This window comes from Schistocerca cancellata, chromosome 2, assembly GCF_023864275.1.
Source record: "Schistocerca cancellata isolate TAMUIC-IGC-003103 chromosome 2, iqSchCanc2.1, whole genome shotgun sequence".
NCBI lineage: Eukaryota > Metazoa > Arthropoda > Insecta > Orthoptera > Acrididae > Schistocerca > Schistocerca cancellata.
The window spans coordinates 768,622,977-768,911,334 of NC_064627.1; the positions used below are offsets into that span (position 1 = coordinate 768,622,977).

The window sequence follows — 288,358 nt, forward strand, 5'->3', positions numbered from 1 at the left end:
GGACGCACTCATGTTGTGTAATTTCTCCATCAATCTGAAAGAAATGGCTCAACATATTTTTTTTTCTTCAGAATTTAGATTCTCGCTTTTTCTTCAATGAGAGTTTCGAAATAAAAAGGATATCTGCGGTGATCGGTAGTTCCCCGCATCCAGAAAGTGGGAGTTTATTTTTTTCCCAATTTTACGCAGGGTGGACATGTATAGGTGGTCTATAGCTCGACGTCTGCAGTCTTGTCATCTGTAATCGGCAGCGGTGGTGTAGTTATTTTCACTTCATTAGATGTCGCAAAATAATGAGATGCAAATTATATCCTGCAGTCAAATGTAAAAACTATACTAATTTTGACCGTAAAACTAAAGAAAAATGAATTGCATCTATTTTCATGGAAAGAGGACATTTATTATCGTCGCGATTGCGTTTTCCTTTTTTTAATAGATGCTTGTAGCAGGTTCGTTGACATTGAGTACAACTCTTACAGTGAAGTGTTTTCCCCTCAGAATGGCATGCCTGTGGGGGCGGAGCTGCTAGAGGTGTGGAGGGCGTATTCCATTTGTCGGCATCGATAGCACTGGCCACCCAGCCACGTGCTTATCAGGGAAGCATCGCAATGAAGACTCCACCATCATATTGGCGGGAGGCTGCTCCGAGGGCTGCGGTCGGCACAGTTGGTGAGCTGCCTGTTTTCCAAGCAGCGGATGTTTGAAAAAGCGATTTGCAGTGTTCTCGAAAATTTCGTTGTTATTCCAGAGGGTCGAATCTTTCTGAGAAATAAGTTTAACAGTTCGCATGAAACGCCCTCTTCTTGTTTTGTATGCCAGGAGGGGGTCCAGTCTGTGACTGATTTCCACAGACTGGAGACAGTATATCAATGCCAACCGAAGGATCTCTTTGTGAACCATGAGCGACAAGACAGAACAGGCCGTGGACCATCAGCGACAAGACAGAACAGGCCCCTATCTCTACCTACAGTGAGAAACCGACCCCCGACCCCAGAAGATTTGAGAGGGGTGTCAGTTTCAGCTGTGACTTCATCAATGGGCGGTCACGGAATAACCAACTTGGAGACAGTGTTGGGTAACACTGTCTCCAAGTTGGTTATTCCGTGACCGCCTATTGACGAGGACACAGCTGAAACTGACACCCCTCTCCAATCTTCTGGGGTCGGTTTTTGCCGTAGTTGTGTTATTACGTAAAGATTTTTTCCCAATCCCCAGTACATGTGTTGCATCGATAATGAGTCCTGTTTTGTTTACAACAATTTAGATGTGTAATTAGAATAGTGAGTTTTCCATCAGTTATGGTAGTGTGTATTGGCCACAATTACCTGGGTTGCAGGGTGATTGTCGAGCAGGAATTTGTAGCAAATTCTGATGTCAAACAGTGACAGACACAGTCCTCAGCTGTATGCTAACAGGTTCCTTCCCGCTTATGCTGATGCATTAGCTCCATACTTAACAATCATAGACAACCGTTCGCTCGACGAAAGATCCGTACCCAAAGACTGGAAAGTTGCACAGGTCACACCAATATTCAAGAAAGGTAGTAGGAGTAATCCACTAAATAACCGGCCCATATTGTTAACGTCGACATGCAGCAGGATTTTAGAACATATATTGTGTTCGAACATTATGAATTTCCTCGAAGGAAACGGTCTATTGACACACAGTCAACATGCGTGTAGAAAACATCGATCCTGTGAAACACAACTAGCTCTTTATTCACATGAAGTGCTGAGGGCTACTGCAAGGGATTTCAGATCGATTCCGTGATCCTGGATTTCCGGAAGGCTTTTGACACTGTACCACACAAGCGGCTCGTAGTGAAATTGCGTGCTTATGGAATATCGTCGTCAGTTATGTGACTGGATTTGCGATTTCCTGTCAGAGAGGTCACAGTTTGTAGCAATTGACGGAAAGTCATCGAGTAAAACAGAAGCGATTTCAGGTGTTCCCCAAGGTAGTGTTATAGGCCCTTTGCTGTTCCTTATCTATATAAACGATTTGTAAGACAATCTGAGCAGCCGTCTTCGGTTGTTTGCAGATGACGCTGTCGTTTATCGACTAATAAAGTCATCAGAAGATCAAAACAAACTTCAAAACGATTTAGGAAAGATATCTGAAAGGTGCGAAAAGTGACAGTTGACCCTAAATAACGAAAAGTGTGAGGTCATCCACATGAGTGCTAAAAGGAACTCATTAAACTTCGGTTACACGACAAATCAGTCTAATCTAAAAGCCGTAAATTCAACTAAATGCCTAGGTATTACAGTTATGAACAACTTAAATTGGAAGAAACACACAGAAAATGTTGTGGGGAAGACTAACCAAAGACTGCGTTTTATTGGCAGGACATATAGGAAACGTATCAGATCTGCTAAGGAGACTGCCTACACTACGCTTGTCTGTCCTCTTGTAGAATACTGCTGCGCGTTGTGGGATCCTTACCACGTAGGACTGACGGAGTACATCGAAAAAGTTCAAAGACAGGCAGCACGTTTTGTATTATATGGGAGAGAGTGTCACAGAAATGATACAGGATTTGGGATGGAGATCATTTAAAGAAAGGCAGAAACTTCTCACAAAATTCAAATCACCAACTTTCTCCTCCGAATGCTAAAATATTTTGTTGACACCGACCTACATAGGGAGGAACCATCACCACGATAAAATAAGGGAAATCAGAGCTCGTATGGAAAGATATAGGTGTTCATTCTTTCCGCGCGCTATACGAGATTGGAACAATAGAGAATTGTGAAGGTGGTTCGATGAACCCTCTCCCAGGCACTTAAATGCGATTTGCAGAGTATCCATGTAGATGTAGATGTATTAAACTCCTTTGTGTCCAACACCAGCATCTTGTCAGTCGAACATATTTCCCACCAACAAATAAAGGTAAGACCTATCACTCCATTCTTTTTTCTGCCAGCATGTAGGTGAAGAGTAGAGTTTGAATACATCTGCCACGCCGGCCGGAGTGGCCGTGCTGTTCTAGGCGCCACAGTCTGGAACCGCATGACCGCTACGGTCGCAGGTTCGAATCTTGCCTCGGGTATGGATGTGTGTGATGTCCTTAGTTTAGTTAGGTTTAAGTAGTTCTAAGTTCTAGGGGACTGATGACCTCAGAAGTTAAGTCCCATAGTACTCAGAGCCATTTGAACCATTTTTGAACATCTGCCACTAGTTTGGTGTGGTACTGTGAAAGTTTTCCCCAGCACGATAACACCAGTTGCATCATCAATTTTTGAGCTGTATTGCGATTTTAGGCACTCCTTGTGTAGCGCTATACCTAAAGTTGTGTAATTAGGACTGATCTTTGTCATTAATTACTTATTAGAACCGATCTTTACTTCAGTTTCCCAATAAATAAAGTGCGCTAACTTAACCTACCTCTCCTGCATCTGGAGAGTTTGCGTGTGTTGCGGGTTGCACTTGAGCTTTCTGGCCAGAAGGATCAGGGTTCGAGTCCCAGGAAGGGCACTTCCATTTTAATTTTCCTCCTGATCCAAATTGGGGGGATGGGGTGTGTGGAGTGGGACGTCAGCGCAGCTCTGAGACAAAGAAAGTACCGCCAAAATTCGAGATTTCCGCCACTAGTGTAGGTGGGGGAGAAGGAGAGAAGGATAGGGAGGGGGTGGGGGGCAGGTACCCACATGCCAGCTGAGGAAAATGTATGACATCATCCGTGGGGGGTAATTAATTGATCAATTTAATTAATTTAATGTGAATTTTATGTCAAAATTGCTTCAGCATCCCCATCTCCCTACTAATAGCAGTTATTAAGTTCTCACACTCTCTCACACTCGGCATCTCCAAAACATGCAGATCTGATAAAATATACAAGAACACTTCCAGTGTCACATTCAATCAGGTTATGTTCTTCATAACTTCATTCATGGAATTTAAAGTAAGATGGACTGTTCGCATTTCCGTCGAAGACGCACTACGCCACTTTCAGTCGGTATATAATTTCATTTTCATGGAAAATATGTGTCATTACAGACCACATTACATACCATAAGTTTAGCGTGTGCATTTGGTGGTTTGGTGTAGTGGTTAAGGCGATCAGTTTCAAATCTGCAGGTATAGGGTTAGAATCCTTTCCCGTCCATGAATTTCAATTGGTGGTAAGACTTATTACTTCAGGACGACAGCGAGAAATATTTAGTACCATAACTATTATGACTACACCGTCGGTCCTGCCCCACTTTTTTTCTTTATGCACTGACGGGAAGAAAACCGCAACACCAAAAAATAATTAATGTTAAGTTATGAAATTTGGGAAATACATTTGTCTGTGTAAATTATTTCAGTGATTAACTTTTCAAGATCACAGGTTAATGTAAGTGCGAGATAAGACATTGCAAATGTGAAATGCTGTTACATTAATAACCAGTATAACCGCCAGAATGTTGAATGTAAGTATGCAAATGTGCATGCATTGTGTTGTACAGGTACCAAATGGCAGTTTATGGGATGAAAACCAGATTTTCATCCTCATAGTGACGCTACTAGCGCCATTCTTATGCAAGTGGCGCGAAATTTGTACAAACACTATCTTTCAGATGTAGAAACGCAACTACCAACTTTCGTTAATGTCGTACAACTCCTTCGTGGTGTTGCTATTTTTTCCGTCTGTGTAGTTAACATTTCACTATTTAACAAGTTAATGTAGTCATGTTTCGTATAGGTTGATAAATGATATGTTTGGTGCATCTAGCAGTCTGAAGATGGTCGATTCTATCACCAAAACCGGTAGCAAATAAATAAAAACAAATGCATACAGCTAAAAGTATTACATTATTGCACATAAAAAGTAAAAGTTGCTGCCTCCGAATCCTTCAGAAGATATACAGTATGTACAGAAATTCTCCATTCTTGTCCTTTCTCACTTAAATCATATCCTCTAATCAGTGGCGTAGCTACCACAGAGCTAGGCAGGGCAGTGCCCCGTGGCCCCCAAGCTCAAGGGGCTCCTCGGCCTCCATGAACGACGTTCAAAAAAGTTGTATAATGTCTTAGTTCAATCAAGACCTTTCGACTCTTAACGTTTTGGACGCTGACCAACAAACCTCGAATGGCAGTATTTAAAATCACAAACATTTCTCTCACCTCCAGAACATGTAGATAACAGGATCTATTGCTTGTCCGCTAAGATGTGGACCCTGCTGCCATTTGGGTGTTGTCGGTTGAAGTCGGAGTTGCAATGGCCAGTGGCGGCTCGTGAGTATACATTCTGTGTGTTCACAAATTTTTAGATTCAGATAAATTTGAGAGTGTGAAATTAATATCATCATCTGTATAACATTTATACTTATCAACAAGTTTATACAAGTATAGACACTGCCAATAATAATAACAACAGTAATAATAAAAATAAGATAAATAACGTATGTGACAAAAGAAAGAATTATTTTTGTGGCATTTTACTGTTTTATACATAATTTAGTACAGTTTAGGGCAATAACGAAATAATCTGTAAGTTTTCACAACTCTCCATTCCGCATTTTTGTGTAAATGGGAGTTTTGGTGCTTTTCCATTTTTTCGGACAAATGTACACGATACCTAACAGATGTATTATTTCGACGAATATACTTCGGAAAATCAGATATTCTTACACTGCACCCACATAACAACTTGTGCTAACTGTACACTTCCTTGTTAAATGTTCGCTTGTAGTCACGCTTATTTGATTTTGTCACTCTCTCAATCAAAAAATCTGTTCTCAGAGGCCCTAGTTCCTTTGCGGCTAACTTTTCCTATTAGTTACTTTTCTGTTGGCAGAATGACATTTTCCCTCTGTGTGTTCTGCTATGAAACTTCCTGGCAGATTAAAGCTGTGTGGGGACTGTGCCTGAACTCGGGACCTTTGCCTTTCCCGGGCAAGTGTTCTACCGACCCAAGCATGACTCATGACCCATCCTCACAGCTTTACTTCTCTGTTAGCATTTTAAATATATTCAATATAGTTTGTGTTTAGACTGCACACGAAAGCCGATTCCTGCACAGTAAACAACCAAATAAAAACACAAGGTGCCATTTGTGGAAATGATTAAACCTAGGTAGTAAGTCAATCAACGTGGTCACGTGACTAGAATAAAAATCAGATGCTAATGTCCATAACGAAATAAAGCATAGCGTCGTCCATCCAACATTTAAAGTGAATATCAGAGAAACCCGTGATAACAGCTTTTCGTGAATTTTCATGTATACAATCTGGGCCTACAGCACAAATAAACCTGCCTTACCGTAAGATCAACAGATTTCAAAAGGTTCAAACGGCTTTGAGCAATACAGGACATAACAGCTGAGGTCATGAGTCCCCTAGAACTTAGAACTACTTATACTAACAAACGTAAGGACATCATACACATCCATGCCCGAGGCAGGATTCCAACCTGCGACCGTAGCGGTCGCGCGGTTCCAGACTGAAGCTCCTAGAACTGCTCGGCCACATCGGCCGGCTCAACAGATTTCAGATACATGGATACATACTACAATCTCACAATGGACAGTGATGTGCTTTAGGCTCTTATGATTCTCGGCACCTCATATATTTTACTATACTGTAAAATTCGTAACTTAATTCTATAGAAACCCATAAAATAGGCTTACTGTCAGTACAACTTTAACATATACTTACGTCCGATCTAAGTTTACTACTGTATATAGTGAGTGAATTAGCATATCAGAGGAGTGCGGCATCGTCTAGCAAGATTTATGCCGAGAGAATGGGGATGAAAGTCTGCTGCACTGTGCTACCACCTGGTGGCACTGACATAAACTTCTAGTTGAGCGGCAGGGGCCATCCACGTTCTTTATCAAATCCGCATGTATTTCGCCGGGAGGGAAATACGTCACACGAGTTGCATCTGCCCAAAAGCTCCTTAAAACGTGCACTACTGAAGCTGTGCTCGCAAGCCTGATACTAAGTTTCACGGAGTCTAGAGGAGCAGTAGCGCTGTAGATTTAAGTGCCCTATTTTTCAGAGTGCAACATCTATGTTACGTTTAACGGCATTCAAAGAAAAATAACCAATAAATCCGCGAGGTGTCGAAAGTTAGGCTGTTCGCGTGCTTTTGTGCTCTTAAACAGCAGCCACCACTGGCGATTGCTTTAGATCTTTAAGAACAGTCAGTTAGTGGGGCTGAACTCCTACTAGCAGTGTGATGAATAGACCGCGGATTTTAGGTAACAACCTACTTTGTTCCTGAGTTCCTATTTGCATAAAAATTTGTACTTTTGCGTTTCATGACTATTTACACTTAATAGCGTTAATTCAATAGGACCTAAGAAAGCCTATTTCGACGTTAGTGCCTATATTTGCCTATTTTGGCTTTAATATCCTAAAAAGTGCCTATTTCATCATATAAGACAGTGGCTCCAAGTTTTTCCACGCTGTACGGCAGATGGAAAAAAATATTTTCTGCCCAGCGTACAGCAAGGTGGCTAGTTGATATGCGCTCATGCTTCGTATTTGCCTAACACTTCGGTCTTTTTTTATTTTTTTTATATCGCTATCCCTGTTAATACCAAATACTTTTTATATGTGTTTTATTATTCATATGTAAAAAAACGGATCTTTAGGTTAAAACCTATTTTTTTCCTAAGCTCCAATTTGCATATAAGTTGGTACTTATGCATTTCATGACTAACTAAACTGAATACCGTTAGTCCTATAAGACCTAAAATTGCGTATTTCGACGTTGAAGCCTAATTTTGCCTATTTAGGCATCAAAATCCTAAAAAGTACTATTTCGTTGATCTGACATAGAGTTCTTGTGTTTTCAAAGATTACAAAAAGGTAAACTTAGGGCTTTACGTCTCGTCGAAGGCGAAGGTCGTTAGAGACTGTTTACAATTCCTTTGCTTGCCTTACTACCAACAGCACTCGGCACGGTTGAATGGTCATCCGTTCAAGTATGGGCCGAGCGCGACAGTGCTTAACTTCGGTGAGCGAATGGGAACCGGTCAAAGATTTGAGTTACACATTAGAATCGAACGTGGGAGTACTAAATATTATATTTGAAAATATTTCGTTCGTAGGATTCTGGCCAGCTGTGTATTTTCGCAAAGAAACAGTATCATAGACCTTCAGCTGAGCACGGATTAAAAAATTCACAATGTCAATCATAGACGCCCTCTATAGCTAAATTACTGCCCTTCGCGCATTTTCTCGCCGCTGTCTACAGGCTGTCCTATCAGACTACTCTGTTTCGCGAAAGGTATTATACGTGAATTTTCCGGTTCGAAAAATAGTTTGCCAGTAGTGAGATGTTTTCATCTGAAGCACCGGTAGATTCTATTCGCTTGTTCAGAAGGGGCGGCCATCTGTCAGGTGCCATATGTCCTGCAATGAGTACGGTACTTCCCCTACCGCTCCCATGCACCGCAGTAAAAGGAAAAAAAAAAACAGGTCATCGTTCACTATTTCCCAGCGAAAACAAATCAGTACATTGTGTAGCGACCGACGCGTTAAGTGTTACTGACGTTCTAAGTGCAAAATAAATTCTAGTTTCTGTGTGAGAATACTACGCCATGCTGAAAACAGCTAGCTCAAAGTCTACTCATGTAAGGCAGTGACTGCAAGATTTTCCGCATTATACAACAGATGGGAAAATTATTTTCTGCCAAGCATGCAACAAGGAGGTTAGACTTCTTATTTTCCTGTCACTTAAGATTCTTTTTTATTGCTATCCTTTAGTAATACGAAATACTCTTTATATGCGATTCTAAACTTCATTTCTGTTTTCTCTCGTATTAGGTTTCGAGTGTTAAGAAACCTCACTTAACTCAGCATGCAGATGGAATCGCACATAAAGCTAACGTTGAACGAAAGTCAAAATTGAAGCAAACTCTTTTAACCAATAAATCTGGTGAGTCCTCCGAAAAAAAAAACAAGTTCTGCAGTGATTTGTGTCATAAACTTGTGGCAGCAAACATCCCCTTTCGGAAACTAGAAAACCCTATTTTCAGAGGTTGTCTTGAGAAGTACTGCCATCAGTCTATTCCTACACAGTCAACTTTACGTAAGAATTATGTGGATTCAGCTTACAATGCTGCATTGCACAGAATCCGAGAATATGTTGGAGAATCTTGAATATGGATTTCTATAAATGAAACTACTGACAGTCTTGGCCGTTACATTGCAAACCTGATTATTGGCGAGCTAGATCCAGATGCTCCATCCAGGGCTCATTTGATTTACTCAAAACAGCTTGCAAAAACTAACCAACAAACAATAGCACAGTTTGTGAACAAGGTGCTTCTGGCCGTCACTGATGCTGCTGCATATATGATAGCAAAGTTTCAACTATTAAAAGTATTCCACCCATTGATGCTGCACGTAACTTGTGTAGTGCATGAGATCAATCGCATAGCAGAGCAAGTAAGGCTACAATTTCCTAAAGTAAATAAAGTAATATCTATGACGAAGAAAATTTTTGTTAAGGCACCATCAAGAATACAGGCATTCAAAGAACAGCTTCCAGATGTCCCATTGCCGCCAGAGCCTGTTGTCACCCGTTGGGGCACGTGGCTGATAGCAGCAGAATACTATAGTACGCATCTCTCATCTGTCCAGAAGGTGGTTGAAAATATACCGGAGGATGTTGCATCCGTAACTGCAGCAATGGAGTTACTCAAAGATTCTTCTTTAAAACGGGACTTAGTACATTAGGGCCCACTACACATTCATGGCAAGAATAAATTCACAATTAGAAGGATCAGGGAGACCTATCTACGACAATATTTCATTGCTTGAAGGAGTCAAAATGAAAATTAATGAAGCGCCAGTTGAAGTAGGGGAAAAAGTACGGGCAAAAATGCAAACGGTTTTGCAGAAGAACACTGGCCTGAAGGAGTTGTGTGCAGCTGCCGACATACTTAGTGGAATATCCAGCACTCTTGACTGCAGCATTCCTGTCCAACATGTGCCGAAAAAGAAATACGCCCTTGTCACATCTGTTGATGCAGAACGTTCTTTTTCACCTATAAATTGATTCTGACTGAAAAGCGCCACAGTTTTTCACTAGAAAACCTAGAAAAGATTTTGGTTAATTATTGTGAAGCCAACTATGGTCAGAATATGTGAAACTACGAATGCATTAATTAAACAATTGCCACATCTTTTTCACGGAGATCTTTATCTTGCAGGAACTCAAAAATATTTGGAGTTATGTTCAACATTAATGTTGTAGATCGCTGTGCTCTGTAACTGTGTAAATATTCATTCTCCTTGTTTTAATGACTAAAAAGATGTTCATACTGTCAACACTGTGTATTTTAATGTATTTTTATTTTCTCTGCATCATTTTTATTAGAGCCTATTTTAGGTTTTATATAGCCTAAATGAACTATTGAAGGAGCCTACTTTAGGTGCCTAAAACACACTTTTTTACGACCTAAAAATCCGTGGTCTAGTGATGAACAATACAGTGCGCGACCACATTTGAATATGAAGTCTCCCTAATGTATTATTATTGAACATTTTAGCTGCTGCACCTCATTTCTGACATCGAAAACGATTCGCATTGCATGCGAAGTTGCAGGCCCTGCAAAACATTTCTCCTTGTGTCTGCAAAGGCCTTGATCCGCACGGTCCAAGAATTCTCCGCAGCAGCGAGAGGCCACGTCGTAGAGGACATGCGATAATACGGCAGTAAGCATGGTAACTCAACTGTTTGAATACGAAATTCCCCTAAGCGAATGATCCCTTAATCGTAGATCCCGATAAAGTGTTGTAACCAACTGCGCTCTGAATTTCGCAAGAGAAGAAAAGAAAATATGGATCTAGGTCTTGGATGGTTTTGTGGATTGTGTTAGTGCTCGGCTCGTCATCAATGTAGCAAATAACAGCTCCACTGTTGACCTGTATGGCTGTATCCATTGGATTCAGATATCGAGGGAGTTAAAAGATTACCGGATGAGTTAATGATGGCAATTACAGCTTTCAGTTGCTTCACTTTCTTAGCCTGCTCTTTTTCTGAACTGGCACGTGCTTTCCATCTGGCTGTTAAAGTAAATACTTCCGAAGGTTTGCCGTATTTTTTATTAATTGTCTTAAAATCAATTAGCATTTGCTGTTTTCTTGTTTCTCTGTCGGTCGTCGTTTCTACAAATTATCAAATTATCTGCAGATATTCACATAACTATGAGTTAGCTGGCACCGCTGGCCAATCAGCGCAAATGTGTCCGGTAATATTCGGCGACATTACAGCACAGCTTGTCTTATTATCATTTTAGTGTATTCAAGAGGGAATGCTTTAAGTTCCACGTAAACAACAGGCCACTGAGGTAACAGCACAGCGGAAGTATACATAGTGCAATGTTTACATCACGTATATTCTTAACTAAGTATGAAGTCAGTACAGTGCTACGAGTAATCGACTCGAGCACTGGAACACCGAAAATGCAGAAAAAAATACCTACACCACCATCTAAAATGTTTCGCCATTTAATATCCATTGATAGCTTGTACTGTACTCCTAATTATGAATCTGTAAGCTTTATTACAGGAGCTATATTTAATATGTAATCGGTGTAATAGTGTATTTATTTGTGAATGTATATAACTGATTGTAATTACAATGTAAGTTTTGTAAATTGTTGGATAATAGCCAAGGGCACTTTATTTAAATGCATCGATAGCAACGATGAAATGGCAGTAGCTGTGCCGTTGTTTATCTTTGCGTACGGAGAGTCTGTCGAGCTGCGGGCAGAAAAGAGGCAGAGCACCTTGAGTCATGAAAGAGTGCAAACGTGTTCATTGGGCGCTGCCGCAGATGCGTATGCAGCTATGATCGCGACAGTTCAGGCACACCTATTTGATTAACCTGCGAGTATTGAGAGCATGGTCGGAGCGGACAGGCGGAGGAAAAAGCAGTTTTAACTATTGCCTGTTCCATAATTATCCGTGGCTGTGGGAATGACTTCTGGTTCGCAAACAGCAGCAGCAGTTCAGCAATGTCATCGGCTACAATCTCTATCGTCCGCACAACTACAACATCGTAACACTGGTAACTGACAGGGCAATACTAATACTGTACAAACATTACCCATTGGCATTTCTTTCACAGAGTTTAATAATTATCTTGAATATTAACCTGTAATAGTGAAAACTTTCCACGCAGCCACAGAGTGTCGTAAAAAAATGAAAATTGATTTACTGCCTGTTTTGTTTGTTTGCTAATGACTAATTTGCCTAAATTTTGCTGCCTCAATAACTGTTCATTCTTGTACTGCATAACAAAAGCTTAACGAATTTGAAATTTTGAGTATTAACTTCAGTCACTTAAAGGAACGTAAAATTTCACTGGCAAAACTAATAGCTAAAGACACAGCACAAATTAAGGGTACGCAATTTCATTTATTTTATGTTTAGGTTAGCGATTCTGCTGGCTCATATCTTAAAACTAAGTTTAGTTGTTCATTTGCTTAAAGTAAATTCAATTCAATCTTTCAATGACTAAAAATTACGCTGAGTTTTTAAAAGTCATATTTTTATGTAACAGAGTTTCAGTTACAGGCAGTCATCTATTTAACCAGTACTTTCATTTAACTTTGCTTTTAGAATTTAGTATTTCAGATTAAGTAACTGCAAACTCAGTGCTTTCTGATTCATTTATTTTCTCGTGAATTATTGTGTTTTGGGAAAGAGTGACAACCTTCTCTAGTCTTCAATTATCCCGTTTTTGCTAATCTGTACTTTTGGGTTAAAAATATTACATGGTATACTTTTCCCCCTGTGTGGTTCGTGAGCGACTGCACTATAGTCCACCTATTTCAAAATTATTATCAGTATTTAGATTAGGTTTGGAATAGATTATTCCTTCAGAATGGTCTGTTGTACACTTTCCTCCTACTATCCGGTACTATTTTCCTTTGGTGACGACAGTAAAAAAGGCAACATGATGAACATAAATGAAATGATAATTTTATTGTACTTAACGGAGAACAATCGGTAGAGCAAAGGGAAACGCTGGTAATGCAACCCACGTTTGAGGAACCAGTGACTAGCATCAAAGACGCTACCGCTGAAACAAAGGAACTAACTAAAATGGAATTCCTGGCATTTGCAGATGCTATAGAATTCGGAATAAAAACCAAAACCTAATCCATTGACAGTGGACACGAGGAAGCCATTAAGAAAGAACCAGAGCTAGAGTCAAAACCAGTAATATCTAGAAATACATACGATTTGTTGAGCATGTTGATCAGTTCAATTAATGCTCAGTCCAAATCAATAATGCTAAAAGTAATGCTCAGTTCAAATCAACTAACAATAAAACTGATGCACAGTCAAGTAAAAGGGATGATTAGGACAAAACAGTCAAGATGTTAACAATAAAATCGGAGTTGTCAACACGAAAGTAGATGAAATCAAGAAAGAATACCGAAATCGTTAATTTTAAGCAGGACATGTCGGAGGTACAGTCTAAAATAGGCAAGCGTAAATTGTCGTTTTGAGACAGTAGTAGAGAGGATCGAACAGAAACTGGAACACACTGTTGATCCCATTATTGAAAATAAGGTAATTGAAAGGGTAGAATTGGTGCGAAAAGACTATAGGGAAAAGTTAACGAATTTTCAATCTTTAGTATTAGACGTAGATACTAGAGTGAAGGAACAGTTGATTACGTGTGGTGAGAAATAGAGGGAAATTCGAAATTTGAGGTAAGTTCCTATGGAACCAAACTGCTGAGGTCATCGGTCCCATAGGCTTACACACTACTTAATCTAACTGAAACTAACTTACGCTAAGGACAACACACACACTCATACCCGAGGGAGGACTTGAACCTCCGACGGGGGAGACAGCGCGAACCTTGGCAGGCGCCCTACACCAAGCGTAAAAAAAAAAAAAATAATAAATAAATAAATAAATAAAATAAAAAAAAGAAGAGGGAAATGGAAACATTAGCGACTAGCACTTGCCAAGTAGCTACAAAAGAAGAAAAGTTAGAAAGGAGATTAGACGTAAAGCTGCACTGTGTGTCATGCCACGCACATATTACTGAAATCTTAGCGAAGAAGGAGCGTTTCGATCCCCCCAAAAGCAGGATGGAAGGCCCGCTACCGACTTAATTAAAAATTGCGAAAGGGTATTGCCTGAATCGTCGATGGATAAGAGAAAAATTAAAGCTGTAATCGAGGTGTTAGTTGGCGAGGCTAAGCGATGTTGTGAACTCGAACTTTTAAGAATGCGTTCTTGAAATAAATTGGTCAGAGCAGAAGCAGCAGCGTGTATGGCGCGATTTCGTAGTGTCAGAATCCTAAGACGCAAACTCGCGCGGCTCGATGAAAGAATTCTGCGAAAATTTGATCCGCAAATTAGAATATTTGTGTGATCGACGGACTGAATCGGAGAGTGACTGGGAGTTGTGGAAGAAGCTTCCAGATGATTCCAAGAGTACATAGGTAGTAGTTACAGAACAAGTACTGCATTCTTGGAAAAGGTCGAAGATAAAGACAAGTGGCAGAGTAACCGCGAGTGGTAATAGCAACAATTACCACAAAAGCAACAACCATAATACCACTAACCATGTCAATAATGGTAACCACCACCATGGTAGCAATGACTCACACCACTATAACAATAAGTCATAGTGGGAACAATAATAGTGGAAATGACAGAGGCCAGTATCAAATGAATGTGTTAAGTGATTTTCAGCACAATGATAGTAGGCAGAAGCAAAAGCAGCTATTGGGACATCCAGATAGAAACAGGCCTATAGTACTTAATCTGAGAAACCAATAGCCGCTCCGGTTTGGTCTCCGGTGTGGGAAGACCTCAGCGGCCCAGAAGAAAGGCTAGGCAACGTCGCTATGACAGATCCGATGGATAAATCGGCGAGATGAGAATGTGCAAGAAGACAGAGCGAGTAACGCACTATCGGTAACAACAGCCCCACTTGAAACGGCAGTCGACAAAGCGATCACTGACAGTAATAACGACGAGAATAGAGTACCGGTCATTAAGGAAGAGGCGGCCGCCGTTAAAGCAGCAACAGTTCCTCAGGCTCCAGTACAGAGCGATTCGCCCGCGGACTAAACAAGCCAATATCGGATAAAACTTCCGTCATCGCGCAGGGCAACACGGAACGCGAGGAGGTGTTGATAGGTCAGTTCGGTCGGATATAAGACAAACTAAAGAATTACAGAGGATTGTATGGGTGGTGTGCTAATGGGAAGAGCGGACACTATTTTACGCTTCTCACCCCGCATGAAATTAGTGTTTACGAAGAAACGGAAAGCTGTGTACCAAAGCGGCAGGATTTTCCAAACGCTGGAGTAATTGAAGTAGCCAACCCCAACGACGCTGGTCCTAAAGAAAACCGAGACGAAATTCCTGAAGAGGGCCTAGATGAGTTTGCCAATGATGACCAGGTACGACTAATTGAAAGTCACATAGATTATAACTTATATGAGGTTAAGGCTGACGTCATACAGGCAGACGGAGTGGTATCGGTTGCGTGAGCTTGGGAGACGATTTAGAAGTAGAAAAGAGCACATTTCTCCAAGTAATTTGTAAGATGTTAGCCATTTACCTGACTTGACAATCAGCGAATTGATGGTAATAAAAGGTTCGTTAATCGAAGAAACTGATAAAAAGGTTACAGTGTTTGGATCAAAACGGCGTCAACAACCGCAGAAAAGGCAGATAAAAATTATGAATGTCCAAAACAGAAAATTAGAAAACCACCAGACAAACTGCTTTTGGTGTCAGCGCCAGACGGATTTTTCTGGAATGACCTTGATGTGGATGAGGAGTTGTTATGGGAAAACCACGAAATAGACACAAATAAGTGTAGACAAATAATAGTGCCCGTCTATATGAACGGCCTACAACTGTACGTTTAAATAGATACCAGGGCAGAGCTAAGTGCTATGTCCGGAAACATTTTCGATTTGTTAAAAGGAAGACCAGGCGTAGTAGTAATGCCCGTAATGGGAATTAAAACAATCGGTGCTACTGGAAAGAGTAGCAAACCTATATCCCATCAAGTATTTATCTATTTCGAAATTCAAGGGGAACAATTTGATCATGAATTTATCGTCGTGCCAGGTTTGAGCACCGAGATAATAATACGCTTAGATTGGTTATAGAAATACCACGCAGTAACTGACTGCAACAATAAAACAATAATGTGCATTTCAAAAGATATAACCGAAATTAGTGTGAGTTCTAACGAAACAGATGATGATGTAAGTAGTCAAACTAGCCTATTCATTGTTACTTGCATCGTGAGGTCGGTTTACGGAGAGGACCACACAGCGAGGTCATCGGTCCCAATGTATTAGCGAAGGAAGCCGGCCGTGCCCTTTCAAAGGAACAATCCCGGCATTTACCTGAAACGATTTAGAGAAATGACGGAGAACTTAAATCAGGGTGGCCGGACGCGGGTGTGAACCGTCCTCCCGATTGCCAGTCCTTGTGCTAACCACTACGCCTACTCGCTCGGTCTGAGAGAACTTTCAGCGTATCTCTTCATTCCTTAGTACTTCCGCATCTCGCTTCTTTTAGCACTGATTTTACCTGACTAAACTTCAGCCTACTCACCATCATTACTAATTTGTGTTCTGGGTCTATATTTGCTCCTGGGTACAGAGCGAGGTAGTTTACCGAGAGGGAATTGCCTGCACTTACAGCAGCCCGTCTCCCCACAACTCTGCCACCGTGGGCGCACTAGCCAAGACTTGACTGTTTTCAGCGTGCTTCGCGACAAGGGGCCATGTTTTCGTGGCTGAGTAATATATCTTCATTGTTTATCTTTTATTAGCTTTTGCCCAAGACGTCATTCTCCTAGTATGGACTAACATTGAAAATTATACCACAGGATCCTTTTGTCGATATGAAGGTATTCTACATCCTACCCAGGTCGAACTCTATCCCTGTGAAAAATTTCATCCAAATCCAGCCAGTTGTTTTTGTGTGAAAGCGTAACCAACAAACGGAATTTCACATTTATAACATTATTAGAAAGTATGATTAAATATTATATGTTGCGTTACACACAGGTAATAATTTAGTTAGTAGTAAGTAGGTTTGCCACGCAGTGGGCGGTAAGGAGCTGATGATGAAGTAGTTTTGCATCTGTGAAGTATTTATTTTAGGTTAAACAGGGCCCCAGATTCATTTTTGCGCTAGGGACCTTGGTTACATAGCTACTACGCCACTGCCTCTAATGACGTATTCGTCGACGGGACATTAGTCCTAAATCATAAGCTTTATTCTTTCCTTAGAAGTTCTTATTTCGATCTTGTGTTATCGACACGTGGAGGAAAGAGAGAGAGAGAGAGAGAGAGAGAGAGAGAGAGAAACAAAACATACACACAGTGTGTCATTGATTTGCACCAAACAAAATTCTCCAGTCTAGGGCTACCTTTACCACAACGCTATCACGTAAATTCAAGCTTCCGCTTCCTAATAAATCGACATTTTGTATGATGTGCATGTCACGAGAGGTATGACGAAAACAGTATATTCCTGGAAAATGTCGGTGTTCAGTTAAGTTTATTACACGAAGTGGTAGACGGATGTGAAGCAAAAAATACCATTACCATACATATAAAGCAGTAGTCCAGCAGCTCATCTCGTTTAGGCAGCTTAATAACTTCTGTGTTGTATCATAACATCGGAATTCGACGCCTGTTTACGACCCTATGAGGTCACCTGCAATCATGAACGCGTTTAATTTGTCACGATCTCATACCACAAGCCGTATCTGCGATGTTCGCGACAAGGATCTGATGTAAAGATTGCTGCGAAATTTGCTTGAAAATTTGTAATTCATAAGTGTATTATGAAAAAATTTTCGGAACATGATTCCACGTATGTACATGACGTCATGTAACATCGTCGAGGTCAATGCGCTTCCGTAAGCATTTCGTTGAACTTGTAAAGGCATGTTTTACGTTCGGAATATCATCCCTCGAGCCCCAGAAATGAGGCCTAAATTAGATACCATTTAGATTCTGAGTCTGAACGTTTCTAACTATCGTTTCAAATTGTCATTAAATTTTCATTTTATTGTGTCGTTCTGACGTGGAATGTCGATAGAGTTGTTAATTCCACGTCCTATCTGTAACCAGGATTTTCTTAGTTTTACTATGAAATGATGCAGAAATTTTCTTCTAGCTGAAGACTGTACAGTCAAACTCATGAACTTTTAACTAAATGACAACATTCGATATAAACAACGATCTTATTTTTCTTTCACATTCGATCTTCCTGTCAAGACCTGTCTTCATATTCCTGAAATGTATATTGAGCAAGGTGGCGCAGAAGATACACGTTTGGGCATTCAGGTTTAGGTCTTCCGTGCTCTTCATGAGAAACCGTAGGCGAAAGACTGTATGGTATCTTAACCGAAGCCACAGTCTACACTACCCTCCCCATACTAGTATGTAAACTGTCTCATGCCGCCGGCCGGAGTGGCCGAGCGGTTCTAGGCGCTACAGTCTGGAACCGCGCGACCGCTACGGTCGCAGGTTCGAATCCTGCCTCGGGCACGGATGTGTGTGATGACCTTACGTTAGTTAGGTTTAAGTAGTTCTAAGTTCTAGGGGACTGATGACCTAAGAAGTTAAGTCCCATAGTGCTCAGAGCCATTTGAACCATTCTTTTTTTTAGTCTCATGCCTTCCACGTTGACTTGACGCTCTTGCCTTCTGAAACTCCAATAATAGCACTTTTTTTCATGATATTTGTAGGTAAACAAAGTAAGAGGCCAAAGACAAAGATGAAACTATCGTTCTCAAAATTTGTGTGTGCCCTTCACCGCATCCAATTTAAATTCCCAAATTTTTCCGTACACTTTTCATCTTACTTTGCAGTAACGCCTTCGCTTTCTATACATATAAGGCGCCACTGTAATAAGTAACTTTAAATGATTGGATTTTGTTTAACTCTTATTCCAATTCTACAAACTTACGGTTGCGATTTGCGTCAACTGAGACTGAGCTATTCTCTGGTCTTCTCTGAATGTTATTTCTTTGAAACTTGTATACAGTCATGTCCAAGATGTATTTTTAATGCTGTTTTTCTGTAAACAACTCCAAATTCTATTCACTTACGCTATACTGCTGCGTATCGTTGATATTTTGAAAACTACACTCCTGGAAATTGAAATAAGAACACCGTGAATTCATTGTCCCAGGAAGAGGAAACTTTATTGACACATTCCTGGGGTCAGATACATCACATGATCACACTGACAGAACCGCAGGCACATAGACACAGGCAACAGAGCATGCACAATGTCGGCACTAGTACAGTGTATATCCACCTTTCGCAGCAATGCAGGCTGCTATTCTCCCATGGAGACGATCGTAGAGATGCTGGATGTAGTCCTGTGGAACGGCTTGCCATGCCATTTCCACCTGGCGCCTCAGTTGGACCAGCGTTCGTGCTGGACGTGCATACCGCGTGAGACGACGCTTCATCCAGTCCCAAACATGCTCAATGGGGGACAGATCCGGAGATCTTGCTGGCCAGGGTAATTGACTTACACCTTCTAGAGCACGTTGGGTGGCACGGGATACATGCGGACGTGCATTGTCCTGTTGGAACAGCAAGTTCCCTTGCCGGTCTAGGAATGGTAGAACGATGGGTTCGATGACGGTTTGGATGTACCGTGCACTATTCAGTGTCCCCTCGACGATCACCAGTGGTGTACGGCCAGTGTAGGAGATCGCTCCCCACACCATGATGCCGGGTGTTGGCCCTGTGTGCCTCGGTCGTATGCAGTCCTGATTGTGGCGCTCACCTGCACGGCGCCAAACACGCATACGACCATCATTGGCACCAAGGCAGAAGCGACTCTCATCGCTGAAGACGACACGTCTCCATTCGTCCCTCCATTCACGCCTGTCGCGACACCACTGGAGGCGGGCTGCACGATGTTGGGGCGTGAGCGGAAGACGGCCTAACGGTGTGCGGGACCGTAGCCCAGCTTCATGGAGACGGTTGCGAATGGTCCTCGCCGATACCCCAGGAGCAACAGTGTCCCTAATTTGCTGGGAAGTGGCGGTGCGGTCCGCTACGGCACTGCGTAGGATCCTACGGTCTTGGCGTGCATCCGTGCGTCGCTGCGGTCCGGTCCCAGGTCGACGGGCACGTGCACCTTCCGCCGACCACTGGCGACAACATCGATGTACTGTGGAGACCTCACGCCCCACGTATTGAGCAATTCGGCGGTACGTCCACCCGGCCTCCCGCATGCCCACTATACGCCCTCGCTCAAAGTCCGTCAACTGCACATACGGTTCACGTCCACGCTGTCGCGGCATGCTACCAGTATTAAAGACTGCGATGGAGCTCCGTATGCCACGGCAAACTGGCTGACACTGACGGCGGCGGTGCACAAATGCTGCGCAGCTAGCGCCATTCGACGGCCAACACCGCGGTTCCTGGTGTGTCCGCTGTGCCGTGCGTGTGATCATTGCTTGTACAGCCCTCTCGCAGTGTCCGGAGCAAGTATGGTGAGTCTGACACACCGGTGTCAATGTGTTCTTTTTTCCATTTCCAGGAGTGTATATGCATAATTTTTTTTATATATCGGGACTCTTAACAATAGTGATTGCATACACCGCGACAGTCACTTTTGATATATTGAGTTTTTGGTTCAGTGATACTGATTGTCCTGTTTACGATATCAGTGACTTTGGCAGCCATTAAATCTGACCCTGCCGGCCGGAGTGGCCGAGCGGTTAAAGGCGCTACAGTCTGGAACCGCACGACCGCTACGGTCGCAGGTTCGAATCCTGCCTCGGGCATGGATGTGTGTGATGTCCTTAGGTTAGTTAGGTTTAAATAGTTCTAAGTTCTAGGGGACTTATGACCACAGCAGTTGAGTTCCATAGTGCTCAGAGCCATTTTTGAAATCTGACCCAGCTGACAAATTAAAATGTTTTGCCCGAGCGAGACTCGAACTCGCATATTTAAGTTTCTCGTGCATGTCTGTAACAACTTTGGAATTTGGGCACACTTGACGACCCACTACTCAGTTTCAGTCTGCAGAGTGCGAAAGCCACAAACACTCTGGCTCCAAAAGGGAACATTGGAGAATAACATCCCGTCTATGTTACTACTGCAGACGGAGCAGCGTCTTCCTATTCGCCTAAAGTAATTTAAGGATGCAAAGAAAATCCTAATTCTGGAAGGACAGACAGAGTTTGGAGCCCCATTCCTCCCAAGTGCGAACACTGGTACGAGTAACTGTTCAGGACTTGGGCGTGCTGTGTGCAAGCACTATACTTGCATTTACTTACGTGCAATACTACGTGTGAAAACTGTGACACGCTTACTGGTGGTTGGGTGCTATAATGTACTATACAGAAAAAATTATTTTTGATGTAATGGACACTTCGTTAAATAGGAATATTACAAATGACTGAAGCTCTTTCACCAATGTATCGTAGCGACTTTTTGTGGCAAAATATTTCGAAGATTTTCAATAATACAGAGATACTCAAGATGTGCTAGATAGAAGTGCTCAATTTAAGCCTTTTTGGAGACTCAGTTAATGTCAAGCCTCTAATCAAGATCATCTCACGCTCGACGTAACGTGTTCATCGTTCCAAAGTATTCGTCGTTATCATTATTGGCTGTTAAGTCCTCTGCTCCAGTGAAAGGAAGCGGAAACTGTCGTGTCAGTCACACTTCAAAATGATCTGGTTAATCGCTTTCATATATTGAGGCTGCTTTCGTAATCTAGTGTTACGAAAATACGGAATCTTTGCGACAAGGCACGATACCATTCCAGAAGGGCACTTCTGCCTTTCCACCTAAACTTGAAAAGTTAAGTGGTTGCTGCCCCGGACCGTTGTTAGCAGTAAGACTGTCAGTCTAATTGTCACCTCAAGAAGTTCATCAGTATCTACCGTGTACATTTCTCATTCAATTCTTGCTGACTTAAAGTGGGACAAATTTCATCCAACATCAAATGTCGCTGTACTATTGCCCGTAATTGTTGCGCAACAGAATACCTGTTCGCAATCAGTACGCCTAGCCAACATCGTCCTAATTAATTCGCGCAAGCTTTATTTATTGTCAACTGCTGTTGTCCACGGAGATTAATATTAGAGCCAGTGCAGGGTGCTCAGGATGGTTGATAATTGTGCCTGTTCAGTATGCTGTTCTTCGCGTTATCTAGAAAAACTGAAAGATGATGGCAACATGAACTGCTGGAGATAGTCTAGGATTTGATCTCTTAAAATAAACTTGAAATCAATAGTATTTCATTCGACGATAACGTATTAAAAGGAAGAATTTTACAGTTTAACATTCAGTCAACGTCAATGTCATTAGAGACGAAACACTTACTGTTGTGGACAGGAGTGGTGAAGAAAAGCGTCCAAGGCCTTATTGTCTCTTTACTCTACTAAAATGACTTAAGGATAGCCAGGAAAGCTTAAAGCTGAGAAACAGCTTCCAAAGGAGACCGTCAATGAATGCTTGTTTTCAGAGCTCCACTTCATGACCAAATGACTTGTACAGACTTCATGACCAAATTCCGAAGATCTGTGCACCTAGAACGGGACTTAGGATGGAAGGTAGCTACGCGAGACAAAGCTAACATTTTGCTATTTTACAGTGGACGATGTCTTCAAGACTCTAGTTCCAGAAGATTAAACCGAGAGGAACTCAAATCGTGTTCATAATTCGAACGGGAGTGCAAGACATGGCTTCTTCACATGTGTAGTTAGGGAAGCTGAAACCTAAACAAAAGTTTCATTCCTGACTGAATTACCTGTATAATTTTGTCACGCAGTAAGCAAAACCAAGCAACTACGGGGGTGGGCAAAATATGGAAACACCACAAACACAACGCATTACCATGCCTAATACGGCGTAAGAAACCGTTTGCATTGAAAACAGTTTCCTGTCGTCTCGGAATGGATAAATACGGGTCCTGTATGGTTTTCAAAGGAATCTTACACCATTATACCTGCGAAATAGTGGTAAGTTCAGGTAACGATGGACTGCGGCCACGCACCCTTCTCTCCAAAGTATACCACAAAGACTCAATAATACTGAGACATTGTGACTGTGGTGACCAGGGCAGATGCGACAATTCATCCTTTTGCTTACAAATCTAGTCCTGCATGTTGCGAGCTGAATGAATTGAGGCTTTTTCGTCTTGGAAAACAGCATCACCATTGAGGAACAATCACTGCACCATATCATGGACCTGATCACTCAAAATGTTCACATAATAATTGGCGGCAATGCGACCTTGCAGAGTAGCCACGAGGCACATAGAATGCCACGGTATGGCTGCCCATATCATCAACGAAACCCCGCCCTATTTCATTCTTGGGACGTTACTCGGTTAGAAGCTGAAAACTGCGTGAAACATGAACCTCCCGACCAAATGGCATTCTCTCCTTTCTCCACAGTCCAGGTTTTAGGACTTCGGCATCATCTTTACCTGTTACAGGTATTTGCCTCATAGATGAATGGATTTGAAATTCCAGTTTCAATTTGCAGCTTATGGAGCACCCTTCATGTAGTTTTGGCGTGACAGACTTTCGCGAGGGCGACATTCAGTTATGCTGTGATTTTTGCAGCTGTCGTACCATTATTTTTCGTCACAATCCTGTCAAAGAGCGTTTGTCACGATCAGTCAACACACACTCCCGTCCGCACCGTTGCTTGGCGGATGACGTTTCTTTTATTTCGTCTTTATGCGGTATAGATCTTCAATAGGGGGCCTGTTGAAACACTGCCGGCCGTGGTGGCCGAGCGGTTCCAGGCGCTTCAGTCCGGAGCCGCGCGACTGCTACGGTCGCAGGTTCGAATCCTGCCTCGGGCATGGATGTGTGTGATGTCCTTAGGTTAGTTAGGTTTAAGTAGTTCTAAGTTCTACGGGACTGATGACCTCAGATATTAAGTCCTATAGTGCTCAGAACCATTTGTTGAAACACTATACACTTCGGCTACCTCGGTTACAGAACCATCCGCCATACAAGATCTAACAAATTACTCACGTTAGATTTCACTTAGCTTCGACATGATATACTCACAACTACACAGAACTCTGTTCTGACTACAACTGACACTTGCAACTTATTGAGGGCGTTGTACACATGCCGTACGCGATCAGATCAACAGTGCAACCTGAATGCTTGGCTAGCATCCGCATTTATGTTCAAGCTTGCATTTCTTTCGTCATTTCCATATTTTGTCCATCCCTGTTCCTTACTATACGTATAAGACGCTGATCTTACTGTAACGGTTTCTCACGGCATGCGTCAACTTACTTCTCTTCAATTTTCGAGTGCAAAAATATCGTACAGTGCCAGATTTTTGTAAATAAACAGTTTATCTATCTCAGTTCACGAAGACTTATACTAAGTGAAGTGGGTGTGATGTTACACGCGATCTAGATGGAAATCAAATAGTACAAAAGCTTGTGAACCCATGTCCTTTGCAACGAGAGCTGCTTATTTCTTTTTCACCCTTGGAATATGACAAATCCAGGATAGCTTTCCATAGCATTCGTTTCAGTGGGCGTACATTGTTAGCAAAATAACAATGTGCTGAACACGTCTATTAGTACCCTAGGCGTACTACCCAGTAAAGACGTTAACGTAAACGTCGGCTCTCTTCAAACAGTTTTATTTTTGTAACATTTGCCCTTTCGCTCTTACTTAACAACGTCCTAGGCTTATTTTATATTAATACCGCTTAAAAGCTTCTATTTAGGTTGTATTCCATAATAAGCTGCAGCGGTTGTACGCTAAGGAAGCACTAAGGGTCAAACAAAATAGGGAAATCTTGCTTAAAGTAACCGTTTCCAAGGGAAGTCGTGGCGCTGAGTATGAAAGAATAACGATTGTCAAGAAAAATGGCGAGGGAGAACGGAGTGCATAGTATCGACGATCCTTCAGTTTCTGAATTAATTCTTCTGACATTCGGATGACTTTGTAAGTACACTCCTGGAAATGGAAAAAAGAACACATTGACACCGGTGTGTCAGACCCACCATACTTGCTCCGGACACTGCGAGAGGGCTGTACAAGCAATGATCACACGCACGGCACAGCGGACTCACCAGGAACCGCGGTGTTTGCCGTCGAATGGCGCTAGCTGCGCAGCATTTGTGCACCGCCGCCGTCAGTGTCAGCCAGTTTGCCGTGGCATACGGAGCTCCATCGCAGTCTTTAACACTGGTAGCATGCCGCGACAGCGTGGACGTGAACCGTATGTGCAGTTGACGGACTTTGAGCGAAGGCGTATAATGGGCATGCGGGAGGCCGGGTGGACGTACAGCCGAATTGCTCAACACGTGGGGCGTGAGGTCTCCACAGTACATCGATGTTGCCGCCAGTGGTCGGCGGAAGGTTCACGTGCCCGTCGACCTGGGACCGGACCGCAGCGACGCACGGATGCATGCCATGACCGTAGGATCCTACGCAGTGCTGTAGGGGACCGCACCGCCACTTCCCAGCAAATTAGGGACACTGTTGCTCCTGGGGTATCGGCGAGGACCATTCGCAACCGTCTCCATGAAGCTGGGCTACGGTCCCGCACACCGTTAGGCCGTCTTCCGCTCACGCCCCAACATCGTGCAGCCCGCCTCCAGTGGTGTCGCGACAGGCGTGAATGGAGGGACGAATGGAGACGTGTCGTCTTCAGCGATGAGAGTCGTTTCTGCCTTGGTGCCAATGATGGTCGTATGCGTGTTTGGCGCCGTGCAGGTGAGCGCCACAATCGGGACTGCATACGACCGAGGCAAACAGGACCAACACCCGGCATCATGGTGTGGGGAGCGATCTCCTACACTGGCCGTACACCACTGGTGATCGTCGAGGAGACACTGAATTGTGCACGGTACATCCAAACCGTCATCGAACCCATCGTTCTACCATTCCTAGACCGGCAAGGGAACTTGTTGTTCCAACAGGACAATGCACGTCCGCATGTATCCCGTGCCACCCAACGTGCTCTAGAAGGTGTAAGTCAACTACCCTGGCCAGCAAGATCTCCGGATCTGTCCCCCATTGAGCATGTTTGGGACTGGATGAAGCGTCGTCTCACACGGTCTGCACGTCCAGCACGAACGCTGGTCCAACTGAGGCGCCAGGTGGAAATGGCATGGCAGGCCGTTCCACAGGACTACATCCAGCATCTCTACGATCGTCTCCATTGGAGAATAGCAGCCTGCATTGCTGCGAAAGGTGGATATACACTGTACTAGTGCCGACATTGTGCATGCTCTGTTGCCTGTGTCTATGTGCCTGTGGTTCTGTCAGTGTGATCATGTGATGTATCTGACCCCAGGAATGTGTCAATAAAATTTCCCCTTCCTGGGACAATGAATTCACGGTGTTCTTATTTCAATTTCCAGGAGTGTATTTATATAGAATTATCGCTCGAATTTGGAAGAACAATAATTCAAATAACGGTTTGGCTATCCTGGTTTGGATTTAACCTGACAAAACATTATTCTGCCGACGATTCAGAAATCTTTTTTAGGAAAAATCGGGAACATCTAGGGCGTTAGTTCAGGGAAGAAGGCTGGTTCTGAATTCTCGAAACTTAGGTGTAGTATATGCTCAACTGAGAATTCCAGTATAGTATGTGCTTGTAGGCACAGCTTTGTGGGAAAGCCTCTGAAGTTTAAATTTTGGAACAAGTTGAGACTTTGAGAGCGTGCTCTGGTCGCGCAATTGGGAGCGCTCTGCCCGTGAAACGCACGGATCGGAATCGAATCGTGGTCGGTACACAGGTGTGACTTATCACATAAAATCAAAGTACAACTTAATCAACTGTGTTGACTCTGGGCTGGAATGGACGTTCCACGGTTGTGCAACTGTCCGGCGATGATTAGACGTCTTATGCCGCGAGCGCTACAGGTAAAAAGCCATTGAACTGACTTCCGAAATCCGGAAAATACAGCTGCCTCACAGTCCAATGGGAACAGTAATGCTGTGGCTGAGTGCCATGTGAGTAAACTGGTTTAATGATTCCGCTTCATCCTGTCCTATACTTAAAGCTATATACCTGTTAGACGCTACTGTAGTAGCTGCAGTGTGACACCTGGCAGTGTTGAGGGCATATCTGACAACACCATATTTTCGGAACCAGGTCATACAAATGTGATTTCGGTTTCTGAATATGAAAGCTGTAACCGCGCCACCAGAAAGATTTTAGGTGTGAGGTGCTGCTAAAACTCTTCGGAAGCAAATTCGCAGCTGGAGCGAAGAATGTGGAAGCCATCTTCGAAGAGTTAGCCAGTCCCACACGAGCGGATTTTAGCTTTAGGCCACGGACATTTTCGGGGGATTCTTGAAGACCTGCAGTCCCCTGTCTGTACGTTAGTGGAAGCACAAACTTGAGACGGTTATCCAGTTCTGGGAAATGTCGATCCGGCCCCTCAGCAGGTACACACACGGGCGAATTTCTGCGAAGAGCCTTGTTAAGGCAAGCCTACGACTTTTCGGCGGGCCTATGGCCGACGAGTTACTCCGGCAGAACGGCGCGTTACGTCGGGTATCCAGCAACCTTTCTCGTGCGGTTTTAAAGAAACTATTCGGTTTTACGTCAGTTATAGCTTTATATGTCAGCTTCATGATGAAGAGCCTATCATTTCGCTAATAGTCATAGTTATTGTGATATTTCACATATAAGTAACATATTGCCTGAAATTTTCAGTGGAAAATAGGGATCACTATAAATTCGGCTTTGGTGCATATTAGATCATATACTATTGCATATGAAATTTTGTTAAGATATTGAATTTTTCTTTAGACGTGGCAGGAAGCCTCAGTCACCAATCTCGAGAAAACTGATGTTACGTAGTCCTCTCATTTGCGATCGCGCCAACGACAAGGCTGCAATGAAACAATATATATCACAAACTGTATGAGGTATCGAAATGAGATTTAGGAAAATGATAGCACGGAAAGAGGACAGTATTTTGCCGTATGGTAAAGAAGCGGCACTTTCGTACCTATGGCGGTATACGAGTAACTGCAGACTTTAGCAGTGGATTGAACCAATTTTTTAAGTCATCCATATCTGGTGAATAGACTGATGCAATTTTTTAAGAGTCATCCATAGCTGGTGAAATGTGAATTTGTGTGGCTTTGCAACAAGATAAGCGAAGAAATTACACTTTTACATTTATATCAAGATGCTTTTTCATAAGCCCTCGACCTGGTTCATCCTCAGTTCCTCGTTTAACAAACCGCTGTTTGGGTGCAGTATTCTGTCGCAGTTGCAACTGCATTAGGATGTTAGCGAGGTGCCATTGTGTGAACTCCGCACCGTTTTGCCAAAAGAAGCAAATTTTACTATTGCAACAAGAGAAATGTAGGTGATACTCGAAATTCGGCACTGATGACTGAGTGGTTCTCATGTTGCTGCAAGTTTTAGTTGCTACAAATACACTGAACAGCCAGAACATTATGACCACAAACCAAATGACCTATATTTTATAAATGCGTGGTGTCTGTTCCTTCGAGAGAACAGACACCACGCGGTTTCCGAAGCTGTGAAACACTGAATGTAAGTGGAAGGGATATGACTGCTATCAGCCACAGCGGGACGTTAAGCAGAATCAGCGGCCACTAGCGAAAATGTGCGCAGGACCGGGGTTCGAACCCGAGATCTCCCACTTACTAAACAGGTGCGGTAACCACTGCGCCATCCGGGACTCAGCATTATCGCAACTGCACGGACTATCTCGGTACGCTTCACGGCTGATGCACACTCCCGCCGAGCGCCACCTATCTGCAGTCCCTGTCCATTACACTCCCGTTCGATACTCAGAGACTCCCACAGGAGGTCCGAAGTCTCTCGTGCATTCGCCCTGAAGAAAGTGGATCTATTTCCCACCCAGGCTTATCAATTTTATGAGTGCATGTTGTCTGTTTCTTCGAACGAACAGACACCACGCAGATCCCATAGCTGTGAAACACTGAATGTAAATAGAATGGGGATCACTACTACCAGCTACAGGGGACAATACCGATCCCCCTTCCATTTAGATATAGTGCCTGGGTGGGCAATGGATCTACTTTTTTCAGCGCGAATGCACGAAAGACGTCAGACCTTCTGTGGGAATCTCTGAGTATCGAACGGGAGTGTAATGGACAGCGACTACGTGTATAGGTGGCGCTTGGTGGGAGTGTGGATCGGCCGTGACATGTACCGAGATAGTGTGTGCAGTTGCGATAACGCTGTGTCTCGGATGGCGCATTGGTTACCACACCTGTCTAGTAAGCAGGAGATCCCGGTTCGATACACGTTTTCACTGGGCGCCGCTGATTCCGCTTAATGTCCCGCTTCAGCTGACAGAAGTGATCGCCCATTTACATATAATAGCCGATATGTCCACCTCTGACACGCATGACAGCGGCGACACGTCGTAGCATGGAAGCAATGAGGCCTTGGTAGGTCGCTGGAGGGATTTGGCACATCATCTGCACACACAGGTCACCTAATTCCGTAAATTCCGGGAAGGAGGGCGATGAGCTCTGACGCCACGTTCAATCGCATCGCAAATGTGTTCGATCGGGCTCCGATCTGACGAGTTATGGGGCAGCACATCAACTGCAATTCGCCTCTGTTTTCCTCGAACCACTCCATCACGCTCCTGACCTTGTAACATGGAGCATTATCTTGCTGAAAAATGCCACTGGCATTGGGTAACATGATCCTCATTAAGGGGTGTACGTGGTCTGCAACCGGTGTATGACACTCCTTGGCCCTCATGTCATGGTGCCTTGCACGAACTCCACTGGACCCGTGGATGCCTACATGAATGTCCCCAAGAGCATGATGATGGAGCTGCCCGTAGCTTGTGTTCATCCCGCAGGACAAGTGTCAATGTGCTGTTCCGCTGGATGACGACTGATTCGCGTCCTCCCATCGACATGACGAAGAAGGTCTCGCCCTGCCGATGGTCACATTCCCTTTTCACTGTTAGTTGCCAATGTCGTTGTGTTAACAATGGCACATGCATGGGTAGTCGGCTGCATGGGGCCGTTGTTATGAGCGTTCGTAAACTGTCTGTTTAGAAGCACTTGTATTATGCCCAGCATTAAGGTCTGACGTTAGTTCTGCCACAGTTCGCCCCCTGTCCTGTTTTACCAGTCTGCCCAGCCTACGACGTCCGACACCTGCAATGAGGGGTGGCCGCAAACTCCACGACGTCTGGTCGTGGTTTTACCTTGGTTTCGCCACGTGTTGAAGACACTCACCATAGCACTCCTCGAACATACGACAAGTCGCGCAGTTTCTGAAATGCTCGTGCCGAGTCTCCGGGCCATCACAATCTGTGTCAAACTCAGACAGATCGCGTACCTTCCTCATTCTACACACGGACAGCATGCGCACTGATACTACGTGCACCGTGCGTGTGTCTGACTGGCAATCATTCATCGCCAGGTGACGTTGCTATCGGTTGGACGGATTTATATCGATAGCACGTCGGTCGGCAGTCATAATGTTCTGGCTTATCAGTGTATAGTAAAGGGGCTGGACCAATGATCACATCAAAAAACTTATGCTCCTGTACAGTGAAATACCATGTCTATGAAAATTGACACATGAACATTACATAAATAAGAACGTAAAAATAAGAGGTCGTACAAACAGATGGCTGAAACGTTTCTAGACAGTATTCTAACTGTGGACGAAAGTGTTGTAAAAACTAATCACTGTGCCAAACAAGGGAATACCTCATAAATATGCAAGTAAGCAGCATTTCCTAAATGATTCAAATGGCTCTGAGCACTATGGGACTCAACTTCTGAGGTCATTAGTCCCCTAGAACTTAGGACTAGTTAAACCTAACTAACCTGAGGACATCACACACATCCATGCCCGAGGCAGGATTCGAACCTGCGACCGTAACGGTCTCGCGGTTCCAGACTGCAGCGCCTAGAACCGCACGGCCACTTCGCCCGGCAGCATTTCCTAATGCTAGCGAAAATCGGATATAATACATCGTAAGTAACATCAACATATTTTGCAACGAATGGTTTTTACATTCAGGGAGCAAGTGAAATTGTAAATATATTTCATTACAGACTATTGGTGATGCTTTATTTTAATAAAACGAAACGCATTTGATGGCAAAAATACGCAAATTGTTGTAGTTGGAAAGACGGATTTAAAAGAATTTCAATAATTTTAGAAGGAATCTCAGAAACGTGTAGGTCACTTGAAAGAAGCGTAAAAGGGGGGAGTATGCTATGCAGTACAGAGTCCACAGTAAATAATGAAAAACCGCCGAGTTACCACCACACGCGAACTGACCCAGCCTGCAGGCTTATCGGAGAGCTAGACCCGACGGGCGGGGACTACACATTAGTGGAAAACGGCAGCCCTCAAGAGAGCGGCGGGCTCGATCCCTCAGACATACCCGTGGAAGTGGCTCGTGGCTCTGGCCCGTGGCGGAAATCCGCTCGTGTGTGGTCAGCTAATGCTTCCATGGCCCGCTAGTACGCTTGAAAAGTCTACTGTCTAAAATTTCTGGGACGCTGTTGGTCAACGACTTGTTCAACAGCTGCTGATGACTTGCCGACTTGCATACATTCCACGTGAAGTGATCTATTCCAGTAACGTATCCACGCTCATTTTGAGTCCATGTCACAATGGTTGTGTTTGCAGAAAGTGGAAACTGCATGCTAACTGAATTGTCAGAGACACAGATTATGTACAGTTTCGTAGTCCTTAGCATTTGTGTATTGTCATGTAATTAGTCTCTGATATAAAGTTCATTTCACTCACCTAGTTCGTTGTTGATCTTACTGTTCCCTCAAACGTTAGCATTTTCAATAAATTTTCGAAGAGGTAACTGTATGCAAACAGTACAGAATACACATGGGCCTTGAAATTTATATGTATCAGTTCAGGAAGTGGCAACGAAAGTAATGGAAAAAAACCTTCCATAATATGGCGCTCTGTGTTCTTTGCTCTCTGGAAGCAACTGGCTGCCAGTGATAGTACCTTCCATACGAAATCACGCATTGTCATTCTGGTTTCGTTGTAACATCATAGTTAGTGACGCTCGTATTATGCTTGATGGGAAGACAACATACCACGTTCATCATCTCCTTAAAGTTGATGTCTTCTTCGGTGTAATTCATCCTTCAATATAACATGGTCTTACATCTTAAACAAAGAAATTACAAATTGAAGCTCTCCTGTGAGGAAATAGATATTTAATGCGCATAATTGATTTTAGGATAAAATGAAGAAGGAAAAAGAAGTAAAAATAATAAGAACAAATGTACATCACTATGTGTACAAAGAAATAATGAGGTAATTAAACAAAAAAATGGTTCAAATAGCTCTGAGCACTATGGGACTTAACTTCTGAGGTCATCAGTCCCCTAGAACTTAGAACTACTTGAACCTAACTAACCTAAGGACATCACACACATCCATGCCCGAGGCAGGATTCGAATCTGCGACCGTAGCGGTAGCGCTGTTCCAGACTGTAGCGCCTAGAACCGCTCGGCCACTCCGGCCGGTGGTAATTAAACAATTTCCTCCGATTCTATAAAAGGTGATAGTACACTGTCTGTTGTCAGAATTAACTTTTCGGTTTCATATGATCCAAGTCGACAAACAAACTATACGACATCAGCGCTGTATTACATAAAATGAGTATTTGCAGAGCGAGGCCGGTAACAGCCTACATATACATATATCTGTACAAATTACTGTAAGACTGCAACTGTACAGGGTGCTCTGAAACTCCGTTACAAACTTCTAGGACTTTTAGAGGGGAGTGAGTACGTAATGCGGGGGCTATTCGGAAAGTACGTTCCGATCGGTAACGAAATGGAAATTTCTTTGAGATTCTGTCGAAGTTTTGCATATATGTGTTGGGTAGTGTCTCTAGAACGCCCGTCGGTCGCGTCACGTCGCCGTTTTCAGTTCTGAATACACGTAAAGATGCCTAGAAAATAGCGTCTCCCGCCCAGAACGAGTGCCTGGTGAGAAAGTTAGCCTGAAGCTATGCAGCGTTTCCTTCTTGAAGACAATTCTCAGCCGAATACTGCAGGGGCAATGATGATGCTCATGCAACGTTTTCGATGGGAAGTGTTTAATCACCCACAATAATTGGCTCCCTCTGAGTTTCATTTCGCCTCACATGAACCGCTGGCTGTGAAGAGCACATTTTGGCACATACAACAAGCTGTAGACCAGCGTAGAGGTATGGCGGAAAGGACTCATTGCTGCCTTTCTATGACGAGGTTACTGGAAAGTTGGTACAACTCTACGATAAACGTCTAAGTCGGAGCGGCGAATATGTAGATAAGTAGCTGGATGTTGTACCTAGCTGTTGCAAATACAACATTTTTGGTTTTCACTGTGGTTTCCACTTCGCGGCCGGTCGGAACTTACTTTCCAAATACTCCTTGTATTCTGAATAGGAACCCATGTCCGGAAACGTGCCGGAGAGGTGCAACACGTCCACGTCTACTGAGGGAAAGGGAAGAGTCTCAGAAATGCTTGTCCTCGTACGCAATAGGGTAGGCAGGATGACGTGTACTGTCAGACGGTCACCTGATTCGCTTGACGACTGCCTTGCTACGAGACTCCTGTAGAGACAGCGGAAGATTTGCTGTCACGAGTTCTGGTCGCTGCACTACAAATTGAAGAGACACTATATGGGATGTAGAGCGCGTGCCAAAACATGCTTCGTAGGTACGTTGTTTGTACCAACGTTGGTGGTCGCCACATCGAGCCGCTGTTGTAATGCAAAATGGTTCAAATGGCTCTGAGCACTATGCGACTTAACTTCTGAGGTCATCAGTCGCCTAGAACTTAGAACTAATTAAAGCTAAGGACATCACACACATCCATGCCCGAGGCAGGATTCGAACCTGCGACCATAGCGGTCACTCGGTTCCAGACTGTAGCGCCTAGAAACGCACGGCCACTCCGGCCGGCTGTTGTAATGCATCTGTATTGTTCTGAACGTACAGTGTGCTGGGTTCCATTTTGTTTTGGAATAATGTAAACATGTAGTATTTAAATGTTAATACTAACAAATGTGCTTAAGTGATAAATGGACGTTTCGTTCTATTTCCTTTCGAAGTGTTACCTAATAATTGTACTGCTTCATGACTGATTCAACTTCTCAAGCGTAAGTGGATGAATTGAAATCTGGACTGAAACAATCGTAGAGTGGAAACGGTACGTTCCCGGACATGGGCTCTATTCAAAATACAGGGTGTCCCAAAAAGAATGACCCAATTTAAAATAGTATTATTTATTAGGTTGGTTCAAATGGCTCTGAGCACTATGGGACTCAACTTCTGAGGTCATCAGTCCCCTAGAACTTAGAACTACTTAAACCTAACTAACCTAGGGACATCACACACATCCATGCCCGAGGCAGGATTCGAACCTGCGACCGTAGCTTATTTATTAGGAAGAAGGGCTTAACACCAACAAATTGCGTACTAAATTACTCAGAAAAGACAAGTTTATAAACATCCATCACAAATGTTCAATATATCCTCCATAGGCTGCACGGATGACATCTTGCTGATAGCTGTATTCATCCCAAACTGAGCGTAAGGTGTCTTCTGTCACTGAAGCTACAGCAGCTGATATTCTGGTTTTTAGTTCATCAATGTCACGAGGTAAGGGAGGAACGTAAACACATTGTTTAACATGGCCCCACAGGAAGAAATCACATGGGGTTAAGTCAGGGGACCTAGGAGACCTTCTGCTGCGCGGACGCCGTATTGCGCTAGACTGGCTGCACGCTCCACGTCAGTGCTCATAACGACATGTAGTGTATTTTTTCTGAAACACTAGACCATGCCGATTACATCTAGCGCTGTTTCAGTTACCTAGTGATATTTGTCTCAATATTATTACATGTTAAAATCGGGCCATTCATTTTGGGACACCCTGTATTAAGTACGCACTCCCCTCTAGAAGTCAAGAAGTTTGAACGGGAATTACCGAGCGCCCTTTGTAAGGCTTCGCCAGATTCCACTCACAGATAGAATAAGGTACAAAGGGACTGTAGGAGACTGATAGATTCCTGTCTGAAACCGGTTCCTGGAAATTTTATGGGTAGATTTCCGGGAACATCTCAAAACAACTTGGGTAATATGCTACCGTTTAATGGCGAAATTAACTTGCAAACTTAATAATAAAATCCGTCTACTCTCTTATTAATAGTGAATTTACTTCGTCACTCTACATCTCGGAGCACAGTTTCTTCCTCAGGGCTTCATACGTTATGTAAGGACCTTCATTACGACATCACGCGTCAGAGAAGCCAATCTGTGGGAACTGTAGTGCGTACTTAGTTGCAGTTTGCGAAGTTGTAGTGAATGCAGAATTACAGAAGCATATATGCCGATTTTCGTTACAAATTACATTATATCTCAGAATTTTTTCGATTTCTGTTGTATATTTCATCATAACTAACTACCACACATTGTTTGCGGTGTTTCCTGAAAATATACAGTTTTCAAAGATGATACTTCAAGTTTCAAACAACATCGTAAAATGCATGGATACTTCAACAGTACAAAGACAATAAATAACTTGCGTGTTACACAACGCAACTCAATCTTAAATATATTTTGCCGAAAATTGAGGATGTCCTTTTACTCTCGCGAATGGTTAAAATTGAACATGGAACATTAGTATTACAGGTTACAAACACAAATGAGTTACTTGACAATCATTTGGCTTTTACACAGAAATAAATACTCGTATATTGCGCAGGCACGCAATATGCATAAATGTTCATTTTATACACGACGCAATAACCGTTTATCATCACAACAAGCTAAGTGGCTTGGTGGCTGAGTGGCATACTGCGGGGCTACCGATCCTTACGTCCCGAGTTCGCTTCCCAGTTTGAAGAAGATTTTTTATCTCCCAATTATCACTTCTTTCATACCTGGTAACGCTTGTTAATGTGAGAAATACTCAGTTGTACTGTGGTGCGGAGCCCACATTAATCTTTAGTGGCCCCTGTAACTAACTGGGTAAATCAGTTCAAGGGTCAGAGGAATCCTCGCCGAGCTCATAGTTCCAAATACAGATCCATTTTATGTCCAAAAGAGCTAGAAATCCTATGGAACCTCGCCATGGCAATACGTCATAGGGAAGAAGCAAAAGGACAATATGGACTACATGGTGAATCTGTCAGAAGAACACAAGAAGGCAAAGCAGCGCAAAAAAGACCACATCTTCCGCATCTTCTTTCAAATATCCCAGCAGCCCACTTTCAGCGACATCATCCCCGACTTACAATCAACATTGCTCCCTTAGCTCATTTCCTCTCTATAATATCTAGAAGGAAAATAATATAGTCAAGAAATATAAGAGTGTATTTCTTTCGCTTAATCATGTACTATTTATTACCTTTGTTTTAGTTTGCGTGTGCTAAATTTCTCCGCGGGAAGTATTAGCCGCAAGGGTGGTGCAAAAATGTTGTCGAGCGTATGTTGTTATGGATACATTGCTGAGACATGTAGTGTTCCTGTGATTGACCTAGATGTTTTGTGCAGATTTCCAACAGTAGAGTCCCTGAAGCTAATTTCTGACAAAATAAAGACATACTCTTTTGGTCGTACTAAACCTAAGTCCGCCATAAAAAATATTATTCATACCTTTAAAAGAAAGAAGGAAGGAAGATTAGAGCTTACCGTCCTGTCGACGGCTCAGTCACTGGAGACGAACCACAAGCTCGGATTACGAAAGTACGGGGAAGAAATAGGCCGTTCCCTTTTTAAAATAACCATCCCGGAATTTGCTTGAAGCGATTCAGGGAAATCACGGGAAACTTAAATCTGGATGGCCGGACGCAGATATGAACAGTCGTCCTCCCGAATGCGAACCTCTTTGAAAGGGTAAACTCCCTTGTGTGGTGAGCTGTGGATAGTGGAGAACTGGTACCAGGCTGTCATATGACCCTCCAGAGCTTACGTAAGTCATGGCAGTGAATTGACGCGTAAATGCCAGTAGTAGTATAGAATCAAAGAGTACGTTTTCATCTTAGGTTTAGTTAGGCACAAGTACGCGCGACTTGTACAGTATATGCGTCTGTAAGACATGTTTCGCGACTTGGCTGAGCGCACTACTTTCCAGTCATATATGTATGATCGTGCTTTTACATCTGATTTTGAGTTCGGTGGTGCAGAGCTGTTCGTAATTCGCGGCGGCTTCCCAGGATGATGTGGAAGACTTTACATTTTTATGTGATGGTGCGCTTGCCCTTTTGGATGAAGAAAGGAAAGTAAAGGCGCAGGACTGGTAAAAACTAACAACTGAAAATAACTAGGAAAACAAGACGCACCCAGAACAGTACAACTTCCACTAACTACATCAACACACGCCCACAACACCACAAAGTGCAATGAATGCAACAACGGACTCCAGAGAACACTCAGTATCAGATATTTCCAAATAAACATGGCGTCACGGTGCCACAAAAGACTGTACTACACATGCATGACTTCTCGAGTACATTGTGAAAAAGCTATATACTACATTATATGCGACTTACATATGCGGTAGGATCCGCATGGACATTAGGTGAAAAAAAAAATGGTTCAAATGGCTCTGAGCACTATGGAACTTAACATCTGAGGTCATCAGTCCCCTAGAACTTAGAACTACTTAAACCTAACTAACCCAAGGACATCACACACATCCATGCCAGGGGCAGGATTTGAACCTGCGACAGCCTAGAACTGCTCGTCCACACCGGCCGGCCCATTAGGTGAACTTTTGTATGAAACGATGTATCGCGAGTCTTCAGACTGACGTGATGCTAATACAAATTGCGATACATGTATCCCACTATAAACGTATCTTAGATGGACAGACGTGGAGACGTAGCAGAAGGGCAGAAAGGAGGCATCGTGGTTGGAGGTGCCCATGGCTACATCGCATATGAAACTGCCTGATTTGTTAGTGTATCAACGCAGACAACCTACAAGGACGTGTTCATCGCTCGCAGCCATGTAACACGGTGTAAGTAAAGTTATTTCATAAAAATTCTAACTGGTAGGGACCGGAGACGTGTGTCACATCTATGTGATAACTAATCATTTCAAATCCGACAAGAATTACTGTTTTCAGGAATTGCAAGTCCATCTAATGCAGCTTCCAAAAAACATTGCGAAACGAACAGCAATCAATGGGAATTTGGAGTCGGGTGTCTCGCAAAAGTCCATTGCTCAGTTGTGGCACACAAAACAACACGTCTTCAATCGGCTAGAAACAGAAACCGGACAGTAACTGACGTGTAGTGTGGTCTGACGAATAGCTGTTTTATCTCTTTTCAAACGATGCAAGGCGTCGAGTTCAGCGCGGGACGTTTAATCCGTAATATGTGGAGGGGTTAATTAAGACTGGATGCGGTTGTTTGACGTTTTGAGGGTGTTTTCCGTACCATGACTTGGGCCCACTCGTTCAAGTTACCGTGAACATGAATATGTTTATATTAATATTCTTGGTGACCAAATCTCTTTTCTTCTACATCTTCATAATGACTATTTTGCGGCCCTTCCGTCTTCAAAGTGACAACAGCCGTGTTCACAGGACTCTTAATATATTCCTGGTCTGACTAGGCTTGTACTCCATCCTCTGGAGTTTTGCTGTGCGGTGTGGGATCCGCATTAGATAGGGCTGAAGGAGGACATCGAGGAAGTTCAAAGAAAGGTAGCTGGTTCTGTATTATCGCGAAACGAGGGAGAGAGTGCCACTGATATGATACACGAATTGGGGCAGCAGTCATTAAAACAAAAACGTTTTTCTCTCCGTCAGGACCTTCTCGTGAAATTCCAATCACCAACTTTCTTCACCGAGTGTGAAAATATTTTGATGACGCCCACTTACATTAGGAGAAATGATCACCATAATGCAATAAGAGAAATCAGAGCTCGCACGGATAGATTTAAGTGTTCATTCTTCCCACGCCCTCTTCGACGGTGAAACGGTACAGAAATAGTTTAAAGAAGGTTCGATGGACCCTCTGCCAGGCACTTAATGGTGAACTACGCATTTATCATGAGATGTAGATGTAGAGAGATGTAGAACTGGCCCGCTAAATCACCCGATGTTAACTGCATTGAAAATATTTGGAACTGTTTAGAACAGCGTAGCAATGAACATCGCCGCACTTCGGTAATTGTACGTGACCCGATCATTAATGAGTGGCTTCAGCTGGATTGGCGTACCTGAAGAAACTCGTCGACTCTCTTCCTCTCCGAACAGAGTCAACGATCAAGGCTAGAAGCGGTGATGCATGGTATTAGCACCGTGTCTCGTGGAGGTGATTTAATTTTTTTGTCCTGCGAGCTTATGCAAGTGATCTTCGAAGCAGAGGATAGGCATGTCCTATAAAGTGGATATCGAGATACTGACTGGCGTTACACGTTTAAGTACAGTAACAGCACAGCGTGAAACAAGTAGCCGGCCGGAGTGGTCGAGCGGTTCTAGGCGCTACAGTCTGGAACCGCGCAACAGCTACGGTCGCAGGTTCGAATCCTGCCTCGGGCATGGATGTGTGTGATGTCCTTAGGTTCGTTAGGTTTAAGTAGTTATAAGTTCTAGGGGACTCATGACCTCAGCAGTGAAGTCCCATAGTGCTCAGGACCATTTGAACCATTTTTGTGGAACAAGTTAAATGACACGATTTAGGGGTTGTTACTGTTTAGTAACGCCGCTGACTTTTGAGTGAGCCGGCTGCTGGCGCCGCGCAAAGCGCTGCGCGTGCGGCGGCAACACCAGAGCGGCGGTCTTCGCGACTGAGTCAGCCGTAACGCGCTTCCGCGAAGCCGCTGCCGACTCGCTCCTGAATACGAGCCACGCTGCGAGCTACCGTGCGAGTGACGCATTACCCGGCATGACTCAAGTAGCACCGCGGTTGCTGCTTACGATAACCGCTGCCAGATTACTCCCATTGTCGGCGAGTACGTCATGGTCATCTCTCTTGGCACATGGAGACTCTACTTTTTACGTTACAAAACGAGTACACATAGTGATCAGTTCCATCTCCAGAACGATACGATTAACGCCTTTCACAGAGAAAATAAATATAGCCTTTGTAGATATTCACCTCGTTTTACAAATACCACGTTCAAGGTGATTACCACTTACCCACCCTCATAGCCGTGAGTGTTAAAGCTCTGCTTCCGGGATGGGCAGATGCGCCGGCCCCCGATGGAATCCGCCCGGTGGATTAACGACATTCTAGGCGCTCAGTCAGGAATCGCGCGACTGCTACGGTCGCAGGTTCGAATCCTGCCTCGGGCATCGATGTGTGTGATGTCCTTAGGTTAGTTAGGTTTAAGCAGTTCTAAGTTCTAGGGGACTGATGACCACAACTGTTAAGTCCCATAGTGCTCAGAGCCATTTTTTGATTAACGACAACTGTCTGTGTGTCAGTCTGCATGTAGTTTTTAGACGGTTTCCCACATCCGACTACGTGAATAACGGAGTTGTACCCAAGTCCCGCCTCAGTTCGACGATTCGCACACATTCACAGAAACCGCCGGTGATGATGATGATTAGTGTTTTAGGGCGCACAACAGCGTAAACCGCCGGGATACAGACATTTCGGCCGGGGTGCTACAGTCTGGAACCGCGCGACCGCTACGGTCGCAGGTTCGAATCCTGCCTCGGGCATGGATGTGTGTGATGTCCTTAGGTTAGTTAGGTTTAAGTAGTTCTAAGTTCTACGGGACTCATGACCTTAGAAGTTAAGTCCCATAGTGCTCAGAGCCATTTGAACCATTTTAGAAGACATTCCTTTACTTGAGGCGACATGAAAACAGACATTCCTTCCCTTGAGGCGACAGGTAGGGCATCCGGCCAAACCTTGGACTAACCATGGTAATCCTGACCAGATGCGGCACAAAGGTACAACAGAAAGAAGAACATGTTATCACTTGATACGAGTGTCTACATTACGCGGTTCTGATTTCTCAGGTTTTTCTACATACGCGGTTCTGTGATTTCTCAGGTTTTTCCAGCATTCAGTCGACTTGTTGATTCCATTTTTCTGCCCGAACACTGTTGTCATCTTCAGGTGCAATGAGCAGCAGTGTCATAATGCGTAACTGGTGCCTGGTATGCAACCAAAATGGTTGGAGTTTAGCACTGAGTATATTAACGCAGTTCGCAGAACCTGAAATAGAACTGCGGTCTGTCGTCGACATACCGTGCAGAAAAATGGGATCAACGGCGCGGCCAAACATCAGCAAGTACACCGCCAGTTGTCCGGAAAACCGTTGTAGGATCGGGCTATCAGACGCAAGCGTACAGGAATGAATGTGAGGACAAGTAAAACGAACGCAGTGTCAAGGCGCAGGGTGACTAACGTCAGGAATATTTACTTATCTATTATCTTACGGAAAAATGTTGAGTGCATAACTGAAAATCGATAATGGAAGCAAAATTACGTATAAAACAAGCTTATTCAAAATCTTTTTTGATTTAAGGCACTTGCAAGGTAAACTAATTATTCGACACAAATGTTGTCGTAATACCGAGCAATCAGTCTCAATACGGTCGTAATACCGAGCAATCAGTCTCAATACGAAGTTTTTATAAGCTCGATATCAAACAAAATGCGAGATAGTGTGAGTCATGTGGTAGCTGGCCAATGGCGCAGGAGAGCGCTCCGTCTCTGGGAAGGCTGACCTCGACATGTTACCGCCGCGACGTGTCATCTGGTACTGGCGGCAAGGGGCACTGCCCCTGAAGGCCTGTCCCGACACGCTACGTCTGGAACGGACGAGACAGAAGGCGATCGCGACCGACTGCAGTCCAGAGAAAAGAAAAAGAAAACCTGACCCAGACGTGTCGTTACATTGCGCAATGAGAAGGCCTACGGGCGTTCGTACGGGACCCGTTCGCCTCGAGCGATTGGCTGCGAAGTTCGAATTCGATGGACAGGTTGCGGGGCAGGTTGCGGCGGGGCGGGGGCCTGCCGGCCTGCGGTCGCTTCTTGCGGCACGTGTGTCTGCGCTGCCTCCGAGTCTATGGCAAATGAATGGTTTGGGAAGGTGCGCGCGTGCCTGCGCGGGGCGGGGCGCGCGCGGCGCGGCGCGGCGCGGGCCGCGGTGGTGGGGCGCCACCTGCCACGCACTCGTCACTTGTATTGGCTGGGCCACTTCCTTCGTTTTTTTCTGCTATCGATGTCGCGCCAGCATAAAACAGTAGAGCAATAGCAAGGCTCGGTAATGATCTACTGTGCTTACAGCATGCGCTGGCTACAGGCGGCGATCAGCGTCCTCGCAGGTAAGGCGGCGCTGGGCGACGGCGGCTCCCTGCGCAGTGTTCTATTTGTGCTTCAGTGCGAATGCTTCGACGGTTTGTTAGGATAAGAGAAGCTCGAGACGTGTGTCCGATTCTTGCAGCTTTCTGTATGTACGATTACATGTACAGTTAGAGAAGCGATAATTGTGTCAATGGGGTTGGTTTCACGTCGTTAATACCGCTAACAGAAAGGGGACCAAATATTGATTCTGCGTCTACCACCAAAAATGATTTACTGCAACTGACATCTGTAATCATATAAACTTTAAGCTACCACATAAAAGTGCCCCAAGTCGGCTTTATTCGTGCATTGGAGCAGGCGCTAGAATGTATATAAAAAAAGACAACACTTTAAAAACATCTCGCTGACGCTGGTACAACAGTTTACAGTATTTTCTTGAAACTGTTCTTCGTTGTTGCTTGGACAAACTATTCTGAGCCACGGACGCCAAGGGTGAAAAGATCTTTCTCGCCACAAAAAAATATAATAGGACTTCTAGCCATGCCGTATTGCATCTTTGAACAGCGGAACTGAAAATCGTTTAGAACATTGTTTTGTAAATACTTTTGAAACCTGGTCTTATGACAAGTCGCGAATATTCTGAAAATTCGGATATGTGAATCAGTGTTGTGTTCTAAGTCAACCAGTGCAACGACGTTCCTTAATTGCTAATATGTTTAAACAGTTACTTTAGAAAACAGCCGTTCGAAACATTTACATATTCACAGCTTTAGTTTTCCTTTATTTGTGATCTGTAATCAATGCTCCTTCGCCAAACGAACTCGTTCTCGTTCATATAGTAAAAAATCAATAGTATCATTCAAAGTTCTAAATCTACAAACAGAATCATGTGTTAACCAAAGTTAATTATTTTTCATAATAATTCACCCCTTTGCGATGAGCCTGATTCAGGGGCTTGCTTTCCTGGTGAATTCGTGGTTTTAGTTTAACAATGATATAATTAGAAAAGATTCTTTTTGTTGTGTATCCAACATTAGAGCTCAGATCGTAAACATATAGAAACAGGACAGTTTCAGACATCCTCGGCTAGGGTCGTCATGTACACCTATTCCGAAACATTATTTACCAACGCCGAAAAGGCTACATTTTTCTGTGAAAACAGACTAGGTCATTGCTGTGAAGCAGTGATATACAGTACTGACGTTCCACCTACATTAATGAGATCCGGACGCTTTACCCATAATGTTCCCTCAGTAACTGGTACAGAATACAAATCTGTTCTTCCAGTTGAATATGAAAAAGACAATGAAAATGTCCTACTTCTCGCCATATACATTTTTATGCATTTTGCGTTACTACCTGTAGGTTTAGTGCCAATTGTCAAAAACACTTTGGTATGTGGTACTGATCCAGTTGAAAACTGAGTTCCTTACGACGTGCTCAAAGTGATGGCGCAGAACTGGCTAAGAATCTGGACTCACGTTCTGGAGAGCCGAGCTTCAGCCTCTATTCGGCCACCCTGGTATAGGCCATCCATGGTTTCTCTGAGGTAATTATCAGGGTAATTCCACTGAAAGAAACACGGCTGATTTGCATCCCAGTCTGAGCTTCTCCAACGGCTCCGCTGTGACGCTACGCTAAGCTCTAATCTTCCTTTCTGACGACGCCACATGAGAGTGGAATAACACTGTACGGAAGAGGCTTTCATTGAAGCTAGAAGGACAATAGCAGAACGAATAGCTCTCAGACTTGTAATATACGTATCGCAGAAGAAATTACTCCGAAGCAGTTTGTGAGTGTCCATGTGCAACCTTGCTTCTGAAGGTAGCCACCATTTCCGTCAAGGCATATATGTTACTTTCATTTAACTTTTGCTTTGGTGACTTCAGTTATGTGTAATTTGGATATAAATAGTCAGGCTTAAAAAAACAAATTTTAAATTCAGTTATGTCTTTGACTAACTTTCTTTCCATTGTAATCTAAGACGCTGTAACGTAAACGTGTCATATTTCAGAGTACAGATTCTTTGGAATTTTCTCAGAGATTATGCTACTTGAGAATTCAACAATACTTTTGGCTGATGCTCATTCTCTATTCCTAGCTCAAGGGGGCTGTGTAATTAGCGGTTGTCCAGCAACATGTTGCAGAACGTAGAACAAGTAAATTAGGCCTATGTTCTAAATACAGACCCGAAAGAAAACTTATAAGTGATCAATGTATTTCGTTACACAAATCTGGGAATGAAACGATGTTACATTCTCCTCTAGATGAACAGTATTCGCCTATATGAACAGTTGCACTGGACGTAAATTACTATACCATTTTTTAATGCGTTTCGATGCGCTACGCGGGCGTGGAAACTGCTTTGTTTTACAATAATATCTCTCTGCCCGAGATACTTTTTGAAATAGCTTTCATTGTGGTATTCTATTTCTGATGAAAATGAGTAGCATCCATTCCATCGTTGCTGGGATGCAATTAGTGAAATGTATACATAGATTTTCATTGGCGGCTTTCTGTAATATCAGCGAAACCTGTGGAATCTACTTACCTATCCGTTCAATATTTTTTTTTTATTGTCGAATTTCTCTAAACAGCATGTCACGCTCATCTTTCTAAACTTTATATTTTGGATTTCCACTTTGCTAGAACCACATATTCCAAAGAGAAAGACAAACAGCCATCGGATTTATGTGTGAGGATGAAACTAATGTGAAGCACATAGCTTCTTTTCGATACTGACTGCTTCGTAACAGGCCAACAATATAGATCCGAGAAAGGGATTGGTTCTTGTCTTTCAGATGAGACCGTTGATTGATTGGCAGTACGATAGTGAAACTACGCGAACGGAGTTGAGACAGTTGGACTTAGCCTTTACAGTCATATCACAGGACCATTTAGTATGTTCCTGCTTTCTATGGCACAGTGAGAATTATATTTGAAAACTACAATTCTACAATTTTTTTTCTTTTTTATGGTTAACCTTGTGAAAGATATCATCTCAGGGATGCTCTGTAAATTTTAAATACATCATCGGGCTTTTTACGTAAGATAGCTAGACACAATTTAAATATGATACTCTTACATATTTAGCGGTATGAGTGGGTCACAAATCTATAGAAAGCGCGGACAACAGAGGTGCTCACTAGGCTAATCGAAAAGCGTATTAAAACTGTTTTTCTTTTAATTTAATTTTATGATGACTTGCTATATATACCACCCAGACATTAGTAACACTTCTTTTGACTATACCAAATTAATTTTAGTTCATACAGAACGCTTAATAGCTAATAATTGTATGAATAGGCTAGAAACTTTCAAACAATTCAATATTTCTTAGTAAGTGATAGACTATTATGATACGAGGGTAGTGCGAAATAGATGTTTCAATTCGCTTAGTCTCTTGCACCAAGTGACTTGCTGATCACAATAACACTCATACGAAAAGAATGTGTGATTTGTATCTGAGTTGAGTCGCACGAATACGATCGGGAGTCTCCAAAAGATGTTCTGTGGTTCTGTGGAGGGGATGGAAAAAATTTCCGCGTAAGAAATTCACTTAGAACTCAAGTCAGATATCGCTTGCGGGATGGGAGGGGGGAGAGCGCTAGAAGATTGCACAGTTTACCTCTTTCCCATCATATTTCTTCCCATTCTGCTTTCAATGCATTATATGGCTTCGCTTTAAGCTCAAAGACGTGGTCGAATGCATTGAAATCGGGGTAAATGTGCACTGTGCGCTGCGTCCTTTTCGACGAGGCCAATGTAGCCCTTTTGCTCCAGGCCTTGATATGACTGGACCCAGAGAAAGTTCAACGAAGTTGCATACTGCTTATGTTCGATTTATTGCGATGTTATCCTCTTTTCAAATGTGCGCAGTAGATCCTTATCACACAACTACAGTTTTTTCACAAAAATTGAAATTGCCACTTACAGCTTCTCCAATGTCTTAAGTACGAGGAAGATAGCATTCAAATACTTTATTCTCTATTCCTGCAAGATGATCGATAATGGAAAGTGTTCTGTAAAGAATGCACGTCTCATGTCCTAAAAACTAATAATAAATTCTACAATTACGCCATTGCTTTATCTGCCCATCCAAACATGCATCAATTATTGGACGGTAAATCCTCGTCCTCTCGGCTGTTAGTGAATGCTTGCAAAACTGGAGCTTTTCCTTTAAGTAGGTCCCCAATTGTCCTCTAGAGTCTGGGGTCAAAGTTTCAACCTTTCAACCTTTGGCACCACTTGATCCAGAGCCTTCCGTGAGTCAGTCCGGCACGCACACGTTTCAGTTACGAAGGCCGATACTGCTTGTGATGTAAGTTAATTTATCCGATAGGCGCATACGACCGCAGTCTAAAATCGCTATTTTAATCAGTGCAAACCTTTTCTTTTAAGCTTGTTGTTCTCTTTCCAAAATATACTACAGACTTGACATATAAGTACAGCTTTGTGTAGTCCAAAGAAAGACATAGAAGGCTACGTAAAACCGATGTACATACATGGTGTTTTATCCTTTAAATGGCCTGCTCTTCAAATGACTGATTAGTTAGTATGACTAAGTTCTGATTGTGTGAGATTTCTAATGTAGTGTAAACTATGCAGAGTTTTCATCTATCGAAGTCGTGTTACATTTTTAAGGTCTGCTGAAACTCATTGTTTCTCCATTAATATGTTTAAAATTCTTCCATTCGGTACAATGTATCACTATAGAGTGAGTGGTTATCCCTGGAAACGTTATTTTTGTTCATTTTCTGTGTGACTCATGTTGTTCTTCGACGTATCATGTTGTCACCTATTTTCTCTTCCCTAACATGCTCTCTGCTCTCAACGGGCAGTACACTTGTATTCGGGAAGCGCACGCTCTGATGAAGTCTTTTCTCCAAATCTCTTGCACAAAATGCCAGGTTGGTCCTCTAACAAGGTCATGATCTATTTCATTCCCCAGTACTGTCCTGCACGTCACTGCTCTGTCTCAAATGACCTCTATGTCGAAGGGAAGTTAATCTCTAAACTTACTCCGTTCCTTACGAATGGACAGTTGAAGTAACTACTGTAATTATTGTAATTATATAACAATTATAAGTTCAGAAAACTCATATAGAGGTATGTGGTAAATCAACCACTACTTATCAAGGGAATTAAGCAACGTATATACAACGAAAGAAAAAAGCCGACATGTAGGTCGACTTGCACGTAATTAATGTGTTCCGAAAGTACAAGTCACCTCTCACACAAAGGCTCGTTACGGTATAAGTAAGTGTAGCATTTGATCTCTGCCGCCCAATGTATTACCTGACTGCTGCGACCAGCCAGCAGTTCACAGCGTGGAAGTCGCCCCGCGTACGCTGTAACCGGAGGGTGTGTTCTCTCATCGACAGCCAGTCAATGGACTTTCACGGTGACCTGCAGTGTTCATTCATACGGCAATGTCTGGCAACAGTGAAAGCGGGCCGCCCCAGTAACAGTGATCCGGCCTTCACTCGTATAAGTGCGCCGTCGGCTGTAACAGTGTTTCACGAGGAGGAGTCTGCACCTGATTGACCCTTCGGGTAGTTGGAGTCTGTCGGGACACTGAGCAGGTGTTTATTGCTACTGTTGTAACATGTGGATAGTTAACAGACATAATTTGGGCAAGTGGTAGAAAATCTTTTTTTAAAAAAAGTGGTGCCCGTTGTCTGGTGTATTTTCTCTTACACGCGTTCCGATTTGCCATCTATAGAAGATAGAGTGAGAAAAGTTAGAGAGAGCTGGGTTTCAGTATGACGATATTGCAATGCCTGTGTCCGTAAGAAGTACAATGCAATATTCCTTCGGATATAGTCCGCCGCTCGTGGTCTCGCGGTAGCGTTCTCGCTTCCCGAGCACGGGGTCCCGGGTTCGATTCCCGGCGGGGTCAGGGATTTTCACCTGCCTCGAGATGACTGGGTGTTTGTGTTGTCCTCATCATTTCATCATCATCCAGGAAAGTGGCGAAATTGGACTGAGCAAAAGATTGGGTAATTGTACGGGCGCTGATAACCACGCAGTTGAGCGCCCCACAAACCAAACATCATCATCATCATCATCCTTCGAATATACATGCATTGCATCGTACTTCTTACAATGACAGGCACTGCAATGTAATATTTATCCGACAACAGAAGGTTAACGACTTGCGATTAAAATGTCTCCTCTGTTCTGGAATTACAGTAAGTGTACGAGTGCAGGTTAGTGACACATGGACGAAGACATATGGAAGTTTGGGTCTGGCCGTGAAGCGTACGCAAATAGCCGAAATTGTTAAGGCGACTGCCCGCGGCAAGCGGCAAATTAGGCTTCGAGTCCCGGTTCAGCACAAATTTTCAATGCCATCATTCCATTTACGTTTGGAGGTTGCCCGTATCTGCAACTGCAAATACATTTCCTGCATTCGATATTGTCTACTGTTTATCGTGATACAGGTTGTTACAAATATACTTTTACAAACTTTTGAAGCAGGTTCCTTATACAAAAACAAGAAAAAAGTTCATATAAACATATTTAAAAATTCCTTCGTTTTCGAGTTATTAATGCAAGTTGATGTTCAACAGCTCTCCAAGTACAACTCAACAACTTCACTTATCTATGCATCCGTTTGGATCATTGTACCCTAGAAGATGTTGGGTTGCCAGGGAAGCTTGTACACATTCGTCATTCGTCTGTCTTCAAAGTGTCCTTTGTGGCTCAAATCACACATCCATGGCCGAGGCAGGATTCGAACCTGTGACCGTAGCAGCAGCGCGGTTCCGGACTGAAGCGCCTAGAACCGCTCGGTCACAACGACCGGCCTGTCCTTTGTGCACGTGTACTACAGGTAGTGAGTTAATTGGAAGTGGTCCGTCTAAACATGGCAGGATATTCATTTCGTGAACACGCAGACATGATTTCCACGTACGCCCGCGCGAATGGTAATGGACACGCGGACACTCGGCTGTATCAGAAGGCGTTTTAAGACCGTCGACAGCCGAGTCATCCAACCCTAGGTGCTGTGTATTGCCGGCATTGCCAGGACAGGATCCGTAGCACTGCAGACTATTGATCGCGGAAGAACACGTGTTGGTCGTACACCTGACCAGCAAGAGCACATTCAAAGAAGAGCCAGGCATCACTACAAGGCGAGTGGCCCTAGCATGTGGTCCATCTCCAAGTTCAGCATGGATGATACTGCACGAGCAATTCATGTATCCGTATCATCTTCAATGCGTACAGGGCCTTACACTTGCTACCCATCCACCGATGGTTTGTTGCCAAACTGCCAATCCGTTGTTTGTTACTTAAGTTTTGCTTACAGCAGAGGTTACGTTTGGAAGAGGCAGAAGAACAAATTTTCACAATGAGCACATACGGACCGATCGTAATCCTCATGCTACAGTATAGATTAGTCATCATCATCAGTTTAAGATTAATGTGTTGGCTGGAATTTTGCGTTACAGTCTCCCAGTTCGTCTTACAGGCGCTGTGCTTCCAACAACCTTCCAACACATACTTTAACGTGTGCCTCTGCAAGCAAAAATAAATATGTAGTTTATACATGATGGAGATCCAGTGCATTTTAGTCTCAGTGTTAGAGTTGCACTAGCTGTGTCTACCATGACACGTTGATAGGTAGAGGACTACGAGTTCCATGGCTTGAACATTCCATCAATCTCAGTCCTTTGGAGTATTATCTCTGGTGTATGCAGCAGACCACTCGGATACAGAAACTCTTCATCGACGTGTCATGGAAGCCTGTGAAAGCGTTGAAGCTGTCAGGGACTATTGAAAAGGGTGCGACCGTCCGTGATTCGATGAGTACATGCGTGTTTAGGAGCAAGAGAAGCGAATTTAGAGAATTTATTAAAATAAAATATGTTTATACGAACGTTTTTCTTGTTTTGGTGTAAAGAAACTGACCCTAAAGTTTGTAAAAGTACTTTATAAAGTCCCCGTATATCTATAGATCAAGGAATGATTTATCACTCATTGGTTTTTGATACGAAAACTGATTCATGAAAGTCCAGGAACAGCCAAGAAACAGCAAAGGTGAAATTCAGGAGTGTCTGTTTGAGAAGTAGTAATGAAGGCAGAACACACATTATCCTGCAGGGACGTGTGAGATTGAAGAAGAAACTATGGTTTTGCCACTGCTCCTGTGGGCTAGTGCATTCCCTTCGGCGAGTCCGTGCCCTCAATAATTTATTAGCCCGTTTCACGGCCCAAAATACACTCCTGGAAATGGAAAAAAGAACACATTGACACCGGTGTGTCAGACCCACCATACTTGCTCCGGACACTGCGAGAGGGCTGTACAAGCAATGATCACACGCACGGCACAGCGGACACACCAGGAACCGCGGTGTTGGCCGTCGAATGGCGCTAGCTGCGCAGCATTTGTGCACCGCCGCCGTCAGTGTCAGCCAGTTTGCCGTGGCATACGGAGCTCCATCGCAGTCTTTAACACTGGTAGCATGCCGCGACAGCGTGGACGTGAACCGTATGTGCAGTTGACGGACTTTGAGCGAGGGCGTATAGTGGGCATGCGGGAGGCCGGGTGGACGTACCGCCGAATTGCTCAACACGTGGGGCGTGAGGTCTCCACAGTACATCGATGTTGTCGCCAGTGGTCGGCGGAAGGTGCACGTGCCCGTCGACCTGGGACCGGACCGCAGCGACGCACGGATGCACGCCAAGACCGTAGGATCCTACGCAGTGCCGTAGGGGACCGCACCGCCACTTCCCAGCAAATTAGGGACACTGTTGCTCCTGGGGTATCGGCGAGGACCATTCGCAACCGTCTCCATGAAGCTGGGCTACGGTCCCGCACACCGTTAGGCCGTCTTCCGCTCACGCCCCAACATCGTGCAGCCCGCCTCCAGTGGTGTCGCGACAGGCGTGAATGGAGGGACGAATGGAGACGTGTCGTCTTCAGCGATGAGAGTCGCTTCTGCCTTGGTGCCAATGATGGTCGTATGCGTGTTTGGCGCCGTGCAGGTGAGCGCCACAATCAGGACTGCATACGACTGAGGCACACAGGGCCAACACCCGGCATCATGGTGTGGGGAGCGATCTCCTACACTGGCCGTACACCACTGGTGATCGTCGAGGGGACACTGAATAGTGCACGGTACATCCAAACCGTCATCGAACCCATCGTTCTACCATTCCTAGACCGGCAAGGGAACTTGCTGTTCCAACAGGACAATGCACGTCCGCATGTATCCAGTGCCACCCAACGTGCTCTAGAAGGTGCAAGTCAACTACCCTGGCCAGCAAGATCTCCGGATCTGTCCCCCATTGAGCATGTTTGGGACTGGATGAAGCGTCGTCTCACGCGGTCTGCACGTCCAGCACGAACGCTGGTCCAACTGAGGCGCCAGGTAGAAATGGCATGGCAAGCCGTTCCACAGGACTACATCCAGCATCTCTACGATCGTCTCCATGGGAGAATAGCAGCCTGCATTGCTGCGAAAGGTGGATATACACTGTACTAGTGCCGACATTGTGCATGCTCTGTTGCCTGTGTCTATGTGCCTGTGGTTCTGTCAGTGTGATCATGTGATGTATCTGACCCCAGGAATGTGTCAATAAAGTTTCCCCTTCCTGGGACAATGAATTCACGGTGTTCTTATTTCAATTTCCAGGAGTGTATATAGGAGGACGCGTATGACACTTCACAGAACAAGCCATCTGAGGAAGTCGAAAGTATCGAATAACAATCAAAAGGTGTTTGTCTATCGCTCACAAATTCGATCTACGCTTACCTGGAGTCAATGACAATCCGGTTTCATACTAGAAACATATAAATGAAGAAAATTCGTCAAACCTCATACATATGCAGTCATCTGAATGGTAGGATGAAATGTAAAACACCTCTACTTAGAAGCGAATGAAATTGTGTATCAAATAAATACGGACCACCTGAAAAAAACCGTCGCCTTACATCTTATTAGTTTCGGACAACAACACTCCGATAGTAAGAAAGTTCCAGACGAGTAAGTGCTATGTGTTAACACTGTTTGCAACTGAATACACAGCGCCAATAACTCAGATTACTTTAACAGTAACATGTGAGCATGCCAGAAGCCTGCAAAGTTGGTAACAAATAGACACAATCGAAATCCATCACTGTAAATGTCATAGTGATCCACTTACATTGGGTCATTATGCTTCAGTGATACTGAGAAACAGTTGAAGTCGCCTAAAGGAAACTTAGCGCCAGGGCCAGATAGAGTTTATGTCAGATTCCATACAAAATTTGCACCTGACATAGACACTCTTTTAACTACAGTACACTGTGAGTCCCCGAACAAAAAATTGTGCCTAATAGTAGGAAGACGACACAGATCAAACTTGTCTGTAAGAACGGTAGGAAAGGCGATCCCCAACTACATACCAGTATCTTTGACATTCATCTGTTGTATAATCTTATAGCATAATTATTCTGAGCTTAAACTTAATGGGGTAGTACGGGCCTAATGACTTCTTCCACGCCAACCAACTTGGAATAGGAAAACATCGGTCGTGGGAAACGCAACTCGCGCTTTTCTCACATTACAACTTGATCTCCGAGGATAAAAGACTGTCTGTACATGTGGTATTTATTGACTTCCGAAAATCATCTGATTGTCAAACCAACGCTTATTAATGAAAGAACGATCATAAAGGGGTATCAAACGAAATTTGTGACTGGAGTGAGTGTACCTTGCTCAGCAGGACACAGCGTCCTAGACAGCACGTTGCACCCTCCATACTAAGGGATCCTCAGTCCAGTCACAAATTTTGCTTAATACCTCATACGATAGTACTTTCGATAATGAGCGTACTTGTGGTACTGAGTCAAACACTTTTACGAATGCCAAGAAATACTTCATCTACCTGATTGCCTTGATCCATGGCTTTCAAGACGTCATGTGAGAAAAATGCGAGTTATGTTTCGCATGACTAATGTTTTCGGAATCCATGGTGGTTGTCATGGAGGAAGTCATTCTGTTCGAGATACCACATTACATTTGAGCTCAGGATATGTTCTAAGATTCTACAACAAATGGATGTCAAGTGTATGGGACGGCATTTCTATGAATCGCTTCTGCTATCCTCTTCAGAAATGTGAAATTACGCACTTCATAAAAATGAAAATATGTAATGTCTCATGCGTACAAAATCATTAAATCACAATTTGAATCATTCGACGCTTATATACATGCGGGTGTAGCAATTTGCATAGATATGAAGTGAAATGACCACATGGTTCAGTCATGGGCAGAACAGGTGGCACACTTCAGTTCATTAGTATGACACGAGGAAATTTCAATAACCAACAAAGATGATTGCGTACGAACAATCGGGCGTAGAATATTGGTTAAGGGGCTGGGGGTCGTACCAAATTAGCTTCACGGGGGGAGATTGAACGCATACAAAGAAGGACAGCACGCATGGTCTCATGTCTGTTTGACCCATGGGGGAGGGTCACAGAGAGTCAGAAAAAAATTTCACTGGCAAACGTGTGAGGGCAGACGACAAACATTCCGCGAAAACCTACTTACGATGCCTCAAGAACCACCTTCAAGTGAGGTATATAGGAATAAACTGTAACACCTATGTATCGCTGCACTAGGGACCGCGAAAAACTGATTGTAGCGTACACAGAGAATGAGTTAAACTATTCATACATGCTAAAATCGGAAGTACTCTTCCACGCACTTCATAGTGGTCTGAAGACAACAGATGTAAATGTAGACGTGATTTGCAGTACGAAAATACGTGCAGCCTTGTACCAAAATAAACGCTTTACTGCTATGCTATTGTTGTGGAGTTCCATCCGGCCTTAAATGTGAGTATGAGAATAGACATTTAAAGCTGTGCTTCTTATTTCTCCTCCTAGCCCTTGTACTGCAAATGATCTACTCTTATTACTCCCGAGTACATCGAGGCTACAATGAGCTCGCCTGTCACAAAGTCAGCATAAGTTTCGCTTAGCGTTCAGCATTGTCAGGCTATATGGTCAGAGCCAGCTGTTATATAAAATTAGGACGAAAACGTTCTTTTCCTACTAGTTTTCTCTGTACCGGCTGCTGTTCTTACCTACTCTTAAGCACTTCTGCCCACCATTCTAGGGATCATTATCTTACACCAGTTGATCAAAAACGAGCTCCTCGCCAGGCTATAAGGACCAAGAGATGTCTAGCGGCGACCGTTTCATCCTCTGCTTTGCGGCGTCGTGGGGATGCGGTGTGGAGGCCTTGTGGCCAGGCCGTGGAGCCGCAACTAGTCGGCCAAATAGCTCCTCAACTGACAACACGAGGCTGAGTGCACCCAGTACCAACCAGTACCGTATCCAAGGAAAAACCCTTGGCAGTACCGGAAATCAAAACCCGAATCCTCTGTATGGCAATCATCTACGCTGAGCGCTCAGCTACGGAGGCGGACTACTTCTGTTTACAGCATGTTCAAACCTAAGTTTGATTTTCAGAAATAAAGTCTGTCGTTAGAAATAGCATTAGGTTGCTGACATCGACTTGTGCAAAGTTTAGATAACAGCCGCTGCAGCCTGGAAAAGAAATTCTGCTTCAGTTTTCAGAGTGTCACGCATCTGTAAAATGCCGCAGATTTTTCGTGAACTACGCAATCAACCTACCTTCGAAAGTGGAAATATAATATATACAGTACATAATACTAATGCGCGGTCCGGTTAATAAATAGAGCTAGGAAAACAATTAATTAATTGGAAATGTTATCTCATTTGAGAAAGGCGGAGGAAAGAACAGGTCGAGAAGTCATCGTCCGCCTAAAGTGATTCAGGAAAACCAACGGAACGTGAGTGAGGGTGACCAGAGGACGGTTGCAATACCACTCTTCCCGAATGCGAATCTATTGACTTAGTCACTACTCCACTTCACTTAGTAATTTTTGAGAGGCGATATAGAGTAGATGAGTTGGGAAGATATCAGTTTGCTAGTGGGTGACGAGCATACGGAAACAAGTTTTAGATAAATCAAAGCAAGAATTAATCTGTAGTTTCAAATGCGAGTGTACACTGAGGAGCCAAGATATTATGACGACCTGGTTAATAGATTGTTTGTCCATCTTCGCAACGAAATACACCAGTGATTCTGTGTATCAATGATCCGAAAGTTAGTCGGTAGATTTGTGCAGGTATGTGGCATTAGACGTCTACGCACAGGTCATGTAATTCGCGTAAATAACGGGCCGCTGATTTGCGTATGCGGTGATGGTTCCAACAGCGAGCCAGATGGGTATCCATAGGCTTTACATTAGGCGAATTTGGTCATCCAGAAATAAACGTGAATTTGCTATAATGCCCCTCAAACGACTGTAGCATGGTTCTGGCTCCGAGACACAGACAATTATACTGCTGTAAGTTGACACCACCGTGGGGGAAGACATCAAGCTTGAAGTGATGCAGTTGGTTCGCAGCTGTCCGCGTGTCTTCGATTACAACTACAGATTCCATGCAAGCCCAGCAGAATGTTTCACTTAGCACAACAGCACAACACTGTTCCCACCAGCCCCTGCGCCCGTGGCCCGCTCCAAGTTTCGAGTCCCCTTTCATCTCGATGACGGCGTTTGTGGAGACGACCGTCGACCTTGTGCGGCAAAAATGTGTTTCACTCGAAGAGCCGACACGTTTCCACTGATTGATGGCCGAATCCCAAGGGGCCTGTGCCCGCTGCAATCATAACTGACGATATCGTTGGGTCAACATTTGAACACATAGGGTTGGTCTGCTGCGGAGCTCCATGTTCAACAATGTACAATGAACGGTGTGCTCCGAAACACTAGTGCGTGCACCAACATTGTACTCTTTCGGCAGAGATGCCACAAATCACCTTCTATCCTACTTTACGGATCAGACAATCCTCCGAAACCCGTGTTCGGTGAAGTGTCCTGTACGTCCTACCATCTAGCGTCTAGTGGTAGTTTCACTGTCCTACTCTTTTCGTAGATGCTCACGGCAGTAGCACGTGAACTTTCGACCGACTGTGCCGATTTCGAGATACTCGTTCACAGGCCATGCTTAATAACAATTTCCGCTTTGTCAAAGTCGTTTATCTCAACGGATTTCCCCATTTGCAGCCCATATCTTCTAAAGTGATCCCCCGACCGTGTCTGCACCGTTTACATACTTTTGTTACCGCGTCACGTGCCCACGATGCCACCAGGTGGCATCCAACGTGGTGGGCAGTGCTCATTACATTTTGGCTTATCAGTGTATGCCTCATTTACTTTGGTACAGAAACAAGGATGAATGTATGAATAAAGCTTAAAAGTAAATCTATATATCTGCAGAGGAAACTGTTGAAAGGCATCTGCGAGAAACGTTCAAGAAATTTTAATCGCAAGAAAGACACATATTGTTCCTCCTGAATGGAGAAACGTATTCAGAATGTATCAGAAGGAAACTTTAAATAATTTGTTCTACACAGACAGAGCTTTCTTACACAATGGAAGGCCTCTGTAACGTCGATGACGATCTATTTGCATAATTTCTATTTAGTAAACTGGAGAACAAACCTAATATATCGTAACGTGATATAAGGTGTTTGTTACGTTACCGACAGGAGAGAAACATACATATGCAGTGCTGCCGAAAAACTTCGTATAAAGTTGAATATTTATGCTCTGCTGAACAGGTTGCTAAGGTAACTATTCACATTACTGTTCGGAGGTGATTTATTGATGCTCTTCGGGCTCTGACCATCGTGAGAAATATCTAGCACGGAAGGATGAAAAGTCATAACCACAAATGTAACTAACAATACATCAATTAAAGCGAATTTTACAAACTGTGTTACATAAAGTACAGAAGTAGACGTACTAAAAACAAGAACAAAATCTACATGAAGAATATGGAGTCATGTGTATCACCTTTCAAAGTGGGAACTTAACTGATAAAGTTATTATTGATAAAGTTGATATTGAGAGTGGTATTGATGTTCAGTCCCAATGGGGCACTGTTAAGTGGGGCGTTCCCCAAGGGTCGGTGCTGGGGCCACTGCTGTTTCTTATTTATGTAAATGATATGCCTTCTAGTATTACAGATGATTCAAAAATATTTCTGTTTGCTGATGACACCAGCTTGGTAGTGAAGGATCTTGTATGTAATATTGAAACAGTATCAAATAATGTAGTTCATGAAATAAGTTCGTGGCTTGTGGAAAATAATTTGATGCTAAATCACAGTAAGACTCAGTTTTTACAGTTTCTAACTCACAATTAAACAAGAACCGATATTTTGATCAGACAGAATGGGCATATTATAAGCGATACGGAACAGTTCAAGTTCTTAGGCGTTCGGATAGATAGTAAGCTGTTGTGGAAAGCCCATGTCCAGGATCTTGTTGAGAAACTAAATGTTGCATTATTTACCATTAGAACAGTATCTGAAATAAGTGACAGTTCAACACAAAAAATAGTCTACTTCGCATATTTTCATACGCTTATGTCGTATGGTATTATTTTTTGGGGTAATTCTTCTGATTCAAAAAGGGTATTTTTGGCTCAAAAACGGGCTGTTCGAGCTATATGTGGTGTAAGTTCGAGAACCTCTTGTCAACCCCTATTCAATAGTCTGGGAATTCTGACATTACCCTCACAGTATATATTTTCTTTAATGTCGTTTGTTGTTAGCAATATTAGCCTATTCCCAAGAGTTAGCAGCTTTCACTCAGTTAATACTAGGCAGAAATCAAATCTGCATGTGGAATGCACTTCCTTGACTCTTGTGCAGAGAACTCAAAAATCTTAGCAGTAGCCCAAACTCTTTTAAGTCTAAACTGAAGAGTTTCCTCATGGCTCACTCCTTCTACTCTGTCGAGGAGCTCCTGGAAGAGCTAAAAAATTAAGCAAATTCCAGTGTTACATTGTTGATTTTCTTTATTTAAACTTACGACTTGTCACCTGAATATGTTTTTTATATTTCATTTTATCTGTTTCTACTATCGTGTTGTAGTTTCATGTATTGACTCGTTCCATGACCATGGAGACTTCTCCTTAATTTGGTCCCACGGAACAATAAATAAATAAAAGTTACAACCTCAAAGTACGGGCTTCCCGCGTCTGTTCACATTTTCTTAAAACGCAAAGAGGCCGAATCTTGCAAGAAAGGGAAAACTAGTTTTATATCGTCAATTCATAAAAACTAAATCGGGTATTTGCATTATCTATCTTACGTGTATTGTCCGACGAGGAGTGATGTCATGGTTGAGGCAACCCAGTTAGTTTACATCCATATTACTGTACATTCTATTACACAGTAAGACATCTATAAATAGGTATTTAATTTGAGAAAATCTTAATGTTCCAAGATACACCAGTGAATGCGATGTTGTTGATTAGTCCGTAATCGTTTCTCTCTACCTTAGCATACCGAACGAGGTGGCGCAGTGGCTAGCACACTGGACTCGCATTCGGGAGGATGACGGTTCAAACCCGCGTCCGTCCATCTTGATTTAGGTTTTCCGTGATTTCTCTAAATCGCTTCAGGCAAATGCCGGGATGGTTCCTTTGAAAGGGCACGGCCGATTCCATCCTTTCCTAATCCGAGCTTGTGCTTCGTGTCTGATGAACTTGTTGTCGATGAGACCTTAAACACTAGTTTCCTCCTCTTCCTCCTATACCACAATTCCATAATGTGTCGCTTCTCATGTCTATAACGGTACAAAGAGCCGTCATTAATTAGACTCAGCAATATCTTGGACGACTTTCTGATAGCCTACCATGAGGTCACTGTCATCAGTTCACATAATGCTGGTGAGAATCACTCATATTTACCTCCAACATAGAATGAAAATATCTAACTAAGGCGTAACAGACATTTTTAGCTCTAGGAGGTGACACATTTCATGCAAACGGCATCATTATTCATTGTCAACTTACTTAAATGGAAAAATAATAAAAAACTCCTGAATTTTCGACACACTTAGAATGCCGCAAATTTATGATCCACCTTTATAAAAACTATTAATGAAAACATGGTGTCCACTGAACTGGTGACAGTAAAATTGATGAGAATTTGCCAGAACCTTGGGGTTTGACACTGCAGCCTCTCACCGATGTGGTTGTCTCGGTATTCCCAAGACTGCAGTCCCTACCCTGGAAATACCATTCGTAGTTAAATCTGGCTTAACCTCTGATGAAGGGTCGTTGCATATACCAAAATGCTTGTGATTTGTGTAAGATGCATTCTGCATGATTCCATGCTACATTGCTTGTGTTTTACGTTATTTTAACGAGGTATAGGGAACTATGTCATGATTCGTGTACAATGGTTGGAAAAGCCGATAGAAAACCATAATTTTATATGGGAGGTAGATCAACGGTTTCTTGTTCACACCAAACGATCAATCCATTTCGACTACTCTCCTTATACAGGAAAATAATGTCAGAGAATGTTCGAACACTGGATTCACGTCCTAAAGTCAAAGTAAAAAGAGATCTCAGAACGCCGAACCAAAATTTATTTTTGTCAAGATACAACAATAAAATTATAATTTCTCCTCTTGGCTGTCGTTACTGCTGGCTTCATATGCACTATCATCGCGTGTAGCGTGCTTTCATATCTTATTTCATTTATACTGATAGTTATACAATTTTAAACATGGCAGTGAGACAGCAACCGCATAAGAATACGATATGTACGAGTATAATACAACCAACCAATTGCAAAAAGATTTTACTTTAACATGGTATCGACACCAAGTACGGGTGTCTTCATCAGAAAAACCAAACAATTAATGAAGTAGCAGATGAAGGGATTTAAGAATGAAATGTTCTCGTCATATTTATTGGATTTTCTAATGAAGGCACTCACAGTCTGTGCCGAAATCAGGTTAAAGAGAAAATCTTGTTGCAGTTGGTTGGCTGTATTATACATATCATATACTGAGAATATTGGTTAATGTATTGCTGCTAATTATGTCTCTTTTGATTTAACTCACAATGTGCAGTTAAGTACAAATTCGGGTTCGTTTTTACGCGATATCGTCAGTGTCCTACGCTAGATACATTAAGCTCGTAATCGAAAATTCTATACTGATCTTTAATTTAAATCTTCCTATATTCCTCTGATCACAGGTATGATACAAAAAGAAAGCCATTCATTCTGTGAATCTTCAGACGAAATTTTGACGTCGTGTGAAAACGAGTCACAATCCATTCATTTAACTTTTTTAAAGGAATCTTGATGTTCTGTATGAATGAAATTTTTTAGTTCTCCTCGAATGTTATCGCGTTGTAAGTTTCATAAGACAAGATGAGGCACAACATGGGAATCCACTAAATGATTTACATGGCAGGGGATTGAAACTGGCACACCTCTTACGAAGTACTTTGAAGTGCGCGCTCAATATTGAAATCGGATGTCCCTTCCCTTACTGTCGTGTGTTAATGAAAATTTTCTGTTTTCTCTTTTCCGACTGTTTCACTTACCGTTAAGTAAGGTATCGGTATTTTGCTATCTGACTCCCTTTGATCAAAAGTTGCTATCTCTCTTCATTAACAAAACTATACTTCGGAGTTAACAAAAGTCATTACAGCGTCAGGGTGTGAGCATTCGGCGGTTCTGTTGCGCTCTAGAATAGTTAAGGTCGCTTATGGATCTTAGAAAGACTGCATACTCAAGTTTGACTGCAAATACGTCTACAATAAAAATCCAAGAGACAAAGTGACACGGCAGCCATTTTTCACGTTTAGAGTAGACCACGCAACTAATTTGGAAAATAAAAAATCTTGTACCTGCAATAAACGATCAGCTGTTATATTGTGACTAGATATTAGGTCCACGCTTGATTAAACGTGTCAACTGGATACTATGAGAGGGAGGGTGCCAATAAACATGCGCTGTAGATACCTCAGGTCTTAACCCATAGGATATTTGCTCCTTTATCCAGAAACCATCTCTGCTGCATGTAGAAGCTCAACAGGGAAAGAAATTCCCATAAAAATTGTTTCGTGGCATTGAGACACTGTTGTATTTTCTACATGACGAAACTTTGGTGATGTGCTTTAAAGTTTATGTATTCAGACATCGATTCTTTGTTCTAGGAGGATCACAGTGACAATGTGTAAGAAATATTGTCCAGCAATCATTCCAAAAGATCCCACACGACCATATAAACCATAGTACTGAAACGGTAAAAACAGCAATTTCATGTTGTTTCCTTTCTGATAGCTCTTGATTGTCTCTACTTATTAACAAGAAAAGAGTATTTATGTTGGTGACATGGATGTCCGCAGAAATTTTACCAAGAGGGAGGAAAATTCTGCAATTGACATTTGTTATGGTAATTATTCAGTGAGTATGGAAACGTGTCTCCAGGAACTGAATTTGATAAGAGTTACACAAAATTTTTGCACATCAGACGACTGATAATCTCCAGTTAGTATTCTAAGATATATCGAAACGGCAAGCAAATTCAACTGCATTCGCAAAGGGCAACGTTTTATGTTATCAATATGGATATAGGCGCAACTCTTTTGATTCAATGATCAAAACTTCCATCTTCATTATGACTAAATCCGGCATATCCAAAGAGCTATGAAATATAGCGAGAAAATATGTACAAAAATTATTTATAGCTCCATAATGTGGTAAGAAACGAAAATTAAAATCTGAAATAGAAGAAAATGAGAACGACTGAGAAAACCGTGTTGAATATCAACAAAAGTAGCCAACATTAACACTCCTCGGAGTAACTGGTTGTAAACTATGAAAAAAGGAGTATTAGATATGATAACACGTCCGATCACATTAATATACTTATCTCATCAGTTTTACGCTTTCTGTTGTTTAATAATGAGCAGCATAATTAAAAATGAACAAAATGTGTCAAAAACCTACTTTTTTTTTTTTTGTTTGGTGACGCAAAGTGTAGCCTAGAGCCTGTAACAGAGTAGATGAACGTGATAAATCTTTCAAACCCACACTCAAACTGGCTAGTAGAATCGACTTTTAATAGCCTAGGAATGAACCAAGTCACCTTCGTCTCTTCAGGTTGTCGCACAATCGTGCACTCAGACCAAGTGGACAGCAGAATTCGTAGCTCTATGACTGCAAGCGGTGATGTGTTACACTCCGTAGAGTTGAGAAAGTTCCAGTTCCTAGACATGACATTTTGCCTACCTTGAAATTTTATATTTTCTTTCCCTCGACTATCGCATAAAATGGGATATCTCTTTCGACTGAAGCATTTGGACTCATACATTACAGACGACTGTGTTCCTCAAAGTCTACTGCAATCGCTCTGACGTTTAAAACTGAATGCAACTTTTGCAAGATATCACGGGTCTTCTTTGTCCTCAGACGAACAGTAAATTACTATTGAGATTCCGTTATGTTACAAGAGGAGGGGCGATCTTGAAGAAGCAGAGAACAGATGATGGGTACGTGAATACTGCTGTCATGTTTATGTCGTGCTAGGAATCCGCATGTGAGAATGGTGGTCCGGTCCCTTCCTGCTCCTCAGCAAGCGCTGTACGAGGAAGGGACAAAAAGAAAAAAAAAATGTAGCACATTACTTCAGGAATGTTCTATAAAGGTTCGTATCCATCTTGACTGCAAAATAGCGCTGGAAATATCACCGTGCAGAGGAATAAGTGTGATATCTCCTGAACAGCGTGAAAACCAAAAAATTCGCAAGACAGGTAGTCACTGCTAAGTCACACTACATCCCGCCGCGCCAGGCAGTGTTACTCTGCAGTTTAGTAACGTCAAAGGCGATCGTTGGTAGAAATTCGAGGTAACTCCGTAATGAACAAATAGTCGCATCCAGATTCCAGGAGGGGAGAGTGCTGCTTCTTGCCCCGCCTTGTGGACGCCTATGGTTTGTAATTAAGCACGCGGCGAGTTTAGCCGAGCTAGAATGCATCGCCAGAAATCGGAATGTGGGGCAGATCTAAACTTAGACTGTGCCATGTGCCAACCCTACAATGTGTGGAATTTAGCACTTCGTTAACACACAACTAAGTGAACCCCACAAACATCTTACAATGAACGGAGACACAAGTAACAACGGCAAATTAACGATAAAGGAAACACAATGTCTGATAACAAAGACGATAGTAAATACCGAAGTGTTAACAGTACGCCAAGAGTGATGCTCAGTTTCTTTACATGCTACACGAAATTTAATACTAACGGATAAACTGGAGGAGACAAAATGCAAGAGCACTGTTCGGCGAGCATTCTGCAGCGTAAAATATCACTGTTCTGAAAGTAAAGGCAAGAACAACGAAGTCATAGATACAAAATAATTGTAGAGTACCTGAATGCTATAAAACATCGGCTTATTGAACAGCGTCCAACTATTCATATATTTATTTTGAAAAATGTCCTTGATTCGTAGTACGATTTTATAAATTAGAATAATTTCTCACTGCTCTTTTCTGAAAGCAAAATTCGAATCACATCTCTCTCTACTTTGGCACAAACATCTGTGACTCATTTCACGGAGTTTGGCATATCATGGAACAAGCATGCTGCCGGCCGTTGTGGCCTAGCGGTTCTAGGCGCTTCAGTCTGGAACCGCGCGACCGCTACGGTCGCAGGTTGGAATCCTGCCTCGGGCATGGATGTGTGTGCTGTCCTTAAGTTAGTTAGGTTAAAGTAGTTCTAGGTTTTAGAGGACTGATGACCAAAGAAGTTAACTCCCATAGTGCTCAGAGCCATTTGAACAAGCATGCTCTTAGAATATTGCATCATTGAATATTGCATTATTTGTCTTGATCGCAAGAAAACAATAATCCTGATAACCAAAATTGGTTCAAATGGCTCTGAGCACTATGGGACTTAACTTCTGAGGTCATCAGTCCCCTAGAACTCAGAACTATTTAAACCTAACTAACCTAAAGACATCACACACATCCACGCCCGAGACAGGATTCAAACCTGCGACCGTAGCGGTTGCGCGGTTCTAGACTGAAGCGCCTAGAACCGTTCGGCAACTGTGGCCGGCTCCTGATAACCGTTTTCAGCTGGCAACAGTCACCTTCAGACCACAAAAAGAAAACACAGGCAAATTAATTTGAAATAAAAGAAACAGGAAGACGAAAGAAAACGTACGTATATAATCCTTATAGCTGCAGCAGAAAGCGGCGGACAATATACACAGTAGTCTACACAGCAGTCAAATGACAGGCAGCTTTGTACTTCGCTAACGACACATAACTAGGGTATCCTTATAGCTACACCAGAAAGCGGCGGACAATATACACAGGCAGTGTACACGGCAGTCAAAATGACAGGCAGCTTTGTACTTCGCTAACGACACATGACACATAACCTGGGTAGTATCGGCCCGTATAGGTAATTTTTCTTTCCTCTCTCTCTGTGTCTGCATTATTCCAAATTATAACAGTATGTGATTAAGTTAATTTGTGTTTTATTTCTTTTTGAGTGGTACGAAAGTAGTTGGTGCGAACTGAACTGGGCACCAGAATTATTGCTGTTTTCGCGATGAACATTAATAAAAAAATTATTTGTGGTTTAAATGGTTCAAATGGCTCTGAGCACTATGGGACTTAACTTCTGAGGTCATCAGTCCCCTAAAACCTGGAACTACTTTAACCTAACTAACCTAAGGACAGCACACACATCCATGCCCGAGGCAGGATTCCAACCTGCGACCGTAGCGGTCGCGCGGTTCCAGACTGAAGCGCCTAGAACCGATCGGCCACAATGGCCGGCACCGAACGCATTTCTGGTGACTGTAAATCCACCTCAAAATTAAGAGTACGTAATGTGCGGCAATCTTGTATTCTCCTGCGTTTGCACATTCTATTGCAAGGGCAACCTACTGTTCCCTTGCACTTACATAATCTGTTGGGTTGTTATTCTTATCATTCAGCATCTGCGCAACGTTTTGAATCCAGAGGGTACTATTGATACGCATGGCGAATGGACATTGGACCTTACCCATCAGCTCTTGTGTGCATTAACGCCTTCAGGAAGAAAAACTTGCTTACTCTCGTTCGATGTTACGTTTGTATTTTCCTGATTTACTACTCAACCACGTTATTATTGGAGTTGGGTGTTATTGGAAACAAGCGGAGACGTTACAGTCAACAAGTGTAGAGATGGCTATAGGAAACTAATCGCACTCTCAATGCTTTCAGGTGAATTGCGCATATACTGCCAACCCAGATCACCAGCTGACTCACGATAAGCGAACGTAAACTCACTCCCAGGTGCGATAATATCGTGGTAGACTAATAGATCTATGTAATTCTCGTTACACGACACTGCAGAATTTATTGTTGTTCTGTGTGAATACAACTAACTTGTGATACAGTTGCAGAAGTTCAGTACTCTTCCTGGTATAAAAATACAAATACTTACGTATCATAGTGGATTTCCAGAATCAATTTTCACTCTACAAGAGGGAGTGGGCTGATCTGAATCTTCCTGGCATTTAAAACTGTGTGCGGGACCGGGACTCGAGCATAGGATCCTTGCCTGCACATGAAACTATGATTTCATACGTAACTCACTTTCCGAAAATTCATAAAATATCATTTTAACGATTATTAAATTGTCCTGTTGGTGACTGGGTGCTTATTTCACTTACTTTATCAAAATGAGTAAGTAGGTCGGATTGTGGGAAGAAGGGAAAAATCGTCTTCGTTTTCTTCAAAGGAATCATCCTGGCATTTACACTGAGCGATGTATGAAATAAAGGAAAATGTAAATCTGGATGAACCTGCGCGGGTTTGAACCCCGGTCATCCCGAATGCGAATCCAATGTCCCACCACCATAGCGTGCCCCGAACGATATATTTTCGTATAGTCCCTATGTTCCCTGCGCTATGAGAGCTTCTGATTTCATCTTATGTATTTTCGGTAAACAAAGGTTAATCATTCCACGAGGTGAGGATGAATACTGTCAGCGAGTGTTACAAACAAATGACTTTTTCCGCTTTAGGTGCCCGCTTCTTACGAGTGCGCCTGATATCTTCCAACGGTTGTTCTTACCAGGTGATGATGTCTCCTACTGAAATGTTTTTTCTTTCCCATTCCCCCCTGATGGGGATGGCGAGCCCAGCTTCGAACAGACTGATAGGTTCATTTAGGCCAAAGTTATGTCCTTCTACTGTGGTGATTATTTATTAAGTATTTGGATTTTATCTCTTTGACTGTACCAGGGAGGAAATTATAAAACCTCCATTCGTCCAAGTTCCGAGGAAAAACCTATCTTAAGAAGACCTCAGTAAGATTTCATGTAAGTTAGATCACTCTTCTTCCTGACTGAGTTCTTTGAGATGTCGTAAAATATGATTTTCTTGTAGATTTGCCTGCATATTATTTTCCTAAGGTAGATTGATTGTAAGGCTTCAGAAGCTTTGTTTGGAGGGTATGGATATTGTGGAAAAATAAGTTTAAATGGGGACCGGTTTAGCATTTCTGTTGTTTTGGTTTCTATTCGCAATCTTGTCAATCCAAAGTTTGCAGTTAATTTAATTTAATTTAATTACATTTAATTAATAAATTTAATTTAATTTAAAGTCCTCTCCTACTGGTGCTTGGATTCAGTCTTTATACTATTCTTAAATCCTATCGGTGCTGAAAATTTTTGCCGTGTGTGCTGAAACTGCTACCCATATCAGCGCTACATATTCTAATATTGATCGTAGGCTCAGATACTCCATGCCATTTTCCTTTTATTAATTTTCATAAACTTAGTGTGTTCCTTGCTTTCATGATTAATTAATTGACTGCTTGCTGTTATGTCATCTTTGCGTCAATAGCGATTCAAGGTATTTAATGGATTTCGTTGGTCTCATTTGTTTTCCTCATAATGTTAATGTAAAATCTTCTGCGTTTTGCGGATCGTAATTCGTCAAATTTCTATGATGATTTCTATTTGGCTTTTCTGAGCATCGGGCATATTTTCCATTTGGCAAGGCACCGTTCAAATACAGTGATATATTGTGGTGCTAATCTATGTAGGATTTAAGTTGCAGATGCATGGCACCAGTAAGCCGTATCATATGCATAAAAGCCTCCACTTGATTGGTGGAGAAATATCTGATGTATATAATGTATAAAGAAAAGGTGATAATTTTGCTCCTTGAGGTTCTCCAGAGACTGGATAAATGGTGTTGATTTGGGGTCATTTATGAATATCGATGTTGGTCTCTTATCAAGTGAACTTGCTATTAGTTTTACCAATTTAATCGGAAAGCTACGTTTTATTAATTTATTAGTAAGTCCCGAGTGCAGGCTAACGTATCGTCAGGCACTGTGCTAACGTAGCCATCTTAGCTGACACTCGTCTAGCTGGAGCATCTATTAAGAATCTGCCCTCGTCGTACGTCGCACTTACCACAGAGCCAGGGACATAATTATGTTCAAAGAATGCTGACTAAGTACTGCGTGAGATGATCGCGATAACAAAAGACCGTCACGATATGTGCTCTTTCAGTAATACCTTTTTTTTTAAATTGTTTCGTTTTAGTATCAACGGCTATTTACTATTGCATACACTCTCAGAACTCACCATTTCTGCATCGGTAAGGACAGAAACTAAACCTACTGGCACTGTACTCTCTGTTCGTCCTCACTCTATACTCGAACCCACCTCTCGCAGCTTAAGTATATTCAGCAGACAGAGGCGATTCCTGCTCCGCATGCTGCCTGCCCACAAAAACAATGCGTGGAACAAGAAAGTCGGTGGCGAAGAATTCGGAGGGGCCCTGGGAGGAGGTCCAAGGCGAGCCGAGCGCACAGCGACGCTGTTGCATCAGCGAAACGCCACGCATGCCAAGGGCGTCCCGCTTTGTCTCAAAAAACCGCTGCGCTCTTTCCTTTCACGAAGACAGCATACCGATCGCTGGTGCTTCACATTTCCTTAGCAAGTTTTGTTTTTTGACAGAAAGGTCACAGGAAAGAGATATAATCATCAGAAACACTGGCGAAGGGTATAAAAACATTTTTCATATTCTTCCAAGAGACAAGACATACAGGGAAGTATGTCTTCGATAGAGTTATCTACAGTCACAACTACTGCGGCAAGATGTACAGATGAACTCGCATTACGGTCGATGTACAGTGATTGATAGAAAGATAGCTACTCAAACTGGTGGCAATAATGTGCGTTTCGTGCAACTGTTACAGCGTCATGATCGGCCTCATCTTAATGCGGCTGTTGGACGCGTGAACATGGGGCTGGAGAGAACGCTGATGGCAGAGTGCATGGGTCACATTTCAGTGGTGCCAGTTGGATCTGTCAGTAGATTGCGTTTCACTAGGCATGACCTCCACCTCAATAGGTATGGGAAGGGGAGACTGGCAAAGCCTATAGGTGACAGTGTAGTGGGTAGTGGTGGGATTACTCATGGAAAAATTCCTGTAGTAGTTGGTGTTAGAACTGCACCTTTTCTAGATTGAAGTCAGCTGATAGGTATACCTGCTTGAAGGAAGTCCCTCTAACTAAGGGCTCACCTTCAGATGACGTCATGTTTCCAAGTAGAGAAGGAATTAGCATATTTCATCAAAATATAAGAGGTATTATAGACAAAGTTAGTGAACTGCTTATAGATGTTGACTCTGAAGTTATTGGTATATCGGAACACCACTTAAATAATTTGGCAATTCAGAGGCTTTCCATTTGAGACTATAGACGTATCACGGCACTGCACTGAACAGATATTTGTTGTTTATAGGTCCCCCAACTCTGACTTCAGAGCATTTCTGCTCAAGCTAGAGAAGGTTCTTGATTCATCTTGTAGGAAGTACCAGAAATTAGTTACATGTGGTGACTTCAATATAAATTTTGTATATGATGATGCAAGAAAAAGGATGTTGGTAGATCTCCTAAATTCACATAATCTGTTGCAGACTGTGCTTTTTCCAACTAGGGTGCAGGGGAACAGTAGCACAGCCATAGACAATATTTTATTCATTCTTCATTATTAGTTTGGCATTCCGTTAGTAAAAGGGTGAATGGCCTTTCAGACCATGATGCACAAATTTCGACAGTAAAAGGCTTTTGTACTCAAACAAATGTCACACGTAAGTACAAACAGTAATAGAGAGTTTTTTAAACCTTGCCAAACAACAAGAGTGGCGGGATGTTTATGGTGCCGATAACATAGATGATAAACATAATGCTTTCCTTAACACATTTCTCGTTCTCTTTGAGAGTTGCTTTCCATTAGAACGTTCTAACAGGGGTACTAGCAGTAATAGGCAGCCAGGGTGACTGAGTAGCGGGATAGGGATATCATGTAGAACAAAGCGGGAATTACATCAAAATGCTAGAAGTAGTCACAATCAAGCTATAGTAGCCCATTACAAACAGTATTGTAAGGTGGTTAAAAATGTTATTAAGAAGCCAAAGAGTATGTGGTATGCAAATAGAATAGCTACTTCACAGGATAAAACTAAAACCGTATGGTCAGTTGTGAAAGAAGTGTCTGGTCAGCAACAAAACGTCGATGATATAAAGTCAGTTCGCAGTAAAAATATTTCTGTTACTGATAAATCAGATATATGTACAATATTTAACAATCATTTTCTGAGCATTTCTGGTGAATTAAACAAAAATTTTGTTTCTACAGGGAATCATATAACTTTCTTGGCAAATGCATTTCCGAGATTGATGTCTGAAATACACATCTGTAATACAGACAAGGGGGGGGGGGGGGTGTTGGGTCAATAATTAAATCATTGAAGACTAAGGACTCTCATGGGTATGATGGAGTGCCTAGCAGAATATTCAAGTACTGTGGTGTACATGTCAGCCCTGTATTTAGTCATATTTGTAATTTTTCCTTTAGGAATGGTCAGTCTCCTGAACGATTGAAGTACTCAGTAGTAAAGCCGCTTTATAAAAAGGAAGAAAGGGATAATGTAGACAATTTCAGACCTATTTCTATGCCATCAGTGTTTAGTGTATGTAAGGATAATTGATCATTTTATATCATACGATTTGCTATCAAATGGACAGTTCGGCTTTAGAAGTCGTTTACCAACTGAAAATGCTATATTATCTTTTCTCTGTGAGGTACTGGATGGGTTAAAGAAAAGGTTTTGAACGCTAGGCATATTTTATGATTTAACTAGGGCATTGGATTGTGTTGATCACAAAATATTGCTCCAGAAGTTGGACTATTACGGAATATAGGGAGTAGCTCACAATTGGTTCACCTCTTACTTTAGCAACAGACAGCAAAAAGTCACCATTCACAATGTTGAGAATGGCTGTGATGTGATGACACTAGTTTGGTAGTAAAGGGTGTTGTGTGTAACATTCGCTCGGTTTCAAATACTGCAGTTCATGACCTAAGTTCACTGTTTGTAGAAAATAAACTATCGCTAAAACACAATAAGACTCAGTTTTTACAGTTTCTAACACACAATACCACAAAAACTGACGTTCTAATTTCACAGAATGGGCATATGATTACTGAAACTGAACAGTTCAAATTTCTAGGTGTTCAGATAGATAGTAAACTGTAGTGGAAAGCCCACGTTCGGGATTTTGTTCAAAGACTTAATGCTGCCATTTTTACTGTTCGAACGGTATCTGAAGTGAGAGATCGTTCGACACGAAAGTTAAAGTACTTTGCTTATTTTCATTGGCTTATGTCGTATGGTATTATATTTTGGGATAACTCTTCCCATTCTAAAAGGATACTTTTGGCTCACGGGCGGTTCGGGCAATAAGTGGTGTAAGTTCACGAACCTCTTGTCGACCCCTGTTCACGAGTCTGGGTATTTTGACATTGGCCTCTCAAACAATAGCCGGCCGGTGTGGCCGTGCGGTTCTAGGCATTTCAGTCTGGAGCCGCGTGACCGCTATGGTCGCAGGTTCGAATCCTGCTTCGGGCATGGATGTGTGTGATGTCCTTAGGTTAGTTAGGTTTAAGTAGTTCTAAGTTCTAGGGGACTTTTGACCACAGATGTTAAGTCCCATAGTGCTCAGAGCCATTTGAACCATTTGTTAACAATATTAGCTTATTCCCAAGAATGGGCAGCTTTCATTCAGTTAATACTCGGCAGGAATGAAACCTGCATTTGGATCGGACTTCCTTAACTCTTGTGCAGAAAGGTGTGCGGCATACTGCTGCATCCATTTTCAATAAGCTACCACTCTAATTCAATAATCTTTGCAGTCATTCACGCTCATCAAATCGAAACTGAAGAGTTTCCTCATGGCTCACTCCTTCTATTCTGTCGAGGACTTCCATGAAAAATTAAGCTGATTCTTGTTGTATTGTTTGCGTTTACTTAATCTTATGGATTGTCTGTTTTCGGGTTCATAAACATTTTACTTTTATCTGCTATTACTTTTATGTTGTATTTTCATGTACTGACACGTTCCACGCCCTTGGAGATTTGCTCCTCAATTTGGTCCTACGGAACTTGACATGTAAATAAAATAAAATAATAGCAACAAAGACGTGCAGAACGACGAATGACTTACAAGAACAATAAAATAAGCGGTATCTATGGAATTCTTCATCTCTCTTTCAACAGTGAAAGTAGTCAATTTAAGATTCTGAGGGAAGATAAAAGTTTAATGTCTTCAATGCCGATAGACGGACAGAGCCTCGGAACGGAGGAGGACTGGGAAGTAATTCGGCTTTATCCATGTCAGAGGAGGTAACTACACCGTCAAAAACTGATCACCGCGACGTGACATCTCGCTGTTAACGTGTCATCATCATCAGTTTTCTGCTATATTAGCACGTCCCCTGCGTTTCTATTACATGTGACCTAATGCTTCAATACATCATCCGTCATCTGCAATCTCTTCCTACTTCGCCTGCTCTTTCCTTCCGCATACTCTTCTAACTGTTTTTATAAGCCCCTCCTTCATTATTAATATACATTCAATCCAGTTTCGTTTCCTTCTTTTTGTTACGCCCAGTAATTGTCTTTGTTCTCCCACTCTTCTCAGTACCTTTTCATTTTCACTCCATCTATCCAATTCATGTTTTCCATCCTCCACCATGTCCACATTTCTAAAGCTTTCAGCCTTATTCTACCCTTCTTTCTCAGTGTCCAAGTTTCAGCGTCATACACGAAGACACTCCATACAAAACATTTTATTGGCCATTTTCCTAAATCTTTGTCCACTTTGCTACAGAAAATTATTCTTTTTTATATAAAATTACCGAATAACACAAAAATAGTCTCAACTCAGCGAGTAGCAGCATCCACAAGTTTCTTGGGGTATGCCATATCCACCTAAACCCATTCATTATTGATTAGCCCAGAAGAGTTAACGAACTGCGCTTTCCCAAACAGTCCCAGACATTTTCTGTGGAATTAAGTTCGCGTGAATTAGCGGGTCAGCTGACGTGCGATAGGGAACCTGAGTTGCTGTAAAACCAGAAACGTAATCGTACAGCCCTGTTAACACAGCTGTTCTAATCTCGGAGGGGCGGGAGTGTCCTCCGAATACTCATGAAGTTTTAGAATAAAAGGCAATACGCGGTAACCGAGAACGTAGCACTAAAGATTCTAGCTCATTCTCAAGGTAACCTGAATGGATGGGCCAAAGTAATGGTACGAGAAACACCCCAAAACATTACAGAACCACCTCCAGTCTTAACTACACGCTCTACACGCTACGAGTTAAACTCGTCATTCTGCCTTTGATACACTCGACGCCTTATATCGATCGAAAAGAGGTACAAACGTAACTCGTCGGACTATACTATAGGCCTGTAGTCAGCTACCGTCCAGTTTCTGTGTTTGGCCGACTGAAAACGTGTAACCATGTGCCTCTGTGAGCATTGGACTTTGCGAGATGTCCGATTCCAAATGTCCACTGCATGCAATTCGCATCGGAGTGTTCGCTCCAAAATTAATTGAGATGGACCAGCATTAACTGCAACAATTCCTACTGGATTTGTCGCTGACAAGTCGTGATACGGTCCCATCCGTTAGGATTCTTTTTTTGTGCTCACTGTTCTCAAAACTTGTTACATGGTTCCTTATAGACACGTTGGCTAGTCCACGTTGATACAACAAATCGCGCAACTTCCTCCACCGTGTAATCATGGGAAAGTTCAAACACGGAACTTCCTTCCTACCGCTCTGCCACGTCTCCATGGCGTACGTCTGATCCGTACAACTGCCATGTTAACTTCACCAGTTGATGGTCATATGACCGCCTGGTACTAAACCTACATTATGCTAACTTCATAAGTTGAGGGTCATATGACCGCCTGGTACTAAATCTACACCATCTACAGCACTCCAAATCAATCATTGTGTTCTTATAAGGAGGTGAAAAATATTTTGTACCGCGAGATTATTTTCGCAGTTACCTTACACCATTTAGGGGATAATTTGGAAAACTTAAATCCTCGTAACTGTACATTCATTTGAAGCCCGTTTCCTCCGAATGCAAGCGCAGTGTGCTCAGCACTGCATCACATGATCCAGGGTGTTACTATTCTCGAAATTCTTCTACTCCTAAAAAGTTTTCGATAGTGTTGAGCCACAGTCACGCAATATTTTTGAAAGAGTAAACGGCCGTTTGTGTATTACTATATTTATCTTCTCTAGTATCTAGATTATGCCATTACCATGTACCTCAAGTACAGTGCTAAAATCTAGCACATGCAAATAGTAAAACACATAGCAAACAATTGAAAATTTTAAAAATATATTAGATGCATACTGAAGTAAAATTACGAGATATTCCCTTACTTCCTAGATCATTAACATGTCATATCTGTTAAGGTAGTCCAAAGCACCTAAACAAGATTAACACAGGTCTTTTAAGGTGCAACTGTAAAAGGATGTAGACTCTGAAAGGCATAGTAAACATAGATGTATCACAGATATAAGTTTATACGTGTTAGGAGTCATCTGACCGCGTGTGGTTATCTTTGGAGGCATCATTCTGAATAATTATCTTTGTATTTATGTGTAACATCAGATACATACGTAGCATGAAGAAACCGAAGGCGGTAAGCAACAGATGAAATAAAGTACAGAAGCAAATGAATTGCAGTTAATGATACAGTAAAATATAATAATATGAATGAAAAATGCTAAGGAGGGGGGCGGGAAAGTGGGGGGTGGAAATGAGGGGAAAAGAAATGCGAGTAGATATTATTTATTATGTGAAGGTCGTATAAGATTAAGAAAAGGAAGAAGGTATAGGGTGTGACTGAAAGGGCAAGAGGTGGTGTAGGTGATTGGAGAGGGAGAGGCGCCTATCCTATAGAGGACAGTTAGTGGAATGGATAAGTAGGAAATCTAGTGTTGGAAGTAGGTACATGTAGGGGGGAAGGGTAGAGGGGGGATGTAGGAGTGGGGTGCTTCGAGGAGAGAAACAGCATAAGAAACATAAATGAATATTTAATTGAGTGTTAAAAAATGGGTAGATCAGAATGATGGGGGGGGGGGGGGGAGAAGATTTGAGATGGGGGGGCGGGGTCAAGAAATAACGACGGTCAGAGCGAATAACAAGGAATTGAAAGCTCAGGCGGGTGCAGGAAGAAACTACAACGGACATTACAATGTACAAGGAATTGAAGAAATGGGGGTAGGGGTTAAGAGAGTAATCCAGTGGATTGGATTATTGTTACACACTGTAGTCATGATGGAAAGGGGGGGGCGATGAGAACTCGTGGAGCGGTTGGAGAACTGGCACACATGCAGAATGAAGTTTAAGAAGACAGACAAATGGGGCAGGTGAAGAAAAAGGAGGGTAGGAAAGGGGGGGGCACAGTGGTGATGGATAGCTGGGGGGGGGGGGGGGGCAACGGTGGGGAAAGTATAACATGGGACTGCAGCCACACTGTAGCATCCAAGTGTGAATGCGAAATAAAATACAAGAATGGGAAAATATATAGCACCCATAATACGCTTACAGGAATTTAATAAAGCGTTATTAATTATATGGCGTGGGGTAATTGCTCCTTAGTAAGTAAACACATCTAAAGAAAATAACTTGGGTTCAGCAAAGCATACTGCATCCATGTGCATGTACGCCATATCTTATTAACAATAGATGCAGATCTAAATACTACAAGGAAGTTTACTTGGAGCAGGGACTTTCCTAGATGTCTAGCAGGTACAATGGACCTTAAGAATTTTCAGTTCCTTACTGTGTGTATTACTATTTGCATGTTCCAGCTTTTAGCATTGTACTTGATAATGGTATAAAAGTCGAAATCTGGGTTGTACAGAACATAAATACAGTAATACACAGTCAAATCGCGGTTACTCTTTCTTCTATTCGTCTTTGAGTAACCCGATAGCCAAAGAAGCCTATACATCTGCAAAAGTGGGAAGAACTGTTAAGGTGCGGGCAAGGATTATGAATTTAATTAAACTTCTTTTGAAAAAACTTAATACCCAAGATCGCATTCATTGCTAGTTATTCCTGATGATCCGTTTTTCAATAAAGCTCTTTCCCTGTTTTATTGTTCAATTTCACCAAAATCTTCTGAGGTTACATGATCAGTCTCCACGTGGATCATGGGAGTCATTAACCGAAATTGCACCTTTCTCTTTCAGGGTCCGCACTCTGCCTACAAACTCTAAATGAGGTCCAACAGTCGGCAAGCTGCTGTTCGCGGAGGCACAAGATGCAGCTCGTTGGAGAAGGTATGTACCCTGGCTTGCTGTCTGAAGCGCCGCCGAGACCGAAGATGAGGTTTCAGGGCACCACAGCTCATGTGAGGTGTTAGCTGGGTTCCTGATGTCACACTGGCACCAAATTTCACCACAATTCTGCCCAAAGCTGTCGTGGACGTTTCGCACGATAGCAAGGCCATTATATCCCCTCTTACTCATATTTCACAACTTCTTTTTACGACTCTGCAATAGACGTCAGAACCGCGACACGCTTACGGGTGGCAGAGAAAAACTTTTCAGACACACCGCCGCTCAGAGGCGACACGAAAAGCCCTCTAGAGATGGCGAAGGGGCGTAAATGAAACCACGCCTTCCTTTTGGACGTTGATTCCCACACATTCCGACAGTTCGCAGTGCGATGAGCAACAGCACTATGTATTTGACAATCTTTGCCACTGTTAACAACCTTAGGTGCGGTTGCCTACCCTCAGGTGCTAGAGCAGTCGCGAGGTACAATTCAGCTGAACGGGTGTCGAAGTCTCTGACAGAAAAATTTTAATGTCCTCAACAAAGGTGGGTGCGTGGCACGGAGGGCGTTGCCGAACTAGCGAGTCTTCGAGGGACATTTTACTGCTTTATTCACGTACTCCTCTGACTAGGAAACAAATCGAACTGAAGTTTGATGACAGATATAGTACATCATTACATGCTGCTTCGGCAGAGTTCATCAACGGTAGTGGCTGGCGAGTGATGCCCTCTTGTCTCTCAGTCACCCCATGACAAGGTGTTTTCATGGCGTGAGAGGCCTACGTATCGTGATATCCAGCGCAACAGTCGAACATCCTCCGTACCGAGGAAGGTCGACATCGAGGAAGGTAGAGACGGCAAAGGCAACATACAGTCTTGCGTATCTTGTTGACAACACCAAGGAGTCCTCGAAGATAGGGCAAAGTCACAGGCCTTAATACGTTATAAATGTAGCATCTGCCGCTACCAGCTATGTTAACTACAGGTAATCGTGTTGTTTACACAATGGCGCCACATACCATCATGCAGCACGCAAAACTGAGACATGTCTGAAGAGACGACGTGGTGCCACTCCTGTGCCGATTGTTAGATGTACAAAGAAGAAATTACCTAACATTATACAACAGCGGCTGCTGGCGAAAGATGTTAGAACTGTTGACTAGTCACGTGTACTGAAACTACGCTCGAAAACCTGTATGCAGTGACTCACGCAAAAGGTGGCAAACGGCCATGCTGGATGCTCCTATCAGATCGCGCAGACCGAGCGAGTAGCGGAAATTCAGTCGACAGGCTACATGACAGTTACAGTAGTCAAACACGAATCTTTGCGCCTCTTGTGAGGTTCAACTAAGAGAGAAATGTTCCTGCATACTCGGCCCTCAGTGTGGATCCAGAGAGCACATGTCCTGAAAACTCGATTACTTTCCATTATTTATGCCACAAAGTGTCATGTCTCATGAGATTCAAGCAAACAAGCAGTAATGGTTACACAACACTACCAGCGAGAAAAGGCTGTGTGTTATTTACCAGTAGGTTAACAAGCTGACTCACTAATGGAGTTTCGGCTTTCTACTCGTAGTGAGCTGTATATGTGCAAGCTATTCTATTTCCAGTAGCATGCAATACACGATGGAGGAATCTTGTCATGTTGAGTGTGATTATTCGAATGATGTGAACAGGAAAGAACTGCATAGATAACATTGTGTGCTTCACTAATCTGATATCATCGATGGCTGATGACGCGAAACTGAGCTTAGATTCCCGGTGACCATCTTAAACTTTTCACTCTGGGAATAGCGCACACGCGGTCTGGTGACACAAACTGACCAAGAAACAGCGAAATTGACGCGTTCTGCTGCAATGACGTCAAATCGAGTGGCTACCAATATGCTGGGAGCCACACGACCTATATTGTTAATTAATAGACTTTTAGTTCATAACGATGGCTAGTAAGAGGAAATAGCAGACGTCAAATTTATGATTTATACTATAGAAAAATATTCAAATAGTAATGTAAACACATTGTTTTCATTCATTTGTGCCTAGAGGATAGGGTACCTAGAAACAAATGATTTATTTTGATCAGTATTTCAGCCTAGTGACTGATTTTACAAACGCATGAAGAGGTGGTACACCAGAGACCACCATAAGCTGTTCCAAAATTTTCTCCAGATTTTGTGGTTGCTAAACATGAGAATTTGTAAATATTTCAACTTTTACATATGTAAGTGTTGCATAGCATACTAGAGCTATCTGCAGTATACTATTAAATCTATACCTACGCAGTTCTGTGACAAGTGAAATTCCATATATTTTTAAAACTGGTTACATAACGCGTGAACTATTAAACCATACTGCGTCGGTCGTACACTAGGCTGCACAGGGGGTCTTTTACCATGGAACATGAGGTATTTACAAATTTATTGAATTTCGTTAATGGGTTAACAATTTTACGTGCTTTGAAAGCGGGAACTTGTGTTAGTTACCAGCAGCTTCAGTTTCAAAGTGTATTTACCTTTTAACAAATTTTTATAGTGTTTGTTCTTAATTTTATTTCACTTACTGATTATTGGTAGTAGAGCAAAATGAAACGGTTGACTAAATACGGTATTGGTCAGCTTTTCTCTATTCAATGCTTTTAAATTTCGATAGAATATTTGCTCCTCGGTACATATAGATTGGAACATTTTCTTGCATTTGGAAAAAACCTTCATTTTCCAGAATAATTTTTGTAATTTTACAAACAGATTGCAGCAAATGAATGTCATTATTTAAAAGTCGAATAAGACACAGAGCTAGAGGTGAAAATCTGAAAACTGCTCCAAGGTACACCACTCTCCCCTACTACTGTCTTTTTATTCACTAAGAATTTACAGATACGATGATCGAAGTAAACGGAAAATAAAACATATGATAATTCGAATGAGGAGTAACACAAAGTTATTCAGTGAAAACAATACAACGTGTTTCTTTCTGAAGATCATTTAAACTGAGATTTTCCCCCCTAAATGGCTCTGAGCACTATCGGACTTAACATCTATGGTCATCAGTCCCCTAGAACTTAGAACTACTTAAACCTAATTAACCTAAGGACAGCACACAACACCCAGTCATCACGAGGCAGAGAAAATCCTCGACCCCGCCGGGAATCGAACCCGGGAACCCGGGCGTGGGAAACGAGAACGCTACCGCACGACCACGAGCTGCGGACATTTTCCCCCCTAAATAAACAGTTTAGTTCATTTTAATTTATAAGTTCAATCAAAGCAGATGTTCCGAGAGTGTCACATTTTGATTAATGTAGTCTACAGTTATCAAGTACAAATTAATTGCCGTGCTTCTGAAGAGTACTACTTACATTAACAGTACGTGATGATTCGGAACACGCCGAGGATCGCGCAACACTTCCTATGGACAGTTTGCTTATTTGTCTTGAGACTCACAACCGAGAATTGGTTGATAGAACACAGTATGTGGTTGTGGCCGTTGCGTTGCAGCACCTGCTGTCAGTTTTTAGTATGATTATCCCGAAGTTTTGAACAGTCGGAAACAATTATTCTGCTGCGTACTGTCCTACCGGGATACTGATCCTAAGCGGATGTTACAAAATGCATGAATGAAGCTAGCACATTATTTTCAAACGATGGCAAAGCAGTTTGATCTGTTTTACTGCAGTTAAAAGTAATGTCATTATTAAAAATACCTTTCAACTTGACACTCTAAGCTATGACAAAAATAATTTTATCAGATTTGCACTCAGGAAAAGTGACACATTTCACAAGAAGGGAGACCCGTGTCTGAAGTTCTGAAATGTTCCTTGTTGGTAATTCAACTATCGCGTTTTCTCGTAAGCTCCTTCATAAATGAGCATGAACTTATTGTTTGCATCGAGAACAAGCAACGCAACTGAGAAATAAAATGTTTGTAGTTGAATAACAGATCACAGGGGAATGAATTTGCACATGTATTTAGAAAATTCCATTTGTGTTCAAGAAGTTTCTTGGACATTATCATCAAATCGTCGGGTAAGGTGGTCTCAAACAGCTGTCCAAACAGTGGCGGCTTGAACGAAGTTTCGTTTTACCGCTAAGAGCTGCTGATAAAATTCCTCTATTTAACAACCAGTTTGGGTCTACGGATCATGAACAGGTTCATGAAAGTCCTTACAACATCGTTCTAGGTGATATAAAATCAATGGCGTCACACAATAAAATCGATAAATTTGTCACTGTTTTCACCTCGTCATAGAAATTAAATCTTCAGTCATAAAATGTGTCAAACAGTTCACTCGTTCATTCTATATTAATAACGCTACGATCGGAGTTTGTAGAATGCCTCGCATCATAGCGTTGTTGCTGATTATTGATAAAACGTGAATGAGTGAACTGTTTGGCACGTTTTATGATATAAATTATATTACTACGTGACAACAGTGACGAATTCATGGATTTTATATCGCTTAGTACGATGTTGTAAATGCTGTTGATGGTCCATGGTCCGAAACTGTTTGTTCCGCAAAGAGATTTTATCAGCAGCTCTTGTTGGCGATAAATAACGACGATCTTCAAATATTTACGAACGGGGGGTACTACCTTCTTAGAACTGGCTGCGTGCTTTGTACAATTTTGCTGAGGTACCTGTATCTTGTTTTAGACCCTTCTGCTTCAGTTTCTGGTTCTTATTCAGATTTTATATCTTAGTTTTCGGATCACACTTTTTGCCATATGTCACGGACTTTTGGAAGCTAATCTGATTCTTATTAGAAATAGGGGAAAGCTTTGGTTTATCCCTGTGGCACCGTCGGCAACGTCATTTGAAGTCTATGTGAAGATTTACTTATATTTCACCTATGAATTATTTGAAAAGTGCAACGCAAATTAATACTGACACCTCAGAGCGACAATCCAAGGAATGGGTTTTATTACACATTCGTTTCTCAGGCAAGCCTCTTTCCATTAGAGCTTTCAATGGGGGATGTAGGAAAACGGCGTAGTGCACATGGGGGGAGGAGAATGAAGAGTGAATTATAGTCCATTAAACAAAAATTTATTAGCTACACATATATTCTGTCTTGACTCAAACTTGGTCCACCAGGACTAATCTTATTAACATAGTTTCTTAAGATGGGTATGGATTTCCCTTCAACATTATTTACGTTTCATATCAGGAAAGGGTCTTTGTCCCTGACAGGAAATGAATACTCTTGACACGGCAATAACCTCTGAACACTGCAACACACAACTCTCCGATGAGGTTGCCAAGATTTGCATACCAACATGCACTATCATTAAAGATGGATCTCAAATCGAACAAGAACCTAAGTCCATCATACTGACTAAAGCTCCAATAATTCCAAGCTATCATTATTTTCGCTGACTTGTGAGTATTCATTCTGGTCGGGAAATTCGGCACACGTAAATTTGGATATATACAACCACGTACCGATTCCAGTCGGAAAGAAGAGCAGTTACTGAATTTTAGGATGATAATTTGATGAATCTAAGAAATAAATATTCACTTCACACGATACCAACGAGCTTTACTTCTCTTGGTTGTTAATTTAAGAAAAAGCGAGAATTACCTACATCGAAAAACGAAATGTTTAACGAATCTGATCTAAACTGGAACTTACACCTAGTGTTCTGCTAAGTGCACGATCCGCTCGCCATGCCAGCATCAAGTACAATGTCCTCTTTAAATCCTCTAGTTTCCCACGTTAGTCGCCATTGTCCGGAGCATCGTTACGAAGTGAACGGTGGCGGACCAACTGCAGAAACTGTCAGCAAGGGCCATGCATTTACCCAATCTGGAGGACGCTAAGTAGAGGCACGACGTCTTTGTTCTGGACTCACTTCAGTTAACCGAAGAAAATTTTTAACAGAGTTCGCTAGCAAATATCCATGACTTTTCGCACTGGCACGCTTTTGCAAGTGCGAACATTACAAAAAAAAAAGAAAAGGGTAGGATGCCTGTTGTCCTCGGGCAAATCGGGACACAAGCAATATTTGAACAAGATTCAACAGAAAGTTCCGAAGACTATACAAAAAGAAGTAAGAATAACTTCCCTGATCACTACTGGTAAACGTGCACATCCAACTACCCGCACATCCACACACTGAAGAGGCTTTTCTTTGAGTGGCTTATAGGAAAAGAGTAAAACAGGTTGCTGATGCGAAAAACAAAAATAAGAATCGATAAAAAATGAGTCCCTACGCAGTCCTCTTCTAGTACAGAAATACAATAACAAAAATAGGAGACCAGTCTGCTAGTCTAATTCAGAGTAGCTACGAATTACAAAGACAAATACATGACAACTGACTGAAAGAGGTCCCTATCATCACACCAATCCTAGAGAGAAAAATTATGCTGGAATAGCTATCACAATACGACAGCAGGAACTAGCATATATTTTTCATTTTTTTATTTATGATGAAATAGTAACGGTGACACAGAGGGCAATTGCAACCCCTGTGTTCATTATAGATTATTTCAAGCACTCATTAGTGGATAAACATGAATTATTTAAACTTTATAGAACAAAATGAATTGATTAATATTTTACATAAATTATACGTAAGTCATTTTCGTTAAAAGGAAAACGGTAGTATACATGATCTGCAAACAGATATCAATATGCAAAAGCAAAACTTTATTAATTTCATAATTACTTGAAACAAAGATTAACAAATTTTACAAAATTTACCTCAGGTTCAACGAACCTCTAATTGCAATAAGTCAATGATTATAGTCAAGAGGCTAGGTAGTAAATGACACGTTAGCGTCTGTGTGTCTATATCTCATTAGCATGTGTCGCAGTAGAAACATATGTAATGGCATGATAAATTGTACTCCATCCTTATTTTTGAATAATACAAGTTTACTAAAACCTCTGGATGCAATTGCCAATGTGGATCACAATACCACAGTGTTAATTGAAAATGCATAGAAACAGCGTCCTCATATGGCTGGTATCGCACAAAACGTAAAACACTTTGATCTACCTGAAGAGCCGGCCGCTGTGACCGAGCGGTTCTAGGCGCTTCAGTCTGGAACCGCGCGACCGCTACGGTCGCAGGTTCGAGTCCTGCCTCGGGCATGGATGTGTGTGATGTCCTTAGATTAGTTAGGTTTAAGTAGTTCTAAGTTCTAGGGGACTGATGACCTCAGATGTTAAGTCCCATAGTGCTCAGAGCCATTTGAACCATTTTTGATCTACCTGAAGATTTTCGTAAGAATACATTTTGCACAATAATGTGAGACACACCGCATTCTTTCACTGTTTTTTATACCATCAAACTGTTCACACGAACATCACATCAATAAACAGAGGGGAGACGATTAAATTTTTATTATAGTTGACATCTCTTCTTACGCCAAAACTGGGATGGCAGTCATTGAAAGAAAGTAAACTCACTGGAGATGTGGCATCCACATAATCTTACTCATCACTCCCATACATAGATAATTAAGAGTTTTTTTTTGTTATTTCCGCTGGATTATCTTCATTACGAAGAAATGTCCTTTGAGATACCACACAAATGATACTCTCTGGAGTATTGTGTTCATGACACCTGCAGTTCAAAGGTTCATGATTTGTCTAGGAGCTGACTGATATCAGTACACAGTCGTTAATCTCACTGATACGTTCTCTTCGTTTTTAATTGAGAAAGTTTCTATCTTTGTTACTGAAGGCGAAAGATATTTAACCAGTGTTCATGAGAAAGCTCATTAGTAATCCTTTCATAACACGTGCACAAATGCATACCACACCAAAGTAAAATATGTCTCCAGTCCATGGTGGGCTTCTCCCAATGACAGCAAATGGGCTTCTTAGATGGTGCTCCCTCACAACAAATCACAGCTTAGAAGTTCCTCAGGTATTGCTTCCACTAAGAGCTTGCACGCGAGCCACAGACAGCGATGGTGGACGGTCGCTCGGCCAGTGTGTGACGCCATGAGCGGGTCTGTTGGGCGGCGCTTATTGTGAAGCGCTCCTGCGGCAACATGAACAGAAAGCTGGCAGTCGCCAAAGCAGCAGGTATCCCCTTGAGCGTCGTCTGCAATGACCACTGAGGGCAGCTGATGGCAGGTAGTGTGAGGACAGTTGACAGCAGGTAATGCTGCCCTCGTGGCGCCAAGAGATTGAAAATGGGCCAGTGGAGAGCCTCCCTTGTCACTAGGTATGAATGGTTGTGTGTTGTTCCACCTGGCTCCGGTAGGCCACGAGAGTCTTAGCTGGCCTAGGTGTTTTTCTCCACTGTAGTGTAAAATTCTTCATAACACACAACAGGTTTCTTAGTCTATATACTAGAGGCACACTCTTATCTTATCCATTTTTCTGCAGTGTAATATACACTGTTATCTTCCTGCTACAAAAAATTACTTTCTTAGACAGACATTTCAGTGATATTCTTAATAACTATTTGTACATGACAAAATATTGATATTTAGGTTGGTGAGCCCCATGTAGGATAAGGAAAGGTTAACAAAATTTATAAAAGCCATCACCATGATGCAACTTGCATTCAGCCCATGTACAAGAATGCAACAACAACAAAACTATGGGAGAATTTTACTATGCCGTTAGGCATGACCGCCGACAGTAGGGGGTCGTTGTTTCCTTATAATTACTCAGTCATGGCATTACCATATATTTCACTCCTGATGCACAAAGTACTATTTGTTCACTGCTAACTACCATACCTTCTTTCGATTATCTGAATGTACAAATAAGTTCATAACTATCCAACACTGTTTGAAACAGGACAAAAAAAACTGGGCTACTCAGTACATACAAAATTACATTCAAATGAAAAACATTATATCCACACCATAAATTTCTTCTTTTCCATTAGTCAATTGTATCTGATACTTTCCCAAAATATGATCTGCGAACCTCACAGGAACTATATACTTGATCATTCATAACATAGAAATGATAATGAAACACGATTTTTATATCTATGTCCATTCTGACGTAACAACATACAAAGCTTTGCCCACAATGGACATCACAAATATTGCTGCAGGCGTTGACACGCCTCACTCATTTGAAATATGCTTTTCCATTAATGTACACTCCGTCTTTTGATCTTGGTAACCTCTCTTATGATCTGGATTGGTTCACATCCTTCAATCTCTCACTACAATTCAGTGCACACAAATCTCTCATCTAACATGTTTAGGGAATCTTCAAATTACATTCTCATTAGTGGTCACTTAATCTAAGCATCTCTGAAAAAGCATGAACACCAGCTACAAGTTTCTAATTGTTCCAGTCCTACAACTTACATCTGCTCTTACAGGCATGCACCTCCACTCTTCTACTCTAGCAGGCAATTACCTCTGCTTCTACAATGGCAGGCACTTACCTCTGTTGCTCAAATATTACAGCTGTTCTATAACAACAGGCGCTTCACACCCGACAATAAAAACTTGCTTTCCAGCCATGACTGATATTTTCATTTCAGGAATCCCTCTCGAGACTTCAAAACTTCCTCTTCACAACTCAATCAGTCTGTCTCACAAAATGAAAAATGTAGAACATCCCACTTTTCACAACATGTATCAGATATCAAGACAACAAATAATCATATCATTTTCTGTTATTTTCTAGGATAAAAAATAGCAACTACTGAACAATAAACAACAGAGATAAAATAATTCAAACTGACTGTAGATGTTTCAGATACCTCAGACAGTTATTCTCCAGACTCTCACACATCAATTGACCCTCAGTAGTTCTTAAGATCGGCCACACAATGTATGGTACAAGATTTTTTCGTGTGAAGCGTCCCTACCTCAGCCACATTTTAGTGGCTAATTCTATGGACCTGAAATCGTCCACTGTATATGTTAAAAATTTTTTCTACATAAGTAATGTGCCTTAACCAAGCTCTTGTTACCTTCTTCCATGTGTATGACACGAAACCCGCCTTTCTGACGGTTTTTATAGCTCTGTGATGCTCACTGTATATGTTCAATTACCAAGCGAATAATTTCGGCTTGCCTAGCTAACTAACTAATTCATTGACCTTATCAGCATCTTACAAGTTTCTTCATTATGCTTACTGCCAGATTTGATGCGGAGTGGTATCAAGATGCATTAATTGTTGCAATCTTGTTTTGTATCCATCTTCGTGATCAGAACTGAGGTCCATTATCTGATGTGACCTTGCACACTTTTCAACTTATCTTAGAAAGCACTCGACAAATATATAAATAACTTATGAGAATGTAGCCAGGAGACATCGTTGACAACCAGTATCCCCACCACACAAAACACACACACACACACAACCCACCCCACTGCCCCCCCCCCGCCCACACACACACACACACACACACACACACACACACACACACACACACACACACACACACACATATATATATATATATATATATATGTGTGTGTGTGTGTGTGTGTGTGTGTGTGTGTGTGTGTGTGTGCGTGCGTGTGGGGGGGGGGGGGCGAGTGGGTTAGGTTGTGTGTGTGTGTGTTTTTTGTGTGGTGGGGATACTGGTTGTCAACGATGTCTCCTGGCTACATTCTCATAAGTTATTTATATATTTGTATTTATATACTAGTGCTCTCACACAATCATAGATGACTGACATCAAAAGTTATCGATAGTGAAAACTAATGATAAATGAATGTGGTAGCATTAACTCCGTTCATCTGTTTTTCTTCAAAGGGACAGAACAAGATTCCATACAGAATTTAAGCAAGAAGCTCCATCTTTATTTGTAAGATTACTTCTAATTTAATTCCAAGTGCTTCCTTTACAACACATTCCCAATAACTGGAAGTGCATGCCAAAATCTCCGTGTTGTTATATTCCATAGGATGCCTGGTGCCAAGATATAGGATGCCTTGTGCCAAGATAATGTTCTGCAATATCGGATTTGCTAAACTGTTGTGTGTGTGTGATGCTTTTGCTCAGTACACTAGTCGTCGACAGTCCTGAGAGTCTGACATATATATGACAGGCCACAACTGCAAGGAATACAGTAGACACCACATTAAACAAACCAAGATCATAACTTACAGGGCCTAATAGGACCCTAGTCTTGGATGGGGTCTAAAATTACTTTTCACATATTTCTGCAAAAAACGACCAATCCTGTCAGAAACACTCCCTGCATACGGTAAAAAGGCCATTAGACTGTGATCCACCTTGGTTTTATCATCATTCACCTGGGGCATGGTTGGTCGACAGCGCAATGCACATCTGTTCTGTCTTTCTCTATAACCATTCTGATGAAAGGTGAGCACAAGATGCGCAAACTCAGCTGACAGACTCTCAAGGTCCAAGATGACGTGGGCATTATGAACCAAGGTATGAAGTACCCATTCATGCTGAGCCAGATGGTGACAAGTATCACTCTGTATATACAAGTCAGTGTGATCAGGCTTCCTATAAAAGCATCTTCCAGGATGCTGTCAGGTTTCTGCCTGACAAACACATCAAGGAAGGAAAGGCAACCAACATATTCCACCTCCATTATGAAACAAATATTCAGGTGGATTGAATTTGGGTGTTCTAAAGAGTCGTTCAAACTGTCACTCTCATGAGGCAAAACAACAAAAGTATTGCCTACACATCTAAAAAAAAGCCATCCATGTTACAGAGCTGCCACTACACGTATAGTATAAACAAATTTACAATAATATGTGACAATGCGCTTCCAATCATAGCTCCCTCTGTGTGTTCATATTAGCTGCTCTTGTAGTTGTCGCCAGCCAGCTCAGCGTTAAAGGATACTTGGTACCTTAGTTCACACGGTCAACGTCATCTTGCATCCTGAGAGTTTGTCAGCTGAGTTAGCCATCTTGAGGTCACCGTTCATCAGAATGGTTATAGTGAAAGACGGATCAGATGTGTATTGCTCTAACGACCAGCCTTGCTCCAGGTGAGTGATGATAGAAAGGCTGTTAGAGTGTGATGCCATATCACATCATCCAGTGGCATCACACTCAAACGGTCTTTTTACCTTATGAAGGGGCCATTTCCTACAGGATGCTCGTATTTTGCGGAAAAATTAAGTAAAAAGAATTTTTAGACCACCATCTAAGACTAGGGTCCTTTTAGGCTCTGTAAAGGATGATCTTGGTTTGTGTAATGTGAGTGTCTACTGTATTCCTTGCAACTGTGGCATATGCCATACGTTGGTTGAATGTAAGGGCTGTACAGGGCCACTGTACTGAGCATAAGAATCACACACACTTAGCAAATCTGCTGTTGGAGTACATTGTCTTGGCACTAGTCATCCTACGGAATAATATGCCAAGCAGATTCTGGCATACACTCTCAGCGATTAGGATAAGGTTGTTAAGGAAGAACTTTAAATTCGGAAGTGGCCTTATAAAGAGAGATGAAGGTTCTTGCTTAAATTTTGCATGGAATCCTGCTTGTTTCCTTGTAAGAAAACAGATGGATATAGTTTCTGCTACCTCACCCTCTGGTAATTAATTTTCGTTATTGATAACTTCTGATGTCGCTCATCTTTGGTTGTGTGATGGTGCTGGTGTCTACTGTGTGTGTGTGTGTGTGCTTTGTGTGTGTTGGTGTGTGTGTGTGTGTGTGTGTGTTCTATCGTTCCAGAGTTTCTCCTCTGAAAACTGATTTTTTAAATTCATTTGCATTGCACTTACTTGCTGCTGTTTTGCCTCAAAATGAGAGGGTGTGCACCTATCTAAATATCAACGGTTGTCAATGATGTCACCCAAGAGCTGTTTTCCTGTAAGTTATTTGAGCACTGTGTACGCCATAAGAAACTCAAGCCTCACACTCTACAAATGCTTTACATACCGCCTTTGCAGTAACTCTGCATAAAGGTCCAAAGGTCAAATACTTCAATATTAATTCCGCTGTCATCAGTATGTGCTAGATACGTAACCTTGTCCTCAGAAGGGGGACAAAAGGGGGCTGAAGAGATCTGTTGCACCAAATTCTCGAAGTCCCACAGGTGTACTAGGAAACTGTGGAAATGGTTCAAATGGCTCTGAGCACTATGGGACTTAACTTCTGAAGTCATCAGTCCCCTAGAACTTAGAACTACTTAAACCTAACTAATCTAAGGACATCACACACATCCATGTCCGAGGCAGGATTCGAACCTGCGACTGTAGCGGTCGCGCGGTTCCAGACTGTAGCGCCTAGAACCGCTCGGCCACCCCGGCCGGCGGGAAGCAGTTGACATCTAGACACCGAGTCTAGGCCAAGAAAGGCACATACTTGTCGTTTTGCCTTTCGTATTCCACACAGTCTGGCGCTACTCCAAATCAGGACAAATTCCTTATGAAGACGACCACTTATCCAACGAAATTAACCTCTGAGCGCCAAAACTCTGATATTGTTAGATTCACTATCACTCCATGATCTCTGAACGCCTGCAGTAGACAGTTTAGAGGTTCGTTATGCTCTCAGCAAACTTTCTCTGCAATCAAGACATTGCCTACATACAACATCACTTTTTTCCTCGGTACTTCTGGAATTACCAAGTACAAAGCCCTAATAAACGCAGCTGATGACACATTCAGCCTGAACGGTAACTTCTTAAAATTCTAACAATGGGCATAAGAGTGGAATGCTTACATTGCTAGCACTCCAGCTGTAGTTCCGCCTGCAAATAACTTGCACCAAAGTCCACTGAGGCGAGTATCTTTACCTCGTGGAAGCGCTGTAGCAGCTCTCCTAGCATTTCAGGATGGCTCATCTCTGGTTCTACAATTGTACTGACTTGTCACGAGTTAAGTATCAAGTGTAGTGACCAATCTTTCTTTGGCACACACAATAGATTTCTGTATGAGTTAGTCACTGTTTCGATCGTTCCCTGTGCATCCACAGTCAATATAAATTCCTCAGTCCTCTCTTTATGTATTAATCGGATGGTATATAGCCACGAAAAGAAATTCAGGTGTTACTCGATCTTGAAATGGTACACAAATTTCTGATGTTATTTAGAGTGTCAGAGAATACATGCTTATGTGACACTAAAATGTTAAGAGGTGGATTACTTGCTTCAATTCATTCTATATGGCCTATTTCATCATTTATCGTACTACTGTTTGCATCCCATATCAGATACTCTGTTCAGTATGCAATAACAAATCACACTGAACAGTCTTTTTCAGAGTGTCTTTTTCCATCCAGTACTAGATACATAGCTTGATCGTGTTACCCTTAACAAATGCTAGACGAACTTCTCGTAAAAATTTATGATCATTTGGTACTGGTTTGGTGAGAGACGAAATTTGCCCACATTGCATGTCACTGGAAAAAAAATCGATGCTAGCCTGACTTTTTGCTTCTACTATATTCCCTGTCAATGCACATCTAACGTCTGTCTTGTGCAATGGTAATTTAGACCACACTTTTTCCTGTAGACAAGTCTCAAAAACACTGTCACCACAGAGATCTGGGTTCCTGTGTCGATGACATAATGTATTTCCTCATTAGCAATCATAATCCTAAGTACTGGGTTTCCAGAAACCTCCACGTCATCTTCTTCTTCAATAGAAATGTCCTTATCTCTTCAAATTTCAAAATAACGGCAGAGGTCCTATTTTGGTATGTACATTGTTCTCTAGTCTATATACTTCCAGTCAATTTGTCAAGTTACTGACTTCGCCACACTTGGGGCACTATTTGGCCGATAAATGGTTTGCACTTCTATGGTTTCTAGTGATGGATCAGAACTCAGCACTCTCATTCCTACCCAAGTCATACTTGCCATTATAGCGATTTCTCAAGGACCAGTGACCTCCGCTATGATTGGTATAGTGTGGCCAGCGTCTTGAGTCTTCCAATTGGTGGCCTGAATGGGGATTATTTCTCGCTTGTTGCACCAGTACTCGTACATCACGATCACAGTCATAATCCGACTCCTGTCAAAAACACTGAAAAGCTCTTACATAATGTTTCTTCCAGTTGTGACGATTTCTTGCCATAGTTTGTGCGAAAGCTTGCTTAGAAATATTCTCACCAACTCCATTACGTCGTATGGTGCTTCAAGGTACTGATTTTCTTTTACAGTTTCGTTAAAGAACAAAACTGAATTTCTGTTTCTTAAATCATTATAAGCCTGTATCACCAACATACTCAGTTGTACCTGGTCCTCAGTGGTTTTGGATCAGAAATTAGAAATGCCCATTTGAACTGCGGGTATATTTTATAATCGTCAATTAGCAATCACTCTCCATGTGACTGCCTCTTCCCTCAAATGTCCACACACGAAATTCATCTTCAATAGTGGAATCCATGACATGTGCAATGCCGCTTCAAATTGAACTATCCATGTACATGGGTGCTGATCATTCGCGGGATCAGGGGAAAGTGTGTATTTTTGGATTGAAACAAAGTGTTGCCTGCTCTTCATCTCTGTCAGTCGTCATCTCAGACCAGCTCAGTTTAGCACACATGAGTGTGTCATGGACTCTACACAATCTTTCACATAATTCCTCTGACTCAATGCATATACATTTGTTTCCTGTGCTAATTCATCATTCATGTCACTACTAATTTTCTTATGGATCGTAAACCGTCGAAGCTCAAATAACGCTTGTCCGTCCCTCAGATTTATTTCGTCCTGACTTTTGCTTGAACCACGATAAAAATTGAATTTAGACACTGCAGCTGATCTTGACTGGCAGGTGCGATCAGAGTCCTAATCACTGCAGTGCGAAAGTTGCTCAACTGTGGTGGCAAGCATCTCTAACCTTTTTGCAACTAATCCTACTTCTTGCCCCACTGTTTTTGTATGTCATTATACCGCAACACTTGTTATACATTGTGTACAATTTCTGTCTTTCCTTTGTTAGTTTTGTCATCACTTCTTGTACTTGCATGCAACCAAATGGTAAAATGTTACTTTGCAGCACTAGTTCCCCTTCCAGAACCATCGCCCAGAAACAACAAAACACACACAATTATAGTACTGTGATATTGGCAAGAGATCTTCGTTCAAAGATGGTAGGATATGGATATTCTCGGGAATGCAATAAGCTCTGAACATGGCAGCACACAACAGCCATAAGAGTCAGAAAAGAATATACTACGGGAGGAGGTTATACAGGATTTGCATGCCACCATGCACTATTATTAGCCTGGATCTCAAGGGAAACAAGAAGCTAAGTCCACTTTGCAGACTAAAATTCTAATAATTCCAATAATTTTCTCTGACTTGTAAGTATTCATTCGGAAAGGTAAATTAAGTTGGATACGATTGTATGTTCCCATTGCGGGTGCACCATAACTTCAAAGTCAGCCCGTCAAAAATCCCTTAAAACTGTTAAAATTCCTAAAATTCGGCACACACAAATTTAGAGCATATGTCAAGGTATTCGTTCCATTCAGCAAGAGAATCAATTATTGATTTTTAGGATGATAATTTTATGCAGAGCAAAAAAAGCGAAGTAGATTTTCACATCACATGATACTAAAGAGCATTAATGCTGCTGGTTGTTAACTTAAGTAAAAACGAGAATTACTCACATCGAAAAGCAACATGGTTTCGATCTTTAATTTCTTTCAGCACTACCGTGAAGAGTAGGAGAAATTTCTGAACAGAATCAGGGCTAAGGACGAGACATGGGTGCTGAACGTAGTAAAGTATGAAACTAAGGAACACTCGGAACAGTGTATGTAGACTCATTCTTGCAATAAGTCCAAAAATGTAATCAGATGCTGTCAAACAGCAAGTGATGGCTCAGTTTTTTGGGATTGCAAAGTAATTTTGACGAAATATTTCATGAGAGCAATACGTAAGAACACTGACGTCACAGGTTTCTTGTGTGACATTTATGAAACTCCGAAGTTCAATCAAAAACAAAATCATTACCGAAGAATTTTTTTCTCCTTCACAACAATGCGTGACCCCATCCTGCGAAAATAATGAAGGAAAAACTCCGTTTGTTCGGATGAGAGATATTTCAAGATTCTCCTTGTAGTCTGGGACTTGGCAAGATGTTACTCTTCTTCAAGATGAATCCCAGACTGGCTACTAAACACTTCACGACCGACGATGAGCTGAAGCTTGCTGTTAACAATTCGCTGAAGCACAAGGCGGAATCATTCTTTGACGAAAGGATACAGAAACTGGAGTTACGGTATGACATGTGTTTGAATTTGCATGGCGACCTTTTGCAGAAGTACTGTCAACAGGTAAGTACAGACTGTATATTTAAAAAATTATTTCCACTGCCTGACAAAAAAAGAAGCTCCCAGAAGAGGAGGGGGAAACGAAATGAAACTTCATGGGTACAGAGGGTTTGTACTATTATTTCACCAATATCAAAATCGAATCGAATTAATAAAGAACTTCTTAGCATCGGCTCACTCGTCAATATGATACTGCACCGCTTTGGCCTGAACGCATGCACAGATTCGGTCGGGAAGGGTGTAGTAAGGCCGTTGTGTCTTCTCCTGGGCAAGCTGGCACACAACTGTTGTTAACTGGTCCTCCATATCCGAATACTGGTACTGGGAAGAAATTTACGTCCGAGCTGGTCCCATAAATGGTTCACTGGAGACAGATATGGGGATCTTTCTGTCCACGGGAGCACCTCACCATCGTGCAGACTGTTCATAGACTCACGTACCATGTGTGGTTGAGCACTGTCCTGTTGGAAAAAGGCGCTAGGACACTGTCGCGTGAGAGGTAACACATTAGAATGCAGGATGTCCGTGACGTACCGTTGTGCCGACAAATTTCCCTCAATTTCTACCAGGTGCGACCTTAAGTCATGCCTGATGGCTCCCCGCACCCTGACGCCAGCACTAACACCGCTGTTTGTCCAAAACATTGGAAGAATGGGACCTCTCCCCACGTCGCCGCCATATTCACCGACGTTGGTCACCCGTGATTCTAGCTGAACACAATGCAATGTCATTCATCAGCAGTCCATGCTTCACTGTCGCAGCACCACTCAAACGCAGCCGTTTGTTTTGCAGTGTTAATGGCTGCCTGCGCATGGGGCAGCATTTCTTTAGGTCGGTTGTTGCTAGTCTCCAATGAATGGTTCTGTATAACACAGAATGTTGCAGGAGATCGATTGCTTGTTCCCGGATGGCAGGAACAGACGTGAAGGAGTTGGGATGTGCTTGGTGCACAATACAGCGATCCTCCCTTCTGGTGGTTAGACATGGTCGACCGGAACCTTGACGACGACTATACTGGCTCTCACGTTCCCATGCAATCCAGCATGGGGCCACGTCCCATCCGAATGCCTACAAATTCGGCTACTGCACGATTCGACCAGCTGGCCAACAATACTCACAACGAGACCCCCTTTCAAATTCCGTCATGGGCTGATAAATGCTGTCTCACATGAGTACGCAGCATTTTCGTGTCCTCCACAATGATCGCACGATATCTTTCGCTGTTCACGTCCCTTGTATACCCCACCAGGCCTGGTAATAACTACAAACACGAATAACACTAATGCTCTTTGGTGGCCGTTCTGTCCCAAAGAGAAGTGCAACTCTAACCATCTCCTTACCCACCTATGGTTTGTACGTGAAAAATGTTACACTGACGTCCGACCATGTCTTCTGGGTGCTTCACTCTTTTGTCAGGAAGTGTCCTTTTTATTTTTATTTCGTAATAGCCAATTGGAGGGCAATTTATGATTAATCCTCGTATAATCAACACATGATAAAGAACTCTGTAAAAATTAACAATGAAGTCACAGTCTATTGTATTTAGAGCAGATGTAGGCGACTGGATGCCGGAAAAGAAATAAACAGTACGGGAGAATTTTGTACCTTGGAACTCTTTTCAGACATTTGCATATGGAAGTTTAACTTCTTTTCTTATTCCATTTGTAAACGATAGCAGTCACTTCTTGTCTGCTGCAGGTTTTTTATGGAATTACAAAAATTACTTTGAAAAAATAAGATTTTTCTAAATGTAATAAAGTATTCTAAGTTGGCCACAAGAAACAAAGCCGGTTAACTGCCTCGTTCTATTGGTCTCTGTCGCTAGGCATGCCCTTGTTGGCTCCCAGAGTCTCCAGGACTTCCTTAACTCCATTCTTCGACCTCCGTTCTGTTCTGACAATGGGTCTCGTTCTAAACATACAATTTTCTGACGCAGGTAAAAAGATGTTTATTAACACCTTGTTCTCTCTATCTTCTTGCTCATGGCCATGTTTCAGCCCCCATGAGTTACACAGTAATTGCCTTGTATATACATGTGGAGTTTTTTCTTCTTGGTAATTTGTCGCTGAGTAGTTTGCCCATTGAAAATAGACACCTCACTGCGGATTTCGTCACATTCATTCTCCCTTCCTCCATGCTGACATTAGTTCTACATATTTGAAGCGCCTATTCTTCTTAACTTCTAACTGCTGTGCCAGTGTTCCCTCCGTTTTCTCTTCACTGTTTCTCGTTACCATCATACGTTCTAAATCTGACAACCGGTCAAGATAATACACGTTTTGTGCCTCCACTATTAGTAATTTAGTTTCTGCTATTAGTTCGTCTTCCTCCTGCGCTATAACAATAGTGATGACGCTTGTTTTAGGGCCTTTCCCATTCCATGTTAAGAACGCTGCGGCTGATGCAGGTTCCTTGGTTCACACCTGTCTCCACTGTAAAGCATGCCTTCAACACTCACTTTACATGTAGTTTTCTCAGTGCACATTCTGTTTAGCCTTATCTGTTTGAAAGGTATCCAACATTCTTCCATTATCTTCAACACGCTTTCTCTGTGGACTCTATCATAGGCTTTCTTGAAACCTTCACATATAAATAGACAGTATACCTTCATATCAGATTCCCACATCTTTTCAGTTACTTGTCTGAGAATCAATATTTGGCACGCCGTTGACATGACTCTGCCTGGTACTCTTCATCGTTTTCCTCCGTATGTGGTAATAGCCTTAGTAAACGTGCAAAAATCTTGTACGCGCTACATAATAATGATATACCCCTGGAATTCTCACGCTCGGTTCTGTTTCCTTTCTTGTATATTGGACATATTACTGCTTGTTGCCATTTCGTGGGCATTTTTCCAGTTTTCCAGTGCTTTTTTACATGCTCCTTCACCTTATTTCAGCAATTCAATTGTAATGATATCGATTCAATTGTTATGATATCGATTCAATTGTTATGACATCTTGGCTTATAACTTCAACCAGTTCCCTCATTTTAGGCTCCTCCACTTGCTATTTACGTTTGCAAATGGAAATTAAAGACGTTGCAGTCTAGAAAATTTTGTCAATGCTGGTTTTAATAGTCTGTTAGATTATTGCTCTATTACACACCGATAATCAGTAAGTGCAATCAAATTAAACAGAAGTATTACCAAAAATCGGTTTGGACGTTATATATTGAAGCTGCTGGAAACAAACACAAATGTCGAATTTCAAGACAGTAAAATTGTTAAAACAGTAAAGAAACCCAGTTCGTTTGCAAATATCAGATGTTCCATGGCAGAAGACCTCCTTCCGTTTAAAGGTACAGGACTCTGTAGGAGCAACGAAATGTGCCTTAACATTCCACGCATTATATAGGTAGTTTCAAAAAGATATAGAAATTTATCCGTCATAATATATTGCAGCTGAAGAATTACCAATATTATATAGCACTTAAATGTGCAGAACTCAAAATATTTACAAATGCTCCCCAAAAAACATCATATCTTACAACATTAAAAATAGTAAAAAACGCTGGAAACTGTTTATGGCGGTCTTTAGTACGCATTCGTTCATGTGATTCTAAAATCGGTCACTAGACCGAGGCACCGACCAGAAAACATGTGTTCCTCGGTACACAGTCCTCAAGGTACAACACTTTCCCCTACAGTAAAAAAACTATCTAGAATGCTTTTGGTAAACACATAGAATTACATAAACAATCATCAAATGTGTGTAGAACGAAAAGTTTTCTATTAGTGAGAGAAAGAGTAAATGAGAAAACCGATCGGAAATGAATGAGTGTTCTACGGGCTAGGAAATGCTGGAAAACAAATACCTGAATCAGAAAATAGGTTGGAGTAGAAGATATAATTACGACTGTTAAGGAATGTTATATCGATGTATTAGTAGCCAAGACCCAAGGAAGATCTTGGTCTCAGAGGTGTGAGACGACGATCTAATGGAAGGTGGGAAGATGACATTAGGAAACGTGCAGGAGCGACAAGGATGTGTATGCCGAAAATCGCAGTGCATGGGAAGTCTGGAAGAAGCCTTCACCTAACAGAAGGTGTCGAATGACTACCCGATGAACAAGTACAGTCAGAAAGAAGGCAATAAATTCCAGATCGACTTACATGGCTTTCCACTATCCCACAACAATTCATTAAATAACTTTCTGTAGTATAGCCCCCTTACCTTGGTATTACAGCAAATCTATCGTCATATGTTGTACTATACAAATACTGTACGCACTGGATGAATCTCTTCTGAGTTCTTTCACTACATCAAGGACATATTTAAACTTGGCAATAATTATCGCGACTCTTAATAAGCGACACTGATAAGTATAGTAAAGAACCAATCACCAAACCCTGTAAAAAAGATGAGTTTCGATGTTTCCATTATGTAAATGTTTGTATAGAGTACTTTCCTTTTCATTACACCCTAGCAGTAAGTATAAAAATTACGATTATCAAGTATTCTGAGAAACATGCGTCTACTTCCACAAACTGCCTGCGAATGATACAGATCCATTGAAACTGCAAGCGACTGTTCCATCGAACGCATGTAGCACGCTCGGAATTACCGACCGTAAATAAAATTCATTTGCTGTTGAACTTAACGAATCCAAATACTCTTTCAGACTGTTAGCTACATTCCGACCAAGAACCGACAGCGACTTTTTGCGAGACGACGTGCTCGTGCCTAAACATCGAAATAGCGCAACAACTGTCATCGATAATGACATTGGTTTTGTTACTAAGTTAAAACAGTTCACTGATTTTTTACAAAGAAATACGATTCATTTCCTCACAGTCGACTATTAAATGCTGCAGTATTAAACTTTTCATATGGAAATATTACGATGACAATAATATTAATGATTATAATAAAACAAAATTAGCGTTAAAGTAACTACAAAACAGATGTAGATTATCTCTATTAAAATAAAAGAACAAATTTACTGTAACGACATCAGGAACTACCTTTCCCATGTACTGTTATCAACTGTAGGCGACAAATGGCTCTGAGCACTATGGGACTTAACATCTGTGGTCATCAGTCCCCTAGAACTTAGAACTACTTAAACCTAACTAACCTAAGGACATCACACACATCCATGCCCGAGGCAGGATTCGAACCTGTGACCGTAGCGATCTCGCGGTTCCAGACTGAAGCGCCTAGAACCGCACGGCCACACAGGCCGGCTGTAGGCGATAACCACTCCACGGAAATAACTCGTTAAATGCATTCCCCGTCATAAACAGTGCATAAGTAGTCAACTGCCGTCATTTCATAGGAACTGTACTTAGGTGTCTGGCAGCTACCGAATATATTCTCCAGCAGATTTTCTCCATTTCTAAGGCATCTGATGTTCCTGAAGCGCTTACTTATTGTAAGGTGTCTGGCAGCTACCGAATATATTCTCCAGCAGATTTTTTCCATTCCGCCGGCCGTTGTGGCCTAGCAGTTCTAGGCGCTACAGACTGGTAACCGCGCGGCCGCTACGGTCGCAGGTTCGAATCCTGCCTCGGGCATGGATGTGTGTGATGTCCTTAGGTTAGTTAGGTTTAAGTAGTTCTAAGTTCTAGGGGACTGATGACCTCAGAAGTTAAGTCCCATAGTGCTCAGAGCCATTTGAACCATTTTTTTTCCATTCCTAAGGCATCTGATGTTCCTGAAGTGCTTACCTATTGTAAATTTGGGCGTACTTCGTACGGAAGCATGTCCTCCCTGGCGCTAGTTTTGATGTTGTAATTAGTATCTATGTTTACGTCATCTCACAACCAGCTCGAGTAATGTAGTAAGTGCTTGCTTTAGTAGCTGCTTCTTCATTTTGTTTTTACTCGCACAACACCCAAGCAATGGGAAACACTGAAATAAAATAAGAAAAACATACATTATGACATACAGAGCTTCACGACCACCTTCCTTGAAATGTTGGGGACCTTGTACTGTCATAATGGCACCCGGCTCATCCGAAACAGTAGACAAAAACTGAAAGGAAATCTGTCGATGTAAAAGACTGCCATCAAATGTACTCGCAGACTGCGATACGGTACCACCACAGCTATACAGTTTACTGAGAACAAATGAAAATTTGTGCCTGACCCGGATTTCCCGCTTTACGCGAGCGGTCGCCTTAACCGCTTTGACTATCCGAGCACGTTCTCCGGACTACCCCAAACTTACATGTCGCAATGTCTACTTCGCTTAGTGCTCGCAGAATTATGTGATTCCCGAACAGTGAGAGACTTATGCTTATCCATTACGGATATTTTAGAACCGTGACTGTATATTAAATGTAAATAAGTTATACACAACTGCAACCAGTTAGACTTATTTAGATTGACCGGCAGGTTGCCTTGGCTTGGGCTGAAATATGTTAGTGCAGTGCCTGTATTCGACAGTGTCTGTAAAGTTCGATGCAATGTTCCTTCGGACATACATGCAGAAATGTCAACATTGCTCTTGCTAGCACATAGACCCGACAGTAAATTAGTGTAAGATAGAGAGTATTCTTATTTGGATACCATCATTGTACAACATCAAGAACGTCTGATGCTGTAGTAAGGGAAGACATCGAAAGAAACAGATGACGAAAAACAATAAGAATAGTTGTAAATTCCGCCCGCACACAATCTACCACTTTCCTATATGTAGAGTTCTTTCTGGAGATATAATGGATGTAAGTCACCTGTGGCTGAACTTGCGTATAGCGGGGATAGAAAGTAGTATGACATATCAACGAAAGGAACACGTGCAGATACAAGGTTATGTCAGAGAGAGGAATGTCTAAGGAATTCTTCTCCTTGCCAGCTAACTGGCACCGTTATACAGCAGTACATATTTTTTACCATTAAAGGTTGTGAATTTGTTTCTAAATAAATCATCTACGACTGCATATGATACTTCGGAAAATGCTCCCTTTTATTCTGACATGTCAGGTGACACAGCTTTTAAAGCAGTGGAGTGATATTTGAAAAAATGACTGGATTTCTACGGATTTCTCAAAATCACCTCCGGAAAATATCTAGATCGGTAAGAAGGTCTATATTCTACATTTGTAAGTAGGCCGACTCCAGTTACCGTTAGATCTACAGGATAATTGCCGACAACTTTTTATTTATTTTCTTTTTCTAAGTATTTTAAAACATCGTAAAACGGTAGCTGGGTGAGATATTGGTAAGGATCTAGATTTTGAAGCGAAATTTGGAAGTGTCGAGATTTTGAAGCAGGAAACACGTGAGTAAAAAGTACACATCGCGTGCAACGTATTATTGCAATGTATTACACAAGTCTCCATATTTACGCTCAATAACAAGAACCGTTTCCTGATAAATATTTAAAAAATGTATAGGTAATAAAACCCTGCTCATATGGTTTCCCACTAGAGTGGAGTAATGTATAACTATATTGCAGTTTGTGGTACAAAGTGCCTAATATTAGCGGAACATCACTGAAACGCTAAGTTTACGAAAGCAAGCTGTGAAAGTAAGCCATTTACTGTAGCTGCTGAAGAACATTCATACTTACAAAACGCATCAGTTTATTGCAATTGGTCACCAATGCGATAATTTGCGTTCCACAAAATTCCAAAGCCCTGAAGCCACATAGCTAGTATGAAGAGCCACACAGGCAAACGTATGAAATAATAATATAAAGATACAAGGCGTCCCAAAAACACCAAAAACTTTAAGAACAAGTTCCTTTTACGGGAATAAGCAAAAAAGGTGTAGTAAACATGGGTCTAAAATGCATACTTTAAGAGCTATGAGCACTTTTTCATCTTCGCTAGTGTGAAATATCTCACCTATTGAAAAAATTCTCGTAGCTCTTAAGATATGCATTTTAGAGCCCATGTTTACTGGAGATTTTTTGTTGTTTTGATCCGTACTATCTCCTTCCAAAATATGAAAAGCAAAGAGCTTTCAGCAGAAAAGGCGTGTTTCATAAAATCGAAGACGAACAAGTGCCTTTATCTCTTAATGTATGCGCTTTAGAGCCCTTGTTTACAAGACGTTTTTCTTGTTTTGGTGTAAGGAACCTGTCCTTAAGGTTTGTCACGATTTTGGGACACCTTATATTCATATCAACAAGATACGATTGCCAGTTTAACAAATATAATGTATCCGTATTGTCTTACGCAAATCTCTGGCCGCACAAGAGCTTGAAGTTCAAATATTGGCACACAATCCGTATTGTCTTACGCAAATCTCTGGCCGCACAAGAGCTTGAAGTTCAAATATTGGCACACAGTGCGCTCCATGGACTATACAACTGAAGTAACAAAAGTTACAGAAGCAGACTAAATTAGCTGCAAGAGATAACTAACTAACTGGCTCGGTGATGATATCTCCCTACGTTTAAATATAAAACCATATAAGTCTCCGTGCAATTCACTTCAAGTGTCTTAAACTAGGTCTTTAAATCTACTCTACTGCATAAAGTTGTTACCAAAAATCCCGAAAAGTGCTTCACTGATTTGCATTAGGTTTTTAAACAGTGCTATAATAAACCTTCGGACGAACATCAGCTACATAATTTTAAATATATATGATAGATAAATAGATATTTAAAAATCTATACTAGTATACAGAGCGTCTCTCCTAAGAGAGCGTCTCTCCTAAGAGCCATCAGGCATATTTTCTTTGGTGTTTCTCCAGAGATTTTCAATTTTGTTTTTGCAATGTGTAGCTGGAATCAGCCCAAACAGATACTACACATCACATCTTTCATACGACGCCCAGCGTGGATGGAGCGCAATGGTTTGTTTCTCCTTACCAACAAAACGATTTCTAAATCGTAATTTTACGTGCCTGTTGAATAGAGTGGTCCCAATTAGTTTAGTGCGATATTCGTTTCACCGATATGTGTTAACAGGGACAGTGAAACACGAAGAATTACCAGCACCGCCCCGGCCCGTGCTGACTGCTACCGCCGTGCAGAAGCGCTGCTCGGTCGCTGCTGGAGTATTGACTATTATTCGGCTTTAATTGGGACCGCTCTATCCAACAGGCACGTAAAATTACAATTTAGAAATCGTTTTGTTTGTAATGGGAAACAAACCGACGGTTTCCGTCGACGCTGGGCGTCGTAGGTGAGACGTGATCAAAGGGATCTGTTTGGGCTGACTTTAGATGAGCCTTGAAAAAACTAAACTGCAAATATCTGCCAAAACATAAGAGGAAATACACCTGACGACTCATAGTTGGGACATCTTACTCGATTTACTTCAAATTTTTAAATGATAGACTAACAAACTTTCAAACGAACATTGGCTGCATATTTTTTTAAACAACGTGTGCATGTTTTCTGTTCAAACCGACTGCGAGATAGAATATTCTGTGCTACGCTGTACTGGGAAAATGTGCGGTTTCGCTTTCTTGCTCGCAGTCAGTTTTATCCACGATAGCAGGGCACTGAGACCATTAGACAAGTCGTTTCTCCCTTGTATACAGTATTTTTTCTCCTATATCATTTTAATGAAAAATTGTATACACAACAATATGCCGCTTTGTTTTCTTCCTTGCAGTCCGTTTTAACAGAAAACAGGAAAGTTATATTTGTGGCTTGGGAGCTTATAATCGGAAAACTGCTAAGGAATATGAACTATCTGCAACTTTGTAATTCTACCCGTTTGCAGATTAAAACTATGCGAAATACTATCATTGAAGCTACTATCTTCACAGATCCAGCAGCAGGATACACATTTATTTTATGCAGCTTCAGTTCACAATCAACGTTTCGTTGGCAACAACAATAAATAAGGCTCAAGATCAGCCAGAGGGGAAGAGGAAATGGGCAGAGGACGGGGAGGGTGGGATTAGACATTGAGAGGGGAAAGGGGGAGGTGGACAGAGAGGGAGAAAATGAGGTGGAGAGATAGGGGGGAGGAGGAGATGGACAGAGAGAGGGTGGGGGGGGGCAGGTGGGGGGCAGAGAACGAGGAGGTGGACACAGAGAAGACAGAGGATGTGATGGGCAAGCGGGGCAAGGAGAAGACGTTCAGGACGCATACCCAATTCCCTCTACACATTGAGCAATTGCGGAGCGTTGCCGGCTTCGCTAATGTGGATGTTAATTGAAGTTTGCAAAAGAGTCATTGCAGAAACTATGAAAACCTTTCACATAACAGCTTACACAAGCGCAGAACACGCTTATAATGATGTTGAGGATTTGATCGTTTGATCCTGAGTAGACAGCACTGCATTTACATTATCATTTATTTTTAAGTAGCTCGGAAGAGAGAGTATGTCACATTATTTTACTCTACCTGACCGGTTTGGGTTTATCCACGTTTAGAATTTTTCTATAGTTTGCATTTACCTTTTACGAAGGGGGGTTCTTGGTTAAGTTCGTGCATAGGGATATATGGTTGTTTCTTTTAGAAACACTCATTTTATTGTATAATCAAAGATTCTCTTTAACGTAGCCGACTAGTGTGTAATCTTATCTCTCTTCTTCTGTAAATTGAGATTTCATTATAAGTCTCAAGGTTGAAACTAGTTGTGAGCGTATAGAATAGTAGGACAAGATAATGCAGCACGGCTGCGACAGTAAATATAAACAAATTTTTATGTATCACACGATATTCATTCAACATGAGGACGTCGGATGATATTACTTGCTATAGCCTGTAATTTTTCTTTAAGTATATTTCACTTTATACGCTGGTACATGCTTAAAGTTGTCGAAGTTTCATATGTCACAATCTTCATCTCTCAACAAAGCTCAGAATATGGTAATTCATTTTTGACAGAAATAGCCATGTTGAAGGTGCGTTAGAACGCATACCTGCAGCGCGCTCATCAGAAAGATCAACAACCTAAAGCACAATACGGCCATCACAATTTCCTAAAAATTGATTCACGTCTGGAAAAATAACTATATATATCGATTAACAAAGTGAGTGAAGTCGGAGACCGGTGCATAGCCTAGCTAACTTCCTCAACGGATGAAGTCATATCCACAGTGTCCTAAATGTTTATTCTATAACACCACAGAAAAAATTTTTAAATTATCTTCCCGTCGTGATCATCTCGCGAGATATGTGTGAGAGGAAATTATGATCAACAGTACTTTCAACGTTCGCTGCTAAGAAAAACATTTTTAAATTTACCCATGACAGTGGACCGCTTTCTAATGGCCTGGGTCTTTCCGCCGCTAATCCTTAAGGAGCAAATAGTAGCAATGAAACTTTCTTCAGTTACATTTTTGATTCAGACCTGATACTTCCGTGACAAAACGCCACTGATACCGATTGCGGAAGCTTGTGTAAGTGAAAAAAGTGTTAAACATAATGAAAAGCAAACATTGCATTAGTTTCCGGCTCTTTCCCCATTCTTGCAATATTACTTGAAGTTAGGCCAAAGAGGACGTTAACTACAGTTAGCTGAAAACGAAAGATTCTTCCCAGTGTTGGTAATTGTGCTTAACGACTCCATCCTGTTAATTACGACGATGTTGCGATGGCTGTTCCAGCAAAACTAAAACAAGTCTCTAATTATGGCCGTGTTCCTTTATTTATGGAGGACGTTTTGCAAACCTATAGGTTCAAAAATGTTCGGTTGCCCAATAACGCGAGGTTATGAAAGAGTATTTATTGCGGAATGAACAGGCCGACCATGAATCATTCGCAAAGCGCATCCTGGACGTAAATCTAGCGTCGGCTGCTGGTAAGCGGCAGATCTCCCGGCGCCACGACGGGGCCTGCCAGTCGCCAAGCACGAATATTTGCATGCATGGAACACACGATTTGGAAGAAATTTTGTATTCCAAAAATACCAAACGTCTACAATTCTACATTGTCCACTGCTGTTGACTTTAATGATTTCATAAAGACCTGCGTCCACTTTGACTACATTAAAACTAACAGTTCGAGCCAAAACTCCGAAAAATAGCCCGATGCCGTCACACTTCTACCACCGAACATCGTTGTTGCCGCAGTACTTCACCCCATTACTCATTCCACTGTTTACTTTCAATATATTTCAAGGCAGACCAAAATGCAGTTATCCGAAAAGGTTGAATGGAATCATGAGGCCTCCGACAAACCATCATTTCAGGCTGGAAGATTTCGTTAGAGACGTGATTAGCGCTGTACTTAATTGAGCGCTTAGTATTTCATCTTTGACTGCTGCTAAATAACAGAGCTAGAATAGATAAACGATGGTCAGTCCGGATGCTTTACGTGAGCCAGCAAAAATTCATCGTACTAGTATGTGGTTTACTGGCATGCAGTCAGTTTACTTTTGTGGAAGGCAGTGCAATTTATTTGGAAGGTGACAGTGACTCTCCGCTCTATGTGCCATGTTGGTTGGAAATTATCCTTATTTGTTAACAAATGGGAATTCGCTTCGGCCAAAATTACATAGCCCCTTAATATGAAGCGAAATAGGCAGGGCATGAGAGAGATGGGACGTGCATGGTTCACCTATACTCTACACGACCCTGGCTGGCAATACGAGCACTAGCAGCTACGCTTCCACGGCTAGTCATCAGCTTAATGCGAACCGCTAAAATTACACTCGCACAGGCAGTGCTATGTTAAGCGGAGTGACCAGTGCTCAATAAACCACAAACAACTAACGCTAGTAGGAAACATCCCTGCTGTCAATCATTCCTTAGAATTGTCTACTACTAACATAGCCAGTTTTGAGAGTTAGGAGTCATTATTGTGGAGTATATTGAGTTAATGGCGCATAATCCTAATTTGGACTGCCTCGCACAATTGGCTGGTAGTCCTCAGAATATTAATAATGTGAAATTTCTGGACATCGTTGTCTGAAAGTTAGTGCTCGATGTAAATTTTAAGTGTTAAATATATGATAAAACCTGCTCTTTGACATATTTCTTATCTTTGCCCACTTTGATGGTATTTGCTATGTTCAATCTGATGGAAGAAAGGATTATCTATCATAGACTTGAACAGCGGGTGAGTAAATATTGTTCACTGTCACAACTTTTTAAATCGGGGACTCTAACCAGTATCTTTACCTTTAGCGTCTACAGAGCCCAAGTACGGGAGAAGTACATCCATACTGGTGTTTCACCTGGAATCGAGAAGTGTGCGTTTTACAACAGAACTATAAAGATAAGTAAAGAATACGAGACAAAACTGAGGCAGAAGGAACGTTTGTGAAGCACTGAAGGTCATGCACACGTGAATTTATACGTACGTTAACATATTTCAGTCGTGAAAATGGAATTGCTATAACAAAGTTTTCTTCCAATGTATTTATGCACAGATGTAATTTTATCATTCAAACGATTAGAAAACATTATTAAATTTACGTTGGATAGCATATTCTCCAGTTAAGTCTTCCTCTAGATTCAGCGAGGCGTGATTAACAGCTCTGTAATTGAAGTGTTTCTTAATACAAAAGCTGCCACGCTGCCACGTTAGATTTGTTGTTCCTGATAGAACCCATGGTTACTCTCCCACGACCAGCCACGTATCATACTTGTCTCAAACTGAAGCTGGGCGTGCTGCTAGGACTCCAATCCCACATACACATCTCTTTGAAATGCAAGCTTTACGAGATGTAATAACGCAAGGCTTTAGTAGACCTGTACAATGCCATACTGCGACGGCTAGGAGAGAGTAATCGTAAATATGGTGACGGTCCAACATTATGCTCAAATACTTCATGTATCTCTGTGCAGCGCTATTTCTCTTTTTTTGTGCTATAAGCCGTACTGTCACAAATTTCTGACTGTATTTACTTTTGTGCTATCCTTAAGTAACTACCAAACCTCATAGTTTAGAACTTCCCAATTGCAAAACATTTTAAAAAAAGAGAACTGTAAATATTTCCTTATTAACTTCATGTAGCCTAATGATTAACGAAACATCGATACTGACCGGAACGCAGCAGACCATGAGATGCGTTAATAGCGTAAGATCAGGGCTGATTCCATTTCTCTGATCTGCAAAATATTTAAAATATCCATTTTTTACTATAAATAAGTAAAAGCAAAATACAAAGAAAAACACAGTTCCACACGTTCTGATAAGATATTTTGAGTCGTTAGGTCAGATCGTCTTGCTTTTCAAATTTATTCGATGCTCGATGTTTCGATCCCTCTGCTGGGATCTTCTTCAGGATTTCATTGGCATTCCTGAATGGCTGCACACTGACGGAAAACAGAGTCGTGCTCATTTATAAAAAGTCATTTCCTCGTGTTTTTCGGAGAAGGCAAGTAACTGCCTAAAAATCTTCAGGCTGCTACTGGTACGTCGTCGTCGTTGGATAAATACCGAAGGAGCGGGTGAGTCCAAAATAACGTTGTGTGCCGTCTCGGCTGTTTTCTGGTAGTTATCTATGTTCCTCTTTCGCTACAGATCTGTGTTAGCGGGTATACACGAAGACGGAGGCCTGTAGAATTAATCTCTGTTGAAACTGTACTCATCCTTCGATATTTTCACTGCTTCATGGAATGTCTTAGTACAAAATATTACTGTCTCTACCTAGATTGCGAATATTCTTAAAATCCATATCCTGCCGCATTATTCGGGTTTTCCACAACCGTTGATTTGACATTTTGTCTTAAAGTGTACGGGGTTCGTGCTCTTTAACGCGTTCTTTGATTATCCTTGCAGTTTCGCCAATACATACTTTGCCACAACCACACATCACTTCAAATACTCCAGCAGTGTGGAGGAGGTCAGGCATGTGCGTCGTAGATCAAAAGATGTCTTATCTGGTGTTGACCGAGAAACGTAGTCCTTATATTACTCTTCAGAAACAGTCTGTCGAGACTATCGATTACTCTAGCCGCAAACAAAAACATTACAAAATATGCAGGAGGCTCCTCGGTCTTCTTGTTTCCACTTGTTTTCATTACCATAATTACCGCTTCAGACTTATTTATTGGGGACAACGCTACTAGCCCTCACTGTCCGTAACAGTGGCAACTTGCGAAAAGCTTACCGTTGCTCTCCGTCATGTTATGAGACACACCGAAATCTATACTGTGGAGAGCACTACGGTAAGTGCTTGTGCAGTGTCTGTTGCGAGCAGAAAGGAAGGAGGAAGATGAGCCGTGACATCAGTGTAAGAGATCTCTGAGACACTGGAGCAGTTCGAAAATTACGCTACAACCTCGTCTCTCTCGGACCGTTCAGAGACCTTCTGAGAACTACGGAAATGGACATTATCTCGCTCAAGGCACAGGTAGCATGTGGTACGGCCTAAGTGAACAACCGAAAGCAGATGATAGTACAGTAGGTTCCCACATTGTTCACTGGTGAGAGGCGGGTGAAAAATGAGGGGAATTATGTCATGAGGGGATCCTTCCTTTCTAAATAGTGCTATGTTGACAAGCGGGAAGCATCGCGTCATGTGATTCTCGACGCACTCATATTCTACCATGAGCATGAACAAAAGTGTACCGCGCTTCATCTGTCGAGCTAATCTCCTTCTGCACTTCGTGCATGCAATGGAGGTGTTCCAGCGTCCATGATAATTTCTTAGCTTAATGAATAGCAGAAGGTGGGGGTACACATACGAGGTATGGGTCTTTTAGCCCACAGTGAAGAGGTGATTTCTAATAGAACCGCTACTCACTAATCACCGTTGCTCCGCATTAAACTGGCGAGTGATTAACCCAAGCCGGCCACTGTGGCCGAGCGGTTCTAGGCGCTTCAATCCGTCACCGCGCTGCTGCTACGGTCGCAGGTTCGAATCCTGCCTCGGGCATGGATGTGTGTGATGTCCTTAGGTTAGTTAGGTTTAGGTAGTTCTAAGTCTAGGGGAATGATGACCTCCGATGTTAAGCCCCATAGTGCTTAGAGCCATCTGAACCATTTTTAGTTAGCCCAATTGTAACCCACCTACGTGCTTTCAAAATGCGCTACAATCCACAGTTCTGTGATATGCCGAACGATTCAATTCGCTGGGATGACAGGAGGCTCTCCGTTAGGGCACATCGTCTACCTTTATTTCGGTTGCAATTGAGTATGTAGCGGATTAGCAAATTCATTTTAAATGCACTACAAATGTTATATTATTTAGCTATGTGGATAAATTACTGCTGAAATCAACTTATATATATTAACAGGCCATAAGAAATGAAGTATGTTAAAAGGCAATTGTAATTTCAGTTATTACAAAGGTTGCAGAACTAAATCAAAGAAAAACGTGATAAGGGGCATCGGTAGCTGCGTGTGACAAATTGTGTTACATGTACACTTTGGTTCAGACATGTTGATGGTAGAACATGGGTGCGAAATATGTACAATGCATTAAGAAGTTTTATTGCGATACTCTGACATTTTCAATATTGTACTTCCGAAAGTTGTTACGTTACAATTTGTAGGTACAGAAGAGAATTGATCTAAAGACGAGATATAGAGGGTTAAGAAAGAAGAGAGTTAAAATGAACGAGAGCTAAGGGAAGAGTGTGTCACATGGGTAGGATACGTACAGAAAAATATTCGAAACGTGTAGTATGTACGAGCAACATGTACAATGATCTACAAATTCAGATAATTCTGAATGAAAACACATTCGAAATTCATTTTTATAATTAATATGGATCTGGGACTGCAAATACAGCGGCAGTAAATAAACTGAAGTTCAACTGAATATTTCTCTATTGAGAGGGTTTCGGTTACTGTAGATGACTCCCGAGTCATCTTTGGTAGACGTATTCGAACTCCGGATTGATTGCACTCTGTAGATCAGTGGAGACATGGAACTACTAGTGCTGCTGTTGACCTTTTTTTATCAACAATGAATATGCGACCAATGTCTACGTCAATAACGTGTCGTATTTGTTCCAACAACAACAACAAAAAACACAAGGAAAGCATATATTAAAATAGTATTTAACTAAATAAAATAAAAATTCGCCCTCTGTGCAACACAAGAATATTTTTAATTTCCGCGTTAGTTCGTCAGTGTTAATAGTATTACTAATCTTCCTTTTTTTCTCTTTCTTGTCCCTTTTTCCTGCATCGGCACAGGTTCGGAATGATTATCAACGCATTTCCCATGGTTAATATAAGGGGTAGCCGGATGCCCTTCCTGTCGCCACCCAGTGAACCCGCCCCCCCCCCCCCCCCGGGATGGAATGTGTGTACCCCAACTGTCTGCATGTGAAAGTGGAAGCTCGTGGTGTTTAGAAGATGTCCTTCAATTTTTTTTTCTAAATGTATGCGAATCGTAGAACTGAGACGGGACTTTGGTACCAACCCAATATTCACCTGGTGGGATGCAGAAAACCGCCTGAAAACTACGTCCACCGGAATACTGACTGTCGTCGTTAATCCACCAGACGGATTAGCTCGTGGACCGATGTACCTCGCTATCGCGGAAGCAGTACTTTAACATGTACGGCTATCTGGGCAGATAGTGTTGATAATATTACTAATACATAATACAGTAACATTCTTAAATAGCTACAACAAAAACTGCCTAGTAAATTATTTAAAAGCTGCCTAAGGACACAAATCTATAGAATTAATCCACGCTGATTCACCCGGCGTGCGAACAAATAATATTATTGACTAGTTGACCTAACTAAAGCTACAGAAGCAAAACGCCGCGTTACTGAAGCTATTCTAGGAAGTTTATTGCGACCAATGTATTCATAACTTTACTGCTTGAGTCAGTGGTAACATGTATCACAGAAATAAGACTGCAAATGCAAAGGTGCCTACGAACATAACAGAAGCATTTCATGTGAAGTTGGTGCTTTTTTGTTACACATCAGTTAACAGCTGCTTTTGAATAATATTGTAGTGCAGCTGCACTATCTACATTTTAAATATGGAAATGAAACCTTCCATTCTTCCACAGGACTGAACGGGAAGCCAATCAAGACTGATGTTGGGCACTGTCACAAGGAATGCTCCAGCACCAGCGATAGTTTAGAGCTCATCGATGAGGTAAGAAATATACCAAAAGGTGTAGTGTAGATAATTTTATCCTTTTGCGCAAAATTACTAACTGATTGCATAGTGGGTAATACATAAAATAGTAATTATGACTTAACAACATAAAAGTTAAGAAATAATCCAGCAATATCAGTAACAATGCTTAAAATCAACTGTTGCAGTATAGCGGGTAACGTGTAGCTAATTAGCGTCATGAAATGAAAATCACTGTTTTGAATATATTGCGTAGATTAAAGTGTTTAGCAAACAGACACTTACTGGGACGTCAAAACGGATCAAGAAACAGTGTGGTCCGGTGCATCGACCACTCCCGGACCTTCGAAACTGGTCAAGAAACACGTTTTCTTTTTTACAATCCTACATTACAGAAAGTCTACGATATCGGAAGTGCTGACCAGAAATGACAGATGTCTCCCACCACTAAACGACACCTAGACAGCTATTCGCCGCCGTCACGTTCTTTCGTGTAGATACTACAGAGATAAGGATGCGAGTCATTAGGCAACGGCTTTCGCATCCGCCTCCGGGTCAATGGCTTGTCCTGCAAATCTTGTCAGGCATTGCTGTTATGATGTGAGAAAAAGCAGGTCATGAGACCTAGAAAGAAGAAGGGAATTTATCCCGTCTGGACGGGCTGCCAGGTGCGGTGTCAGCGTAATCGTGAGTCACGAAAGGAGTGCTGTCTGGCTTACAGCAAACCGGCAAGACAGGCGAAAGCTCGACAGCTGTCAGATGGCAATCTGGACGTATCATCTGGTCCAGGTGGTCAGGTTGTTCGGTTCTATAGCTACGGTAATCTAGCGACGGTGGTGTGATTCACTTCAAGAAGCTCCTACTAAAACGGGACTCTCATACTTCAGGTCATAAAAAAATTTCCCAAAAAACTGTTTGCTGATCCCACTCAGTTCCTAAAAGCAATCAATATTAAACACTTCCATAGATTTTACTGCGTGATCTCAAGCACTTATTTTCCTCAAAGCAGACTTTTTTTAATAAGTTTTAAACTGTCTGCTGTGAGCTGTAGTATTATATTAATTTATTTCACGTCCTCTCTTACATCATTAGAAACTCAACACTGCCAAAGAACACAATACATGAGCCGCACACAGTATTAATACTAATAATAATAATAGTGGGGGCAATGAACATGCGGTGTTTAGAGTAAGTAGAGATTCTCAGTTCATTACCAGACAGCGCTGTAGGCCAGCAAACGGATGCACGCGATTCAACAGAAGGTTCCCGTGTTGTTTACTGGTGTAAAACCTAGCAGACGATTATTTCATCCCTTCTACATAGCCCCCAGACGAGAATATTTCGCCATCATTGGTCCCTGTCATCAGTAGCTCATTCTGCCGGTGGAGTTTTTCCCTGAACAGAGGTACAGCAGTTATCTTTAATCTCTCTTGAATGTATGTATAATGGCTTTCCAGAATCGCCAAATCAAATGGCTCAAATGGCTCTGAGCACTATGGGACTTAACATCTGAGGTCATCAGTCCCCTAGAACGTAGAACTATTTAAACCTAACTAACCTAAGGACATCACACACATACATGCCCGAGGCAGGATTTGAACTGGCGACCGTAGCAGTTGCGCGGTTCCGGACTGAAGCGCCTAGGACAGCTCGGCCACCGCGGCCGACTGAAATGATGATGATTAGGACAACACAACACCCAGTCCCTGGGCGTAGAAAAGCTCCGACCCAGCCGGGTATCGAACCCGGGCCCTTAGTATTGACATGCTGTAGCGCTGACCACTCATATACCGGGGGCGGACCCAGGATTGCCACTTTCTGTTTTCACTACGTGAAAAAATATTCTGCAATATAATCTGTGTTAAATGTTCCTGCCCTGCCCCTTAGTGATGTCACGACCTCTCACGAAGTTTCACTCATGTCCGAGGCAAGAATCCATGTGCTCCTAGCAATACGTTGCATTCAAAACAAATTTTGTTACTTAATAACCCATTGATTACAAACTAAACGTTTGTCGGTAGAGCAAGATAAATTCTCGGCACTGTTACACTCATAAAATAGCGTTCAGAAAGGCCGACAGCCTCGCTTCGTCACAAAAGAGACGGTTAAAATAGTTAAACTCGGGAATCAGACATAAATGCTCTGCAGCAGTCTAAGTGCGTTCAGATAAATGCCTCTGTCCGACAGCTGACTGGAAAGCATTTAATGCTACAGTCGTTTCTTGCCGCTGCCGCCGAAATATCCACAAAGACAAAACAGGAGAACTACAACGTAGGCCAGGGATAACACCTCAGATTCCCGCAAAAACAATCGTTATTTACTTACTATACTGTAATTACAGCACACTAGGACCATCTCTTGCCGCAGGACAGTCTCCAGCTACCTAACATATCATCTGCGGATGCACTATGAATAAACACTGGCCTATAACATAGGGAAAAAAATGATCAGGACCCTCACATCCATGTACGAGAAAGCAGCATGCGATTTCTCGTACTGGTTCCTCTATTTGAAGGCTAACTGGGTCGATCACTAACTGTTGACTCCAGAACGTGTACCGAATACATTCTTCGCCACAGAGGATTCAGAACTCACCTGGCACACCCAAGGGCTGCCGACATTCACAGATTTTGCGAGCTTCAGACGGCTCCCTACATTGTTTAAACATTCATGCCTTTTAGCCAATGATTGGCTTGTGACTCAGACACGGCAATTATCATTGGTGGCAAGAACTGTCACATTATCGTCTATCCCTTGTTGACAGATTCGTTTTCGTCCCCGGAAAATTTCTAATTTTTAAGCGAGCCTAGCAATTTGACCACAACATTCACTACATATAGTGAACTTCACCGAGAGCCCACATTATGCAGTGCTCTCAAACTTACACAGCACCGTCGCTAATGACTGACGTCGGAGAGACGTCGAAAACTGGATCAAATTCTTTCCGCCATTGGAGATAAAATTTCTTGCAGAGAATGAACATCACGACAAGAATCAGAGCGAATGAGATGTCCGATGCCTTCGACCTCACTGCTGCCCCATCTAAAGGATCTTTTACGAAGGAGTGAGGTCTACACAGTATTACGTAAAGTAACTTCTGCTTTGGCTTCAGAGAGAATATTTTCGTAAATATGTTTTGTGGATATCAGCCGATGGAGCGCTCGACTGGCAACAAATTAACATGAACACTTCCACTAACAGATGACACGATAATTCCAATAACTAAAAAGGGGGGGGGGGAAGCGATACTCTGCATGGAGACTTAAAGAGCCACGAAACAAATGTTAGAGAAACGCGAGATCTGTAGTGCATAAGGCTAACAGAAGTACTTAAGTTCAGTAAATCTTCCAGCCGGCCGCTATGGCCGAGAGGCTCTAGGCACTTCCGGAACCGCGCTGCTGCTACTGTCGCAGGTTCGAATCCTGCCTCGGGCATGGATGTGTCTGATGTCCTTAGGTTAGTTATTTTTAAGTAGTTCTAAGTCTAGGGGACTGATGACCTCAGATGTTAAGTCCCATAGTGCTTAGAGCCATTTGAACCATTTTTAAATCTTCCATTTTTACTAGTCTCAAAATCATATTTTGTGACTCTACCCTGGTGTGTAAAACTTAAGGTCAAAGTTAACTCCCACATGATGTGTCACTGCGAAGTAACATAGCTTGATGAAACTTGCACCATGCATAGAAAGAACTACTGCACTATAGTACAGGAGGTAACTGAAAGAAATGCGCAATAGCATGAAAGAAACGATATTTTATTGAAAGACAATAATTACACTGAACTCAATGCGATTCGTGACGGTCCCACGAACATTACAAAAGGCGGGACATGTTTCTTAACGGGGTGAGTGATCACCGCGGATGGCAATGCATGCTCTGTGTCGTGCTACCATGCTGGCCACAAGACTGGTAAGGAATTCTTGTGGTAGGGCTTTCCATTCACCCCCCAGCGCGGTTAATAACTGCTGGATAGTCACTGGTGCTTGTGGACGCGCTGCAATACGTCTTCCCAACGCTTCCGCAAGCGCAGTACTAGACCGCAGTAGTTATTTCTGTGTATGGTCAAGTTTCATAGAGCTGTGTTACTTGACAATGGCAGACCATTCGAGAGTCACTTTCGTCCATTAGTTTCGCTCACTTACGAGCAGTAATAAGTAATTCCGTATTTAGTGAGATAATGTAAAAAACGTTATAGGCGTGCTCATTAGTCACTAACTACAACCCCACTCCTCTCTTTCACTTTCTTCTACCTTTCTTTCTTTTGCGTCGACACTGAGTACTACAAATAGTATGGAAGGACATTTACTAACTATCTGCTAAGGGATCACACATTACGCAGTTTCAAGAGCTGATGTTGCTGTTTGGCATGTAATATGATCAATAAAAGGTATCTGCTATGACAGAAACAGGCATAGAAATTCAGTGTAATGCGTGATTCGGGAATTTCCTTTTCGGGCCATATTTCCTGAATGTACAGAATCGTATTGCATGATACCAACGTAAGCGTCGGCTTAACTGTCGGTTTAATGCTTGAACCAGTCTGAACTACTGCGTTTCAGAACGGCCCCCTTTTGTTCAGATACGTAATGTCAAAATCTCATGCAAAGGATAACTCAGTAAAGCCCTCTTAAATGAACCATCGTTGCCGGTCTTGCATTAATTATTTAAATGGTAGGGGGTTTATCTAACTAATGAAGAGGTACAGTAAGTTCACATTTATTCAGTTTAATGTTTCTCCTCGTCACACAAATGAGAAAATATCTACAGAATATTTACATATGAATGAGGAACATATATATGGGGGAAAGAATCACTTGTTAAACACTTCTGGGTGGGTCACAGGAAAACTGGTAAGACAAAATGAAGGTATCAGCTCTGAGGATCTTAGTCAAACTTTCATTCAGCGGCAGCAGAGAAACGTTGCATGGATCATCTTATATGAAGGGCTTGCTGGTCAGTCATGTAGCAAATTAAACACACGCCCTTGACAATCCATGAACAACATTGCGGAAATGGGTGAACAGTGAACACGACTGACTACGATGACGCCCCTCGCGAATCAGAGACAAGTAACTAATAGAATCATTGGCATGGAATTGAATAAATCGTACGTCTCCATAAAAGTCATTCTGGATTAAGAAAGTCTACTCGAGCCTACATGTCACCCAGCGAAGGAACGCTTAAGAAACCAGAAGTCACCGTTATAGTCTGAAGGCAGCGCCTATGCCTTTCGAAATCTGATGCCAGCATCTGCTCTCGTTGGAGACTGATACCAGTGCCCAGAGTTAGTTATGAACTGAAAGAGAACAAAAAACATCAGGATGTACTAATAATTAATTCATTAATCTTTACAATTTTGACTTCTTTGATTTCTCAAACCATCTTCCATTCATTCTGTTAATAGCTTCACTGACACCATGATTCACAGATTTTAGTTCTTGGGAATGTCAAAAATAGAAAGAAAGAAATTCCAGATGTCACAAAAATAACTCTTTTATACCTTAACTTTACAATACAGCTTCATCAACGACGATTCTCGCACCCAGTCACATTTCAAGCACATCAGAATTCATTGAACACATTATGTGAGGTTTACAGGGTTAACTCATACCACTAATAGCAACCATATATAAACGAACAAAAATCCAATTTTGACACACGCACTGATACAACAGTTATGACAAGCATATATACGTTTAACACCGGCATTAAAGAAAAATTAAGTGTTACAAAATTTACATAGACTTGTCAGAAATACTAATTCAACACTCATAACGAAAAGCACATACATTTAACACTGATGTTAAAGAAAGATTAAACAGTGTTACACCATTTCTATATCTACGATAATGGTGGAAGCTGCAGATATAAATTAAAATTTGTGCCGCAGTCGACACATTATATCCAACTAAGCCTTTCAACTTTTGTTCTAAAGTAATAATTAATTAAATACTTCACTTAATACCAAGCAACAGTTTTTTATTATTAGAAAATGTACTCAAAAACAATAAGGCGATAAGGTGCACAGAGATTCTGGAAGCAAAGAAAAGTGGAATCCGGGACACTGAAATAATAGTCATTTCTATATCTACTTCGACAGTGGTCCTTATGCGCGATGTATGTTGGCAGTAGTAGAACCGTTCGGCAGTCAGCTACAAATGTCGGTTCTCTAAGTTTTCTCAATAGTATTTCTCGAAAAGAACGTCGCCTTCCCTCCAGGAATTCCCATTTGAGTTCCCGAAGCATCTCCTTAACACTTAACGTGTTGTTCGAACCTACCGGTAGCAAATCTAGCCGCCTGCCTCTGAATTGCTTCAATCCGACTGGTACCGATCCTAAACACTCGAGCAGTACTCAAGAATAGGTCGCACCAGCGTTCACATCCTTTACAAGTGACAACTCTTTCCTAAAACGCTCCCAATAAACCGAACTCTACCATTTGCCTTCCCTACCAAAGTTTTCACATGCTCGTTACACCTCATATCGATTTGCAACGTTACGCCCAGATATTTAAACGACTTGACTGTGTCAAGCAGGACACTAGTAATACTGTATCCGAAAATTACAAATTTTTTCTTCCTAATCATCCGCATGAACTCAGTTTTTTCCACATTTAGGGGTAGCTGCCATTCATCACACCAACTGGTATTTTGTCTAAGTCGCCTTGTATCTTCCTACGGTCATTCAACTTCGACACCTTACCGTACATGACAGCATCATCAGCAAACAACTGGAGATCGCTGCGCACCCTGTCCGCCAAATCATTTATGTATACAGAGAACAACAGTGGTCCTCTCGCACTCTCTGATGAACACTCGCCGTCGAGATCAACTTACTGGGTTCTATTTTATAAAAAGTCATCGAACCACTCACGTATCTGTGAACTTACGCCATATCCTCGTACCTTCGTTAACAGCATGCAATGGGGCACCGTGTCAAATGCTTTCCGGAAATCTAGAAATATGGAATCTGCCTGGTGCCCTTCATCCATAGTTCTCAGTATATCATGTGAGAAAAGAGAAAGCCGAGCGATGTTTTCTAAAACCATGCTGATTCTTGAACATAAGCTTCTTAGTCGCAAGGAAGTTTATTATATTCGAACCGAGAATATGTCAAAGGCTTCTGCAGGGAACATAAGTTAGGGATATTGGTCTGTAATTTTGCAGGTCCCTTCTTTTACCTTTCTTATGTACTGGACTCAGCTGCGCTTTTTTCCAGTCGCTTGGGACTCTGTGCTGGGCGAGAGATTCACGATAAATACAAGCTAGGTAAGGGGCCAATGCCGTAGAATCCTTTTTGTAAAATCGAACTGGGATTCAAGCCGAACCTGGTGCTTTATTTGTTTTCATATCTTTCAGTTGTTTCTCCACGCCGGATATGCTTACTTCTATGTCGTCCATACGGGAGTCTCCCCGACGGTCAAATTACGGTATGTTTTTACGGTTCTCTTGTGTGAACGATTTCTTAAACGCGGAATTTAAAACTTCGCATTTCCTTTTGCTATCTTCAACAGCCGCACCATACACGAGACTGAATGGAAACCTTAGAACCCGCTTGGCGATCTTACACACGACCAAAAGTTTTCGGGTTCTCTGCCAGATCTTTTGCTAAGGTGTGACGGAGGTAGTAGTTGTATGCTCTTCGCGCATAGGTTTTGTCACAGACATACCAATCTCTACTGCCCTTCGCTTGTCGTCATTTGTGCGTCCCCTTTTGAACCGAGAGAACAATGGCCTCTGCTTTCTCAGCATCTACCGACTTTCGTTATTTGCCGGCCGCTGGTGGCCGAGCGGTTCTGGACGCTTCAGTCTGGAACCGCGCTACCGCTACGGTCGCAGGTTCGAATCCTGCCTCGGGCATGGATGTGTGTGATGTCCTTAGGTTAGTTAGGTTTACGTAGTTCTATGTTCTAGGGGACTGATGACCTGAGATGTTAAGTCCCATAGTGCTCAGAGCCATTTGAACCATTTTTGACTTTCGTTATTTAACCATGGTGGATCTCTTCCATCCTTTATCTATTTACAATGCACGTAACTCTCCAGACCACGATTTACAGTCTGCTTAAACTTTGCCCACAATTCCTCTACATCCATCTTACTGGAACTAAGTGATGCCATTTCACTGTCTAAATGAGATGTTAATAACTGCTTATCTGCTCTATCTAGTAGAAAAATTCTCCTAGCCTTCTTAATTGATTTACTAACTTTCGTAATCATAGTCGCTATAATGACATCATGATCGCTAAACCCCGTTTCTATACAGACATTGTAAGGCCCGGCATTCTTGCAGCTACAAGGTCTAAGATATTTCCATTGGGTTTGGGCTGTCGAGCTAGCTGCTCAAGACAATTTTCGGAAAGCGTGTTCTAAAGTATTTCGCATGAGTGTCTCTCTGTACCCCCGCAATGAATCCATAGACATCCCAGTCTATACTCGGCAGGTAAAGTCGCCTCCAATTAGTGTTGCATGATCTGGATATTTACGCGCTATTGACTGTAGACTTCCTTTGAATGACTGTCACAGCGGAATCGGGTGGCCGGTAGAAACATCCAACAATTCACTTAGTTTTACCTACACCTGTTATACGCGACCAGATGACTTCACTGACACACTCAAATTCGACCTGAGAAGAAACAATATTTTTGTCAACTGCAATGAACACACTCCCTCCTATGGCCTCTAATCTATCTTTCCGATATACGTTCCACGACACGCTAAATATCTCAGAGCTTTCCACTTACGGTTTCAGCCAGTTCTCGCTTCCAAGAATAATTTGAGTGCGAGGACTTCCCTGGAGGGCACTAAATTCGGGAACTTTATGAAGAATTTTTCGACAGTTTAATGACTAAATTGTGATGGTCTGACATTTGTTTATTCTGAACGTCGTTTGACTTTCCTCTATGTGAATCGACTGGCGAGTATTCTTCAGAGCACCTCAAACTACCACCTAAGTTAAAAAACCCTTATGTGCACTTCACAAGTACTCTGCTACCCGGGTAGCTGCTTCCTTTGTGTAGCAGCTTTCTTGTGTGTGGCAGAATGAGACAAAAGATAAGGGATTTTGACACAATTTGTAAAAGTAGTCTATTGTCGCAAAATGAAGTGTCAAATCCAATCTCTGAGACAAGCACACAAATCACTGATCGTCGTTCAGTCAAAGTAGCACCTCGTGCTAAAGTGTTCTTCAGTGCCCTGAAGGTCGGCTCAGCTGTGGAGATGGCAGCTTGGTTATCCGGATGGTCTGATGTCTCCTGCCAGGTGAATAGGCCGGTTAGCACACGTGCCCCACCATGACTTTACCATGGGTGACAAATTGCTTGTCCTCTATCCCACGCCAAAGTGGCATGACGAAGTAGTCACCTGGCCTCTTGAAAAGTGAATGTTTTTCCAGGCAGTGGCATGTCTGCAACTGGAAACAGTGACAAGGGGGAGCGTGGCTCGCCAAGGTCTGCTGAGGCATGCTTACGCTGCCCATTCGCAGGTCGATGAGTTACATTGCAGTAGGCGGCAGCATATTACCCCTAAAGCCAGCTCCTTTCAGGTCGTCTCATACCCGGCTTCTTTGCAGCGAGACCAAGCGTCGTTTCCTGCTGGCAAAATCCCATAGTTGTTAGTTTCCATGTGTCTAGTTGTTTCCAGGAGATCCTCCTTCTCGTGATTGCCCATCCATGCTTCTCATTGCTTGTGTATTCCTGCACATAATTTGTATAACTTACATAGTTTTACATCATAGAAATACATCTTACCACAAACTTGGATACACAGAAAACACAATTCCTGTACAGGAATTGTTAAACATATAATAATAATAACCAGTACTGATGGCCTGTGGACACTGATGTGGTGATGAGGCTTGTGTGTTGTGAGGACAAAGTAAGCTGTACTGAACGAATTCGATCATATCAAGCAGATAACCATAGAGGAGCCAGACTAACAATGCCCAACTCAAGCAACATGGTTCGAAAGATAATAAAGAATCCTTTACTGGATCAGTCGTCGCCTGAGTCAACAAAAACCCACTTCGCTTGCCAAGATATAGTGGGCTAACGTCAAAATTATAGCAGAGTACAAGCTGGGAACCAGAATGAAAAAGATCCTATCATAGCAGAAAAAAAGGCGAATATGGGATGGGTAGAGCAAGGGCTGCAAAAGAAGGAAACTAGCTTTTCGACTTATCTGGCAGCTTGGAAGAAGACACCTTGACATAGTTGCGTTTTTTTTATTTGTTAGTATTAGTATCCATGTCATGTAATATAATGCATTGTGTCAAGTAAAGTAATATGATACATGATGTCATGTCATATAACATGACATGTGCCACATGTCATCCAATATGGCGTTTGTCATGTCATGCAGTATGACACGATGTGTCATTAACGTTAAAGATGCATGCATCCCCACTCTGGGATACTGCCTATTATACATGCATCCCAATTTCAGATACTTAATATCGTAGAAGCATTCCACTTTCTAAAAGCTTATAAATTTGTGTATGTCTGTTCGTACACCCCTCACCATACATGTAACAGGGGTTGGGCCTGGGGAACAACTTGTCCCATCATGGAAAAAAATTCAGCTGCCCCAACCAGAAACAAAAAATTGTTTTAACATCCCCCAGGAAGAAATCTAGTCCCAGAAATTTTATCCTCCAGAAAAACTTTTCAGCTATTTTAGGTATGCTAATCAGTCATCTGATATTATATGATGTTATATATTGTTTAGTATGACTGGCCACTCTTATGGGTTTTGTGCACAAGATCAGGGATTTTAATCCGTGAATTGAAGATACAGGTGTGCCAACACCTTGCAGTTAAGACTGTTCACTGCGCTAGGAAAGTAGCGTTAACTCGTAAAAAACCGCGAATAGCTCAAAATGTTTTGATTTAAATGTCTTTGAAGGTGCCAGGTAAATCTAAAAGCTAGTCCCTTCTTTTATATCTCTAATTCTGCCCAGAAAGTATTAGCCTCTTTTGTGCTATGATAGGAACATTTTTCACTCTGGTTCCCAGCACTTACTCTACCATTATTTTGACATTAGATCGCCATAGCTTGGCAACTGATATAGGTTTTTGTTGACTCAAGCGACGACTGATCCCATATAGCTTTCTTAATTGTCTTTCGAATCATATTCCTTAAGTCGGGTATCATTAATCTGCCTCCTCTACAGTTACCTACCTGGTATGCTTAAACCTGTCCAGTATAGCCTCCTGTGTCCTCACTATCAGAGCACACAAGCCTCACCACGTCAAAGTAATTTTTTTTATTTTTTAAGGTTTTTCTTACTTTTATCACCGTTATTATTTTATTTTTTAATGTTACGCATATTTTACTCATATACAAATGAGACTGTACACGCAAACATTGAAAAATAATCATAAATACTTGATACAATGTACAAAATAACAGCCCACATAAATAAGATACCGACCTTAATATTAAATACTGTGAGAAGTTTAAGATAATAATGCAAGTAAATAGTCTAAATAATGTGTGTACATAGTTTGTATTACGTAGATAAACTTAACGATACTACCATATTACATAGATAAATTTACTTCAATGCTTACTACATCGCAAGCAGAACGATTCGTGCAACAAATAATACTATTGGAATGTATACATCTTGATATCTCTTATCTTAAAATTCTTTCCACTGTTTATTTAAAGTATGCATTAATAGAAATTGAAAATTTTTAAATCACCAATAGAACAACTTCCATGAATAATTTTAGCACGAAATGTTGCAACAACTAATACGAATTAAGTATGAGTAGATTGGCTGAAATAAGCAGAAGAACTACGAAACAATGTACGCATTATAGAATACTAATAACTTCTCAACGAAAATTGACGAACTTACATTTCCTACGAGATGGCACAGTAGTTTTTGAACAACAAGCAGTAAAAGATTTTCAGTTGGTTAGGAACAAGGTGACCTTTTTTTCTGACAAATATTTTTATAGAAATTTTCAGTTTAGATCAATGTTCTGCATGGTCATCGATAAAGCTTCAAATGCTCAAGCAAATAGTATATCATTTTGTACGGGATTGGGCATAAACTGATTTGGTACGTGTAGTGTTTTGCACGTCCAAAGATTTTTCGATGTGAGTAAAATCTTTAACATATAAACAACGAAACGATAATAAATATAATAACCAGTTTTTTTAGTTACAAGGGTTGGAACTTTAATAGTGGCAACTATTTATTTACAGCTCGTACAACAGAGATATGTGTTTCACAGTTTTACTGACCTTCCAACTAGTCACCAGAATTGTGTATAATCCGTTGGCAGCGATGTGGAAGTCGTAGGATACTCTTAGCAGTGCCAGTTTGGTTGACAGTTCGAGCGGCGCGGTCTATTGCCCGGCGAATTTGTACCAGTTCTGAAGTGAATTCTGTGAAGTGTTTCCCACAGTTTAGAAATCGAGTTGAATTCACGAAGCCCCATAGTGCTCAGAGCCATTTGAACCATTTTTGATAAAGCAACCAGCCATCATGTGTAATGCCAGTAGTGAAGATCACAGCAGGTGGTGTTATCGTTGTGGGATGCTTTTCGTCCCCTAATTGCCCTTAAGAAAATGTTAAATTCTGTACGATATTAACACATTTTACAGCAAGGCGTACTGTTTACGGTAGAGAAACAGTTCCGAGACGATGACTGTATTAGCATGAGATTGCATCATGTCCTAAACGGCATCTGTAAGGCAATGGTTTGTGGACAATAACATTCATAAAACGGACTGGCCTGTCCAGAGACATGATCTGAACCCTATGGAACACCTCTGGGATGAGACAGATCGTCGACTTCGCTCTACACCACAGTGTCGCACATCACTACCATCTCTGGTTTCGGCTCTTTGGGAATAATGGGCTCCCATCTCTCTCACTGAAAGTGTCGTCAGCAGAGTTCAAGACATCAAAAGGGCGAAGTATAGACACACTCCATATTACTGTCCTCTAATAGGTGTCCAGATACTTTTGATCAGATACTGTAAATCCCCACCTGGGTTGCCAACAAATTTTCGCTGAAAATCCCTAACTTAAAAACAATTATTCTCTAGACCGAGCATATAATACCTATAATTTCAGAACTCTATTGGCTCTTTTTAGAACTTCTTCCTTGATACATTAGGAGACCGGACCAGACCATAGGTGAGGAAGATTTAAGAAATTTGAAAGTTCAGCAAATGGGAACCAGGTGACACAGCTGCCCTGTCTCCCCCTTCAGCTACTCTTGCACTTATTTTTTTATAGCTGAGAGAATAGAAATCATCATGCTAAAAATAGCACTTTTAATACGTTTTTATTCTATTTTAATGTGCAAGAACTGCCAGAAGAAGAAAAAGGACATCACATTTCATCTTAAACTTTTACGCTATATAACATTTTCTCATAAAACACTTAATTGCAATTTATGTTTTAATTTGCCTGCTGAGAATCAATAGCTACAAGTCACTTCTACAGGCCTGTGTAATTTCTTCCATTATAAGAGGATTCTTCCACATCTTTTATGACAGTACATAGCTGTACAAAACAAAGTCCTTATGTACTGTCTTAAAACTAATCCTTATCTTCAGACCCCAATTTTCAGAGTCAGTTGGTGGGGAATGACTGGAGGTCATCTCCGGCTTAGAAAGAGATAATAGCTTTGGTCCTGTAAATAATGGTCCTGTTAGCCAGTCAGCAACGTAACCAGGCGCTAATGACAACATACAATACAAGGATATGAAAGGAATCGGCTTTGAGGATGATGGCAGCCTCATTTCTGTACGTTAAGCTGAAAACGATGTAGTGAAATGTGGATAGTAATGCTTTCCACTTCTCTGAAATTAATCACTCCAGAACAGGGGCATGTTTGGATGAAATATATCAATTCAATATGAAGTAGACAGTGGTAGCAATGACAGGAATATTTCCCAGTCCATCATGACAACTTTATGAAAAACAGAAAATAAATAGTGTCAATTGCCATTAACTCACAACGAATTGGTTAAATTCATCTCACAGAAAGAATCTGTGATTTTTTTAAATCACACGTACATAACTCCAAATAAAACCGTAACTCGAAATTTGAGCTGCCAATACACATTAGTAGTCGATAGTTGATATTGCCCCCCCGCCCCCGCCCCCCAATGAACCATGGACCTTGCTGTTGGTGCGGAGGCTTGCGTGCCTCAGCGATACAGATGGCCGTACCGTAGGTGCAACCACAACGGCCTGTTGAGAGGCCAGGCAAACGTGTGGTTCCTGAAGAGGGGCAGCAGCCTTTTCAGTAGTTGCAGGGGCAACAGTCTGGATGATTGATTGATCTGGCCTTGTAACACTAACCAAAACGGCCTTGCTGTGCTGGTACTGCGAACGGCTGAAAGCAAGGGGAAACTACAGCCGTAATTTTTCCCGAGGGCATGTAGCTTTACTGTATGGTTAAATGATGATAGCGTTCTCTGGGGTAAAATATTCCGGAGGTAAAATAGTCCCCCATTCGGATCTCCGGGCGGGGACTACTCAGGAGGACGTCGTTATCAGGAGAAACAAAACTGGCGTTCTACGGATAGGAGCATGGAATGTCAGATGCCTTAATTGGGCAGGTAGGTTACAAAATTTAAAAAGGGAAATGGATAGGTTGAAGTTAGATATAGTGGGAATTAGTGAAGTTCGGTGGCAAGAGGAACAAGACTTTTGGTCAGGTGAATACAGGGTTATAAATACAAAATCAAATAGGGGTAATGCAGGAGTAGGTTTAATAATGAATAAAAAAAATAGGAGTGCGGGTAAGCTACTACCAACAGCATAGTGAACGCATTATTGTGGCCAAGATAGACACGAAGCCCATGCCTACTACAGTAGTACAAGTTTATATGCCAACTAGTTCTGCAGATGATGAAGAAATTGATGAAATGTATGATGAGATAAAAGAAATTATTCAGGTAGGGAGACGAAAATTTAATTGTCATGGGTGACTGGAATTCGAGAGTAGGAAAAGGGAGAGAAGGATAAATAGTGGGTGAATATGGATTGGGGGAGAGAAATGAAAGAGGAAGCCGTCTGGTAGAATTTTGCGCAGAGCATAACTTAATCGCAGCTAACGCTTGGTTCAATAATCATAAAAGAAGGTTGTATACCTGGAAGAATCCTGGAGATACTAGAAGGTATCAGATAGATTATATAATGGTAAGACAGAGATTTAGGAACCAGGTTTTAAATTGTAAGACATTTCCAGGGGAAGATGTGGACTCTGACCACAATCTATTGGTTATGAACTGTAGACTACAACTGAAGAAAATGCAAAAAGGTGGGAATTTAAGGAGATGGGACCTGGATAAACTGACTAAACCAGAGGTTGTACAGAGTTTCAGGGAGACCATAAGGGAACAATTAACAGGAAAGGGGGAAAGAAATACAGTAGAAGAAGAATGGGTAGCTCTGAGGGATGAAGTAGTGAAGGCAGCAGAGGATCAAGTAGGTAAAAAGACGAGGGCTAGTAGAAATCCTTGGGTAACAGAAGAAATATTGAATTTAATTGGTGAAAGGAGAAAATATAAAAACGCAGTAAATGAAGCAGGCAAAAAGGAATACAAACGTCTCAAAAATGAGATCGACAGGAAGTGCAAAATGGCTAAGCAGGCATGGCTAGAGGACAAATGTAAGGATGTGGAGGCTTATCTCACTAGGGGTAAGATAGATACTGCCTACAGGAAAATTAAAGAGACCTTTGGAGATAAGAGAACCACTTGTATGAACATCAATAGCTCAGATGGACAACCAGTTCTAAGCAAAGAAGGGAAAGCAGAAAGGTGGAAGGAGTATATAGAGGGTCTATACAAGGGCGATGTACTTGAGGACAATATTATGGAAATGGAAGAGGATGTAGATGAAGATGAAATGGGAGATACGATACTGCGTGAAGAGTTTGACAGAGCACTGAAAGACCTGAGTCGAAACAAGGGCCCCGAAGTAGACAACATTCCATTGGAACTACTGACGTCCTTCGGAGAGCCAGTCCTGACAAAACTCTACCATCTGGTGAGCAAGATGTATGAGACAGGCGAAATACCCTCAAACTTCAAGAAGAATATAATAACTCCAATCCCAAAGAAAGCATGTGTTGACAGATGTGAAAATTACCGAACAATCAGTTTAATAACCCACAGTTGCAAAATACTAACACGAATTCTTTACAGACGAATGGAAAAACTGGTAGAAGCCGACCTCGGCGAAGATCAGTTTGGATTCCGCAGAAATGTTGGAACACGTGAGGCAATACTGACCCTACGACTTATCTTAGAAAATAGATTAAGGAAAGGCAAACCTACATTTCTAGCATTTGTAGACTTAGAGAAAGCTTTTGACAATGTTGACTGGAATACTCTCTTTCAAATTCTAAAGGTGGCAGGGGTAAAAAACGGGGAGCGAAAGACTATTTACAATTTGTACAGAAACCAGATGGCAGTTATAAGAGTCGAGGGGCATGAAAGGGAAGCAGCGGTTGGGAAGGGAGTGAGACAGGGTTGTACGCTGTCCCCGATGTTATTTAATCTGTATATTGAGCAAGCAGTAAAGGAAACAAAAGAAAAAATTCGGTGTAGGTATTATAATCCACGGAGAAGAAATAAAAACGTTGAGGTTCGCCGATGATATTGTAATTCTGTCAGAGACAGCAAAGAACTTGGAAGAGCAGTTGAACGGAATGGATGGTGTCTTGAAGCAAGGATATAAGATGAACATCAACAAAAGCAAAACGAGGATAATGGAATGTAGTCGAATTAAGTAGGTGATGCTGAGGGAATTAGATTAGGAAATGAGACACTTAAAGTAGTAAAGTAGTTTTGCTATTTGGGGAGCAAAATAAATGATGATGGTCGAAGTAGAGAGGATATAAAATGTAGACTGGCAATGGCAAGGAAAGCGTTTCTGAAGAAGAGAAATTTGTTAACATCGAGTATAGATTTAAGTGTCCGGAAGTCGTTTCTGAAAGTATTTGTATGGAGTGTAGCCATGTATGGAAGTGAAACATGGATGATAAATAGTTTCGACAAGAAGAGAATAGAAGCTTTCGAAATGTGGTGCTACAGAAGAATGCTGAAGATTAGATGGGTAGATCACATAACTAATGAGGAGGTATTGAACAGAATTGGGGAGAAGAGGAGTTTGTGGCACAACTTGACAAGAAGAAGGGATCGGTTGGTAGGACATGTTCTGAGGTATCAAGGGATCACAAATTTTGCATTGGAGGGCAGCGTGGATGGTAAAAATCGTAGAGGGAGACCAAGAGATCAATACACTAAGCAGATTCAGAAGGATGTAGGTTGCAGTAGGTACTGGGAGATGAAGCTTGTACAGGATAGAGTAGCATGGAGAGCTGCATCAAACCAGTCTCAGGGCTGAAGACAACAAAAACATTGGCACCAACACAACACTGGTATAATTAATTTCTAGTAATACTTGGAACCTCCTTTTTAGTTGTGTTTGTTAGTCGTTTTACTTCGTTCTTGAATCTGATCTTTTTACAATCTTCCCACTGACAATTGAATTTCCGTATTAAATAATACAGGCAATATTTCTGAAAGCGAAGCGTGTTTTAACACACATACATGTACAGGGTGTAATTGGTATAAGTGATGATATTTCTATTTGTGACTGAGGCAGGTGTACTGAACAACATTACATCAATATTTACGTCATTTGCAGACTATTAATTACAGCTATTAAAAGTCATTATGTTTTCAGGATTGATAGTACCTCCAAGTACATACAACAACAGGAAGCAATTAATGCTAGTTTTCCTCTGAGCAGCAGGTGAGGTTTTGAAGAGTAGACACATGAACGCCAAATGGTTAGTCCATACTGACAGGCATAGTCCACTTAGTGGTGCATTACGGCCATGTATTTGTGAGAAGACTGTTCGATGCAGAGAAAAACCAACGAACACCCTATTGTGTGCACATATTGAGGTATCACATATAAAAATATCTGCACTTGTACCCATTACACCCTGTGTATAAACTAAATCCTGGAAAAACAATTGCCCGCATCTCGTGGTCGTGCGGTAGCGTTCTCGCTTCCCACGCCCGGATTCCCGGGTTCGATTCCCGGCGGGGTCAGGGATTTTCTCTGCCTCGTGATGGCTGGGTGTTGTGTGCTGTCCTTAGGTTAGTTAGGTTTAAGTAGTTCTAAGTTCTAGGGGACTTATGACCACAGCAGTTGAGTCCCATAGTGCTCAGAGCCATTTGAACCATTTCTTGAAAAACAATGAAATCTCATTACAAAAATATTTCTGTGGCAACCCACAGCGAGATATACTGGCAGCGGCGGAAAGAGCGTAGTCAGTTCCCTCGTAGCGTTTCCACTAAGAAAAATAATATGGATATCTGGTAGAAATGTAATATAAAAAACAGAGAAATCGACAACGTATTCATAATGCTCTTCCGAGTGCAAGCTATGTTAATGCCGAGGACAAGTAATGAAACACAAGCAACATGTAACCACCCAGAACACACTGTTCCTGTAATAACCATCTCATTTCAACGAGTAGCATAGACTGAGACCAAATACTCTTATGAAACTATTCTCTCTTCATGAGAGGCGTGAGACATATTTAGGCGTGTTAACGAAGTGCATAGATCCAGAATAAGCAGTGGTGGGCAAGCAGTTTGGAAACTCCGGTACCGGTTAACACAGGAAAGGGACTCTAATCTAAAACTTATATTTCGTTGGCTGTGCTCTAACCGATTGAGCAGTCTAAGCACAGCTAATTACTCGTTTTCACATCCTCACTTCCGCCAGTACCTCTCTTATACTTTCCAAAATTTATAAGCTTTCTTCCATACTATGCTGTAGTAACACTGCTTGAAGAAAGGAAATCACGAAGGCTGTGAAAGCGGACCGTGAGAACTCTGCCGCTTAATTCAAGGTCCCAAGTTCGAATCCAGATCATGCTCACAGTTTTTAATCTGGTAGGAGATACTAAAAGGTATCAGATAGATTATATAATGGTAAGACAGAGATTTAGGAACCAGGTTTTAAATTGTAAGACATTTCCAGGGGCAGATGTAGACTCTGACCACAATTTATTGGTTATGACCTGTAGATTAAAACTGAAGAAACTGCAAAAAGGTGGGAATTTAAGGAGATGGGACCTGGATAAACTGAAAGAACCAGAGGTTGTAGAGAGTTTCAGGGAGAGCATAAGGGAAAAATTGACAGGAATGGGGGAAAGAAATACAGTAGAGGAAGAATGGGTAGCTTTGAGGGATGAAGTAGTGAAGGCAGCAGAGGATCAAGCAGGTAAAAAGAAGAGGGCTAGTAGAAATCCTTGGGTAACAGAAGAAATATTGAATTTAATTGATGAAATGAGAAAATATAAAAATGCAGTAAGTGAAGCAGGCAAAAAGGAATACAAACGTCTCAAAAATGAGATCGACAGGAAGTGCAAAATGGCTAAGCAGGCATGGCTAGAGGACAAATGTAAGGATGTGGAGGCTTATCTCACTAGGGGTAAGATAGATACTGCCTACAGGAAAATTAAAGAGACCTTTGAAGATAAGAGAACCACTTGTATGAACATCAAGAGCTCAGATGGAAACCCAGTTCTAAGCAAAGAAGGGAAAGCAGAAAGGTGGAAGGAGTATATAGAGGGTCTATACAAGGGCGATGCACTTGAGGACAATATTATGGAAATGGAAGAGGATGTAGATGAAGATGAAATGGGAGATACGATACTGCGTGAAGAGTTTGACAGAGCACTGAAAGACCTGAGTCGAAACAAGGCCCCCGGAGTAGACAACATTCCATTGGAACTACTGACGGCCTTGGGTGAGCAAGATGTATGAAACAGGCGAAATACCCTCAGACTTAAAGGAGAATATAATAATTCCAATCCCAAAGAAAGCAAGTTTGGACAGATGTGAAAATTACCGAACAATCAGTTTAATAAGCCACAGCTGCAAAATACTAACACGAATTCTTTACAGACGAATGAAAAAACTAGTAGAAGCCGACCTCGGGGAAGATCAGTTCGGATTCCGTAGAAATACTGGAACACGTGAGGCAATACTGACCTTACGACTTATCTTAGAAGAAGGATTAAGGAAAGGCAAACCTACGTTCCTAGCATTTGTAGACTTAGAAAAAGCTTTTGACAATGTTGACTGGAATACTCTCTTTCAAATTCTAAAGGTGGCAGGGGTAACATACAGGGAGCGAAAGGCTATTTACAACTTGTATAGAAACCAGATGGCAGTTATAAGAGTCGAGGGGCATGAAAGAGAAGCAGTGGTTGGGAAGGGAGTAAGACAGGGTTGTAGCCTCTCCCCGATGCTCTTCAATCTGTATATTGAGCAAGCAGTAAAGGAAACAAAAGAAAAATTCGGAGGAGGTATTAAAATCCACGGAGAAGAAATAAAAACGTTGAGGTTCGCCGATGACATTGTAATTCTGTCGGAGACAGCAAAGGACTTGGAAGAGCAGTTGAACGGAATGGATAGTGTCTTGAAGGGAGGATATAAGATGAACATCAACAAAAGCAAAACGAGGATAATGGAATGTAGTCGAATTAAGTCGGGTGATGTTGAGGGTATTAGATTAGGAAATGAAACACTTAAAGTAGTAAAGGAGTTTTGCTATTTGGGGAGCAAAATAACTGATGATGGTCGAAGTAGAGAGGATATAAAATGTAGACTGGCAATGGCAAGGAAAGCGTTTCTGAAGAAGAGAAATTTGTTAACATCAAGCTTAGATTTAAGTGTCAGGAAGTCGTTTCTGAAAGTATTTGTATGGAGTGTAGCCATGTATGGAAGTGAAACATGGACGGTAAATAGTTTGGACAAGAAGAGAATAGAAGCTTTCGAAATGTGGTGCTACAGAAGAATGCTGAAGATTAGATGAGTAGATCACATAACTAATGAGGAAGTATTGAATAGGATTGGGGAGAAGAGAAGTTTGTGGCACAACTTGACCAGAAGAAGGGATCGGTTGGTAGGACATGTTCTGAGGCATCAAGGGATCACCAATTTAGTATTAGAGGGCAGCGTGGAGGGTAAAAATCGTAGAGGGAGACCAAGAGATGAATACACTAAGCAGATTCAGAAGGATGTAGGCTGCAGTAGGTACTGGGAGATGAAGAAGCTTGCACAGGATAGAGTAGCATGGAGAGCTGCATCAAACCAGTCTCAGGACTGAAGACCACAACAACAACAACAACAACAGGAAGTTTTCGTTGCAAAGTTGTTACTGATATGTAGATCGAGTGCTTTCTCTGCTCGTGTAAGAACACGTTAGATCGAAGTCTGGAATGTAGCCCACGAAAATATAAATAGAGTAAAAAGGACGAAGAATGTGATCTCTCAGGTTTCCTCGCCGCAGTTCATTAACGGTGCGCTTGAGAGTTCTGCCGAGGTGTTGTTTCCATTTTTTCCACAAGCAAATTAGCAGTCGCTGAACACTGCCTCGAATATAACCATAAATGAAATACAATGAGATCAGTATTGTGGTGCAAACTCTAAGTTTCTGGGGCAGCATAATTAAGGAGTCTATCGAAATAAAGATGTCTGAAAACCAAATAAACAAGGACGGGGTTTTTAGTTTAAACAAGGTTTGAGGTCCGGTACTTAATATATTAAGATCTCGCCGGCCGTCACATACACCAGAGCTGGAAAACGCTGAGAGAATCTGAGTTTCACGGAATTTAAGCGCGAGTTCTGAGAAACAAAATAGCATCAAAGTGTGTAGTGGGCTTATAAATAACGGCGCGAGACCTACAAAAGTTCACAGTCTTGTTGTAATCCAGGCAGTGAGTACACATAAAAACGAAACTCACTCGCAGCATGTGAAGAAGGCGGCTGGGTTGGTCGTCGAAATATTGTGCATAAAATGGAAACAAGAACCCTGCAGAACACCGGAAGTACACCACTAAAATGGTAAGAATATTGGCGAAGTAGGATTTAACGCTCCGTCACCAATGAGATCAGTCGGGACGGAGCACAAGTTGTGATTACAGAAGAAAGATGGAAAATCAAATCGGTCGTGCCTGTCTGAAGGAACCATCGCAGCATTTGCCTTAAGCGATTTAGGGGAAATCGTGCACAACCTAAATTTGGATGGTCGGACTCATATTTGAATCACCGCCCTCCGAAATACGACTCCAACCTCTCACCATTGGACAAATAGATTGGGCTTGAACGTCCAGTTGATGACGAGCTCATTAATGATGGAGCACTTGCTCGAACTGGACGATGATGGGACAGGAAGTCGCCTGTGTCCTTTTCTAAGGAACAATGCCGTCATTTTCCTGAAAAGATTTGGAATCTATGGAACAAGTAAATCTTGATATGTTGAGAGGAATCTTAACCTGCTTCTTCCAGATACATGTCCAGAGCTTTAATCGACTCGCTATCTCTGGCGGTGAGAAAGAAACTACAAGTTTTGTCAATGATACTGGTGTGTCGTGTCTGTAAAACTGAAATAGGCGCGGCTTGCTGGATACAAAATAACATAGTACAGCACTACTCAGTCCATAAATCACACTGCTGGGTATAGACACACAACCAAGCAGCACCATTAAAAATGTTTAGCTATTTCCAAATGCTGTCTTCAGCGTTCTAAAGAACATGATTTCACATGGTTAAAAAGATAACGCTGCAAGGATGGACAAAGCCTCCATCTGTTAACTGGTCTGGAAAGTGTGTCAGGCCATCTATCACACTTAGAAAAAGCTTGTTGACACAGTCTATCAATAACACGCTTTCCCCTGATGCGTATGTTTGTTGCTGCCGAAAATAATAAAATGTATATGTTAAAACTAACTACACAGACCATGCAGAAAATAGTCTCAAAGAGCAACTGTATTCGCCGCTGGGTAGAAGCAGACTCCATTTTACAAAGCTGCACGCTGCTTTCATATGGCACGGATGAGGGGGCAGGATCGTTAACGAGCACTGGAGCTGAGGCGTCGCCCATAAATTGCAGAGGCGACGGTATACAGTTAGCGGCCGTGAGTTAGGACGGCCGTTTGGGAGGCGCTGGTGGGCAGCCAGAGGAGACCTTCCAAGGCTGTTGCTGGCGCCAGGTGACCCCACAGGCGCCCCAGCGCGCCTTCCTGTGGCGCCCACTACGTTACGGACACCCCGCCGCGCCGTGGGGAATACCGCCAACACATGCACCGCCAACGTACTGCAACCTACCTTTTGGATTCAGATCTCACATATGAGTTTGTAGCCGGAAAATAACGACTTAAAAAACGTAAACACAGAAATAAAACTCTTTTGCAACATACGAGTAAGCAATTACCTACCTAGATCCTAAAGAACGTCAATGAGCAATACAAGCTATGTAGCCTTAACCTTGAATGAGGTTTTTGAGTAATCTAGTCAGGGGAAATGTCTACATAGCACCCGCTGCATTTGCTGTTTCAAATTGCCGGACCTTTACTCCGTTTCACAAGAGAAGGTAAATTTCTAATACTGTGTACTTAGGTGCAACACGTCATGGAAGTATTTCTTTTTTCGGGAGATTCTCATATGCAACTGGAAAACTTAACGTAGCTACTGCACAGCACAGAAGTTCAGAAACTCTGCTACATTCTTGATCCGCTGTTACACTGGTAGGAATTATGCTTCGAAATAGTAGTTAATTGCATAGTATGACAGACATCAATCTGAGTGACAACTGCAGTAATGATCAAGTGCTGTGATTTATTTTTCAGAGCAGCAATGTTTTTGTAAGGCTCCTCCTTGGTACAACAATACCGTAAGATGTTGTTTATATTCTTTATACTCATATACCAGTTCTTCAATAACTGGTACAGACAATTATTTATGATAGACTATTGCTTATTAAGAACTGCTGAAAACAGAGCCGTAAAAATAACATTGAGCAGAAAATTATCTTCAGCAATTCGTGTAAGCGCCAAAGAAACTGGATAGACATGTGTATTCAAATACCGAGATAAGTAAACAATACGGCGCTGCGCTCGACAACGTCTGTATGTGACAACAAGTGTTTGGAGCAGTTGTTAGATCGGTTACTGCTGCTACAATGACAGGTTATCAAGATTTAGGTGAGTTTGAACATATTGTTATAGTCGGACCACGAGCGATGGGACACAGTATCTCCAAGGTAGCGATGAAGTGGGGATTTTACCGTACGACCATTTCACGAGTGTACCGTGAATGTCAGAAATCCAGTAAAACATCAAATGTCTAACATCGCTGCGAAGGGGAAAAATTTTTCTGCAAGAACGGGACCAACGACGACTGAAGAGAATCGCTCAACGTGACAGAAGTGCAGCCCATCCGCAAATTGCAGCAGATTTCAATGCTGGGCCATCAACAAGTGTCAGCGTGCAAATCATTCAACGAAACATCATCGATTGGACTGTACCCTTGACTGCACGACACAAAGCTTTACGCCTCGCCTGAACCCGTCAATGCCGACATTGGACTGTTGATTGCCTGGTCGGACGAGTCTCGTTTCAAATTGTAGCGAGCGGATGGACGTGTACGGGTATGGAGACAACCTCATGGATCAGTGGAACCTGCATGTTGGCAGGCGACTGTTCAAGCTGGTGGAGGTTCTCTAATTACATGCGGCGTGTGCAGCTGGAATGACATGTGACCCCTGATGCGTCTAGATATGACTGACAGGTGACACGTACGTAAGCATCCTGTCTGATTACCTGCATCCACTCATGTCCATTGTGTATTCCGATGGACTTGGCTAATTCCAGCAGGGCAATGCGACACCCCACACGTCCAGAATTGCTACAGGGTGGCTCCAGGAACACTCTTCTGAGTTTTAACACTTCCGCTGGCCACCAAAACCCCAGACATGAACGTTATTGAGCATATCTGGGATGCCTTGCAGTGTGCTGTTCAGGACCGATCTCCACCCCTCGTACTCTTACGGATTTATGGACAGCCCTATAGCATTCATGGAGTCACTTCCCTCCAGCACTATTTCAGACAATAGTCGAGCCATGCCACGTCGTGGTGCGGCACTTCTGCGTGCTCGCGGGGGCCCCACACGATATTAGACAGGTGTAGAAGTTTCTTTGGCTCTTCAGTGTGTAAACTTGATGATTATTTTCAACAACATGGAGCACTAGTGTTCACCTCACGCACAATATTTGCACGAGTTGTCTTAGTGAAGACAGGACGTTTAGCAAAGACTGGATCATGGTCTTTAAGAATGTCTGATCTGTCACTCTAATTTTTAGCAAACCGGGGCAAATTGATGGGTCAAGTGGACTCAAGTAATGTTCACACAGCGAAGAGGTAAAGCACATCACTGAAAACGGTATTGGTAGCATCCCTCAGCCATAGTTGACAAGTGTGTCTCTCAGTTTGATACAATTTGTTATATCATGTCAACGGTTGCCAATTACAGTATGTTCTGTAAAGAATATTTCTCCTGCTTATTACGTATCGTAGTTTACTTCATTTCAAACTTACTAACACTCTTTGGACATCTGGCACATTTCCTTACGACTGGTTTGCGGCTATGGCACTGATCCTAATTACACTGCGCAACACAGTTAAAGGACCAGTTTTTCGAAACCACATAATTGTCTCCCGTGGCGGCGCAGAAGTCTAAAATTTATCAAAGGTGCCCACAACCTTCCTCTAATTATGCAAAAGCCTGGCGTCCTGGACGTCAATCACGGGTTCGACGACGCTTCAAACGGCAAGGTGACTACACGTGCGGAAAAGGGGCCGGAGATCAAAAGTTCATGTGACGTTTAAGGTGGGTTAATTATGTCACACTGGCACCAAATTTCACTACTATTCTACCCAGCGCTACCGTGGAGGCGTCACACGATGGGAAGGTCGTCACACTCCTATTATCCAGATTTCACCCCGTCGTTTCCCGCCTTTGCGATAGAGGTCAGGACGCGTCCGTCAGCGTTGAAATCAAACGGTTTTCTTGTGGGTGGCGGAGGAAAACATTTCTGACACACCACCGCTCAGATTCGACACAAGAACGCCTCAGGAGGTGGTATAAACAGCGTCTCTGAAACTACCCCTCTCGTTTGGATGTCGATTACCACATATTTCGCGGTCGAAAACGGCAGTTCGCCGTGCGATGAACAACATGACTACAATCTTGACAGCCTCTGACACTGCTGACACCCTGTGGTCGTGTCAACCTTTCTTTAAGGACATTGTGGGGCTACATCCCCCCATCGAACTTGGTCGCACTCGTTTGGAGCTCAGCGCGAACGTAATTTTTGCTCTCGTGTACACGCTGAAACTACTAGGGTCCATCTAAAACCGTTCGGCGGTATTTGAACATGATCCGAAGCAGCAAAGGGTACTTATACATTTTCAGCCTTCCTGCTTCTAGCCGTTCACTGGAGGGAGAATGGAGTCGTCTGCAAGAGTGTGGACCTTACCGTCGTATGCGTCATTCATTGATGTCGTATAGATTCATTCTAGGAAAAGACGGAGAGAGATGTATAACAATGGACTTCTATTTTCGAAAAGCGGGATATGCTAACCATAAACACTTTGTGTGAGAGTCGGGAGGATTCCCTCGACACGTCCACGGAAGTGTCCCCCCCCCCCCCCCCCCGCACACCACCACCACCCACCCCGTCAATACATGCCTGTTTCATTCTCTGCAGTATTCAGGAGAGAGAATGACATCAGCAACAAGTTACCTGCCTCCAAGGGGGTAGGAGAAACTTTTCCGTTTACATGGTGTTGAATTTTTGATATTACAAACCGACACATGCTGGATGAGGTGCTGTGGACTCACTGTCATACATACGCCAGAGAAAAGAGAAATGTTTAAGGCTTGGCGGAGAAAGAGTGTTTTTAAGGTCGAAATGGAAATTCATGTTCGTCGTAATACAACATATCGTCTGTGCCCAATGAGCAAACACCATACTCGGATTCTGGAAGGGTTGCAAAACACTCGTCTGCTTGTTATAATCCGTTTATTGGACTCAAAACGCATTTTAATCAAAGTTCTTTAGCTAGGGGAATGCGAGGAGGGGAGGAATTTATTTAAAGTCAGTACCGCCATTAGACTTTTTTATTTGCAGTGTTACATTACACTATCATGATTTCGGCTTTAAAGTGCCATTATCAAGTGTTTTAATGTTATACAGTGCCTAAGATGGCATACCTTCTTAATCCTTCCCCAACCTGACCTTGTGTTCCGTCTGTAATGACAACGTCGTTGACGGGACGTTACACTCTAACCTTCCATCCTTCCTTTCCAACATCAGATCTTGAACTAGCTCGATGTTTTTATTCGCGGTTCAAGTTCTGAGACGTCGTCTACGTGCATAACCTAAAAGAGACTATTTAAAAAGGCTCTGTGAATATAAGTACCTCGCTTGCGTCGTTGTATAACATTTAATAAAAATATACAGATGCATGATTTAGAGGCGATATGTACTGATAAAATTATCTCGAGTTTCCAGCCTCATCATACGGATTTTAAACTACTTCAGGCGGCTGAAAACTCGAGAGAATATTATGATTTAATAAAAATATTTATTCATTCAACTCATTCTGTGCTACCTCGAGAACTTTTCCATTGTGTGGTAATGGAAGTTGGTGCACGGAACCGTGGTACACATTAAATCCGAAAAACAGCATCAGTAAAAATATCTAAACGCGACAAATAATTTTAAGAGTAATGTTATAGACTTCAAGAATCAAACAAACATTATTAACAGGTGATTACAAGTTTCTGAGACATCTGGTAATCATCAATGATATTTTAGCTGGAGTGATAGGTTTCTCTTTGCTACTATTTCTGTAAATAAATCCTCTGGTTTTTATGTCTTGATTAGCAAGTATAATTTTTCAGCACGTTATTTCGTTTCACAATGGTGTCTTGAATAACAGTATTAAAAAGCAGGAGTTTTATAAACAGAAGGTACAAGTCATATAATTAGGCTTTAAAGTGGGAAGAAATTGGTGCAAGTTTTACACTGGTACATCGACTTGTGAGGTCATTAGGAAACACATACTGTCACTTTTAACTCATATCTAAGTAAAACAAATACTGCTGAAGCACTACACATTGTATTTCAAAGTCATTCTACAACAACGACAAACGTCATTAAACAAATATGCAGCTATCTGCTTAACAAATTTAAATATGCTGAATCTAAATGAAAATATGTTTCTCAATCAACGCGCTTTGAGCACTTAATACTATGCGAAACGCTGCTGCATACAACACTATGATAATCTTAAAAATGAAATGTAGATGAACACGACAAGCGCCGATAGTATACGTGGCAAAAAAGTTAAGTGAGAGAAAGGTGCAACGTGTACCTCTGCTGGATATATTGGGCAGCTGTTTGTACGAGATCCTTATCGGTCCGAAGTAGAAACTTGTTTGGTTCGGCCTTGTGCCAGAGGCCATGAAAAGGGTCAATGTTTTGCTCTGAAGTATGTGCGCTGGCAATTAGATCCCGTGAAACTACGTCGCAATTTTGAGGCGTGGCCCACAACCATTTAGAGCGACAGTTGTTACATCTATTCTTCGTGTTAATTACTTCAGAGACGTATTCAATTACTTTACAAAACTGGTTCAAATCTTACGATAAAAATAACGATCCGGAATTGAACAGTGGTTTATTAGCTTAGGTAATTCCTCGTACACTTTCATTATTTGAAGTGTACAGAAATGGAAAGAAGAATGTCATACGCGCCTAATATTTGATTCAACTCTTCAACAAGAGAAATGAATGTGTTTAATGCTTCTGTCCTTCCCCAATCATAATAACATCTCTAGCAGGAGATATTGGTACAAAGAATTTCTATAAAATTTTTTACTCATTTCCTTTAAATATCGACGTTGATTCTTTTGACAGAAAAACGAGTTTTTAATGACGACATGTTATCTCTGAATGTGTACTCTGACGCCATACACAGAACTGTATCCGGTGGCTTCAAATTCATATTATTCATCTATGAGCGACATACTAGATCAAATCGAATTGCCCATATAGAACCGCTGCTGAAAGCAATTTCATCTCAATGAATCACAGAGGTAAACAATGTGATTGGGGCTTCATGTGTACAGATTAACCGTCGCCTAGATTCTGGTGCCGCTTCTGGACGACGTCACAATGAAATATCCCAACTCCTCCAAAAAAAAAAAAAAAAAAAAAAAAAAAAAAAAAAAAAAAAAAAAAAAAAAAAAAAAAAATTCTGGACTCAACCCGAAAAATATAAAATCACCTATGAACACAACAATAACTGCTTCGACTCATTACTGAGATGCTCATCAAAACGCAAAACAACAATCTCAGAGCGAGTAAAGTATACTATGTTCAAGATGTTCATGGCTGATGCCGAACAGGAATGTAACATAAAAGACATCGAACAGATTCTTTACAAAGGGAGAAATATGTTTAAAAACCCTAGAAACTTCTAATCTCCGCAAATGGAAATTTTACAAGATACATCTCAAGATTAAGAGTAGATTGGATAGAAAATTTCTGACAGCTAATTAAAATAAGTGCTAAAATAAATCACTTCCCATAGTTTGGAATACAAACCAATGCTTCATTTTATCACTGTCTAAGGTGATAATTGGAATAAAACTCCCCATAAACTAAAAGAAAGTTATGGAGAGCCCAGGGATGATTCAAGAAAGAGTGCGGTAATATGTCGTGCTTTAGGAAAGCCCCAACGTGTTTAATCACATAAAAACAAAAGACCCAGTAAAACATTGAATGGAAAAAATATTCGGAATTCGTTGCTTCACAACCACTCACCTCCTTCGCAATATCCAAGGATTTCTCAACAAGATTGTCCGATTTGCTACTGAGGCGTGCTTACAATGCGGACACAAAAACACTGTTGAACAGAACCTGCCCTATCTCTCTAACCTGCCTTTAGAACGTCTGTGACGAACTCAATGCGTTGCTCATAAATCATAAGTCATAACTACAGATTCAAGTACACCCATATCTAATATTTAAACGAGAAGAGTCAGCACGCTCTTTGCAATGGAAAACCGTCACAGTGAGACAAGTAATTGGGAATACAGGGGTGTTTAGAGGAGCCCCTAACCAGGATCAGTTGTAGGACAATAGTCTGGTTCTGAGATTCAAATCAAGACTGAGTTTAATAAGTCATTTATTTACTCTAAGATCTCGATACATACCACAATAAAATGACAGACAGTTAATCATGAATGTTCCGCTTACAATGTGGGGAGGTACCGTATCTACGTGGAAGACTGCTTGGGAGACGCCATAAGCTTACCTACTTTGTGCAGCTCTCATATGCAAAATCGAGTCCAAGACCCACGAAACAATACAATCAATGAGCAATAGAAGTTGTGTAGCAAATCTCGCAAATTGTGAGCTGCTCACAAAGTGGATAGCGCAAATGCGAAATACTACACTTACTCCAAACTCGACAAACGTACTCCCCAATCGGCGCCGAGACCAGAAGTCTCAGTTCCTCCGCGGCAGGAGCCTCCGAAGGCTTCCCCACGACAAGTGCCAAAAAATCCTTCTTTAAACCTAACTCTCTACTTTTAGAAAAACCCTGCATGAAAGGAATGACAGACATTGCCAAAGTGACAACCGAAATTTCGCTGTCTTTACTTGATTACAAGGGAATCCTGCAGAAATTTTTCATTCTTGGCTTACAGGACGCATCTTATCTTAATATAGGACACGATATTTGCTGCTAGCCGCTTTCCATTCACTGATCGAACCCTTCGCGCCTGATCACGGCAGCGGGTAAGACTCATTTGACTGAATAACAAGACCTGGAGGGAAAGGCAGCGAATTTTCTCATGGTGGGCAAGCAGTGCCATGGCGGCTCATTCTTAGACATAGTATAGGGGGGGTGAATTCATTAAGCACAGATATACCCTAGGGACTTGCAACGGCATGGTGGCAGCTGCCTTCAAAGGAGAAATCCGCAACTATCGCCAAAGCACGGAGCAAAGGCTTACGCAGTTGTTTCCGCGAATTTCAGTGCCTTGGGACCCACTTCCCTTTTACAGAGCCTCTGTGAGTGACTTCCTATGGTCAAGGCATATCATGGGACGAACACCCGGGTCCGCTAGTTTCTCAACTAGTTAATCTGAAGCGTTCTTCCTGGATTACCTAGCCTTGTATTCTTCTCAAAATAGTAGACAAATGAGCAGAAAAATAATCAAGTAACGGAAACCAACTCCCAGTCGATCTCTCCTCGTAAAGTCTCGGTCTTACATTGCACCAATTTTTTCACTGATAATCCAAATATCGGTCAGCGATATGTTACTGTCATGTCAGATTGTCTATAGAGGCTTACTGGCACAAAAAAAGATTAGCATGCATGTTTTTTGATAGATCTCCAAAACATGGAGAAAATTATTTTTTCCGTCACCATGATATTTTTAAAGTATTGGCTTTTACACCACTGTGGACTCTACACAGCAATCTACGGGCTGGCGGTACTTAAACACTCCAAAGATAAAAATGTCCATCAAACGAAAAATAATGGCTATTGCGGGTTAGTACCGATATGACGTGGATTTTGTGGAATTGGCAGAATCTTCATATCTAAAGTGTAACATTTAAAACTTTCGGAACTTAAATGTGTCATTCAGAACCGGCCGCGCGCAACAGTGAATGTTGACTTGGAGCGCCCCAACTACGCATGCTCTTTGGAATTTGGGATGGCAACTTCCCAAAAATGTTCTTACGTCACTTGTCTCGTATCAAGAACCTGTCACATCTTTCTGCAGCTCAAGAAGTCGCTTGTTTCTCAACGCTCACAAGATAGTGAGGTGTTGAAAACTTCAGTTGTAGACTGACTGAAATTCCTGGAGACATACCAGAGAGATGATGTAAAAAATGTCATTCTAGGATACCTAATATTTGCGTACAATCATGACTATGAATAATACACTGTCAGTCGAAGGATCTAGTGTCAAAAGCCATGAGACGGTGGGTACACCAGTTCCCGTCAGATCTCCGAAGTTAAGCAACGTCGAGTGTGGCTGGTACTTTGATGAGCGACCACCCGGTCCGCAATAAGCTGTTGATCTATCGGAGGGCATTCAGCCTAGTGATGCCAGTTGAGGAGCTACTTGACTCGGCTGTAGGTCACGAAAACTGACAACTGAAGAGTAGTGTACTGACCCCATACCCATCCATACCCGCATATGGCAACACCAGTCGTTTGAGAATGACACGGCGGTCGTCAGTACCACTGGGTCATATGAGACCTGTGCGGACGGAGTTAGTATTTAAAGGATCTCATAATATGTTGTGATATCAATTCAGTTCAGTTTATTGCCATAAATTTTAGACCTGTTATCTGAAAGCTCTAAAAGTCTTACTTATTCACTAATCATGAACACGGACAACACTTTATATAAAATGTGTTAACAGCAAGTATTGATAATTTTAAGGTAGGAATAAAGCAGAAAGTTACAAACATAAATAAAGAACAACATAAATTAAGGGACTTTAATTAAAGTACTAAGTGAATAACTTCTAGCTTATATTACTGCATCTGTTACTGGCGCCTGCACATGGATCTGTTGTTGTTACACTATTATACGTTGTCCCAATTGATATACACGTGCCTCGGAAATCCTCATGTCTATACATAGTCATGTGGGTGGTCATTGAATTTTTATTAATTTTTATTTTATAATTTCTCTCTATTATAATTTATTCATGTCTAGCATTCTCTATTACTGAGATGACTTCTCTCCTTAGTCTTCTACTTAGTTCTTATGATCTCTTGACTTTTTCTCGTATTCAGAGCGTCCACTTAATCTTAAAGACAGGAAGTTCAGGAGTTGTTTTTTGGATATTCACTGTGCGGTCACATCAACTGTGGTCCATAAGTTTGATCATTTACAATTGTCTGTAAATCGAAGTCCAATTGTCTGCGTCCCCCCGTATTTGGAAACGTGGCACCCGAAGATGATCGGTGGAGCCTTCCTCTCCACATTCTCACACTGGAGTGTTCTTATATGTTTGGGATGACCTGTTAATAGGTGCACCATTCCTCGAGTATAGTTAGTGTTCTGCGTACGGAGCCTTTTATTGACGCTTGAGATATACTTTTCGGCGGGACCGGGTATATACATTAAAGGCGTATCAGACACGAAATAGGACCTACCAAAATCCTTATTTCCGTTTTCACCAATACTAAATAAACGGCAGCATATTACTTCACTTGCACTAAAACTTTCCAATCCTGGAATGCTAGAGATAGAAGTACATCTAACAACAGCAGCGGTTAACTATCCTTGCCCATTATTTACAAAACTAAAATTAAGTTTACATCCTATAAATACAGCAGATCCTTCCAAAATGTCTTTATTACCAACTGCTGTAACTACATTTTTATTTTTGCTTATAGAAGCGCCATTAGTCGTCTTCACCTCGAAGCTGATGATGCTCTTGCAGGCGGTAGATAGGAACGACGGCGTCTCATGGGCATATGTTTTCTCCTTAATATACCAGATGTGCTGTTACTACTGAAACGCGCTTTTCAGTTATTCAGACACTGTGTCGTCACTGAAAAATCAAACTTGCAACGGACACAATTGAAAAAAATGATAAAAGTTTCATAAAATTTCTCCACACCGAAAACTCAAATGGTTCAAATGGCTCTGAGCACTGTGGGACTTATCTTCTGAGGTCATCAGTCCCCTAGAACTTAGAACTACTTAAACCTACCTAACCTAAGGACATCACACACATCCATGCCCGAGGCAGGTACGAACCTGCGAGCGTAGCGGTCGCGCGGTTCCAGATTGTAGCGCCTAGAACTGCTCGGCCACTCCGGCCGGCCCTAAAACTCACAAAGTACACTCACACACTACTTGATACGCTTCAAATAAGAGAAGGATTAAGAAACAGTCATTTTTTTCTTAAGTACGGCCGGCCGGGGTGGCCGAGCGGTTCTAGGAGCTACAGTCTGGAACCGCGCGAACGCTACGGTCGTAGGTTCGAATCCTGCCTCGGCCATGGATGTGTGTAATGTTCTTAGGTTGGTTACGTTTAAGTAGTTCTAAGTTCTAGGGGAGTGATGACCTCAGAAGTTAAGTCCCATAGTGCTAAGAGCCATATGAACAATTTGAACCTTAAGTGCGTCATCTATCAAGAGTTTAAGAAGGGTATCCAAGATTATCTGCGAGGAGACTTTAAAAAGCTATACATGTGCTCGCTAAGACCATTGCGCAACAAGAATGGCGCACTGTCAGAAGATAATACGTGTTACTGATTTTCTACAGACACAGTTCTGCTGCGGTATGTATAACAAGGGCATCATTCTGTGGGAGTGAATTGGCGCAGAAACTGGAAACCTAACATAAAGTTGAAATCCGCGGGACAGTGCGTTCTTGTGGGAAAGATATCTAAATTATCCACAGATCTCCCGTGAAATTGTTGCGGTATATGGACAATATATAACGTCGGGTCCAGCCGTTGTGAAAGGGCGGAAACAATTTGACCAAGGCTGTACAGAAGTGGGTGATGCTGATCGGGAAGGAAGGCCATCGACGTCGTCCACAGATGATAATGTCCAGGTAATCAGGTAACATTCTCCGCAATTGCAGATTATCCAGCTATGCTGGCGTTTACGCGGCGGTTCTCGAATGGTTCCGTGACTGCGAAGCGGATTTTTATCGTTGATGAATTGAACAATTGTTAGATCGACAGAAAGGATATTTAAAAAATTATAGTGTAACCTCCCCTTAGAAAAATTATAAATGACTGTGCTGATAAACCTATTACGTCACTTGATTTTCAAACAGCTGAGCAAAACTGAACGTACTCAGACATTTCTCTCTTTACTTATACTGATCATCACTAAACTGACACACGCAATATTATTTTTTTTTAGTGCAACGCAATCTGACTTTCAGTAATCCCTACAAAAGAATGGCCCTGACTAACAATAACCTATACCTTTCATGAATCACTTACCTCACAAAAATCTTCGTTACTCGAACTACTTGCAATACAGCGAGCGCCAATACTGCCAGCTAAATGAAAGATTCTAACTACTGAAGGCACTAACTACTGACAGGCATAGTTAGCAAATGAGTGATTTTCATAGAGAACAAACAATGTTGTTGTTGTTGTGGTCTTCAGTCCTGAGACTGGTTTGATGCAGCTCTCCATGCTACTCTATCCTGTGCAATCTTCTTCATCTCCCAGTACCTACTGCAACCTACATCCTTCTGAATCTGCTTAGTGTATTCATCTCTTGGTCTCCCCCTACGATTTTTACCCTCCACGCTGCCCTCCAATACTAAATTGGTGATCCCTTGATGCCTCAGAACATGTAATACCAACCGATCCCTTCTTCTGGTCAAGTTGTGCCACAAACTTCTCTTCTCCCCAATCCTATTCAATACCTCCTCATTAGTTATGTGATCTACCCATCTAATCTTCAGCATTCTTCTGTAGCACCACATTTCGAAAGCTTCTATTCTCTTCTTGTCCAAACTATTTATCGTCCATGTTTCACTTCTATACATGGCTACACTCCATACAAATACTTTCAGAAACGACTTCCTGACACTTAAATCTATACTCGATGTTAACAAATTTCTCTTCTTCAGAAACGCTTTCCTTGCCATTGCCAGTCTACATTTTATATCCTCTCTACTTCGACCATCATCAGTTATTTTGCTCCCCAAATAGCAAACCTCCTTTACTACTTTAAGTGTCGCATTTCTTAGGAAGTGTCTCATTTCCTAATCTGATACCCACAACATCACCCGACTTAATTCGACTACATTCCATTATCCTCGTTTTGCTTTTGTTGATGTTCATCTTATATCCTCCCTTCAAGACACCATCCATTCCGTTCAACTGCTCTTCCAAGTCCTTTGCTGTCTCTGACAGAATTACAATGTCATCGGCAAACCTCAAAGTTTTTATTTCTTCTCCATGGATTTTAATACCTACTCCAAATTTTTCTTTTGTTTCCTTTACTGCTTGCTCAATATACAGATTGAATAACATCGGGGACAAACAATGTATTTACCTTAATAATGTTCAAAAGTCATTATATCCAGTCTTACAAATTTCCTTTTTCTGACGGACACACGTCCAAATCGTCCGCTCTCAAAACTCTGCCATCTCTCTTCCCACATCCACCACTGCTGGCGGCTCACCTCCAATTGCACAACGCTACGCGCTGTTCCCATGCAACTGCCCAACACTACAATAATGAATATTCCAACAATGCCAACCAGCCACAGACTGCACACAGCACAGTCAGTGATTTTCATACAGAGCGCTACGTGGCGTTACCATTAAAACCTGAACAGCCTACTTACAATAGGTATTGAAGAAATATCACACAGAATAACAGACTAGATTCAGAAATAATAGATGTTCCATGGAAATCAATGTATCAATGCATTCTGATGACGAGCCTGAAGACCTGTACGAGGAATTACAGGAGCTGATAAAGGAAAGTAATGATAATGGGAGATGTTATTGTGAAAGTAGGAGAGAAATAAAGAACGATTCTGTAGTGAGACATTTCGGTTAATTACCTATGATAAGAGATGTATGAAATGTAGCCGAGCAACAAGTCCAGCATCTCAGAAAATCGTAGTTACACGGACTACACGAAAGAGACAAGCATGCAACAAAGAAAAGACACAACATTCAAGCAAGCGGCAACAGCAACTTGACACAATATGCTGAATTTAAAAATAAAATATTCTTAAAGGTTTGGGGATGATGTGACAATACATAACGCTAATTTGGTAAGAGAAAAAATTGTACACATGATTCTACGAAGAAGATAAAACAGAAACATGGTTGGGCGGACATCATCTCTTGAGTGAAGTTAGGAAGCGGAACAGTGAGAAAGCTGCAAGAAAAATCAAACATTTGTTTATGTAGCTCAACAGATGAAACGAAAGCGGGTTGGTTCATAAGTTCACAGCGTTTTTCCACATGTTTAAATAAAAACAACAGAGACACATAACAGAGACTGTAGTCATCAATAATAAATTCTCCTTCACTATTTACAACTATCTGCCAACTCTGGGGTAACTTTTCGATTCCGCGATCGTAAAAATCATTTCGTTTTGAGGCGAAGAACTCGTCGAGCGGATAATATGTACTGACGCGTCCCGCTTTTGCCTTGTGGGCAACGACCACCGGGTCCGAGTCTGGAGGTACAGCGTATGTAGAGCACCACAAAGGGCTGTTCGCTGATTTTTGCGATTTTGGCTTAGAGCATGAGGTACCCATACACCCGATTCTTGAACCTTCCCCACTGAATGCAAATGTCGCACGATGGTGCAGTGCTCACGGTTCATCACATTTGCCAGTCCTCGAGTACAATGACGTCGATCATTGTGGATTAATGAGTTTGAACGATCTACATCAAACCCACAGGTGTTCCTGAACGTTGGAAGACGCTAATGTCAAAACGATCTTCCTTAAGAGCAGAAAACCATTTCCTTGCCGTGCTCTGTCCAGCGGCATTATCCCCATACACAGCGCAGATGTTTTAACTGCCCCCGCCGCTGTCACCCCTCTACTGAACTCAAAGAGAAGAATATGTCGGAAATGTTCCGATTTCTCCACTTGGAATTCCATTTTCTAGCTTTTACAGCTCCACTATGTCCACATGATAAAATGACAGTAAGTAAACTAAAATAGCAACATTGAACTACAGAAAAAAAATCGTTAAACCCATAGCAATCAAAACACCAACATGTGAAACAAAAACGTTACGAACTTGTGTACCACTCTGATAGCTACTGCTGAAAATAATGGCACAGCAGAAATAATAGCTGAATATGTGTACAAGGCGCTTTGTATTTATAGAAAAATAGTCAATAAAAAATCTATACAAACAGCCCAAAAGAAACAAAGCATTGATTCAACCTCTGTGAGTATACTGACGAATTTGTACCATCATTGCTACAGCTTCCATTATATTTCATCAGGATTGTATGCAATTTAAAATTGAAAGAGAAGCCTCGTGGATCTATATTATCAAAACTATTCTAAGCTGTTAAAGATAAAGTTTTCAGACACTTGAATAGGCAAACGAAGAAATACCAGTTAATGATGAAAATAAGACCCAGCCTTGTTCTATTGTTACCTCTTGTTCAGATGATTGACTACACTGAATGAAAGACCTATAACAGGAACTTGCAAAGCGAGCCTGAAATCCCAGAATAATGATACCGGGAAGAAAACATTACACATTAACAATAAAAATAAGGCCCCAGTAATGAACTTTTTTATTCAGAGTAGTTGAAGACAACGACTGCATGAATAGCAAAGGCCTAAACAGAAAACTAACAAAGGCATTGTGAACATTTGGCAAACTAACTAGGATTTGAAAAAAACTAAGCTCCTACTGTGTCAGAAAAGGAAAATTTAGATTTAATTTGTAGCTGTTACTAATTCTGACGTAAAGTAGTGAGATATAGACTTTTAGAGCGAAAAGCATTCCAAACTGAGAGTTCTTCAGCGAATTGTGCAGAGATGCAACTTGGGAACTACTAGAAGAGACGGATAAACAAACCAAAGGATCAGGAAACAGACTAGAGTGGCAGAAGTAATAATGACTTTACTGAAATGAGGTGTGGGTGGGTGAAACCATTAATCAAATGAACAGGTGGTAGATGGACCAAGGAAGTTCTACGCTGGGAATAATAAAGTCGTAACTGAAGGTGGATAGATGACATTAAATAACATACAAAAGCAACATCGATAACTGTTGAAAACCACAAAGTATGGAGAAAGCTAGGTGAGACCTTAATCCATCAGTTTATGTCATATGAATGGTGATCATGAAATACGCGAAACGCAGACACAAGCTTTTTCCACTCTCATATGTTTTTTCTCTAAGAGAATGAGGTAGCGCCGGCCGCAGTGGCCGAGCGGTTCTAGGCGCTACAGTCTGGAATCGCGCGACCGCTACGGTCGCAGGTTCGAATCCTGCCTCGGGCTTGGATGTGTGTGATGTCCTTAGGTTTAAGTAGTTCTAAGGGACTGATGACCTCAGAAGTTAAGTCCTATAGTGCTAAGAGCCATTTGAACCATTTTTGAGTAAGGTAGCTTCATGCCATTTCATGGTTCATTACAAAGGTAATGAGTTCAGATTCAAGGCGGGACTACAGGCATGCTACTCCGTTTAAGGAGTGTTATTGTCAACAGATCACTGCCTCACAGATACTGCGTTATGACAGGCCGCATTATCATGCTTATAAAACAATCATCGCCTTCGAACTGCTCCTCTGCTGTACACCAATAATGCTGTAAAATGTATTCTAATCGTCCGCATTCAGCGTTTTCTTACGCGCGATAAGGAGGCCTCACCCTAACCACGAAAGCCTGCCCCTTACCATGACACAACTTCCTCTTTACTGCACTTTTGGGAGGTACACGTAATGGCAGGTAATGTCGTCCAGGCATCCACCAAATCGAGATCCTTCCATCAGATTGCCACAGGGTATAGCGTGATCCATCACTGTAAATCTCTCGTTTCCAGTCATCCACAGCCCACTGGCGTCGCTTAGCGCTAACTTCGGATACGTTTTGCTTGTGAGCTGCTGCTCGACCATTGCACCCCATTATTTTTAGCTCCCTACGCACAGTCAGTTTCCTTCAAGCACACTTTGAAACTCACGAGTGGTTCTTTCCGCTGATTTCAAGCTATTTTTTTACAACCATCCTCTGCAATGCTGGACTGTCCCCACCCGTCACTACACGGGGTTTGCATTATCTTCGTTTAGCCCTGATTGTTTCTCCGCGTTTCCATTTGACAGTCACATCACCAAAAGTCGGCTTCGGTAGCTTTGGAAGGGTTAAAATGTCCCTGGCGGATTTATTACTCTGGTGACATCCAATGACTTAACGACATTCGAAGTCACTAAGCTCTCCTGCCCGACCCATTTTGCTGTTGCCGCTTCTCTACTGACAACACAACACTCCTAGTCTAGTTTTACACTGGTAGTTTCGCCTCTCGTGACTTCTATTGCTCACTTCCGCATTACATAGAGGACTTTTGATTAGACAGTGTAAGTTCCAATGCACCTTGTGGAGGCATCGCGTAAAATTCACTGTTCGGCTGTAATGCAATAGTAATACGAGTAGGTTCGTACTTAATTCCTTTATGTGTGTCACCTTTACCAATGATTGCTATTTCTTGTACTTTTTATTTAATCCTTTCATGGTGCTTTAATTAGTCTTGGGCCGTAAGTCATATGTAAGTCAACTTGGATGACCAAAGACCAGCAGCGTTCATATAAAACTCTAAGCTACGTCAACAAATGCTATTTAAAGACGGCGTGCCACGCGGTCTATAGACGACAGACGGCGCGCTAAAATCACTTCTTAATCATCGTCTCACACATCTTACTAATCTTCAAATTCATTCTTCGTTAACAACATAGTACCCGCTTTTCGGGTATCTAAGAGCAAAACAGAACAGAACTGTTTGATAGAAACGGATAGAACTCGAATCAAAATCCAAGCACTCTGATTCAACACTTGATAGTCTTTTTAAAGGAGACAAGAAAAATCCGTGTGGTTTCCGTGATCAATGCACTTCTTCTTTACCAAGACGGAGGCAGTTCATAGCATTTAATTGCCTTGTTGATGATATAGGTAACGTTCAACGGATTAGTATTTAATTTGATTGCTACACATAGGACCGAGGTTCTGTGCCCGCAGCTTCGCAGTATTCCTATTTGTCCGAGGGAACAGGAGCAGGGTCCCATCAGCCCCTTTAGGACAACCGAGCAGTTACTCAAAGAAGGAGAAAGAACAGTTTTGTCAGCCGACATTAGGGACAAAGAAAGTGGCGCGTTACCTTCGTGTCCCTCCATACTACCATTTAAAGACTTCACTCGTAGTGTGTATGTGTGCGTGCGCGTGTGTGTGTGTGTGTGTGTGTGTGACAGAGAGAGAGATTCGACTGCCAACCCGTACTGGGGTTCGGAACCCAGATTAAATTTTAGATTCCTCTCTTGCTACGAAGACTACAGTGGTGCAAAGAACGAGCAGGACAGCCTACCGGCGCAGCGGCGTACCGGCCGCTAGTCCGATGGAACGGCGTGCCGCTGCGTCTGGTATCGCACGAGGCGGACGCCCGGTTTTTATAGGACGCCTGCAGTAATGGCCGGAATATTTTAATACTGGTAAGTGCACTAGAAGCAGTGGCAGCGGCGCGGCCTTGGGCAGCACTCAAGGCTAGCGACAGCGGGCGCCGCCCTTGAAGCTGCGGAGGAATTCGGCGCGGACAACGAACCCCGTGGCAGCCCTCACTTACCTCCTCGTAACGGAGAAACAAACTATTTGCCTGTTCTGTCTGTCGATCCGTATTTATCTTAGAGATGTAGCTAACGGAACCTGGAACGTCGCAAGGCAGGTATCAGAAAAGAGGCGAGAAATAATGTTATTGCACTCTGGCTCGTTAATCGTACTACATTCCATTTCCACATGAGGTCGTTAGCCAGTCACGACTTTTTTCTATTCTGTACGAGAGTCGGGAGGAAATCGGGAGCATCTGTCGCTGTTCAGTGGTTCGTCAACAAGTTCCTTCGCGTCGACATTCCTCATCTAGGTATCTGATTATCAAATGATCATTCTGTTAATGTAGGTAAACCAAGGTTTCTTACAACTTGATTAGATCCATTTGTCCGCAGCTCGTGCTCTCGCGGTAGCGTTCTCGCTTCCCAAGCACGGGGTCCTGGGTTCGATTCCCGGCGGGGTCAGGGATTTTCACCTGCCTCGAGATGACTGGGTGTTGTTGTGTCGTCTTCATCATCATTCATCCCCATTACGGTCGGAGGAAGGCAATGGCAAACCACCTTTTCTAGGACCTTGTCTAGTATGGAGGTGCGGGTCTCCCGCGTCGTTCCCCTACGCTCTGTCACGGAGCACGGGACTTCATCATCATCATAGATCCATTTAGCTCACCGCCTTTCATATGTCACACCCATTCCATTTCAGTGCTCATTATAATAGCTACATTAATTTGGGAAGTTTGAAAAAATGATATTTTTGGTTATGCTGTATCCTTAGTTTACCGGATCTGGTACTTCAGAATAGTCCTTATTGTTATTTCGTTGTGGAATAAAAACAGTTGGTCTAATCCTTTAGATGGAACATCTATGAATCTCGTGGCAAAGTTTGCACGTCACATGTGATCGCTAACCAGTTATTCCATGTTCTACAATAACTGGTTTGTTAAGGTATTTCCTTATTTGACGAACTTTCTGTTCACTCTGTGCTTCTCATAAACACACAATTTCAATAACGGATTGTATCTTCAGTCACAAACTTTTTATGTACTGATGATTAGATTAGTGGTTGTGTAAGTTTTCCTTTAATTTTCACTACTGCACTTCTTTAGAGTAAATGTTTGCAATACACATATCACGTAACTATTAATCAAATTCTTCGTAAAAAATCGGGATTTTTTCATAAACTACTTTTATCATAGTCTACGAGTCTGCATTGCAGTGCACTTAACAACATATCCCTGCATATAGCTTAATCAATACTTCGCAATATCGTATATGGTCGGTTTCTATCTGATATTTCCTAAATATATATTTAAAATGTTGCCGGTTTGTTACCAGGCTGAAATCATAGTAACATCCTTGAAATGCTTTCTACAAAATGTTGAATTCTGATTTAGTTTCTGCATAATTGTTATAAACAAATTGTAGGAACAGCACACTTGAGAATTTAAAGTGACCATGTACCAGTAATATGCAAAGAAAACAAGAGATACAAAACTACATAGAAATAATTTCGTTCTCCTAAAAATAATAAATCTGCATTACGACAATTCATTTCATTACAGGAATGTATACGAGGTTAAATTACACGAAAAGTTACCCTCTTAGTAATGGAAGATTATACAGACATACAGTACGCGAAATGGATAATTATTAAGAAAGCATTTCTTCATCTAGATCTACATAGATACTCCGCCAGCCACCATACGGTGCGGTGTGGAGGGTACCCTGTACCACTACTAGTCTTTTCCTTTCCTGCTCCACTCGCTAACAGAGCGAGGGAAAAACAACTATCTATATGCCTCCGTATGAGCCGTAATTTCTCTTGGACCATACACGCAATACATGTTGGCGGCAGCAGAATCGTCTGACAGTCAGCTTCAAATGCTGGTTTTCTAATTTTCTCAAAAGTATTTCTCGAAAAGAACGTCTCTTTCGTTCCCGGGGTTCTCGTCTGAGTTCCCGAAGCATCTCCGTAACATTTACGTGTTATTCGAACCTACCGCTAAAAAATCTAGCAGCCCGCCTCTGAATTGCTTCGATGTCTTACATCAATCCTACCTGGTACGGATCCCAGACACTCGAGCAGTACTCAAGAATAGGTAACACCAGCATCCTATATGTAGTATCCTTTACACTTGAACCGCTCTTTCCTAAAATTCTCCCAGTAAACCGAAGTCGACCGTTCGCTTTCCCTACCACAGTCCCCACATGCTCGTTCCATTTCATGTCGCTTTGCAACGTTACGCCCACATATTTAAACGACTTGACAGAGTCAAGCAGGACACTAGTAATGCTGTGTCCGAACATTACAGGTTTGTTCATCCTACTCATCCGCATTAACTTACGTAAACAGAAAAAGATGTTGCAGATACTTAAGGAAATGTCGATAGATTGATACAAACAATGACAGTAACATGGTAGAACATCCAGAAACCATCAACTCTGTTTGTAAATGTCATAGAGAATGTGAGACGATGCAACGAAAATATGATAAAAGCAACAACTGACGACAGTAAGAGTATTTAGTACACAAAGCATTAACTGATGCTGGATAAATACCAAAGTTAATAGTTAACAGATAGCACAGATACTAACAAGAAGAAAAAAGTAGGTCATACGTGCCCTACAGGAGAGAGACGGCTGAACTCTACAGTTGTCATGCAAGATGGAGCCCTACCACACATCGCTCGTAAAGTTCACCTGCTTCTCCGAGACACATCTGGAAACGATCGAATTATCAGCCGATCGTTTCCAAATGCTTGGCCGATACGACCACCTGATCTCACTCTCTGTGATTTCTGGTTGTGGCGCAACCTGAAGGAGAGGTTTTACCAGGGCAACATTCACATATGTGCTGATCTGAAGTGCAGCCTGTCAAGGGTGTCGCAAACCTTTTGGGTCGAATTGAAATACGTGATTGTGGATCCACAACCTGTTATATTGAGATAGAGAACCAATGGTCGGAAATGCGTATTTATTTTGTTATGGACGTATACAGTGTACACCGCGTAACTACAACGTAGTTCAAAGCGACTATTGCTTGTCTCAATGCATATATTGCAACAGCGCATACAGTTCTGTGGCACTCTCGTGTCATTCTAATTGGAAGAATTTTATCTCCGTGGATACCGACCTATGAGAGACAGGTCGTTCACGCCACAGAGAGCCGGCCAAGGTTCCCGCCAAAGACATGTCTGAACACCAGACTTCGAGGAGATGGTGTTGTGGTTGTGTAGCCGACCAACCAGCAATAAGCACCCGTCAACTTGCCCCTGAAACGTACACTTCGAAGGATGCAATGTGCAGAGTACTGCCGGAGCAGGTTTTATGCCCCTATCATAAAGAACGCTGGACCAACGGATTTTGAACCCCGCGTTCACGATGATGATTATTGTTGATTAGTGCTTTAGAGCGCACAACAGCGAGGTTATCAGCGCTCGCCGCGGTCACTTCTGTCACTGAATTATCCACAGCAGTGCTGTAGTGCCGAACTTCGTACAGTTTTAATTGTTCACGGATGAGGCCCTATTCAGCTGTGCTGGTTTTTTCAGCAGCCACAACAGCCATCGTTGGATTGGAAGGGGAGGTCCTGTCCGATGGCCGGCGCGATCGATGGATCTCACAGCACTCGACTTTTTCCTCTAGGGTTTCGTCAAGATGTTGGTGTATGAAACCCCCACAGAAACGGATGGAAATCTATTTCCTAGGGTCCAAGCTCGCTTTCTCCTGGTACAACAGGCACCAGAGATCTTTGAGAAAGTGTGGCAAAACTTCATGCGGCTTTGCCATACATGCATTGAAACTGACGGTTCACTTTCAACATTTACTATGAGCTACATTGTTGTTATGCGGTTATGTTGTGTTTGTCCCTAACGCCCACTATCACCTATTTCAATTTGACCCAAAGGTTTGAGACACACTGTATGTATGTATGTATGAATGTATGTCCCACATTTCCTCCTAAACCATACTTGGTATACACATCAGTTGCGGTCTGGAAAACATCGCTTTGGGGTAAGAACGACCAACGTATCAAAGGAGTAGGGATGGAGGCGAAAAAGCAGCGTAGCCACGACGCGCGTATAGCCATCCTTTAGTGTTTCGTTATTTGAGGATGAGAGCACTTAGTGACGTGCAACGAAGTTTACACCTAACTTCAAACCTTTATGAAACATTTTTCGCTGCCAAACCCTACACAATGATGAAAGATAAATGTTTATCACTTACTACATTTTCGCTGTGTTCATCTTCTTTTCTTTATAATTTCTTTAACTTACTTTCCACTGTTTTGGTAGCCGAGGGTACTCGCGAAAGCACCTTCGTGCCTCCGTCCATGTGCGCTTGGTCACGCTATGTAGCGATCCCGCAGTGTTTGCACAACTGTAGACAACTAACACTTTTCTGGTCTTTTTTCGAGGAGGGTTTACGAAATTCGATTGAAATCAGAGCACATTTGTAATTCGGTATATGCAGATATTTCCTCTACACAAGGGAAATTATAAGGAAACAATTTTTCATTCGATGGAATTGCCAGAAGGAATTGGAAAGGAAACGCATGCTCATTTTTTTATTTTATTTTTCATCTGCACTACTACTAGGCATGTAAGGAAAAAAAACGATACCAGAGCCAACTATCAGCGAATAGTAGAACTCTTTGAAAATGCACAGAAACTAGAACGCAGTTGCGCACTGAGATAACAGAAGTCACGCGGTACCTCCTAATATCGTGTCGGACCTCCTTTTGCCCGGCGTAGTGCAGCAACTCGACGGGGCGCGGATTCAACAAGTCGTTGGAAGTCCCCAGCAGAAATACTGAGCCATGCTGCATCTATAGCCGTCCATAACTGCGAAACTGATGTCGGTGCAGGATTTTGTGCACGAACTGACCTCTCGATTACGTCCCATAAGTGTTCGATGAGTAACCAAATCGTTCGCTCGAATAATGCAGAGTATTCCTGAAACCAACGCGATCATTTGTGCCCCGGTGACGTGGCGCACTGTCATCCATAAAAATTCCATCGTTGTTGGAGAACATGAAATCCATATATGGCTGCAAATAGTGTGCAAGTAGCCAAAAATTTCTAGACAAGGATCGGTTCAGTTGGACCAAGGTACCCAATCCATTCAACACAGCCTACGCCGTTACGGAGCCACCACCAACCCTACCATTACCTCTTAGCAACTGAATCGGGATTCACTGGCCTGGCCACGATTTTCCGGTCGTCTATAGTCCAGCCGATATGGTGACGAGCCCTGAAGAGGTGCTGTATGCGATGTTGTGCTGTTAGCAAAAGCGCTCGCGTCGGTCGGCTACTGCCATAGTCCATTAACGCCATATTTCGCCGCTCTATCCTAACGAACACGTTTGTCGTACGTCTAACATTGATTTCTATGCAGTGTTGCAAGTCTGTTAGCACTGACAACTACACGCAAACGCCACTGCTTTCGGTCATTAACTGAACTTTGTCTGTGACGGGAGGTAATGCCTGAAATTTGGTATTCTGGACACACTCTTGACACTACGGTCGCAGGTTCAAATCCTGCCTCGGGCATGGATGTGTGTGATGTCCTTAGGTTAGTTAGGTTTAAGTAGTTCTAAGTTCTAGGGGACTGATGACCTCAGAAGTTAAGTCCCATAGTGCTCTGAGCCATTTGAACCATTTGATCACACTCTTGACACTGTGGATCTCTGTATATCGAATTCCGTAACGATTTCCGAAACTGTCAATCCGCGTTCAAAGTATGTTAATTCCCGTCGCGCGGCGGTAATCGCGTTGGAAACCTTTTCACATGGATCACCTGAGTACAAATCACAGCTCCCGAATGCACTGCCCTGTTATACCTTTTGTACACTATACTACCGCCATCTGTACATATGCATATCGGATTCCCATTTCTGTCACCACAGTCTAAGTTATGGCACAGGCAGTGTACGCTTGTGACACCAAGAGCTATATATATTAAGTGTCTGTTTAATTTAAATTACACCTCACAGTGTTATTCTCACACCTAAGTTGTCTGTAGCATTTGTCAAAAATTCGTTTAGTTCTGCTAAAACCGATACAACACATGCCATGGCACAGTATATTCGGTGATGGGACCCTTCCGTACTTTGTTGTCCGTAGCACTTCGTACACTCCGTCTGTAGTGACTGGCATCGGTATCATTGCTACTGGAACCCACACGACACCGTAAAATTATGTACACCTTATGCTACATTTCTTCTAGCCAAGAGCATTTCGGAATTTTAATTTTGACTTTCATTTCTTGCATGGTAATACTGTTAAGACATTCCACATCTTCACGTGTATAAGACGGTAACTCTTCCGCATATTATAGCGGAATTTGCGTATTGAATCTTAAGTCTACCACAATGGTATTTAGTAAATGCTGATATCTTAAATCCATCCCATTCATATCCAGAGTTTATCATACGCCGTGTTTAAAGTAATTAGTAAGCCTTCTTTCCAAATCTAATAGAAGATTATATTCTTCCTTCATGCCAGTCTTTTTTGTCAAACACTCCAGTTTGTGTTTCTGACTCTGACATCTTCCATTTTCAGTTTTCTTTTGAGTACATTTAACACATGAACAGCACTTAAAGAAGTAATTTCTGTCATAGGGAATGGCTGAAGTCTATTCAATACACTTCGTTTTCTTACGACCTGTAAAGTAATATGTTTGTGGAAAACAATCCTAATTTGCCAATAATATCATTGTGGGGAAACAATGTCCTGCGTTGAGAAAAATTGTTTTCACCTTTAACATAACACTTAAATTGCCTCCGTTGGAGTTGGTGTTGACGGTTTCCGCATAATTTACAAGACAATAATTGAAACCGTAGACATAACATGGTTTATAATCTCTTCTCAGTCTTGATGATGTAGAAGTTTTACTTGTACGCCATCAATTTTTGTGTACTGTTATTGCCCACGAGATTAATTACAGAACACTAATCAATACAAATAAAAATTGTTCTGTAAGCTTTCTGATAGTGGAAATAACAAAGGCGCATTGTGAATACTGTTTTTTGTGTTTAATACAGTTAGATGGCCTTCCACAGGGTCAAACAAATCATCCATAGCCTAGTTATAAATAATAGCTTACAGTCTGGTAACTAGAATATACCTTAGCCAAGGAAGACACAGAAGTTTCTTGCACAGACATATCAGGAACATTTTACAAAATCGATAAGTAGGTTTCCAACATCACTGTTCATTCCTGGGCTTGTGATCTGAAATATAAATTTGTCATATATTTTTATTTTACATTTGGACTCGTCCACATTAAAATGTCTACTCCACTGCGTTGTCGTTTTTCGCAATGACATCGCTGTTTCCTTGGTATTCTTCTTACCCAGAAGTCCTGGTCTGATACTGAAAGCACCCGAGCTATGAACATGAGTCAGTTGTGGGATAATGTTAGTCCAAGTCACTCCTGCTCGTCTCGCATTGTGCCACGGCCAGCTGCAGCAGTAGTCACGAGGGGTCGGCAACTGGAAGTCACTGTTCACACAGTAAAACTGCCCCATGAAGCACGACGTTTCAATTTGTTACTTCTCTGTTACTATCTGTATTCGCGACACATTTTTAAGTAAGTATTGACATATGCCACTGAATTTACCAGCACAATTATATCATTATATGACATAGTTCAGGATATATGATGTCATAAACACTGAGACACGTGAAAACCTGCCGCATCATAAATGATATTTTATTTTATTACTTCTTTATTAATAACTCTATTCGCAACACATTTTGCAGACAGTAGCCATATATACCACTGGATGTACCTGCAAAATTACAGGTCGTAATTCAGGAAGATACGACGTCATAAACGTTAAGCTGCGTGAAAATGAAAGTTCAGGGCAACATTCACTACAGTTACATGTGAAATTTTTCTATCAGTACGTGTGAAGTATGTTAAATGTATGTGAAATATATTTGAAATGCGCAAAGCCACGGGTAAAAAGCTCATACTAAACCACTGGAACGATTTCAACCAATTTTGGCAAACATATTAGTTACGATCTGGAAGGGGCTGCTGTGGGAAAAAGAACCACCAGCGCCCTATTGGGGTGAGCGTGATAATGTGGAGAGAGAAGAGGGAAGGAGAAGATGGACAGACAACGAGGAGAAGGAACAGATGGTCACAGATAGGGGGATGAGGAGATGGAGAGAGACAGCTGGGGGAGAAATGGGCAGAGAAAGGACGAGGAGGGCAAGGACAGAGACAAGAGAGGGACAGAGAGAAGGGAATGAGGAGATGGACAGGGAGGGGTGAAGGATGAAATGGACAGAGAAACGAGGAAGGAGGAGACAGTCTGTTAGAAGATTGGAATAAATACACACCCAGGCAACGTTGGGTACTCAGATATTATATTTTTATATGTGTGCCTGAAAATCAAAATGAATACACTTAAGCAACTGAAGAGTTATTTTGAAATAGAGTTGATGACTTTCGATTTATAATTTAATCACGTCATAGTACTGCGCTACGTCTTTACAAATACACACGTTAATTTCAATAATTAACACAGAATTTGTGTATCGCAACATGAAAATGTTCAGTCAAAGAGATCTCTGGCACCAACTACAGATTAGAAACTGTGCACTTTGACACAATGAATAAAACACTGTCACTTATTTGTTCATCGACAAATTTTCGCGCAGTTTCTGGGATTGATATACTGAAAGTGCGCCTTTTTCTTCTTAAAATGTTAAGTCGAGTCTGTAATGTTTACTTGTTAGACTTTGAGTATCAGTATTATGCCAACAGATTGTGGCGTACACGGATGAAGTGACAAGAAACTGGAGAACTATGTGACTGTAATGATGTTAGAGGGCATGTTTTTTCATAGAATAGGCTTGCGACACAGAAAAACTTCACATAATCATTTTAAAAACGAAAGGAAGGAGCGGCTTCAATTTCAGTCGATGACGAGCGAACATTGCCGTCTGAAATTGTGCGTACGAAGACACGGATCTGTCACTACTTCTAATCAAAAACGTTTGAAGTCACCTGCATGTCTGCAGACGTGTTCCCAAGGAAACAGGCAACGAAAGAATTAGCCTCATGAAACTGAAGGACAATTTTGCTGTGACATATACACGAAACAATAACCGAAATACAAGCATTTTGTTCAAAGGCGCACATATTCGAAATCACAAGCATTTTGTTCAAAGGTGCACATATTCGAAATCGGAGTCTGCTGCTGGCCTCCACGTTTATCACAACGTGGTCCAGCCATTGCTGCTCAAGACTGCCACACGCTTAAAAGGCGGCGTTCGTGAGCTCATCAAGTATTTAAGGGGTTTCCTGCGACGGTACATAGCAAGTTTTAGTTGATGCCAAGCATATTCAATCAAGTTCATTTCAGCAAATATTGCCAGTCATGCGACTGATTCCTGCTTCCTGGAGGTAGGCGATCACGATGTGAGCTTGTGCAGTAACGTTCTGAAATATGAACTCATCGTCGAAATGTTGACTGTAGTGTTGTACAATAGGTCGGAGAAAACAGTCCTGATAATACACAGCCCTCAAATTACCCTTGGTAGATGGTGAGAGGTGTCTGACATCCGTTCATGATACCAGTCCAAATCATTACTGGCCCACCTCCACTCTACACCTTTGAGACTCCATGTCTGACATGTGCAATGGTACCCGGCATCAGACAAATCCCGCACACGTCACTGAACAGAATCTGACACTGTTGATCGCGGTTCTATTCCACGTGTTACCTTACCCACCTTTGTCATGCGCCATGGGACATGGGCGTTTGTTCCGTAGATCGCAATGGACGTCAGAGGCCGATTTGATCGTATGGAGAAAGTTAAGTACTTTCTGGATTGACACTGGTTTCCCACTGTCCCAAAAATGGCAACGTGCAGTTCTGTTTCGACATAATTCTCCTCCAGTTTCCTTCAAAAATGCACCGTGCACTTTTGTTGGGTTTGTGAGTAGCGGTCAGCAGCTGGTGTTGACTGCGGGCGACCGCTGGTTGGCATATAGTCTGTGTTTCGTACCTCATGGTATGTGTTGTGTTTTAGAATGACGTCGGTGTGATGTACATCCATTCGGCGGAAAATACGCCTACTGACTACTCTTCCAATCTGAAAATTACAATGCATGCATCGTTCAAGCTCGAGGTGACCCTTATAGGCACATTGGCAAACGGAACAGTGTACTCCGGGAGCTTTGTACAGTGCACGGGTGGAGACTCATTGCGTTCTGCTGAACTGCATTCACAATGCGTGTTTATGTTATTAAAAGAGAAAGCTGTTTCTTTTGTATACTGCTAGGTATGAAGAGACCCGCCCGGATAGCTGCGCGCATCAGCACGATTCGGGAGGGCGCGCCGGCCCAGGATTGAATCCGCCCGGTGGATTAATGACGAGGGCTGGTTTCCGGCCAGCCTGGATGCCGTTTTCAGGCAGTTTCACACATCCTATAAGAAGAATACCGGGTGATACCCATGTACCGCCTCGGTTGCACGAACCGCAAAGACTTTAAAAACGTTCTCATACTTACACATGGGTTAACACTAGACGCAGACACAAATTCCGTCCCAGTGTGAAAGGGTGGCGATAGGAAGGACACTTTGCACCCTCTACCACTAACATTACCAAATGTAGATTAACATACCAACCCCTTAACGATACGGAATAAGGCCATGAAAAAAAGAGTTCTAGGTACAGAGTGAGACGTGATCATGCAGTGGTGTGTCGATACAATGGCTTACCTACACATTTAGAGGAATATCAAAAAGTCAGAAGTTGTTCATGGAAGGATGTTTCAGCGCCACCACATTTTTAAAATATGCTCTTCTTCTTTTCCAGGAAACGTGGCATCCATCGCCAAGTCACATATAAATACAAGTGTTTGAAGTAACTAGTAAAGAATGTAGAGAAGCACACTCAAAAAAATGTTTGCGACTCGTTTGGTGTTTGGACGATGCTATTAATAACACAAAATACGCGCAAAATGGGCTTGTGTCGTACTTCCTGCATTGCCGAGAGGGATTTCTCATATAACACATTCCCCATACTGACTCGAAAGAAACCGCGCCGGGAGTGTCACGGCGTTTACAAACGCACTTGGATCTTGTGGCACATGTGTTCTTATGCGGCTCCCTCACTAACGTGGTTGTGCATGAGGCGGTGCCTCCGTAGTGCAACGTTTCTGCCACGCTGCCGCCCGTTCGTTGTAGACAGCGTTTTGCCATGTTCAGTTGCGCCGCTGCACTGTGTATGCTTCCATGACGCGCAAGGAGGAACCAACATTTTCTCAAGCTACTTTGAGGACTCGGTTCAGTTAAATATATACATAATTTCATAGCTTACGGCCTACATCTGTACTTGGATACCACGAAGTTACCTTTTTATTATCTGCCGTAGATAGTTCGAGGTTTCTATTTTAAGTAACCCATTATTCCGAATTTCTATTGAAAAATGTAGTCTCCCTCTTTTTTACGTCTCCTCATACAATTCAGCATACGAAATGTGTCTAATACATTTTTAAATTGTGAAGCACAGTCATATGCATTTCCAATCCAAAATAAACAGATATATCGTAAAAGTACAGCACTCCACTCTACATTCGAGATGCAAACTGACGGGTGTCTTTTTCTACACTCCTGGAAATGGAAAAAAGAACACATTGACACCGGTGTGTCAGACCCACCATACTTGCTCCGGACACTGCGAGAGGGCTGTACAAGCAATGATCACACGCACGGCACAGCGGACACACCAGGAACCGCGGTGTTGGCCGTCGAATGGCGCTAGCTGCGCAGCATTTGTGCACCGCCGCCGTCAGTGTCAGCCAGTTTGCCGTGGCATACGGAGCTCCATCGCAGTCTTTAACACTGGTAGCATGCCACGACAGCGTGGACGTGAACCGTATGTGCAGTTGACGGACTTTGAGCGAGGGCGTATAGTGGGCATGCGGGAGGCCGGGTGGACGTACCGCCGAATTGCTCAACACGTGGGGCGTGAGGTCTCCACAGTACATCGATGTTGTCGCCAGTGGTCGGCGGAAGGTGCACGTGCCCGTCGACCTGGGACCGGACCGCAGCGACGCACGGATGCACGCCAAAACCGTAGGATCCTACGCAGTGCCATAGGGGACCGCACCGTCACTTCCCAGCAAATTAGGGACACTGTTGCTCCTGGGGTATCGGCGAGGACCATTCGCAACCGTCTCCATGAAGCTGGGCTACGGTCCCGCACACCGTTAGGCCGTCTTCCGCTCACGCCCCAACATCGTGCAGCCCGCCTCCAGTGGTGTCGCGACAGGCGTGAATGGAGGGACGAATGGAGACGTGTCGTCTTCAGCGATGAGAGTCGCTTCTGCCTTGGTGCCAATGATGGTCGTATGCGTGTTTGGCGCCGTGCAGGTGAGCGCCACAATCAGGACTGCATACGACCGAGGCACACAGGGCCAACACCCGGCATCATGGTGTGGGGAGCGATCTCCTACACTGGCCGTACACCACTGGTGATCGTCGAGGGGACACTGAATAGTGCACGGTACATCCAAACCGTCATCGAACCCATCGTTCTACCATTCCTAGACCGGCAAGGGAACTTGCTGTTCCAACAGGACAATGCACGTCCCCATGTATCCCGTGCCACCCAACGTGCTCTAGAAGGTGTAAGTCAACTACCCTGGCCAGCAAGATCTCCGGATCTGTCCCCCATTGAGCATGTTTGGGACTGGATGAAGCGTCGTCTCACGCGGTCTGCACGTCCAGCACGAACGCTGGTCCAACTGAGGCGCCAGGTGGAAATGGCATGGCAAGCCGTTCCACAGGACTACATCCAGCATCTCTACGATCGTCTCCATGGGAGAATAGCAGCCTGCATTGCTGCGAAAGGTGGATATACACTGTACTAGTGCCGACATTGTGCATGCTCTGTTGCCTGTGTCTATGTGCCTGTGGTTCTGTCAGTGTGATCATGTGATGTATCTGACCCCAGGAATGTGTCAATAAAGTTTCCCCTTCCTGGGACAATGAATTCACGGTGTTCTTATTTCAATTTCCAGGAGTGTATTACTATCCTCTGTCCTCTCACGCTCCAAGTTTATTTATGTACGTCTGTCTCCCTAAAAAAGAATTAGTAATTTTCAGTGCATTACTTGAGACAAAATGTGTAAGAGAATGTCCATTATCATATGTGTTGTTCGCCAAAAGTTCCAACTGTTAGAAGAACTGAATTATTTCTTGTTCTGGCATTTACATCTTCGGAGATTAATAAGTGGTCCGTTTTGTCGTACTTATCCATATCTCTTTGTAGGGTTTCATAAAATCCTTCAGTCTTTTCTTGTTTTCCATCTTCAGGAGCGTATGTCCCATTCATTTTTAAATGCCCTCGATCCGTACTGAATTTCGATGTTATGATTGTGTAATTTATGTAAGTATACTCTTCGATTTTAGATTTCCATTTATTATCTACTACATAGATACTCCACGACCTTCTCTTTTGTCACTTCCTACACCGGGATAATAAGGCATCCATCTAAATCTGCAGTTACTTTCAGCTTTTTCTGTGTTTCTCTAGCTGTTGCAATATTGTTTCTTAGTTTCAGTTCTTTACATTCCTGTGTTCTTTTAAGTGCAGGCTTCTCACTTTCCAAGTCGCAATGTTGAACTTTCTCGTTATTTCACATCGTTAGTCCTTTTCTTACTTGGGTGATCTTCTATTTAATACATCCAGCAGATTTATTTGAAGATTATGAGTAACTCAACGTCCCCGGTACGGGATGCCACACGATAGCCAGGCTAGACAACGTCCCCGGTACGGGATGCCACACGATAGCCAGGCTAGACATGTGTCGCCTTTTGGCCTCGTAACTTGCCAGACACTTTTGATCAAGGTTTACTTCCTCTAGTCTTTGGTGAGCCAATCATCTGGCTGCGAGACAGCAGTTGTTTAATTTTTCTTCGAGGTATTTCCCCTGGTTTCGAAATATCTGTCTTACCATTATATAGGGTGGTTACAATTCAACTGTCGCTACTTGAAACAACCCTCATGAAAAACGAGTGATCGTAGCTGAATGCAATTTTGTGGAAACATTCGTAAGAACATGCGGAAAAGAAGCAACGAATAAACCACTGAATGAAACACACTTCAATTTCCACATTAGATGGTAACATTCGTTCATTGCGCACCGTGCTTCCGTTCCAGGATACAAACATTGTTCAACGTGACTACCATCTCATTTCACGACAGCCTGGAACCGCACTACTGCAGAAACATCTCAGGTGAAATGTTGGCTACCTTCCTCGCTATGCTCGTCTTCAATCTCTAACGTGTACTTGTGTCCCGTTTATAAACCCTATCGGTCAGGTAACACCCCATCCAGAAATCACATGGGTTCCAATCTGATAATCTCGTTTGCCACGCAGTCCGAAACAATCGGCCAGTGATTCGAGTTTCTCCAAATGTGTTACGGAGTAACCGAGTGACCCACGAGCAATGTGAGGTGCAACTAAAAAAAAAAAAAAAAAAAAAAAAAATGGTTCAAATGGCTCGGAGCACTATGGGACATAACATCTGTGGTCATCAGTCCCCTAGAACTTAGAACTACTTAAACCTTACTAACCTAAGGACATCACACACATCCATGCCCGAGGCAGGATTCGAACCTGCGACCGTAGCAGTCGCGCGCAACTCTATCGTGCATCAAAACACTTGAGTGCGAAGACCCTCTCTCCCGTAGAGCAGGGATAACATTTTGGCGTAGCAGATCACAATAACGTGAGCTGCAGATCCTTGGTCGTTGGGTTCCGAGTTCGGTACCAGTACTGGCGCCGAACACCAAGGCACTACCAACAACCCAAGTCCTGCAACACACACTCTGAACATTATTCCTCGAAATGGGGTACCTATACGGTAAGTAGTTTCCGTCTGCACTGGTTCAAGCAGCTAAAGTTTAATTTTAATCACCTTGTATAATCCGTCTGAAATCGTCCAACGTTTCCATGTCTTTTTCACGTATACAACCTTCTTACATGATTGTTATATGAAATGTTAGTAGTGATTAAATTATGCTCTGTGCAAAATTCCTCTTTCATTCCTTTCCCCAAGTCCATATTCTCCTCCTATTTTTCCTTCCCTACCTTTTCCTACTACTGTAAATTCCGGTCACTTCGTCTACATTAACTACTTGTATATTTTTTATGTCTTCATCAAACATTCTTTCAGTCTCTTCATCATCTGTGGATCTAGTTGGTACATAAATTATACTACTGTGGTGGGTATGACGGCCGGAGTGGCCGAGCGGTTCTAGGCGCTACAGTCTGGAGCCGCGCGACCGCTACGGTCGCAGGTTCGAATCCTGCCTCGGGAATGGATGTTTGTGATGTCCTTAGGTTAGTTAGGTTTAAGTAGTTCTAGGTTCTAGGGGTCTGATGACCTCAGAAGTTAAGTCCCATAGTGCTCAGAGCCATTTGAACCATTTTGTGGTGGGTACTGATTTCTTGCCTCTTCTGAACACGATAATGCATCCACTATGATATTCTTAATAGCTTACCCGCATTCCTATTTTCTTATTCATTATTAAACCTGTTCTTGCATTATTTCTACTTCATTTTGTATTTATAACCCTGTTCTTACTAGTAGTTAGTCCTGTTCTTGCTGCCACCACACTTCGCTAATTCCTACTATATCTAACTGCAATCTATTCATTTCTTTTTTTAAATTCTCTAACCTGCTTACCCTTTCATAGCGTAGCTGATAGAGCACGAGACTGCTCAGCCTTTGGGTCGGATTCCTTCCATCCCATGTCCCATTTTTGTATCGATTTCTGGCAAGCCTCTTGGATTTGCGCGCGCAACAGCATGATTGGCTAACTTCAATGCTATTAACTCGAAAACGGCGCAACGTTTCGAATTTTCTTCTTAACAGTTACTTCTCACTGCACCTTAACCTGCAACAGCCTCACAAGCGTTTCAGACTATTTTTGAGCACCCCATGAAACCTGCTACACACTGATCGTCTTTTACACAATTTATCGTTTTCTACACGGACCGGGCAAATAATTCACAGGAATGTATCTCGCAAAGATATGCTGGACGCCGGTAGTAGCGATTTTATATCCATGAATAATAAGATAATATCTAGTGTTTAGCACAGATTCCGAATTCAAAATTATTTGGGTGCAAATATGTGTTAAAGGTTGACTAAACGTGGTGGTCGGCTGCCTTTATACGCACCTTTCCTCGAGAGCATTAGTGGAGGAATATTTCAGGACAAACCCAGAGAAAGTTGCACGAACGTTCCCTGCTAACTTATCAGCTATAGACTGTAAGGTTGGTTGGTTGGTTTGTGGGATTAAAGGGACCAGACTGCAACGGTCATCGGTCCCAGACTGTAAGACTCATTTGCTTATGGAGATTAGTGGAGTGGGGACAGGAAACCGAGTGAATTGTTCTAAATGCCCTGTCCGAAATTTACCTCACGCAGTTAATCGGAGAATCGTCTCGAAAATGTTAAATCTTACGTCTCCTGGTTACAAACAGGTCCGAACTTTTCGAGTCAGCTGACGTAGAGTTGTTGTTGTTGTTGTGGTCTTCAGTCCTGAGACTGGTTTGATGCAGCTCTACATGCTACTCTATCCTGTGCAAGCTTCTTCATCTCCCAGTACCTACTGCAACCTACATCCTTCTGAATCTGCTTAGTGTATTCATCTCTTGGTCTCCCCCTACGATTTTTACCCTCCACGCTGCCCTCCAATACTAAATTGGTGATCCCTTGATGCCTCAGAACATGTCCTACCAACCGATCCCTTCTTCTGGTCAAGCTGTGCCACAAACTTCTCTTCTCCCCAATCCTATTCAATACTTAGTTATGTGATCTACCCATCTAATCTTTAGCATACTTCTGTAGCACCACATTTCGAAAGCTTCTATTCTCTTCTTGTCCTAACTATTTACAGTCCATGTTTCACTTCCATACATGGCTACACTCCATACAAATACTTTCAAAAATGACTTCCTGACACTTAAATCTATACTCGATGTTAACAAATTTCTCTTCTTCAGAAACGCTTTCCTTGCCATTGCCAGTCTACATTTTATATCCTCTCTACTTCGACCATCATCAGTTATTTTGCTCCCCAAATAGCAAACCTCCTTTACTACTTTAAGTGTCTCATTTCCTAATCTAATACCCTCAACATCACCCGACTTAATTCGACTACATTCCATTATCCTCGTTTTGCTTTCGTTGATGTTCATCTTATATCCTCCTTTCAAAACACTGTCCATTCCGTTCAACTGCTCTTCCAAGTCCTTTGCTGTCTCTGACAGAATCACAATGTCATCGGCGAACCTCAAAGTTTTTATTTCTTCTCCATGGATTTTAATACCTCCTCCGAATTTTTCTTTTGTTTCCTTCACTGCTTGCTCAATAAACAAATTGAATAACATCGGGGAGAAGCTACAACCCTGTCTTACTCCCTTCCCAACCACTGCTTCCCTTTCATGTCCCTCGACTCTTATAACTGCCATCTGGTTTCTGTACAAATTGTAAATAGCCTTTCGCTGCCTGTATTTTACCCCTGCCACCTTTAGAATTTGAAAGAGAGTATTCCAGTCAACATTGTCAAAAGCTTTCTCTAAGTCTACAAATGCTAGAGACGTAGGTTTGCCTTTCCTTAATCTTTCTTCTAAGATAAGTCGTAAGGTTAGTATTACCTCACGTGTTCCAGTATTTCTACGGAATCCAGACTGATCTTCCCCGAGGTCGGCTTCTACTAGTTTTTCCATTCGTCTGCAAAGAATTCGTGTTAGTATTTTGCAGCTGTGGCTTATTAAACTGATTGTTCGGTAATTTTCACATCTGTCAGCACTTGCTTTCTTTGGGATTGGAATTATTACATTCTTCTTGAAGTCTGAGGGTATTTCGCCTGTCTCATACATCTTGCTCACCGATGGTAGAGCTTTGTCAGGACTGGCTCTCCCAAGGACGTCAGTAGTTCCAATGGAATGTTGTCTACTCCGGGGGCCTTGTTTCGACTCAGGTCTTTCAGTGCTCTGTCAAACTCTTCACGCAGTATCGTATCTCCCATTTCATATTCATCTACATCCTCTTCCATTTCCATAATATTGTCCTCAAGTACATCGCCCTTGTATAGACCCTCTATATACTCCTTCCACCTTTCTGCTTTCCCTTCTTTGCTTAGAACTGGGTGTCCATCTGAGCTATTGATGTTCATACAAGTGGTTCTCTTATCTCCAAAGGTCTCTTTAATTTTCCTGTAGGCAGTATCTATCTTACCCCTAGTGAGATAAGCCTCTACATCCTTACATTTGTCCTCTAGCCATCCCTGCTTAGCCATTTTGCACTTCCTGTCTATCTCATTTTTGGGACGTTTGTATTCCTTTTTGCCTGCTTCATTTACTGCATTTTTATATTTTCTCCGACGTAGAGTAAGAAATCAAAAGATCGTAAGATCGTTATAGTATAAATGACTAAGAGTGTCAGTAAGAATGTAAAGACTGCTCGAATTGCATTTCTGCTCAGTAAGTGCGACAAGAAACAGATTTCAGCGCACCTGAGATGTGTAACATACGCCTCAAAGGCTGAAATGTTTATAAATGGACACAGCTCAAGAGAGTTGTACAATACGCCGTAAACAGATACGTGCTGAGTAAAGTTGTGAGAGACTGGGAAGATCAGCCGTGGTTTGAGAGCCGTATGAAAAAGCTGCTCGGGAAGCAAGGAGAGTTTCACTGCAGATTTAAATATAGCCAAAAGTAGCCTAAGGAGTGCCATATGTGAAGCGTTCCACAAATCTGAAAGTAAAATTCTATCTACCGAAATGACAGAAAATCTTAAGTTGGTTTGGTCTCAAATTAGTAAAACTGATGAAAATCTTATGTCCAGACACGCAGTGACAGCAATGGCATCGAAATGAAGGACGATGGAGAGAATACCGAAAAAAAACTCCGTAGCAAATATCCGAAAGAGGACAAATTAATGATAAATTTGCTAACAAAATCCTGGAAATAACAATATTAGTGTTACAACAAGTCAAACCAGTTCTGCAGCTAGAATCACCGCACACAGCTGTATTGTAAAAAAACTTAATACTGGTGGATGCTGCAAGTGAATTCACATTACAGACGAGATTCATTAATAATATTATACAGTCGAATGTTTGTTCGTTAAAAACAAACTAAAGTAGTCTACTTAAAAATGTTAGAACGCTAGCTACATCCGTATGTAACATTTCAGAAACATGGATACAACCGGGTCAACGTATCACATTTCTAGTATATAATATTATAAGAAATGATCAAAGGGATGGCTACGGTGGCAGCGCCATTCTTATAGAAAATGGTATAGAATTTTCACCTTAAAACGTTGCGGTAGAGGGATTTTGGGGCCAGTCTGCGAAAGAGGGATGGCCATGGGAATATTTTATGGATTTATAGGGCTCCTAACAAGGATAACAAGAGACTAAATAAGAGAAATAATTAATGCTGTCGACCACTCAAAGATAATAGTCGGGGACCCGAACGCCCATTATCCCACTTGGGACTTAAATGATGATGACAGAGCTGGAATGGAAATCGCAGAAGAAACAGAAGCTGACGGACTAGTAGCACTTAAGGACCGGACGCCAATGACAATTTACAGACCTAGTCAACGAGACAGCGCTGATTACGTCATGTTCGCATCGCCAATTTTGCGCTACAGGTTAGCTGGGAAGTATTTCAAGAGCCACTCAGATCTGACCACTCACCGATATGAAAAAATGTCAGAATGACCCCAGTACAGGGAGATCAGTATAAACAAAATACAGGAAGCGTAAAATGGGCAGAATATAGGGAAATGGTGACTTGAATGCTGAAAGACTTGAATGTGGGGATATGGGTGTTGACTATGCCAACCTTGCACATAATACTGAAAGGGCAGCCGAAGCCTGTATCCCAAAACACGCCCTTCTGAACCTCTGTTAGGCCACCTCCAGTCTGGTGGGACGAAGTATGTGAGACGGTAGCTAAAGAGAGGATAGAAGCACTCAACATCTTCAAGCAACAAGTCACGGAAGAGAACTTTCTTACTTTAAAGTGTATCCAGGCAAGTATGCAAGGTCTATACAAAAATAGAAAGAGGAAAAACTGGTGGAACTGACAGACTTTTGGAATTAGAGAAGGGTAACACATTATTGCTGACTAAAGTATCTGTTAAGCGTATCTGTTATGCACCATCCCAATATAACTTACGTTCCGTGATAGTCAATATTTCCTAGAAATGTATACGGATATCAGAAATGCCTATGATAGTATTCTTATGCGCCTGTTGACAAATAAGTTGGAAGAATCACGAAATCGCGCACTTAAGCTATGCCGATTGTTGTCCGATAGAGCCCGATTATTACGAGAAACAATGAAACAGTAGTGCTGAGGAGAACATGTAAACGGTTATCATAACGACTGGTGTTGGCGCTATTGCTGCTCAATTTATTTACATCAGACTTGCATTCAATATTTCATCTGAGTGTAAAAGTGCTGCAGTACGCAGATGGTTTATGTATTTCTATTCGTAGCGATAGTTTTATTGAGTGTCAGAGGCACATGGATAACGCTACGATATTTTTTAATGAACGGTGAATTAAAAATGCCTCAGAAATCAGTTGTCTGCGTATATACAAGACATAAGCTTTAAAAAAAAGCATAAGATTAGTATCCTTTATATACCTGGTAAAAAGAATGGTCAAGTACTCAAGACTTGACGTTGATCGTAAACTGACGTGGTCACATCACATTAACCACGTAACTCAAAAAATGTTCTTCGCGCTGTGACAGGCGTTTGTTGGAGAGCAGACCTCAGAATCTGCATTAACGTATATGGCACTCTAATAAGACCTTAAACTGACTACGAATGCATTTTCAGCAAAATACATTAGAGAAATTATATAAGTGATAGTATAAAGCTATCAGAGTTTGTATTGGAGCATTCAAATAGACTACAGCTAATGCTTTGCTGTGGAAGTGAATGAAATGCCATTACAACTATGCAGAAAATACATCACTATATTTCTCTTGAAACATTTTCACTTCTTAAATGACAGTTTTTAATAAAGAATAGAGATATCACTACAAAGTGCTGTGCAGGCACGTATTGGATTAAGAAGAAACTACCGCCCTTAGTAGAATTAGAATTTTTCTTCATTGCTTTGTTTTTGCGTGAATACATCGCCACTTTCCCAAATTTAAGGTGCTTCAACAGGCCCTATGTGAACACTTTAGTGGCGCTGAATCTCAAGACGCACGTTCGATTCGTCCAAGGTACACAGAATGAGAAAATTTCGGCTGACAACCCAGCAGCATGGCCATCCTCAAGATAAATCTACACACATAGGTCTAAAACAAAAGGACGGGGCCGAAAGTGCATTCGTAGGTAGCAAGATTAATCGAAGAGGCAAATCCAAGCTCCCTGAAATTGCATCCGTATTCACTGCAGGTCTTATAACGATTTTAAATGGACTTACATACGCAAATGAAGTGCGAGAAAAAACAATCATAATTTTGTCAGATTCATACTCAACACCGATGCCATTAAAATGCTATGGTGTTAACAGTACAAAAAATTACCTAGTATCTCGCATTATAGAAGCAGTGCATGAACTTCCCCGTCCGAATAAGTCTACCATCATGTTACGGATGAAAGCGCACGGCGGAATGAAGGGAAATGAGACAGTAGGTAATATGGCCAAGGGAGATGTATACACTAATTCACTAAAATACAGGGTGAGCACAAAGTCTTGCCGTGATTATAAAAAATTATAACAGAATAACCGTTTGACATAATAAGTTACATTTGATGCCGTTACATAGGTTAGTGTTACTAGTTGTTGTGACCAATAGATGGCGCTAGTGCTCCACAGCACCGACGGGGTCTGTTAGGTCACGTTAGTTGCTGGCGAAATGGCGTCGAAGCAGGATAAACGCACTGTATTCTTTGGTTTTACGCAACGAAATCGCCCATCAGTGTTCAGCGTAAATTTCGGGCTTCTTATGGACGCAGCCCTTCTGACGTTAAATCAATAAAGCGATGGTATGCAAAGTTTAACGAAACAGGCAGTGTTGAAGATCGTCCTCGAAGTGGCAGGCCTCGTGTGAGTGATGCAACTGTTGATAGTGTTCGGCAATCGTTTCAACGGAGTCTGCCTAAATCAACTCGTCAAGCATCACGTGAACTTCAAATACCGCAAGCAAGTGTGGTGAAGATTCTTCATGAAAGGCTTAGTTTGCATGCTTACAAAGTGCAAATCGTGCATGCCTTACAACCGAATGATTTGCTGACATGAGCTGAATTTGCAACTGAGATTCTCAACAGGATTGATGGCGCTAACGATTACTTAAATCGCATATGCTTTACCGATGAATCCACCTTTCATGTCAGTGGAATGGTAAATAGGCATAATGTCGGTATATGGGGTTCAGAGTCTCCATATGCTACTTCAAATGGTTCAAATGGCTCTGAGCACTATGGGACTCAACATCTTAGGTCATAAGTCCCCTAGAACTTAGAACTACTTAAACCTAACTAACCTAAGGACATCACACACACCCATGCCCGAGGCAGGATTCGAACCTGCGACCGTAGCAGTCCCGCGGTTCCGGACTGCAGCGCCAGAACCGCACGGCCACCGCGGCCGGCCCCATATGCTACTGTACAGTTACAGCGACACAGCGATCAAGTGAATGTTTGGTGCGCCTCATGCATAACAAGGTTTTTGGCCTTTTTTTTTTTCGCGGAAAAATCCATCCAATAAAATCGAGAGAGCTGAAATAGTATTAGCGAACTCGACTAACATTGCCAAGCGCACCTGCACCTGTCCAGATATCCACAATGGATTTTCTGAAATTCACTAAGTCAAATACCGGTATAGTTTCTTTGAAAGGTCACGGACTATTACGTTGACCACGCTTCTCCCGAGCTCGTGCTCCGTCTTAATGATCTCGTCGTCGACGGAACGTTAAAATCTAAACTCACGTTCCCTTCTTTCATCTAATAACTATTTTAGCATGTATCATATTTATTTCAACTTTGACATGTCACATTCTAATAAAAACCTTTGAATGTAAAATAATGACTTAACTGAACTCTGACCATGTTGTTTCCACATTTACATCTTCATTTATATTCTTCTACCCACTTTGTACAGAGGATATTTTGTGTACCACTGTCACTTTTAACGGTTTTTTAATTCATTTTTATTAACGTCTTTTGGACGTAATCCGTTAAGACAGCCTCAGATCAGAGTTTAAAGTTCCGTCGACGACGAGATAATTAATGACGGAGCACGAGCACGGGTTTGGAAGAACCGTGGTCAACGTAATAGTCGGTGACCTTTCAAAGAAACTATACTGGTATTTGACTTAAGTGAATTACAGAAAATCCTATGTGGATATCTGGACGGGGATCTGGACAGCCGCGCTTGGTAATGTTAGTCGAGTTCGCTAGCACTTCTTCACCTCTCTCGATTTTATTGGATGAAGACTCGTATTTGTAATATTAATGCAATTTATTTTTAAATTTTTTATCCTTTCTCAAAAAGGAAGGACTCGTAAACCCTCAAAATTGATACTTCTGCAATAATTAATTTTGAAGCCACTGGTTGCTAGACATTCCTCGACAAATCAAATACCTTTTTTTACATATTTCATAAACTTTTGCTATGCGAGTTGTGTCAAGAAACTTTCCAATTATTGTCTTGGTTGTGCTGAGATGAAATGTAGAAATACGAAAAACGAGCGTCCAACGAACTATATTGAAAATCGCATCGGTAGGATTTAATGTCCTGTCATTATGAACAACAGATAAAAATTTTTAAAAATTAAATACGGAATACTGAAAATAAAATATATCCTTTCTCCCCTTTATATGAGGACTACGATACTTCATTGTCCAACACTGCTATTAGAGTCATAAAAAAGGATGAAATGGAAAAGATGCTTCTCTTATTTTAACACGAACTCTAATATCCCTCATCTTCCAACATTTCGTAGGGCCATCGACGCATGGACGAGACGAGGAAGCTAAATATATGCTGCACTTTACCTAATAATATCCCACAGTCAAAAATATGATTTCAAAGAGCCTCTCGGTACGTTTCTGACGCACCATTCAGTCTCGTAAATGAATGTCCGAATACGTTCCATTGAATTCGAGCATTCCGAGTGTCTATTCAGTTCCTTGATGTTTTCGATGTAAGTCCTCTGCTGCTACAGTGCACGAAGTCGGAGATAAGGATATCGAACGGTTGGCCGTGAACCTTCTTCAAAACGCGTTCCAGTGGGCCGAGATCACAGAAGACTGATGAAGGTGGAAGCAAGCAGTTTTCGTGCGATGTCCTTGCGTGCAGTGAGTGACTGTCGGAGAAATGCTGCAAGATTTATAAGAGTGTAATGATCGTGAAAGAGCTATAGACTAACATGATGTGAGTTCAATGCTCGGCATCGTTGAGAGTAAGATAGGGGTCTTAACGCACCAAAGAAGCTGGTGTTACCAGTATATTAACGTGGTGTGCACTGGAAAAATCATACAAAGTGTTCAACAGATGGAAGGAAAGAGGTTCAATTCCAAATGGCGAAAAGGAGTAGAACCGCTATTACTGCACGCATTGATTCATAGCTAAATGCGGTAGTTACACACGTTTCCAACAGTATGAACTCAAAACCATCACACTGTATCGGGCTGTATGTGCTCTACGCCTTACTGACTTCAATTCATTGCCGAACCACATTGCAATTATATTTACTGAAGTTGTAATTCCCCGTACAAATTATTTCCTGCGAAAATCTGAAATCAGAATATTTTATAGATGGTCATAACTTTTGATATCCTGCTTCTCGTGTTAAAAACAAGCTATGACACTATGTATTACTGCTCCTTAGCTATGTACATACGGTAATATCATTTCTGTTGCCAGAAAACAACGGATATCTTCAAGGCTTACCTTTTAATTATGCTTAAGCTGCACGTCCCTTATTTAGCATGAAGAGGATTTCATATTTCAGGCATGGTCTTTTATGAATATTTTTTCGTACTGTAATTTTAAATAGTTTATTATAGGATAATATGTGGATCTTGTCACACATGAACTTATCGCAAAGGACTAGTTACCGTAGAGTCCGCCAAGGAAATGTTTTTCTTTATTATCTTTTTCATCTCCCTCCCCCCTTCTCCCAACGATATCAACTATTAACATTCGCACCCATTCTCTCCCTCTGGCATGCTCTCACCCTGAACACTATCAGCTATCTTTGATTACATACCAGTTTAATTCGTTCAAAAAACCAATCAGTAAATGTTACCACGCTTCTGGAGAAAAGAAGGAAATTGCGCTCGCGGTGTGTCAAAACTCAGCAGAAAATCTGCTCCGATTATATTCTGTAACGATAGCGGAACGAAATTATTACATTATTAGCTGCATGCCTAGCGACTTTGGGGAGCTGAGGACACTTGTCTATACAGCGTATCTTCAAGATGGAAGTTCAAGTTACTCTGTACGTTTTCTGTAGAGCTCCACTGAAACCGTAGCTGCAGCGCACTTCATTGTACTCCACGTAGTGGTCACATATGTGCCTCCGACACAGATATCAAAAGATGCTGTAGTTCATTTATAGCACCTCTATGTTCTTCCAGCCGATGATACATAATACTTATAGCTTATTCTTGAAGTAACTGTCAACTGAATTTCTCCTGTAGTTAAAGGTGTTCTTTGTGAATGGACCGAATCATGCCATAAAAATGACATCACATCAGGATGTTATTATTGTTAAAACATAATTAGTTATATTCAGACAACGCAGACGATAGTAAATGGTTTCGTACTACAAATTCGTCAGAATTTTCCATGAAAGAACATATTTACTGTCGATTGTATTTAAAAAACAAAAATTAATAACTCAATATAAGAATGGAAACGCGCTATAGGAAGTCCCATTCATTCAAGGATAAAATTACACTCATAGCTGATGGTCCTAAACTGAGTACTTTCAGAGACGGAATCAATAGTCACAATTAAACTCTTAGTTTTTCATTGAAATAAACAACTGAAACCTTTTACAACAACTTAAGTTCATGACAACTGTTCAAAGAGGCGACCGCCAATCTCAGTACATTCATCACAACATAACTGAACTCTGGAAATTATTTTGGCCTTATTGCTCGCACATTTTTTATGACAAGGGTGCAACTGCTGCTGCCAAAGTGCTATATACTACACTTACATTTCAAAGAGCGCATTTCATGGGCAACTTGAGTTGTGCTTACTGAAAAATTTTTTCCCACACGATACAGCACACTCTCCTCATATTCTACTGTGCGAATAATAATTTGTCAAGAACCTCGGCCACCTTAGCTCCCTATAACTTAATTGAGCCAGTTTCTAATAGTTCCATTACAAGATTACAAGTTTATTCCATTTAGGATGACGCCTGTTGCGGAACTTTTCTCTGTGAATAGTTGTGGTCTCCATCATGGACACATCGTAGACCAATGTGTATTGATTTTTATGGCAATTCTCCCAGTTTCGATACGGCAATATGTTGTGAAACATACGCTGTTCACAAACATATGACCCACACAAATTGCTCATTTAAGACTTCTTATCGTCTGTAATAATGCTCGGTGCAGCATGCTCAACTGTCTGTATAATTTTGTTTTGAAATGGTTTTGAAATATTGCGTTTTTTTTCCAGATAAGCTTTCTATTTGTCAGACTGCTAATGGTTGTAAGTGGAACAAAAAGTGGAGAAAGAAATTTAATATTATATTTGGGCTAAGGAACACAAAATTTGTCAGCTACTATTTTAAGCCAGGAGCAATGCCCAGTTCGGTATGACAAGTCTATGCTAAGCGTTTTAATGCAATAAACAGTTGTTTTAAGAAATTTCAACTCGTGTGACGCCTGTCTGACACTTCTCGTGTATAAAAGTAACAAAACTGCAACAGAGACATGTAAGACGCAGATCTAAGTGTAAGATCGATTTTTATTTATTTTCAGCACTTTATGTACCAATCAACACTAGTTTTATGTTATTCAAATGTCAACCCTTGTCCCGCAAAGAGCTGACCTATACTCACAGTAAAATCACTAAATGTTAAATTATATAGAAAACGCCCCTAAATATAGGGCAGCTAACTGACTAAGATCATCAGTCCCGATTACAGTTATACTACAAAATATCCTTCGTGAGACACATTATTTTCGACGTGTGAGCTAACTAATTTCGTTTAGATGAAGTGTAATCAATATTTTTTTCTATTTTTGGGGTATGCAGTTTCACCTCATTTGACAGTCAGATAACTGACGATTTAATGAAACAGTAATTTGTTCCTTTTCCATAAACTGCATACAGGAAAATAGAACAACAAGACAGGAATCTAATTTTGACGATTATTTTCAGAATAAATAATTTCTTTTCCTGTAACTATAGAAACATTGGCATGTTCTTCGTCGTCAGACTACATACTAATTAGTTTATGGTTAAATATCAAATTTAGTTGAAACTTGCAAACCGTAAACAAACTGGATTGTCTAGTCTAGCCTGCACCATAAAGGAGAAAGATAAGAAGAATATACTGCTACACTCAAACCTAGACTAAAGCAGGGGAACATTAGACTCACCATACCTTTTAGTTTAACTTTATAGGGCGGCCAAAAACAAATACAAATAATAATAATTAGAGACCGGATTATATGTATTTGCATGTTGCATATGGATTTGCATATTTGGCTCCTTTTCACCGGTTATTGCATATTTCAATTAAAAATTAGTGACGATGCATATTTTCGCTCTATGTTTACAATAGAGCGAAAATATACATAGTTTTAAGCAAAGAGGGGAAAGCAGAAAGGTGGAAGGAGTATATAGAGGGTCTTTACAAGGGTGATGTACTTGAGGGCAATGTTATCGAAATGGAAGAGGACGTAAGTGAAGATGAGATGGGAGATGTGATACTGCGTGAAGAATTTGACAGAGCACTGAAACAAGGCCCCGGGACTAAAACAACATTTCAGTAGGACTACTGATGGCCTTGCCAGAACCAGCTATGACAAACCTCTACCATCTGGTGAGCAAGATGTATGAGACAGGCGAAATACCCTCATACTTCAAGAAGAATATAATAATTCGAATCCCAAAGAAAGCAGGTGTTGACAGGTGTGAAAAATACCGAACTATCAGTTGGATAAGTCACGGCTGCAAAATACTTACACGAATTCTTTACAGACGAGTGGAAAAACTGGTAGAAGCCGACATTGGGGAAGATCGGTTCGGATTCCGTAGAAATGTTGGAACACGTGAGGCAATACCGACCCTTCGACTTACCTTAAAAGATAGATTAAGCAAAAGCAAACCTACGTTTCTAGGATTTGTAGACTTAGAGAAAGCTTTTGACGACGTTGACTGGAATACTCTCTTTCAAATTCTGAAGGTGGCAGGGGTAAAATACAGGGAACGAAAGGCTACTTACAATTTGTACAAGAACCAGATGGCAGTTATATGAATCGAGGGGTATGAAAGGGAAGCAGCGGTTGGGAAGGGAGTGAGACAGGGTTGTAGCCTATCCCTGATGTTATTCAATCTGTATAGTGAGCAAGCAGTAAAGGAAACAAAAGAAAAATTCGGAGTGGGAATTAAAATCCATGGAGAAGAAATAAAAACTTTGAGGTTCGCCGATGACATTGTAATTCTGTCAGAGACAGCAAAGGACCTGGAAGAGCAGCTTAACGGAATGGAAAGTGTCTTGAAAGGCGGATAAAAGACGAACATCAACAAATGTAAAACGAGGATAATCGAATGTTGTCTAATTAAATCCGGTGATGCTAAGGGAATTAGATTAGGAAATGAGACACTTAAAGTAGTATTGAGGATTAAAATAACTGCTGATTGTGGAAGTAGAGCGGATATAAAATGTAGATTGGCAATGGCAAGGAAAGCGTTTCTGAACAAGAGAATATTGTTAACATCAAGTATAGATTAATGTGTCAGGAAGTCTTTTCTAGAAGTATTTGTATGGAGAAATAGTTTGGACAAGAAGAGAATAGAAGTTTTCGAAATGTGGTGCTACAGAAGAATGCTGAAGATTAGATGGGTAGATCACGTAACTAATGAGGAGGTACTGAATAGAATCGGGGAGAAGAGAAATTTATGGCACAACTTGACTAGAGGAAGGGATCGGTTAGTAGGACACGTTCTGCGGCATCAAGGGATTACCAATTTAGTGATTAAGGGAAGCGTGGAGGGTAAAAATCGTAGAGGGAGACCAAGAGCAGATTCAGAAGGATGTAGGTTGCAGTAGTTACTCGGAGATGAAGAAGCTTGCACAGGATAGAGCAGCATGGAGAACTGCGTCACACCAGTCTCTGGACTCAAGACCGAACAACAACAACATGTACAATATTTTAAAAATTTGGCCTGGCGATCTCTAGTTCGATCTAGTTTTTATGTCTCACTGACTGACCGCGACCTATAACTGCCTGCAATAGCTAACCGACAGGCCACTGCCTAGCGAAATCATTACAGAAGAGGAACAAGAACAGGCACATAGAGTCAATGCTCCTACGCCCGCGCCCTCGGTTAATCCCCTCCCCTTTCATACCTTATGCGTAGGCGACAATTAAATTAAACTATGCAAGCTTTTAGTCGCACGTCCATTGTTTCAGTTAAGCTTTCTCTTTGCTTGCATACAGCTGAACGTCTTTACGACGTGTAATGTGTAACGTCTTGTACGCTATGCTGCCCGAAAAAAGAAACGGCGTTCCGTGGATAGCTGACCATCCTGGAACATTTACATTTGACGGAATTGTTTTATATTGCCACGTTTGCGAGAACAACGTTTCGTGCAAAAAAAGTTTCAAATAGACCAGCATGGCAAGACAAGTCTTCACGTCGCAGGAATGCAGAAGAAAGGACCACGACAATAACTTCTGACAACGGCAAGTTGCAGCAGCAGGAATTTGTCCAAAGGTAACAAAAAAAATCGGTTTAACATGGATCTACGTGAAGCATTCATTGAAAGCAATATTCCTCTTCACAAACTTACAAATCCTATCAAATGTTCAAATGTGTGTGAAATCTTACGAGACTTAACTGCTAAGGTCATCAGTCCCTAAGCTTACAATCTACTTAACCTAAATTATCCAAAGGACAAACACGCACACCAATGCCCGAGGGAGGACTCGAACCTACGCCGGGAGCAACGGCACACTCCATGACTGCAGCGCCTCAAACCGCTCGGCTAATCCCGCGCGCCACAAACCTTATCCTCAAAGGCTTCCTGCGCAAATCTTGCTTAAATCAAAATATTCCAGATGAATCAACGTTGCGTAAAAATTACATACCGACAATTTACAGATGTTCTGGAATAAATACGCAATGTCCGCAGCTCGTGGTCGTGCGGTAGCGTTCTCGCTTCCCACGCCCGGGTTCCCGGGTTCGATTCCCGGCGGGGTCAAGGATTTTCTCTGCCTCGTGATGACTGGGTATTGTGTGCTGTCCTTAGGTTAGTTCGGTTTAAGTAGTTCTAAGTTCTAGGGGACTGATGACCATAGATGTTAAGTCCCATAGTGTTCAGAGCCATTTTAGACATTTTTGAAATACGCAATGAACTCAAGGACAGCATTACCTGGATTTCAGTTAATGAAACTACAGACACTTGTAGCAGTTACATTGCAAATTTAATTGTTGGTGCTTTAAAAGAAGAGCCTTTTCTTCCTATTTAGCGGCCTGTAAAGAACTTGTTAAATTAAATAATTCTATGATCGCTAGATTTGTGAATGAGGGTATTAGAAAAATATTTCCAGAATATTCTGCAGATGAAAGGGTGTTTGTGTTTATTTCAGATGCTGCTCCCTATATGATCAAAACAGGAAAAGCCCTCCGAGCATTTTATCTCAAATTTATTCATGTGACGTGCTTTGCTCATGGAGTACATCAAGGCCTTGCTGAAGAAGTACGTTCCACGGTTTTGAATGTAAATAAACTGATTTAATCCACAAAGAAGGTGTTTCTAAAGGCTCCTGTTCACATCAAGACCTACAAAGAAAAACTACCTAATGTGCCTTTACCTCCCGAACCAGTGGTAACTCGTTGGGGTACGTGGGTCGAAGCTGTGTTGTTTTATAATGAACATTTCGAGGCCATTAGATAGTGCAGAGGCTTTGGCAGTTTGCTAGTGCAAGAAAGCTTTCAATGATTCCGGTATTGAAAAAGACATTGCTGTGATTAGCACTCATTTTTCCCATATACATGCGAGTATTAAAAAGCTTGAAACTCAAGGTTTGGCGTTGAATGAATCTATTCAGTTAATGAATAAAATTATTCTAGTGAACTCCTCATTGACGGAGGTATTCCGAAGAAAACGTAGAGAAAAGTCTCAAAACATTTTAAATAATAACCTAGGCTTTGAACCCTTGTGCCAAATTCATAGTTTTATTAGTGGGACCGGTAAACATTTATCAGGAACAATAAATGCCAACATAGCACCCAAATTCAAATACTGCCCAGTTATCTCAGTTGACGAAGAACGGTACTTCTCTGCTTATAAAAATGTTTTGAGTGATCGAAGACACAATCTTACTACCGAACATTTGGCACAGTACTTGGTCGCTTATATTTACAATCGTGGGAAAATGTAAAATAAACTGTAAATAATGCTTTGGTCCAATTGTATTAATTAAAAGTTAATGCGAGTTTTTGAGCGTGCCCTCTGCTGCATACGATATATCTCAAAGTTGGTCCTGTACATATCGATTGCTTCGCTGCGACTCACTCGCATCGCATCCGCATGTTACCGACAACAATAGCAAAGAAGGAACAAATCTTAAAACACGGCATGCATCCCCATTTTGCAAATTTTTAGAAAATAATCGCACAATGGCCTCCTTCCTAACCTCTAACAGAAAGTATTCAGAAAATATCAGCGTTGTAAATGTACCGATTTTTTGATTGGCCGGTACTCGTAATTGATATGCACAGGTTCGACTTTGAGATAAAATACACGCAGTAGCTACCATGTTTTTTCAATATTTGGTCTTGTATATCTCGACACTTTTCATGCATTTTTCATCCAAATTTGCATGCATATTTTGAGATATTTATGATGCATATAATCCGGTCTCTAATAATAATAATAATAATAATAATAATAGAGGATGTTGGAGTCATATTCATTTAAAACGTGAAAGCTCCTTTCATTAATAATCATTTTGCTGATAATGCATTCAGCAACCGAAAGGCCTGCGTTGATGACACAAACTTTATTTAAAGGCCACAGGAAGTACACATGTAAAGTATTTTGATGGTAAATTTAGACTTCCCAGACATAGTTCTACCAGCACGAATATTTGCGTCTCATCAATGTTACAGGTCAATAAGGTATTCGCAAGCGGTGTTCGAATCGAAGCGAGTCAAACACGATCGGCCGATGGCCGCGAGGAACGACTACTCGGTTTCAAGGCCTGGCTGACGGCCGCCTCGAACAATGATAGATAAATTTTCTCCGCACCTTCCTGCCTTCCATATATCTTTATGTTATGGGGCGGTGGTCGACGAAGGAATTCCGATAGCGCGGAATTCATTACTTTCCAGGGATAATGAGCTATTTTCTAATCAGTGCACGATCTCGTGATCTCTGTCGGTACAGCGATGGAAAATGATGTAAACATGTTTTGTTCCGCCGAGAACGTAGGCGGTGATCGGAGTCGCTGGAAGCCTCGCTTTTTGCGTCCCAGCCGCTTACTCCTAGCGCGGTTTTTCCGTTGAAGGCCATGACAAGAGAGAGCTGCATATTTTTATTTTGCGTGGCCGCTTGGGATTTCGTTCAGATGAAACAATAGCGTAATTTAAATAACAATTTGTAATGCTTTGTACCGACAACCACGTAGCTACCGTGTATATATGACTGGAGCATAGTAAAACCAGAATATGTCAAAGATGAGCTTCCAGAACTCGGTTAAATCGAAGATCAGACCTGGATGGAATCGGACACTCAAATTGTCGACCTCGGTTCGGCATTTCAGCGAGACTGAGTGCAATCATTACGATGTTTCCTGCACTCGACTAGGCAAATGGTGAGTGGGCTACCACCGGAATTTACATTACTATTGTTGAGGGGCACACGAAACCAAATCGTCACACTCACAAACATCCTAAGACATGATTCATTCACGAGAAAACTCATTTCAGTATTTTAGTTCAACGAGTGACCGAAATCATTCACGGGCTTTACAACACAAAATATTTTAAGCAAATAATTACCTGAGAAAATTGACGAAATTCAATGACAGAATTTAAAAAATGTTAAAACGCTTTTTTTATACAAAAACTGCAGATATTCTACAAGAGACACTTTGTGAATAGTGGCGAATTTTTATTTTCAGAGACCACAGGGGACAAAGCTATCCCGTCAATAGTTCGCTATGATTTCAGTTATATGTGACTGTGCTACATGCACCAAGATAAAATTTCAGCGATCCAAAGCGTTACGTACTATATGCTCTTTTATTGGTCAACATGGCTTCATTGACACATTTTTGCAATTTATGGTTTTATTTCTGGTGTGTAATTATTACGTCAATGAACTAGTCTCTTTCAGCTAAAGTTTTTCTGCGATTTTCACTTTTTTTTCCTTTTCTTTCCCCAAATACATTTCTCCCCTGTGGCCCAGGAAGCTTTCTTCGTGCCCTTAGCTTCTAATATTATTACAACTACAGATGCAACAGAGGACTTAGCAATGGTAAATGCTAAATGGTTTCGGAAAAAGATGCATGCACGTAAAAAATACAAAAATTACATAGAATAGAATGAGGTATTCTTATTCTCACCTTGAAAAAATAATGCCGTATCGGTATATACGTTAACTCCAGTCATAATTATGAAACTGATTCTTCACACAACAAGTTACAAAGAGAAATACCTAACAGAATGATATTTAGGATATTAGCAGTCCGATTGAAAAAAACTAATGGGAATAACAATAATAACAATTTAATAATAGCCACATCAGAATAAAAGAGAGACCAGAATTCTCAAGTAATAAATCAACACGTACTTGATATACTACGAAGTCATTCACAACAATTAATTTACATGAAGCAGAAAATGACAAATGTTACATATCAACTGATACTTTAGGTTTACATCTTTCATCGATTTAAGGTCCCATAACTCGGAGCACAAGGTCAGTTTAAACAGAGTAGGCGGAGAATTATTATTATTAAACTTTTCTAGCTTATGAGACACAGGTAAACAAACAAATGAGTCAGGGAACAGGACGGAGAGGTAGACATAATTAAGAGTATAGTAATAATGAAATGGAGAAGGGAGGACATGTATCCAGAGGAATGAATGATAAATGAACTAATTACCTGAAGGATTCTAATAAGAAAAGATAGAGTCGACAACCAAATCTAAAGCGGATACACATGACATCATAAACAACTGCAAGACCATCATAGATGCGCACAGTTGAAGACTTCAGTGCAGGGAAAAGTTTAGAGGAGTTCTTTATCGACCAGTGGGTGTTAAATGGCTACTGTGACGAATTTATTGTTTCTTTAGCGTAATTGTGGTCTGTACTGTGGTCTGTACTTACGTACATCTATACGCCGATTTTAATTTGAGTTAGACAAGCAGATGCAGTGAAATATATGTAGACGATTTCACGAGAAAACGAGCCTAAACCTTTTTATAGAAAAAAAACCAATGATGGAAAACTCGACTCGCAAGCATTATAACGACGGAAATGGGGAAATGTTGTTTCCAATTTATAACAGATGATAATTCATCTCGTTCTGAACCATTACTTCTTCGTGCATAAGAAAAACTTATCACTTCATCAAGCTCAAGGCCAGGGTTGGCGTGAGCAAAACGACTATCTAGACTGCATCATACACGAGGTGACCGCTGTGCGACCGATCGAGGCGGCGCAGTGGCTACCACACTGGACTCGCCTTCGGCAGGATGACGGTTCAAACCCGCGTCCGTCCATCCTGATTCAGGTTTTCCGAAATTTCCACGAATCGCTTCACGCAAATGCCGGCACGGTTCCTTTGGAAGGGCACGGCCGTCTTCCATCCACATCCTTCCCTAATCCGACGGGACCGATGCCCTCTCTGTTTGGTCCGCTCCCCCAAATCAACCAAGCAAGCAAGCAAGCAACCGCTGTGCAGGTGGCGTGCGACGCGGAGTGGCTGTGCCGGCCGTCGGCGTCGCAGCTGCGGCGCGTGTGGACGCGGCTGGGCGTGCGCGAGGTGTCCGTCGTGGAGAGCTGCGAGTGCGTGCCGCGGCCCCCCGCGTGCACGCGCCTGCCGCACGTGCTAGCAGTCTTCCCGGGCACGCCCTTCCAGGAGCACATAGACGTCGGCACATGCCACGGCCACTGTCACCAAGGTACTGTCGCTACGCTCTCGCCAATGACTGCTTCGTGCATTCCCTCGTCAAAAAGTCTGTAGCCGCAACGCTAGTAAATTTCTTTCTTTAAAGCAGTAAAATCTGACATGAAAATGAGACCTTCCACAATTGCACTATGTGTGATTTTATGCAGTTCAAAGCTTTATTCACGTTTCTGGGGACGCTAGTACCTCTCGTATTTTTCGGTCTGTCCGAACATATTACTCTTTAGTAACGAAAAATTTCTATCATACAGCACTCAGTGATATCATGACTTAGTGATTACCAACCCCATTAAGGGTGTTGTAATACGGTAGATGAAGAACTTGAAACTCCTGTTTCGTGGCGCTTACTTCTAGCAATTCTTGCTTACCTGGATAGTATTCCCACAACTAAGAAACATACAAGTTTAGCTGTTGGTGATACTCTGCTGGCTCTATTCTTTTTCAGTGGCTCACTACAGTAACTACCAATCTTTCCCCTCCGGGAGTGTCAACTGTAACATAAAAAGAATACAGTCCATGTAAAACAAAACAGCCACAAGACAGGTTGAAATGCGTACAAAATGTTCCCTACTTCTGTCTGTAAGCTGAAGAGGCTTGATTAAGTGACGAAGTATTTCTCTCGGAAAGAAGATTTCCCGCAACACTGAAAAATAGGAGTCCTTGCAATCTGAAATGGGAGAGGAATGCAGGGAAATCATGTAGAAAATCGACCAATGCGCGAAGTTGGAACGAACTGCCATCTAATCCCTTAAATGAAGAAGAACGTTTAACCTTCTGTCAGTATGCTTAAATAATAGGACAATAAAAATTAGAATTTGTACAACTGGTTTATACGTCGAAGTTATCGGCAGGCAAATCCGTGTACGTCAGAAGCCAGAAAAATCCAATATCTCATGATCTGCGCATCATATTCCACTTTTGTCCACTGGGAGGAGGGGGGGGGGGGGGGGCGCACAATGCACAGTAACCCTGGGTTCGGTGTGGGGCGGCGGTGGGGTGAGTGGACTGTTGTAGCCTGTTGTGGGGTTGTGAACCAGTCAGGGCTACGGTGGGGACGAAGCCTCTCCGTCGTTTCTTGGTCCCTGGTTCAATACACAATACACACAGAGATACATATCACACCTTCCGCATTCTACAAATAGACAGCACGCTCGCTGGTACTACATGCACCGCGCGTGCGTCTGACGTGCAGTCATTCCTCGCCAGGTGATGCTGCTATCGTCTGGACGGGTTTATATCGATAGTAGGTCGGTAGTCATAATATTCTGGCTGATCAGTGTATATTGGCTTAATAGAAATAGTATTTTTCTATATTCAAAAAACTGCAAACTATCTAGCGACTATACCCATACCTTTATTGGTGGTACGGTGTCTGTGCATTGGTTTCCATTTATACACTCCTGGAAATTGAAATAACAACACCGTGAATTCATTGTCCCAGGAAGGGGAAACTTTATTGACACATTCCTGGGGTCAGATACATCACATGATCACACTGACAGAACCACAGGCACATAGACACAGGCAACAGAGCATGCACAATGTCGGCACTAGTACAGTGTATATCCACCTTTCGCAGCAATGCAGGCTGCTATTCTCCCATGGAGACGATCGTAGAGATGCTGGATGTAGTCCTGTGGAACGGCTTGCCATGCCATTTCCACCTGGCGCCTCAGTTGGACCATCGTTCGTGCTGGACGTGCAGACCGCGTGAGACGACGCTTCATCCAGTCCCAAACATGCTCAATGGGGGACAGATCCGGAGATCTTGCTGGCCAGGGTAGTTGACTTACACCTTCTAGAGCACGTTGGGTGGCACGGGATACATGGGGACGTGCATTGTCCTGTTGGAACAGCAAGTTCCCTTGCCGGTCTAGGAATGGTAGAACGATGGGTTCGATGACGGTTTGGATGTACCGTGCACTATTCAGTGTCCCCTCGACGATCACCAGTGGTGTACGGCCGGTGTAGGAGATCGCTCCCCACACCATGATGCCGGGTGTTGGCCCTGTGTGCCTCGGTCGTATGCAGTCCTGATTGTGACGCTCACCTGCACGGCGCCAAACACGCATACGACCATCATTGGCACCAAGGCAGAAGCGACTCTCATCGCTGAAGACGACACGTCTCCATACGTCCCTCCATTCACGCCTGTCGCGACACCACTGGAGGCGGGCTGCACGATGTTGGGGCGTGAGCGGAAGACGGCCTAACGGTGTGCGGGACCGTAGCCCAGCTTCATGGAGACGGTTGCGAATGGTCCTCGCCGATACCCCAGGAGCAACAGTGTCCCTAATTTGCTGGGAAGTGGCGGTGCGGTCCCCTACGGCACTGCGTAGGATCCTACGGTCTTGGCGTGCATCCGTGCGTCGCTGCGGTCCGGTCCCAGGTCGACGGGCACGTGCACCTTCCGCCGACCACTGGCGACAACATCGATGTTCTGTGGAGACCTCACGTCCCACGTGTTGAGCAATTCGGCGGTACGTCCACCCGGCCTCCCGCATGCCCACTATACGCCCTCGCTCAAAGTCCGTCAACTGCACATACGGTTCACGTCCACGCTGTCGCGGCATGCTACCAGTGTTAAAGACTGCGATGGAGCTCCGTATGCCACGGCAAACTGGCTGACACTGACGGCGGCGGTGCACAAATGCTGCGCAGCTAGCGCCATTCGACGGCCAACACCGTGGTTCCTGGTGTGTCCGCTGTGCCGTGGGTGTGATCATTGCTTGTACAGCCCTCTCGCAGTGTCCGGAGCAAGTATGGTGGGTCTGACACACCGGTGTCAGTGTGTTCTTTTTTCCATTTCCAGGAGTGTAGCACTGATGCATACGCAGTTACAGTGCGGATGAGTCAGCACTTTTAATTAGCTTCCATAAACAAGCGAGTATACAAACTAATCGTTTCGTACATAACGGATACCATTAATATATTGTGATGTTACCAGCAATATAATCAATGCTTATGATCATACTATTAGCCAACTCACTATATTTTTTTTCTCTACCATCCATTATTTAGCTCGTAATTTATAGCATTTTACTTTCAATTTGAAACGAAAACTGTAATTAGAAAAGCTTCTGTCTAATAAGCAAGACAGAATTCCTGAGTCATAAAAGTTACAATAATTGGCTGTGAAAGTAAGACGCCCTCTGCTTGTGACGCCATTGCAGGTGGCGGCTGCCGGGCGTCGCGCACGCGCACCGTGAGCGTGGCAGGGCCCAACGGCGCGCAGTGCCACTCCGTCATAGAGGAATGCTCATGCGCGCCTGCTTGCCACCGCCTGGCGCACTTCGAGACCGTCTACGATTACACCGGCAACGCTTCAGAGCCCACCGTCCTGGTGAGTGTCTTCGTCTAACAGTGAGCTACACTGGTGGGTTCACTTCTCTTTCCATATCAGGAACGCGAAGATGGATTTTTTTTATCGATCGTGGAGTTTTTCTGCATTCTTTAACAGATATGCAAGACTGGGTCTTGACAAGTAGGATCTTTACAGACGAGGATCATCAGAAAAGTGGGCAGACTCCTACTGGGTTTCATCTGCTGTAGCTGTCTTACAATATTCCAAATGAAAAATGTTTAAATGTTACACGTGATTTCCGCCCTTACACGTATATTTTTCAACTTTCAGTACCAGGTTGTATGAGAGCTATTCAGAAAGTAAGGAAAGAACGGTCGCAAAATGGAAATCAGTGTTTTATTTGCAACAGGTAGCTACCTCTTCCAGCTACTTCTCTACATAGTCGCAAATAGTGGGATGATGACGTTCTGAGGACGCTTTTGATATCAAATTAATTATACAAATTAATTACCTCCACACCACCCCAGCCCCTGATCACTTCATGGGGTTCCCCAGACCACCCCACGGTTCCCTACCTCCTCCCATCCCCTCCCCATCACCCAACTTGTACTATTTGCAGGAATTTCGATATTTTGTGGGAAAATTAAAAAATAGTGGGAACTTAAAAATGGCGGGAATTTCTTTGTCCCAAGACTTCACTGACGTCCCATCGTCACACCCACCTCCATAAATAGGCGGGAAATTCAAAATGCAGAAAGCCCACGTCCACAGGCAAGCTGTCCATATGCTGCAAGAGAGGAAGGTTAGCTTAGTGTACTTTATTTACTTTGGGTGGGAAACTGAAGATCGGTTCTAATTACGTAATCAATCATGAAGATTTGGTCTAATAATACATCTACATGCATAGGGCTAGACAAGGAGCGCCCAAAAATTCACGATGTCATACAACTGGCGTGATATGCTGAGAAAAAAAATTCGCAATACCACTCGAGAATAGTGACAGACGTATTCAAAATACTCTACATAGGATGATCCCTTCACCTACAAGCCGGCGAGAAAAAGCTGGTGTGGAAGTTACTGTCTTTATTTTTGGTGGGCAATGTGTTCAACTGACGAGATGTTGGTGTTGGACAGAGAGGAGTTTAATAAGTGCATTACCTATAAGCAAACAGAACTGTGTCTCTCACTCTTTGACGTCGCAGTTCGCTACAGACGTCCCATGCTGCACTGCTCGACACCCTGGTGCTCGAAATTCAAATAAACGGTGCTCTCTTTATTTCTCGACAACTTCGACCTATTCCACTGCCTCCGAGAGGTCACCTTCGTATAAGTGCTGAGTAACTTGTACATAGTAAGAAGTCATAAGGTAGCAAACCGTCACCCAAGTGAAGGAAGGCCAATGCACACAATCACAGCTGTTGGAAAAAGCTTCACTGTTCTTATTGCACATCGAAATTGCCGTGAAGAAACCAGCACTTATAAATAGAGAGCCATAATGCAGCACATATACTGAGAATTCAGAAAAATCATTGTAATAACACAACTACCACAAAAACCGACTCGAAAAGATCACACCAGGGGAGAGGGACGGCAGCTGCATGTGTGATCTCCTTGGTGCTTGGTCACGAACTAACCAGATTAGAACCAGTCTTACCTTCCCTGAGCCCACAAGCTGGCTAAGGTAAACCCATGACATCATGGAGTGAAACCCTATGGGACTTAACTGCTAAGGTCATCAGTCCCGAAGCTTACACGCCTAAATTATCCTAGGGACAAACACACACACCCATGCCCGAGCGAGGACTCGAACCTCCGCCGGAACCAGCCGCACAGTGGCGTTATGACAAAACTATTTCGTTGGATTCAGGTCCTTCGTGCTTTAAGTTTCTTATATACATACTCATAGATTTAGTTGTTGACAACCCACATAAGAAAACTATTCTTCAAAATTAAAAATGTCAGACCTTCGAGACATTAAAAGTCGTTGCAATCAACCAATCAGTTCTTCAATTCAAACATCAAAGTGCGTTTGTAAGTAAATGATCTGGGTCGAACTCTGTCAGTCTGTATGTTGACTCAGCTTCAATAAGTATTTGGAAAAGGATATGTCTTTATCAGTACAATCGAATAACTCAAACATCCTGTAATATTTTAGACACTACAGCTGTTGGTTCTACGGTCTTCTTCAAGAGTATTCTGATACTGAATTTGCTAATTATCCAGCAATAGTACTTCAGGACAAAACTTTCATTTTCCAACAGGTAGTAATGATCCTTAGAAGAAACTATCATACGTATGAAAACGAACTGGCAATTCTACAAACCTCGCCACTGGTTACAATTACCGCGTTGATACATATCTATGCTCATACATGAAAGCTGTGCCGCGTCCACGACTGAAATCACGATTTCATACGTTTTTCATGATCATTTGCCATTAGGATCACTCAGTATGCCAACTGGGATGCCTAATTTCCATTGTCACTCGTTGTTTCCATTCTGTTTTCCGAACACTTGCCTACAGCCACATGCACATGCACATTTCGAAAATCATCTTGCGATGGGTGGTGGAGAATTTCGTGTACCACTGTCACTGGTCTTATATTCAGTACATTCGTATTTTGTTCATTAAACGACAACGCGAAACTGTTACGAACACCTTTCGGAAGTAAAGAAAGATTGCATCAGCCTGGATGTTGGTATCGACTGCCTCCTAAATCTAGTGGACGAACAGAGAGAACTAGGTTTACATGATAGTTGTTCGCAGATACGAGGTCTGCTCAAAAAATTCCAGAACATTCGTAAATTCACGCCAATGGCGTGTTGGAGCGAAATGCGGTTGACATACCTGCACACTTCTGTCTTAGTGTGTAACTGCCGTAAGTTTCATTGTTGTACGCCTGTTCGTTACTGTTCGGTGCTGTATTGAGTGCTACGTTGTGTCGCACAGTTCGCAAATTTCGAGATGGCAGAGCTAGAGAAGCAACGCGTCTCCATTACATTTTGCGTGAAACTCAAGAAAACCTTCACAGAGACACACGAAATGATGCGGGAAGCCGCACTCGGCGCTGCGAATGGTTCGCACAGATTAAAAGTGGCCGCACCGAAGTTAAAAATAACCCTCGTTCAGGACACCCTTCGACGTCTACCGACGAGGCTCATGTCAGGAACGTCACGAAATTGTGCGTGCCAATCGAAGACTGACAGTCCGAGAGATCGTAGAATAATGTAAAATTTCAGGTGGATCACGTCATGAAATGGTTCAAATGTTTCAAATGGCTTTGAGCACTATGGGACTTAACTGCTAAGGTCATCAGTCCCCTAGAACAGAACTACTTGAACCTAACTAACCTAAGGACATCACACACATCCATGCCAGCAGCAGGATTCGAACCTGCGACCGTAGCGGTCAAGCGGCTCCAGACTGTAGCGCCTAGAACCGCTCGGCCACTCTGGCCGGCTCACGTCATGAAATCCTGACACATGGAATGCATCGTGTTGCCTCCGAGTTCGTCCCACGTATCATGAGTAAAGACCAAAAAGACCTTCCCCTCGCAATCTGTGACGAGCTCTTGGATCGCCAAATGAAAACGAGATGTTCCTTAAGAGAATCATAACTGGTAATGAGACGTGGGTCTACGGTTACGATGTCGATACCGAAGTTCAATGTTGGGTCGGGAAAGGTTCTCCAAGACCAAAGAAAGCTCGTCAGGTCAGGTCAAATCTCAAAGCCATGCTGATAGTTTCCGTTGACTTTGAAGGATTAGTTCAGCATGAATTCGTGCCATAGGGACAAACTGGTAATTGAGGTACTATCGGGACATGTTTCGACGCCTGCCGGAAAATGTCAGACGGAAACGGTCTGAAATGTGGCTAGAAAATTCATGGCTCTAGCATCACGACAACGCTCCCGCACATTCGTAGCTGTTGGTATGTGACTACTGCACAGAAAACGAAACTGCCTCATCCTCCATACTCTCCAGACCTGGCCCTGCGGACTTTTTTTTTACATCAAAAGATGAAAACCCCGTTGAAAGGACGAAGATTTGCAACGATAGAGGAGATAACAGAAAATTCGCAGACGGCGCTTCGCGCGTTCCAACAAGAAACTTACGAAGACTGCTTCCGGAAGTGGAAACGGCGTTGGGGACGGTGCATCAATTTGGTGGAGAGTATTTTGAAGTATACCATGCACAACAATTAAAAGGTGAGCGTATAAAAATTTTGCGGACGAAGTTTCGGAATTTTTTGAACAGACCTCGTGTAATGGCAATCTCTCAGCCAACCAGTTGCACGTCAAACGTTTATTCACAACCTTTACCTAGGTAAAAATAGCATATATTAGAACCAATTTATGGAAATCATAGGGGCAGCGAAAAGGAACACCAAAAATCATATGCAGTGGAAATATAAAATAAACTAACGTGTTATATATTGCGTGAAAAGAGAAACGAAGTATAAGGCTTTTTTTAAGGCTTAGACAACAGTAAAATGATCTATATACATGCTATGGCATAGTCATAAGTAACCCGGTTTTAAATTGTAAGACATTTCCAGGGGCAGATGTGGACTCTGACCACAATCTGTTTGTTATGAACTGTAGATTAAAACTGAAGAAACTGCAAAAAGGTGGGAATTTAAGGAGATGGGACCTGGATAAACTGACTAAACCAGAGGTTGTACAGAGATTCAGGGAGAGCATAAGGGAACAATTGACAAGAATGGGGGAAAGAAATACAGTAGAAGAAGAATGGGTAGCTTCCAGGGATGAAGCAGTGAAGGTAGCAGAGGATCAAGTAGGTAAAAAGACGAGAGCTAGTAGAAATCCTTGAGTAACAGAAGAAATATTGAATTTAATTGATGAGAAAATATAAAAATGCAGTAAATGAAGCAGGCAAAAAGGAATACAAACGTCTCAAAAATGAGATCGACAGGAAGTGCAAAATGGCTAAGCAGGGACGGCTAGAGGACAAATGTAAGGATGTAAAGGCTTATCTCACTAGGAGTAAGACAGATACTGCCTACAGGAAAATTAAAGAGACCTTTGGAGAAAAGAGAGCCGCTTGTGTGAATATGAAGAGCTCAGATCGAAACCCAGTTCTAAGCAAAGAAGGGAAAGCAGAAAGGTTCAAAAACGGTTCAAATGGCTCTGAGCACTATGGGACTTAACATCTATGGTCATCTGTCCCCTAGAACTTAGAACTACTTAAACCTAACTAACCTAAGGACAGCACACAACACCCAGCCATCACGAGGCAGAGAAAATCCCTGACCCTGCCGGGAATCGAACCCGGGAACCCGGGCGTGGGAAGCGAGAACGCTACCGCACGACCACGAGATGCGGGCAAGCAGAAAGGTGGAAGGAGTCTATAGAGGATCTATACAAGGGCGATGTACTTGAGGACAATATTATGGAAATGGAAGAGGATGTAGATGAAGATTAAATGGGAGATACGATACTGCGTGAAGAGTTTGACAGAGCACTGAAAGACCTGAGTAGAAACAAGGCCCCGGGAATAGACAACATTCCATTAGAGCTACTGACAGCCTTGGAAGAGCCACTCCTGACAAAACTCTACCATCTGGTGAGCAAGATGTATGAGACGGGCGAAATACCCTCAGACTTCAAGAAGAATATAATAATTCCAATCCCAAAGAAAGCACGTGTTGACAGATGTGAAAATTACCGAACTATCAGTTTAATAAGTCACGGCTGCAAAATACTAACACGATTATTTACAGACGAATGGAAACCTAGTAGAAGCCGACCTTGGAGAAGATCAGTTTGGATTCCGTACAAACATTGTAATACGTGAGGCAATACTGATCCTACGTCTCATCTTAGAAGCTAGATTAAGTAAAGGCAAACCTACGCTTCTAGCACTTGTAGACTTAGAGAAAGCTTTTGACAATGTTAACTGGAATACTCTCTTTCAAATGGGAGTGAGACAGGGTTGTAGCCTCTCCGCGATGTTATTCAATCTGTATATTGAGCAAGCAGTAAAGGAAACAAAAGAAAAATTCGCAGTAGGTATTAAAATCCATGGAGAAGAAATAAAAACTTTGAGGTTCGCCGATGACATTGTAATTCTGTTATAGACAGTAAAGGACTTGGAAGAACAGTTGAGCGGAATGGATAGTGTCTTGAAAGGAGGATATAAGATGGACATCAACAAAAGCAAAACGAGGATAATGGAATGTAGTCGAAATAAGTCTGGTGATGCTGAGGGAATTAGATTAGGAAATGAGACACTTAAAGTGCTAAAGGAGTTTTACTATTTGGGAAGCAAAATAACTGATGATGGTCGATGTAGAGAGGATATAAAATGTAGACTGGCAATGGCAAGGAAAGCGTTTCTGAAGAAGAGGAATTTGATAACATCGAGTGTAGATTTAAGTGTCAGGAAGTCGTTTCTGAAAGTATTTGTATGGAGTGTAGCCATGTATGGAAGTGAAACGTGGACGATAAATAGTTTGGACAAGAAGAGAATAGAAGCTTTCGAAACGTGGTGCTACAGAAGAATGCTGAAGATTAGATGGGTAGATCACATAACTAATGAGGAGGTATTGAACAGAATTGGGGAGAAGAGGAGTTTGTGGCACAACTTGACAAGAAGAAGGGATCGGTTGGTAGGACATGTTCTGAGGCATCAAGGGATCACCAATTTAGCATTGGAGGGCAGCGTGGAGGGTAAAAATCGTAGAGGGAGATCAAGAGATGAATACACCAAGCAAATTTAGAAGGATGTAGGTTGCAGTAGATACTGGGAGATGGAGAAGCTTGCACAGGATAGAGTAGCATGGAGAGCTGCATCAAAGCAGTCTCAGGACTGAAGACCAGAGCAACAACAAAGTTATAAGGCTTACACAACAGTAAAGACGATCAGCATTTTGTGAGTATATGGATCATTTTACTGTTGACGAAGTCTTATGGACTGATATAAATGCAATGGCATAGCGATAAAGCTTAGTCAACAGTAAAAATGATCAGCATTTATATGGATCATTTTACTGTTGAATAAGCCTTATGACCTCTTTTCCCTTTTCAGACAATATGTAACACGTGAGTTAATTTTATATGTCTACTGCATATAATTTTTTATGTTTCTTTTTGCTGCGTATCTGATCTCCCTACACTGGTTGTCACATATCTTAGGTGTTATTATTTTTCATGAGGAAAACTGGTTTATATCTGCCCAAATCTTGGTAAAGGTTTGAATACATTTTTTAGTGCAACTGGTTGGCTCTATGATTCCCACTCTATCCATAAGTCTATTGTTGCTGACTGCTGCCATGTTCAAGATTTTACAGTTGTTTGTAGCATCTACGTTCGTTTCTGCAGGGGAAGATGTCGGTCTCTATAAACATGGTAACACACGAGCGTGAAAGGTATCACAAAATGTTGCAACAGACTAATGTCAGTGATATAAGTCTAGATAGTTGCGTGCATCATTAAGTAAATTATTGTTGAATATAAGAATGATCTCCATATTTTGCCAGCCACTTGGAAACGCTTCTTTCCTTCAGCGAACGCTATATATTGCAGCTAGAAGAGGAGTGGGTTCTCTAACATACTTATGCAGAGTCATTTTTAATACGCAGATATTCTCCTGTCTTGGGAACAGCACCACTGCAGGAATGATGATAGATGGTACACGCTACAGTACACCAGTGTATGAACACAACAGATTTTATGCTTCAGTTTAAACGTACAAAATCTATCCGATTAACAATGTTATTCTCATAACAGTTATCAAAAAATCAGACAAAAATACAATTTTAGTTTACTGCACGTAAACCACTTCATGGAGAAATACTTGAAATGTTAGCAATACGTTACCATTGCGTGAAGAACGATGAAAAGTTTCTTGGAAAACTAGAAGTCGATATCATTACGAATTATTTCAGTCATGCAAAAAAAAAAAAAAATATATATATATACTCCTGGAAATTGAAATAATAACACCGTGAATTCATTGTCCCAGGAAGGGGAAACTTTATTGACACATTCCTGGGGTCAGATACATCACATGATCACACTGACAGAACCACAGGCACATAGACACAGGCAACAGAGCATGCACAATGTCGGCACTAGTACAGTGTATATCCACCTTTCGCAGCAATGCAGGCTGCTATTCTCCCATGGAGACGATCGTAGAGATGCTGGATGTAGTCCTGTGGAACGGCTTGCCATGCCATTTCCACCTGGCGCCTCAGTTGGACCAGCGTTCGTGCTGGACGTGCAGACCGCGTGAGACGACGCTTCATCCAGTCCCAAACATGCTCAATGGGGGACAGATCCGGAGATCTTGCTGGCCAGGGTAGTTGACTTACACCTTCTAGAGCACCTCTCGCAGTGTCCGGAGCAAGTATGGTGGGTCTGACACACCGGTGTCAATGTGTTCTTTTTTCCATTTCCAGGAGTGTATATATATATATATATATATATATATATATATATATATATATATATATATATATATATATATATATCGACATTATCTTATACGGGGAAACCACATCTCCATGTGTTTGCACTACGAGTACAGTTTAGATACAACTCATGTATAATGGATCGATAACTATGATTCGAAATGTATAGCATCGTTAGGATCAGTCAGTAGATAGTAGGTTTGATTTCGCAAAGTACAAGAATCTCATTCGGTTCTATGTCCGAAAAGGTTTGGGAAGTAGTGGCAATCTGTTTCTCTGTACTTAGATAGAGCAATACTGTGTTGTATATGTAATCCAATAAGACTGAACATTTCTTCTTTATACGAGAAGCGTTATCCAGAGCATACATGCGGACGTGCATTGTCCTGTTGGAACAGCAAGTTCCCTTGCCGGTCTAGGAATGGTAGAACGATGGGTTCGATGACGGTTTGGATGTACCGTGCACTATTCAGTGTCCCCTCGACGATCACCAGTGGTGTACGGCCAGTGTAGGAGATCGCTCCCCACACCATGATGCCGGATGTTGGCCCTGTGTGCCTCGGTGGTATGCAGTCCTGATTGTGGCGCTCACCTGCACGGCGCCAAACACGCATACGACCATCATTGGCACCAAGGCAGAAGCGACTCTCATCGCTGAAGACGACACGTCTCCATTCGTCCCTCCATTCACGAATGTCGCGACACCACTGGAGGCGGGCTGCACGATGTTGGGGCGTGAGCGGAAGACGGCCTAACGGTGTGCGGGACCGTAGCCCAGCTTCATGGAGACGGTTGCGAATGGTCCTCGCCGATACCCCAGGAGCAACAGTGTCCCTAATTTGCTGGGAAGTGGCGGTGCGGTCCCCTACGGCACTGCGTAGGATCCTACGGTCTTGGCGTGCATCCGTGCGTCGCTGCGGTCCGGTCCCAAGTCGACGGGCACGTGCACCTTCCGCCGACCACTGGCGACAACATCGATGTACTGTGGAGACCTCACGCCCCACGTGTTGAGCAATTCGGCGGTACGTCCACCCGGCCTCCCGCATGCCCACTATACGCCCTCGCTCAAAGTCCGTCAACTGCACATACGGTTCACGTCCACGCTGTCGCGGCATGCTACCAGTGTATGAACACTGCGATGGAGCTCCGTATGCCACGGCAAACTGGCTGACACTGACGGCGGCGGTGCACAAATGCTGCGCAGCTAGCGCCATTCGACGGCCAACACCGCAGTTCCTGGTGTGTCCGCTGTGTCGTGCGTGTGATCATTGCTTGTACAGCCCTCTCGCAGTGTCCGGAGCAAGTATGGTGGGTCTGACACACCGGTGTCAATGTGTTCTTTTTTCCATTTCCAGGAGTGTATATATATATATATATATATATATATATATATATATATATATATATATATCGACATTATCTGATACGGGGAAACCACATCACCATGTGTTTGCACTACGAGTACAGTTTAGATACAACACATGTATAATGGATCGATAACTATGATTCGAAATGTATAGCATCGTTAGAATCAGTCAGTAGATAGTAGGTTTGATTTCGCAAAGTACAAGAATCTCATTCGGTTTTATGTCCGAAAAGGTTTGGGAAGTAGTGGCAATCTGTTTCTCTGTACTTAGATAGAGCAATACTGTGTTGTATATGTAATCCAATAAGACTGAACATTTCTTCTTTATACGAGAAGCGTTATCCAGAGCATAAATGGCATGTTTCCTAACGACATTTAGTCGTTACGGTTATTAAATGCCTGTTCTCTATGAAAAGTGATCAAAATTAAAGGGCGAGCTTTCAGTTGATGGATTGGCGTAATCGTTAGATCAAGAAATGATAGTTCCAGTAAAGCAGAGATAAAAAAGTGGAAGTGCCTGAGGAATCGATTACCTCGAAACAGCACGAAGTATAACTTGGGAGTATGACCTTGCCAGATCAGATGCCAACATGTTAGTTCTTATGGATCTCACGAAAGCACTTATGTATCAGATTTAACTTGCACTCTCGTCACTTATGACTGATAAAATCAGTCATATTAGACACACTTTAGTATTTAACTATAAGCTAAAACTTTGGTGATACAGAGGTCCCTTTAACACATTCTGTCAACGGTGACAAGTAGGTTATCTGTTAAACTATGTAGCCGTGAGAAGTATTATTGGGTCACTTCATATCGTACGTGACGAAGAAACATTGAATTAGTTAATCACAAGGTGGTTTTGTACACAAGCGAAATACATTACTCAAACTACAAGGGGCATTCAAAAAGAAACGAGCCGGAGGCATAATTATGTTAGAAGCAATGGCCCTGGCCGTTGAGACACTTGTCCCATTGTAACACAAGGTGGTGAATGGCTGTTTCATAAAGTTCCCGGGGCTACGATGTGAACCAATTCCGCACGTACAGCTGGACGTCGTCGTCCCAGGTGAATCGTTTGCCCCTCAGAGCCTTTTTCAGGGGACCAAAAATCGCGTAATCCCAGGGAGACACGTCCGGACTGTATGGAGGGTGGCCCGAGAACATCCCATTTGAATTTCTGCAGGAGTGCCGCGACTGTGTTAGCCTTATGACGCTTTGCATTAACCTCACACGAGTGAGATTGCCTGGTCGTTTTGATTTGATCGCTTGGCAAAGGGTGGGCATTCACTACTGCAGCAAGTGAATCAGGAGGAGGCCATCTTGGTCAAAGAAGAACGTCGGCATAACTTTTCCTGCACTTGTATGGATGGCCTTGGCTTTTTTTGGTGGTTGTGACCCTGGATGCTTCCACTGGATACTTTGTCGTTTTGATTCTGGTTCCAAGTGACACCATGGCTCATCTCCAGCCACCAATCGTGCCAGGACTGCATTCCCTTCCCGAGCATAGCGCTGCAGATAATCAAGACAGTGGGCCATTCGATGTGCTTCCTGCTGTGGTTTGAAGACTGTGGAGCACCCATTGGGCACACACTTTGGGCATGTGCAGCCGTTCTTTCATGTTGGTGTGAACACTTCAGACGCTCAATCCGAGCACTGCTGCTATGGCTTTCACTGTCACTCGGCGGTCCTGGGTAATGAGTGCATCCACCAGCTGGACGATGTCATCGGTAATGCAGTGCGCTGCTCCAGACCGTGCATCATCGGCTAAAGGCACCCGTCCTTCCCTGAAGCGCTTGTGCCACGCCTTGATCCTTGCAAGGGACACGCAGTGTTCGATGTCCACTTGTGACATTCGTCGATGAATGTCCATTCCTCCTACTCCTTCCGCTGTCAGAAAACGGACAACACCTCTTTGCTCGTCTTTTGACGACTCTATATCACTGTTTGCAATGCGACTGGCAGCGTTGGACGCCTCTGTGCCTCTGTTCGTTGTAGTATGTAACTAAATCAGATAAAACACTTTCAATTTGCCATCAAGTTAGGTGATAACGAAACCAAGCCCACATAGCAGAGAAAATCTGTTTTCAGAAAGTAAACAAAATTTCAAGCTTTCTAATGCGTTTCTTTGGCTTTTCAAACCCCAAACTTGAGATAACTCTCTGAGTGTTTTACCAGGTCTCTCCAAGCTCTCTACCGCAAACTTCAGGAAAACGCCAATAAAAGTGTAATACCATTAATACGATTCTTCAGAGGCACAAAAAAGCTACAAATTATTTCCATAGGCGTTGATGATGATGTTTGGTTTAACTGCGCGGTCTTCAGCGCCCGTACGAAGTCCAAATTTTTATACAGTCCCATTTTTTTCACAGTCCTATCTAGACATTATCACGAATGATGCTGATGAAGATGAAATGATGAGGACAATACAAACACCCAGTCACTGGCCAGTCGCCAGGCCGGGAACCGAACCCTGGACACCGTGATCCAGAGGCAGCAACGCTAGCCACTAGACCACGAGCTGCGGACTGTTCCATAGGCGAAATCTTGCTTAACCTGACAGAAATAACTGACGGCCAAATTAACAACTTATGACCGTCCGTAACTGTCGCTTATCTTGCTTCATGAGACATTACCTAGATTTATAGGCCATATACTTGCAGCTAACATCCATCGAGAAAGCTACACGTATCTCGTAATTCTTCATATTGATATATTTAACTAAGTGAATCAAAGTATAAAATCACGGAAAGAAACATTGGAAGTATATACTTAGTCTCCAGAAGACTTCGTTTCCTGATAGTACTACGTCAGCGAAGGTTCACTACGTATTCGGAAGGTTCTCAGCAACACAAACAGATGTTGCCAAATCGGTATGGACAGTAGAGCAATAAAAATTGGGTTTTTCTCAGTCGGATGTTAGAGCGGTGAACGTAGAATCCTTCATCGCCATCAGTGAAAAACAAGCGTTGGAAAGCCCCAACCATCTCGGTCACAGTGAATCATCACGCGATCAGCCAAGGAACAACTAAATACGTCAATCACGTAACGAAAAAGTTCGAGGAAATTCCTACGAGCAGCACCGTTGAATCATCACCGCAATATTTTAGCCATCTTTTTGACGAAATGGAAATCCCAGAGATGGGGCAACCGATTCTCAGTATTCTGATACGACATCGTATAAAAACCTTGACGATGCCTATACGGTGTGTGCCGATATGTTGTCAGTTTAGTACGATGACCATAACGAATTTCTTAGATCTTTTTATTTTAAGCTTTAAGGAGACCTGCAGTGAACATTTATCGATTGCAATTACAAATCTGATTCGTTTTATATGTAACGATGTTACAATCTGAAAAACTGACACTGACAATGAAAAAGAACTGTACATACTTTCACAACACACCGAGCGATGTGGCGCAATTGTTAGCACAGTGGATTCCCGATTGGGAGGAGCGGAGTCAAAATTTCCGTACGCTCATTCTTGTTTATGCTCCCGTGATTTCCTTAACTCGATTAAAGCGAATTATGGGACGTTCTTTCAAAAAAGGTGGTTTCTTATGACCTCGCCGTGGACTTGACGTTAAACACCAATCTTTCTTCCTTTCGGTACATAAACGAGTTCCATAACAATTCTTATCATAGCAGCGGGAGAAACTTCTCAGCATCTACCAATGAGGCAAATTTTCCACTTGCTTTACATACAATTTTGGAGATACGAGCATTGTAAATGCAGACTACTCTCCCAGAAAGCAGAAGTGTTACGTATAAGCAAATCTTAATGTAGCTTGTTCTAATGGACAAGTCTTTGAAGTCATTTACACAAAGTGTAACAAAAATGATGTATACTGACGAACACTTCAATATGTTTTTAGAAATAGCATAATTTATTCTACATCATTTCTTTCGTTGTTTGTCTTTCATATGATACGAGAATCCGCTATTGTACAGCTTACTTAGAGAGGCTGGTGAATGTAGTTGTGCTCTTTATTAATACTGAAGTCATATTTAAAACAGTCATTAAATATTTAAGTTTTATTACGATCTGCACCAACAAAATAGAAAATTCATGTACTGAAGGCTACGTCCTATAGGCAAGAATGTGGTATCAACACGATAGGTGTACGGCACATTTTTCGGTGATGGCTAGAAATAGGTTGCAGAGACAATTGCCATATCGTTGGATTGGACGCAGACGACATGTGTCGTGGCCGGCTCGTTCGCCAGACTTGAGGTCTCTGGATTTTTTCTTGTGGGGATTCGTAAAAGACATTGTTAATAAGACGTTTCAACTACACCTGAAGATATGCGTGAGAGAATTGTCAGATCATGTGCTTCGACAAGTGGCGAAATGATAACGAATACCACTCCATCCATGACAAGAAGACTGCAGCACTGTATTGATTCCAATGCTCATCACTTCGAACACCTTCTGTAAATGGACGTTCATGCCTCCTTTGTGACCTTCGTTGACCTTCAAAACCCTTACTGTCACTGTTAGTCCTGCCTCGGGCATGGATGTGTGTTATGTCCTTAGGTTAGTTAGGTTTAAGTAGTTCTAAGTTCTAGGAGACTGATGATCACAGATGTTAAGTCCCATAGTGCTCAGAGCCATTTGAACCATTTGTCACTGTTAGTGACTCACCCAGTATATTCGACAGCCTTTCCCTGAAGTAAATGTAAATCGCTTGAAAACTGGAATTGACTTTTTTTCTTTTTTTTTTTTTTTGACAGGAAGAAGTCTAGGGTGTGAAGTACCGACTACGAAGAAATCATAAAAAGATGGAGGTCACGCTCCGATTGAGGATGTATGGACAAGGAAATTTCCCATGTCATTTTCTGTGGAACCATCCCGAATTTTGTCTTAAACGATGTAGGAAAACAGGGCAGATACTGTGGAAGGCCTCTTGGAAAAGTAGACAGTTTTGAATATCTTGGTGCAATACTAAGTAGTGACGGGAGAATAGAACAAGAGGTGATAAATAGAACTAAGAAAGCAGTCTGTTGTCAGGTGAATAGCACTATATTGGGGAGGAAAGAGATAAGTATGAGAGCTAAAATGCAAATTTACAATGCAAATAATGGCACTAATTACATCGTATGATATGGAGAGTTTGGCACTACAAGAGAAACACCTAAGTAGGATCATATTAGACGTGAAGGAATACGAGAAGAGACTGGACAATAGAAGTAATGAGTGTAGTGTTTGAGGCGTGCCAGGAAGTTTCAAATGAAAAGTTATTCCTTTTGATTAAGCCTTTGTTGTATAGCACTTACTGGATGCTAGCAAAGTTTCGCTGTAATAGTGTAAATGAATACAGATTGTGTAAACATGTGAGGAGTGATGTACCAACTGGCCATCAAAATGGAAGCAGACAGATGGACACTAACGAAAAAAGCCGCCCATACAGTCACAAGCCAGCACCCAGCATTATGCCAGAAATAGTGACGTAACTTCCAGAAAACCATCTGAAGATGAAGCTGAAAAGGTTCGAAAATCGGTTCATGGAATAATAAATAACTATTCAAAAAAGTGATTGATTGCAGTTTTATGTATTTACATTATTCCCTTTTGTAAGAAGTTCAGTTAGTCTCGCAAGTAAACGCGGTATTGCCCTTATGCTTTTGAGTTGCTGGATTAGAATTCCAGGCTGTTCTTCCCCATTATTTGTTGATGATCTCAAACTGTACAACTCTCTCATGCACGTGGTGTAACGCCACAAAATTATTGTTGTGAGAAAACAATTTATAAGTATAGAAATTTGACATTTCAATCCGTTTTTCTACAAATTCTTCGAATTTTACACCCATTGTTATCACGACATGAAACGATTATTAAAAAGGTTGTAAATGTCTCCCCATTCTCATCTTATTCTTCTTTATCATTTCCTGGCCTTTACACCTCAAAATCAGCAAAAGAGAGATTGCTATAAAAATTCCTGCAATGGCATGAAAAATTTCACTTGCAAATGCTGCCCACGTTGCTGGCCTGAAAACCTATGTATAGAGGCATCAGCTGCATAGAGGACCACATTTGTATGTGGTACACCCAGTCTTTGCATCCTTGGTCACTGCCTACGTACCAAAGGATGTTGCCACAGCGATCAGTTAGTTTGCCTGAACACACGTTTCCCAATTTATGTTATGGAGTTAGTTGCAATTGAGAGTTTCAAAGCTGTCGTTCAAGCGTAGCTCGTCCGTCACTTTCGACCAAACAGCGTCAGCGATAGTTATAGAACGGATACTGAAATCAGTAGTCAAGAACAACCTTGTTCCCTTCTTATTGCAGTGATTCATTTAATCTGTACTGAATGACGAATGCCGCCCTCTAATTTAATCAGCTTCATCCCGCACGTACAGGGAATTCAAAGAGAGATTCATTGACTAATCACCGAGCGAGGTGGCAGTGGTTAGCACACTGGACTAGCATTCGGGAGGACGACGGCTCAAACCGGCGTGCAGCCATCCTGATTTAGGTTTTCCGTGATTTTCCTAAATTGCTTCAGGCAAATGCCCGGATGGTTCCTTTGACTGGGCACGGCCGACTTCCCTAGCCCGATGGGACTGATGGTCCCGCTGTTTGGTCCCCTCTCCCAAATCAACCAATTATCAACCAACCTTTGACAATCATGCGGCAGCGGGTAGAGCAAGCAAGGAAAAATCATTATTCTTTCATCTTTCCTTTGTTCCTACGCATCCGCTGTTATAATGGTACTAATATTCTTAAAATTACGGAATACGTTACAATAGTCAAAGTTTTTTGTATCTCCTACATGGTGTATGCTCCCCCACGGTTTGTCTTATGTAACTGAAACTGCAGTGATAACGTTCAAGTTCCATCAGAGACATCATAATTTCTACTCGTTCTTCAAGCAACTTTGGTACACAGTAACAGAAACGGGATACGTTCTCAGAAGCATCCACGTCCTTCCATTTAAAAAATTACCCTGACGTGCTTGAAGTGTCCTGCTGCTTGTCCTACATTTCTGTTCAGAATGAATAGAAACCAGAAAAAGAGATGGAACATTAGAGTTTAACGTCGTAAAGATAAGGAGTTTATTAGCGACTGAGCACAAAGACTGAACAATGGCAAGGAAGAAAATAAGTCGTTTCCTTTTCGAAGGAATCATTTCAGCAGTTGTCTTAAGCGGTTTAGGGACAGCACACAGAAACCTAAATGAGGCTGTGTAGTAGGGTTTCTGAAACCTGCTCATAACCGAATGCGTAACTGAGGAACTTATTATATTAAGATAGTCTTGACAATCTGTTGTGAAGAGTGGTTGGTTTCATACCGATACAAAAGAGACGCTGTAGCGCGAAACGCCACGACGAATCGCAGAAAGTACTGGTGTACGTCGTCTTTATAGCAACAGGAAATCGGAAGGACATCATTTCGTACTACTTGCTGTCGAATATTTCTCACGCTTTCCATCACAGATAAAACAATAATTCACAAATGTGATGTATGTATACGAGTATCTCTAATACCCTGTGAGATCAAAAGTATCCTGACACCTGGCTGAAAATGACTTAAAAGTTCGTGGCGCCCTCCATCGGTAATGCTGGAATTCAATATGGTGTTGGCCCACACTTAGCCTTGACGACAGCTTCCACTCTCGCAGGCATACGTTCAATCAGGTGCTGGAAGGTTTCTTGGGGAATGGCAGCCCAATCTTCACGGAGTGCTGCACTGAGGAGAGGTATCGATGTCGGTCGGTGAAGCCTGGCACGAAGTCGGCGTTCCAAAACATCCCAGAAGTGTTCTGTGGGATTCAGGTCAGGACTCTGTGCGGGTCAGTCCATTACAGGGACGTTATTGAAGTGTAACCACTAAGCCACAGGCCGTACATTTTGAACAGGTGCTCGATCGTGTTGAAAGATGCAATCGCCATCCCCGAATTGCGCTTCAAAAGTGTGAAGCAAGAAGGTACTTAAAACATCAATGCACGCCTGTGCTGTAATAGTGCCACGCAAAACAACAAGGGGTGCAAGCCCCCTTCATGAAAAACACACCGTAAAACTACCGCCTCCGAATTTTACTGTTGGCACTACACACGCTGGCAGATGACGTCCACCGGGCATTCGCCATACTCACACCCTGCCATCGGAACGCCACATTGTGTACCGTGATTCGCCACTCCACACAACGTGTTTCCACTGTTCAATCGTCCAATGTTTACGCTCCTTACACCAAGCGAGGCGTCGTTTGGCATTTACCGGTGTGATGTGTGGCTTATGAGCAGCCGCTCGACCATGAAATAATCCAAGATTTCTCACCTCCCGCCTAACTGTCATAGTACTTGCACTGGATCCTGAGGCAGTGTGCAATTTCTTTGTGATGGTCTGGATAGATGTCCACCTATTACACATTATGACCCTCTTCTCTGTCAGTCAACAGACGAGGTCGGCCTGGACGCTTTTGTGCTGTACGTGTCCCTTCACGTTTCCACTTCACTAAAACATCGGAAACAGTGGACCTAGGGATGTTTAGGAGTGTGGATATCTCGCGTACAGACGTATGACACAAGTGACACCCAATCAACTGACCACATTCGAAGTCCGTGAGTTTCGCGGAGCGCCCCATTCTGCTCTCTCACGATGTCTAATGACTACTGAGGTCGCTGATATGGAGTACCTGGGAACAGGTGGCAGCACAATGCACCCAATATGAAAAACGTATGTTTTTGGGGATGTCCGGATACTTTTGATCACATAGTGTATGTTATTTATGGGGGTATATCAGCCCCATACTTCAGTAAACTTGTCTGTAGTAAAGCAGACCAGGCGCCTGTTCTTTATTTTTTTTTTTTTTTTCAGAGAAGACCCTCGATTTTGGTACAAACAGTGTGTGACGCTTATTGTACACTAACTGATCAAAAGATCCACATACCTCTATGCACTGCGGAATTGATCACTAGATGTCACAAGAGGGGGATCAGCTAGTATAAAAGGAGGCGCACAGTATTATATTCTCAGCAGAGAAACTGATCGAGCAAGAGAGCTGAGTGACATCTAACATGAACTAGTCATTTGATGTCGTCTAGCAAATTCATCTGGAAAATTTCGTCTTCTTCATCTTCTTCAATTCCTTTATGTCTTCAAGCGTCGAGGTTGCTTTGCTCCATCCATTTCTTCCACTCCACTCCGTTCTCGCACATTCTCTTCATTTCCACGATTGTTTTTCGAAGCCATTGTCCCAGTTTCTCGACCCTGGCCTGCCGTGTGATGTGGGATCTCCCTCGTCCAGCTCCTCCCTGCACACGCATTTCAAATACTTATATGTATTTCTTCTTATGTTTATTTCCTCTTCATGCTTTTTCTTTCCTTTCCCATTCTCTTAACATGCTCAACTGACGCTCCTCAACCACCACACTCATTGATTTCTTCTGTTCACTCTCTTTCCGCATTCTTCCATTTCTAATTTGATCTCATCTAATTTTTCCTCTTGCTGTCCTTATAAACTTCATTTCTGTGGCAGTAATCCACGAAGATGTTTCTCTTCTAGTGCCAAACCCTCCATACCATATGCCGTAATTGGTGGCATTATTGCACTGTAAATTTGCATTTTAGTTTTCATACCTATTTCTTTCCCACTATTTTGTTATTCGTCTTATAGTATGATAAGATTGCTTTCTCGGTTCTGTTTAGCACCTCTTGTTTTCTTCTTCTATCACTATTTAGTCTCGTGCCTAGATATTCAAAATTGCCTACTTTTCCAAGCGGTTTTCCATTACAGAGCGTATATAGTCGTTCTTCATACCAGTACTGTTTTGAAACCCACATTACTTTGTTTTTATCTGCATTCTCTATCATTCCCTTTCTCTTCAGTTCTACATACCATTCTATTAGGCCTGCTGATGTCTTCCTAATGAGTCGTCAATCAATATCATACCATCTGCATAGAGTTATGTTTGTAGATACACTGGTCGTAGTTCCTACTTTCCAAGCTTCTTTGTGTAGGATCGCCTCTTGCATGTTTTTCTTACTTCACCCAGAAAAATGTCAGAGTAAGGAACTAGGGCTATCGTCTTGCTTGATTCTTTCTCCACTGAGAATTCTCCTCATTTTTCACGATTAATACGAACCTCGCTCACTGGTTGTTCATATACACTTTTCACGTCAATCGTGAATTTCATTGGTATCCTCGCTGCTACCAGTGCTCACACTGCCTTGGAGAATAAGCTGTACACAATGTGCTTTCAGAGTATTTTCAACAAACCTAATTGCAATATCTAAATATTCATTATCAGTCTAATTATTTATTTTACTTAAATTTGTTTTACGTTTTACATTCATTTTTTTTCTTTTTTTGGTGTATCTTTTCACATACGTCTATTTTGTTAACTGAAAATAATAAGTAACTCTTTATTATCATACAAAATCCTTATCATAATGACAGTCTGTAAGTAACTGCTTGAAACATAACGTTTTCTTATGGCATGCACATAAATTGAACGAATTTTCTTCACATAATATACACGACGGAGAGCAGAATATGAAACAACATTCAGCAGATTTCGAATTGTCGTGGGTGGTCCTCTAAATATCATGATATGTGTCACGCATATTTCAGTATATTGGCAAGCCTTGGCGAAAAGAATTGCTGATGTACTACTGACTGCAGCTTAGTTATATTGTTTCTTAAGTGGAGGTTGACATCAAAATCACTCAACAGAGCTAGATCTGAAAATCTTTACGCGAAGTTGTTCCAACATCGAAAGCCGTAGACATCTCATGACTGCACCTTTGCCGCCGATCCTTTTGGGATCATTAGATGAACAAGTTTCTTGTCCTCAGGTACTATGCTCTATACGGTTCTTTCACGCTGACACTCCTAAGAATCTGACAATGATGCACGTCTTTCTCCTTTACTGGGAACGAGAACATCTTTCAAATATCTTTTACCCGATCAGACGTTTGTTTACCAGGTTTCGATGCTGTCACAAGGACATTCGGGGCTTCCAAAAAGATTCTCGGTCCAAATTCACCATCAGTACAGACGTGGTACGTACATGGCTTTCGATGTTGGAAGAACTTTGTCAGAAGATTTTCAGTGCTCGTTCTGTTGAATGTTTTGGTGTCAGTCTCCACCTGAGAAACAATACGATTAAGCTGCAGTCTCTAGTACAGAATCAATTCTTTTCGCCAAGGCTAACCAATGTGCTGAAATATGCGTGATACAAATCAGTATATTTAGAGGCTCACTCATCAAAATCTGAAATCCTGTTGAATTTTGTTTTATATTGTGCTGTCTGCCGCATCTATTATGTGAACAAATTTCGTACATATTATGCGCATGGCATAAGAAAACGTTATGTTTTAAGTATGTATTTACAGATTACCGTTATTGTCCTGATTTTGTATCATAATAATGAATTGCTTATTATTTTCAACTAACGAAATAGACGTGTGTGAAGCGGCAAAAACAATTAAAACATAAAACAAATTTAAGTAAAATAAATAACTAAACTGATAATGAATGTTTAGATATTTTAATTAAGTATGTTGAAAATACCCTGACAGTACACTATGTACACCTTATTTTCAAAAATGGTGTTGCTGAAATCAGCTTTATAATATAAGGATTCATGTAACTTGAAAACTTCTTTAATTTTTAAATAATGGAGGGGGTATTTCGTAAAATTTCAAATTATTACACAATTCGTTTACACAGTTTTCAAGAACATTAATTACATATCAATTTTTATATGAGAAACATTTTATATACATATTCGTTTCGTAGATATACCCTCCAAACCTAAATGCCAAATTATGTTTTGGGGTGACTTTTACAGCTTAAAAATGAAATTGAGCTCCAACAAAATAATACGTTTTGAATTATTTTGCCTCATGTACAGACACGCCAAGATTCATCGGTTATTGACACTTGAGAATATTCTTTTGTTAGTACTTTTCATGGTTTTCCAGAGGCTGGTTGTGTAGTTCTCTCTTGCTCTGTCCTCAACCAGGCTTCCAAATTCCTCCCAAGATTTGCTTTTAGATTCCTTCGCCACTCGTTTTATTGTATTCCTTCTTTCATGCTTCATCCCGTCTTCTCCCACAAGACGTGCTATGTAATTTTTCCGGGCTTCCTTCTTATACTTCACCACCCAATTCACTTCCTCATTCCTCTAACTTGCCCTTTTCTTGCTTGAATCTGTTGCTACATTCCCACATACGTCTTCTGATGACTGTAGTAATACTGGTTTCAGCCTAATCTACTTTTCACTCAGATTTCTATTAAACACCCGCCACCATCTTTTCGGGTTATCTGTCCACGTTGACTACCACGCTTCCATTTGCAATTCTTTCGTCCTGACCCTTTCTACCACTGAATTCTCCTGTTAATACTTGGTGTCCTCTGGTTACCTCTCTATCCGCAGTCCGTTGTAAATGTCCATAGAATTCTTCTTTATCTAGCATATTGGTATCCTCAGTTGGTGCATTCACTTAAAAGTAAGGCACTTCCATGTCTAACTCCAAATTAACAGCCGTTATTCTTGAAATGGCGGGATACAATCAACACACTTCCATTTCAAGCTGCTCACTAGTAATTGTACGTGCTCCCTCTTTTGCTTGTTTGACCCTTCCAAACCCAGAGTACCTTAAAATGTACTCCTCCATCAGTCTTCTCATTCCACTATCTTTCCTCTTCACATCACATAGTACATGAACATCTAATTTATGGTTCTTCATTTCCTGAATAAATTCTAACCCTTTACCAAGAATCGTCTTAATACACCATTTTCCAAATCTCGTCTTCCATTTTCACGCTAGTTGTCGTCGTACAGATCTGTTCAGTCTGAGCATTATTTCTCTGAATCAATTTTACCTCCATATGGGTGATTAGCCCATGTAGAATGGCGTGTTGGGTGCCTTTCTCATGGTCCAATTGGCCATCATACCTTAGGTAGTCGGGGTTTGACTAAGGCATTTCCTCCTTCCCATTCAGATATTGTTTTCCCACCAATTCTCACGTGGTTTATTGCAGTGGTTTTCCACAAGGCGATGGGGTCACCATGCCCCTACGTCACAGTAAGGTATCACCCCTTTTAAAGCTGCTCTTTTCGACTCTTGCTGCTGCAACTGTGAAATGGAAACGCGAAGGAGCAACGATAGCTAAACCAAGACCAGGCAGACAGCATGTACTGACATACAGATACCGTCGACTATTGCGGAGAATTATTGTGAAAAGTCACATAAAATCAGAGGAAGGAATCATTCGTGAGTTTCAAAGTGCTACTATGAACCCAGATAACACATGACTGTGTATACAGAGTTAAAAAGAATGGGGTAAAATGGCCGAGCAGCTCGTTATAAGTCATACAATTCTGTATTCTGTGCTAAGTAAGTCGTGAGGTGGTATAAAGAACGGCGGCACCGGACGGTGGACGACTGGAAACGAGCGATCCAGAGTGACGAATCACACTACATCCTTTGTCAATCCCATAGAAACGTCTGGGTGACGTGAACGCGTGGAGAACGTTACCTGCCATTACAAGCAGTGCCAGCAGTGAACCACGAAGGAGGTACTGTTACGGTGTAGGGGTGTTTTTTGTGATTGTGATGTGGTCACCATATGACGCTTAAGAAAACGCTAAATGCGGAAGGATATGAACGCATTTTACAGCATTGTGTTCTGCGTGAAGTAAGGGTACCCAGCAGAGTTCAAACCGTCATAAGGGCAAAGGGCAAGCACAACCCATATTAATGTCCAGTAATAAGCGTCCGCACTCTTCCAATCAGATAGTGTGTAGTCGCCACCGCTATACAGGTTGAGTCAGTAACTATTGCTACCAAGAACAACTCCGAAATATGATAGGAGCTGAAACGTTTGTGGGACACAAGGGGCCACAATATGACGTTGATTTTGTGTTACTAGGTGGGGTTGCTTCAGAGATATGAAGGTCAACTATGTTTTTTTTCTCTTTTTTTGTTTTGTTTAGTAGGATGCTATAGTTTGGTACTTATTTTCTGGTAGCGGCTATCGAGACGAATCCAGTGGTGTGTAACAGTAAGGTCTCTGAAGGTCAACGAAAGCGTAAAGCCGGCCATTGTGGCCGAGCGGTTCTAGGCGCTTCGGTCTGGAACCGCGCGACCGCTACGGTCGCAGGTTCGAATCCTGCCTCGGGCATGGATGTGTGTGATGTCCTTAGGTTAGTTATGTATAAGTAGTTCTAAGATCTAGGGGACTGATGACCTCAGCAGTCAAGTCCTTTTTTTTTTTTTTTTTTTTTTTTTTTTTTTTTTTTTTTTTTTTTTTTTTTTTTTTTTTTGAAAGCGCAAAAGGTGGCGTGAACGTCCATTTATAGGTGTGCGATGTGATGACCACTGGTATCAATGCAGTGGTGCAATTTTCCTTGGATTGAGTGGTATTCCTTATCACATCGGCACTTATCGAAGTACATGGTCTGACAATACTCTGTCGCACATCTTCAGGTGTAGTTGGAGCGTCTTTATAAACAATGTCTTTTACGAATCCCCACAATAAAAAATCCAGAGACCTCAAGTCTGGCGAACGAGCCGGCCACGACACATCTCGTCCGCGACCAATCCAACGATTTGGGAATTGTCTCTGCAACTCATTTCTAGCCAACAGGGAAAAATGTGCTGGACGCCCATCGCGTCGATACCACATTCTGTTCCTTGTTCCTAAAGGTATTTCTCCCAATAACAGACCTAATGTTTCTTAGAGGAATGTAGTGTACTTCCTATCATTATGATTACCTTCGATAGAACAGAGGCTTGTAATTCTGTCCTCCAGAATCCCACACCGTACATTCACCAGTTTTTGGTGTGCAACTTGCTCCAGCCAACATGGATTTTCTGTTGCCCAATAAAGCATGTTATACAAATTAACATTTACACGGTTCGTGAATGTAGCCTCGTCAGTAAATAAAATCAAATTAATAAATGTGTCATCTCTCTGAATCTGAAGTTGAGCACATCAGCAGAATTCAGTGCGACGCATAGAATCCGTACTAGTTAATTCTTGGTGGAAACTGATACGGTAAGAATGTTATTTATGGCGATGCAGAACACTAACAACACTACTATGTCTCATGCCAGATCCCTGGCGATTTGACTAACACAAGGATCTCGAACCACAGTAGTAAGAGTACCAATTTCCGTTACCTCGTTAGTAACTTTCCTTTACCGGATATGTTTCCGATGCGTTAAAGATCCAGTTGTTCTCAATTTCTCAGACACATATTTAAATGTACGACGTGTAGGGTGAGTACGTTGAGGATATCTTTCAGCGTATAAGTCTCTAGCTCTCACTGAATTTCGTTGGCATTCTCCGTAAATGAGAAGCATATCGACTTGTTCTTCGAAGGAATACATCATTCACATTCGCATGACTCGACGATACTAGTCTTACCGTTCTTATTGGTGTTGTATTGAGAAACCGTCATATGGTGTTTACATGTCAATGGCACATTAGATGGATATATCATATTCGGCGGATATTTACTATTTGCACGATATACGAGAGAGAATTGTCAGAGCATGTGCTTCGATAAGTTCCGCAGTGATAAGGAATATCACTCGATCGATGATAAGAAGATTGCAGCGCTGCATTGATACCGATGGTCATCACTTGGAACAACTTCTGTAAATTGACGTTCATGCCACCTTTTTGGCCTTCGTTGACCTTCAAAGACCTTACTGTTACACATCACTGGATTCGTCTCGGTAGCTGCTATCGGAAAATAAGTACCAAACTATAGCATACCATTAAAAAAAAGTTGACCTTTATACCTTTGACGCTACCCCACCTAGCAACAAAAAACTTACGTCATTTTACGGCCCCCCTTGTCCCATGCAACATTTGTCCCACAAACTTTTCAGCTACTATCATACTTTCGGAGTTTTTCTAGGTGGCAACAGTTAGTGACTCAACTTGTATGTTCTCTTCTGTAGAGCGCGTATTATTTCTCCCGCGTCCATACACACACTGTTCAAATGGCTCTGAGCACTATGGGACTTAACATCTTAGGTCAACGATCCCCTAGAACTTAGAACTACTTAAACCTAACTAACCTAAGGACATCACACACATCCATGCCCGAGGCAGGATTCGAACCTGTGACCGTAGCAGTCCCGCGGTTCCGGACTGAAGCGCCTAGAACCGCACGGCCACCGCGGCCGGCTATACACACTCTGTACCGGAATGCTTTTATTACTGCAATCGTGATTCAGACCAAAAGAGCTGCCACTTGTGCGTGTGATATCAAAAATGGTTCAAATGGCTCTGAGCACTATGGGACTTTATATATGAGGTCATCAGTCCCCTAGAACTTAGAACTACTTAAACCTAACTAACCTAAGGACATCACACACATCCATGCCCGAGGCAGGATTCGAACCTGCAACCTTAGCGGTCTCGCGGTTCCAGACTGTAGCGCCCAGAATCGCTCGGCCACCGAGGCCGGCGCGTGTGATATCGCTGGAAGAATGAGCATGAGACATTTTCGGTAGACTTGGAAAATTTGTCGAAAAATTTGAATAAGAAAGGGACAAGTAACAAAGAAGCGTTTTTGAGTTTGGATCATGAAGGTATGAATGATGAGATGTTTGTACAATACTTCCGAAGTGCAACAACTTTGAAAATAACGGAAACTGCAATCTCTGCGACGCGAACTCGAGTGACAGGATCAACTGCTATGTAGAGCTTGATGTGACAGTGAGACATTTGTGATAGTAACAGTAAAAGCGAAAAAGTGTGAGAAGATAACGAAAATGTGAGAAAAATGTCGTTGCTGGGAGTCGAGTCCATGATTTCTTGTTTAGAAATGCGTAGAGGAGAAGCAAGCGCTAAAATAGTGCAGGAATGGAAATGGGAGGGAGAACGACTTCGTTTCTGCAATTTAAGTTGACGCATCTGGGTAATTTGTTAATTTTCTCCACTTTTATTACGCGGAACTGGTGCCCTATCTGATAGGAGACTTTTCCGCAATTCAGTCTCATCACCCTACGCCCCCTCTCCCTTGTCTTCAGAGTCCTTTGCTGCAAGTCTGTTCTTTCTAAACAGTCGCTGTCACTGTCATTTCAATATTCTCCTCTCTCAGTATCCCTTTCGTTTCTGATGATACTAAACAGGGCTTCAGATATGCTAAATTAACTAATATTATTGTTATTCTTAATGGCCTTTATTATTATTATTATTATTAATGCCAGCTATTATGATTTTTCTGTTAGATTAATGTCGTTAATCGTTCTCATAATAACTTCGCAAGTGTATGTCATTGAATCAGTAGTTCATAACGAAATGTTTTGTAATATTTTTTTGCTATGTGTTGCTCTTGGTCTGATGTAAGATACTGTCTGAAGGCTTTGAACTGATCAGATTAAGTAAACAACAAATAAATAAATAAATATTTCTTCGATATTGGATTTTCACGACACAAAAACCTGTTATTTCTGTCATCTTTGAGTGTTATGCTACGAAAACTTGGTTGTAGAACTACACAACGAAGAGTATAATTGGCATGAGCAAGCGATAATTTATGGTGAAAAGTTATATCGAAGACTACGCCATCAGACTCGGTATTAGAGGTAGTGCGCGCGTGCTGACTGGGTGCTTTTGCCGGCAGGAGGTGGACGTGGGCCGCTGTGACGGAGGCAGCGCCGGCGCCGGCGGCCCCGCGGCCTGCGAGGGGCGCTCCTTCTCGCGCTGCGTGCACAGGTCTCCGGGCGGCGCCTGCGTGTCGTCGCTGCAGGGGCCGCTGCTGCGCTGCACGCCCGCCGAACACAGGGAGCACTACTACCGGGACGCCACGGGCGCCACCAGGACCATTATCGCCGTAAACAGCTGCATCTGTGGCTAGGCCACACTGGGCGTGTGTTCCCCGATAAGGCTGAATATTTATACCCGAGTAGTTATACCTTGTAATACTTTCTCATCGCTCTCTCTATCAGGACACAAACACGCACAAGATTAATCGCATCGAAAACATAAATCGCTGTGCAATGCCGTATTTTACGAATATATAACGAACACACGCTCCTCAATATTTTTCCCCGCCATAATCTGTGAATTGTTTGCTCCTCTTAAATCTCTGCCTGACACAATCTGCTCGTTGATAGACACAATATTAGTATTTATTAGTGGCTAATCAAGAAGCTGTGATGAGTTTTCTTGAAGAATTTAGCGTCACTCCTTGAACTGTAAATAAATGGAAACAGAACCCGAATAATTTATTTTGGTGGATGGTAAATTGATATTAGTGTTTGGATGCCAGATGTTGGCATGTAATGTACGTTGTCAAACAATAAAAACATTGGAAAATGATTAATGCAACTTCTTTCTCTTCCTGAATTACTTAATACGTTACATCCCAAACACTCGTTAACTTTGGCCTCAGCGGAAATAGTTCATAAGTAATCTTACACAGTTTTTCTTTCTGAAGTATGCATTTCGCTTTTAACTACGGACTATACAAGATGGATCACCTAAAACATGCATCCCAAATATTACGGAAATGGATGTGCGGTTTTCACAGAATGTATTGGCAGTAAGGGGCTCGTATTGTTAGCCAGTCTACAGATTGTAATAACAGTTAGAAAATGTATTTTTTTTTGCAAGCATACACTTTTTTAAACGGAACAATAAATAATTTTATTAACAAACTAAAAGTGGGGTAAATTAGAATGTCAGTGTGTTCTGAAAAGTTCTCACACCGCCTCCTGTACGATACGTATGAAAGCACACACTAAATAACAACACAAGTCCATACACTAGTTGTGTGGATTCTGACCAGTAATGAAACAACTGGTGGATATTGTCCTTGTAGACAGCGTTCTTCAGCTTTCCGCACAGAAAAAAAGTCTACAGGCGTGAAATCCGGGAAACAGGCCGGTCAAGGTACATGCCCTCTGCGTCCAATACAGCGGTTTGGAAACAATTCGTCAAGACACAGTGTAGTGCTTCGAGCACTATGGGCTCGACAACAATCATGTCAGTATCATAGGTTCCGCCTAGTCTGCAGACGGGCATCCTCTAACATCCATGGAAGAAGGTCTGTTAGGAAGCTGTGATTCTTTTGCGCGTTCAGTGTTCCGTCTACGAAAAACGGGCCTATGTGCTGATGGTTCACTATCACACACCACACGTTTACGCCCCATGAACGCTGACTTTCTACCTGATAAACCCAACGGGAATTGTCAACGGATCCATAGTGCATGTTTCGACTGTTTGCCTGTCCATGATTGGTAAATATGGTTTCATCACTAAAGAAGATACATGATACATCTGGGCTGCCCTGCGTTAACGCCAATGTACAGAAGGTAATACGATTCTCATAATCGTTTCCATGCAGCTCTTGATGGAGAGAGATGTGATAGGGGTGGAACCTCTGTCGATGGAGAATGCGTAGGACCAATGCCCGACTAAAGTCACCGAACAACAACAAAGTGCATAATTTCCATACGCCATGAGCATGTCGGCTTTTTCTGCATTGGTAAATCCCATCATCTACTGACGACATACTGCTTGGACTCTCACACTAACTGGCTAGTACGTCGCAAAGCACTCTGGGAACACATAAAGCACTCTGTAAGCAAACGTAACAACATCGTGTACAGCAAATACGCAGGCTGAATGGCACAAAGAAGTGACTGTATGGAAATATTTCAAAATACACCTCGTAAGCGACTCGCACTAGAATCCTGCAACAAACGCCACTGACATTCTGATTTACCCTAATTCCACTTTGTTGATGTCAATAGGCATTGTTCCATTCAAAAAATTGTATGTTTGCATAAAAATACATTTTCTAAGTATTATTATAATATTTTTATTGGCTGACAGTACGAGCCTATGACAACCAATCCATTCTGTGAAAACCGCACATCAACAGCACTTTTCATTTCCGCAATATCTGTTGTGCAAGTTTTAAATTATTCACCCTGTATACTGCTACTACATTAAAGAGGGATTGCCGTCGCAACTTTCACTTTTTCGGCTGTTTTTAATTAATACAGGCAAAGTTGTGCTTTTACATTGTGGACTTCAAATAAGTTCAAGATATCATCTTGACAGCTATAAAAAACATTATTATGAAAAAATAGCTCAGGCGGTACTAAGTTTTTAATGAGCAAACGCACGGAAGACATATGTTTGTAAATTACATGTGTTTCATGCAATTTGACGTTATCAAACTGGAACACGCGGTCTACTTGAAATATATTCCTTTATTCACAAACATCTTGGTCGCGAATTATTTGCATATTTGAATATATATGCCAAAAGCGATCAAGAAATTTGTGAATAACAAAACTTCTTGCCGTATCCATAGTGGTAGCGATATTTTGAAAATAATACAAAATCGTCTTTGGTTCGTCCTGTGTCCACGACGGAGCTTAGCCATAATTATTTCTCGGACTCTGAACGATATTCTTTACATCAGCTTCCAGGCATGTACTGCATTTATTGTATGGTGCAGCAGTATGTAATATCTAGAGACCCAAATAAATATGCAGAGAAACGTTTCACAACTGGCATCATGCTATGTGGAATTGTCGGCGAGGAAGGAAACTTACAAGAAACTAGATTCTTCAAGTCAGACAGAGCTGGTCAAGGTTCTCGACAAAGCAATGTGTGCTTGCACCATAGAATTCGAAGAGATTTTGCTGGATCGTGTAGGAGAAGATTCTTTAGTAAGGACTCATTCAGTTGCCATTGAAATGCACACGTCAAAGAAAACTGTACGGAAAGTAAAGTCAGAGTGCAGCAGTTGGGCAAAACGATTTTGAAACGGAAGTCCTATTCTATCGGTGGATTATGTTGTACATCTATCGAGATTGGCAGTCGCAATACTGAACGGTCCCAACAAGCTTAAAGCGTTGCTGTAAGGTGTAAGCTGTCTGCGTCTACAAAAGAAGCCAAGTATTCATACACTTATCGTTTATCATTTACAATCTGTACAAAGAGGTTAATAATACGTTGCACATCACGCCATAGATAAATTAGCAACACTAGATTATATCAAAGTAACAAATAATTAAACCGAATAACACTGATAATAATAATAATAATAATAATAATACCAGAAAAAACAAAAATTATATTTTCTTTCAGAGTGTGAGTACACATAAATCAGAAGGGTCTTAAGTATAAACATACGTCCTGATTGTGCTACAGTTAAGTTTTGTGACGTATAAGAAATTAACCAATCAGGTATAACAGCTTTGCAAAAGCTGGATACGTTTCACATCATATTTCGTTGCACGAATATTCATAAAAGCCCTGATTTTCTCAAGATGAACTTTTAGTGATACAGTTTGCGTGTCTGATATTTCATCTTTGTGGAGATTAGCAGGTAACCAAAACAAGGGATTGCGACTTCCGACGTGACTTGAGTTGCTGTACCGTTAATAGCAACTTCCCGAAGTAACAAAGCATCGACCCCAGCTTTACTGCCACCCAGCTGATGCCAGTTTCAACAAGCGGTAGTAGTCGGTTGTTTACAACTGACGTAATAGGATTCGTCGGAAGAGGAAGGCCCTAACGTAACTTTGGCGCGCTGACGACGAGCTCAGTGTGTACCGAAATAGCGATGGAGGCGGCCCGTTGTAAAGGCCCATTGTGGGACGCGAATAGCACCAGACAGACGTGCAGTCTGCCGAGACACGTGCTACGGCCAGCTGGCTTTCACCGCAGACAAGTCCACATTCTGTCCTTGGCCTTTGGGCTAGGAATAAGGCAGCGGCAGACGTCCACCAGAAATAACGCGTCCCGACGGCCACTAGCGGCACTCAGTCAGCGACGTCCTTTCTGTCCCTGGCGGAGCCTTCTTCGACTGCGTTGTTCTAGTGCAACAGCAAATTTAGCATTAACTATAAGGGACACGGATATACGCTTTCTGCAAAAAACCATCTCCGACTAGTCTCAGGAACTCACGAAAAACCTGAATGGGGAAAGTTGGAATTGTACAAGAACCTGTCTCGTCGTAGTTTCTTGGACCATATTTTACCGCCGTCTAGGAGAACCAGTACACTTTGGAGTAGCTGATTGCTTCCGTATAACTAAAAATATTTGCAGTAAGGACAACAGTAGTCGTATTTAGCAAAACATGCTCTAAAGTGACGTATCTACATTGCTTTCTATTGAGCACCATTTTGGCTCAGAAGTTTCTCTGCCGCTGAAAAAAAAAATTAAAAAGTAGCAAAGCCATAAACGAAGTCGATGATAGCTAAGAGGCATAAAACTTCTGAGGAAATAATTTCGGTGCTGTGTGTTGTGACGCCTGGAAAAATTCAGCAGCGGCAGGTATCAAAGAAAGATTGAACAGCCGCTCATGAAGGCCACATTTCATTATGAAAGAGATCGAAGCTGGTAGATAACACAGTTTTAACTGTTTTACAGCGGTCCTGTTTACAGTGTGAAAGTGGGTGATTCTAAACAAATATAACAACCCAAATTCAAATGTGAAAACATAAAATCGTTGTCAAAGACATTTTAGAGCACAGTTCTCAGGAGATGCGGTGAAATCAATTCTGAAACTGCCCAGCTGAACAATGAAAATAACAATATCCCCTGTCTTAGTTGCTTACGGCAGTTTGATAAAAGGGAATTACAAGATCGTAGAAAGCAAGCAAAATTCAATGCAATGAAAGCAAATACGTCTCAGCTAAAAAGAAAACGCTTTGTTCTTACGATTGCAACAAGACAAAAAGAAGTAGGCATGTTTCCTTTAACAGCGGGACGTCTCGCCACATGAAAAGAAGCAACCTGACCGCAAGCGCGCAACTAGCTTTCGTTTCTTCGGACCAGGCAGATTTCAAGGCTTGCTATTGTCGCCCTCCCCCTTCCCCCACCCTACATAACTCTGCGTAACGTCCACTTTAACGTGCCTACAATATTAATAATAATAATAATAATAATAATAGAACTAATGAAGCCTCGGACAAGGGCTGTCATGCTCCAGCCACTTTAGAAGGAAAACAAAGACAGAGGATGAGATGGTCAGATGAAGTCAGCCAACACATCATGTTGTGTTATTACCAAGCAACAAACTTAGGAACAAACACAACTGGATACAGATCACAAGTATACACAACATTTATTACCAGATACCCAGAATTAAAATTTTTAACAGAACAACGACTAGCTGATCAGATCCGTGTAATAATCAAAAATAACAGGATACCCCAGTCAGAATTAGAAAACATCAAACAACAAGTACAACAAATACTAGAACAAAATAATGTCCAATCGGAAGAAGAAGAAAATACAGTAATGGACTCAAACATCCCAGAGCAAACAAACAAAGAACAACACGCATCAATTAAACAATCAGAGGAAAACGAAATCTTAAGACAGCCACCAGAAAAAGCACAAATAGAACACGAAGTGACACACATGTTAGATATAGAAGAAAAATTTCAGCTGACATATATAGAATGCAAAGACACAAATACAGACATTAGACCATTCTTGCATAGACCACCAAATAACCCACAAGTCGAAACAACAATAACAACTATCAACACAATCATACACAACAAAATAAATGAAAATACGACTATGGAAGAGTTACAACTACTGGTTTATGTAGGAGCACTCACTACACTAAATATACACACTAGGCAGAGATCAGAACCAACCAACACACAGAAGAAACCCACAAAACGAGCATGGCAACACAGGCTACAGATCAGAATAGAAAAAACTGAGAAAATACATCGGACAGCTAACACAATTTATAAGAAATGAAATGTCAGAAAAAAAAACGAAAAAGGCTAGGTAAAATCTCACAACAAGAAGCGATAGAGCAATTAGATGAAAAGAAACTGAAATTACAAGGAAAATAGAAGGAAACAAAACCAAGCATTCAACACAAACCAAAAGAAATTTTACCAGACTATAGATAACACACACATTAAAATAGACAATCTACCAAACATAACACAAATGGAACACTTCTGGAGCAACATACGGTCAAACCCAGTACAACATAACAGGCATGCACGGTGGATACAAGCAGAAACAGACACATACAAGATGATACCACAAATGCCTGAAGTGATAAATTTGCAACATGAAGTCACCCAAGCAATTAATTCTACTTACAATTGGAAAGTCCCTGGAAAAGATAAAATAGCAAATTTCTGGCCAAAGAAGTTCACCTCAACACATTCACACCTAACTAAATTATTTAACAGTTACATTGCAGACCCATACACATTCCCTGATACACTTACACATGGAATAACTTATCTGAAACCTAAAGATCAAGCAGACACAGGAAACCCAGCTAAATATCGCTCCTAACATGCCTACCAACAATATACAAAATATTAATTTCAGTCATTACACAGAAATGAATGACACATACAACACAGAACAAAATTATAAATGAAGAACAAAAAGGCTGTTGCAAAGGAGCATGAGGAGGTAAAGAGCAACTGATAATAGATACAGAGGTGACATATCAAGCTAAAACAAAACAAAGGTCGCTACACTATGCATACATTGATTACCAAAAAGCTTTTGATAGTGTACCCCACCCATGGTTACTACAAATATTGGAAATACACAAAGTAGATCCTAAATTGTTACAGTTCCTAAACATAGTAATGAAAAATTGGAAAACCACACTTAATATCCAAACAAATTCAAATAATATAACATCACAGCCAATACAGATTAAGCGTGGAATATACCAAGGAGACTCATTTAGTCCTTTCTGGTTCTGCCTTGCTCTGAACCCACAATCCAACATGCTAAATAATACAAATTATGGATACAATATTACTGGAACATACCCACACAAAATCACACATTTGCTATACATGGATGATCTAAAACTACTGGCAGCAACAAATCAACAACTCAACCAATTACTAAAGATAACAGAAGTATTCAGCAATGATATAAATATGGCTTTTGGAACAGACAAATGTAAGAAAAATAGCATAGTCAAGGGAAAACACACTAAACAAGAAGATTACATATTGGATAACCACAGCGACTGCATAGAAGCGATGGAAAAAAAACAGATGCCTATAAATATCTAGTATACAGACAAAAAATAGGAATAGATAATACAAATATTAAAGAGAAACTAAAAGAAAAATATATACAAAGACTAACAAAAATACTGAAAACAGAATTGACAGCAAGAAAGAAGACAAAAGCTATAAATACTTATGCTATACCAATATTGACCTACTCATTTGGAGTAGTGAAATGGAGTAACACAGACATAGTAGCACTCAATACACTTACATGATCACAATGCCACAAATATAGAATACATCACATACATTCAGCAACAGAAAGATTCACATTAAGCAGAAAGGAAGGAGGAAGGGGATTTATCGACATAAAAAAACCTACTTTATGGACAGGTAGACATTTTAAGAAAATTCTTTCTAGAACGAGCAGAAACTAGCAAAATACACAAAGTAATCACTCATATAAATACATCGGCTACACCACTGCAATTTCATAACCACTTCTACAACCCTTTAGATCACATAACATCAACAGATACGAAGAAAGTACATTGGAAAAAGAAAACACTACATGGCAAGCACCCGTATCATCTAACACAGCCACACATCGATCAAGACGCATCCAACACATGGCTAAGAAAAGGCAATATATACAGTGAGACGGAAGGATTCATGATTGCTATACAGGATCAAACAATAAACACCAGATATTACAGCAAGCATATTATTAAAGATCCCAATACCACAACAGATAAATGCTGACTTTTCAAACAACAAATAGAAACAGCAGATCACATCACAAGCGGATGTACAATACTAGCAAATACAGAATACCCCAGAAGACATGACAATGTAGCAAAAATAATACATCAACAGCTCGCCTTACAACATAAACTTATAAAACAACACGTTCCCACATACAAGTATGCACCACAAAATGTACTGGAGAATGATGAATACAAATTATACTGGAACAGAACCATTATAACAGATACAACAACACCACGTAACAAGCCTGACATCATACTCACCAATAAAAAGAAGAAATTAACACAACTAATCGAAATATCCATACCCAATACAACAAATATACAAAAGAAAACAGGAGAAAAAATTGAAAAATACATCCAACTGGCTGAGGAAGTCAAGGACATGTGGCATCAGGATAAAGTTGACATTATACCAATTATACTATCAACTACAGGAGTCATACCACACAATATCCACCAGTACATCAACGCAATACAGCTACATCCAAACTTATATATACAACTACAGAAATCTGTAATTATCATACATGTTCAATTACCCAAAAGTTTCTAAATGCAATGTAACATATACCGTACAGTTAAAAGGAAGTCACGCTTGTTCAAGGTCTGCATCGCTTTCCATTTTTGACCAGACATAACGTCTGAGAAACGAAAGAATAATAATATCATTAAACAATTCAATGTAATGATAATATAATAATAATAATAATAATAATATGATTACCTCAGTGCTTAGTCCATCTCTTTATCAGAGAAACTGCAATTCAGAGAGACACGTCTTTTGAAAACGATTCGTCCGAAAATTTTAGAGGTACATGTTTTCATGCAACTGTTTTAAGAACTGCCACAATTACAAACTGTCAAAACTTCGACGTCACATTTTACACAATGTAATGCCACAGTGTGGACTCATTATAAGTACTGTATTTCACTAAGCCCTATGAATGTGAGCACAGGTCTTAAGACTACGACTATGCGAGTGTGTAAACACGGGGGGTATTCTATTTCTTCCGGTTGTTTCCGCCAAGTTCGGGAAATCATCTTTCTGAAATATATGTTGATCGGAGGATTTTTCCCCTTCCCGCCCTCCCTTATTCAGCTTCCAGTGGTTTGCAGCTTCTCCTTGTGGACTCCCGAACCGAAACGAATTTGTTATTGACAGCAGGTCAGCCTCTGGTTATGAATCTTTCCTACCAAGACCGTCCACGTAGCCTGGCCATCACGCAAACAATTGGAAAATATTCTTTGTGTTAAATGTAGCCTGTAATTTCTTGAATTTCAGAGACTCGAAGTTTCCTTTATACTCTCACAAGTCAGAGAAATTTGGAAATGTATAGACGTAAAAATATAAACGCTTACAGTAAAATTCTTTATTTGGGGGGGGGGAGGGTTAAGGGGACACGAAACCTGGGAGAAAAACCGCCCCCTTCCGGCTAGGATAAGTGTCTGTCTGACCGATGGTGACCATACACAATAAAACTCTTCAGCGTGGAAGTCTGACAACTGGTGCGGATTTATTACTTCCAAAATTTCTCATGAAACTTCTACTTATGAAATAAATCGTCAAATCGTAAGGGCCGTAGTTCCAGGAAACATAGGATTCATGTAACTTATGTATTTCAAAAGCGATGGTAAAAGGAGGTGTGTTTGTGGGTCCACAAGTCCAGAAGTCAAGGAAAGATTAATATCTTCAAGCATGATTAACTATAACACAACAGAGACCTTAGATGCGTCTTAGGAAATCTTGAGTAAACTTCCGTGGTAGAAAGACTTATCTGCTACTTAAATTAGATAATATTAACGTCACATGAGAAAGAAATTACAAACTGATAATAATCATGCCTATTCCTATCAGACTTCTGCGATATAGGACCAGAAGACGTAGAAAGCAGGCACTACAAGGGCCAGTGAACTGGAAACGAAAGTGATGGGAAAATGTAAGTAAACAGTTTATTATTTCAAAATTAATCGCCGTAACTGTTAACATACTTATCCCATTGAGAGACAAGATGATCAATGTCTTCATGGCAGGTCACATGTTACCAAGGTTGTTTCGACTGTGCTGCAGAAGTTTTGCTGGGAAGCCCATAGTCATCCTCCATTCACTCCCGATCTCTCCCCATGCGGGATTCATATTTTAGCAGTCCTGAGGAAAGACATTCGTGACCGCGATTTGCTGCAGACGAGGAGATGCACGCCTAGGTACAATCACGATTCTGTAGGCAACCACCAAACATTTTTCTATGAAGGTATTGACTATGTCGTCTCACAGTGGGATAACTGTATTTACAGTTATGGCGATTACTTTTGAAATAACAAACAGTTTACTTACTTTTTCCCATGCAGAGTTTCAGGCGCACAAGACCGAAGATGGAATGCCGAGGGTCGGGTCTGGCGGGCGCGGACCGCAGAGGGAACATCTAGAATCTTAGCGGACCGAAAATGGAACGGCAACGCTCCAGCAGATTACGGTGGGCGGGAGAGGACCACAGGGGAATGCCTGGTACCACAAAGGGGATTCCAAACCCACCAATTCGAAGATGGAACACCCAGGGGCGTGTCTAGCGGGCGCGGACCGCAAAGACAACAGCCAGGACTGCAGCGGACGGAAAAAAAGGGAACGGCAATGCTCCAGAAGATGGCAGCTAGCGGGCGCAGACCGCAGAGGGAGCCCGTGCTGAAGGGGGAAGGCCACAGGCACTCACGAGACTCAAATAAGATGCCAGACGCAAACGACGATTACATCACAGGGCGATACTAGACAGAGACAGACGCATACTACTTGAAGCACATAGGCATGCACAAGACTTATACAGGCAGAGCCTATACAACACGTGTAGACAATAATGAGAACGATTTGTAACAACACATACAGAGAAAAATATATTGGAAGAACCATAGAAAATACTGACAGAGAAGATAAAAACCCCCAATAATTCTTGGAACGCTAAGGCAGGATGACGACACGATGTCGAAGGGATGGAGGAATACCGCGGAGTTTCTGCTTTATAAATTGCTCCCTGACTCCGTCACCGACACAGACACATAATACCACAAAACACCTAGAGAAAACCTGTTCACGCCATACAACACTGCAATTGTCAGTTGTCCTTTTGCGCAAGAACTGCTTAAAACAAGAAAGCACCTGGATCAGATGGTATCCACACGTAAACACTAAAAAAACAAGCACCGCAGATCACACCGTTCCTATAAACGTTACTGAACGATACCTTACGCCTGGTCAGGGTAACTATAGCACGGAAAACCTCCAAAGCAGTCATTATGAAGAAATCAGCTGACAGGGATCCTTCAGATCCAAAAACTTACACGCCTCATAAAGACCTTAGCAAAGATTCAGGAGAAACTACTGTGTAAGCGCCTGCAAACCCACAGAGCTCTCAAGGGCATGAGCCAACACCAACTCGACTTCACAACTGAGAAATCAATAGATGATGCCATTAACCATGCCATATACATAGTTAATACTACAACACGGAAATACGAAGAAATACGACGGGGCAATAATGATTGACGTTGCCCGTGCATTCGATAACCTCTGGTGGCCCGCAATGTTTCAAAGGTTAAGAAATCTGAAGGTACTGCAATCACTGCACAACAGTTTGCTAGACTACTGTAAAGATCGAGTAGTAGAATGGATAATGGACAGCCGAAAAGTAATTAAAATAATTACCAAAGGCTGTCCTCACGGGTCGATCTGCGGCCCCATCTTCTGGGACATAAACATCGAGAACCTCCTACAACTTCTAGATGAGGATGGCAGATCAGACGGAACTGTCGCCTGCGCAGATGACCTATTAGTAGTGGTCACTGTAGACAACAGAGCCCAGCTAAAAGAGAATACTACAAACAATTAGACAACGGTGTCACAACAACGAACTCAGGATAGCCGCAAACAAATCAACGTACACACTATTGGAAAGAAATCCTTCAGTTAAAATTGGATACACACACATCAAACAGCACGTGTTCCGCGCTTTCTTGGGGAACGTACAGATGAGAAACTGAATATCCACGAACACATAAGGCTAACAACAGACAAAGCCGAAAAAATACTACATAAACTGGTGACGCTATATTCAAATCAATGCAGACTACTTCACAAATGATACGGACAGACCACCGTGCACTCTTCGAATCAGTACTCAGCTCCGCAGCTATAACGTGGACACACAGACTGAACCTGATCTCCAACAAAGCATCAGTCAGAAGAGGGCAGAGAAGTGTCCTACTTCGGCTATCTGGAGCCTTTGGCACCACCTTAGTGGATGTACTATGTGTGGAGCTCGGAATGTGCCGTTAGATATCACGATCAAATACAGAGCTGCACGGTACTGATTAAAGAAGGGGGGACTAGATGAAGTACACACAATAACTGGTGTAAGCATATAGACGCACGTCACCTTAAGAGATGGCGTTTGGATATATGGCAAAATGAGTTGGATGTAAATGCTAAGGGACGTAGACTGCATGACTTCCTCCTTGACATAAGGGAGCGATTGAAAATGAAACGTATCGATCCCAGCCGCGGTATGGTACATTTCTTAACTGGATAGGACCTTATCCCGCACACTTAAACCGTGTGAGTCTGAGACACATACATGCACATGCAGGGAAGAAGGTTCCCCATAATACATGTCTTTTTCTTCGGAAGTACGCGAACAAGAGACATACACTACACTTAGACTGCACAGAAACAGACATACATATATACACAGCAATAAGAGACGAAGAATAATGGGCACAACTAAACTCATTGACAAGCAGTATTTCAGCATGAAGAGCACCTGCTATGGATGGCATTGAATGTTTCCATAAATCATGAACGTTACTCCGATGTAACAAGGTTGGCTGGGTTTCTTATATATATATATATATATATATATATATATATATATATATATATATATATATATATATATATTATTTTCTATTTTGTTGCTTAAAGTGTCTGGAATTTTATAAGCATATAAAAATCGACCGCGTAGTTGCTTACGTCACACTGTTGCTGACATTGCTAATTCGTTGATATGCGATAGAGATAGCGTTTATAACAAAGTAAAATATGAACAAATTTACACTAAATAATATTTGAGACACTCGCTGCTCCCAACATGCAGTTTATGACAAGGACAGATATTTCCAAACGTCCAACTAATTGATACTTGCACCTTTTACGCCACTTCAATCCTTCCCAATACCAGTTTTATATAAATCCTCAATATTGCCTTAGGTGGTGATCATTACATTTCCAGATGCCACTGACGGTTTACTTCGTCTAATTTCGTCATGTTCCGTTAGAAAATACACAAAGAAAGTACTTTGTTTTCGCCAGGAAAGATTTTATGAACACAAAACTTTACTATCGGTATCCTTGTCTAAGAGAATTCCTTGTGCATTTTTGTGTCAGTTATGAAGGATTTCCTTTGTTTATTTCGAAGGCAACAGTTGTGAACCTGTCAAGCAACTGAAATTTAGAGTTTATAATTATAGAATCTAGAGATCGTATCAGCAGAGAGACGAAGAACGCTGTAAGTTGTGAAGTGTTTCAGTTTACAAAAATTTGTTCATTCACATAGAGGATCTGCTGTTTAACATTTAAAAGTTTCAATTTCGTCATCCAATGTCTTCATTCAAACGCTTCATACATTTCTAAGTCGTTATGTATTCAAACAAAATGCTGAGAGAACTAATGACTGCAATTCTGATAGTTAAACCAAAATATCATTTCTTTTTGTTCATATTGGCAAGAAAAGAATACTTCTGCGATTACAACATAGAAGTTGAGTCACGTCAATCAGAACGAACTCTCATGTCCGAAGATATAACTATCCAAATAGCAGCGCTTATAACTGCAGCGTCTGCTGCAAAGTATTTCTGTTGAATTTACTAAAACATACATTGTATTTCCTTCTAAAGTCTTCCATTCCAGCAAAAAAATTTGATATATTCATAGTAATTATCTAGCGAAAACATCCAGTTAAATAAAGAAGGGAATTTATCATTTTAATAAAAACCTATAACAGCGAAGAAAAATATAATAATCTATCATCAAAACGTACAAAAACACTATTAACAAGGTCTTACGCACATTCACGAGTCTATATAAAAACGAAAGCCTGTCCCGGGAAGATTCTAATGAACTATGCAAAAAGGTTTAACTGTTCAAAGATTTCCATGCTCATGATCATAATGCCTTCACTACATACGTTCTGTAACAAAGCAACGCAGTTTTCACTGGGCAAATATGAGCCACAAATATTGGTCTTCAGCACTAAGAGAAAACCAGAAAAGACAATAATTTTCTTTACTGCAATGATGCAACTTTGCTTAGAACTTGCAATTTTCATGCTCTACCACGCACTTGAGTGATCTCCAGATTAGAGTCTCTGTTGCTGAAAGAGGAATCTTGGAGGTCTCTGCCAGTATGTAGCGCTGGACATTGAAAATGATTTCGGTAAGTAAATAGCTTTTATTGCACATCCGGTTTAAAGACAACCCCATTTCTCGCTTCACCTTCATATACACACTGGAAACAAATCTGAAATAGCTTTGTGTAGAGTACCCTGTTCCACACTGATTGATCCAAGAAACAAAGCATGTTTTACTGCAAGAATGGAATCAAAAGTACTGTAAAAAATAAACGATGAACTGGTAAGTCTAAGAATGACTTTACACGAAAAGAGGAACCATTATAAAAAGTTCTTGCGAACCACGCTAATTTTTCAGCAAGAAGATACCAATTAGAGAAGCAACGTTGAATGTTCCTGATAACCTTGGAGCGACGAGCCTAGTGGCAGATTTGCACTGCAATAAACGTAGTTCATGGCTTCAGACGCTTACTGGTCCCTAGTGCACGCCTAGTGTTACGTATGCAATGACGGACCTCCTACAGACGCCGCCACCAACCGGATACACCCTAGAAACGCAGTCCACCGAACGTAGGTGCGTCGGCAATAACATATGTCTCCATGCTGCCCACGCTGCAGCACAGTTCTCGTGTCACAGGACAAAATGTAGAGATCATGAGTTGCACGACCGCATCCAATGTTACGAACTAGTGGAACTACATACATTTAAAACTTTTCATAACTGACGTAACGGTTAACTACGGTGCTCTTTCCATTGTGGATATTGCATAGAAGTTAAGATTCAGAACAGCGGTTTATTGTTATTACGTTGACAAAGTGTAGTGCAGTACAACACTAACTGCTAACGACGTGGTAGATCACTCACATGCGTATGGGAACGATCCAAAAACAATTATTGGTAATAGCAAGTATAGGAAAATTATAACATTCCTCTGAAACATAATCATTACCACAACACCGTTTACACTAGTCGTGACCTATGTTAGTTTCGTATAGCGAATATTATCACTATAATATCAAGAGTGTTTCTCCCAACTGCAGTCAAGAAGTTGTCGCAGAGTGTGAAGTGCAAGGCGCAGTTGACAAGAAAATAAGAGTTCATGAAAGCAAACAGAACATTCCAGCCTAATAACATGTGAAGACGAATGAAATTAAATCGCTGTGGTCTAATGCCGATACACATTACAATGAAGTACGTTAGCTTTATATGTTATCTTTATACAGTTTACAAGGCGAAAGGAAACTAATAGTTTTTATCATCTCTTCAACAAAGTAGCGCATACTTTTATGAGATTAAATAGCTTAGGGTCAACGCACACACGCTATCAAATGACACTCTGTTTGTTTAATAGTAAAATAGCACCATATCAGGTGGCCGACAAACTTTGTGGCCGAGTGCATTGGTGCCGTGGTAAGAGACAGGACTCGTATTCGGTCGGATGGCGATTCATATCTTCGTCCAGACATCCAAATCCAGGTTTCCCGTAGTTTTCCTAAGTCGCATAGTCAAATGCCGGAATAGTTCTTTTGCGATGTACACGATATTTTTCCTTCTTCATCGTCCTACGATTCGAGAACGTCTCTAACGACAATTTTCTTTCCTTCTGCAAACTATGTATCATCAAACACTTAAAATGAACTCTTGTAGACACAATGCCACCACCGGCTTGTGGAAACTGTAAGCATGTTTACAGGATGAGATAGAACACCGACAAACTTTCAGAAGTCGGTCAGGAATACAATCTGAATATTTTGGTATGAGGAACCCACGGTCTCCGGCGGCTCGTTACGGAGTAATAATGTAATTATGACACATTGGTTTGTTATCACAGTCACTCTTTCTTCTGTGGAAATGCCTTCGCAACAGTGAGCGTACAATACACAACACAGAGTACTGTAACAACCCTCAGGTGAAACACATACGCTTTTATCATAGTGAGTTCAATCTGTTCTGTCAGTGCACAGTAATGCATGTATACAAATACAGTACTGTTCCCTTACAGGTATTGTTCAAAATTTCGACGATAGGAGCTTGGCGTACTGCTTACGCGGGTGCAATCATCCTAGCAACTAGGTCCTTGTGAGTATCGACTGGAGTTTCGTAAACTAGGCTCTACACATGCCCCGAGAAAGTGTCATCTCTGGTGACCGAGCTGGCTATGGAAGAGGATCACCGTCAATAACCCACAGACGTCCAAAGCGTACTTCAATGTGGTTCCTAATGCCGAGCGCAAAGTGTGCCGGCGCCCCGTCATGTTGAAACTACAAAAACTGACTGATTCTCAGTGGTACGTATTCTAAGAACTCTGTGAGGACATGTTGAAACTATGTTCTGTACACGACTCCGTTCAGTGTATCAGAAAGTAGGAGAGGTCCTATCAAAAAACCGTTAACAATATGATGTCTTTAATTTTGTTTTGCTGAAAATCACCGAGTGAAATAAATCTTAATTAAATAACAAATGGTTCCTTTATTAGAACTAAAAGAGACACCATAATCACAACGACAAATATTTTTATACTGTCACATAACACAGGCGTACACAGAATGAGCGTAAATATCTGGTGCGCTCACATCACGGGACTGAAAACAAAGCCACCAACAACACCCGATATAACAAGCTCACTCTTGTCAACACTCCCACTCTTGTTACATTGAGTTTCTTTTGGAGATAACTGAAAACACTTCTTTCACTTGATACGATTTTTTTAAAGGTTAAAGGCTTCGTGAAAGAAATCCACCAACTGTTGATCAGGACAAACATAAAGAACTACAGTCTCATTATTTTCAACATGTTCACGTATACGGGGTGATGAGAAACAGTCCAAAAAGCTTGTAAGGGTGTTGCAGGGTGGTCTGTACTAAAACATAATTGTTAGGAATAATATTCGATACTTTGTGCCGTTTCCGATTTAAACGGTATTGAAGTCAGCCAATCAGGCCGTTGCGCACGCAAATTCACGCAGACTTCCAAAGACGTATCACCAAACGTGTTCTTTTGGTTTCCTAAAACTGAACAAGACGGCTATACCAAAATTGGACATTGGACGGAAGAAATGATCGATCCCGAGCCAAAGGCGAAGCAGTCTTGTGCGCTATCATCTACGCTGTGACAACAACTGACACTAATTGTATCTGACGGGCCGTTAGGATTTGCGCGTGGGACGGTTTGATTGGCTCATTTCAATGCAAATTAACTCTGAAACGGCGCAGCATACAGAATTTTTTCCTTAACAATTTTTCATCACAATCTACCCTGCAACGCCCTTACAAGCTTTTCAGACTGTTTCAAACCAACCTGTATAATGATATTTAATGCCTGTGTGTTTGATTCGTTTGGGATTCTGTGTTTTTAATCAAGTGAATAGCACTTTGATTATCGACAAGGAGCGTGGTTGCTTTTTCTAACTGAAAGCCAAGTCCGCTGAGAAAACCACGCAATCAAACAATCTGAGCAGCAACAACTGACGCTAATATACAGGGTGTTACAAAAAGGTACAGCCAAACTTTCAGGAAACATTCCTCACACACAAATAAAGAAAAGATGTTATGTGGACATGTGTCCGGAAACGGTTAATTTCCATGTTAGAGCTCATTTTAGTTTCGTCAGTATGTACTGTACTTCCACGATTCACCGTCAGTTGGCCCAATTGAAGGAAGGTAATGTTGACTTCGGTGCTTGTGTTGACATGCGAGTCATTGCTCTACAGTACTAGCATCAATCACATCCGTACGTAGCATCAACAGGTTAGTGTTCATCACGAACGTGGTTTTGCAGTCAGTGACGTACCATGTACATCGTGTGCAGGCACTATCAGCAGCTGATTGGCCTCCACGGGTACACTTCTGCGAATGGTTCATCCAACAATGTGTCAATCCTCATTTCAGTCCAAATGTTCTCTTTACGGATGAGGCTTCATTCCAACGTGATCAAATTGTAAATTTTCACAATCAACATGTGTGGGCTGACGAGAATCCGTACGCAGTTGTGCAATCACGTCATCAACACAGATTTTCTGTCAACGTTTGGGCAGGCATTGTAGGTGATGTCTTGATTGGGCCCCATGTTCTTCCACCTACGCTCAATGGAGTACGTTATCATGATTTCATTCGGGATACTCTACCTGTGCTGCTAGAACATGTGCCTTTATAAGTACGACACAACATGTGGTTCATGCACGATGGAGCTCCTGCACATTTCAGTCGAAGTGTTCGTACGCTTCTCAACAACAGATTCGGTGACCGATGGATTGGTAGAGGCGGACCAGTTCCATAGCCTCCACGCTCTCCTGACCTCAACCCTCTTGACTTTCCAGAATGAGATTTTCACTCTGCAGCGGAGTGTGCGCTGATATGAAACTTCCTGGCAGATTAAAACTGTGTGCCCGACCGAGACTCGAACTCGGGACCTTTGCCTTTCGCGGGCAAGCGCTCTACCATCTGAGCTACCGAAGCACGACTCACGCCCGGTACTCACAGCTTTACTTCTGCCAGTACCTCGTCTCCTACCTTCCAAACTTTACAGAAGCTCTCCTGCGAACCTTGCAGAACTAGCACTCCTGAAAGAAAGGATATTGCGGAGACATGGCTTAGCCACAGCCTGGGGGATGTTTCCAGAATGAGATTTTCACTCTGCAGCGGAGTGTGCGCTGATATGAAACTTCCTGGCAGATTAAAACTGTGTGCCCGACCGAGACTCGAACTCGGGACCTTTGCCTTTCGCGGGCAAGCGCTCTACCATCTGAGCTACCGAAGCACGACTCACGCCCGGTACTCACAGCTTTACTTCTGCCAGTACCTCGTCTCCTACCTTCCAAACTTTACAGAAGCTCTCCTGCGAACCTTGCAGAACTAGCACTCCTGAAAGAAAGGATATTGCGGAGACATGGCTTAGCCACAGCCTGGGGGATGTTTCCAGAATGAGATTTTCACTCTGCAGCGGAGTGTGCGCTGATATGAAACTTCGGTCGGGCACACAGCCACAGCTTACTGGAAATCGCTCTCCTCCCTACATGCAATTCAAAAATTTAGAAAAATATTTCCAACCCATGTTAAACAAAAATTAGTCCAAACACTAGTCTTGCCAAATCTTTGCTACTGTGATGTAGTTCAACACGGCACAAATAGTGAAAATTCGAGATGCCTCGAGCTAGTGATGAATGCTTGCGTTAGATACGTGTGCAATATACGGTTGTATGATCATATCAGTCCTTCATACTCCCAGCTAGGTTGGATACGCCCACATAAGGTACGCGATCTCCACACTTCATCGATTTCTTAGTCACTGGTGCCCCAAATACTTATCTTCTCACATTAAACACCTATCATCATTCCACAACCGTAATACTAGATCGGATACATCTAGCATCTTGGCTGTACCTTTACATAACACAAACTCTTTCTCCGTGTCATTCTCCATCTTAGCCATACGACAAAGGAACGCGCTCCCCTGTGATCTGCGTCTTATCCAGAACCACTCAACATTCAAGAGGGAACTCAAAACTTACATATTAGGGACGGTATAGCCACCACTGTTATGCCCCTCTCATCTCTTTCTTTCTCCTCCATCACATCTCTTTCTTTCTCCTCCATCATAGCTTCGAATTTTACCATTCTATTTCTCTTCCTCTAACCTAGTTACCTCCTCTATATCTCTCTCACCACATTCTATCGTCTTACATCTCTGCTCGATGTGAAAAACTCACAAGCTGCAAGAACATAACGAGAAAATTCCCAGCTAGCAATAGGACTGACATTCATAAAAGAAAAATATGTTTACTTTCATATACATAGTCATTACTATTATTACTATTATTAGTCTTGATTGTTATAATTATTTTTTGATTGCTATAATTATCCTTGTATTACTGTTATAATCTCTATTTTTTTCTTTAACATTAATACTGTATAACGTGGTATGTCCATAATGTTCTGTACAAACTGAAATTCGTTCAATCTGAGTATGCCTGGTTAGGTGTAAGAGAGGGCCTGAAGGCCCTAATCTTGACAGGTAAAATAAATGCATAAATAAACATCACAACATCCTCATCCACAGCGTGCTGTTTTCTGCTGCCACCTGAATCAAGGAGAAAGGGTAAAGTATTGCTGCCCTGGCGTAGGGTTGTTAAATGATCTTCACAGCTCCCTGTTCTCCTGTGAACCATAGTTTATGGTGTACCTGGTCGTAATTGATTCCATTTGAATAGAATTGGTCTCACAGTGGATTAATGTAAACAAAGTCAGATTGCATTCTAAAATGGATTAATTCAGGGTAGAATTTCTATAGTTTCCACCCGAATGAATGTTTGGTAAATCAAGCACCAACCCTTTTCTAATTTGTGTTTATAATTTTTTGTAAGATTCATCAGCTTGTTGTAGTTATTAAAGAATGGACAAAAACTTGTCATTATCTTTGTAAACTTAAATACGCCACTGTTCTCGTTCATACTTCTTCCACTATTCACCATTTTTATTTATTTTTGTGGTAATATATAGGCACACCAGCAATTCAAGGCTCAATCCCATTATATTAGTTAATTTGATTATTAATTTGAGTCCTGAAACTGACTGCAGACATAGCAAACAAAAGTAATGAGTAAATTCACTAATTTCATAAATAAAAAATGAACGATGTAGCTAACGATTTGAGGGTTATTGAGAAGATAATACTTTTCTTTACTTAAAGACAGTAGCATATATATATTTCAAAGTGTGACCATGGTGCACTAAGAACAGTTAGACTCGGTTTTGCCGCTATGGGTTGTATTTCAGGAATTAGTAGTATGCTGCAGTCCTTTTATTTTAGTGTATGTATTGTCTGTGGCATCTATTTTTGCTTCTCATTGTGTTTTCTCAGTAACTTCTGCGTCAGTTCCTGTCTGATGTTGCGTCGTTGTTAAAATCGTTGTGTAAGTTTTTGTGGAGTTAATTTGTTTATGGGAACGTGTACGGCATTTTAGAGTAGGTTTGTTTCATGGGCTTAGGCATCAATGTGTGAATTATTTGAAAGAAGGTCAGAGAAGAGTCCTGGCGCGTGATGGATTAGAGTTGGAAATCTGCTGAAGTAGCAACTGATTTGAATGCTTACGAGAAGCAAAGCTCGTGTGAATAGTGAGAAGAGCTGCACACTAATGTCGTGCAGGAACAAGAGCCAGTCATTGATGCAGAAAATGATAGGACGGCTGAAGAAGCTCATTTAAATTACAATGCAAACGGGGAACACGTGTCAAATCCAGAATTCTCCAATGGTGAGGATTCAGTTCACTCAGGAAATGAAAGTAAAAACGATGCCCAGTTGGCAGGTCACGTAAGTTATGTAAATACAGACTGAGGTACAGCATAGGGAAGTAACAGTCCAATTTCGCGGACAAGGTGTCACAAGGTGCGTCTAGTCCTGGGTACGTTACTGGAAGTGCACAATTAGAATCGATCATTCAGTTTATGCAATATGCCGGGAAGAGACGACAGGAAAGGAAAGAAAAGAGACGGCAGGAAGAAGACCAGAGACAAGAGGCCCTCATTAATGAAATGGGGAAATTCAGACGCGATTAGACAAGGAGGAAAAGTGACAGGACGAAGTAATAAAAGAAATTGAGGAAATCAAAGGAGGGCTGATAAATTTGTCGAACACATAAATCAGGTGTAATAGTAGAGGCTGAAGACATTAGGAAAACGTCAGATGAAATGCGTGAAGTAGCGATAGATTCATTAACCCTTAGTCGTGGTTTGCTCAGTATAACAGAACACTAACCGAGTCAGGCCCACTGGTATACAAATTGGAATTTGTCTGTGGACAAGAAAGTTCAATAGCAGAACACATGCGTAGCGTTGCAGCAAACTGTTGGATTTCGTAATTTTGTCCCTGACGTTCCTACTGACCAACGTACACACGGCGACATGCTGTTGCTTCTGACTGAATTTCTACACGAGCGACCCGTTCGCATTTTTTGTCTCATGTCATCCGAAAACTCATTCTAAGGGGAGTGAGACGTGTCTGCTCATCTAACCCTTCAAACAGAAACGGCAGCAGAAGTCCACGTAGGAATTGACAGTCGGCTGCTGAGGCCTCGTTATACCATCAAGTTAGTGTTAATATTCATTTGTTTCCAATTCATTTATGTAGTCATTTGGCGTATTGTTCTTTATTTGTTTACATTTACACTTTTTGGATTATTTGATATTATAATTAACGGATAAGATCTTCTCCTGTGACATCTGATCAATGAGAGTGGCGTTCGTAGTTTACAGTCCAGCATTTTCGCTTTGATGATTTACCGCAAAGGTGTGACGTTCTAGTATCCTCTCATGCTTCACTGATAGAAATTTATTTCGTGGATACGAATGTGCTGATTTCTCGGCGGAAACATCTCGGGATTATGACAAAACTGATTAGTTCAACATCTGAACATTTCTGTATTAGTAACTCGCCACGCCACAGCAAAGTTATGTGTTGGAACAACGTGAAAATTGCATTTTTTCGTTCAAAAATAATTGGTCATGTCGTGGAGACACAATTCTGTCAGAATTCATCTTGGAACGTAGTAACGGTTTGGTTTCTTCCGTTGATATTTTGTGCATTGCCGGTGGGGCGTATGCACGGTCTGATCCACCATTCAGAGTGAGGAGGCGATAGTGGTGCCAAAGAGGTTGATTTGAAATTTGGAAATTTGTGGTAACGTCTTATGGGACCAAACTGCTCAGGTCATCGGTCCCTAATCTTAATATAACTTTGACTTACACTAAGGACAACACACGCCCATGCCCGAGGAAGGAGTCGAACCTCCGACGGGGGGAGCCGCGCTAACAGTGGCAAGGCGCCCCAGACCGCTCGGCTACCCCGCGCGGCTAGTTGATATGAGATCTGACAGTGGATCCTGGCGTTATTTTCATCATGCCACCGATACCTGTTCGCAGCTCGTGGTCTAGTGGCTAGTGTTACTGCCTCTGGATCACAGGGTCTCGGGTTGGATTCCCGGCCGGGTTGGGGATTTTCCATGCCAGTGGACTGGGTGTTTGTGTTGTCCTCATCATTTCGCCATCATCATCATTCGTGACAGTGGCTAGATTGGACTGTGTAAAAAAACTGTACTGAGTAAAAATTGGGACTATGTAAGAGCGCTGATGACAACAAAGTTGAGCGCCCCACAAACCAAACATCATCATCACCACCGATACCGATGGGGGTATCTTGCGAGATAGACATGGGTTGTCCGCGCCAGAGACTTATTGACGTTCGAGTATAGTTAGTTTTCTCTCTGTGGTTCGATTATGGTTATCGACAGCGGAGTGATGTGTTCTCGTTACCGGTTTTCGAATTAATAAGACCTTGTATTTTTACATCACTGCAGCAGTTGTTGAAAAAATGGCTCTGAGCACTATTGGACTTAACATCTGGGGTCATCAGTCCCCTAGTACTTAGAACTACTTAAACCTAACTAACCTAAGGACATCACACATATCCATGCCCGAGGCAGGATTCGAACCTGAGGCCGTAGCGGTCGCGTGGTTCTAGATTGAAGCGCCTAGAACCGCTTGGCCACTGCGGCCGGCGCAGCTGTTGATTGATGACAGCTATAGGTCGATTTTTAAGAGTTATTGGTCAGTTTCAGAGGAAAAGGTGAATTCGTGCCGATGTCTGATCTATGCTGACAGCACAGCGAGTATTGTGCAGATAGCGGTGAGCAGTATTCGACTCAGATTCTGTGTAAGATATCTGCATCAGTGTCACCATATAATATTTTGGCATCAGAGGAAGTATCAAAGTCCAGAGCAGCGTAAAGTAGAAAGGGTTAAAGACAGCTAAACCTGGCAATAGGTAGAATAATTAGAAGTAAGTGTTGCGTGGAGTGAGAATGCTTGAAGTATGAATGTGGAGGCTGTGCCAGCTTAGACCAATGGGGTGCTTGAGTGGTGGTGGGATATTAACATAACAATGACATACACCACAGCAACACGGCTTCATAACTTGAAAATGATAGTTTATGTTTTTTTGGTAAGAGAGTAATTATGGATGTACGTTTATTATTTAAAAGAAGGAAGCATTAAGGCACTTTTTTCCATTAATAATATTGTAAAGTTTAATGACCATTAGTTCTTATTTTTGTTATGGTTTTCTATTTATGTGTTTTTGTAAACATTCATAGTAAAAACACGGCACTAACACATGCACTATGAATTGTGTAGAGGACTAGTGTGTTCTCATCGGCGACCGAGTATCGGACCGTGGCTGGATGTGGATCAGTACACCACAGTCGCCCGCATTGGAAAGAGGTTGGAAGGGCTCGCATGTCATTGCGAAACCTTGGGCACGGCTGCCAGCATGACGTCACATGAGGCAGGCGACATCCATTGGTGAGAGACCAGCTGATGTGACGTCACCACATAGCCAGATCGGCAGCTGTGAACTACAGGTGACTTCCCCCCCCCCCCCCCCCCAACAGGAGCCGACAGCACAGGCAGCCAGCGGATGTGATGACAATGGGGCAGCTCAAGGGCGATGGAGGCGAGGACGAAATCCAGATTCGTCATCTGCTGCCCCATCTCTGGTCTGCCAATAGTCCAGATACCTACCCTTGCTGGCACAGACTGGACACCTGTCCTACACTGACATCACTGCCACCACTAATGATGTTCAGTAAAGGGGTAACCCTTCTATTAGCACCAACTTACCCACCAAAAATGCAACATACAACCTGTTACACACCTATTGAGTGTAGTGCTTTGTTTATTTGTCTGTCAGATGTTAAAGTTAATTTTTGGACTCCGCAAAGGCCGTTAAGAAGGAAGCAGTAGGACACTTTTCTTTAATTCTTATTTTTGTGTTCATTGCTGTATTGATTTTATTGGATTAAGCGTAATCTTTTACAGATCAACACCATTTATAGATGTGTACCGGGGCAGAAGGTCACTCTCATCTCAAATCTAAAATTGACACAAGAACACACATAACAAACACACTAACAATCAACCCACCTTTTGAAATTGACTCATTTATTTTGTGTTTATCATTTGTGTGAATTCTCACTGTTTTACACACGTCATTTAAATTTTGTTTATTTTGTGTTAACACCATTTACTCTGTTGTACTAAAAGAAGATGTTGTTCTGAGTGCTTGTATAGCATTTGTCATGTTATTGTCTCTACACACCATTGAATCACTGTAAATGCTTGGTCATAGGTAACAAAATCTCCTAGGCAGATAGTGCACAGTGCTCAAACGACAATATTGTATTGTGGTTAGAGAAACCAATCATCTCTGCCGTTAACATCGATGTCAATGGGTTAGTTAAATCTCCGTATGACTTTTAACCATATAATCATTGTATTTATGGTCAGGGGAGTATGTCAAAGACCTGAGGGTCCACAGGAACAATTATGACACCCAGCATATCACAAAACGTTTGCTGGCATGCAGCAATGAGTGCGTGTATGATCCCTGGTTGAACAAGATCAAAATCGGTTGTGGTTTCTTTTTTTTGTTTTTGGTTGGCAGAGTTGTCATGGTCAGGCATGTCATTCGCAAACACCCGGTTAGAATGTCATAAATTCTTCTGTTTCATGTAATACTATTCTCTTTACTGAAGTGTGACACAACCCATGAAGAAATTGTTTGATAACGGGGAGGTAGTCAGAGGTAGCATGCCACTCTCTCACATTAACAACACTGTCAGTCACATTAATATTCATATTTTTAGGTCATGGTCTCAGTGTTCTCCAGTACAACTGGTTTATGACCTTTTACGTCAGGAAATTGTGAGCAGAATGTTCATATAACTGCATATGTAGCCTGTAAAGACCTTGTACCAGAGGGGACGTACCGAAGGGGACAGAAAACAGGGAGGAAGATGGATTGTGGGCCATAAAAGCTGTGTCCTGACTGTACGAGTGATTCTGGGAAGTACAGCTCAATGGGCTGCACCTGGAGAGGGACTTTGGGCTATGGCACTCCCCTCTGCCCACTTAGCATCGGTGCAGGAGGTTGCCGGTTTGCAAAACATTCTACTTGGGCCAGGCAACAAACCATGGAGAAGGTGGCCAGCTGGCGAAAAGTGGGTGGAGGAAGCCATTTAAGAGAGACTGCTGTAATCTGAGCTTTAGTGCAAATAGTGGGATGGTCATAAAACTCCAAGCATTCTCATGTTAGAAGTTGCGATGATATAGACAGACATGCTGCTGCACGTGTTTAGTGGAGCCAAGACCGTAACACCCCTGATGACAGTGTAATGGTCGCCTGGTCGTAGATATTGCTAATTGCTATAATCGCACTATTTCACTCCCATTTACGGAGCTTGTTAGCACTTGATGTTAGGTTGGCGCCATTAAAATGCATTGTAGTAATCACTGCTGCTTGCTGGGTCGCTGCTGTGTCTCGATGTTGATGCTGGCTCTAAATCTGGTTGCCTAGGGTTAAAAACATGAGGTCCCGTGTTTTGTTTTATGTGCTTTTGATGATAAAGGATGAACGAAACCAACAAATATGTAAACTTCAAATATTTATTTCTCTGGTGGCCATCTTAATTCCACTGTCCACCAAAGACTATGACACAACACAACTTCCTTTACATGTTCTTTGCATTGTTTTTCCACCTCAAACAATAACACACAAACGCACTGTACCAAAGTGACATTCCGACTGCCTCTCGACCCTTCTTGCTGCTCGTATTTATAACATTGTCAAAGAACTACTAAAAAGAGATATAGTTTACAAGTCACATGTACATCTGTTATCATAATTTGTGCAGAAAAGTTATTAATTTGTATCGAGTGACATAATTTAACATGTTATTAAAAGACAGACAGATTTGTTGACTTGACAGAATAATTCTTTGTTACAAAAAGTCCGTTTTTTAGGAGTTTGTCAATTGACTTCTCTAATTTGCATAAATAAGTAATTAACATGAATTATTAAGAAATACATTGGTTTTCGTCTAAAACAGGATTGATTTCGTGAATACTAAGTGAAACCGCTCCTAGTGAACAAATAGGTTTCACTGGGTGATTTTTATTTAAGGAGATCCAAAATACCTAAGTTGTACACTATTTTTCGTACTTCATATTAATTATTTAAGATGAACACAGTGTTTTTACATGATGACATTTGCTGTATCAGTGATCAAGTGATATTAACTTTTGTGTGGGTTAGTTACTCAGTATAATTTAATGGGTTGACTGTTTATGGAGACATGTTACGCAATCATTGTTAACATACACAATAACTTTTCTATAATCATAAATACTCGTTAAACTGGTTGAATTTGGAGGGTATCGCATACTTCGGTACAGTAAAGCCTTTAATATGTTCCGTTACAATACCCCCCTCGGGTAATATCATTTACAGAATGTTAACGATATTAGCCGACTAGGACAAATGTGTCAAATGGTTAAAATTTGGAAGAGTACTACTTTAATAAAAATTCTTTGTTTTTTTTGTTTTACTATGCATAATGTGAATGTATGCAATGACCGTTACACCGTTCCAATATGACTTTTTCCCGCAAATATTTTAGTTGTGTTGTTTCAAATGCACTTTGTGTTATGTCATTCAGTATGACAGCATAATAAAAATAATTAGTAATATATGAAAGTAAAAAAAAATGTTAATCTTTGCTCCCAGTGAGCCACATGGAAAATGATTAAAAACAGACACAAATATATCACATGCGATTTTAAGATATATAAAACATATATGTAAATTATTTCAAAGTCAGTTCTCATTGAGTCACAGATTAATCAAGATAATAGAAGGAACATAAATATATTACATAGATGGACAGGTCATATGTCCATAGGAAAATATTGCAACTGTCTGCTCTTTTTGAGCCACATAAAAGAAATGAAAACAAAGAACATAAATATAAGTATGGACATGATATATAAACACAAACACTAGAGAAGTCACATGTACGAATATAATATGCACTTGCAAAAAAAGGAAATATTTAAAAAACTTGTCTCCCATTGAGACGCATAGTCAAGACAGTACAAGAACATATAAATACTAAAATTGGACACTTAAATTGGTCACAACATAACTCAAACATCAAACTTGGTGAACATCTGATTGACTGTAGAAAATTGTACACAAATCTTATGCCTAAGAACACAATAGTCACAAAATGATGGGTCTTGCACAACAATTTTTTCATTGTCTTTTATTTGGTGCAAGTATGTCCCATATTCAACAATACAAAAGGAAAGTAATAAATGTTTGTCACCTTCTTGCCCGTTGCAAGTAAAGAAGATGTCTCAAAATTTAATACTCAATAGTGACAATATAAATATAAAAACATTCTCTCAGAGATCTGGAACTTCTCCAGGGTCTGTAGGATGAGTGGTAGTTGCTATTAGACACACCCAGTAAAAAACTTTGCTGATAACATGCTTTATGGAAAATGGGTAAGTAACTGTATTCAAACAGGGAAATGTGCTTAACCATGTTTATATGGTTTCAATTCAGTGATGTTTCTTAATCCAAATAACCTTCTTGAGCTGGGAAAGATAAGTCTATATGCATTAGGATGTGGGCTTTCTTTTATTTCAAATGGACCAATGTCAATGTTTACTTTAACATATGGACAACCTAGCTCAACATCTTTGTCTATTTATGTATTTTCAAACAATAGATCATTTTCAATTTCTTTAGTTCCTAAGTCTAATGTCTCTTTCCTACACTTAGACACATCCCTCTCTGTTTGCAAAGCATTGACATTTAAACATAAACCTTTGTTTTCATCTGTTCCTTGTAACACTGTGTTGTCACTTAACCAACTACTGTTTTCACCCCCTTTTTTATAAAGTCCACTACGGATTCTTGTCCAAGGATACAAGGTTGCACTTACCTTTGCTAATTCTTTCCAAATGGCATCTTTGTTTATACAGTTTCCATAGTTGTTCCACAAAACTTCTAAAAACTTTTCCCCTTTCTCTTGACAACACACATTTACATTCCATCCCTTTATATTTTCTTTAATATTATTATTATTACCATTCTCATAGATTAGTGTTTCATAGTTCCCAATAGGCAATAGCTTGTCCTCAGGTACACATTCCCTAGTCTGCCATTCACTTACATTAACCTCATTATTACCCATGTTTGTCACACTACTTACCTTTACCTCATCATCACTTTTCAATTCTACAAATACTTTTATTTCTTCCTCCACACTCTCATCAACAACATCACTTGATTTAGGATCATTATTTAAATGTCCCTCAATTACTTCTTCCTCCTCCTCCGCAACAACCCCATCTTCAGTTTCCCCCCTATGTATCTGAATCTCAGCAATTGAGTCTTTGGCTCCATTAAACACTTCGTCATCCCCCTTCTTATCAAATAAACCCCCCAAAATAGATTCTATTTGTGGTGTGTCTGACTTGATATCAACACCAGTATCTTTTTCAGCCCAACTATGGAACTCTGCAATACCTTCAACTTCTGCACTTTCACTAACTACCTGTGCTTGAACACTGTTTTTATTAACTGTATCACTTTTACTCATAGTATCCCAAAACCTTTTATTAAATTCTAATTTATTCATTCTAACAACATCAGTTTTCATGGTACTTACTCTTTACATTGTATCCTCTCCTTTTCCAGTTTCGGTTATGTGTTGTCCTATCATAATATTGTCTAGCCCCAAAACTACGGACATCTAGTGGGACTGTCCACCGTTTCCCGGCTGGTTCCCTCGGTCTGTCCGTTTGTAGTTGTCGTTTTGTTCACTAGTTTCAGCAAACCCCCTTCTATCTTGTTCTCTTCCCCAATACCTACTTCTATCATTCCTGTTATCTCTCCTCCATCCTCCCTCCTGTGTATTGTTTCTGAAATCATTTTCATATCTCCTATCTCCCCTATTTGGAGCATTATTTCCAGAATTTTCAAAGTCTCTCCTCCCATAATAATCTCTATTTACATTCCTGTTCCACCCCCCATACTGGTTGTTGCCAGAGCCAAAACTTTGGTTATTTTCTCTTTCCAAGGCCCTATCTAATCTATCTACAAATTTCAGGAACTCTTCCATTGAATCGTCTGGTCCATGGACCAATTCCCACTGCAGTCTCTCTGGTAACCTTCTTTTTAAAACATCAATTTGTGTCATAATATCAAAAGAGTTATTCAAGTGAGCAAGCTTTTTCAACTGATCTCTGCAAAATTTTTGCATTCCCCCTACTTTCCCTCTATACACTGGTCCATTTAGAAATTCTGACTTTAATCTGGCTTTTATGGATTGTGACCAAAATTTGCAAATAAATTTAGCTTCAAACTCTTCAAAAGTATTCCAAGAATCATTATTCTCATTTGCCCAGGATAGGGCCTCCCCTTCTAGAAACCGTTTTACTAACTTAATTTTTATGTTATCTGACATTCCTACAACAAACATATCCTTACATTGGTGAATAAAGTCAATAGGGTGCAGATTTTCACCAGGAAAGCATTTCACTTGGATGTGCCCATACATTGTATTTTGATTGTAAATCGTTTGTTTGGACATCAATGCGTCCTCCAATTGTGTACATTTAGTGTGTATATTTTCTACTTTTGTATCTACATTAGTGGTATACAGGTTGTATTCTTGTTTAAGGTTTTCTGAAGTTTTGTCTATTCTCTGATCTAATCTTTCAACTTCAGTATCTACTCTGTTGTAGATGACAGCAATGCTGTCTGTGTTAGCTTGTATGTTTTCATTTAAACTTTCAACTTTAACTTGAAATTCTTTTCTGAAGTGTATCAACTGTTCTCTAGTGTCCTTACTGAGGGTAGTTTTAATTTCCTCACACTTCTCATTGAGATGAGTACTTAATACATCAAAATTGAAACTTAACTTATCCAGTCTATCTGTGTTTTCTTTCAGTTTCACACTTATTTCTTCACTGGATTGTTTAAGTTGCGAGCTTATTTGAGTTGCAAACCCTGCTAGCCACTCTGTTAAGTTTAATTGTTCACCATCCCCTGGTTCAATTTTTACATTTCCTACGATCTCATCACTCTCAGGTAGAGACATGTTAACTATTAATTATTTTAAATGACAACAACAACAAAATACCTTGCTTTATGCTATGATGTCGTGATCGGTGTTCCTGTTGGTTTCTTCACTTCTATTCGGGTTTATTGAAGCTGAGGTCTTGATTGATGACTTCTGTTGACATAATCCAGACGTTAATCTTCCGAGCGGTGTGATGATGGTTTTTGGTAGTCGCACAAACACACTTTATTTATTTATTTATTTTTTGACATATTTTCACTGTTGCCACACTGCACAAATAAACTTTTTTTTTGGGATGCTAAGCATTTACGAAATTTATCGCTGCACTATTATCATCGATGCACTTAAAGATCCCGGACGAGCCCCCACTTTTGTAATGGTCGCCTGGTCGTAGATATTGCTAATTGCTATAATCGCACTATTTCACTCCCATTTACGGAGCTTGTTAGCACTTGATGTTAGGTTGGCGCCATTAAAATGCATTGTAGTAATCACTGCTGCTTGCTGGGTCGCTGCTGTGTCTCGATGTTGATGCTGGCTCTAAATCTGGTTGCCTAGGGTTAAAAACATGAGGTCCCGTGTTTTGTTTTATGTGCTTTTGATGATAAAGGATGAACGAAACCAACAAATATGTAAACTTCAAATATTTATTTCTCTGGTGGCCATCTTAATTCCACTGTCCACCAAAGACTATGACACAACACAACTTCCTTTACATGTTCTTTGCATTGTTTTTCCACCTCAAACAATAACACACAAACGCACTGTACCAAAGTGACATTCCGACTGCCTCTCGACCCTTCTTGCTGCTCGTATTTATAACATTGTCAAAGAACTACTAAAAAGAGATATAGTTTACAAGTCACATGTACATCTGTTATCATAATTTGTGCAGAAAAGTTATTAATTTGTATCGAGTGACATAATTTAACATGTTATTAAAATGACAGACAGATTTGTTGACTTGACAGAATAATTCTTTGTTACAAAAAGTCCGTTCTTTAGGAGTTTGTCAATTGACTTCTCTAATTTGCATAAATAAGTAATTAACATGAATTATTAAGAAATACATTGGTTTTCGTCTAAAACAGGATTGATTTCGTGAATACTAAGTATAACCGCTCCTAGTGAACAAATAGGTTTCACTGGGTGATTTTTATTTAAGGAGATCCAAAATACCTAAGTTGTACACTATTTTTCGTACTTCATATTAATTATTTAAGATGAACACAGTGTTTTTACATGATGACATTTGCTGTATCAGTGATCAAGTGATATTAACTTTTGTGTGGGTTAGTTACTCAGTATAATTTAATGGGTTGACTGTTTATGGAGACATGTTACGCAATCATTGTTAACATACACAATAACTTTTCTATAATCATAAATACTCGTTAAACTGGTTGAATTTGGAGGGTATCGCATACTTCGGTACAGTAAAGCCTTTAATATGTTCCGTTACAACAGGCAGTCGCCACGTTCTTTTATCGAGCGACTAAAACATAATATCATGGGTACGACTGCCTGGGAAGCTTGACGGTCTTCTTTCAGAAGCTCTTAAGTGGCTGGCCTGCAAGGATTAGATCTCTGCCTAAGTGAGGGACTGTGGTCACATCTGACATTTTTTGCCGAAACATGGCCATGCTTACTGTGAGAACGACGCCTCCATAATCCAAAATCTTCTTTTTTCAGACAAGAAAGATTTTGAGTCGCTGATTGGTTATTCTCAGGATGTGAAAAGCAGAGGATTGCTCCTGCAGCGTGGAAACCCTGACCCTGGTGCTGTGTCTAGATTGGCTACCAGGCCACTAGCGCGATCAAGAAGGGATACTCAGTGAGCAGAGGATAGTTCGATTGATTTGTACAGCGTGGAGATGGCTTTTTTTAGGCACGGTGGCCAAGACTGTAACTCCCCTGATACCAGGCAGTCGCCACGTTCTTTTAGCGAGCAGCAAAAACATGTATTTCACGGGTACGGCTGTCTGGGAAGCTTAACAGCCTTCTTTCAGAAAGTGGAACTGATTGGCCTGCAAAGATTAGATCTCTCAATAAATGAGGGACTGTGGTCCTGTCTAATTAGACTTTTATGCCGAAACATGCCCATACTTACAGTGAGAACGACGCCTCCCTAGACTAGAATCTTGTCTTTCAGACAAGAGGGATTTTGAGTCACTGACTGGCTCCGCTCAGAATATGTAAAACAGAGGCTTGCTCCCCCAGCACGGAAACCTCGGTGCTGTGTCTGAAATGGCTACTAGGACAACAGAACAGTCCAAGAGGAGAGATTCAATGAGTAGAAGATGGTTCGATTCGTTTGTACAACGAGGAGGAGGTATTTTTTTGGTAATTCGGCTCCCGCTGTCTGACTGATGGTGACAATATGTAATAAAACTATTCAGCATGAAAGTCTGATATCTGGTGAGGATATATTACTTCCAAAACTTCTCACGAAATTTCTACTTATGAAATAAATTTTAAGGGCCGTAATTCCAGGACACACAGGATTCGTGTAACTTGCGACTTTCAACTGCGATGTTATAAGAAGGTGTCTATGGATCCACAAATCAAGGCGTCACGGAAAGATTAATATTTTTAAGCATGTTTAACTGCGACGGAACAGAGAGGTTAGGTGCATTTCAAGAAATCTTGAGTAAACTTCCGTGGAAGAAAGACTTACCTGTTACGTAAATTGAATAATATGAAAGAGACATGAGAAAGAAATTATAAACTGATAATAATCATGCCCATTCCTGTCAGACGTCTGCGATATAACACCAGAAGACATAGAAAGCAGGTACTACAAGGGCCAGAAAAATGTAAACGAAACTGATGGGAAAATGTAAGAAAACAGTTTATTATTTCAAAACTAATCGCCATAACTGTTAACATACTTATCCCATTGAGAGACAAGATGATCAATGTCTTCATGGCAGGTCACATGTTACCAAGGTTGTTTCGACTGTGCTGCAGAAGTTTCGCTGGGAAGCCCATAGTCCTCCTCCATTCAGTTCCGATCTCTCCCCACGCGATTTTCATATTTTAGCAGTCCTGTGGAAAGACATTCGTGACCGCGATTTGCTACAGACGAGGAGATGCACGCCTAGGTACAATCAGGATTCTGTAGGCAACCACCAAACATTTCTCTATGAAGGTATTGACTATGTCGTCTCACAGTGGGATAACTGTATTAACAGGTATGGCGATTACTTTTAAAGTAACAAACAGTTTACTTACTTTTTCCCATCTCTACGTTTTCATTTGTCTGCCCCTTACAGAAGTCATATCACGCGGTTCCCATTGGTGTCAGATTCATCGGGCTTTCAAAGACTAGTATCACACATACTGAATAAAAGAACACAAGATTTATGGTATCTAGCAATGACCAGTAATAAAATATATTTAATACAGGTGTATATTCACTATTTGCTGCCCTTAATACGCAAAATATCTGTACTATGTTCATCGTCGTCCTTCATTTTCTTGCTGTTCACGACTTCCTACGTTCCTCGGTCTTTGCCATCTTTATATTCGAACAGGGGCCCAATTACATGTTTACATTTCCTCCTGCCATCCTCCATACAGTCCCTATCTCTCCCTATGCAATTTTCATATTTTTGCAGTCCTGAGGAAAGACATTCGTGACCGCGATTTGCTACAGACGAGGAGGTGAATTCCGTACGACAGAATCATATTTTGTTCTAAACCGTCTGTATTATCTTCTCTTCATTCTTTCTTTTATGAGTGTACTTGACTAATGCTGCGAAGGAGACACTTAGCAGCCTTTTCTCGTTCCACTCTCCTTCAGATTTTTTACTTTCCCCTCATGGGTTTTGCTAATGACCCATATTTTTGAGCCATAAAATTTAGTTTCTTCAGTGATTGTAAAATATAATCGTTTCTTCATGTCATTTCTTATCGATTTGCTCTTCCGTTTTTTTTATTTTTTATGAGTCGTGAGTCTCTTGACTGTTTTGAAGCTGCTCACCACGAATTCCTCTCTTGTACCAACCTCTTCATCTCAGAGCAGCACATCCTACATTACTTGTTTCAATATATTAAGCCACAATTTCAATGCGGCCAGAACCGGCAAAATGTCAGATTCCCAATGTAATTTGAATAGGCTGAACCATCTGCTACTTACTGGCCATCAACATAAACTAATCACTAGACACGTCGTGATTCTGTAGTATGTCTTGTCTGACGCCATGGAAATGAAGTCACTTTGTACCAGAAGAAAAGTAACTGCCTCAGCTGAAGGAGGAATTTCAGTGTCACGTGGTCAGTTGTCGTGACAACCTTGACAGAAGTCGACGAGTGTTAGCAGGTCCTTCGACAGCCACAGATGTGGGTATGTTTCCAAGATGGTGCTGTGTTGTTTTTGTCTAAAGCAAATGTAGCAACACTGAGGCAGCAGTATACTTCATATCTCGTTTTATTCATTACATGCTAAACAATCACTAAAACATTGTTCGAAATTTTTGACTGTTGTTTATAACATTAAATAACAGCTCAATCAATATATGAACCCGTGGACCACAATCTTGGACAACAAACGACTACAAGATAAATATATCAATAGACGTTGTGCATTGGGAATCTATATTATTAGTGGGGCCATTTTAAACAAACTATATCGCACTATATCCTTAATACCGACTCCCGTTTCTCCTTATACCACGTCACTGGACACGTCCACCCCGTTACAGAGATACTCACTGCATTCTTTCCACGTATCCGCTCCCTCCTCTGCGTTTAACAGTGGATATCTCTTGCACTCTTTACGTTGACGCCGTTTTAATTTCTCCGACGTTGTTTTTTCGGATTTCCTACATGCCCAGTCAGTCGTTCAGACGGGCATTTCTTTTCCTATTTCTTCACTTTTTTTGCAACCAATTCGCTTTGGCTTTCCTTCACTTCCTATTTATTTTATTCCCAAGTGACTTATATTGCTACGTTCCACCGTTTCACTGAACAATTATCCACTTCCTTCTTCCGTCAATGCATTAAAGTTATTTCTTCTATTATCTAAACTTTGTTCACAGTTACCTTCCCTGTATAAAGGGCGTACAAAAGTTTTTCACAGTTGTCTCTAAAAGTAGATGTACGGTTGCGACAACGGTCGGTGATGGAGTTCCTCTTCAAGACCAGCGATGTCTCTGCCACATCGATTCACAGGAAGTTGCTCCCTGTTTATGGGGAGGACACAGTGGATCGCAGCAGTATCCAGCGGTGGTTGCAGAGGTTTAAAGACGGTGATTTCTCTCTACTGGACAATCCACGATGCGGTAGACCATCGACGGCAGTGAGTGATGTGAATAAGGAAACCATTGATCAAATCATCCAAAATGACAGATGTTTGACGACACGATAGCTTGCTGAAATGACTCGTTTGTTATTGGGTAGTGTGGTATCAGTGGTACAGTCACTAGGGTACAGAAAAATCTGTGGACATTGGGTGCCTAGATTATTGACAAGAGAAATGAAAACGATGAGGAAGAATGTGTGCGAGGGTCTCATGAAGACCTTTACTGAAGAGTGGAAACAGTGTTTTGATGGCGTCATCAAACAAGATGAAACATGGTTGGTTTTGTTCGAACCTGAGAGCAAAACCCAATCCATGGAGTGGCGTCATTGGGGTTCAACTCGGAAGGAGAAACCAAGACTTTCACGAACAGCAGGCAGAAAGGTGATGGCCTTCTTCTTCTGGGATCAGTGTGGCGTCATTTTCATTGACTTTTAGGAACCTGTCTCCACTATTAACCGGGACAGTTACTGTTTGCATTAGACAAGCTGCCATCAAACCCACAGACCACAGCTTCAGGGTCAGCTCATCAGACTACACCATGACAATGCCAAACCCGATACAGCTCTTATGTCGCAGGAGAAAATCAGGAAAATGTGTTGGAAAATTGTTCCTCATCCTCCCTACAATCCGGACTTGGCTCCGTCTGATTTATACCTCTAAGGTCGTCTGAAGGCACACCTGCACGATAAAACATTTGATAGTAAGAAAGACTTTATTTCCTGTGTTAAGCGATGGTGCAAAAATCAATCCCCATAATTTTACGAAAGTGCATTCACATTATGGAAAGAACGTTGGGCCAGATGCGTCATAGCTGATGGAGGCTACAATGAGTAGGCTCAATGTATAGCTAAATGGTCCAAGTATGTTCGCAAAAAATATCATACTCCTCCTGCAAAAAATAAAAAAATAGAGGCGACTGTGCGAAACTTTTTGAACGCCCTTTGTACCTATATTTGTCTGTCCAGATTCTGCGACTGACTTTTTTAGCAAAGTCTATTCCGCTTCATGTGAACTGTCTGTTGTGGTATTCATTATCGCTGAGAACTTAAAACACACCTCATCAATACTCAGTACTTCAGTATGGCACATGCTTCCGTACTGCTTCTTCTGGATGATTCTCTCAAACTTGTCTACTCTTCACTCATTCACTCATTACACAATTATGATCTAAGAGTACATCTCCTCCGGTGTATGTCTTGCAATCCAATATCTGATTTCGGTATCTCTGTCTCACCTTGATCTAATCCAGCTGGAAACCTGCCATGTCTCCAGGCCTACTCTAAGTATACGACCTTCTCTTGCGACTTTTAAACACTAAATTCGCAATTACTATTCTAAATATGCTGCAGAATTGAAACTGTTTTCTCCTCTCTCGTTCTCCAGGAACTCTGTTTTCTGTTCCTCCCACTACTGCATTGTTCCAGTGACTATGATTATTAGACTTCCTTCACCCTTTGCAGACTGAATTACACGTTCAATATCTTCATGTACTATCTCTCTCTTCATCTCATTCTTGTGACGTCATATGTGTTCTATTGTTGTTGCCGGTAGCTTGTTACCGATAGTTTGCTTTCGATTGTGATGGGAACAATGCTATCACCGAACTGTTAAAATGTTAAAATGTGTGTGAAATCTTACGGGACTTAACTGCTAAGGTCATCAGTCCCTAAGTTTACACACTACTTAACCTAAATTATCCTAAGGACAAACACACACATCCATGCCCGAGGGAGGACTCGAACTTCCGCCGGGACCGAACTGTTCACTGCACCTCACTCTCTGTCCTACCTTCCCATTCACGACGAATCTACTCCCGTTATAACATTTTCTGCTGCTGTTACTACTGACGTGTATTACCTGCCGTATACGACTAATACACACATTTTAGTTGTTGTACCCACTTACGTCTCTGGTTCATTCGGTGTTCTATATACTTTTCCCTTCGATGCTTAGTGAACACAGACCAAAGAAATTTGATTATTCGCAAGCCTCACAATATTCCCGTCAATATCAAAGTTTTCTTCGTGAGATCCAACAAGAAATTATGTTACCTTAATGACATTTATCTCTGGGATCCAGTTCCTACATTCGTCTTTAAGTTTCCGAAACATGTAGCTAGAGTCTTCAGAACTGGCAGTAACCACCGGGTGATCATCTCTAAACAATGTAGTTTGCAGCTACGTATCACAAATTCGTAACCTCATTGCAGGGCTTTTTCTTCCAATTGCTACGAACGAGTGGGACATATATCAGAGTTGGTGAGTCAACGAACCTGCGAAAAATCTTTCGTTGTTTCCAACTATTCAGAGATAACATTTACCGGTTTTAATGAGGGACTATTCTTAGTATACAAGTCTTTAAAAAAGACTACATAAAATATGTGGATTTCCGACTATCCCAGTACCACTATCATTGTTGTCCTTGGACACTTCATTGGCCTTCATTAAATCTATAAGAATAATATGAGTTTCCATATTTATTGCACGCAGTTTTTCTAACTAGTTACGTAAGTAAAATAATATCATCGGTACAATAGCTGCCAACCCTAGAGCCACTTGGTTCATCGACAGCATATAAGTAATTCAATTCCAAAACTTGTCTCTCAAGCTGCCTTCCAGCTGTGTTACTAACACTAATTTCTCTACAGTTACTGACGTTTTACCAGCTCTTTTCTTCAGCATTGGCTTGATCAAAGAACTTTTCCATTGTTCAAGCACTTCACATTTCCCTTTCATGAGGTCACTGCAGTATCATATTTATCCACCTACGCCAGGCAGTGACTTTCAATTAAAATGTCCTCCCCTGTACGGGAATTACGTACTGCGTCTACGAGCACAAGCAGTCGCATACTACTTGAAGCACATAGGCATGCACAAGACTTACACAGACAGAACCTATACAACAGGCGTAGACAACAATGGGAACGGTTTATAACAACACAAACAGAGCAAAATGTAATGGGAGAACCATACAAAATACTGACAGAGAAGAATAAAAAAAACCACTAGTTGTTGGAACGCTAAGGCAGGATGACGGTATGATGAAGATATGGAGTGATGTCAAAATGTTTTCAGATATTTTTAGAGATTTACAGATAAGCAAGTTGTCATCCAGATTTGTCAGACAAACGTCAGTGCCATCTGTCCTAGAATGGAAAACGCGTTTGTCAGCATTCAATTACTCAAAGCCAAACTTTGTGAAAATCAGTAAAAAAAATTTATTCCAAAAGCGTGGTGAATGTTTTACAGACTCTTCTTCAATTTGCAAATACTATTTGAGTCTTCTAAAACAAACCCTCTTAGTTGCTCCATGTAAACTTCATCTTTCAAATCCCCGTTGGGAAATGCCGCCTTACTAGAAATTGCCTCATTCCCACACCTCGTGAAGCTGCTTTGGCTAGTAAAACTCTGGGTCACATCGAATCACTGAGAGAACGTCTCTTCATAATCGATGCCTTCTCGTTGCGAGTAGCCTTTCGCACATTACCTAGCTTTAAAATGGACATTTTTTTCCCTCAGAATTGTGCTTCATACTACAGACCCACTTACATCCACCTGCTTTGCGCTAGTGTGATAATAGCACTGATCTCATGTTTTGTTTCGCCTTCCATTGCCTGCTTCCACTTTGATGACTCTTGAAATGCCACTGCTTCTTTAAAAGTTTGAGGTCAAAGATTATGGCAGAACAGGTTGTAACTTGCTTCCGAAAATGAGCAAGTGTTCGCACATCAGATCGCTCTCTCAGATTCATACTTTCATTTTCTTCGTCTAGTTCATTAGTATCATCTTCTTCAGATTTCTTTTGCACATCTTCAGCACTATGGTCCCCTGCATAAAATAAGCGTATCTCTGTGCTATGTTGAAGCCACGGATTTCTTCTTCATTGAACGACACTTGCAGGAGATTATAATTTTCTTTGACTCAGAATTTCAGAGGCGATAATTTGTACTATATTTGTTATAGACAACCATGATCATTTTTTTAATTTACTGTCTCATTTTGATTCTAAATTGATCGGAAATGTTTAGTTATGCTGCTATACAAACTTCCTCATGTGTTTTCAAGATAGATACCAAACAGTTTTTCACACAGGGTAATATCATTGTTTCCTTTATATGGTCGTCGACTTTAGATATATGCAGCACAATTTACAGCCTCTGTTCAGATTTCGTGAGACAAGTCTGTACTTAATGACATAGTGTGAGTACACTCAACGATTAACCTGTTTTCTCGCACAATTCGGACAGTCTGCTGCAATGTACAGGGACTTGTTTTCTCGTGTATTATTCAGTTTTGCTTGAAAAAAATCTACAGACTGCTTATTTATGAATTCGTTTCCGCTGTCACTTCTAAGAACCCTGATTTCTTCCAGTTTTTCTTTCAATCAGATTCTGAAGTTCCAAAAGCACAGGGAAAGTATAATGTTTACTTTTAAGAAAATACACAAATTTGTGCGAAGTACAATCATCCTTGAAAACTATGTACAAATGAATACTTCCAGGACAAGGTTCTCTTAATCCACACACTAAAATCTGCATGAATAAAATCCCCAGGAACCTTCGAATTACAGATTTGATTTAAACAACTTCCTCTTCGTCTTGCCACACTGACACAATTCCTAATGCAGATCTTCTCATGTCTCTCATGGCAGATCATTGTGGAATTCAAGAAAGCTGGATTCGCCTATAGTACACACGGTTGTTTAAGCAACATTTGATAACACTGGTTGTCCATCTTACTTCCTGCTGCAACTAGATCTGAACTGCGAAGTTCCATTCCTTGTCGTCAAAATAACTGTCATTCCTCTTTCAGTGACCGCTTCCACTGAAGATAAATTTTCCTGTAGCTTAGGAATGTATAACATGATTTCCAAGGTGTGAGTTACAATTTTCCCTCAACTAACGACAGTTCTTCAGTGGATCTAAAGCATTCTGCTTCAACAGTCGAGCTGTGTCCAATTTGAACATAGCAGTCATGTGACTGATTGGCTTACAAGTGTTGAACCAATCTTTCTATGACGTCATACGTTGTGACGGAGCACTGTCGGCTAACCAAATATTTACACAGCCTGGAGCAAAAACCTTCACGGCTTCTGCAATCGACGACTGGAGCTCAGAAAAATCAGACTTTGTGTCGAGTTTGGCTAAAAGTTTTCTGCACTCAGATATGAAACGTCTCCTTTTGTTACAATAATAACATTCAAAATCTGTTTTACGGACTGAGTTAGACAAATTATTATTCTCTAAATTGAACGTATTTGCTTTGTACACGTTAACTGCTGCGAAGACTATTGACTTTTCATCACATTCTGAAACTTTTTGTTCCTCTTTCGATCACCTTGAAGTCAAATTATCGAACAGTTGTGATCTTCACCGTATGACTCCCACGCAGTCGAAATAGTTCCAAATATTGCTGGCAGACTTCCCAGACGTTAGCCAATTTTAAAAATTCTTATTTATTTATTTACACGTCTAGTTCCGTAGGATCAAATTGAGGAGCAAATCTCCAAGGACATGGAACGTGTCAGTAAATCGGATTACAAAATAAAGTAATATCAGATAAAATACCATGTTTATTAACCCAAAAACAGTCAAGCCATAAGTTTAAGTAAACGCAATCAACAATATAACATAGGAATAAGCTTAATTTTTCAAGAAATTCTTCGACAGAATAGAAGGAGTGACCCATGAGGAAACTCTTCAGTTTCCATTTGAGAGTGCGTGGATGACTGCTAAGGTTATTGAATTCGAATAGCTTATTGCAAATGGATGCAGCAGTATGCTGCACACCTCTCTGCACAAGAGTTAAGGAAGTGCGATACAAATTCAGATTGGGTTTCTGCCTAGTATGAACTGAGTGAAAGCTGCTAATTCTTGGGAATAAGCTGATACTGTTAACAAGAAACGACGGTAAAGAACATATATATTGAGAGGCCCATGTCAGAATACTCAGACTAGTGCACAAGAGTCGACAAGAGGTTCGCGAACTTACACCACTTACTGCTCGAACTGCCCGTATCTGAGCCAAAAATATCCTTTTAGTATGGGAAGAGTTGCTCCAAAATATAATACCATATGACATAAGCGAATGAAAATAAGCAAAGTAGACTAATTTTCGTGTCGAACGATCACTTGCTGCAGATACCGTTCGAATAGTAAAAATTGAACAAGATCCTGAACGTGGGCTTTCCATGACAGTTTACTATCTATCTCAACATCTAGAATTTTTAACTGTTCAGTTTCTCTAATTATATGCCCATTTTATGCAGTTAAAAGTCCGGTTTGGTTAAATTGCGTGTTAGAAACAATAAAAACTGATGATAAAATCTTCTCGGGTTGACAGCCGAGTCAATGTGTTGTTTTCCAGCCTGAAGATGACAAGTAAGAAACTTGCTGAAACGTTGCTGGAAAACAAAACATTTACTTGGCTGTCAACCCGAGAAGATTTTATCATCGAGATTCGCCGAGAAAGCCTGCTTTCCCATATAGTAAAAACTGTGTCTTACAGTGATTTAGCGTTAATTTATTTTCTACAAGTTATGAGCTTATGTCATGAACTGCACTGTGTGAAGCAGAGCCAATTTGCACTCAACATCCTTTACTACCAAGCTAGTGTCATCAGCAAACAGAAATATTTTAGACTTACCTATAATACTAGAGGGCATATCATTTATATAAATAAGGAACAGGAGTGGCCCCAAAACTGATCCCTGGGGCACCACCCATTTGACTATACCCCACTCAGTCCCCACATCACAGCCATTCTCAACACTGTGAATAATGACCTTTAGCTGCCTGTTGTTAAAGTAAGAGATGAACCAATTGTGAGTACTCCCTGTATTCCATAATGGTCCAACTCCTGGAAAAATATTTTGTGATCAACACAATCAAACGCCTTAGTTAAATTTTTTTTAAATGCCTAGTGTTCGAAACCTTTTGTTTAATCCATTCAGTACCTCGCAGAGAAAAGAGAATACACTCATAGCATTTTCAATTGTTAAACCACTTCTAAAGCCGAACTGTACATTTGATAGCAAATTATGTAATATAAAATAATGAATATCCTTACATACACAGCTTTTTCAATAACTTTAGCAAATACTGATGGCACAGAAATAGGTCTAAAATTGTTTATACGATTGCCTGGGCACATTGCCTGATGTTTTTAATTATATTTTGCTAAAAATCAAAGAGTGATTAAATAAGAGACTGCTGTTTTTATTAGAATCAAAAAGCGCACCGTAACCATTAAGACAAAGAGAAAGAAAAGCAAAGATATATTTTTATAGTGTCACAGAAAATGGCCGTGCGCAGAATTAATCTGGTGTGATCACAATACGACTAACGAAAAAAGGTGAACAACAACGCTCTTGTCAACATAGTACTGGCCCATACATTCACGCAAAAATTTTGATGATAAAGATCGAAACATCAGCGCATGTGGATTCTCGTCCTCACGCAAATGGGCATTCCTATTGTTGAACATGCCCTCTCTTGAAAACATGGCCTCGTTTGTGAAAAACAGGAAAATTAAGGTTTCTGCACAACGCTTTAGGAATCAATTTGAAATCGGCACTCAAAAGAGAAGTCCACTGCCTGCATTGACTGCATATTTTTGGATGATACGGGTGACATTGATATTCACGCAAGACTCCAAAGCAATTGATTGGCTTGTGTTCACAGCTCGGGCAACACGCCGACTACTAGACGCAGGACTGTCACTAATCGCGTGTAACGCATTCTATTCCTTACAGGGTGTTCTAGCACACCTTACTTTGAAACTATCTTCTATTCTAATATGGAAGGACCCAGTTTCTCGTACGCGCCTATGTATGGATACAACAGTACTGGGAGGTGGTTGTCGTTGGTGCACGAACATCTCAGCGTAGTACCATTGTGCTTCTCATCCATCGCACTCAGTGAACCCATACACGAGGTGCATATCGGCTATCTCTTCATCTTTAAACTTATCCATAATACCGTTGTGTATCACTGTTATCGCAAAACTAACACTGTTGGAAAACAAAACACTATTCAGAACGAAGCAGTACTGAATGCATACTGAGGTAAAGAGGGTTTTACTATAGTCAACAACAGGTACCGTCAGCGAATGGAAATAAGACACAATTTCCCTGTTGTGCACTATTTTCAGTTGCAGTACAGATACAGAGCCAAGTGCGCCAAGTAACCAAACGAAATGTAATAACTCCCTAACGATCCGCCGGAGGCTGTGGATCCTTTGTATTACTTGACAGCATTGTAAAGTTTGTCGGTGGAGTTCTGGTTCATACTTTATAAGACGTACAAAGAGAAAACTACAATGAAGACAATAATGAGGCTAACTCGTAATTTGCACAAAAAGGAACTACGTAATTCGAAAAATTCTGTTTGAACTTAGAAATGGGACTGTAACTGACTCATTAAACCCCTCTTCCGTGGTGTATGTGAAACCTACCAAAGCGCGGATCCTCCGTTAAACAATATGAATGAAATTGTTAAGGCTTTCGTGGCCACTTGTTGACAAACCGCCTATTGGCTTCTGTCTCGGGTTCTTCGGCCGACGTTCATCTAATGATTTTTCTGACGTTTCGCCAGCACGAGTGGCTGGCATTGTCAAAGCTTCACCCTCCATTGCCGGTGGTGAACTGGAGCAGAGCTCGCGGGCGCAGACTATATGTACCTGGCGCGCCAACGTCCGAGGGCTTCTCCGCGGTCATTTCCGGTGCGGTTCTCTTCTTGCTACCTGCGACGGTCGTTCGCTGCAGTACGGGAAGCCAGGATCCGTTTACCTTAAGGCTTTCCTCTTTCTTGTTGAAACTGTTCGCACGTTTTTGGATTTCTGCAGCTTCTCTGAACAAGCGCGTGTGATAGTGCTTCTCTACAGCCAGAACTTCCGCGTCGGCGAACTTTATTACGTGGTCGGTCTCATTCAGTGCGTGCTCTGCCACGGCCGATTTCTCCACCTGCCCCAACCTGCAATGTCGTTTATGCTCTTTGATCCTGGTGTTAATTGGTCGTCCAGTCATTCCGACATAAACTTTTCCGCACGTGCATGGTATACGGTATATTCCCGACATTGCAAGTGGGTCTCTTTTATCCTTCGCCGATCTAAGACACTCTTTGATCTTCCTTGTCGGTTTGAAAATCGTCTTTACGCCGTCTTTGCGCAATATACGGCCGATTCTGTCCGTCACTCTGGGAATGTATGGCAGAAAGGCCGTACCCGACATTTATTTTTCTGATTCCTTACTTCGCCGAGTGTTTGGCTCTGTTACACTTCTAATGTAATTTGTGGAGTACCCATTGCTCCTCAGAACAGTTTCCAGGTGTTGCATTTCTCGTTTGAGGTGTTGAGGCTCACATATTCGTCCTGCTCTCGTTACGAGCGTACTAATCATGCCTCTTTTCTGGCTCGGGTGGTGGTTTGACAGTTTGTGCAGGTATCGGTCCGTGTCCCAGGTTTTCGCAGTCCCTTGTGACCAGCACATCTAGAAATGGCAGTTTCTTGTCCTTTTCTACTTCCATGGTAAATATTATGTTGGCATGGAGGCTGTCAAGTGTCTCAGGAATTCACCGAGCTGTTCTTCACCATGGCTCCACACCACGAAAGTATCATCGACGTACCTGTACCACACCTTAGGTTTGCAAGTCGCCGAGTCCAGTGCCTGTGCTTCGAATTGTTCCATGAAGAAGTTGGCCACCACTGGACTGAGAGGACTACCCATGGCGACGCCTTCTAGCTGTTCGTAGAAATCGCCATTCCACGTGAAATAGCTCGTGGTGAGACATGCATGGAAGAGCTTTTTGATGATGTCTTGCGGGAGCATGGAACCGATGTGCTCCAGAGCGTCACTGAGTGGCACTTTCGTAAATAACGAAACAACATCAAAACTGACCAGGATGTCGTTTGGCGCAAGTTTCAGTTTCTTCAGCTTCTCAATGAAATGTCCTGAGTCCTTAATGTATGTGTCGGTCTTCCCCACGTGTGGCTGGAGCAGAGAGGCCAAGTGTTTTCGCCAGTTTATACGTTGGTGAGCCAGGAGCGCTAACGATCGGTCTCAGTGGAACGTTGTTCTTATGGATCTTGGGTAATCCATACAGCCGAGGTGGTAGGGCTTCTGTGTTGCGCAGGTTTCTCTGTATGTCCGCCGGCAGAGAAGACGCCTTAATTAATCGATTCGTATTCCGAGTGATACGCTGCGTCGGATCTGCGCTTAGTTTTCGGTACGTCGTCGGATCTAATAGGTCTCGGATCTTTTGCTCATAATCTTCGGTCTTCATTACGACGGTCGCATTCCCCTTATCGGCAGGCAGTACCAATATACTCTTGTCGGCGTTGAGATTCTTAATGGCTTGTACCTCTTCTTTCTTCAGGTTGCAAGCTGGTGGTTTTGCTCGGCGCGGTATCCTGGCTGTTTCAGTGCGTATTTCCTCTGCCCTTTCACAAGAAAGGGTCCGAATGGCTGCTTCGGTGTTGGCAATGATGTGCTCCACAGGTATACTTCTCGGGATGATAGCGAAATTCCCTCCTTTTTGAAGAACAGACACTTCCTCTTCGGTCAATTGTCGTTCAGTGAGGTTGACCACTGTGTGTGACATGTCGGGAATCGCCTTGTCGGTCTGCTTCCGGCATCTTTCAAACTTTTTCTTTTGCTGCTCGGTGCAGCGCTCGAGTTCGTTCTGCATGCTCCTGTGAGTGATGCTGTCGATTTTGTCCCAGTCGTCTCGATGCATTCTGCTACTTAGTTGATAGAAAATGTCCAGAAGTTCCTGATCCGTTCTTGCCAAGTCTCTCCGCGTTGTATGTATTCGCTCACGAAGAAAAGCTCGTTCCATTCTGTCTTTCACATGCTACGTCACATGACATGACGTAGCATGTGAAAGTTGCTGGATTTGGACGGGTTACTCCTGTAACTGAAATATCAGATCTGAAGATGGTTCTGAATGTACCGAAACTGGTCATATGAATAAAAAAAATTTGCAATCAAGACGGATTTTAAGTAACATTATTAGCCTTGCAGAGAAATGAACAGGACCCTTTTGTGAGAAATTTAATGTAGTTAAATTTTATACTCGAAAAGATTTCCGCTGTAGGCCATGGTTTTCATATTATTCAATAATACCGCATATGAAGATCACTTTCGTACATTTTTTTAATAATTTAGAAACTACAGCCTTCAGCAAACTCGTTTCCAGTACAAAATTTAACTACTTTTAGATTTCCTACAAAACGGTCCTGTTCATTTTTGTGTAGGACATAAGATTTCACACACTTTTGAACATTTCTTTTTGTAATGCTGGTGGGCCACATGTACTTCGTAGCACAGCTTTCAGCGTACATTGTTGAACGTACACAACAGGCCACCCTGTGCCTTCCAGTGTTGACCCAACGGCATCGTCAATTAAGACTGTAGTGAGCAAGAGATCATAAGATTGGACTATGGATCAATGGAAAATTGTCGCCTGGAAGGATGCATCACGGTTTTTGCTACACTACGTCCTTGGTCGCGTCTGGAAACGCCGTCATCCATGCTAACGGTTCTCCAAACATACACTGTTCCACGAATACTGACCAATGGAGGCAGTATTATGCTTTGGGGGATATTCACCTGAGCTTCAATTGCAGCTGTGGAAGTAATCTAAGGTACCATGACAACTGTAGACTATGTGAGAGCTATTGTGGATCACCTGCATTTCTTCACGCTAGGTGTCTTACTTGACGGCGGCGACATCGTGCAGCAGGATAACTACCCTTGTCAGAAGGCCAGAATTGTAGTAAAATGGTTTGAGGAGCATGATGGTGAACTCAGTTGATGTCTTGGTTACCAAATACTCCTGATCTGAGCCCGGTGTACCACATGGTGGAATGCTACCGGGTGCTCAGTCCGCGTCCACAAAACACCAACCCGTAATTTACACAGACTGACTGATTTGTGCATAGACATCTGGTGCCACATTCCTCCAGAAACCTACCAAGAATTTATCTAATGCATGCCACGCAGAATAATTAATGTATTGCGCCCCAGAAGTGGATCTACATGCTAGGAGCACTTTACAAAAAAATGCTCACATCACAAATGTGCTGAGAAGTCAGAAAATCTGTGACTGCTCTTACTTTCTCTGTACGTGGGCGAAATACATCGCCATTTAGCACGTGCCCAAGATTTTTATTTCTTGTGCAGCAAAGAGGCATTTTTTTGAATTCAGATGGAGACTTACAGCCTGAACACACTTCAACTAGTTTTTCATGTGGCTTAGATGTTCTTCAAATATCTTCGGAAAAACGACTGTGAGATCCAGACAGCAAAGACATGTCAGTAGTATAGTAGGCCCGGTTCTGGATCAGGTAAACATCGGGAGACGCCCAGAGATATAGACGTATAACGTGTATCCACAGGGCATGTAGCCTATAATTGAAAAGTATCATGATGATTTCTCCATTGCGAAAAGATTCCGGATTACTCTCCCATTGGGATCTCTGGGAGAGGACTCCTAAGGGGAAGTTGACTATGAGAAAAAGATCGAATAACCAACGAAAGGACAATCTTCTACGAGTTGGAGAGCGGAATTTCAGAAGTTTGAATGTGGGAACGGGAGAATGATTCATTATGAATAGAAAAGTATGACAGAAAGTGAGCTACTATGAATACTTCAATAAGAGTCAACAGCAAAACAACACTGACAATGACAGTTCAGCTATATGTGCCGACATCACAAGCGGAAGATGAAGACGCAGAGAATGTATATGAGGTTTTTGAAAGGATAATTCAATAGGCAAAGGTACATGAAAATTTAATAATTATGGGAGATTGGAATGCAGTTATAGTGGAAGGAATATGAGAAAGGGTTACGGGAGAATATGGGCTAGGCAAGTAGTAATGAGGGAAGACAAAGACTATTTCATTCTGCAACAAATTTCAGGTCGCCATAGCCAATACTCTGTTCAAGAATCACAAGAGGAGGAAGTAAACTTGGAACAACCCCAGAGACAGGCTGGACAGTGAAGGGGGAGGCGTGTTTATAGCGATAAGAAGTGCAATAGTACCGAAGGAAATTGACGGAGATCCGAAATGTGAAATGATTTGGGTGAAGGTCACGGTTAAAGCAGGCTCAGACATGGTAATTGGATGTCTTTATAGGCCCCCTGACTCTGCAGCTGTTGTGGCTGAGCTCCTGAAGGATAATTTGGAAAATATTTCGAGTAGATTTCCCCACCATGTTATAGTTCTGGGAGGAGATTTTAATTTGCCGGATATAGACTTGGAGACTCAAACGTTCATAACGGGTGGCAGGGACAAAGAATCCAGTGACATTTTTTTAAGTGCTTTATCTGAAAACTACCTTGAGCAGTTAAACAGAGAACTGACTCGTGGCGATAACATATTAGACCTTCTGGTGACAAACAGACCCGAGCTATTTGAAACAGTTCACGCAGAACAGGGAATCAGCGATCATAAAGCGGTTACAGCATCGATGATTTCAGGCGTAAATAGAAATATTAAAAAATGTAGGAAGATTTTTCTGTTTAGCAAAAGTGACAAAAAGCAGATTACAGAGTACCTCACGGCTCAACACAAAAGTTTTGTCTCAAGTACAGATAGTGTTGAGGATCAGTGGACAAAGTTCAAAACCATCGTACAATATGCGTTAGATGAGTATGTGCCAAGCAAGATCGTAAGAGACGGAAAAGAGCCACCGTGGTACAACAACCGAGTTAGAAAACTGCTACGGAAGCAAAGGGAACTTCACAGCAAACATAAACATAGCCAAAGCCATGCAGACAAACAAAAATTACGCGAAGCGAAATGTAGTGTGAGGAGGGCTATGCGAGAGGCGTTCAATGAATTCGAAAGTAAAGTTCTATGTACTGACTTGGCAGAAAATCCTAAGAAATTCTGGTCTTACGTCAAAGCGGTAGGTGGATCAAAACAAAATGTCCAGACACTCTGTGACCAAAATGGTACAGAAAAAGAGGATGACAGACTAAAGGCCGAAATACTAAATGTCTTTTTCCGAAGCTGTTTCACAGAGGAAGACTGCACTGTAGTTCCTTCTCTAGATTGTCGCACAGATGACAAAATGGTAGATATCGAAATAGACAACAGAGGGATAGAGAAACAATTAAAATCGCTCAAAAGAGGAAGGCCGCTGGACCTGATGGGATACCAGTTCTATTTTACACAGAGTACGCGAAGGAACTTGCCCCCCTTCTTGCAGCGGTGTACCGTAGGTCTCTAGAAGAGCGTAGCGTTCCAAAGGATTGGAAAAGGGCGGAGGTCATCCCCGTTTTCAAGAAGGGACGTCGAACAGATGTGCAGAACTATAGACCTATATCTCTAACGTCGATCAGTTGTAGAATTTTGGAACACGTATTATGTTCGAGTATAATGACTTTTCTGGAGACTAGAAATCTACTCTGTAGGAATCAGCATGGGTTTCGAAAAAGACGGTCGTGTGAAACCCAGCTCGCGCTATTCGTCCACGAGACTCAGAGGGCCACAGACACGGGTTCCCAGGTAGATGCCGTCTTTCTTGACTTCCGCAAGGCGTTCGATACAGTTCCCCAGAGTCGTTTAATGAACAAAGTAAGAGCATATGGACTATCAGACCAATTGTGTGATTGGATTGAGGAGTTCCTAGATAACAGAACGCAGCACATCATTCTCAATGGAGAGAAGTCTTCCGAAGTAAGTGTGATTTCAGGTGTGCCACAGGGGAGTGTCATGGGACCGTTGCTGTTCACAATATACATAAATGACCTGGTGGATGACATTGGAAGTTCACTGAGGCTTTTTGCAGATGATGCTGTGGTGTATCGAGAGGTTGTAACAATGGAAAATTGTACTGAAATGCAGGAGGATCTGCAGCGAATTGACGCATGGTGCAGGGAATGGCAATTCAATCTCAATGTAGACAAGTGTGATGTGCTGCGAATACATAGAAAGATAGATCCCTTATCATTTACCTACAAAATAGCAGGTCAGCAACTGGAAGCAGTTAATTCCATAAATTATCTGGGAGTACGCATTAGGAGTGATTTAAAATGGAATGATCATATAAAGTTGATCGTCGGTAAAGCAGATGCCAGACTGAGATTCATTGTAAGAATCCTAAGGAAATACAATCCGAAAACAAAGGAAGTAGGTTACAGTACACTCGTTCGCCCAATGCTTGAATACTGCTCAGCGGTGTGGGATCCGTACCAGATAGGGTTGATAGAAGAGAGAGAGAAGATCCAACGGAGAGCAGTGCGCTTCGTTACAGGATGATTTAGTAATCGCGAAAGCGTTACGGAGATGATAGATAAACTCCAGTGGAAGACTCTACAGGAGAGACGCTCAGTAGCTCGGTACGGGCTTTTGTTAAAGTTTCGAGAACATACCTTCACCGAAGAGTCCAGCAGTATATTGCTCCCTCCCACGTATATCTCGCGAAGAGACCATGAGGATAAAATCAGAGAGATTAGAGCCCACACAGAAGCATACAGACAATCCTTCTTTCCACGAACAATACGAGACTGGAATAGAAGGGAGAACCGATAGAGGTACTCAGGGTACCCTCCGCCACACACCGTCAGGTGGCTTGCGGAGTATGGATGTAGATGTAGATGTAGACATGGGAATATTCCAGCTGGATTAGATCATGGTCAGACAGAGATTTCGAAATGAGGTTACTAGATTGTAAGGCATACCCAAGAGCAGATATATCAAAATTCAGAAATTATGAAGAGTAGATTGAAGTTTAAGAGAGTCGTACGGAAGAATTAGTGTAGAACGAAGTGGCGTACTTAAGTACTGAGGAATGATGAGATGTATTTCAATTTGCTACACATGTGGATACGGCGATGAGGAATATCACAGTAGAAGTTCAGCTGCACAGGAGTGGACGTATCAAGAAAAGAGCAATCAAAGATGTTGGACAGTCAGACATAGGTACACATAGAGTTAACTCCGAAGAAACTTTGGCTAACAGAAGAAATATATCAGTTGATCGACGAAAGGAGGAAGTACTGTAATATTCAGTGGAAGTCAGGACAACAAAACTATAAATCTCTTATGGATGAAATAGATAGGACATGCATGGCAGTCAAGCCGAAATGGTTGCAGGAAAAAAGTAAAGAAATCTATTTAAAAAAAAAAAAAGTCATCGAAAGGATTGATTTAGAATATAGAAAAGTGAGTACAAGCTTTGGTGAAATTGAAGACAAGGACCGTAATATTAAGAGTGCAATTGGAATTCCGCTGCTAAATGCAGAGGAATGAGGGGATGGGTAGAAAGAGTATGCTGAAGGCCTTTGCGAAGACTTTATGAAGACGCTGAAGTCGATAAGGAAGACGTAGGGGATTCAACGTTGGAGTCAGACTTTAAAATAGCTCTGGACAACTTAAAATATAGTAACACAGAAGGCACAGATAACATTCCATCGGAATTTCTAAAATCATTAGGAGAAGTGGCAACAAAACGACTGTTGGAGCGTAGAGTGTATGAGACTAGCGACACAACATCAGACCATATACAATATGTACAAGAACCAAGAGGAAAAATAAAGTTGGACAACCAGGAACGTAGTGCTCGGACTAAAAAGAGTGTGAAACGAGGATGCAGTCTTTCGTCCCTTGTGTTCAATCTACATATCGAAGAAGCAATGAGAGAAATGAAAGAAAAGTTCAAGAGTGGGATTAAAATTCAGGATCAAGAATATCAATAATAAGATTCGCTGATGACATTGCTATCCCCAATGAAGATGATGGGGAATTGCAGGATTTGCTGAATGGAATGAACAGTCTGATGAGAACAGAACAAGGATTGAGTGTAAGCCAGAAAAACTCAAAAGCCATGACGAGTATCAGAAATGAGAACATTGACGAGAGCTTACCATCAAATTTATTGGTCATGAAGTACCCAAAGTTAAAGAATTCAATTACCTTGGAAGCAGAATAACAGATGGCGGACGAAACAAGGAGGAAATAGAAAGCTGACTAGCACAGCCAAAAAGGCATTCCTGACCAAGAGAAGTCTTCTGGTAGCAAACTCAGGACTTAATTTTAAGAAGAAATTTCTGTGAATCTACGTTAGCAGCAGAGCGTTGTATGGCAGTGAAACATTGTCAGTGAGAAAGCAGAAGAGATACGTAGCGTTTGAGACGTGGTGCTACATAAATAAGTTGAAAATCAGATGGACCGATAACATGAGTAATGAGGAGGTTTTCCGCACAGAACCGGCGAAAATAGGTACATTCTGAAAACACTGACAAAATGATGATACGACATTTGTAAAGATTGCAATACATACAGCAAATAATTGAGAACATAGGCTGCAAACGTTACTCTGAGATGAAGAGATTGGCGCAGGAGAGGAATTCATGGTTGGTCGCATCAAACGTCTGGAGACTGATAGAGAGAGAAAGAAAGACAGAGAGAGAGATTTTCTAGGTCATTCCCCACTCCACGGTTGCCCCACACCTGAGTCACTACTGATTATAGCCAGTCTAATCCACTGATACGACTTCCGGGAAACCTGCACACACACAAAAATGTGATACATTCAAGGGCACTCCCTCGCCCCTAGACCAATAAAATTTCAGCTTCCCCTCCCTCACCTTCATAACTAGAAAAAATTGCGTGTGCGGCCTCAGTCTTGTGCTGAGCGCCATAGTGACAAGATCGGGTTTGTTACAAACACGGTATTAGTAACAAGAATATTTCGTATACATTGTCCAATTGTACTCTGTAGTGAAGGGTCAGATTCTTTTGTAAGTGATAACAATGATATAAAAAATTAATTAATGGCTTATTACCTATCATTTTCTTTTTATAAACAATAATTAGTGTTGTTTATTGACATTTTTGCCGTAGTAACCAAGTGCAGTTCTAGCACTAAATTTCTGTTAAAATCGTCAAATTCCGTAGATTTCCGTCTTCGTTTCTTTCTTGGAGGATCAAAGCACGTGCTGACGTCTGTAGATTTTGCCGATGTTACTGCACTGTTAATACTGAATAAAGTCGATTCGGAACACCACCAGGATTTGCTGTCAGTTTACGAATTTGTTGGAAGTTCATTCCTGCCATTTTCACTGTTGGCAACATCAGAAAAATACTCCAGTACATTCGATACGACGATCTTCGTTTATTTTCGAAAGTCTTGCCGCCGTTTACGTACACCGACTAGTTGAGACATTTCTTCCTCCATTACCCTCACTACAAAACACAAGTTCATGCACTTTTGAACTGAAGAGTGAAACCACACTTGAACACACGATATGACACAGGAACTCTGAAAATCGGCTGGCGTTGACCTCCGTCGTTGCTGCAGTATGTACACTGAAGCGCCAAAGGAAATGGTGCAGGCACGCCTATTCACATACAGAGATATGTAAACAGGTAGAATACGGCGCTGCGGTCGGAAACGCCTATATAAGACAAGTGGCTGGCGCAATTGTTAGAGCGGTTACTGCTGCTACAATGGCACGTTATCGCGATTTTAAGTGCGTTTGAACGTGGTTTTATAGTCGGCGCACGAGCGATGGGACACAGCATCTCCGAGGTATCGGTGGAGTGGGGATCTTCCTGTATGACCATTTAACGAGTGTACCGAGAATATCTCCAATCCGGTAAAATATCAAATCTCCGACATGGCGGTGGCCGGAGAAAGATCCTGCAAGAACGAGACCAACGACGACTGATGAGATTCGTCCGAAGTGACAGAAGTTCCATCCTTCCGCAAATTGCTGCATATTTCAATGCTGGGCCATCAATAAGTGTCAGCGTGCTAATCATTCAACGAAACGTCATCGATATGGGCTCTCGGAGCCGAAGGCCCAATCGTGTACCCTTGATGACTGCACGATACAAAGCTTTACGCCTCGCCTGGGCCCGTCAACACCAACAATGGACTGTTGATGACTGGAAACATGTCTGGTCGGACGAGTCTCTTTTCAGATTGATTGAGCGGATGAACGTGTACAGTTATGGAGACAACCCCATGAATCCATGGATCCTGCATGTCAGCAGGGAACTGTTCAAGCTGGTGGAGGCTGTGTAATGGTGTGGGGCGTGTGGACCCCTGATACGTCTAGATACGACTCTGACAGCTGACGCGTACGTAAGCATCCTATCTCATCACCTGCATTCATTCGTGTCCATTTGCATTCCGACGGATATGGGCACTTCCAGCAGGACAATGCGACACCCCATACGTCCGGAATTGCTGCAGAGTGACTCCAGGAACATCCTTCTGAGTTTAAAAACTTCCGCTGACCTTCAAACTCCCCAGACATGAACATTATTGACCATGTCTGGAATGCCTACAACGTGCTGTTCAAAAGAGATCTCCTCCCCTCGTACTCTTGGGACAGCCCTGCAGGATTCATGGCGTCAGTTCCCTCCAGTACTACTTCAGACATTAGTCGAGTCCATGCTCCGGCGTGTTGCGGCATTACTGCGTGCTGGCGGGGGGCCTGCACGATATTAGGCACGTGTATCAGTTTCTTTGGCTCTTCAGTGTACATGGCAACAAACTTTGAAGCGGACAAATCATGAAGAAGATAATATAAAGCTACAACAAGTGGAGCAGGCAAAAGGGGATGAAGGTGTGTAGAAAAGGAGACTGACTATGGGAAAGGAGATCGACTATGGGAAAGATATATACCGCCTATAAGAAAAACAAATCAGTGGAGAAAAGAGAAACAGCGGTATGAAAATTAAACGCAAGATGAGAAGCTAATATTATGCAAAGAAGTAAAGGTTAAAATGTGGAATGAATACATGGAAGGACTATGCAAGGAAAAGAACTCGAAGACAATATTAGGGAAATGGAGCAAGAAGTGGGTGAAGATGAGATGGAGGATGGTGATTTTGTAAGAAGGATTTGACAGAGCACTGAAACACTTTCTTGGGAGACCAATCACGGCAAAAGTATGCCTAGTATGCAGAATACATGAGACAGATGATAAACCCTCAGATTTAAAGAAAAATGCCATAATCACAATATTATAAAAATAGAGGCTGGCAGGTGTGGTACCAAACCCTCAGTTTAATAAATCAAGGTTGTAAAACAGTAATAAGAATTGTCTACAAACGAATGGAAGGACTTGCAGATGCCAACGTGTGGCGGGATCAGTTTAGGATATAGAGAAATGGAATTCTCGAGGCAGTGCTGACTAAAGACTACTCTTTGAAGGTAGGATTCAAGGAAGGCAAACGCACATTTATAGCATTTGTAGATTTAGAAACAGCTTCTGCCAATGTTGACTGGGACACACTCTTAGCAATTTTTAAGTTATCGAGGATAAAGTACAGGGAGAGAAAGGTTATTACAACTTCTGCAGACACTCGACTGCAGTTATAAAAGTCGAAGGAAGTTGAAAGGTAAATTCATGGAAAGGAAATAAAAAGTTTAATGTGTACCAGAAATCCCATCACAGACAATAAAGGACTCGGAGAATTAGATGAAAGAAATGGATAGTTCCTTGAAAACAGTTATAAGATAGAACATCTACAAAAGTAAAACAATGTGCAGTCAAACTGAATCAGCAATGCTGAGGGAATTAGGTTGGGAAATAAGTCACTATATGAAGTAGATTCATGAAGACTCACTTCTTATCCGACAACCCGCTTGTTGGCTTTCCTATGCCTACTTTTTCTCCTCATTCAGTACTTTAAAAGTATCAGATTGTTTGCGCTTGTAATACAAACCTTCCTCTTTATGGAGCAAGCGGTAAGGTGATTCACAAGGAACGTAGCGTATGATAAATACTACGTAAACCAGTTATACCCAGAACTGATGAGTGTTAAGTAGGACCATCTAACTTCCACATGACTTCAACATCAAATTCACTAGGAGAGGCCCCACCGGTCTGCATGAAGCAGAACTACCAATGTACTCCTCTATCAGTGACACCTCAAGGTAACAGCGATAGTTCCCAGTTTTTTTAGATTTCACACAAAGTGTGCCTTCCAACGGTTCCTTATGAACTCGAGGATATCGTATGGTTGTGCAGCAGTTTTCATTTTCCGCCGTTGTAGCTCTTTTCTACGTTGCAGTTGTGAGCCCTTCCTATTCTGCAGCTTTGAAAGTAACTACCGATCTCCAATGAATATATTTTGTAATAGGAGTCTTAATGAGGTGTAAATCGTAAGTAGAGGGCTTTTGCGTTTAAACTGGTTGGGACAGAGATATTGGGCTTAAACTCATGTGGGCAGGAATATAGGCTTAAACTGGTGGGAGCAGAGATATTAGGTTACTACGAAGGTGGCCCGAAAGTCCTTCTCATGCACGATAACGCCAGAGTCCATGTGGCGGGCGTCACCATGGATGTCTTTCGACGCCTGACCATTAAAGTAATGAAATGGCGTGCGGTGAGTCCCGACCTAAACCTCATCGAACGTGAGTGGGAAAGGCTTGACAGATGTGTTCGTGGCCGTCCTGTTCCACCACAGACTCTGTTCATAAAACTGACACTCAGTAAAGCGTCAACAAATAGATTTCGTTGAGAGCTATATTAATTCACAAACTTATTTATATTGCGGGAAGCTGTCATTAAGTACTGCTTATCATTAATCAACAGAATGTTACAGCAGCAAGCACCAATGTTTAGGCCCATCTACCTAAACAAATATATGTGCCGATGCTTTTACGTAACTTAAGATCAAAATTAGATGATGCTAAATGTATATTACTAACACCGTCAATTATGTGAGACCCTCCGGAAGACGTCTTACTTCTTGTATTAACTAAAAATTAAAATATATCTTAACTGTTCAAAGATTCGAACTTTAGGCAATTGCTAAAAATCACGATGACTTACAATATCATATGTTATCGGCGCACATGCAACAGCATGCGCTACCTTGTATGTTCCAAAATGCAGCGTATAAAAGCGGAATTTTTCCGACGTTCACACCTCGGGTATTATTAGTGATAGAGAAACAGGTAGCTTGGGCTAAGTATCATTTGTGTGCCTAACAGAAGGGTCGTCTTAGCATAACTGTCCCACGGTACAGTGTCAAAGTTCTAGTATTACACAATTTCTCCGGCTTAGGCAAACTGAGTAAATCGGTTGTTTTCTTTTGTATTACACGTGGCCTATGGTGCGTTTTAAAGGCTTATGGAGGCACCATTTAGTTCATGAGCGCTTCCAGACAAAATTCGAAGAAACTGTTTATGTGGATTCCAAGATGGCTATGCACAGCAAATGGCTGTAATTTTTATGATATATTCCTAAGATCCCGATTTCGAATAACAATGAAAATTTCCGTGATGTCTTTATCCGTTTCCGAGGTACGAAAGTTCAGAGTTATTTTGCGGTCAACCAGAAAGCGCCGGAGAACATACTGGCCATAATTTCCAGTCCGCGAGTCCACATTACTCTTTGTGCTCACTGGAAGAAAACGTTCCCATCTGTTATTTACTCAGCAGGATCAGGAACTATGAGTATACATAAAAGTTTTTGAGTTTTGACTGACATATTCTGTAAAAGTTCACATGCACAAAACAATAAAATTCCTAATGATGATAATAGTAATATTCCTACCAGAAATAGCACTATTAACAGTTCGGAGGCGACCTCTACGCGAAGTTCCACGTAAAATGGTCTATCGCCCTGACTTCTAACTACCAAAAGTTAATTACTCGCATTAAAAGTGGAAAATAATCTCGCCACTTGACACGCGGCTTCATCAACATTATGGGCAGCACACAAACAGTTACTGCTATGAAATCTAAGCAATCCAGGACGGTGTATAGTCCTCATGACTTCACTTCCTACTTTTACTGAAGACGCCTTCAAGTCTGCCCAGCTCTGACGTAATGCGAGGCACTACGTACGCATGCGTTTGTCTGACGCTAACAGATTGTTATCTCGTCGCGAAGCGTCTCTTTCCAACCACCTCTCAGGCTGTATTTATACATAGACTCAGCCGACTGCCAAACAGAGCATCTGCTAGCAGTCGCACTAGGCACAGGTAGCAGTAGTGCCTTTCTCGCACACGTATAAATTAATATATCTGTCGTTTAACAATTTACAATCTACTTGATTTTTATTTACATAGTTACTGAAAAAGTTTTAGTTCGATTGCATTTAAACCTTGCCGACTAGAATTTTTAGAATGGAACCGACAGTAGAAGATGACCTCTGAATTGCCTTTTTAAGATTCCTTGAAACCACAGTTATTTACAACGCGGTCTTGAAACTTGGTACAGCTGTATTATGGCACGAATGTAATCGAGTGCTGTAATTAGAACTTCCTATTACAAATACAAATGATATTTAATCTACCATGAATAAGGACGTTTTCACTCCAAATTTGGTTTTTGGTAAATAACTCGAAAACTAATAGAGGTAGCTTATTGGTGTTACATATATAATGTTTTTGCGTGTTACATAAGTTACATACAAATTTTCATCTTTCTGACTCTAATGCTTTACGCCTTCAATTTTTCTTAAATACGCCGATTTTGACCAAAATATTGCTCTGATCAAGTCGAGACTTGTAACCTTTGATTGTGACATATACTCGCATATTCCGACCAAATTTTAGCCTCCTAATTTTTTTTTATTTAGCCCCACTTATTTTTTCTTAAGATCGTATATTTTGCCTAAGATACACATTTGATCCTTCGGAGACCTTCCAATGTCAACTTAAATATCCTAGAGTCACATAAAGTCGGTTGAAGTCAGCCAGCATATGGCTCCCAGCTGGTAGACTTCAATTCAGCTCCCAGCAGCATCAGGACTAGGCACAGCTCATAGTGAAGGTGGCATCTTGTAGCAGTTATGCAGGATGACCCACAGAAGTCGCCGATTGACGCGGAGCACTTCTCCGTGCTGCCAGCGGACGATGACATATCCTGAATTGGCGGAGTGGACAGTATTTATAGTCGCACGATCCACACTGTTGTGACGGTAAGTTTCGATCACATGGGTCCCAGAAGTGGCGCAACTTCTAGTTTGGACGTTGAGTAATCTAGGTCACCGCTGCGACTGTCTGGCCCTCGTTCTGTGTTGTATCGATAATGTTCTAGAACCAAGAAACAGCAGGCATTAGACTAGTCGTGTAGCAACCGGAATCACTTTAGTTTCTAGGCGGAGACATCCCACCTACGAGCTCTGTTTGCTGAATGCAGTGACAACTTTCTGCTCAAGGTTATGGGCGCCGATCTGAAAGGCAGTGATTCAGCAATTGTTTTGTGTCCTTTCAGTAATTAAGTGTGTATGGCATGGTGCAATTATTTTGTAAATATCATGTATTTTTCAAAAGATATGAACTTTTGAGTGATGGTTGGAAACACATAGTGTGGGTAAAGGACATAAATAACAACATGCAAGTGTGGTGGGAAGACTACAGTACGAGACTGCGTGCGTGCGCGCGCGTGTGTGCGTGTGTGTGTGTGTGTGTGTGTGTGTGTGTGTGTGTGTGTGTGTGTGCATGGATGTGTACGTGTATATGTATACGCCCAGCATCTGTTCCTAAGCCACTGGATCGATTTCAACCAAATATGGTTCACATACAACCTACTAAATAGCACTGTATGGGTTGGAACCCCCTAGTGCCCATACGAACGGTGATAGAAGTGAAAGGGGTTTTTCAACCTCTGACATATAGCCCGCCCTGGACTACAAACGTCTTGTGCAGATAGTATCAGTTTGTTTTCCAGGGTCTACACATGTGGAAGGATATGGCTGAGCAAAGAGAGGTGGGAGGAGGATATGTATAGTGGACGGGGGGAGGACACGTTGAGCTGGACAAAGAAAGGGCTGCAAGAGGCGACTGTTGTAAGGGTTGAAGTAGAGATGGTTCTGTGCCAGGAGGCTCACTCCTAGTTTGCTCCTTGCCAGTTTTCCTCAGGATGGTGGTGACTTGTTGTCACTGGTAGTCACAGTGAAAGAAGATTCAGAATTAGTTATTTATTTCCATATGTTGCAGTCAGTGTCTTAACTCGCTACTGACATCAGCTGTTAATGCCCGTTGAGGATTTGCATCATAAGCAGCCTTCAGTCTGCTAAATGTAGCTGACGCCCCACTCTTCGTTCCTGGCTGGCTCCTACTAAGTAGGTTTGCCGCCCGAGATGGGACCGGCACTGCAACCGGCGCGTGTGTTACACACGCCAATTGGAAGGTGCTCTGTCGCCTCCCGCTGATAGCCGTTCTTCTTCATCTGTTAAACCACGATGATACTTGCCAGGTAGCTGTATAGTACGACAATCTTCGCCTGCCATTCACATAGGCCCTGGACAGTCCACCGAAGTATCAGGAACGCTGATGTCCTGAACTGGGACGATAGGGAAGACTCCTGGATCAGCCATCCGTGACAGTGGAAGGCTGTTGTACCGCACTCTGTGACTGGTGCTTATGCTGGGGTAGCCATCTCTCCTGTCGGTGTAGCCATTTCTCCCAGCAGCTGTTATCACTGCTCAACATTGTTCAAGAAATCTACAACAGACTTGCGCCATTTGCACTTTCCTATAATCAGGGAATCGAGTGTGAACGTTATGTATGTCTTCGATCCATCAGACCGACTGCTTTACGAGCTAAAAAGCTGGGGTTTTTATGGAGCAAAGCGGTCACTAATATTCAACCGAACTCACTTGTCATGACCGCATATGTCTCGCTATTTCAAGGATATCAACGATTATCACTCTTCCGTGCTTGCTTGACGGATTGTTATAGTGTAGAACTACTTCATAAAAGCTCTTGGTACACGTTGTTGCTTTATCAATAGCATTTCTTTCATCGTGTAATGAAAGTGACGTGATTCTGCCTACCTGCTTTGCCCCAATACATTTCTACTGAGGTCCGGTGCCTGGCTCTCAAGAAACGCTGACGTGTTTTCCCGACTTACCCTCGGTGGTGAAATGCTATTCTTCACGCCTGCTTCATATCGACACCGCCATAATGTAAGCTATGCCCTAGTACTTAGAAAATTTTCACCATTTGCTGCCTTGTACAGCGTTGGCATGCAACATAACCCTCTCCTCTAAAAAATTCGTCCAGAATTTCAGGAAAAACAAAAAAATTAACCTTTAATAAAAAAAATCTTACTCTGCTTACAAAATTGTTTACCAGCTTAACCTATGTCATCATCATCATCATCATTTAAGACTGATTATGCCTTTCAGCGTTCAGTCTGGAGCATTGCCCCCCTTATACAGTTCCTCCATGATCCCCTATTCAGTGCTAACATTGGTGCCTCTTCTGATGTTAAACCTATTACTTCAAAATCATTCTTAACCGAATCCAGGTACCTTCTCCTCGGTCTGCCCCGACTCCTCCTACCCTCTACTGCTGAATCCATGAGTCTCCTGCGTAACCTTGCTTCTCCCATGCGTGTAACATGACCCCACCATCTAAGCCTGTTCGCCCTGACTGCTACATCTACAGAGTTCATTCCCAGTTTTTCTTTGATTTCCTCATTGTGGACACCCTCCTGCCATTGTTCCATCTACTAGTACCTGCAATCATCCTAGCTACTTTCATATCCGTAACCTCAACCTTGTTGATAAGGTAACCTGAATCCACCCAGCTTTCGCTCCCATACAACAAAGTTGGTCGAAAGATTGAACGGTGCACAGATAACTTAGTCTTGGTACTGACTTCCTTCTTGCAGAAGAGAGTAGATCGTAGCTGAGCGCTCACTGCATTAGCTTTGCTACACCTCGCTTCCAGTTCTTTCACTATGTTGCCATCCTGTGAGAATATGCATCCTAAATACTTGAAACCGTCCACCTGTTCTAACTTTGTTCCTCCTATTTGGCACTCAATCCGTTTATATTTCTTTTCCACTGACATTACTATCGTTTTGGAGATGCTAATCTTCATACCATAGTCCTCACATTTCTGATCTAGCTCTGAAATATTACTTTGCAAACTTTCAATCGAATCTGCCATCACAACTAAGTCATCCGCATATGCAAGACTGCTTATTTTGTGTTCACATATCTTAATCTCACCCAGCCAGTCTATTGTTTTCAACATATGATCCATAAATAATATGAACAACAGTGGGGACAGGTTGCAGCCTTGTCTTACCCCTGAAACTACTCTGAACCATGAACTCAATTTACCGTCAACTCTAACTGCTGCCTGACTATCCATGTAAAGACCTTTAATTGCTTGCAAAAGTTTGCCTCCTATTCCATAATCTTGTAGAACAGACAATAACTTCATCCTAGGAACCCGGTCATATGCCTTTTCTAGATCTATAAAGCATAGATACAATTCCCTGTTCCACTCATAACTTCTCCAATCTTTTCTGTTTCCATGTTTAAAGATTGGTGTGATTACTGCTTTTGTCCAGTCTGATGGAACCTGTCCCAACTCCCAGGCCATTTCAATTATCCTGTGTAGCCATTTAAGACCTGACATTCCACTGTATTTGATGAGTTCCGACTTAATTTCATCCACCCCAGCCGCTTTATTGCACTGCAATCTATTGACCATTTTTTTCACTTCCTCAAATGTGATCCTATTTCCATCATCATTCCTATCCAATTCTACCTCGAAATCTGAAACATTACTGATCGCATTTTCACCTACATTGAGCAACTCTTCAAAATATTCCCTCCATCTGGCCAAGGCATCCACAGGATTCACCAGCAGTTTTCCTGACCTGTCCAAAATACTTGTCATTTCCTTCTTACCTCCCTTTCGAAGACTGCTAATTACACTCCAGAATGGTTTTCCAGCAGCTTGACCCATAGTCTCCAACCTGTTTCCAAAGTCTTCCCACGATTTCTTCTTGGATGCTGCAATTATCTGTTTGGCTTTGTTTCTTTCTTCAACATAACTTTCTCTGTCTACCTGGGTTCTGGTATGTAGCCATTTTTGATACGCCTTCTTTTTCCTTTTACAGGCTGCCTTGACTGTATCATGCCACCAAGCTGTTTGCTTCATCCTACTTTTACACACTACTGTTCCAAGACATTCTTTAGCCACTTCTAGTACTGTGTCCCTGTACCTTGTCCATTCCTTTTCCAATGACTGTAATTGACTACATTCAACTAACTGGTACCTTTCTGAGATCGCTGTTATGTACTTGTGCCTGATTTCCTTATCCTAAAGTTTCTCCACTCTTATCCTCCTACATATGGACCTGACCTCCTGCACTTTCGGCCTCACAATCCCAATTTCACTGCAGATTAAATAATGATCAGTGTCATCAAAGAATCCCCTGAATACACGTGTGTCCCTCACAGACTTCCTGAATTCCTGATCTGTTATTATATAGTCAATGAAAGATCTGGTTCCCCTGCTTTTCCCAAGTATACCGGTGAATTTTCTTATGTTTAAAAAAGGAGTTTGCGATTACTAAGCCCATACTGGCACAGAAATCCAAGAGTTGTTTCCCGTTCCTGTTGGCCTCCATATCCTCTCCAAATTTACCCATAACCTTTTCATACCCTTCTGTTCGATTTCCAATCCTGGCGTTAAAATCACCCATGAGCAGAACACTGTCCTTGTCCTTTACTCTAACAACTACATCACTGAGTGCCTCATAAAAACTATCCATCTTATCTTGATCTGTCCCTTCACAATGCGAATATACTGACACAATCCTAATTTTCTTGCTAGACACTGTCAAATCTAACCACATCAGTCGTTCGTTTACATACCTTATTGCAACTACGCTGGGTTGCTTAACCTATGTTACAATTTTATTTCTGGTAGAACGCATTCCAGAATCTCGTGTGTGGTTGATAACACTGCTTGCGTTGTTTTATGTCTTAGGAAAAGATAAACTGCACAATCGACTGGTAGTACTGTGATCATGTTAGTGGCTGTTACAATAATGGAAATCGTGTTCTGCTTTCATAGTGATTTCCCTAAACATGTCTTAATATTTGATCAACGGCAATTTGCCAATTTTCTGCATCAATTAATTTATATATATGCCTATAGTACTGTAGCATATAATGCATAATTTAGAAAGGAAATGATCCGAATAGGTAAAATTCTGAAGGGATTTTTCTGGCCAATACATTGTTGGCTGTACACTAGTAACTATCGTAGTATCCTTGATGGTTGCTGGTAGATAAAAGTCGACGTCCACTATATCACATTCTGTCCCACTGACTAATGTAACACTAAACTGCCATTCTTCTAAAACTCTTGTTTTCGTAGCAGTTCACTATTACAGTTTGTGGCTTACACACAGAATAAATCCAATGATTTCCGACTCGTTGTAAATGTATTCGTGGCAAGATAGCTATCTTCTTACACCTTGGTGCATTCATATTCCCCAGAAGTAGATGTACCCCACACGACTGATTACCTGTTGGAACTACTCGAGCAGGACAAATAGTAATAATTTCAAGATCTACTGACAGAACGTCGTACATTTCCTGTTGTTGAGATACAAGTAAAGCTTCATTAACCGAGAGTTTAATTCATATGTCAATAAGACTCCATTCAATTGAATATGCATGAATCATATAACATTCAAATTGTGACCTAAAGCTAGTTACTGGAATTATACATTAATATATGTGTGTGTTTTATCAGAATACAGGTTAAATATGGAAACATGATAGCAAAAAGCCTTACTGTTCTCTTTTAGGGAAATAACATTCCGCACACACCTGCGGGAAGTTCCATTTCTGATTGCAGTACTCCTTGCAAAAACCTTTTTGGTGTTAACAGTGTAATGTTTAATTGTTTATGTGTAACATGTTGAAGAGCTACTTGAGTTGTTTCCAATTCCATTCTAGCATCACTTAAACTGTTAGCTGATTCTCTCATTAGCCTAGCTATCTAAATTTTCCTGACTAATGTTTTTAGATAATTCTGTATTATACCTAAATCCTTATTCAGGGTAATCATTGTATCATTAGACTATTGCTGTAATTCAAGTGTTATTTTACACATCGCTTTAGTTATGTTTAACAATTCTTGCTCCATCCCCGAAATTTGCGTCGTATGTCAATCCACTATTGTTTCTGTGTGTCTTGCTACTTCTTGCAGTTCACCTACCGTACTATTCAAACTTGAAATATCCTCATTGTCTGTGTACCAAACACGGTTTTTAGTAGTTCCCAACTGGATTCAGCCATTTTCTCATCTTCCGTACTGGAGAATATGGGATTGTACCTGCTACTTGCTGCAACTACTCTCCGCTTATTATAGGAAAACTTAAATTCAAAGTATTCACTCCATATATCCCCTATCGCACTGCCCCATTTTTCTTCCTTTAGCACTTCTACGAACATATATTGCAACTTTCTCACTTCGTTCCTCACCTCTGTGTTTCATGAGGACTACATCCGGCTGCTGTGCACACAAAACCCCATTCTGTAAAAAGAGGTTGACTATTCCTTTTGCACCTAAGATGAGCAAGATCATAACACTCGTAAAACTCTATCTAAGCGTCATCCTCGCCATCATCTAGAGGGAAAAATTTACAAGTACTCTCGCCCTTCTTAGAAAATGGGAATACAAAGAAAAAAAGTACCTATATTTGTCAGTACGCTACATAAGTTAATGAAAACAAAGAAAAAATCCTGCTATTATGCAACAAGCGTGTATCTCTTATATCTCCGACTATGTATTCCTTGGTTTCAATCCATATGGTCAACTCTGAAATATTTCTTTACTCTTTCGCTTCTTAATTCCAGTACATGGCATTTCTAATGGTACGTCAGGAAAGGAATCTATGCCACCTTGAAAAGGTTTAATTCTACTGATATGACCAACTGAAGTTCGTCCAGTTAATTGTAACTTTACATTTAAAGCTGGCTTTACATCGACCACCTGGTAAGGATTCTGAAACTTCGTCTAAAACTTTTCCATCTTACACTTCGAAGTTGAAGTGTTCACATGTAATACCCACTGACCTAACTGATACAGTGGTAAATTCCTCTTACTTAACCGCACACGCTCTTGACGTTCTAGCGCTTTTATGTTGGTCCGTTTTAGCTTTTGCGATACTTCCTTTAGAGTTTTTGTAAATACGAGGGTTGGAACATTAATAGTGGCAACTATTTATTTGCATCTCGTACAAAATAGATATGTGTTTCAAAGTTTTACTGACCTTCAAAGTAGTCACCAGAATTGTGTATAATCCGGTGCCAACGATGTGGAAGTCGTAGGATACTCTTGGCAGTGCTTGTTGTGTTGACAGCTCGACGAATTTGTAGCAGTTCTGAAACGAATCACGTGAAGTGTTTCCTTCAGTTTAGAAATGAAGTTGAATTCACGAGGACTTAAGTCAGGGGAGTGTAGTAGGTGGGTGGTATGGCACTTAGCAACCCCATCAGGCAAACAAATCAGTAACAGCTTGCTCTGTACGTGTTTGAGCAATGTCCTGCAAAATGATGGTCAGGTCCTGCAGAAAGTGTCAACACCTCTGAGCTAAGCTTTTCATAGGTTGCGTTCCAATAATGAACAGCATAGGGACAGAAGTGATGACACTTTCCGAAGGCCTGACCATCATTTTGCAGGACAATGTTCAAGTACGTACAGTGCAAGTTGTTACTGATTTGTTTGACTGATGGGGCTGCTAAGTGCCATACCACCTACTGCACTCCCCTGACTAAAGCCCTCGTGAGTTCAAATCGATTTCTAAACTGAAGGAAACACTTTACGGCTTTCTCTTCAGAACTGATACAAATTCGTCGGGCGATAGACCGCGCCGATCGAACTGTCAATACAACTGGCACTGCTAAGAGTATCCTACGTCTTCCACATCGCTGGCAACGGGCTATACACAATTCTGGTGACTACTTTGAAGGTCAGTAAACCTTTGAAACACATATCTATTTTGTACGAGCAGTAAATAAATAGTTGCTACTATTAAAGCACCAACCCCCGTATTTTAACGTGTTCACCTTCCTTTCCCAACTTTTGTTGAATCATACCAAACGAACAGGGCATTTTGTGTCCATACACAACCTTTTAATGTGATAATCCTGTTCCTGTATGAGTTTCTGAATTATAGGCACTAACTACAAAATCTAAATATACAACCTAGTCTAGGTGTTGAGAATTCACATAATGGCTTAGCATCTTTGATATAGTCCTATCAACTCTTTCCATATGAAAACTTGCTTATGGGCGGAATGGACTCATACATAATGTCTTAAGTGTCAATAAGCAACACAACTGCTTAATGAGATCAGGCAGAAAACCTTGGTCCCTAATAATCGTTTTCAGTACCCGAAATTTAAGTATCCAGTGAGCTACTGTGCTCTCTTTCTGATCCGGTATTGCTATCATTACTAAAAACCTCGAGAAGTGATAGATAATTGTTAATACATACTTGTTACCAAACTGACTACAGTGAAATGGCCGCAAAATATTGGCTCATATCATTTGAAATGGGTCGACTACAGAAGTCTTTGTATCTTTTGATGGCATAAATCAGAACATTGTGCACATCGAATACAGTTCTTAACATACTATTGAATATCGGCATGTCTTGTTTTACACCATAACCTTTCTACTACTTTTCTGTCCGTTGTTCTTTTACCCACATGACCCACTAACATATGATCATGTGCTTTCCATAATACGTTTGTCCGTAAGGCTGGTGGAACTAAAACCCATAGTCCACATTTGGTTGATCTACACCATATTCCATCTTGTATGGCAAATTGTGGCTGTTTTCAGAACACCTGACACTCTTCATCACTTGCTTGCACTTTCTTCAGGTCATTGATATCAAAGCCATATACTTGAAATCCCCCAATCTTCCTACCAAGTGCGTCAGCATTTGTGTGTTTAACACCTAGCTTGTGGAATACATGGTTTAAATTCACTTAGTGTCAAACCCCGTCTTGTCAGACGACTTGCAGGATCTTGTAGCCCTTTTAAAACTGCATGATCAGCAATCACTGTGAAAGTATGTTTGTACCGACAACATCTGTTATAAAAAATACTATATATTAACGTCGCCATTTATTTACAGTGGTAGAATATTTTCCTCGGCTTTATTAAGCTGACGATATGCATTTGTGACTGGATGTTCTTTCCCGTTATTTATTTGCCCCAAAACTATTCCTAAAGCTGTATATCTTGCATCACACAATAACATGAATGCTTTTGTGAAATATAGAAAAATCAAAACTGGATCCTAAGTTAACATATCTTTTTAAATTTTGAAATGCTGTCTGACACTCAGGCGTTCTGCTACACACAATAACGTTTCACAGTAATTTTCTTGGTGGTTGTGACACTTCATAAAACCCCTCCACTAATTTTCTATAGTACTTTGCTAATTCAAGGAAAGTTTGTAACTGTTTAAGTGTCTGAGGGACTGGAAAGTCATGAACTCCTGATTTAAGGCACAGATCTGACCTTACTCCTTCTTACCTAATTGAATACCCCAGACACT

The 288,358-nt window shown here is 41.7% G+C and overlaps 1 protein-coding gene across 1 annotated transcript; it reads left to right on the top strand.

The window, feature by feature from the left end:
- Nucleotides 1–42,102: 42,102 nt before the first annotated feature.
- On the top strand, nt 42,103–218,922 carry LOC126162594 (uncharacterized). The gene is made up of 6 exons (XM_049919197.1): nt 42,103–42,259; nt 75,745–75,834; nt 110,785–110,873; nt 187,297–187,516; nt 190,695–190,864; nt 218,225–218,922. The coding sequence occupies exons 1-6, from the start codon at nt 42,202–42,204 to the stop codon at nt 218,456–218,458; spliced, it is 861 nt and encodes a 286-aa protein (XP_049775154.1). The 5' UTR covers nt 42,103–42,201; the 3' UTR covers nt 218,459–218,922.
- The last annotated feature ends 69,436 nt before the right edge of the window (nt 218,923–288,358 follow it).

What these genes read in the sequence shown, in the direction of transcription:
- LOC126162594 (XM_049919197.1), top strand. Translation starts at nt 42,202, where the DNA reads ATGATCTACTGTGCTTACAGCATGCGCTGGCTACAGGCGGCGATCAGC. An exon ending in GGCGATCAGCGTCCTCGCAG is followed by an intron (nt 42,260 to 75,744) that starts GTAAGGCGGCGC and finishes TTTCTCTTTCAG; the next exon opens with GGTCCGCACTCTGCCTACAA. An exon ending in CTTCAGAGCCCACCGTCCTG is followed by an intron (nt 190,865 to 218,224) that starts GTGAGTGTCTTC and finishes TTTTGCCGGCAG; the next exon opens with GAGGTGGACGTGGGCCGCTG.